The sequence below is a fragment of the Chanodichthys erythropterus genome, chromosome 11, assembly GCF_024489055.1.
Source record: "Chanodichthys erythropterus isolate Z2021 chromosome 11, ASM2448905v1, whole genome shotgun sequence".
NCBI lineage: Eukaryota > Metazoa > Chordata > Actinopteri > Cypriniformes > Xenocyprididae > Chanodichthys > Chanodichthys erythropterus.
Genome location: NC_090231.1, coordinates 40,648,295 through 40,894,129, shown reverse-complemented (window position 1 = coordinate 40,894,129; position 245,835 = coordinate 40,648,295). Strand labels below are relative to the sequence as shown.

The 245,835-nt window shown below is 37.2% G+C and overlaps 20 protein-coding genes across 32 annotated transcripts; 14 read left to right on the top strand and 6 right to left on the bottom strand.

The window, feature by feature from the left end:
- Nucleotides 1-5,949: 5,949 nt before the first annotated feature.
- Nucleotides 5,950-23,699, bottom strand: sf3b2 (splicing factor 3b, subunit 2). The gene is made up of 22 exons (XM_067399826.1): nucleotides 23,556-23,699; nucleotides 23,116-23,159; nucleotides 22,983-23,042; nucleotides 22,718-22,873; nucleotides 22,307-22,369; nucleotides 21,839-21,968; nucleotides 20,748-20,851; nucleotides 20,556-20,664; nucleotides 20,177-20,277; nucleotides 19,885-20,082; nucleotides 18,474-18,596; nucleotides 18,306-18,386; nucleotides 17,775-18,002; nucleotides 15,016-15,165; nucleotides 14,839-14,928; nucleotides 14,569-14,676; nucleotides 13,531-13,638; nucleotides 12,718-12,860; nucleotides 12,529-12,630; nucleotides 11,231-11,330; nucleotides 7,343-7,543; nucleotides 5,950-6,210 (listed from the first exon to the last, which is right to left on the bottom strand). The coding sequence occupies exons 1-22, from the start codon at nucleotides 23,659-23,661 to the stop codon at nucleotides 6,139-6,141; spliced, it is 2,577 nt and encodes an 858-aa protein (XP_067255927.1). The 5' UTR covers nucleotides 23,662-23,699; the 3' UTR covers nucleotides 5,950-6,138.
- An 811-nt stretch (nucleotides 23,700-24,510) lies between these two features.
- Nucleotides 24,511-54,753, top strand: capn1 (calpain 1). Of its 3 annotated transcripts, XM_067399823.1 has the most exons (24): nucleotides 24,511-24,699; nucleotides 27,195-27,302; nucleotides 28,128-28,244; nucleotides 31,006-31,481; nucleotides 34,201-34,270; nucleotides 36,116-36,234; nucleotides 43,478-43,611; nucleotides 43,693-43,861; nucleotides 44,847-44,930; nucleotides 45,274-45,359; nucleotides 45,446-45,520; nucleotides 46,799-46,959; nucleotides 48,403-48,563; nucleotides 48,655-48,666; nucleotides 49,111-49,322; nucleotides 49,921-49,960; nucleotides 50,572-50,637; nucleotides 50,729-50,786; nucleotides 50,903-50,967; nucleotides 51,664-51,732; nucleotides 53,033-53,111; nucleotides 53,191-53,307; nucleotides 53,615-53,673; nucleotides 53,907-54,753. In XM_067399823.1, exons 4-24 carry the CDS (start codon nucleotides 31,230-31,232, stop codon nucleotides 53,931-53,933), a joined length of 2,115 nt encoding a protein of 704 aa, XP_067255924.1. In that variant the 5' UTR covers nucleotides 24,511-24,699; nucleotides 27,195-27,302; nucleotides 28,128-28,244; nucleotides 31,006-31,229; the 3' UTR covers nucleotides 53,934-54,753. The 3 variants fall into 3 exon arrangements, with proteins under 3 accessions (XP_067255924.1, XP_067255925.1, XP_067255926.1); XM_067399824.1 differs by lacking the exon at nucleotides 27,195-27,302; XM_067399825.1 differs by lacking the exons at nucleotides 27,195-27,302; nucleotides 28,128-28,244.
- An 807-nt stretch (nucleotides 54,754-55,560) lies between these two features.
- On the top strand, nucleotides 55,561-56,960 carry dusp19b (dual specificity phosphatase 19b). Its single transcript, XM_067401018.1, has 4 exons — nucleotides 55,561-55,810; nucleotides 56,215-56,261; nucleotides 56,383-56,535; nucleotides 56,620-56,960. The coding sequence occupies exons 1-4, from the start codon at nucleotides 55,585-55,587 to the stop codon at nucleotides 56,821-56,823; spliced, it is 630 nt and encodes a 209-aa protein (XP_067257119.1). The 5' UTR covers nucleotides 55,561-55,584; the 3' UTR covers nucleotides 56,824-56,960.
- A 33-nt stretch (nucleotides 56,961-56,993) lies between these two features.
- Nucleotides 56,994-59,565, top strand: LOC137030604 (zinc finger protein 436-like). Of its 6 annotated transcripts, none has more exons than XM_067401015.1 (6): nucleotides 56,994-57,056; nucleotides 57,243-57,284; nucleotides 57,752-57,956; nucleotides 58,029-58,090; nucleotides 58,189-58,267; nucleotides 58,381-59,565. In XM_067401015.1, the coding sequence occupies exons 3-6, from the start codon at nucleotides 57,779-57,781 to the stop codon at nucleotides 59,538-59,540; spliced, it is 1,479 nt and encodes a 492-aa protein (XP_067257116.1). In that variant the 5' UTR covers nucleotides 56,994-57,056; nucleotides 57,243-57,284; nucleotides 57,752-57,778; the 3' UTR covers nucleotides 59,541-59,565. The 6 variants fall into 6 exon arrangements, with proteins under 6 accessions (XP_067257116.1, XP_067257117.1, XP_067257118.1 ...); XM_067401016.1 differs by having other exon boundaries at nucleotides 57,030-57,056; nucleotides 57,755-57,956; XM_067401017.1 differs by lacking the exon at nucleotides 56,994-57,056 and adding an exon at nucleotides 57,060-57,129 and having other exon boundaries at nucleotides 57,755-57,956.
- Nucleotides 59,566-60,352: 787 nt separating this feature from the next.
- pnp5a (purine nucleoside phosphorylase 5a) lies at nucleotides 60,353-65,221 on the bottom strand. Its single transcript, XM_067399822.1, has 6 exons — nucleotides 65,004-65,221; nucleotides 63,203-63,372; nucleotides 63,011-63,114; nucleotides 62,096-62,271; nucleotides 61,768-61,958; nucleotides 60,353-60,915 (listed from the first exon to the last, which is right to left on the bottom strand). Exons 1-6 carry the CDS (start codon nucleotides 65,024-65,026, stop codon nucleotides 60,698-60,700), a joined length of 882 nt encoding a protein of 293 aa, XP_067255923.1. The 5' UTR covers nucleotides 65,027-65,221; the 3' UTR covers nucleotides 60,353-60,697.
- An 11,762-nt stretch (nucleotides 65,222-76,983) lies between these two features.
- Nucleotides 76,984-97,565, top strand: kcnj10a (potassium inwardly rectifying channel subfamily J member 10a). Its single transcript, XM_067401009.1, has 6 exons — nucleotides 76,984-77,119; nucleotides 83,283-83,642; nucleotides 83,744-83,955; nucleotides 87,543-87,674; nucleotides 87,765-87,942; nucleotides 97,162-97,565. The coding sequence occupies exons 2-6, from the start codon at nucleotides 83,285-83,287 to the stop codon at nucleotides 97,563-97,565; spliced, it is 1,284 nt and encodes a 427-aa protein (XP_067257110.1). The 5' UTR covers nucleotides 76,984-77,119; nucleotides 83,283-83,284.
- Nucleotides 97,566-103,626: 6,061 nt separating this feature from the next.
- Nucleotides 103,627-111,103, top strand: si:ch1073-220m6.1 (SLAM family member 9). Its single transcript, XM_067401008.1, has 7 exons — nucleotides 103,627-103,658; nucleotides 104,523-104,619; nucleotides 105,655-105,942; nucleotides 106,039-106,287; nucleotides 109,036-109,187; nucleotides 109,273-109,431; nucleotides 109,553-111,103. The coding sequence occupies exons 2-7, from the start codon at nucleotides 104,580-104,582 to the stop codon at nucleotides 109,709-109,711; spliced, it is 1,047 nt and encodes a 348-aa protein (XP_067257109.1). The 5' UTR covers nucleotides 103,627-103,658; nucleotides 104,523-104,579; the 3' UTR covers nucleotides 109,712-111,103.
- Nucleotides 111,104-114,143: 3,040 nt separating this feature from the next.
- si:cabz01036022.1 (B-cell receptor CD22) lies at nucleotides 114,144-125,353 on the bottom strand. Its single transcript, XM_067401192.1, is given in 11 exon segments — nucleotides 114,144-114,202; nucleotides 114,351-114,437; nucleotides 114,646-114,738; nucleotides 114,879-114,992; nucleotides 115,295-115,339; nucleotides 115,342-115,467; nucleotides 115,470-115,562; nucleotides 115,687-115,935; nucleotides 116,314-116,535; nucleotides 116,772-116,793; nucleotides 125,333-125,353. Coding segments are annotated over 11 exon segments (1,131 nt in total).
- A 1,231-nt stretch (nucleotides 125,354-126,584) lies between these two features.
- On the top strand, nucleotides 126,585-126,971 carry LOC137029962 (histone H2A-like). The gene has a single exon (XM_067399818.1). The coding sequence runs from the start codon at nucleotides 126,585-126,587 to the stop codon at nucleotides 126,969-126,971; it is 387 nt and encodes a 128-aa protein (XP_067255919.1).
- Nucleotides 126,972-127,979: 1,008 nt separating this feature from the next.
- Nucleotides 127,980-128,390, top strand: LOC137030016 (histone H3-like). The gene has a single exon (XM_067399928.1). It carries the CDS (start codon nucleotides 127,980-127,982, stop codon nucleotides 128,388-128,390), a length of 411 nt encoding a protein of 136 aa, XP_067256029.1.
- Nucleotides 128,391-129,033: 643 nt separating this feature from the next.
- On the top strand, nucleotides 129,034-130,619 carry LOC137029963 (histone H2B-like). The gene has a single exon (XM_067399819.1). It carries the CDS (start codon nucleotides 130,243-130,245, stop codon nucleotides 130,615-130,617), a length of 375 nt encoding a protein of 124 aa, XP_067255920.1. The 5' UTR covers nucleotides 129,034-130,242; the 3' UTR covers nucleotides 130,618-130,619.
- Nucleotides 129,070-129,381, top strand: zgc:154164 (uncharacterized protein LOC767782 homolog). Its single transcript, XM_067401191.1, has one exon. The coding sequence runs from the start codon at nucleotides 129,070-129,072 to the stop codon at nucleotides 129,379-129,381; it is 312 nt and encodes a 103-aa protein (XP_067257292.1).
- A 2,314-nt stretch (nucleotides 130,620-132,933) lies between the features above and the next one.
- LOC137029956 (Fc receptor-like protein 5) lies at nucleotides 132,934-149,067 on the bottom strand. Of its 2 annotated transcripts, XM_067399806.1 has the most exons (8): nucleotides 149,050-149,067; nucleotides 141,586-141,864; nucleotides 141,146-141,496; nucleotides 140,792-141,070; nucleotides 137,893-138,156; nucleotides 137,223-137,468; nucleotides 133,278-133,388; nucleotides 132,934-133,197 (listed from the first exon to the last, which is right to left on the bottom strand). In XM_067399806.1, exons 2-8 carry the CDS (start codon nucleotides 141,800-141,802, stop codon nucleotides 133,133-133,135), a joined length of 1,533 nt encoding a protein of 510 aa, XP_067255907.1. In that variant the 5' UTR covers nucleotides 141,803-141,864; nucleotides 149,050-149,067; the 3' UTR covers nucleotides 132,934-133,132. The 2 variants fall into 2 exon arrangements, with proteins under 2 accessions (XP_067255907.1, XP_067255906.1); XM_067399805.1 differs by having other exon boundaries at nucleotides 132,934-133,388.
- Nucleotides 149,068-156,088: 7,021 nt separating this feature from the next.
- LOC137029958 (histone H1-like) lies at nucleotides 156,089-156,718 on the top strand. The gene has a single exon (XM_067399811.1). It carries the CDS (start codon nucleotides 156,089-156,091, stop codon nucleotides 156,716-156,718), a length of 630 nt encoding a protein of 209 aa, XP_067255912.1.
- A 556-nt stretch (nucleotides 156,719-157,274) lies between these two features.
- Nucleotides 157,275-157,767, top strand: LOC137029960 (histone H2A-like). The gene has a single exon (XM_067399816.1). The coding sequence runs from the start codon at nucleotides 157,381-157,383 to the stop codon at nucleotides 157,765-157,767; it is 387 nt and encodes a 128-aa protein (XP_067255917.1). The 5' UTR covers nucleotides 157,275-157,380.
- Nucleotides 157,768-159,399: 1,632 nt separating this feature from the next.
- Nucleotides 159,400-162,888, bottom strand: LOC137029959 (uncharacterized). Of its 3 annotated transcripts, XM_067399813.1 has the most exons (8): nucleotides 162,358-162,888; nucleotides 162,199-162,267; nucleotides 162,031-162,122; nucleotides 161,804-161,930; nucleotides 161,551-161,671; nucleotides 160,641-160,717; nucleotides 160,385-160,458; nucleotides 159,400-160,165 (listed from the first exon to the last, which is right to left on the bottom strand). In XM_067399813.1, exons 1-7 carry the CDS (start codon nucleotides 162,379-162,381, stop codon nucleotides 160,393-160,395), a joined length of 576 nt encoding a protein of 191 aa, XP_067255914.1. In that variant the 5' UTR covers nucleotides 162,382-162,888; the 3' UTR covers nucleotides 159,400-160,165; nucleotides 160,385-160,392. The 3 variants fall into 3 exon arrangements, with proteins under 3 accessions (XP_067255914.1, XP_067255913.1, XP_067255916.1); XM_067399812.1 differs by lacking the exon at nucleotides 160,641-160,717; XM_067399815.1 differs by lacking the exons at nucleotides 160,641-160,717; nucleotides 162,199-162,267.
- A 2,796-nt stretch (nucleotides 162,889-165,684) lies between these two features.
- LOC137029964 (histone H2B-like) lies at nucleotides 165,685-166,673 on the top strand. The gene has a single exon (XM_067399820.1). It carries the CDS (start codon nucleotides 165,773-165,775, stop codon nucleotides 166,145-166,147), a length of 375 nt encoding a protein of 124 aa, XP_067255921.1. The 5' UTR covers nucleotides 165,685-165,772; the 3' UTR covers nucleotides 166,148-166,673.
- A 3,349-nt stretch (nucleotides 166,674-170,022) lies between these two features.
- Nucleotides 170,023-174,345, top strand: LOC137030753 (uncharacterized). Its single transcript, XM_067401190.1, has 9 exons — nucleotides 170,023-170,163; nucleotides 170,257-170,405; nucleotides 170,521-170,657; nucleotides 170,776-170,869; nucleotides 171,020-171,119; nucleotides 172,109-172,362; nucleotides 172,475-172,658; nucleotides 172,839-172,966; nucleotides 173,054-174,345. The coding sequence occupies exons 2-9, from the start codon at nucleotides 170,379-170,381 to the stop codon at nucleotides 173,342-173,344; spliced, it is 1,215 nt and encodes a 404-aa protein (XP_067257291.1). The 5' UTR covers nucleotides 170,023-170,163; nucleotides 170,257-170,378; the 3' UTR covers nucleotides 173,345-174,345.
- A 994-nt stretch (nucleotides 174,346-175,339) lies between these two features.
- LOC137030752 (E3 SUMO-protein ligase ZBED1-like) lies at nucleotides 175,340-177,864 on the bottom strand. The gene is made up of 3 exons (XM_067401189.1): nucleotides 177,114-177,864; nucleotides 175,825-176,368; nucleotides 175,340-175,646 (listed from the first exon to the last, which is right to left on the bottom strand). Exons 1-3 carry the CDS (start codon nucleotides 177,862-177,864, stop codon nucleotides 175,340-175,342), a joined length of 1,602 nt encoding a protein of 533 aa, XP_067257290.1.
- A 10,391-nt stretch (nucleotides 177,865-188,255) lies between these two features.
- LOC137029953 (Fc receptor-like protein 5) lies at nucleotides 188,256-225,159 on the top strand. Of its 3 annotated transcripts, none has more exons than XM_067399802.1 (16): nucleotides 188,256-188,278; nucleotides 194,157-194,195; nucleotides 194,649-194,903; nucleotides 197,128-197,469; nucleotides 200,182-200,550; nucleotides 203,469-203,540; nucleotides 210,166-210,420; nucleotides 210,521-210,784; nucleotides 211,113-211,400; nucleotides 212,423-212,701; nucleotides 213,588-213,872; nucleotides 213,948-214,226; nucleotides 214,725-214,988; nucleotides 216,574-216,816; nucleotides 217,132-217,242; nucleotides 223,792-225,159. In XM_067399802.1, exons 2-16 carry the CDS (start codon nucleotides 194,162-194,164, stop codon nucleotides 223,848-223,850), a joined length of 3,399 nt encoding a protein of 1,132 aa, XP_067255903.1. In that variant the 5' UTR covers nucleotides 188,256-188,278; nucleotides 194,157-194,161; the 3' UTR covers nucleotides 223,851-225,159. The 3 variants fall into 3 exon arrangements, with proteins under 3 accessions (XP_067255903.1, XP_067255901.1, XP_067255902.1); XM_067399800.1 differs by having other exon boundaries at nucleotides 212,420-212,701; XM_067399801.1 differs by lacking the exon at nucleotides 188,256-188,278 and adding an exon at nucleotides 191,860-191,887 and having other exon boundaries at nucleotides 212,420-212,701.
- Nucleotides 225,160-245,835: the final 20,676 nt, after the last annotated feature.

Sequence of the window (245,835 nt, the reverse complement as noted above, 5' to 3'; positions counted from 1 at the left end):
CATATTTGAAGAAGTTATGGCCTTTCAATTTTTCATTTTTCCTTAATTTGTTTGTTTGTTTTGATCGAACAATGGGCCTATTTCACTTTCCTCATATTAAGCTCCTCGGACACACTGTTCCCTACACTAATTATAAAGAAACTGAAACTAACAAATTAAAATAAACAACTTTGAAGTAGCATTTTCTTTTGAAATATACTCCAATAAATTTTATTTACAACTAAAAAAAATTGTATAGTGTACAACATAATATAATGGAAATAATTTAGATTTAGATTGATAGCTACATTCAGCAGACACTTTTATCTCAAACGCATTTAAAGGGATATTTCACCCAAAAATGAAAAATTCTATCATCATTTACTCACCTTCATATTGTTCCAAACCTGTATTAGTTCTTTCTTCTGTTGAACACTAAAGAAGATATTTTAAAGAATGTTTGTAACCAGTTGACGGCACCCATTGACTTCCATAGCAAAAAAATACTATGGAAGTCAATGGCTGCCATCAACATTCTTTAAAATATCTTCTTTAGTGTTCAACAGAAGAAAGAAACTAATACACTAATACAGGGTGAACTATTCCTTTAAATAGATGATGTAATTTAAAGGAACCACAGGGTACAAGGCCTATTCTGGATGCAATTTCCTATTAAAACACTACATGACATCAAAAACCACAACAGCGCTTTTCAAAACACTTGTGGTTCCACAGCAAATTATTTTGTGTAAGTGGAGGAGATGAATTTGTTGTGATGGATGTGTAAAGTGTGATCATATTTGCTATTCCAGACACATTGGAGATTTATTTATTAATTAAAGTTCAGTATAGTACAGTTCAGCATTCACTGACAAATAACCTTGTTAAAAAAATAAGTTCAATATTGCAAAATAATACAAAAGTGATTGATATTAACTCCTTTGGTTTAATGTTTTTACCTCCAATTGTGTTACTCCATCAATATTCAGTTAAAACATTATAGTTTCTCTCGAATGCTCTTTGGGAGCATATAAAACACAGTTAAGAATTCATAAATTATTGATGATCTTCAATGTGGGTCAAATTTGAGTTTCTCAGAACAACAGGAAGGGGTATACAGCTCATTCTCATGACTCCATGGCTGCTTTTGTTTGACGTGTTGGATTTGTAGATATCAGATATATCCTTATTAAAATTGTTCACTGCTATGGTGTTTTGAAATGTTTCCTTCACATCGGTCTCAAACATAACACTGCCAATGAATATTTTGATATATTTTATATGATATATTTAGATATTTTTGCAGATTTTAGTAAATAGCTGTCAATTTAAATTTAACAATTTTCTGTACATTTTATTATTAAATTAATTTTATTAATTTATTATTAATTATTAATTATTATTAATTTAATGCATTATTAAATGAAAAAAAAAATCTGTCAGCTCTCTAAATTGCTCTTTAAATATCAGTACTGATATCAAATTTGTTATGAACCGTATTAAGGGCCTTCAACGGGACACTGAACTTGTCTATGCTATAATGCAGTTTATTAATTAGTCACTCCATGTCAAAGTGTCCACAATTTGCATGCATTTGATTAAACATACAACCCATCGCAAGGTTAAACAACATTTTATCTGAGGTCAAAGCTAACTTCATTGCACTTTGTTGGTAATGTGATCATGTGTCAGCAGCATTATAATGAGCCCGGATTATAGATATGACACTGATCCTCTCCTGTCCTAATACACACATCCACATCATCAGGACAGAGAGGAATGGGACGCGAAGGTCAATTAGAAACGGCCCCTGTGTCATAACAAGCCACCGCTGAGATTATAAAAGCCAAGACCCATGTGCTGGAAAGTATATATAAGTAGATGCAGTTTAAAAAAATAAATGTTCCACGTTTTTCTAGTGTGAAAAACATTATAAATAATATACCCTTTTTCCACTAAAACCTTTCCATCAATTCCATGGATGTGAAAAAGTTCTATATGGAACAATCAATGCCAATAAGAGCCTTTACTTTTAAAGGTGCAGTAAGCAATTTCTGAGAACCGCTGTTCAAAAGTGGATTGAACAAAGCAGCACAACACACTTGTAGCCAATCAGCAGTAGGGGGCGTGTCTGTTCATGATGGGGGAGGAGAGAGAGAAAGTGGGAGATTTGAAGAATGATTGTGGAAAGATATGGGTAAAGCTAGAGCTGCACGATTAATCTCAAAAAGATCTCGATTCACACACTCACACAATCTTATTTATTAATGACAACGATTCACAAAATCCTATTGTAACATTGAAATCTGTTTGTGCTGCCGCACTGAGAACAGTTTTGAACCAGTAGTTATTTCTGTTACAAATATTCAAATTATCACAGAAGTACTGAGATTAAAGTTAGGATATAAACACTGATTTACACGATAGCAATAGAAAATAGAGCAAACCACCTTTTGAAACTAACTTGGCGCTTCAAATAATGGTATCAGTTACATCGTCACACCACTAGGAGGTGACAAGTGACTTAAAAAATGTATTTGTCATTGAATCATTCATTCAAAAGATTCATTCAAAAACACTGATTCATCCAGTAATGGAAAAAAATGTATTAATGAGTCTTTGAGTTCATCCAAAACCATTTTTTAAAAAATAATTCATTCAAATTAATTAAATATTTTCCAGCAATTCATATTTTGTCAGAACCTCTAGTAAATTACGTTATTTTGTTCAGTTGTCTATTCAGAATCATGGGAGAATCGCAATCTCTATGATCTCTATTTGAAACCAATAAATCGTGAGTCTCAGTATACTTCACTTTTTACTCGTACACGAGGGGTCAGCGTACAGTGTGCATGATGTGAATTTCATCATGAGAAGAGTACATGCGTACTCTACATGCACAGCCAGATTTTTGTACAGGTCGCACATGCGTGTTAAAATTATTATTTTTTTTTTTTGCAGTAAATAGTTTATCCACAGGGTGGCAACCGTGCCCTGGGTGCGTCGATTCACAAGGTAGTCGAAGAAAACCTGCATAAACAGAACAGACCAGACGCATGCAAGCTACAGCGACAATGGTGGCCTGTATGACAGATTGTGCGAAGAGGTTAGAAAGAACTCTCATTTGTACAACTCTGGCATGAAAGAATACAAAGATATTTACATAGGTTGTAACTCGTAGCGAGAGATTGCTCAAAACTATGCATGCATCGAATGCCTGCGTACGCGTACAAGTCAAATGAAGTATACTTTGCAAGGCTGTGCGTTCGACAGTGTGCATACACTAGTGTACGCATAAAAAAATGAAGTATACCCAGGGCTAGAGAGACATTGCAAAAGGTTGCTGAGGTTGGTTTTAATGTTTCACAAAACCAAGATATGCTGTTGTTGTAATGTTAGCTCTAGTAACTGTACAGTTTTGAGGGTCATTTTTTGTCTGGAGCTGGCGACTAAAAACCAACTCTTGCTTGTATATACTCTTGTGTACATTGTTTGATATTTCTTGTCGTTTGTCATTTTCACTTAAATTTTCACTTTTGCAATGATGAAGAGACATCAATTGCATGTTTATGTCTTTTGTGGGTGGAGCAATGTAAGAGTTTGTTTGGGTTGATTTAAAATATCAACAGTGTTTTTCAGAAGTCGATTACTGCACCTTTAAAAGTGTTTTTCTCACTTTTTTTTCACATTTTCTCATATTTAAAATAGTTGTTTAATCACACAGTTCTAGGCAAATGGGATATTATTTGTCCAGTAAGCAGGCAGTGGGAAACCCATGTGGAGGCTGGTGATGAAAGCACTTCTATATTTATCAGACTCATTAACCCCTGTGGGCGTCTGATATAGAGAAACACAACCCGGCTGATGCTGACCAATGCATGACACAGCTGGGCTTCTTCTGAGAGATGTGTGTGAGCCTCCAGCTTTCGTTGTGTTTATGACTTCATCTTTTAATGTGTGCAGCCTGAAGGACGCTGACAATGTTCTACAATTGAAACGGAAGGTAAGCACCTACGCCTGTGGGTATTCAAATCAAACCGCTAATTAGGTGAGTCATTACAAGCTGGCTTTGAAAACGCTGGATTTACTGGTTTGCATCACAGTTTTAGTCATGCAAAAGTGCAGTGCTGCTCTTTAAAGTCTAAGAATATGAAAAGTTAGTCTGAGTAGATTTTATTTGAAGTATATGGAATGACATTTTTGCAACATAAAGAAAAAAATCATGCTTTGGTAAATCATAATGACATAAAAAGTCATAATTATGACATTAAAGTCAAAATTCTGAGTTACTAAAATGAAATTATGACACAAAGTCATAGTCAACCATGAAATAAAATGTCAAAATTGAGATGTCATAATTCTGATAAAAAAAGTTAAAATTAGGAGATAAAAAGTCAGTCATGACATAAGTCAAAATGATGATGAGATGAAATTATGACATTTAGTCATAATTGACACAAGTCAAAATTCTGACATAAAAAGTTGAAATTATGAGATATAATATCTCATAATTTGGACTTTTTGTCATGATTGACTTCATTTCATAATTTTGACTTAAATGTTATGATCTCAAAAAAAAAATTATGAGACAAAAAGTCAACAATAACATAAAATGTCAAAATTGAGTCATAAATTTGACAAAAAGTTGAAATTATGAGATTGTCATGAATCAAAATTATGACAAAAGTGAAAATTATGCGATAAAGTCAATCGTGACATAAGCCAAAATAAGATTGTAAAATGAAATTATTGATATAAGTCAAAATGGAAGTTGAAATTTAGACTTTTGTCATGCTTGACTTCTCATAATTTTAACTTTCATGATCTTAAAGAATCATGAGTCAACCATCACATAAAATGTTGAAATTGACATACTAAAGCATAATTAGGAAAAAAAAAACAAAATTATGAGATACTGTCATAATTAACAAAAAGTTAAAATGATAAAAATGTGAAATTATGACAATGCAAAAAAAGTTAATTATGACTTATATAACAATATATAACTGTCATAAAGGATTTAGCTTATAATTTCAAATTTGTTTTAATCATTTCTACTGTCATGTTTGATTTAGTGTCTTATGTCAGAATTGAGTTTTTTTCATAACTATGATTTACCAAAGCATTTTTTTCTGTCGCAGAATTGTCCTTTCCATAAGGAAATGTGAGCGTGACTGCTGTGCAAAACCCGCTTCAACAGCACACCATCCTGAACAAGATTTATTTCAGGAATCCTTCATGTCTTACTCATCAGAATCCTCAAAACAATAGAAGGGCTGAGATGATATTGGAGCCTTTAAAATGAAGTCATAGTTCAGAAGACGTCCAGAATGTGGCAAACTGCATCTTTCCCATCAGTGTAGCATGTTTCAGCTCATTCAGATGGCGTGTTTCGAGGGAAATGAGTGTGTTATTGTCCGAGAAAGCACATTTGAAATGTTGGTTTGCTCTTGGCTGAGGTCAAGTGGCAGTGAAAGTTTTATGTAGGTCAAACCAAATCACAGACATCAGGTGACTGTAAGACTTCCTGACAGGCCTCTCGCTTTCCCCCTGCTGGCCTGAGCATGTCAATGCAGACCTCAAAGGCATCAACCCATTTAGAAAAAAAACTTTATTTTTAACGAGATTAAAAACCCTAATAAAAACCCTATTCAGAGATAGCAGACATACAGAACAATAAATACCACAATATTTCCTGTAGTTTGAGGTTAATGACTAAGGTTTTTTAAAACCATATTAAAGTTTACACTCAAAGATTAATTTCTAGAAAACTACAAATATGTTTGTCATTTTACTACTCCTAGAATGCCATTTTAAACTGATATTTCTAGGTTTTCTAGGACAATAGAAACGCTGCATATAAATACAACATATTTCAGATATTAGCAGTAGCGTGAAGCCAAACAAACTAGAACTACATAAGCGAGTTGCTTGAACAGTTAAACCTAAAAAAAGTGAATGAATTGTTAAATAAAACACTGTAGCAACAGCTTGTCATGGACTGCCATTTTATTTACAAAAACATTGAGCATAAATGAAAAACGCCACTCACTGTAATGTTACGTACAAACACAAGTGTGCTTCTACACAATATCAGCAGATAAAAAGAATAAGAAATGAAGGATGAGTATCGCTGGTCCCCCACGGCTCTCGGCAGGGCTAAAACTTGAACTCTTTGTACTTCTTTGCTCCAGAGCGCGTATCCTGCGGCTGTGCCTTGCGCTTCTTTTGCTGCGAGGAATAGAGGATAGAAATATTTTAGGAAACATGATAACCATTTATAAATAAGACAAACAAAGATGGTTCATAAAACATCTTATTTTATCAGCTGCATTTAAAGTGGCTCTCCTAGAGCTATATTTTTATTGTGCACCATTTAGTGAAGACATGTTTCCTCTTTAAAGGATTAGTCCACTTTCAAATAAAATTTCCCTCAATTTACTCACCACCATGTCATCCAAGATGTTCATGTCTTTCTTTCTTCAGTCGAAAATAAATTAAGGTTTTTGATAAACATTCCAGGATTATTCTCCTAATAGAGTACTTCAATGGCCTCCAAACAGTTGAAGGTCAAAATTAGTTTTAGTGCAGCTTCAAAGGGCTTTAATACGGAAGGTGGAATGGCGAAGCACTTGCAAGATGATCATTTGTGTTTATAAAGCATACATTTGTATTTGTATTTTTTTTTAAAGAAAATTACTGATCATTTCCCTTATTCCTCGTCTGGTATCGTTTAAAGCTGCACTAAAACTAATTTTGACCTTCAACCATTTGGAAGCCACTGAAGTCCACTATAAGGAGAATAATCCTGTAAATTTTCATCAAAAACCTCAATTTCTTTTCAACTGAAGAAAGGACATGGACATCTTGAATGACATGGGGGTGAGTAAATTATCAGGACATTGTATTTGAAAGTGGACTAATCCTTTAATATTGCAATTCTACAATTTTATTACATAGTAACCTCTGCAAAACCTTTCCATATCATGAGCAGGTTATTGATTTATCCAAAATTCAAAATGTGGAAAGTTACTAAAATGTGGCATAAAAGACAAGAAAGTCTATTTAGGATTGTGATGTGTAATTACACACATTTAGCCTCAGTTTGAATATAATAATAATAATAATAATAATAATAATATATAAGAGGATGATCATAGAAATTTGGAGGACAAAAAAAAAAAAAAAAAATCCCAATGAACTTAAATTAGCTATATTTAATGTAATAAAGCAACAACTTTTTTCTTTGTTTTTGCAGTGATATATGATCTGAACACTTTTGCTGCAGTTAAACTGGAGCTCTTATGATTGGGCAGCATTATTTCAGATCCTCCAATCACTGAACCGATCCATCTCAACTCACCTTCTGTTTAGCCGCGTGTTCAGCCACCATGTCGCTGAAATCTTCTTTCTCCACCTGCGCCTGCTGCTCCCTGACGTGCTCCTCGTACTTCTGTGTCATGGCCATGGGGTCCAACTCCAGCTCCTCTGGAGCCAGAGCCACTTCCACAGCCTGAGAGTCTCCGCCCAGAGCCGAGACTCCGCCCTTACGGCTCGTCACCGCCTGGATCAATGACGGAGGAGAGCAAGACAAAATGAGAGGGGAAGTAGCAAAAAAACATGAAAGACACACATCAGGTCAAGTCACATTTATTTATATAGCACTATATGCTAGTCAGTTCACAGTAATAAACAAGAAAATAACAGTGTTCATGTGAAATTCATCAATTATGAAACATTTAAATTCTATGGTAAAGCAGGCCTACAGAAGACAAGTGTCATTATTCAGCTCAAGTCAGTTCAGTTCAATAACAAAGGTAATCAATTATGAAACTAGTTCAATTCAGCTATAAACAGCTCTACTAAAGAGTGTTACTAAGGGGCGAGACCACAGAAGTGATGTCTCACACTCTTTGAAGCAAAGCACGAGAGATCACTTCCGTCATCAGAACGCGTTTTTTGACCTCACTAACCGGATGTGCTGGGCAGTTGGACAAAGTGGTGTTTTAGGGGTAAAATATAATATAAATACTGTTCGGTTTCTTGCACAAACTGATTGTTTTGTGTCTTAGGTAGGGCTGTAACGATATGCGATATGAAACTGAAATCGCGATACGCAGGTCCACGAACCTGTATCGCGATGTGAGAAGGCAGAATCGCGACACACCCCTTCCAACTCCCAGAGTTATCCTTCTTGTCCAGATCCAATGCTACCACATTTTTAAATTACTATAAGTATTAGGGGTGTAACGATTTATCGTAGATGGTGTGTCTCAATCAGCTCTCTAGTTCAGTAAGTGTTTCGGGCACACATTGAATCTTGCAAGCAGGTTTAAACGTTTCTCATGTCAGTCTCTTGCATGGTCGCGTGAGAAAAGTCGTGACTTTCTTTCACCGCAGTGCACAGCAACAGCTGTGCTCACAGAAAAGCAAAAGACGCTTGCGATGCTTTGCTTTAAGAAGTTCTGTGGGGCCGTTCACATATTGCGTCTTTTCCGCGTGCAAGTCAGTTATTATTTTCAAATGTAGCCGCTCATAATGGGATCGACGCGCATGCAATTCTCAACTTCTCAGAATGCCGCAAGCGCACCGCAGGTCGTGTGACAAGAATCAACCGATCAGCTATGGCCTTTCCGTAACAAAACATCAAAAGCTCAGCCGAACAGCTGATCGTAGCTGTACATGGTGGTTTTTATATCTTATCTCCATCAATATATCTCGTAGTAAAACTAATGCAAGGGCTAGAAATCATTTATCCTTTGCAGAAACATCCTGATCCACTTGGAGAGCTCAGTTCATGGTTGCATAGCAACGACTGACACCACGGGAGCGCAAACGCTTTGGAAAGAAGGAGAAGCGGTGCAGCCGCGCCTTCCACACGTTTTAGACGCGATATGTGAATGGCCCCTATTCATAATTCTAAGTTCATGTTAAATTTAACATTTTTTTTCAGTGACAGACAGCCCTTTTCAACTGTTAATTTGAATACAGAAGGTTTTTATTAAACCCTGAAATGTGATCTTGTATGTACAACAAGGAAAATTATTGAAATTTGTTTATGTTTTTATAAATCTTGTTTGAATTTCAGTTTCATTTTGTTCAAAATATCGTGATACGTATCGTGTACTCCGTATCGAGATACGTACCGTATCGTGACCTGAGCGTATCGTTACACCTCTAGTCTTAGGACAATGTGTCGTCACGAGCCGCAGGGTTTAATTTGGATTTGTTTTTTGTACTCTTATAGATGGAGTTCCCATTGCCATGCATTATAAGACTGACAGACCACAACGGTTGGAGTTAAAAATGCATCATTTGTGTTCTACTGAAGAAACAAAGTCACCTACATCTTGGATGCCCTGGGGGTAAGCAGATAAACATCAAATTTTCATTTAAAATATTTAGGGGAAAAAAAAAAATCCTCTTTTGATTTAATCGTACTTGTAGGGTTATTAAAAGCAAATATCCACTCCGGACATCACTTTTGGCCACTACTATACTGAATATTAATTCTCTTATAAACCCCAACTGATCAAGCCAAAGATGACAAATCTCATTCATTTCACATTCACTGCAGTGGCATTAACACTATATAGCTGACATTTCTACTGCAGCATGATACACACACCATCATATCCGCCCAGCTGTTCGCTTCTGCGCATCACTGTGACACACTTGCGATCGTTTATATTCTCGCTGTCGTTTTAAATGCAAACGAGCCCCATATGGATGGAGTCATTTGCATTTGATGACTGTGAGAAATGAGATGCAGATCTGATGGAGACGTGTGAAGTCAGCGCTGTTATCAGAGGCCTGTAAAGGTTATCTGCTACCTAGACATCTAAATCAACTACACCGAGAGAACTCCGGGATACGAGACAGATGTTGTCTGGCTGCAACCGTGTAAAACACCAGAGGCGAAATGATTACTATTGAAAAAAAACTAATTGTTTGGCTCAGTAAGCACTGATTCATCTCATGTATCATCTCAAGCATCTGGTTTTGTTTTTGAAAATATCAATGGGAAGATGATGCATAATGAGTAATTGTTTTTAATTAACAATATTTTAGGCTTAAATGAATGAGGGAACATGTGCATCTTTGGTCCTGTAACTTTCTTATCCACCTTTTTATGAATGAGTCTGCTGTGTTTTAAATTATGGGTGGTTTGGGGAACTTCCATTCAAAAAAAGACTAAAATAAACCATTCCAAACAATAAGGTTGTGTTATAAATACCATTTATATATCAGTTTGACTAAACGATCTGTACATCTGCCAAGATAATCCAACAACCAATGTAACACTTGGTATTTCAATGTGGCATCGGTGTCACAAGAATGTTGCAAGAGCTCTTTTCAGTCCGAAAAACAGGGAAATACAATCCGTTATCTTTCAAAATGACAGAAAGCACTTTGAAATATCCATCAATGTTCCAGATGATGACAATATTTTTGATGTTTTTTTTCCCCTTTGTTTTTTATGCAACTTATACTTAACATTAATATTTAACATTTGTAAAATATTTCTGCAAAAAGACTTGTTTGGGCTTTTGGGTCTGCTGAAATTTGTTCATAATTTTACACTTAAGTTGGACAAAATGTCTTATTTCATTAATGTTTTAAGAGGAGAATAAAGTAACCTCCTACCCAGGTTTTGCAAATGCTTGTTGCGAGTTTATTGGCAGTTTTTTGTATATTTTATATAATCATTGTAGATGTAAATATCTTAGCAAGAGATACAACGATGACTGATTTTTTTTTTTTTTTAAAGTAGTCTGTTATTCTGTAATAAAGATCTAATCAATTTACATTAAAACCTATTAGAATTATTGTTGCATTCATGGATATTAAACAAGATTGGCAGATTTTGTATAGTTTAAATGAAAGTTACTCCCATAATTGAAACAAAAATATGCTATAAACTGATCTGAGAAATTGAACACCCCTGTGGCTGTTTCCATTCATTTAACTTGTATGCAGAATTGGAATGTCACATAAAACATTTGCGAATAAAGCAGCATTTTCATCCCATGTGTTCTAGAGAACAAACTAATCACTTCTTGGGAAATAGGCACTAAATATGTGTAATAAAAATGGAAGTTGCTGCAAATCGGGGAAGCCACCGTGGCTTTATTTTCATACATCATAAATGACTCAGAGCAGAAGATGAAACACAAACTAAATTTGCATAAAAATAGGTGGATGGAAACATTGCTTATGACACACGCAACAATCTCACACACAGCCGTACCGCAGTCATGTCGTAGATGTGTGTGGAAGCCATCATAGCAGCCCCGACTGGTCCTGTTCTCCTCTCCGGAAGCACTGTGAACAGCTGAGGTGTCTCGTTCCTGAAAGCACAAACAAGCACAAGTGTTAAATAAGCAGCGATTTATCAGATGCTATTCTCTGCTCGAGGAGAAATGGTGAGAGTTCACAAAATCAACACTTACAGTGCTCAAACCTACAAGCTTCTGGTGAACAGCCCACATCTTAAACCACTACACCACACATTAGGTGCACATGTAATTGTAAGTTTATTGGCAAGATTAAAAATGAGGTTCTGTAGCACTAATGGAGTTACAAATTAAATTGCAGTCCAGTCAATGTGCCTTATGGGGCTTGGAGCTCTCACAAACAGTATAAACAGTGCAATAATCACAGTGCACTTTTTTAATAAATCAACATAGTTGTCTCCACATAATAAACTGGGCTAAATCAAATTTTAAATGACCTATAAAGCCTACTGTATCATTTTTGATACATAGATTTATGAGACCTCTCCATCAACAAGATGATAACTTTGCTAAAGAAACTTGTTGCACACAATCGACTACATGCCTTCCGTCATCTGTTTGATAGTTTATACTTTTTAAAAGGCCTTTTAATATAATTGTAAAAATCCACGTTCAGTTTGTGGTTCACATGTTTTTGCTGTGAAATCTACTGATTTTTATAAAGTAAACATAAGAATAACTTTTAAATTGCTATTAATATTTCAAGAGCATTTACTGGACTGAAGTAGCTTAGGTTTATCCAGACATTTTTTAAATCATGTTAAAATGTGAATCTCAAATATGATCAGAGGAAGGTTTATTTGTTCATTACTGTAGTATTGCATTATGTTTTAAAACTACAGAGCTCTGATCATAAAAGTAATCATTTCAGTTTCATCTTACTGAGACATTATTGGCAGATATAGAATGACGACTTATCTTTATATGCATTTTATGCAAGATCTCATTGATTTACAAGTAGCAGAATTTCATCTTACTTTTTGGCGCTATAAATATCAGCATCTGCAACAAATCACATTTTTTGCAATTTCCATATTCTCATTTTATGAGGCATAAAAGCCTGATGTATCATGTATCTCATGTACATATATATATATAAATTGCATGTGTTTTTTTTTGTTAAGATTTTCTCTAAAGGGTCAACATTTTATATACAAGGCTTTACAGGGTTAGATAGATGGAAAAGCAAGATTTTAAGGCCTTAAAATTAACTCTGCTCCTCATATACATTCATATTTTCACAGACACTCACCCGTCCATGATCTCTTCGATCTTCTTCTTCCTGAGCTCAATGAGCTCTGGAGTTTCCATGCCGGCAGGAACGGAGGAGAAGCCGCCCGGAGTGATCAAACCGCTGTAACAACAATGAGAAGAAACAGTCATGCCAAACACTTGCAAGTGAATCAGAGCTGGAGACAGAATCATTGAGATGAATCGGCACCTGTCTGCAGGTGTGAAGAAACCCGTTTCATCTGGTTTTTCCTCGTCGCTCTCCTCCTCCTCTTCCTCCTCAGATGATTCCTCATCAGATGGCTCCAGTTCACCCCACGGGGTTCGGTCTACTTCCTCTTCCTCTGCTTTGGCCTGTCAACATCAGACAAACAACAGAATTAAGTCAAGTCACATTTGTTTATACAGCACTTAATACAATACAGACTGTTTCAAAGCAACTCCACATGAATAAAACAGAAGAGTAACAGTGTTAATGCTGTACAATTCATCAATTATAAAATGAAATCAATTTAAGCTGTCAAGCTTTAGTTTTAGATCAGTATTGTTTTAAATCAGTTCAATAACAGTGTCAACTATCAGCCGAGTGCTTTTGACAATATATTTACTTGAAGTCATCCTGAGATTTGAAGTTAATATTTCAATAATTAAACATGCATTCATTTTTGTAGTTCTCAGATGTTGGTTAATGCAGGAAAAATAAAATCATCTTTTTTTTAGTTTAACTATTAGCTTTATCAACTCATGAATCCCATGGGTTTGGGAAACCCTGTTTTTGAGGAAAGATGACTCGTAATAAGTTTTACTTAAATTACATTTTATGAAAAATTGCATCCTTGATTATTTTCTGTATCAACAGTTTTATAAAAATCAATAAGCCATTTTGCTTTAAGAGGTTGTGTTATATCGCACAAACAGTTGTTCCTCAGCACGTTGTGTTTAACAATGCTGTTTAAATGTTACTATATTCACAATATGAGACAACCATTTGTGCTTAAATGTGCAACTAATTTTGTGTCCTCACCTGGAAGTCTATGGAGTTGGTTCCGAACACATCTCCGTACAGCGGTTTTCCTGTTTCATCCACAGGAGGTTTTCCCCACCCGCCGGCATGATACCCGAACGAACAGCTCTGAAAGAGACACAGATCTCAGTATGAACATCTCAGCTTTATATGAACATTACACTCATGATGCCCATCACATTAGGTTTTAGAACAGTTTTTCATGATCATATTGTGTTAATCAGGTCCTCTAATAGAGAATGATGCATATTTGTTGTTAGAGCATCATTAATTTTATTAAATCACTTGGAAGATCTCCTTCTTCCTCATTAAAGGTTCCTCTAATCAAACATGACGGGTCAGAGTTTTGCATATCACTGCTGAAAGTATTAGCATAATTTTATATAAATTGTGAAAAATAACAATTGCATAATGCAGGCAAACACAGTGGTTCCACACATTTAATTAATGAACTTCCTAACTTAATTGACTAATGAACTTTTAAATATTTAATAGAGCTCACACTCACAAACAGTATTTTTCTAGACTAAGAAATAGTTTCAAACTGAGCATAAATAGAAGCATCGCCGCAGCTCACCGGCACCATCTTGTGCACATAGGCTATACTCATTTCACTTGTGAAAAGTCCTTTACATTTGCCAAACATAGAACTCTTGGGTGTTTTTAATATTAAAAAAAAAAAAATAGACAAGCAAGCCTAGCCCAGCTGAGAAAAAGTCATGCAAAAGTAACAACACATAACTTTACATAAAAAGTAATCAACTACATTTTTAGGGAGTAGTGCAATATTGTAATGCATTACTTTCCACAATACTATAATTTTCAAAAATGTAAAAAAAGTAAATTAAAACGCAGCAAGCCAATTATACTACCATTAAAAAAAAAAAAAAAAAAAAAAAAAAAAAAAAGGAAAAGCATCTAATACTTTCCATTAAAAAGTGACAAATAGTTAATTTTACAAGGATTTAGGCATGTGTAGGAAAAAGTGTTACTTATGAAAGTAACATTCCTCTACACTTTTTTCCCCAGTGTGTGTACCTCAGGAATGGGGGCGTTGAGGCCAGGGATCTTCAGGTTGGGGTAGGAGGGTGGAGGTCCATATCTCTGCATGGCGATCAGCCACGGCGGAGGAACTTTATGAGAGTTCTGCAGAGATAAATGTGAAAAAGCAGCTAAAATTAGAAAAAAAATTACAAACACCTAGTGCATGAAAAGCTCTACTACAATTTCATACAACAGTTGCTTTGCGCAAGCAGCTCAAAAAGGAAAAGCTTTGTTGTGTAATGCAATGCAGGATGAAGCACTCACAGGTCCTGTGGGCATCCCGAGAGCAACCCTCAGCTCATCGGACAGATCGCCTGGTTTCTTCTCCTTCAGCCTAGTTTCAAACTCCTTTCCCTGAAAAAGCAAAAGGAGTTATTTTTTTCTTAGAAAGTGCCATCATGACAAACAAACTGACATAATGATCAGGTAACACCAGCGCACCTCATAGTACAGGTCCCCGTGTATCGTGAGCTTCGGTTTGATCTGCCATTTGAAGAAGGCGTCATGCAGCTTCTGGTAGTCGATGTCAATTTTCCCCATCTTGGGCCGAACTTTCTCTCTCATTTTGGTCTTCATGGTTTTGGCATCTTCCTACAGGGATACGGAGACGTCAGTAAAGCTGACAGCAGAGGGAAATTCATCAACCAAGAACATTAAAGCTTAAATTAACCAGGCTGACAATATTATAAACAACAAGCAAGCACAATCTCATATGGAAAAGGCACAATAACATGCCAGATGAAGCAAACAAAAGATCACACATCAGTGCCACTTCTGACAACCTCATGAGCTCATGTGCCACATTTCTAGACAGTAAAGAAATACAGAGCTGCTCTGCACAATGATTTACTCAATGCTATTCAATTGCAGAGCTCATGTTTGACAAAAAAAAAACCAAAAAAACAAAAAACAGATTTTTTTGTCAGCTAGGGGTGTAACTATACACTCATGTCACAATTCGACACAAATTGCAATACTGATATGATACGCAATATTTTAAGTCAAAATAAAGACAGTTTTACATTACATTATATTCAACACACACACACATACAGGGAGTGCAGAATTATTAGGCAAGTTGATTTTCTGATCATTTTTTTTCCAAGCACATTTTACCAATTCCAATCCACATCAATCTTAATAACTACTATTAATACATGAAGACTGGGTTTTTATAGGCCTTATAGACAGATAGCTTGAGAGTGACTCCTGAAGGACCAGCACCACATCCTCTTGTACCACTGTTTGAAGAATTTATCTTCCAGAATCTGGCAGTAAGGTGTGGGAGTTCACTTTTAGTCCATCTCTTATCCTGAAATGTCCATCTTGCAGAGATGGACTAAATGATCTTCCAAAACTTACTGCCAGATTCTGGAAGATAAATTCTTCAAACAGTGGTACAAGAGGATGTGGTGCTGGTCCTTCAGGAGTCACTCTCAAGCTGTCTGTCTATAAGGCCTATAAAAACCCAGTCTTCATGTACTTTATAACACTTCAGCTTGTGATTCTTATTAAGAGCAGGTCGCTTTTTAGGATTCTTCACCTAACCTAAGTCTCTGAGATCCTGACACCTCACACTTCTGAAAACTCCAGGTAGGTTTCAGTACTGGGAAATGGTGGCGCTGGAGACTAAAGGGTTCCTGATGGTTTCACACTTAATTCTTCACCTTAATTCTTAATTATTTTGCAGTTAACGTGTCTTTTCTTCTCCAGCTGTTTTTGTATGACCCAGCTGACCCAATGAGCATTTCACTGTCCAATGGTCATGCTTTAACTTTGCAATTTCTAGTATTACATTAGTATTGCGTCCTTCTCATGAGTATTTAATAATTTTTGACTTTTCAGTCTGAGTTAAATCTCTTTTTTGGCTCATTTTATCTGTAAAAGAAAACCTGCCTAATAATTCTGCACACCTGAATATAGGGCATTCTTCATTTCCAGCCTTCATGAACAATTATATATCACTTATAAATGATTAAAAACAATATTAATAGTAGTTATTAAGATTGATGTGGATTGGAATTGGTAAAATGTGCTTGGAAAAAAAAATATGATCAGAAAATCAACTTGCCTAATAATTCTGCACTCCCTGTATGTCTGTGCTTCATTGGTTCTCTCCCCTATTCTCACCCTCTACACTCCCACTTTTCCAGAGCTTTACACGCCCATTTTAACAGACTTTGAGCTTTGAGGTGTGAGCGACCAGGGTAAAACAGGGGGGTTCATGACCCTTTAAAATAAATAATTCTCATGTTTTGATCATGTACCTTTCCCGCAGCAGCTCACTCTGTTTCTTCCACTATTTTTATATGCATTTTGGTTCATAGAAATGCGTTATTCAGTGCTGTTATTTGACGCGACTGGTGGAAGTCTTCTGTGCATGGTGGGTGGAGCCAACTAATCGATAATGAGAATTGTTGTCGATTTTCATTATCGATTTTATCGAACAGTTATTGCAGCCCTAATATATAGTAGTTTATTGTAGTTATCACTGAAACTCATGCAGTACTCAAGCTTTCAATGCAGGCATTCGTTGGATCTCTTAGACAACCTGCACACGCACAGACACTCTCTGTGCTCGCTATGCCCTGCCTCTCCCTCTATTAATGCACTTACATATAAGAATAAACCATCTTACATGCTTTAAATAATCATACTACTAAAACTAAATGTGATATGGTGATTTAAATTATGTTTGCGCTTTCACTTTGAGAAGTACCATTCCTTTAGATGATCAATACAATCAATCACAGTTCTTATCACAAGAAATTGTATAAAAATGAAGTGTAAATTGTGAGTTAATTAAATGGGGTTTAAATGGGGGACAGAAATCTCAGGTTTGAACTGACATGAGGGGAAGACAAATTACAGAATTTATATTTTTTGGGTGAATAATACCTTATATACAGTAAGCCGAGCTTTGGATAAAAACTAACTATATTGCAAATCATATCGTTTACACCAACGACACATATAGTCGCATTTTTATATCACCATATCTCCATATAACGATGTATCGTTGCACCCCTAATTGTCAGCAGATCCATTTTTATGAACACTACATTATTAAATATTAAAGTGGAAAGGTCTTGCACACTGACGTTACTTTCAATTTTTATAACCTTTATCCAAACAGCTTTGTTCTGGTTTTAGGCCCTTGTTCAAAAAAATTTGATCAAACATATGAACTCAAGCAGTACCTTTTCCTGCAGGGCTTCTCTCATCTCCTGGATGCCGGTTCTCCTGATGAACTCGGGCAGCTCAAACGGAGGTTTCTCTATGCCTCTCTTCCCCTGCAGGTACTTTCTCTTGAAGCACCAGTGACGCGGCACGGGCACAGTGTTCCTGGTAGCCTTCAGGTGAACCAGCAGCTTGGGCTCCTGCGCAGTCACGTCGTGCATCTCCACCACGTCAGGACGGGCTACAAGCTGACAGACAGAGGAAGGGGCAACTGTTATGAAGGGTGACAATTCAATTTTACCTAACATTAGTACTGAAAACAGCAACAATTCCCACTTTGAAATGACTGGACCATGTTATTTGAGTGCCAAGTAAAGATTGAAAATGCAATTATGATTAAAATTGTTATTTTATTTGAACTACGATGCTTTATTGTTATGCTTTTTGTTAAGGACATTTACAAGTCTTTTAATATGCATTTTAATCTAAACAATGAACTAAGGTGGTTTTAATGGTGATTTTGATAAAATAAAGAGAAAAACTCATGTTACCTGTTTGAGCTCCGCCACTGTCAATCTGTTCATCCTCCTCAGTTTCTTTTTGGACAGTTTGGGTAAGTCCTTCTTGGTTTCCTGTCAAAGAGGTAGTGGAGGGGTTAGACAGGAACATCATCAGGAGACCATAAGAGCTGGATGACTTTCATGTGGCCTTCAACTCACCTCATCACTGTCATCACTGTCTTTCTTCTCCAGCTCGAACCCCTTCTTCTTAAAGGAAAGAATTTCTGGCTTTTCGGGCTTCTCCGGCTCTTTATCCTTCTCCTTTTTCACATCATCTGTCAGCTGTAATTGAAAGCCATTTAATGCCACATCCATCAAAACATAATATTTCAGTCTTTAAAATCCCAGTCTAGGTGAATGAAACTGAATGGATGTCAAACAGTCAATGTTCGGTTCTTTGGGTCACTAGAGAAAAATATTAGTAAAATTCATGGGTATAAAAAGGTCCGCTTAAAATATTGGGAATGATAGGATTTATTTAAGCTAAAAAAATTATTTGCGTTATAATAATTATTTTGTTGCGTGATGGTCATTTGAGCATGGGCATGCGCGATTGCGCCGGAAGCTTCATGGAAGAAAAAAGCACGGAGTAGCGTCGATTATGATTCACCCATCGTCAGGAGCACACAGCCTGTTGGTATGTAGCGAGTTTAGAGCTTTTTGAACAGTTTATCATGAGTCACGGTCTACTGTAATTTAATATAGGAGTGTTTAAAGTTACCTGCCTGTGTTATTGTTGACATTGGCTGTGTTTAGTCCGTGCAGAGAGACTCGCTTTGTAGTCGGATTAGCGCGAGCGCTGTTCCAATCTCTCGTTCTCAGTATGCCCGTGCACTGGATATTTAACAAGTTACCAAGCAAATTAATGTAGCGCATTGTTGTGGTAAGCGACGGAGTTGCATTAATGTAATAAAACATTGAAGCGTAGTGTTATAATGATTGATGCACTTTGCCCGTCGACTCGTGTAACTGTTATACTCTGCGCATGAGCGCCGCTATGCATGATGGGAAATGTAGTTTGTAGTAGTATGGCGCTGTGTGAAACTGTATAGGGGATTATATGACAGTGTATTCTTGTTTACAGCAGAAACTGATCTTGTTATTTTATTGTAACTATTTCATGATACTTTATTTTGCATTATATGATAAATGGATATGTTTGTAACACTGTTTGTTTCTTATTTCAGGTTTATGACCTGTGGTCAATTGTATAAATAAACAAAATACTATACAAAGGACGAACACGAGTCATGCCATGTGTGCTGCCTGTCACTAGCCCATTCGGATGGCTGAGAATCTAAAAAATCCGAACAGTCAATCAAAAGATCTAAACTCAACACCAAATAAGCATCATTCCTCATACTTTCTCATATCAAATACAATGTTTTGCAGTTTAGTTTCAAGAAATGTTATTTTTGGACTTGGGAGAAAATGTTGAGCTCTAAAAGTATAAGTACAGTATGTGCAGATTCTCATCTCAAAATACCAAAGAAATTTTGCATTTGCCAACAATTTTCTGACATCCTGTAATGTAGCATCTGGAGTTCCTGTTAAGCCTAAAGCTTCTGACCTTGAAAGCCTCAAAGATCCTCTTAAAGAAGATGAAGTTGGGGTCGTAGATGGCGGGCTCCTCCGTCACATATTCAATCTCCACCTCGGGCTCCTTCTCGCGGCCCTCCTCTTTCTTCCTCTCCTCCTCCTGCTCCTTCTCCTGCTCCCGCTTCTTCTTCTTGTTCTTCTTCTTTCTGTTCCTGCGCTTGCGGTTCTTCTGCAAGCAAGTGAGAAGGAGTTAAGTAAAAGTGTTCAGAAGAAAGATCAATGAGAGCCTTGCAAATGCTGATAAAACAGGTGAGGAGACCTACTTCTTTTTTAGAAAGACCGCTTTCATCATCATCATCTGAGTATCCACGGGCAGAGGAATTGTTTATGTCCATCTCTGCTGACTCTTCATCATCTTCCTCTTCTAAAGGTAAAAAGATCCACAAAAATCAGTTAAACAACATTTCTGTATTGTTTAAATGTAAACAAGCGTTAACCTTCACAATGATTGATTTCATTACTTCACATGCCCCCAGCTTGCAAATTCAAGTCTCAAAAGTAAATTCAGTGTTTCTCCCACTGGCAATTAGACTTGATGTGCTCAAGTGCTCTCATCCCGTAAATATGATCATTAGTGACATTAAGGCAGCATTTGAGCATAAAATCAACCCTGTGGATTAGTGATCAGTTCCTTATAGTGACCTGTAGGGGCGACGCTGAGCTGCTCCTGCCTCATTTCCTTCAGCTGCAGGATCTTCTCCAGAGCCTGAGGAATCTTCGGCCCAATGCCAACATCTTCACCCTGCCATGCCTGAACACACAAGTCAAGATCAGTAAAGAGATTGAGTTCATAAGTCAAACAGATCACGCATTGAGGCTTTCAGGGTCTCGCACCTCTCTGGCATCCTCTCCTGGAGGGGGCGGGACTTTCTGCCGTTGATTGGCAGACTGGGGCACCACAGAAACACCTGGAGGGGCCGGGCCACCTTGAGTCCCAACTACAGGAGAAAATCAATGTTTAAAGTAAAAATCACCCTGATCAATATCAGATTTCTTGTCTTGTTGTCTTAAAGGGATAGTTCACCCAAAAATTTATATTCTGTCATTACTCACCCTCAAGTTGTTTTGAAGTTGAATTAAGTTCTTTTTTTCTGTTGAACATAAAGGAAGATATTTTGAAGAATATAGGCAACCAAACAGCTGCTGGTCCCCTTCGATCATTCTTCGAAATACCTTCTTTTGCATTTAACAGAAGAAAGAAACTCCTACAGGTTTGGAACAACTTGAAGGTGAGTAATGGATGACAGAAATTTCATTTTGGGGGAACTATCCCCTTAAGGCAAGACACCATAGGTGAATAGGGTGAAAAATGTAAGTAATAAATTTCACCATACTTCCCTAGTTGATTGATTAAAAATTGCAAACTTTTTTTTGCATTACAAGTTTTATGAAACATTCGGTTTAAATGTGCAAATGAGGCATTATCTAATTACATATGCACTCATTTTCAGAAAGCTGAACACTGATAAAGCCAGATTCAAAATTCTAGTTTCATTTTGTTGACAAAGGTTTTTACTGAGGGGATTTTGGATTTATCTTTCTATCACTTCATAAATCAGAAAATACTGTTAATAGTCAGAAAACCATATTAAATAATATAAAATAAATAAAGTGTAATTAAATAAACAAGTGTATTTTGGATGTTGTCTTTCCACTAGTGTAAAAGTACACGTTACGGATGCAAAATAGACCAGAATTTACCTGAATCTACCAAATTTTCGGATGAAAAATGTTTTTGCCTGTAGTGTCTTGCCTCTTATATATTCTCATTAAAATACAAACACAGGACATCCAATAGGCATGATCTGATATAAGGATGACATGATCTGATGTTTGGGCATAAACTAAGAGTTGTTAACGAAAGCATCATGGAGAATCTGTTTTCCCATATTTTTCCCCATTATAAACTCTATGGGGCGGCTGACCTCTGAGAGGGGGGATGGGGGGCAGGAGGTTGGGTCGAGGACCCAGTTCAGGTCCTCTTGGGCCTGGTGCTGCCCCCTGCTGGACTTTAGCAAGTTCCTGCTGCCTCTCGTGTTCCAGAAGCACAGCAGCCTGAGAGAGAGAGACACACAAACACTCACTGTTAGACCTTTAAACTTGAGTCATTCATACTAATTTACACTAAGTCAAAGGAATACAAATTAAGAAAAATGCCAAAACAATGTGAATGTGATAGGTGAAAGCAAATTCCTTAAATTCCTAAAATTGTACAGGTACACAACCTACATCACAGAATATGGATCAAAATACACCGCCCCGGGAAGTGTATTTTGAGGTCAGTACAATTTTTATTGTTTTTAAATTATTCACATTCATATAGCTGTTAATGTTTGTGTTATAAGACACCATTTTGAAGACAGCAACACAGGTAAGTATAAGTGAGCATTCACCCGTTTCTGCTGCTCTAGAAGCTCCTGTTCCTTCATCTGCTCGTCCATCACCCGGGAATCACCCTAAACACACACAAATGGTTATAAACAACAGCATGTAAACTGCAGTCAGGTGACCTGAGCACAATGAACCTTTATTTCATTGTATTCTTAATAGTGTTTGACGATTTATCATCACAACACAATAAGCGTTTGCTTTGATTCTTAAGAAATACGTGTCATCATGCATGTCTCTGCTCAATTTTATGCCTATAGTATATCAAGCATTAATAGAAACATTTGGCAGTAGTTATTTTCCAAGTAGCAATAGTGGTGGAACTTGACAGTGAAGTCCTGCAAACATCCATTATCTACAACACAACTGCAGCTTGCATCTCAGCAAAATGTTTCACACAGTTCAGTGGTTCTCACCTGCACGCCTCTGTCGTCGTGCTGCATCATGCCAGGCGGCTCCATGCCCATGTGGATGGGTGGAGGGCCGCCCATCATATTCATGGCCTGCATCATGTTCATGCCCGGTGGAAGGGGCATTGAGGGCATCGGGGGCATGGGCGGCAGACCTGGCATCTGACAACACAGCAGAAATTTTAACACTTTTATTCTCAAGTATGTGATGCTTAGTCCCAATTAGAACACAAACACGTGATCAAATACAATAAAAGAAACACTGCAGTACCGTAGTCATGCCCTTTTCATCTCCTCCTGACATGTTCGGCTTGGTTAAGATCATCCCAGACTGCAGATTAAATAAATGTTATGCTCAGGCAAAGAAATAAAAGTTATGATAAGTTAAACTCTAAATAACTTACCTGTGCATACGATTTCAGCCTGTCTATGAGCTCCTCTCTGGGACCTTCAAAACAGAAAACCATAAGTGGAAAACAACTCTGGACTGAATTAAACTTGGTTTTACATGAGTTTTATATGTGCTGGTGTGTGACTGCAGTGTAAAACCGCTGCATTTAAATACATTCACAATTCTTGTTTACGGACAGATTCACACCGCGACATAACTTACTTAACGACATTCAACGCCAAAAATGTTTTAACTACCAGAATAAACGCAAAAACAGCTTCCCATAAAACATATTTACATATACTACACACGTTTACGCGAAGTTTCGAGCACTAAAGGCCTGCAGGGCATCAGACAGGGAAATAACAGGCTAACCGGCTAACGCTAGCTAACAAGAAAAAAAACTGAGTGAAACTCCGCTGCAGCGCTATTATTAAAACGTTTTCATCTCACCCATATTAGGAGCACCAAACTCGGCCAGTTTGGCCTGCAGCTCGCCGTGAGTCCATGTGTTAAAATCTATATTTGATTCCGAGCCCGGCGGCCCGTCGCTAGCCATGATGAAGCTCTACGGCACAAACACGTTCAGGCGCGAGGCATCACGGGAATGCGACGCACTACATTATGGGTTTTGTTGTTCATTATCGCTCAGTTTGAAAATGACGCGTTGGCGGTTGAGTTTCTCATGCAGCACCAAGCTGACATGAAATACGTTTAAGCACACACACACACACACACACACACACACACACACACACATATATATATATATATATATATATATATATATATATATATATATATATATATAAATATTTTTTTTAAGTATAAAGTAACGAACATATTTGTATGGTTTTCTCGTTATAGTTAACTATAATAGGCCTAACCCAGCAATAAACATGAGCGTTTAAATGAACAAGAAGAATATTACAGGTGAAATTTGGTTTCTCGACTGGGCAAATGTTTATATACAGTATATTTTTCTAGGCTGCGTTTACCATGTTCTGCCTGAAGGTGAAGGTCTTTCTAACATCAAAAAAAAGAAAGAAAGAAAAAAAAAAAAGGCTCGTGTTTGAGAATAGTGTTCAAAACAAACTTTGTTCATATTTAATAGCTACCAGCCTTTGATATTGAGCGTGCAGTATGCAAAAGCATATCGAAATGCAAAGGTATACAAACATCTTAAAAATGGTGTCAAGACTCTGATCTTTCAGTCTATACTATGAGATTTTGAGCTTATTTTGGTTTAAATAAACATTTTATTGTATTTATATAAACGTTTCTTGTGTTTTGTTCTTCTATTTATTTAATGGGAGCGTTTTAGTTTTGTCGCGTCGCGCCGTACGCTTAAATGCACTCTCTGATTGGCCGACGTATTACCACGTCACAACTCCATCCGCAACTCTGAGACGCGTCGCGTTATCACACATTGCGCAGACGCGCCTCGGATCCGCTGGGCGTTTGTGCTGCAAAATCAGTTGCAAGACGTTAAAACTACATTAACTCCAGATGTTTGCAGGATCGAACAATAACCAAAACTTCTGCATTATATAATAATTACTCATACTCGGAAGTGGACTGCAAATCAAAACACGAGGTAAGTCTGAACGCATCGTCTTTTCGTCATCCATGCAAGTGAGACTTTGACACTTTGTTGCACTTTTATTGTTTTAGTCTCGTGTTGTTGACATCAAACATGCTTTACGTGAAGGTTCTTATAAAATAATAGTTTGTCAGTCAATAGTCATAATTTTTTAGACTTTTAACACGTCTAAATGTGTATGAACTTCATTTCCTTGTTTTGCAGTTTCTTAAGATCGCCTCTAGAAACTATTATTAACTCATATTGTTTGCATGCATGCATGCATGCATTGACGTTATAAACTGGTAAAACGTTCAATAAACATGTTTAATGGTTGTGAATGTGTGTAGTTGTGTCAGAGCGTTGATACTTTCTGTTTACATTCAGATGGAATCATATTTATGCCACTTCTCTATAATAGCATCTGAATTGTTTGAGGCTGAATGCATGCATGTCCTGGCTATTAAAAGCCTTTTAAATGACACATACATGACACATACATGGTCAGCTGTTGTGGTCAGGGTGGGTTTCTTGAATGGCACAGGAAGTGATGAAAACAAAGCCCCATTATTTCTTGTCTAAAATCCCCTCTCAGGTCTCTTTGGAAGTACCAGGTGCTTGTTGTTGTTATTGAATAATGTAACTGGGAAACTTGAAGTACTACTTACACTTTACTACGACAGGAGGTTCCGGTCTTTTAGATGCCACAAACTCCTAATTATGATCATCCTTGTGCGAGGGACCCCATCCTAAAATATAATCTGTATAGGTTCTTGTATAAAACAGGTCTTAATAGGATGTAACGAGAGGTGAGCTGGACACAGAGGTGTTGTCAGTATTGTAGAGTTCTGCCACTATTGACATGTGATCATATCAGGAAGGTTAAAAGTTGGAATCAGTGCCACTATTTACATTAGGAAGAGTGCAGATGTTTTATAGCATGTAACAATCAAACCACGGAGGAAACGGTGTCATTGTAAGGGCAGTAGTTGTTCAGGGTGTTGTCTGTGTGAATTCTTTGAGTGACAGTGCAGCCGCGCCCAAACGTACATGACAAAATCCTGTCTGTAGGCTACGTTGACCTGAGCAAATGAAAAATGTCTGCTGTTTTCTAACATTATAAAAGAGTACAGAGAGTTAGGAATAGCAAATTTAAAATATAAGTTGATATTTTAAAGGAACACAAGTGTTAATTGTTATTCCTTCCATAACCATCATTAAAATTTTGTATCGCTTGTGCCGTAGTAGACCTTCTGTTGGCTCGGATCAGATGAGCTAACCTTCATTGCCCTCATGCATCAATGAGCTTTGGGCGCCCAACACCCTGTCGCGGGTTTGTGGCTCATGCCAATATTGGTAAATTCTGACCATAACAATTTAGTCCTTGTCAAAATCGTTCAGGGCTGCGCTACCCTGATCTTTATTCCTGCACATTTATTCTGCATTCAACACATTGATTTCAAGAACAGATTTTTCACTAATCATCTAATCTACTCAGAACTTAACATGTGACCTTGTTAGGAAATTTTCAACATTTTTACTTCACCACAGTGGAGGTGGTATATGACAAGTGGTCATATATATATTATTTTGCTCGAGAGTGTATTCAATTACACACATTATATAATATATGTAGCGGTCCTGGTATCGGTTTTAGGTCTTGTGGAACATGTTTTTCCTCAAACGTTTTTTCTCAGAACGTTTTCTCTCAGTCAGTGCACGTCTTCAGCCTCTCTGATTGGTCGACAGCATCTGTTCAAAAACTGAGTTTTCATGATGTGTCTTTACTTGTTTTTCTTTGTCATCTCTCATCCTTTTCTAGAGAGCTACGAAAAGGTTCCCACCCACAAGAGAGACAAATTCAATATTTATTTTAGCATATTTGTGAGCTTCTGCTCAATCAGGCTTGAGCACCTCCACCACCAGTAATGGATGAAAACATGAACATATTTCATGAAGATGGTTTTATGGGGTTACTGTAAGGGTGAAGCTCATGAAAACTGTCAATAAATACCCAGTGCTGCATTTCCCAAATGAAAAGAAACCACTGTAGTTTCTATGAACTACTTGTGATATATTTTACATTGTGACATTAATTTCAATCAATTCTCCTTACTGTAATACAAAAAAATCTGTTGTTTAAATTATAAACCTGCTCAACTTGTTTTTATAATAATAATAATAAACAAAGGTATGACATCCAAAGTAGTACAACTAGATTTCTTTTATCGAATCCAAAAGGTTTTAATTATATTTTGCTACATATAAAGGTATTTTAAAGTTTTTGAAGTGTCAAAAGGTCATTCAGTTTAACCGTCCAAAGGCCAATACAGCCATTTAATTTGTAATTAAAATATCTTAAAAATGAAATAAATGTATATATTTTTTATTCTGGCAAGATTTTATAACATCATACATCAACAAAATGGTATTAAAATTATGTGTAGAAGTCGTTGCTTTGTTATGAGATAAAATGTCCGGAAAAATACATTTCATTGATGTCATTCCAGTAACCAATATAAAGGGACCATTTTGGATCAAGTCATGCGGTCACTATCAAGAGACAGGATGTGACATCATTCAGACACCTGTAAAGGACCACATGGTCGTGAAGCAAAGTAATTAACTCTCTCTTAACTATTTGAAAAATTAATGTTTTCACTTGCTCATATGCATGTCCTGAAACATCAGGTCATTTGGTACAACTGCTATAAAGCATGAAAATGTTGTAATATTTTAAAAACTTGTACTAAATATAAAAGGTTTGATTGTCCTTTTGCTAGATATCAGCCTGTTAGCATTGTTTGAAAATATCGTCATACGTAAAACCGAAATTTCGGTTAAACCGAATGACTTTTTTGGTGACAAATTTTGTCCATCTTGTAAAAAATGACAAAAGCAGTGCTAATTGATTATAAAAACCCACATAATCTTATTGTTAACACTTAATAAAACTTCAAAATGAATTTTATCTCCATTATCTCCACTTTTAAAAACCTTATTTGTCAATGACCCATCTACAGTGGTGTGAAAAAGTGCTTGCCCCCTTCCTAATTTTTTTTTTTTAATTTTTTGCATGTTTGTCACACTTTAATGTTACAGATCATCAAACAAATTTAAATATGAATCAAAGATAACACAAGTAAACACAACATGCAGTTTTTAAATGAAGGTTTTTATTATGAAGGAAAAACAAAATCCAAACCCACATGGCCCTGTGTGAAAAAGTGCTTGCCCCCTAAACCTAATAACTGGTTGGGCCACCCTTAGCAGCAACAATTGCAATCAAGCATTTGCGGAGGAATTTTGGCCCACTCGTCTTTGCAGAATTGTTGTAATTCAGCCACATTAGAGGGTTTTTTTTTTAAGGTCATGCCACAGCATCTCAATAGGTCAGGACTTTGACTAGGCCTCTCCAATGTCTTCATTTTGTTTTTCTTCAGCCATTCAGAGGTGGACTTGCCGGTGTGTTTTGGATCATTGTCCTGCTGCAGAACCCAAGTTCACTTCAGCTTGAGGTCACGAACAGATGGCCGGACATTGTCCTTCAGGATTTTTTGGTAAACAGCAGAATTCATGGTTCCATTTATCACAGCAAGTCTTCCAGGACCTGAAGCAGCAAAACAGCCCTAGACTACATACATAAACGTTCTTTTAGTCTGCTGGATGTTTAATGGGGTTTAATGGCATATGACTGGAGATTTGCCGTGTGTCTGAGATGAGCAGGAGTCAAATAGTAAGAACTGGTGTTCACAAAGCAAAGGAAGAAAGGAGTGAAAATAAAGTAACTCACTTTACAGAAAAGCATTGCTGAAGATCTGAGGCAACATTTAAGAAGGTTTCCCGTCTTTTAGCTCAAGTGTGTTTATGCGAAGTCACTGTTCAGAATGCTGCATTGTACTTCTGGCAAACATCCAAACGCCTGCAGTTTAATACACTCTTGGCAGCTCGTCTTTTAACTTTCCATGGATCTCACGCACCACACCCTTCCACTGCTCTACTTTCTTTCATTTGTTTGAATGAGTTTATTGAGTTCATCATTCACTGAGATTAATGGGGATTGCAGTTGTGAACACACTGGCAGGAGTGTTCATGTTAGTGTGTTCACATCTGCAGTCCCCATTTAACTACTTTAAATAAACTACAACAAATGATACAAGTAGGATGGGTCGACAGCATTTAAATAAAAACATTAACATTAAACATTAAATGCTTCAGCCCTAAACCCAAACGCAGGTCAAAGACTGGTCTAATATTTGTTTACGGTATACCAAACAAGGATAAAGTGAATCAGAACAGAGAGCAGCAGAATGTTTGAGGAGGAGGAGCTCATGGGAGGGAATGGGAGGGTGTTCGTTTACTGTATTGCATGCAAACAGACTTTCAGAGGTTTTTGCTTCCATTGAAGCTCAAGATGTTGTTTGAAACATCTCAATTCATTGTGGAGAACATAATCATGTTGTGTTTAGTGTGTGGAGCAGATATAGAACAGTTTGTTGACTCGCATGTTTTCTGTATGTAGGATTAACAGCCCTTTTTCTTTCTGTATTCCCAACTGTCAAGTATGTTTTTGCCAGTGAGTCACTATTCTTAACGTTAAAGCCAAACATGTAGGCAGCCACGTGAATGTAAGGATGTTTGGCTGCATTACCCTCTTTATATGCTATTGACTTAGATTAATGTTAGGCACAATCCCCCTGAGTTCATGCTTATAGAACGCTATGACAGCTGATCTCAGGCTTTGTTTGAATTGAATGCTTGTTTATTCTGCATTCAGAGGCATGTCAGAATGATAATATTTAAGTACCATGTAGTCAAATTTTCCTGTGGGAAACTTTCGGTTCAAAATCTGGGTACAATCGTTATAGCAGGGCTTAAAATGGTTTCAGTTTACCAAATAATTGATATTTGGTGAATTGAATCCAATTAAAGAACTGAATCTGATAATAATTTTTGAATAAACAAACAAAAAAATCAGGTAAACAGCTAAACTTTAATATTCATACTTCTCGCACATTACAACAAAAATTTTTAATACTGTTTTTAACAACTGTCTTTTTTTTCACAAACTGTATGGTAACAGTATACTATTTTTTTATTCTTTTTTTTTTTTTTTTTTTTTTTTACATTTTTAAAACATTTAAATAGAAGTGTGGTAAAGCACTTTCCTGAAACCCAAACAGTTGAACATGCATGACCTGTTACAAATGATCGCCTTCAATGCAGTGGGAGTTTCTTCACATGAAAGTGTGCATAACTGTAAATATAAATACTTTCTGAAGGCAGTTGAAAAACTGACATAACAAAGTAGATAAAAAATATATATATATTTTGGGTCTGTGCAGCTGTGTTTAAAGGGTTAGTTCACCCAAAAATAAAAATTCTGTCAATAATTACCCACCCTCATGTTGTTCCACACCCGTAAGACCTTCATTCATCTTCAGAACACAAATTAAGATATCTTTGATGAAATCTGATGGCTTAGTGAGACCTGCATTGCCAGCAAGACAATTAACACTTTCAGATGCCCAGAAAGCTACTAAAGACGTATTTAAAACAGTTTAAAACATTTAAAACAGTTAATGTGACTACAGTGGTTCAACCTTAATGTTATGGAGTGACAAGAATACTTTTAGTGCGCCAGAAAAACAAAATAATGACTTTATTCAACAATAACTAGTGATGGGAGATCTCAAAGCACTGCTTTATGAAGCTTCAATGCGTTACAAATATTTTGTTTCGAATCAGTGGTTCAGAGCGCGTATCAAACTGCCAAAGTCACTTGATTTAAGTAAAGGAGGCTTCGTTACATCATAAGTGTATCGAAATTTCAGTAAGTATTGTAATGAGTAATTATTGACAGAATTTTCATTTTTGGGTGAACTAACCCTTTAACCATAAAATAAGCGGGTGCACATTGCGTATACACATGTTCATGACCTTAAATAAGAAAAAGTTACAAAATGTCAAGAAAAGCATCATAGATTAACTCATATCTGACACCTCAAAAATCATCAGAATGGGTCATATTGACCCGGTACCTAATTCAGGTGTTAATTTCCTACATTTGAAGTTGGGAACATGGTGGAAATGAATGGATATTGATCATGATATATTTGTGAATGCTGGCTGTATTATTAAGTTTATTAGACTCATTTAGCTGGTTTATTGGAAAACAGGAAAAACTAAATTTCCCATCGTTCTCTGAGTTCACAAGAATAATAATATACATAAAGCATCAAATATATATAGCTAAAGCACAAACTATTTCTCTTTATTTTGTTGCATTAGTGCTAATATTACTGTCTTCTTTTTTTCCAGGACTTCTAAACCAGGATCTTGGACCAGAATTCATTGTGTGCTCTAATTAAATGTCATCCAACATCATCTGCCCCATTCATTCAAAGTTAATACATTCATTCCACTCTTCATTTCCTGGGTTGTGATTCTCCTCGTCTCTTCTCCTTCCTCTGTTCTCATTGGTTCTCTGTGGTAACGTCATCTGTTAGTGCTTTAGTGCCAGTCAAAGTAAAGTGGGCCAAAACATGGAGCCCATTTACGCCACCGGAATGGCTGCAAAGCTCCGGAGTCAGTGGGACCGGGATGCAGGTTTGGGTCAGAACCACAATGCTGTGAAGTTCCTGGGGCAAGATTACGAATCACTGAGGGCCCAATGCCAACACACCAGGACCCTGTTTGAAGACCCTTTGTTCCCAGCCAGTAGTTCATCTCTGGGCTTCAACGAGTTGGGTCCACGATCCTCCAAGACGCAGGGGTTACGATGGAAGAGACCGAAGGTAAGCTGAACGCAAAGGTCTTAAGGGTCAAATAAGTTGGTCTTATATTTGTTTAGCACATTACTTCCTTAATACACTCCATCACTGCTTCAAGTTCCTCTCGTTCTCTTTTAGCTGCGTTATTTTAAACACACTTCACCTCTGCCATCCCATGCTGCATTACCTCATCCATCCAATCAGTCTCTCTCTGCTTTTTACACTCTACGAACAAATTTTTAAACACTTCTGCATGTGACAGGTCACCGCTACAGTTGACGTCCCGCATGATTTCATGGCCTTCCACTCAGTACATTAATGCATGGCTATATATAACCTCATCTCTTGGGCTTGTTGTTATGGGCAGCTCAAGAGCTGAAACGATTTGTCAGGAAAAATGGCAACTCATTATACATTTGTTTCTCCTTCCTGCCTTTATGAACCAAACATGAGTTTGAATTTGAACGAAAAACCCAGAGTTTTCACACGTTGCTGCATGTGCTTGCCACCCACAGCTTACAAAAGGACTTTTCACACTTGCCTGCTTTGGATAGTCACAGAAACACTTTGCATTGTATATAAACAGTAAATTCAGCGTTTGGGCAGTCATTCATTCATTCATTCATTCATTCTGTAGAAATGTCATTGTACAGTCGGCAATATGAGGATGCACAATGCACAGGTCGCATAATTGTTATCCCTGGGTATTATGAGCAGTGTGAAATGTGAAGCAAGATAACTCAGTATTCCATTTAGCCAGGGTTCAGAATGACCCAGGGCTAACTATTTCAAGTGTGAAAAGCCCAAACAGGCCAGAGTGTGTGTGTGTATGTATACTGAACAAAATTATAAATGCAACACTTTTGTTTTTGCCCCCATTTTTCATGAGCTGAACTCAAAGATGTACACAAAAGGCCTATTTCTCTCAAATATTGTTCACAAATCTGTCTAAATCTGTGTTAGTGAGCACTTCTCCTTTGCCGAGATAATCCATCCACCTCACAGGTGTGGCATATCCAAGATGCTGATTAGACAGCATGATTATTGCACAGGTGTACCTTAGGCTGGCCACAATAAAAGGCCACTCTTCAGTTTTACTTTATTTTGTGGGTTGGGGGTCCGAAAACCAGTCAGTATCTGGTGTGACCACCATTTGCCTCACGCAGTGCAACACATCTCCTTGATCAGTTGATCAGGTTGTTGATTGTGGCCTGTGGAATGTTGGTCCATGGCTGTGTGAAGTTGCTGGATATTGGCAGGAACTGGAACACGCTGTCGTATACGCCGATCCAGAGCATCCCAAACATGCTCAATGGGTGACATGTCCGGTGAGTATGCTAGCCATGCAAGAACTGGGATGTTTTCAGCTTGTAGGAATTATGTACAGATCCTGGCAACATGGGGCCGTGCATTGTCATGCTGCGACTTGAGGTGATGGTCGTGGATGTATGGCACAACAATGGGCCTCAGGATCTCGTCACGGTATCTCTGTGCATTCAAAATGCCATAATTAAAATGCACCTGTGTTCGTTGTCCATAACATATGCCTGCCCATACCATAACCCCACCACCACCACTCGATCCACAACATTGACATCAGCAAACCGTTCAACCACATGATGCCACACATGCTGTCTGCCATCTGCCCTGTACAGTGAAAACCGGGAAATGCCAGACGCCATAGAATGTGAGCATTTGCTCACTCAAGTTGGTTACGGCGACAAAGTGCAGTCAGGTCGAGACCCCAATGAGGATGACAAGCATGCAGATGAGCTTTCCTGAGACGGTTTCTGACCATTTGAGCAGAAATTCTTTATGCAAACCGATTGTTGCAGTAGCTATCCGGTTGCCCGGACTCAGACAATCTTGGAGGTGAAGATGCCGGATGTGGAGGTCCTGGGCTGGTGTGGTTACACATGGTCTGCGGTTGTGAGGCTGGTTTGATGTACTGCCAAATTCTCTGAAACGCCTTTGGAGATGGCTTATGGTTGAGAAATGAACATTCAATTCACGGGCAACAGCTCTGGTGGACATTCCTTCAGTCAGCATGCCAATTGCACGCTCCCTCAAAACTTGTGACATCTGTGGCATTGTGCTGTGTGATAAAACTGCACATTTTAGAGTGGCCTTTTATTGTGGCCAGCCTAAGGCACACCTGTGCAATAATCATGCTGTCTAATCAGCATCTTGATATGCCACACCTGTGAGGTGGATGGATTATCTCGGCAAAGGAGAAGTGCTCACTAACACAGATTTAGACAGATTTGTGAACAATATTTGAGAGAAATAGGCCTTTTGTGTACATAGAAAATGTCTTAGATCATTGAGTTCAGCTCATGAAAAAATGGAGGCAAAAACAAAAGTGTTGCATTTATAATTTTGTTTAGTGTATGTTTTTCTATCCTGGTGGAGTTTTCAACCTGAATGCACACAGACTCATGGTACTTGTGTCACCATGTGAACCTAAATTTAGGTCCCTATAAGGGAACAAGCTTATAAATCATACAGAATTATTATTATTTTTTTTTTTTTTTTAATTGAAAAAATGCAGAAAGTTTTCTGTGATGGGAAGGGTTAGTGTAAGGGGATCGAATTTACAGTTTGTACAGTATAAAAACCATTATGTCAATGGAGAGTCCCTACAAAGATAGTAAACCATACGTGTGTGTGTGTAAGTGAGAGACTGTGCTTCATTTCCTTGTGTAGATGCAAATCTAATTTACATGTTGTTGTGTGTCCTTAGGAGATTTGCATGCGTCCCCAGTTCATCGTGGATGGAGCGACTCGTACTGACATCTGTCAGGGAGCTCTGGGTAAATCTGTCTTCATTAGCATTACAAACGAGGACTTTACCTCAAGCAACCCTAATTTTACCACACTACAACCTCAACCAGCTGTTCACACCAAACATTTACTAGACCAATTGCAATGATATGGTAAAATTGTGAAATAACTGTTTTCTATTGTAATAAATGTTAAAATATAATTTATTCCTGTTATGCAAAGCTGAATTTTCCGCATCATTACTCCAGTCTTCAGTGTCACGTGACCCTTCAGAAATCATTCTAATATGCTGATTTGCAGCTCAAGTGAAATATAAATCTTTTGTAACATCTTTACTGTCATTTTTGATCAATTTAATTTCTTTAAAAAATTAATTATATAAAAAAAATATATTTAAATAATTAGAATAAAATAGGAATTGGGGTATTGAAATATATTTAAATGAACTTAAAATTACCTTGGATAATAAACAGGGCAGTAAAAGTAAAAATTCAAGTAAAGGTTGGTACCTTTTAGAAAGAAGCATGGTGTATTTCACAGAGGAAGGCACCTGGAGTAGAAAGCTCTGGTAAAGTACTGTGGTGTTTACTCCAAACATAGAGCCTCGTACATAATTAAAGCTCTGACCCCTGCGGCCATTAAATAAAGAGCTGCTGTCTCGCACCAGAGCAGATAATGCATTATGGCCACATCATAAATGGATACCATGTTTAAACATGCAACACCAGGAGGAAGAGCTGTGATTGGTCAGGATGTTTGGGCAGCACAGTGACTGCTGTTGTTAGTCTTGCGCTTTTAAAAGCTTTAGTAAACATAGAAACAAAATCACTCTTTTGTATCAGATTTCCTGGAGCCTGATGGATATTTTAAGTTATTTACACATTCTCTGGTTTGTCATCTCGGGTCATCTTCCAACAGTTGGCCTGTTGTTTGGGGCAATAATTATCCTAGAAACTGAGGCATGTAGATGTAAAAAGAAATAAATACAGAAAGGAATGTGTTTTATTACACCAAAGACCTTTTATGGTGGACTAATAGTTAGTTAGACACCATTTTCTACACATTTATTCAGCTGTGTTTAACTTACAACAACTCTACAACAACTTTCCCCCAGCTCCTGCAGATTCATCAGTTTTCAAGCATTTTTGCATATTTGAACCCTTTCCAGCAGTGACTGTAAGATTTTGAGATGTGTGTTTTCATACTGAGGACAATTGAGGGACTCAAACACAACTATTAAAAAAGGTTCAAACATTCACTGATGCTCCAGAAAGAAACACGATGCATTAAGAGTCGGTTGTGAAAAGAATCCCTCTTATTTTATTAAAATAATTCTCATTTTCACAGATTCTGCAAGGGGTTCACATACATTTTCATGCCACTGTAACTGTAATTGATATGATTAGCCTTTACTAGACTACGTTATCAAACAGCTAATAATGTGTTGCTAATGTCACACAAACCATGTTCCCATTCGCCATCTCGGAGTCAGACAGCTGCCTTTTAAAATCAGCATCCTAAGAAATGCTTTGAACAGTGGAGTAGTCAGTGGAGAAAAGCCCCAGCAATACATTACAGAATTGGTTATGGTTTGTTTGTGACTGTAGAAAACGGGTAGTTTGAAATGTGTTTGTGAGACTGTCTGTGTTTCACTGCAGTTTTAAGGAGAAAATACTCAACACAATGTTGTTGACTGATGAATTTGCACATGGTTTGTCTTAAAGCATATTAAAAACACCACACACAGACATGTTAACAACATTAAAAGCTTTAAAGACCATAGAGGGTCTTTAAATTATGGAACCTTAAAGTGTTTATATCTTGTCTGCACCGAAGCTCACCTGTCCATTTGTCGTGTTTTTTTTTTTTCTCAGGTGACTGTTGGTTGTTGGCGGCCATCGCGTCTCTGACTCTAAACGATAACCTCCTGCACCGCGTGGTGCCACACGGACAGAACTTTGATGGCGGTTATGCTGGAATCTTCCACTTCCAGGTACGTCACACTCTTAAAAATAAAGGTTCTTTATTGGCATCTGTGGTTCCATGAAGTACCTTTATCATCCATTGAATTTTTCCAATGCACAAAAGGTTCTTTATAGTCAGAGTTGGGAGGGTTACTTTAAAAATGTATTCTGTTACAGTAACAAATTGGATTCCTTCAAGGTCACATATTATGTAAATAAAGTCAAGTTAAAGCAATATTTAGGAGAACAGAGATTCTCCAGCTTTGTTATTGTTGAGCATTAATGAGCAACCGAAGTGCAAGCTGTTAACGCTCCGTCCTCTTCTGGAAAGGGGGCCGGGAGCAGCAGCTCATTTGCATTTAAAGGGACATGCACAAAATGGCATGTTTTTGCTCACACCCAAATAGGGGCAAATTTGACAAGCTATAATAAATTATCTGTGAGGTATTTTGAGCTGAAACTTCACAGACACATTCTGGGGACACCAGAGACTTGTATTACATCTTGTGAAAGGGGCATAATAGGTCCCCTTTAAGCAATAGTGTAGGTTTTTCCCTTTGTGTTTTATATAATGACCACTATGAGGTGGTCTAGGCATATGTTTTCCTTGATTAGTTTTCCCTGAAGACTTGTATACATTGTTGCTGAAAACGAAAGTAAAAGAGTGACATTAATGATTTATCTCTCATCCACCCGCGAACCACCGGCAATTATTTGGAATGTTTTTTTTTTTTGTTACTTGGCCCACCCGACCCACAGATTAACTGCAGTTTCCATGAATATAACCATGATCTGTGCATCTATACTGTCAATATAGTGTTGCTGTGTTAAAATACTAATTTGTTTAGTTTTAAGTGAAACCATTGTAATCCTTTTAGTATTCCCATTTTTTCTTTTTTTACAAAGTGTAACTGTAATCTGATTACTTTGTTTTTTGACATAACTGTAATGAATTACAATTACCAGATATTTGTATCCTGATTGTGTAACGCTGTTAATTGTATTCCGTTATTCCCCAACCCTGTTTATAGTGGAAAAATATTCTTTAGTTTATTAAAATGTTCTTCACACTAAGAAATAAAAATGGCTCTTCTATGGCTGTGGATCAACTGGCTTGACCGTCAGACCACATTTTCCCATCATCATTAGGTGACCCAATATTTTAAAGAAATTTTCCCTTAATTCAGTAAAAAACTCAAAACGGTCTTGCGGCCATAAAGCATTCATGAACTTTGCTCTGTAAACAGACTAGCATGAGCAGTAGTGTATGCCTAAAGCAACATGGTTAATATGTTCCTCTTGTGCTTTATAGCTAGTGCATTCACAATAGCAATAGGTGTGATCACATTTCAGTGGGTGTGTCTCAGTAGGGAGTTATTTTGTGTTTCTGTCTCAGTGAGATGAGTTACTTCACTCTTCAAATAACCTCAGTGACGTGGCATTATGGGCAATGAGGTGACATAGCAAGCCAAGAATCCTTTCACAATTTGTACAGACAGCATAATGCAATGCAGCAAATGACAACACAATCCAATGGCACTGAATGATTACCATATTCATGCATCTATTTACATGAAATTGCAATGAATATCATATTGCTACTGTGGTACATGTGTAAAAAAAAAACAACAATAACAAAAAAAAAACATTTTTATAGGAAGCATGTACTTCTGTGCAGAACAATACAAAAATGCAGTGCAGTCAGATTTAATACTCCTGACCCTGAACTGCTAAATAGATCATCAAATACTGCACACACATATACAGTCGCACATGTTCATCATGCATGACTGAGCGTGAGAACAAAAACACAGGGCTGGTTTAGGAACCAAATGCGTTCACCAATGCGTCTCACCACATGCACACACACCCACACAGCCAGCATTCGTTTGTTTTCTGCTAGTTCTCTGTCTCATCTGGGACTTATTTTAGATTAAATTAGAAGCAGAAGCGCACAGAGAGTGTGTCGGAGCTAATTATGAGAGAGAGAGAGAGAAAGTAACTGAGGGACAATGGGAGAGAATTTCATAGACATGAAAAAAAGCTACAGTGCATTTTAAACAATTAAAGGTGCAATATGTAATATTTTTGCAGTGAAATATCCAAAAACCACTAAGCCAGTGTTATATATTTTGTTCACTTGAGTACTTACAATATCCAATATTCCAACTATTTGTATATCATGAGAAAATTGCTATTTTAACCACGGCTCCGGGACGTGTGAGGAGTTAAATTTAAAAAAATTAGAATTAGAATGGAAGTGAAAATTAGAATGGAAGAGATGGAGAAAAGTCCTTTCTGTGCTGGTTTAGAAAGGTATAAACAGAAAATCACAACATATGTTGGGCGTGATCTTTATGTTATGAAGAAGAGCGACTTTCCCAATGAATTGAAAGACTTTCCTGCCGTCGAGGAGGTAGATATAGAGAATTTAAAGCTGCCGTCACGCTGCGTTCAGTTCTAGTCTGGGTTTGTTTATATCACGCTGCCTTTCTGCTAGTTAAGTTGGGCAGTCGCGATTGTAGGTCATTTATGCTGAATCGAGAATTCCAACAGGAGTTCACATCATCGTTAAAAAAAAAAAAAAAAAAAAAAACTGGACGGTGTAATACAATTGTTGCCTTTTATATGTGTAAAAACACACTAAGGGAAGGAGGTTGAGGAGGTGACGGGAAGACGCCATATATCAAATCTAATAATGTCACTGATTTAAAGGGATAGTTCACCCAAAAATGAAAATTTGATGTTTATCTGCTTACCCCCAGGGCATCCAAGATGTAGATGACTTTTTTTCTTCAGTCGAATGCAAATTATGATTTTTAACTGCAACCGCTGCCGTCTGTCAGTCAAATAATAGCAGTGATTGGGAACTTGAACAATAAGAGTCGAAAAACTTCCATAGATAAATCCAAATTAAACCCTGCGGGTTTAAAAAAGTCATCTACATCTTGGAACGAAGTTGGACATAGTGGTGTATTAGAGGTAAAAATTATATAAATAATGTTCGGTTTCTCGCACAAACCGATCGTTTCGTGTCTTAGGACATTAATGTGTCGTCACGAGCCGCAGGTTTTAATTCTGATTTGTCTAAGCAAGTTTTATTTACTGTTATAGTTGAAGTTCCCATCTACTGCTATTATTTGACTGACAGACGGCAGCGGTTGCAGTTAAAAATCATAATTTGTATTCGACTGAAGAAAAAAAGTCACCTACATCTTGGATGCACTGGGGGTAAGCAGATAACTATCCCTTTAACCCACTCCCTCTCACTCAATAAAATAATCACATAGCTGAGTGTTTTTGAAAGTGTTGTCTTTTTCTATGATGGCTGAAGCAGCAGCGCGTGACACTGTTCTCATGGTAACCAGATCAACATTGTGAACTGAATACTACAAAACTGAAGTGAAAACACCAAATTACCATTCAGTGGGATAAAATAGCTTCGCTTCCCTGCAAACAGTACCATGAAGAATGTGGATATTTAACCAAGTCAAAACAAATAAGGTAAGCAGGTATCCTTCATTTCAGTATCAGCAGACGCAAAACGCTATAAAAGGCGACAACTTTTAAAGTTAAAAAACAATATAAGTTATAAAAAACGGTATAAGTTATGTAAACGATATAAACACCTTCTGGGTTCTTGATTTTATCGATTTGAGCAACCATAAATGACGCAAAACATACGAATTTTGAGTTTTTGATAGGATTCCTATATAGAAAATACACTCCCTGCCCTCCAGACTCATTCACGCTGCTGCTGTGACGTCATGTGCAATCAACCCATTGCGTCATACCCGCATTAACCCTCGGTCTGCCTCGGTTTCTGGTTTTATTTTGTAGAAACAATGGAAACACCAAAGACGCTTTAAAATATTACATGTTTTAATAGACAAAGGAACATCTGTTTTGATATATTTATAGACAGAAAACTAATTGTTGTTATATAGCTCAACACATTTGGTCTTATTGTTTAAATAAATTTTCTTGATTTTTTGCGAGTACCATGCTTTACCATGCCTCAGAGAAAAACACTATTTTGTCAAATAACATAGCGTAATCAGATGCAGCTTTATTTTTATTAACATTAATACAGAATTTTCTCCATCATACAATACGTTTTAAAATTAATTGCATGCCATTTATCAACACAAGACATCCAACATTTAATATGATATTCTAAAATCGATCTAGCTTACTGCAGTGTGCAACAGTGTCTCACAGCAGCCATCAAGTGAACGCACAGAGTAACTTTATAACATAATTTTCAACACACTCAAATGTATCTAATACAATAAACAGAGCTGTGTTACCTCATACTCATGACCGATAAAGCGTAATCGGCGCCGGCGACTGTGGCATAATAAAAGTTCTGCTGCTCGTGAGGCGGGTGTTGCTCAATCGCTCCAGCGGCCTCGTTCAGCTCCCACAACACTCGGTCCTGCTCTGTTTCATACTACAGTAACGTTAATAATCGCATCCATGAACATGATTTCTTCCTGAGTCCAATCCCTATTCTTTTGCACCATCCGTTGAGATGGGGACCACATGTCCCAAGATTCCGCTCTAAAACTTGCCGTCATCAAGCTACGCCTTTGTTTTGAATAGGCTTCTAGTGACCTCTAGCAGACAAAATTATTACATATTGTACCTTTATAATAAGTGAATCTCGCTTGTCTGGTCATATTTATAAAAAAAAAAGAAAAAGCAAATTACTTTGTGTTGTGACATTGTTTTCATGACAATTAAGCACATTTTTAATCATGAGTTTTAATCTTGCCTCTGCATTATGTAAATCAAATATCATGAAAAGGAATTCCTCAGAGATGTGCAACATGATTGATTATTTAATTTATGTCTCTCAAATCCATCTTAAGCTTAATTTGAATGGCTCTTACAGGAGCACACATGAGGGTGTGTCGGGGTGTGTGTGTTTCTGGTGGATAATGTGGATAGTCGTTTCCTGATGCAGCATTAAATGATTCTGGAATACATATTCATGAATAATACATAAGGGTTCACTGAAGTTAATGCTGCAGTTACATCATCTCCTGTACTGAAAAAACCTTGGTGTAGGAACAATTTTCACTCAGAATTTCACAAATAATTACAAATAAATGGCAAGTAAAATATTTATTGAATTAAAATGAAAGGTACAGTTGTTCTCTAGTGGCGCTCTTGTCGTTAAAGGGGTTAGTTCGCCCAAAAATGAAAATTTTGTCATTAATTAATTTAATCTGTTCATCATATAAAGTGATCGAGTCTCTTCAGAAAATTTGGACTAAACCGCACAATTTTTAGTTTTATGATCTCCTTATGAACTTTTTGAGCCGTCAAAGTTTCAGTTGTGTTGGCTGTCTATGGAGGGAACATGAGGGTGAGTAATAAATGACAGAATTTTAATTTTTTGGGTGAAATAACCCATTAATAAACCAAACTGCATGCATCTTGCGGAAGAACATTGTAGCCGGAGCTACTTCTCTCTGTTTATGGCTATAAAGAGTCACGCAGGTACTGGGATACTCTGCAGCAGTTGTCATCTAGCTTGGTCTAAAATAGTCAGAATATAAACACTTATTATCGGTGTACAGGATAAGACAAAAATGTGGTTTGGAAGATGGATTCATGATATACTCGCTCATTATATGCAACTTGAAGTTGCATAGTGTACCTTTAAATAAAACAGAAAGATTTCAGTTAAACATGAAATGTTGAAGTCATAATTACATTTATGATGTGCATGCAAACCAATTTGTTCAGAACATTTCTTTCTTTCTTTCTTTATGACTTGCTGATGAACCCAGGAAGCTTTTTAGCACTAATGCAACAAAACAAACAGCAAAGGATGTGCGTTATCTGTGTGGTTGATGTTTTATCTCTGTATTTCATCATTTTTGTGCAGCCACCTTTTCCAGTGATCTGTGGATGATATTTCTAAAAACATCATACAAAGACTGGCATTAAATTATCAGGTATTGTAGAATACTATCTGTATATTAATGGATAAGTTGATAAGTGTAACTTATCATAAACTATTAATGGCATTATTAAGTGATTGAAGTGATTGCAGAGCAGAGAGACAGCTGTTTTTGTGTGTGTGTGTGTGTGTGCGCCACCTGCTGGACGATCACTCTTTAAAATTAAAGTTCCAAAAGGGGATTTTGCCAATGCTAATGCCATTTTTGGTTCCCAAAGAACCTTTCAGTGACCAGTTAATTCTTAAAAGAACCATTTTTTTCTTAGTGTGAAGAACAGTTATATAAAAAAGAAATATATAAAGAACCTTTTCCCGCTGTAAAGAACCTTTTGTGTAATGAAAAGGTTTTGTGGATAATAAAGGTTCATCAAGGAACCATTAATGCCATTATTACACAGCTCTCTGAAATGCTTGATTCTGATTGGTCAGTAATGACATACTGAGGTCAGTTGTTCCCCATTAATAACTGTCATTAATATCAACACTGTAATGACGCTCGTCTGGGAATTTGAGGCAGGTGCTTCTTTCATGTCTGTCTTATAACTCACCACAGACTCACTTTCACTTGTTTCATTCCAACATGCTTTCAGTTATCAACTGTATTTACTGTAAAGTGAAACCGGAGGACTTTATTAATAGTAGGTTGTGAGTATGATTATTTTGTGCACTGTAATGGATTATAAGATAATAAACAAGTGAGATTTTAAAAAGGTTTCTTCAAGTCAATATTTATCATTATTTATGTGCTGAAAAGCTGTGCAATAAGTACATTATCCCATAAATGTCTGTCTTTTTTTTTTTCTTGAACTTTTTTCATTTGTCCAAGCTCAAAACTGCTTGCTAGAAACTGATTTTCTTCATGGAAGCTTTCATGAGTTGATTACATATTCAATATGTTCAAAATATGATCAATATTTTGTGTCTAATTATTTACTTATGTGAGAATGCACATCCAGATGGTTATGGCAAAATAAACCCCCTCAAGGTACTGATCACTTTGTCAGTGTTTATTTTGTGATAACAACCAGCTGGATGTTATGGAAGCTTATTTCTGTCACAGGGGAAAAAAGAAAAAAACAATTCTGAGAATTATGAGACAAACTCAGAATTCTGAGGGGAAAAAAATTCAACATTGAGAGATGTAAACACAGAATTCTGAGAAAGTTCGGAATTTTAAAATTAACGTTGCATATGATGAAATTAAGTTTTCATATGATTAACATTATCCTTTACGTAAAACCTTTTTTTAAGAGTTTATATGAAACTGAACCACTCCCTCTCTCTCTCTCTCTCTGTAGTTCTGGCAGTTCGGCGAGTGGGTGGACGTGGTGATTGACGACCGGTTGCCTGTAAAGGATGGGAAGCTGTTGTTCGTGCACTCAGCGGAGGGCGAAGAGTTCTGGAGTGCTCTGCTGGAGAAGGCCTATGCCAAGTACGATAATCCCGAACTGTACGTTTGAATCAAATACAGCTAAACTGTACTTACTTGGTCAGTTATTGCTTTGTTTGTCAGGCTGAACGGCTGTTATGAGGCTCTGTCAGGTGGCAGCACGTCCGAGGGGTTTGAGGATTTCACAGGTGGGGTCACAGAGATGTATGATTTAAAAAAAGCACCTGCTGACCTCTTCAGCATCATCGGCCGTGCCGTCGAGAGAGGCTCGTTGCTGGGCTGCTCTATAGACGTGAGTGCTGATTCTCTCTTTTCACACTGTGCACACATAATGTTTGAAATGGGTTAGCTTTTAACCTTGAATTATGAAGGTGTTGAAGCCTGAGGTGCCAACGTGTGTTGTGTGCAACACTGAGGCATTAGAATGTTATTGCAAGTTGTTACGCAACAGACAACCAATCAGAAACAGCCCTAATTAAATATTAATGAGCTTTGTGCGGTCACACAAACTTTTATGTACTGCATTTAGTTTCAGATTCTGAGGTCAATTTTTTGTACAGCAATGAAAAATGCTGGCTTTTTTTTGTTTTTGTAAATTTATTTGGCTGCATTTTCACAGAAGGACAAATAATAGATCACTTGATTGATGGCTGTTAGATGGCTTGTTTAATCAATATTACAAGCAAATTAAATGTAAAAAAAACTACTACCTGTGAATTATGATTAATTACTAACCCAGGGTGTAGAATGACGTGTGAAAATTTTGTTCAATTCCTCATTGACATTTTTTTTTATTTATTCTTTTTAATGTTTTTTTTTTTCTTTGAATGCATTTTTGTTGGTAATGTTTTGGCATGTTTCAGGGAACAAGCAAATTTTTGTTTTCTAAGTTTACATTTTTAATTTAATATTTATATATTTTTTTAGCTCTGAAAATTGTTTTTAATAGTTTGTTAATAGCATTTTCATTTTTATATATTATAAAATATTTCTGTTTAGTTTTAATTTATTTTTATTTCAGTTTTAGTTTTAGTAATTTTAGTACTTTTTATTACTTGTAATAATGTTAGTTATTTGCCAAGGCAACAATTTTAGTTTAAATGTATATATATTTTACTTCAACTTCAATTTCAATTGAAGAAAAAAATTATTTTAACAGTTGTAGTTTTAGTTAACGATCACAACACTGGTAAGTATGATTATTTTTCTCATGTTTGAATTGGTGAGGGTAGTCAAATTCATTGTCTGATTGCATTATGCTTCTTTTTGTCCTATAGATCACCAGTAAATTTGACATGGAGGCAGTGACCTTTAAGAAGCTAGTCAAAGGTCACGCATACTCAGTGACTGGAGTGGAAGAGGTGAGCCAGAGATTTAAACACAAAGACACAATAAAACACTTACTATACACAACAATCTAGCAGGTTTTAGATGCAGAATGTATTTCTTTGAGGTTCCGGTCACGCTTTTAAGTCTTTTGATTTTTCAAGATTTTGATTTGATTTGAGAGAAAGTTCCCAGGGAATGCATGAACTTGCCAAAACATGCAAGTCACTTTGGATAAAAGCATCTACCAAATGCATAAATGTGACATGAAATCAAAATGGACTCCTTTTATTGTTTTAATGGATGTTTCTGGTCTTATTGTGCAAGTTTGTTCAGTGCATGTAATTCCAAAGAGAAATGTCTTCATGTTTTGATCAGGTGGTCTACAGGGGAAACATGACTAAACTGGTGCGCATTAGGAATCCATGGGGTGAAGTGGAGTGGACAGGAGCCTGGAGTGATGAGTAAGAAACACATAAGCAAAGTGTTAGATACTTCAGTTTTACTGTGATGTTATTGTTGTGGTGACCGTTCTGACATGTGTGTCCAGCTCTCGGGAATGGGAGAATGTGGACCGCTCTGTCCGGGGCAGATTACAGAACCGCAGTGATGACGGAGAGTTCTGGTGAGTGGATCATGATCAGACAGGTTTGGTTTAGTAGTTAGTCTCCAGTTATACTAGTAGGAAAACGTCCCTAGATTTCCTTTGCAACAACATAGCAACACCCTAGAAACCACCTAGCAAACACACAGAACACCCTAGTGTTTCCCAAACAAAAAACTTCCAAGGTTGCCTCAAGATGACTTGAAATTATTTAAAATAAGACAAAACAAGCATTAAAATAAGCTAAATTCAAAATTCTGGGCTTGAAGTCAAAAAGGTTGAGATCCACTAGTAAGAACATATAAATGCTTATGATCTGTTAGGAACACCTTGACAGCTACATAGCAACACCCTAGAAACCACCAAGCAACAACACAGAACACCTTAGCAATGACCTATAAATGGCCTATCAACCATTCAGAACACTTTAGCAGCACTAGAAACCACTAGAACTATCAATGCTCTATAAATGTTCAGAACACTTTAGCAACCCCCTAGCAACCACAAAGAACACCCTATCAATGACCTATAAATGCCCAATAAATTGTTCAAAACACCTTAGCAACACCCTAGAAACCAGCGACCATACAGAACACCCTAATTACGACCTATAAATGCCCTATAAACTGTTCAGAACTCCTTATCAATGCTCTAGAACCAGCAATCACACAGAACACCATAACAACGACCTATAAATGCTCAATAAATTGCTCAAAACAGCTTATAGCAATGCCCTAGAAACCAGAAACCACTTAATTACTTGATATTCAAAAATATTATTGATTTGACTGCACTGACACTATTGGATGAAAACTGAACTAAGCTTGACGATGACATCACAATTTTCTGCAGAGCCGCTTTATAGCCGAATTGAACTAATTTAATAATTTATGATCTTTACAAAGGAACTGAGTCAACAGTGAAGCTGCTTTGAAACAATCAATATTGTATAAAGTGCTATAAAAATAAAAGTGACTTGACAAGAAACCACACACAACACCCTAGAAATGACCTATAAATGTCTTACAAACTGTTCAGAACATCATAGCAACTATATAGCAATGCCCTTGAAACCACCCAGCATCATGCCAAAAAGTTTTGCTCTGGCAAATTCCACTCACATATGTGTTAAATTTTGTGCATATATGCACTTATTCTTTCTTTCCTATTTGACTCAGCACCTGTAAAAGTGTCTGGTTCTTCTCACTTGAGAAGAAGGATGAAGAAAGCAATTTATTTTTTAAGATTTGACAGTACCAGTCAGGCTGGGTCACCGGCTCTCGTTTGCATCTCTCTCAGGATGTCGTTCAGTGATTTCTTGCGTGAGTTCACCCGCTTGGAGATCTGTAACCTGACGCCAGATGCTCTCCAGGCGAGTCAGGTGAAGAAGTGGAGCACGTCTCTCTATCAGGGCGAGTGGAGGAGAGGCAGTACAGCCGGCGGCTGCAGGAACTATCCAGGTACAGCGTCTGTGGAAGGACATCACGGGGTCAGTGTTGGGGTTGGGAATCAAAAATCAATTCCAGTTCTGGAATCGGATACAAAGGCCAGGAATTGGATACTTGTTATAAAAATAAAATTTAGATTCAGGTTTCATGTGTGTGCATTTTAATGCGGTTTTAAACCAATCAAGTGCCAAAAAAAGACGTGCAAGAGAACTCAATTCGTCACGTGTGCGTTGTTTTCCAAGCAGGCTCTCATATAGTGCGTGAATACTGAATTAAGTTCCCTTTCGGTTCATCTTGCATTTGAACGGACAAATACGCACAAAATAATGTCAAAATATACTCGCAAACACAGTCAGTTATGTCTTAAGTGAACGTAAACAGTTGAGAAAGAAAATGCATATGTAAAAGTATATTGAATCCATGCATCAGGTCTTACAGTGACAGCAGCCTAATAAACTTGCTGCAGCCCAAAAGTCAAAATATTGGCAAAGGTTTTTGTTTCTCCCGCCCCCTCCTCCTCAGACTAGATGCTCATGCTGGTTGCCAGCTTGAGAACACACAACCGAAACAAACGCAATTGACCATGGAAGGCAATGAGCATTGCACTATAAGTTGATGAGTTGATTTATCCGCGTTTTAATACGACTCTGGACATGGAGCTTTTTAGATGGATGCTGAGGCTTTTTAGGTCGGGTAGAATCTGCCATCTCTGACCCAGTTTGTTTGCTGGCTTCTGTGACTACAATATACAGTGTTTTCTGCCAAATGGTGTCAAAATACTACTGGGTAAATTGACACACAGACGAAACCAAAAACTGACATTCCGACACAGAACGTATATTTCAAAGAAGAATAACTGTAGTATTGTTTTTGGAGAAACAAGTATGTGAACTTAGAATGTTTCCTAAATCTCTAAGGTATTTTTGTGCTTTAGTACAGTCAAAATTACATATAGTACCTTTAATCAAAGAACAAAAGAAAAAGAAAATTGCTCAAATCTTGACTGAATAACTTTCCTAACTTTAATAAGAATGTATATTTTATTTATAAAAAGAAAACTGTGCTGTTATTTTACATTTGATTTCAATTTCTGAACTTTATTTGTGTTATTGCTGTTTTGCTTATTTGTTCTTATTGTATTACTGACTGAATACTTGTCTTTAATAATGTTAGAAATTTATATTAGTCTAGTTTATTAGTTGTTCTTTAGGTTACTGATTTTTGTTCTTGGTATTCAGCTGCAACAGAATGTTTTGCAAAAAGACAAAATAAATATGTTTGATATCTTAATGTTAGACTTTATTTTTTTTTGTTACATATTGGAACTGGGAATCAATAAGAATTGGGATCAAAATATGGAATCGGAATCGCTAAAATTCAAACGAGACCCAACCCTAATCGGTGTCTGCAAAAAGCCGAATTCCTCATTGTCCTCTTTTGTCCCATTAACCATAGCCACATTCTGGATCAACCCTCAGTTCAAGGTGGCCTTAAAACATACGGATTCTCCCGGCCAATCAGATTGCAGCTTCCTGGTGGCACTAATGCAGAAAGACCGCAGGAAGAAGCGAAAAGAAGGACAGGATATGGAGACCATTGGATTTGCCATTTATGAGGTCAGAAAGCAGATCGCTTTTGTTTCATTTGTCTGAAATTTGTATTCACATGTTTTTGGCTCTTTTTGATTGGTCGCTTTTATTTTTGCAGGTGCCAAATGAGGTATGATGACAGCTGCCCATGGCTTTGAATGACTGTGAATTTTATATTGTGATTCAGAGTTTTGAAGGTCTTGAAATACTGTAGAACATGGATAGATAAGTAATTTTGTCTGTAAAGGTAAATGAGATCATTTTTAGGAGCTTGGGTCTGTATGAGTCTTCACTAATAATTGTGTGAGAACTTATCACGAAAAATGATAAATGAAAATACGCACGTCAATATGTTCTTAACCTTGTTCTAATGTTAAAGAATTTAAAGTATTCTAAATGAGCGACCACTTTTTTTCTTTTGTAAATTTAGAATACATTTTAGTAAGAAAGTTATTGATGATTCATGATTGGTGTATGACCCAATGTTTGTCCTCATACACAAAAACATAGCAAGAAAAACAAGAAAACAGACACAACCCACAGTTTATTCTTTTTTGGTTATTTCGCTGCTTAGTATATAGGTAAGTCGGCCGTGCACCTGAAGCGGGATTTCTTCCTCACTCACGGATCCAGTGCTCGCTCGGAGCTCTTCATCAACACACGGGAGGTGAGCTCACGCTTCCGTCTGCCGGCCGGCGAGTACATCATCATACCCTCCACCTTCGAGCCAAACAAAGAGGCAGACTTCGTGCTCAGAGTTTTCTCAGAGAAACCAGCTAACTCAGTGTAAGTCCTGCGGGAACTAATGAGTCATTTTACTGCAGAAAACATCTGTTCCAGCTCTTAGTCAGAATTATAAAAAAGGTTTGTTAATGGGGTCCAGAACTTTTATACTGCACATGCTAATGGTGAGTGAATTGAGAAAATTAAATTTAGGGCTATTTTGAAAATATAATGGGAATATTTTTCATTAACCATGCACATAATTTTCTTGAAGATATTTTAGCATTATTTAGCTGTTTTAACTGTTTCAGCGAACAGCGTAGCTCATGCTGTCGCTCAAAGCATCATATATTAGCCATGTTTTTGATTTACTGGACTTAAAAAAAGGCAGGAATGTGTCTGAAGTTGCAAAAATAAATGTTTGCCTTTCTAACTAAACTTTTAATGGTGCATTCTCCTCTGAGGATTTTCTGTAATTTTATTGATTCACTAAAACAAGCTTTACTTTTAATGCTTAATTTTGGACCTTGTTAATTAAATTATATCACTATAGTGCTTGTTTAATGCTGAAAGACTGAACTTTGATTACATATTTGTTCAATCAAGTGAAGGAAAAGATTATTCACGGGCTGATATTGTATTTTGTCTTTGTACCTTTCAGAGAAATGGATGATAAAGTCACGGCTGATATTCCTGAGGAGGTGAGATGATCAGATCGAGACACTTTTCTATATTTAAAGAAATAAAATGAGTACAACTGTGTTGTCAATATAGTCTTGACTAAAGGCTGTAGTTGGGCATGACATCCAGCTATTTTCACTACATAGTTTAGTTTTAGCTTTAGTGTATTTTTGCTGCTATAGAATATACAAAATATAAGACAAATGTATTAAGTTTATTTTGATAAGTAAATTCATTAGATATAGGACTAGATCTTCTACTGGAAGGGTTTTTTAAACTAATTTTAGTAGTGTTTAATAGTTCATGGTGCTGAAGTATGGAGAAAAAGCTGTTATTTTATCATGCAGTCATTCATTACAGACACAGGTCTGGTTTCACAGACAGGGCTTAGCCTAAGCCAGGATTAGGTCTTAGTTCAATTAGGGCATTTAAGTAGCTTTTATAAATGTACCCTAGAAAAATAACATTACTGGTGTACATCTTGAGACAAAACAATGGCTCTGACATATTTTAAGATATGTCAGTGGACGTTACTTTCAGTTCAAACAGCTCAAGCAAGCATTTTAGTCTAGGAGTAGCTCAAGCCTTGTCTGTGAAACCGGGGTTCAGTGTTCTCTCTCGTTCTTTCTAGCAACGTCTAGATGAGAGTCAGATTGATGCCAGCTTTAAGAGTCTCTTCAGACAGCTGGCTGGACCGGTGAGAGATGCATCAACAACTGTTTTATGCAGACGTTAAATATTATGATGTATTGCTATGGAAATCATTTATGTGTGATTGTGTTTTCTAGGACATGGAAATCAGTGTGACGGAGCTGCAGACCATCCTGAACAGAATCATCAGCAAACGTGAGATCTTCATAAGCACAGATGACACAGTAGCTTTGCTTTTCTGTGCTTGTAAACACAATGAAAAACAAAGTGATGAGTTCTGAACACTTGTCTGTGTTGGTCTTTGTTCACAGATAAAGATTTAAAGACAGACGGCTTCGGTAAGGAATCCTGTCGGAGTATGATCAACCTTATGGATGTATCCTTTCCATAGCTTCTGCTTTAATGCAAAAAGTATTCAGTCTCATAATGCAGATGCCACTTACCTTAAATGGTTAGTTCACCTAAAAATGAAATTTCTGTTATTAATTACTCACCCTCATGTCGTTCCAAACCCGTAAGACCTTTGTTCATCTTCAGAACACAAATTAAGATATTTTGATGAAATCCTAGAGGTTTTTTATATCTCCATTGAAAGCAATGAAATTACTGTCATTCGAGGTCCAGAAAAGTAGTAAAAATATTGTTAAAATAGTCAACGTGACTGCAGTGGTTCAACCTTAATATTATGAAGCGACGAGAATTATTTTTCTGTGCAAAAACAAACAAAAATAACGACTTTATTCAATAAATTTGTCTCTCCCCTGTCAAGATGAACGAAGATGAACGAAGGTCTTGTGGGTTAGGAATGACATGAGGGTGAGCAATTAATAACAGAAATGTGATTTTTGGATGAACTAACCCTTTAAAGTAAATCACTCATCTGCAAATATTGGTCATTGGTGGTTTTTCAATTTGTTTGCTTTGTCCCCAGATATATTTTGCCAGTGCAGTGTTTTGATGTCAAGTCTTGTTTGCTCAGACATTTGCTCTGTGTGAATTGGCGTTTTTTGTCTCTTACAGTTCTTACTGTATTTCTGCTCATCTCGCTTTTATTGTCCTTGACATGCTTTAGACGGACGGCAGCGGGAAGCTCGGACTCACAGAGTTCCACGTGTTGTGGGAAAAGATTAAACGCTACCTGGTGAGAAGATCTTATATTATATTCATGCTTTTCAAAGACAGTCTTTAGTTAACACTCTTATGATACACATTTACACATCAATATAGCCCTTTTCACACAGAGATTCCGGAAAATACACGGTTAATGTGTCCCAGGATCGTTTGATTTTGGTTCATTCACACTGCCAGTGATTTTCCGGAATCTGGGTGCATTCACACACATCGCGTGAAGATCAGGATGTGAGGTGTAATGTCTCCGCAGCGTCTTAAGTTTACTTATGATCTACGATTTCTCTCTCAAGAAATCACGCTTATGCTTCGATTATAAACTAACGCGTTGCGTACTGTTCCACTGCCAAATTATCTCAGATTTGGCGTCATCATTACAACACTCCCCTTACGGCATTGGTCCTGCCTTTTGTTCACACAGAGTGAACGGTGTTTTCTGCCGAATTCTGAATCCCTGCCAAATTATTACCCCCCTCGTTGAAGTCACTACCTGATTGCCTATAATCCTAACCCCTCCTCCACAACTAATCCTAAACCTACCAATACTAGAGGGGCAATAATTTGGCTGGGGTCAGAATTCGGCACAACACCGGCAGTGTTACTAGGTCCCCATCCTGTGATCGATCCTGGAATCAGCGTGTTTGCATTCACACAGAAGGCTGTGAAGGCAACGGGCTGTGTGAAAGGGGCTTACGTGTAATATGACACTATACTTAGGGATGCGATTATATGGATTTCTGTATTTTTCTGACCTGGAAAGTATGACCCACATGAAGTGCTGTGTGTTTAATTTGCATTTGGGAATACAACATGAGCCAACCATTTTCCTAAATTTGTAATGAAAATCGTTTAAAAATCTGTTGTTATCAACAAAGAGGTCTCCCTGCGGTTTTCCTGCCAAAAAATAAAAGCTTAATGGCGGCTCTACAGAAGACTAGTGTCATTATTCAGCTCAAGTCAGTTCAATGTTGATTCAGTTCAGTTCAATAACTGAGTCAATGTTGAAGAGGTAGTGTCATTTTACACTAGTGTCGGTTCAGATTATATTCTCATCTGATAGTGATGGTGAACGACTAAATTACAACTGTGTTTAATGCCACATAAGTGAACTTATGTAGTATATTAAAGTCAGAATGAAATGGAAGTTGCGACCGATTTTACTTCTGTATCGTGATGTACTTCTGAGTGAAACAGCATATCAAACAAACACATTTCGAGCTCTAGTCCAGCCGTATGTCAAGTCATATCACAGGAAGACTTATGCTCAATTTACAAAGTAAGTTTCACCTTTATTTCCTCTAATATGTTTACAGCAAATCTTCAGAGACCATGATGTGGATAAATCAGGCACTATGAGCTCTTATGAGATGAGGAAAGCCCTAGAAGCAGCAGGTACACTGACTTAAACTGCTGTTTGTTCTATTCTGCACTCATCTCTTCATCCTGACTCTCTGTTTATCTCTTTATCCAGGTTTTAAGTTGAACAACCATTTATTCCAGCTGATCATCCTGCGGTATACAGAGGAAGACCTCTCTGTGGATTTCGACAACTTTGTCACCTGTTTAGTGCGACTGGAGACCATGTTCAGTGAGTCGCCATGTCATGCTGAAGAATTTAGGACATTTTTCATATTAAATATTGTACAAAAACAATATAGATTATATGTAGAAAATAGAGAAGTAGAAGAGAAGAGAGAAAAGACTAGTAGAATATAGAGAATTTGTGTAATTTAGTATTCTGCTGTTTGTATTATGAGCGTTGCATAACAACAAATCATTACATGAACATATCTAAACAACAGAATCTTTGTCTAATAATTACAATAATTATGCCATGACATGAGCTGTGCATAAAGCTGTGAGGACAATCTGACTCAGACGTCTGTGTTTTGCAGAGACCTTCAACACATTGGACACAGACGCAGATGGAGTCGTGTCGCTCACATTCTTTGAGGTTTCACTTTACTTCCATGAACATTTCTTTACTGGGTGCACAACGTCAGCAGTCACAGCACACTGAACGAGAGGGACAATGAACATGTTTAAATGAATTAGGAGTGAACTCTAAAACATATTCAACAATAATAACGTGTCTGCTTTAATGATATTTGAAAGGAACAAGCATTTGTGTTCTTCCACAAACGATCTGTCTGCTCTAATACAATCTCATCTCTTTCTCTCTTGCAGTGGATCTCTCTTACCATGTTTGCCTAAAATGGAGACTGTTTGTCTGCACTGAGACTGTCTTGTCCTGTCCTCTAAAGAGTGCCTTTATTTCTACACATCTTTAATGCATTTCTAATGGACAAACAGCCATAGTAATGAAGCCCTGTTTACATTATCCTCAATCAGAACATGAAAAATACTGTGCCAATTGTGAGTATTTCTGAAGCCAAGCGGAAACTCTATCAAGATGTTCAGAGAAACCTTTTAAAGTATGTTTTTAGTCATTTTTGAATTGAGCTGCATATATTTCCTCCCCTGGATTGCCAAATAAAACTTGTTTACACTTTTTGTGCCAAATGAATCATTGCCAATTTCAATCATTCACAGCTGATTTTAATCAATATTTTATGATCGTGAGCTGCATATTTTTCAGTGAATGTCATCTGAATGTTGTACACATAAAGAATGCTGTATTAGAAATGCATGTGCTGATGCTGTAGATTGAGCCCAGCTTTACAGAAAGTATTTTTGTTTGTACTGATTTTTTTTATGCACTCATGCAGCTCTTTTATGGGACAAGCCAAAGAATATTTGAACAAGCCGATTTTTAATTTCATATTCATATTACTTTTGTTCTGTTTTTCAAAACCTCTGTTCAATACAATCAGGAGCAACAGAACTGGGAACACAAGTGAATCTGATATACCTGGTGTACGTTTTAACAAAAGAAAGCTGTAATTGAAAAGGTGGAGGTGTAACTGTTCTTTTTTGTTTAATGCCAAGCAGCAGGTTTTACAGGATATTATTTCCACTGTTGATTAATTTTTGTGGGTTTTCAATAAACTTTCTTTTAAAATAAAATCTGTACTCAATTATGGATTTAACAGTGTGTGTCTGATTTTTCAGTTCATTTTAACTTAGTTATTGCAAGGACATTTTTCAGCAAACGTTGGGGTCTTAATATAAAATATCTGTAATAATGTCTGTTGAGATCATGCCACTGCATTGCCCCTTACTGCAAAATACTATAGCCATATTTATGTCTATAGTATATAGCCACATATAAGTAAAACTATTTTGAACAGCACATTCATAATTATGCATGCAGCTTTATGACCTCATTAACTGAAAGATTACATAGAATATAAATTTCATTTGACTGGCACTTATTGGGTAAATATTTAACTGTAAAAAGGCTAAAAGATGAAAATGATCAAACCCCTCAGCATCTAAAAAAATATCTGTATTTGTATACAAAAATCTATACAAAAACATTTGTATAGATATTCGTATAGATTTATAACAAGATTTGTCACTACAGAGATTGTAGTAGCTTGATATTAGCTTGGTTTTAGTAAATAAAACTAAACTAAAATGACATTTGGAATTTTATTTTTATTATTATTTTAAAAAGACCAAGCTAAATCACAGTTTCCGAAAGTGTTTATACAGTTTTAGGGCCATTTTTCAGATTTGTTGGGTGTAGTAAATAAAGAAATGTAGAACTGATCGGTAATGAAAGTTGTATGTTGTGGAAAAATGCACCATCTGAGTGCTAATCATAGGTGCTAATGCATGAAAAGGGGCTTTTATTTTGAAATTAAAGGGTGTACCAAACTTAAGATTCCCCGCATTGTTTTACAGCCTTTCTCTTTAGTTCCGCAGTAGCGATCAATATAAATATTTTCAGTGTCGTAAGATGAACTCTCTCGCGCAGGAGATCGAGGGATTCTCTACAGCGCGTCTGAGGAAGCAGAGCACGAGAGTGACAACCGTGACGGGAAAGAAACTCGTAGAGACGCGTAGCGGCGATGATTTCCATGTCACACGCGATACAGAGCGCGAGAGTGACGCGGCGTGTGGGTTTGTGCAGGACTTGAACCTGGACCTGCAAGTGGGCATCATAAGACCCTTCCTCCTTCTCTGTGCGTTTTATCGTCATTGTCTAAGTTGACCCAATCCCACTGTTTTGGTAAAATAATGCTAATACATTGTACCATGGTGATTATTATTACCAGATTTATGGAGTCCAATGTATGAGTGTCTAAATAATGGTATTACCATGTTACTTTTTGTAAAACGAAGCATATCTAAGGTGCTTACCTTTGTAACCTTTAATAATAATAATAATTTAAAAAAAGTGGTAACAACTAATTTAGCCTACGGCTATTGTTTACACTGTAAAATAAATTAAATTCAGTTATGAGATATATATATATATATATATATATATATATATATATATATATATATATATATATATATATATATATATAATGACACATTGAGTATTAACCTCTGTCTATTTTATTATTATTATTATTATTAGCATCCCAGGATGCAGCCCATGACATAGACACATTGAAGAAATTAAAGGTAATGTAGTTTTTATTGTTTTTATATTATTATTTTTTATTATTATTATTTCTTACTATTCTCACTATATATATTACCATGATAAAATGTTATATATAGCTATCGGTTGGTTGTGTTTTAGGTGACTCATGTGCTGAATGTGTCATATGGGGTTCAGAACGTGTTTCCTGATCTCTTCACTTATAAGACCGTTACCATGATGGATATTCCAGAGACAGACATCACCTCATACTTCCCTGAATGTTTTGAGTTCATAAAGGAAGCCAGCCAACAGGTGTGTGTAGAAGAAAGAAAAATAGTGAGTGATATATATGTGTGTGTGTCTATGTCTAAAATCTTTGTTCTGCATGTTCTTCAGGATGGAGTGGTGCTGGTCCACTGTAATGCTGGAGTGTCCCGCTCCGCTTCTGTTGTCATTGGTTTCCTCATGTCCCAGGAGAAGATGTCCTTTGATGAAGCCTTCAGTGCTGTGAAAACTGCCCGGCCTTCCATCCAGCCAAACCCAGGCTTTATGAATCAGCTGAAGAAATATAATCCATGCCACACAAACATTTATGACTGATCTTATATTTCTGTTGACCAAATTGTTCTGTATATATTAATATTTTTATGAATGTTTACACTTGTTGCATAAATAATAATAATAATAATAAAAAAAAACTTTGCTGCTGATTTATTGATGATTTTACATTTGATGAGTTTTAGTGGGTGACTTTTATTTTAAAATACATCAGGAAGGGAAACTGTTCAACCGTTGAATTCGGAACGTTTCACGTCACAACACAGTAACTGAAGGTACTTTTGGCAAAACAAATGAAACAATGATTTAGTCACCTGTTTTATTAAATATTTTAGTGATATTTCAAAGGTGTGTATAGAAATATGTCGTGTGAACTCGCCATCCAGAAACAACTGCTCTCAATGATGGACAGTTTAGTCTCATCTATAGTGATAGAAATTTGTCAACTTGATATTTTTCAGTCAGAACTTCAAAATGGAAATACAGAAACTGATATTAAATTGGTAAGTTCGTTCAAATATATCGTCATATATTAAAAATAAATAAGATGTTAAAATTACCACGAAAGATTACCGTGGTAATATAGTTATTGCTAAACATACCATAATTAATTGTTATTTTCAATGCTGTAAAATTATAAATAATTAATATTCGCTTTTGTTATTTTGTTTTCTTTTTATAATAAGCTATAAGCTGGCTAATATTAAACTGCCACAGTTAATGTTTAAACTGCCAGAATCATTTTATTGCTAATTACCAGTTTAAAAGCTAAAAATATTATTGCTCCTATTGAAACAGCTTTTTGGGTATTCAATTAAAACATGTTCATTGTCTAATTATATTTTGGAAGTATCATTAATATTACATTGTGTAATTACATTAAGTTAATCTGTTATGTGTTAAACAGTTAGGCAAGCAGAACTTTTAACTTTACCTTCACATTTATACTGATATTTGTTGTTTGCTTCAGAAGAATCTGACAGCTGCTATAAGGAAAATGACAAACTCAACAGCTGAACACATCTGCAGAATCCTTCAGAAAGCATTAACTGGACCAAGAAAAGATCTAGCACAAGCAGATAAACTAAACAACAGCATAGAACAGCAGTCTGCTGGGAAGGGAATACCACTTACAACTCAATACCCCAATATCCAAGATGAGGAACATATCGAAGGTGGTTTTATCATAATTAAACCATATTAAATAATGTTTTAAATTATTAAATAAGAAAAATGCATTGTTGTAGAAGATGTCACCTCATACGAGTCAGGAACCACATCTGGTGAAGATCTTCCTCAGACTGTCGAAGTAATCCACATCCTTCTGTAATTGTTTGCAATTTTAAAAAACATACAAACTATTTAACTTGCTGTATATCAAACTAACATAATCCTGTCTTTATCTAGGAAGAGCCCGAGTTTAGATTTGAAGATGCATTTGGCCATGAAGAGGAACAAGTAGAGTGTCAATCCTCTGTTGTTTATGGTACATAGCGTGCGTGTTTGTGTCATGGACTTTAATGCATATGATCTAATATGTTAACGTGAGGCCTAAATATGCAATATCATATCTATAAACATGCAACGTTCATGTTACAGAATCAGTAGAACCAGAAGAATCTGAATCTGTACACCATCAGAGAGAAGGACCAAACCAACCAAACTCCAAAGATGATTCAAAAGACATTTCAGTCCAGTTAAACATAGACACACTGTATGTACGCGAGATTACTGAAACAGGATTCGATGCAACTCCAGACACTACTGAAGAAGTGCAACTGGATGCAGAAGATGAGCAGAAGACATGCAGAACCTGTGGAAAGACCTTCACCTACCTCAATAACCTCAGAAGACACCAGCAGAAGTTCCACAGTGGAGAAACATCTTACGCTTGCCAAGAGTGCGGAGAGCATTTCGGCAGCAGACGCCTCCTCCAGATCCACTGGAGAGTCCACAGGGTGGAAAAACCTCACAAATGCACTCTCTGCGAGAAGACATTCCGCTTGCCAAACCACTTGAGGAACCACATGATGAGTCATGGTAGCGAGAGACCATTCACCTGTTCCACATGTGGTAAGAGCTTCACGTTGATGAGCATCCTCAAATCTCATGAGCGAACACATGGTGGTGAGAAAAACTTTGTCTGCTTGCAGTGCGGTTCCCGGTTCCTCACCAAGTCTTACCTGGACTACCATCAGCGAGTTCACACTGGTGAAAAGCCATACCCGTGCAAACACTGCGGGAAGAGCTTCGCTCAAAAGAGCAACCTCAAGGCACACGAAAGGCTGCACACAGGTGAACAACCCTTCAGATGCGAGGACTGTGGCAAAAGCTTTGTACACGCCAACACCTTCAAATCCCACAAACAGCTCCACACGGGAGTCAAAGCATTTTGCTGTGAGCTCTGCGGGAAGGGTTTTCGACGAGGAACACATCTCAAGACTCATCTACTGATGCATTCTGGAGACAAACCGTTTAGTTGTGACATATGTGAGAAGTCTTTCACCCTCAAGGGCTCTCTGAAGACACACAAGCTCACTCATACAGGACAGAAGAGTTACGCTTGTAACGTCTGCAGTAAGCAGTTTACTCAGGCCAGCTCGCTAGCAAAACACAGACGGGTTCACACAGGAGAAAAGCCGCATCGCTGCGGAAACTGTGGCAGGTCTTTCTCTCAAAGCAGCCATCTTAACTACCACTTGAAGGTTTGTCACTCTGGGACAAAAAGTTCAGCTAACTCTAATGTGGAAGAGAACTAATCTGTACCTTTTTAAATTAAACCCAACTGTGCTCTAATACTTGTGATAATTTTCCTAGATTAACTGATTTCCTGTTCAAGTTCTGGATAGGATTAGGGTTATATTTCACACTATTTCCCTAATATTTTCCCAATAAATAAGTACAAATACTACTTAAAAAGCAAAAAACTTAATTGTCATGCAACTATCTCAACAGAGTAAAATTAATGATTGAAATAATGATTGAAAATGAGAAAATAATGACCCTTCATTTTGCAAAATATAATTTATTTTTCATTTTGATTTTGGGGTGAAATACAGTACAAAAAGCCCCCAAGGGAACACAGCAATGGAAAAAATATGAGATGGGAGGAAAAATTGTTTTTCAATGCTTTTGCGTTTGCCTGCAAAACTTTTGCTTTCCTTCAAGAAACTTTGCGTTCACTCACAAAAGCATTTTCTTACCAACTCATTATTTCCATCATAAAAGTTTAATGAGCAAATACAAAGACATTGAAATATATATATATATATTTTTCCCATCTCAATTTTTCACCATCACCCCTTTATGGACACACAACTCAAGCATTTCAAACATTTTTGAAAGACCCATGTATGTGTAATATGAAGTTCAATACACAACACCTACTTTTCCACCATAAACGAGAAGGAGACACTAATAATAAATAGCCAATTTTACTAATAATATTAATTTAATAATAATATTAAAAAAATACACAAGATAGACCATTTACTGTACATCTACTGACAAATACTACAAAGCAATCAAAGTATTACACAGATTTTTAAATTAACAGTAACAAATGGTAAACTTTTAAGTTAGAAATAAACATTAGTTCTGTATTCAGAGGAATGTAACAATTATGTGTATTTTTCCTTGTAAAGAGAGAAAGAGAGAGATAGAGAAACATAAGCACTTTCATGTTCACCAGATTTATGTACATAAGCGCAAAATATCAGGGGGACCAAAAATAAATGAAGGCTTTACAAAATGTATTTTTTAAAAATAAGATTCAATACATTATAAATAAGTGAGATAAATGGAATTGACCTGTATAACATGGTTTTTGAAACCATATCGGTTATGTTAGTTCACAGATGAATCAGCGTTCTTTGGTCTGTGACTGATAAGACAGTGATCTGGTCCGAGAACAGTCTTAGGCGTAATTGTTGTTGTGTTCTATTCGAGTGACTAGGGTGGACACCAGCCTCTCCAGCTGCTCCGCTCTCTGTTTTCCCGTCTGCAGAACTTCCTCATGATTGGCTTTTTCCTCACTGTCATAGTCCATAACTGCTTTATTAGTTATCAAAGACAGAGCGAAGACACGCATCCCACAGTGACGTGCCACGATCACCTCGTGAACAGTGCTCATGCCTAAAACAGACAAAGTCTGGTTATGAAACTAGTTCACATAAGAAATCATGTTTAGTTAATTACTTTTTATTTCAATGTTACAGAAGTTTCACTACACAGTACAATAACTTATGGTGCGTTCACACCATCAGCAACTTCATCCAGCTGTATCAGGAGGTCGATCATGTGAGCAGTGTTTGCACTCTCATTGGTCACTGGATCACTGCTCATTTGCATGAAGTTAGTTGCATTTAAAAAGTCTGAAAATGAATGACTTCCAATCACAGCTAGGGCTGCACGATTTATCGCAATTTTATCGCACGTGATTTGGCAAAGGCTGCGATTATTTAATGCGCAGCTTGTCAGAGCTGTACGGCTCTGTGATCAGTAGTAAATGCTTCTCCATCTGAAAGCCAGAGGGCTCTCTCGTGCAGAAAGTCCAAATATGCCCTACTGCCGAAGTAGAACACTCGTCATTCCAGGAAATCCCATACTATCGCTGTAGCTGAATTAACAGAAGATTGAAGATTATTAAATGTTGTCTTTTGTGGGACAAGATGTTAATAAATGCTTCTCATGTCTGGAAAGATGTTTGAGGCGTGTTGCTTTTTCAAATTCACATTATAAGCGATTCAAACTCGCAGTGCTTTCAGATGGATTAGCATTTAGAGCCATAGTTCATAATAACCGCACTACATCAAATCGTTTAAGTGCGATTTAAATTTTTTTTCTATTCATCCATTAATCGTGCAGCCCTAATCACAGCAAATTGTTGTCAGTGTGAACGCCCATTTTGGCCTGTCAGAGAAATGCATAATTAAACTATAACAACGCTTTCTGATTGGATCTTAAGAGAGGCTTTAGAGCTCTTACCGACAGCATCAGCTCCCAGCTTGTGCAGCATGCGACACTCCGCAATAGTCTCAAACGAAGGTCCTCCTAGTACGCAGTACACGCCCTCTCGAAGGAAATCACTGTAACCAAGCTCCGAACCCACGTCAAACGCCAGCTGCTGGAGTTCGCGATCATATGCGTCAGACATGCAGGGGAAACGTACGCCAAACCTAAAAAAAGCAATGTAAGTTAAGGCTTATATAATGAACAATATTTGCAGGAGTATGTGTGGAATCTGCATGTCAAAACAGCTCAATGGCGTGAGAGTGTTAATTAAAAGGCAGTGCTGCAACACATATAAACATGCCTTTCATCATTGGGTCCCGCAAGTGGGTTGTTTCCAGCAAATCCAGGCATGTTGAGATGATCTTTGATGATCATGATGTCGCCTACTTTATAGTCCTGGTTCAGACCTCCAGCAGCATTGGTAAGAATCACGGTCTCCACACCCAGAAGTTTGAATATCCGCATAGGCATCGTAATCTGGAGCATAACAACAATATTAGTTTGAGATGCTCAGAGGAACTTCAAAATGAAGCGCAAGAACATGTCCCAAGTATATGAGCATCAGATGGACATCATATCACACAAAGTTTTAATGCAAAACCAACAAGTGTTCTGGACTGGCGTTCCACAGGGTCAAAGAGTTTATGCTTTAATCACACACAAAACACAGGTAGTTAAAACTAACTAGGTTTTCAAATGAGGTCATTGGACAATTAGATTAATCAAGTGGTGTAGAGCAAAAATGACTGCACTTAGTTCCTGGTCAAGAAGAATCTTAAGGTCAAGGTTCATAAACTCTGTGTAAATTGCAATTTTAGTAATATTTAAATACGCAGAAACTTTCAGGCCTGGATCAGTAACCAAGAAGACTGTTTGGATCTCTAATCCAGCAATACAGCCATAATTACCTCTCAATCTTATGGAAGCTTGTTTCTGCCACTGAATAAATTCTCACAATTCAGACTTTTTTCCTCGCAATTTCAAAATTTTTGCGACTTTATCTCACGCAATTCTGAGAAGAAAAAAAATCTGAATTGTCAGATAGTGGGAATTACCTTTTTTCCCCCATTTTTTATTCAGTGGCAGAAACAAGCTTCCATACAATCTAGCTGTTAGACTGACCAAAAAAAAGAAAAAAGAAGCCATATTGTTTACATGGTAAAAATTTTTCGGACTCTGACAAGGAAGGATATTAAGTATTATGAAGTGTTTGTACCTTTTGGATGGTATATCCCTCATAGAGATGAAACCTTCCCTGCATGCAGACACATGATCTACCCTTTAAAGTGCCAAACACCAGTCGACCTGCATGACCGTGCACTGCAGAACAGAAACAAATGCACAGATTCAGCAAAAAATAAGAGAAATAATGGCAAGGTAATATCTCGCATTTTACAGAAACACTCACCTGTACTTTGGGGGAAGTTGGGGATGTCCTTGTAGTTGAAGATCACCTGGTCTTTCAACACATCAGCCAGTCCACCCAAACCTGAGCCACACACGATGCCCACCAAAGGACGCAATGCAGTCTGGGACAGAAGCCAGTCAGCTGTGGCCTGGCAATCCTCATAGCAGTATCTGCAATGAGAGAGTGGAAAAAATTATGAGACTACACACAAGACTTTTGTGTGCATTTGCACGCATTTGTCCAGAAGTCAAGTTCCTGTGGTGGCTCTACCGTGGACTCGAACCACTTCTTCCACAGTATCACTTCCAAAGTGTTGCTAAAATCTCTAGTGCTTTCCTTGATTTAGCTGTGCAGCATCAGACACATCACGCCCAAGTTACTCTTCGCAGTAATAAGGTTTATTAGCAGCCGACCGGGAGTCATTTTAGACAAAGCAGAGCAACTCAATGGCCCAAAAATACTCAAGATGCATGAGGCGTGCGCGCCAAAGCATTCTACATTATGATTGGTTACGCTCAAACTGGCCTGACTGGTAGCTGACAGTATTCATTTTATTCATTAAAGTCAAGACTTATTAAATCATGTGAGTATTTGTAGATTAGATAGGCATATGGGTTGTTTTTATTCTCCTGCAAAAACTTTTGTGAGAAGAAAGTTTCCTCAACCTCCCCCACAGGGCACATAACATTTCAACATCACTGATTTTAACATAAACATATTCTAAATCATAAAGTAGGAATAGACTACAAATATTGTAACAGAATTGAATAGCTATGAAGCCTGCAGATACCAAATAAAAATATCCTGGCAGATCTGAAAGGTGAGCCACTTTTTGACACATACTACTGTAATTTGAGAGGCTGACTACTGAAATAAACTTTCTGTGACAGAGCAGCTTATGATTAGTACTATGGTCTTATGCAGTTTGGAAAACAGTAACAAAGTTATCATCATCATCATAAAAAGAAAATTAAAAAAAAAATACAATTTAATTGTAGTTAATATATATATATTTTTTAATACAACCAATTGTCAAAACATCTAAAAGAATGTGAAAATAGTCAAAGTAAAAGTGTATATATATTAAGTTTATATTAAGTATATAAAGTTTATATTAATAGTATTATTTTGTTATGAGTTTAAATACACCTGTCAGTCATTTTTTCAATGGTAGTATGATGGTATACCACATTTATAACTGGTATAGGCTAATTGCCGCCCAATATTAATGAATGAATAATTAAACATATCTAGGGTGGCAGGTTATATTATGTTTATGTTGTATATGATATGTGTGCGCGCTTTACCATTTTATTGTAGAAAATATACATTTTCAAAAGCATTTCAATATAATCAACTGACAAAATAGTAAAACAAAAAGTTAAAATGGCCTAATTCCATTTTTTTTTTTCTTTTACCAAACCCTTTTCCGATGAATAATTCGAAGCGTTCAAAGCGAACCCCCTTACCCCGAAACGTCCGCTTACATAATGATACCAAAACGCGTAGTTCCGTTAGCTGGCAGCTGTTCAAGACACGCCAGCGCCCGCGCATCACCACGTGTTCCTCACTGCGACGGTTCGTTTAAACGCAATTTCACACTGATGATGAAAGAATTAATGGATAAATTATGACAAGTCAGCTTTAACTAATCAACCCCCTGTACAATGGAGCCAGGGAGCGATTATATTACATTCACCATCGAAATAGAAAACTCAAACATATAAGTGACACTTTTAAAAGACAAAAGAAAGAAAGTACAATTGGAAAGTTAGATCTGAAAAAAATAATATTAGTTTACCCAGTGCTGCTCTCAGGAAACATGTTTAAAATCGCTGGTCAGGTCCTTCACAAATACGGAAAGGAAATATCGATGTTTCTATAGCGACGGATGTTAGAGACAGAGATATGCTACGAACGACCAAGGAAACAAAAAACGGAGATACAAATAAAACAAAACTACGTCTAACGGGTAGCCAGGATCAATAAAAACGCTTTAATAATTCCTGAAGTGTTGCTCACGTCGCCGGTATTTTATAGACCCTCAGTTTCCGCCGCTCCTCCCCGCGTTCTGACGCAAATGAAAACCGGAACACACCTTCTGACGCAACCGTCTCCGGACAGGGTGGGCCAGGCTCGAACTTGAGTAACAGCTGAGCGCCTGACATCCTCGAAATTGGTGGTTTTCAGAGATTAGATTTATGCATGGTCGAACAACACAAACGCATGTGACTACCAGTCATCCAAATATCAACACTGTCATGTGGGTTCATGTGTATTTGGCTTATTTAATCTAATTAACAATGATTCAGATAAGGAAATTGTGAACTTTTATATACATGGCGACAATAGCCTTTTCTCTTTGCCTTTGAATGAACAAAGCAGAACTCGTGAAGAAGCATAATATGGTGCATAGTATTAATATTTAGAATTTTAGGATGTGAATTAAAAAAAAAAAAAAAAAACTTCAGTTGTTGAAATTTAACATATTTGACCCACTTTGAACATTCCTGAGTCAACATTGCAGAAATACTCAAGTCTAAAGTTACATAACAAGTTAAGTTAAGAATTCAGTCCTTCAACATTCCCCTCATTCACCCCAAGTTGTCAGAGCATGTTAGAATGGTCAAGCACACTTTATTTTAGACCTAATCTAAGAACAGGACCAACCAGGGCACCTCAGGAACAAAGATCACGACCCCTGTTGACCTATGATCCATTTCAAACATATCACATTAGGTAGAAGGTCCTATTTATATTAGCACCTTACTTTCCAAACATGATCATGTCTGTCAAAACCGTCTCAGAGCTACAAATGAAAAACATATCTTTTGATAATGATTAATTTTATTTGATCACCTCTTTCTGTCATACTGTAACTGCCAGTTTTCTGCAATGAAATTACTCAATGGCACCTAAGCCTGGCATCATTGCAATTCATGACATCATTTCCAGTATATGTTTATTCTCTGTAAGTGCTTGTTATTTGATGTAGCCTGTTGTTGTGATCAGCCCAGCAGTTCAAGGTACGCACGAGACTAAATGACGAACAGATAAGCATAATATTTACAACCTCACATATAATGTAAAGTGTGTTAGGGCCCCTGTTTTTTTTTTTTTTTGCCTCAGTCAATGTTGTGACTGTTTATAATCAACCTAAAAAACATAGCCGAAGAAGAGAAATGGCTGTGTGGAGCTCAACCTGTATCGATGACGTGGCATATTTCTTTGAACAAGCTGACACGCCTTCATCCTGACCAATGGTGTGGCCTTTCTGGCTCATGATGCCACAAAACAATTTAGCCTTTTAGAGACCTTGTAGGAATCAATAAAAATGTTCTCAACGCTGTCACGATGCCAAGTTCATTATGTAACAAGTCCTGCAGAACAAGGTCAGGGGGCCTTATAATTTCTCACCTTTAGGATTTGAAGCAATTAATCATTACTCGAAAGCTTAGACTCCATCGAGAAAAGTACTATGATATTCCATTGCTTTTAGTTTGAAAGCTGCTTTAATCGGCATCAGTCTTGAATGAACACATGAAACTTTATGAAACACGCTGCACAGATAATAATATTATCCATGCCAAACAACTACAAAGTATATTCACTTCAGACCAAGGATGTGCACGAAAGTCACATGTGTCATACACAGTGACTCTTAATGAGTGAGAGTGTGTGTAGTTAATGGGTTTAGCTTTCTCTGAGCCTGACTAGCTGCCACACAGACAAGACGATGCGGTTTTGCTTATCAAACGCAATAGTGTAGATGCATCATTTTAGAAAAGCACAAGCTCAGTCGAGACCAGTCACGAGCAAAACTGCCAAGTCTGTAACTGAGACTCACAGATCTAGAATGTTCTGTGGTAAGTTGCATAAACTTAGCCACTATGTTAAGACTGTGTCTTAAGAACTAGTTTGACCAGCTAGCAGGTAACCATGGTCAGTTTTTTCCAACTCAAATGATACCGATCTACCTTTTTATGTAACTGACTTTAAAAATTTATGACCAGTCTTAAAGAAAAATATATGTCTCCAGGACATCCTGTAGAGTTCAACCAACCAGATGATGACTTCAAAACCCCTAAAGTGTTTCCAGATAAGTGTACCATATGCATCAGATGTTCAGCCAACAGTCTGTGGGCGTGACGTCTGAGGCTGAGACTATTGTTTCCTGAACTGACAAGCATTGAGATTTTTTTGTGTATTCTGCAGTTGAGCAAGAATCTTCTGTATATTCTTAGAAGAAAGGCTTCTATATATAGAACATTAAAGGGTTCTGTCAGCTTTGTTTATGTAAGGTTTTAGGGGTACCCATCATTTCATGGATTTAGTTTCAATTCATTTACTGTATTGTTCTAATTTTAAAGGGTTAGTTCACCTAAAAATGAGAATAATCATAATAATAGTAAATTATTACTCACCCTCATGTCGTTATACACCCATAAGGCCTTCGTTCATCTTCGGAACACAAATTAAGTTAATTTTGATGAAATCCAATGGCTCAGCGAGGCCACTATAGACAGCAATGCCACTGAACTTCTCAAGATCCAGAAAGGTACTCAAAACATATTTAAAACAGTTCATGTGAGTTCAATCTTAATATTATAAAGTCACAAGAAAAGTTTTTGTGCGCCAAAAAACCCCGAAATAACAACTTTTCAATGATATCTAGTGATAGCCGATTTCAAAACACTGCTTCGAATCGTTTGTTTCGTATCAGTGATTCGGAGCGCCAAAGTCAACGGTTTGGCAGTTTGTTTTGAAATCAGCCATTAGATATCGTTGAAAAGTCATTATTTTGTTTATTTGGCATTTTGACATTTAAACAGCTCATAGTTTATCAGAAGAAAACAATCTAAATAACCTCTTAAACATGAATATCATTTAAGACATTTCTCCTTAGAACCTTTTTGGCATTTTTTTTTACAATTGAGTCAAAAACCCTATGGTTTTATATAGAACTCCATAGAACATTTTTTTAAGAGCGATATAGTGGGACTAAGAAACACAGTTGAATGTGTTTTGTTATGTAATATGTGTTTGGGTCAGTCTGACTGCAGAAGTTCACAGCCAAAAGTATTTGGACTCAGATCAAGGTAAATGTAGGCTTTATCTGGGTTTTCTCTCACAGTCCTTCATGAATTACTTTTTAATGTTGAACTTCTTGTGCAGCAAACACACAGAGCTTTAGTACAGATGGGTACAAAAGTCATAGTGAACTGCTTCTGTTTTTTTTTTTTTTTATTTAATAAAGAATATTTGAAGTGAAAAAGAATTCTGAGGTTTTCAACACCTAATAAGAAGTAGAGGAGGAAGAACATTGAGAAACTTATGAGGAAATTTTGGACATTATAAAAGTGATGCAAAAGGAAGGTTTGGGTTTAAACTGCTAGCCATCAAGTATTATCTTTCTTTTCAACTCTTTACCACGAAGATGAGTTTATTGTGCCTCATCATTCTTATGAAAGAATTTTCACAGAGTCTTCTAGACTGCCACCTACTATTAGAATGTGGACACTGTGCCAGACTTTCCCTTCTAGAACACGTAATCTCTCTTATCACCCTCATAAGAAATAGTGGGAATACTAGAGAAAGAAATAAGACAGGAAATGGGTGATAAGCCATGATAAGTGATAAGTTTTATCGATAAGGCATTCTTTTGTATCCACCATAAAACACTTACCAACAATGACTTGGTCAACAATGGAAACTACTTGGAATTTACAGTTTTGCAACAAACTTATTATGAAACTCACCCCATCACAAGAACACAGGCATCATTTTAGCATTACTGAATTCTAAATGGAGACATCTGATGAAAGAATAATGGCAGCCGCAGAGTTATTATTGTGTGCAGACACTGTTTATTTTAGAAAATATTTAGGCCAAGGCCCTAGTACAGGTCAGTCAATGCATAGTAGACAGATGTGAAGTGAAGGAACTGTGCGGCATGCCAGTAATTGGCGCATACAGGGGGTGGATTTTCATGTCATTTTGAGAATAAAAGTGAATGTCCTGCATGTCCCTCCCTCAACTCTGAGTTTAACAGACCGTTTTCTTCGATTACTATTGCACAACACTCCATACTTTTTGCAAGTCATTGTATACTAAGTTTAAGGATCAGTTGGGCTGCTGATGTAATGAACACACTCAAAGATAAAAATCCCAGAGTTCATTTCTAAAAGGGCTTATTCATTTTTTATTAAAGAATTGCTTTGCTTAAAATTACTTTGCCATGACTTTTTTTTTTTCTTCCAAGCAACTGTTTTGCATTCAATCAAAGATGCATTATGTCAAGTTTAACATCAGTGATGGTGAACACCACTGGTCCTCAGCTTTTATTGCATAAACAACAGCAGCTTGGACATGCAAACATTTCAAAATCTCTTCTTTTGTGCTTCATTGGAGAAAGAAATCAATATGGACAATGGAACGCAAATTAGACTTAACACAGAGTTCACAAGTTAAAAAAGAACAGTTTTCTCTATTTGTCAACAATGAAGAGGACATTGACATTGTTCATGATGTCAGAGAATGTTCATGCTCTTGTTTTTCTCTCAGACATAAATTCGATCTTTGTAGAACAGGTCAGTTGAGAACATATCTGGAGAATCTCACTCCAGTGTCATGCGTGAAACCGGTGTCATTCAAAAGAGTGAACTTGAAGGCCTTTATTGTTGTAAGTAACGTGCTTCTCCTGAAACTGAAAATTAGATGAGCTATTTGAAGGGACGTGCCGTTTCATATTAGGTGTAACAAGTTGAGGACAAAATGCAAACCTGCTCATGTACTGCACGTGAAAGAGAGAAAGACAGTTATATTGAAAAAAATAGAGAGAGATGACAAACAGTAAAACAAGATAAAAGACCTCTATATTCTGTTTCTTCACAGGTTTAAAAAAAAAAACCCACAGAAGAGAAATCAGCTTGCTGCCTTTTCCTTTCAAACTGCAAGCTTTTTCAGTAACAGCCTTCAGAAAATAGATGACAAATCTTGAATTCTCCTTGAACTCATAATTAGACCAGTGGACATGAGTTAATTGGACATGTGTCATCAATAACATGGAGGAAACTGCAGAACAAACCTAAAAAGACTTGTGAGGCTGTCTTACAGTAAACGTGGGATCTTTGTGAAATCAAGTCAGGACAGTTTTATTTATATTGTGACGACCCTGAGTGTTCTCCCTACCTGTTGGTGGCAGACTGTGAGAGTTCTGTGTCAATTCTGATTAATTAATTAATTTAAAATAATAATATTTTGTAACTTTAAGATTTTGTTATTTCCGTTGACACTTTATTTTCCCCTATAGACTTATGTTTGTTATTTTTGATTACTATGTTTGTTAAATCAATAAAATAATTTGTATTGATTGAACGGTGGTGTTATCCATTTTTTATGTTGTGGCTTGAAACGAGCTGGCCGTAACAATATAAAACTTTACAAAGTGTTCATTGCCTCAAAGCAGCATTACAGAAAAATAATGCAGTATCAATGTCTAAAATGAATACATGCATTAACATACTGATGGCAGCTGTGAATGTGAGGATAATTGGTGATTGAAATGAACAGATTAGACTCACTCTTTTCTACCTGATAAATACAAAAAAAACAAACAAAAAAAAAACACAACAAGAAACAAAAGTCATTAAAATCAAGGCTTTGAATGTGTTGGAGACTTAATTCAGGATGAAGACCATCTTTATCAGGGTTCCAAGTGACAGGACTGAATGTTTCAGACTTACAGACTGTTACAACAAGATTCTTAATCTTAACATAAATCATAACAGCTTTCAGCTCATGCATTTCTCATAGTTTGGAATGGAATAAAATAAATAAATAAAAAAAAAAAAACAGTAAATTACTCACCTTCATATCATTCCAAACCTGTTTGACTTACTTTTGTCTACTGAACAAAGAAGAAAAAGTGTTGAAGAACACAGCTCTTCAAAAATACAGCAGTTTTATGTGAAGAACAGACAGAAATTGAAGTTGTCATTCCCCTCCATCTATTGAACTATGCACATTTTACCTCTTTGATCCCAATTCAAAAATGTGAAATCTGAGCAATATTGCAGAGTATATAATATTTTTTTTTTTTTTAAATAGTATGTGAAGTACACAACATGCAACAATAAACATTGTACATCTTACTGTGTTGCATGTTTAAAAGTGTGTAAAACTTTTTAGTGTGATCAAATATTCTCTAGAAAAAAAGAAAAAAGGGTGACCTCTGACCCTACGTATAACAAAGGACATATGATGTAGGCGTAGCATAAGCTTGACGAACTTGACGAAAGCACAGATGATAGAGCAAAACAAAATGCCAGTCATGAATTAGAAGTCTAAAACGAGAAGCTGTAAAGACAAACGTAAGACGATTTCGACATAAGAGAAGAGGAGCTACATCCTCATACGTTGGGTCAGAGATCACCCTTCTGCCGGAACTTGACTCTTCTGAGAATGCACGTACGGCCATTGCTTGAAAGCCAGTGATTACAGTTTAGAAAGCTTTAAATATTTTTCTTACAAAAACCCATTGCTTCCCTTTAGAAGGCATTTGTTAACCCACTGGTGTCGTATGAATTACTTTAGTGATGGATGGGTGTGCTTTTAGGGATTTCAAATACTCTTTAATGCCATTACTACACTGGGAAGGGCCGAGATATTATTTATACCTATAACTCTGATTGTGTTCGGCTGAAAGAATAAAGTCATATACAGGATGACTTGAGGGTCAGTAAATGATGGGATAATTTTCATTTTTGGGTAAACTGAACTGCCAAAAATGGTATGATACTGAATTGAATATCAACAGCTCAGAAGGGGACACTTGAGGGACAAAAGTTGAGTATGAAAAAGCAAGTGAATTTTCATTGTTGGGTTAACTAAATCAGTGGTTCTCAAACTTTGTTGGTCACACCCCTATTTAAAAAATCTGGCAATTGGGATGCAGCATTCAATGTAGGAGTGCCCCCGACTTCGGATTTACCAACCCGATCTCACGGCAATTCGTGCGTATTTTACGAAGTGGCTAAATCGTATGAATTCATACGACCTCACTCGTACTTATTCATACGTTTTTTGCTAAAATCGTATGTATTTTACGAGTTGACAAATTCGTATGAATTCATACGAATGACCTACCCCAAACCCCGCCCCTAAACCTAACCGTCACTGGGGTTTAGACAAATCGTACGAATTCGCACGAGTGAGGTCGTATGAATTTATACGAAATAGCCACCTCGTAGAATAAGTACGAATTGGTCGTGAGATAGCGTTAGATTTACATAGTCGAATCAGATTGCGGGGTTGGGGGGTGCTTGAAAAACAGTAGTCCACTAGATAGTGCGCACAAACTCTTTCCGCGCTTAAGGCCAAAGGAGTATAGGCTACTTTGAAAGGCTCGCGCGCTCAACTGTGCAAGAGATGAAGCGGGACGCGCAAAATGAAGTAAGGCCTATACCCGCGGCTTAAGACAACTTTTATTTTCTTCCACACACAGCACAGAGAAACAACTTTATAATAAAGCGACCAAACTGCCTGTCAAGTGATAGACGAAACTACCAATGATTTTATATTTTTTAAACTGAAATGAAAAGCAATGTGGATAAACATTCAGGGACGATGTACAGAACGCCAAACCGAGATATAGAAGAAAATTAATAAAAACATTTTGGATCAGTAAACCTTAAAAATATATATAAATATCTGCAGTGTGGCATTTCTGCAGTTAGATATGCATTTCACGTGTCGGCAAATCAAATTAAATCGGCTAAATTACCTGTGCGAGCAAGCAAAACATCGATGCACAAAAAACAAAACAAACAAAAAAAATAAAAAAATATTTTACAGAACTGAATTAGAACAGAATAAGTTATAAAAAAAAAAAAAAAAAAAAAAAAAAAAGAATGAGTGCAAAACGCCTGAAGTGCAGGGGAACAAAACACACGCCACAAAATTAGATAACCCAGAGTGATTAAAATGAAAGAAATTATTAAAATAACGAAAGTATAGCCAGAATTGTCAACTTTTTTGTCTTTTTAACTGCAGAGGCAATAACGCTAAACTGGAGTGGCAGTCTTTTTAGCTAAACGTGTTCGCAGGATCAAAAAATCAAATTAAAACTGGCTAAAATTATTTGAAATCACTTGTACCCTACCTGATTGAGGAAAAAAAAAAATCCAGTCTTTCACGCGATCTGCCTGTCCGTTTGAGTCTTTTCAAATAGTGCGCTAGTCTCTCGTTAACGCTGGGTGTTTGTCGTTGTTGAGTGGCAGGACATGAGCTGTTGGCACAGCTTGCATAGGCCTATGCATTTTTTGCATAATTTCAAAGTGCATCCAATTCAGATTTTCTTATCCCAGGCATTGTTAAAGAATTAATCCCTGCCGCCAAGATGCTCCTCTGTCGGTCACGGATCATGAAAGTGAAACTTACCTCTGCCACTGGGGTGGTTGGATTTATTCACATTAAAAATATTTATTAAAAATATTTATTAAAAGTTTCTTTCTTTTCACATTTTTATTTACAGCATTATCATAATATTCTGTATATTAACCACTTGGGGGAGAACCAGTATGTCTATGTAAAATCAGATATTGAGCACCCCATACCTCGTCTCATAACAGCTGCGAAGATTCGACTGTGAGATTGGTAGTCGAATCAGACTCCTCCTATCGAAGCTTCGAATCGTCGACCATTCAGGGTCACCCCTAATTCAATGCAGTGTTTTGTTGTTCAAAGCATATAAAACAATTAGCATATTATGCACTGTATACCATCATACATTTTGCAGAAATAGAAAGCTAATACAAACATATCCATACCCTTGTTGTCCAAGTAGGCTACTCTCAAGTCTGCCCATACTGGTAATTATTTGTGCAGTACCGCCCTCTACTGGAGGCATTCATTCTTAGCTCTTTACTGAGCTTTTCAATAAAGACGGAATATTTGGGAAGCTGTTTTTGGAAGCAGAATCAGCCAGGCTGTTGATGCATACAGTTTCCATTGACATTTAAAGTTATATTTTAAGGTAAATTGTAGGCTATATGAATTTTCAAAGGAAAAAAATATTTAAGGTGTACTTCCCAAAAGTATTAATGCCAAGTCGTCAGCTATCCTAATGTAAGAAAAAGACAGAATGCATGACAAAATATTGTGATTCAACATTGAATATAGTCTGTTTCAATATTGCAGAGAATGGGCACCTACCAGATGGAACAGTCTCTTTAATTGCCACAGGAGGGCTCTAGAACGAAGGGTTCCTAAGAGACCAACGAAGCTGATCGCAGGAATGGAAGAACACGAGGGAGAATCCCTTGGCTGAACCAAGAGGCCAGCTGTGAGTTACAGGAGTTAACACAGTCAGAGCACTGATTAGCCTAATAAAACTTCTCTCGCTGATTGTCCAAATAAAACTTCCCTAACTGGGAAGGCATAAAACTTCACTGAGCGGCTCCCTTGGACAGAAAATGGGCAACGCTATCCCACACACAGTCTTAAGGGTTTCCTCTCTTTCTTTGAATAAAAATCCTGAATGAAAGTCCCAACGCTTGGTGTGAGAGTTTGTGGACTGGACTACAAAAAGCATTGAAACTCACTATAAAGTTCAGCTAAGGAGGAATAAACTGAACTAACAGAAAGGGTATGATACTGAATTGAATATCAACAACTCAGAAGGGGACACTTAAGGGAGAAACAGAGAGAAGGACGGAAGTTGTGTAGGAAAAAGCAAATGAACCATGTGTTCAGTAAACAAACGAAGTGTGATGCCAGAGAAAGGGGTCAACAAAGAGAGGGAACATAAAAAAAGTCTCTTCCGACAGAGCTGCGTCCAGCCAAAAGGAGTCCTGACCGACTTACATCACCTCTGCTTCTTTTTGTGCCTCGTCCTGTTCTCTTCCATCCATCCTTTCTTCTCTTGTTGATCTACATCCTCTCATTTGCATCTTACATCCCTAAGTGCCAGATTTACTTACTTGAAAATGTTATTTAATTATTTGTACTCATATTTAGGGTAGATGCCATACTTAATGTAGTCTTGATTTAGTATATTTAATTCTCAAAATAAATACCTGAAACTTACCCAATCAGGTTCTTCCGGCCCAAGAAAATCGCGCGCTTTGGCAGATGGGCGGGAACTCGAGATTGATGCGCATGTGAAAAAGAGTCCCGCAAGATGTCTCGAGCCACAAACGAGATTGTACCACCGTCTGCGTGAGGATTTATGTGTCTGCTCCGTCTAGGGGACGCGGTAAATTTAACTTCCGCCACAACAAGCCTCAGTTATACGTTGTCCAGCCTTCAGAAATAACCTTTGAGTGTAAATAATTAAATTTCATTAGTTGGTATTACAGCCACTTGTTGAATTTCAGCCTAATAGTATTTAGATGATAGCCTAGCGTCAAAAGGCTTTCCTAAACAGAAATGAAAACGCAACGGGAGCGTTATGTGTGGTGATAAATGTATTGGATACTGGTGTAGAAAAACTTTTGTTAAAAAAAATTGTTATAGAAAAATAAAATAAAATAAAATAAAAATACACATTAGGCTATCAATCACAGGTACGCCCATTTCACCTGCTGCCACATCAAGCTCGACGCCATTACGGTATTTGCGAATGACATTCTGTTGACGCGACATTTAAAATAGGCTACATTTTTATTTTACACAATCTTTGGGTTGTGAAAATAAGACCTTACAACCCATTTGCACTACAACCTACTCAACTCCTATTCTTTACATTTTTCAATAGAAAAAAATAAAATAAAATAAATCTCTATAGGCCTACCATATTTGTTCTTCAAAAACATTTAAAAAATGTATATGCTTAAATTAAATAATTCACATGGCCTATTTTTGTATTGTATTTATATTTTTACATTTTATTACAATTTTAATAGCATACATTTTTTTTTTGTAGCCTAATTATAGGCTAATACAAGTCTACTCGAATCATAATAAGTAGTTCTTTCTCTGCCCCATTCAGCGCCTCTTTTAAAAAGTTTTGCACCTGTTTTCTGCGAAGTTCCTATTCATGCGGACATGGATCGACTTCAAAGTCATGTCACTTGGAAAGTCGCAAATTCCGCTTGTATAAAGAAATAAAGGGGGAAAAAATCGCCACAGAGCTAATTCAACATCCGAGGTCGTATAATGAACGTGTCATCCGAACAATAGCAACATACAGTTTCTTCATTTCGACATATTTAAATCAAGCAGAAAAGTTTACAAAGGCTGAACAGTGGAGGAGCTCAACAAGGGCTCTATTTACAGACAGAGACACGGGGGGCGGGAGGAGGAGCGGAGGGCCACTGAATTAATGAATTAAATAGTGCTGAGACGCTGAAAGTACGTATTTTCATCAACAATGAAAGGCAGGACTGAGACGAGAGGAGAAAGTTTTCAGATAGAGCTGCTAACAAAACTTATTGAGCAGTTCCACTTAAGACAAGACAAGAGATAGAAAGAGAGCGAGGAGGATAGAGAGAGAGACAGACAGATAAAGAGGAGGGCATTACATAATAAATCGGTAACATTCGCCCGGGACTAGCACTGACTGACACTTAACTTATTATTAGGGTCGAACCGATTATAGGCTATAGGCTATCTATATATTTTTTTAAGCTTGACCGATTGCATAAAAGTTTAGGTGTATAGTATATTTTTGAAGTCGTATTAATTGTTTCAGATTTGTTTATTTGAATGATTAACATGTAGAATTATGAGACCTCCGCAGCTTGTCACTCTTCTGGCGCGGATGATGTTGACAAAGTTGTCAGGAACGCGCTTGTCTTCATTCTGAACGCTTTCACAACTTTCGCCTCAAATTATCCTCTGATGTTTCAGAGGAGTAAGGAGTAAACTGTTGCCAATCACAAATAGAGAACTCTGCGTTCAAGTCCTCAGTTAAAGGTAAGTGCTGAAGTAAAACTTTAAAATCCATGCTGAAGTCATTTGAGGCCTAGCGGTTGTGTGCTGAGATTGTGTTCATCTAAGAGCTGTATGAAGCCATAATCATGCCATTTATTTGAAATATGTGAAACCAACAATATTTCTCAAATAAGGCAAAAGTAGAAGATCCTTGCAAGGTGCAAGGTGTAGACAACTCCATATGAGATAGCAGAAACAGGTGCATCTCAACAAGATGCATTATGATGTATGTAAAAACATAACTAAATAAAGGTACATTGCAAATAATAATCAGGGTGAAAATGTACAGACAGATATTGAGTTGTTTAGCCTGCTGATGGATTGCTCAAATGTCATGTTACATGTTCAATTTGTAATTTAATTTGCTAAAATTATTTCTCCAGCCATTTTCTCTTTATATTAACAACTGTTAGGTAATATTATAGATTGCTTTAGTTTTATTTGAGTTTGTATCACTCTCTTTCAAGTTCCACATTTTAATGCAAAATATGTAAACAATGTGTTTTCCTTAATTTTATTTTTATGAAAAATTTGACTGAAATTGAACCTGCAAATGCTGTTTTTGTTTGTTTGTTTGTTTGTTTGTTTGCCAGGTATTGGTTTTGGTCTTGTCAAATGCATTTGTCTACAATGAAACAAAACTTTAGACATATAAATATTGTGGTCTTTGATAGTATATTGAGTTATAATTAGAACATTTTAAGTGTGTTTACAGCTTTAAAAGTCAATTTACAGTTATAGATCACAATCTGTTTTTATGTATGAGCTGTATTGAAATAACATTTACTGATGCAGAGATATAAAAGAGGAGGCATATCTGCCACTATCAAATAATTTCATAAACTTTGACTGAAACAAAACATTGCGTGGGTTTTTTCTCTTTTTTTTTTGTTCCTTTCAACTGATCTGATATGCTCCCCATGGCTCTTTCTGGCAAACTTCAGAACTGGCAATGTTTTTGAATTTCCTCTGTGGACCTTTTCCCTGCTTTTTATCCTCATTCATTTCACCCTGGTTATTTTGGAGATTTAAACAAGTGCATTCAGACTGCATACAGAGATAAATGCAATAGATTAATTAGAGGTCGAGGAAATGTTGATCTGTTAAGTGACTTGATTTGTTCGCAGAGTGATTTCCAGAACACTTTGCACTGGATCAAAGACGTCAAGTACATTTGACTGTGACTGTGAGAATTGCACTGGATCTGGTGAATAGAGGAAAGTAAAAGTTTGCACAGCCGCAGAATACTGATGAGAGAGTTTTAATATCAGGCAGTTTTCGGGTCTGTCCATCTCTCGATGTCATTCCTTCCTTTCTCTCTCTCTCTCTCTCTCTCTCTCTCTCTCTCTCACTTTCTCCCTCTCTCTCACACACACATGCAGTGTTGTATTTTTCAATGGTGGCTTTTGTCTCTTTCATCTCATCTCCAAACAAAAGGATTCTTGTGTATACAGGACAGGGAGAGAGAAAGAAAGAGATTGAGGGAAGAAAGGAAGAGTGACAAAAAGACGAAGACAGTTTGTAAACTGTGCAGTGAAACTCTCGCCACAACATGGCTTCTTTAAGTGTGTTTTTTGATGCTCTCTGTGAAGCCATGGCAGCGCGCACCAGTGCATATTTGAATATAATACAAAAAGTCTGAAGTCAAAAGTCTGGACACACCTCCTTTTGCACATGCAATGCATTGTAGAACAATAATAAAGTCATAAAATAAATAAAATGTGTAAATGATGACAGAATTCTCATATTTTTGTCAACTGTAGCTTTAAGTAGTATTGAAGGAGTTTGCATGTATTTATATTCATAGTAAAATATTCATGCGTAGGCAAAATGTAGCATTTATGCATTTCAAGCCTTTAGATCAAAAGGTCTTTGAGAGCATGAGAAACATACATTCAGTCAAGTGCGTGTCAGCGTTCGTCTGCTGTATGTACTGTATTTGTGTGCACACATGTGGGCGCGTACTAGCCGGAGTTCAAAGGTCAGCTGTGTGTACACTCTGCTTATAACACGTGTCTTGGCGAAGAACCGCCTCCTCCCTCTCAGTCAGCGTTAGTATTCAGAGCACAGAGATCCAGACAGATACCTATTCATTCTCTCAGTGTGAGTCCAGAGAGAGAGAGAGAGGTCAGAGAGGGGAGAGCGTATCAGATCGCCCTGGTACTCATTCATTTCATTTATTTATTTTATTTGGTGCGGAAGGCAGAAGCTGAGTGAGACTAAACTACCACTTAGACATTTAAACAAGAACACAGAGAGGGAGAGCAGAGAGTGAGATTGAAAATAGTGAATGAATGGAAAGTGAGTCCTTGTGTAAGATATCACTGCTCTCCATATAGATTATTTTAGAATGTATGGAGTTTTTAGTTATGTTTTTGTTTGAGTATTAACTTTGTATTTGCTGCTAGTCCACAAATTCACAGATAAAGCACAAATTATTCCATTGTTTGACATCCAGTTAGAGTATAGAGCAAATGAATGTGGATAGGAGCTCAGATCATTGATCTTGTAAGATTTTAATGAATCAATTGCATTGTAACTTTTTTACCTTCATAAATAGTTTTCTAAGTCCTTACGATGGTTAATTGACTTGTAGTGGTGTGTTTGAGGAGAGCACTAACCCCCTCTGGAACATCTACGCCAAAAAACAGCACTTGCAAGTTGAGCTGCGCCGACCCGACACAATCTCTCCTCATGTTCACGTTCACATTCACGTGAGTGTGACAAAATGCCTTACGGTAATTCAAAAACAATGTATATTATTATGACTTTATAAGACAATTTCAAAATTACCCACCTCCATCAAGATTTCTTGATGTACTGTATTTGCAAAACTACTGCGCTGGTGAGCGTTGTAGTCATTGTAGTCCAGAGCTGAGCTTGGAGTATTTACAACAGTGTGATTCACTGAAGGAACCTGTAAGGGGAGCTTCGCAGATCTTACTGAGTTCTGCTTCACAATAGACATTGTTTCAAAGCAGCATTACAGAAAATCATGATGTTAATGTTTTAGATATCTTCATGCCTTAGTCGCATTTAGACCAAGTGATAATAGTTTACATTTTGCAATGATGCAAGCAATCGAGCAGTTGAGATTTGCTATATAGTGTATATTGCTTTATATGAGGTTACTGTAAATCAGTGCATGCAGATAAAGTTGGACATACTTTAAATACAACTTCCATATTGAGATCTCAATTGATTGCAGACTTTGAAGTGAAAGTCTTTTTTCTTAGGAGAGACAATCTTCTACATCATTTTCAACTCAAAGTGTTTGAATCAGCTGGTGTTTTTTAATGGATGTATGAAGTCAGTTCTTCACAAATTCACACAGTGGTCCTATATCAAAACTGATTATCTTCATTTTCAGCATCAATTGTTCTTCCATTGTTTTAGCATTTCAAACCTAACAAACGTTGTGGTTTAAAGTGTATTTTATTTCTGTAAAATGTTGATATTTTGCTATCTAATGTAATGAAAATAAAACAGTTGATATAGTTTATTGAAAGCTAATAATTATATCATAAACAATGTAAAATTAAACTAAATAATTTTTTTTAATAAAAATGCTTCAAAAATAAAAGAGGACCTATTATGCCCTTTTACACTTACTAAAAAAGATTAAATATTTTGTTTCTTTACCTGCATGTCATGTGACCATTAATTGACATCAGAGAACCGTGAACATGCAAATGTGTTGTTAAATTATTGAAATATTAATTTAAAATCTCATCAATATTTAAAGAAGTCAAAAAGGTTTCTTGTTTTATAGAATTGCTTAAAGGATTAGTTCACTTCAGAATTAAAATTTCCTGACAATTTACTCACCCCCATGTCATCCAAGATGTTTTGTGTCTCTTTCTTTCTTCATTTGAAAAGAAACTAAGATTTTTAAGGAAAACATTCCAGGATTTTTATCCATTATAGTGAACTTCAACAGTTACCAACGGGCTGAAGGTCAAAATTGCAGTTTCAGTGCAGCTTAATAGGGCTCTACCAGGGATCCCAGCCAAGGAATAAGGTTCTTCTCTAGCGAAACGATTGGCCAATTTCTAAAAAAAAAAAAAATTATATACTGTTAACATCAATTGCTCATCTTGCTAGCTCTGCAATGTGCCACGCATTATGCAATCATGTTGGAAAGGTCACATTTGACGTAGGTGGAAGTACCGCGGTAGGGTGAAAAACTCCATCTCATTTTCTCCTCCAACTTCAAAATCATCAGAAAATTGTTGTTTTACCTTTTTTGTAAAGGGCGTTTGTCTTTGCTTTGTAGACACTGGGTCAGTACTTCCGCCTCCATCACGTGTGACCTTTCTAACTTGTTTACGTGATTAGTGGTGCATTGCAGAGCTAGTGCAAGTGAGCATTTGAGGTTAAACGTATATACATTTTCGTTTCTATAGATAAGACCCTTATTCCTTGGCTGGGATTGGTAGAACCCTTTTGAAGCTGCATTGAAACTGCGATTTGGACCTTCAACCCATTGAACCCCACTGAAGTCCACTATATGGAGAAAAATACTGGAATGTTTTCCTTAAAAAACTTAATTTCTTATCAACTGAAGAAAGAAATACGTAAACATCTTGGATGACATGGGGGTGAGTAAATTATCAGGAAATTTTAATTATGAAGTGAACTAATCCTTTAAGTGTCCAAATACTTTTGAGGCAACCGCTGATGTATTTCTAAAGAATTAGGGAAAAGAAAGTGTTCGTGGACTCAAAAAAAAGTTTCTCCTATGACACCAGACTGTATTGTTTCTTGAATAGTGTATGACTGTGTTGTGAAGCTTTATTCCAGGAAAAATTGGGATTAACAATATCTAGATAATGTGTGGCTTGCATACACAAAACATTTGAGCTAAAGCCGTAGAAAAAGTGAGTGAACCAGTAACTGGAAAAGCTATCCAAGCAGCATCTACCTTGAAACAAAGTTTATAAAAGTGAAAGGTTAGGAAATGTCATCCTCAGTGTAACAGAGGAATGCAGGGAATATGGAAAACATTGTGGTGTTCTTTTCATCTCCTGATTCCTTCCTGCGTTTTTGTGTTTTTGGATGGTGAATAAGTCACCCTTTTCACCACTCACCCGGGCCAACCGAGCACGGCATGTGAGTTGGTCAGCATTGACGACTAGCCTTTAAATGAGAAAGGGCAGCTGCTTCCACTGTGTGAATGAGGGGCATTTAATGTGCTTGGGCAGCTGCAGGGTTTGAATGTAGATTTAAGAAAGAGTAATGGACCACCAGGCTCGGCCCCCCAAACCCAGCCCTGTACCCCTTCCTGGCATGCATAAACCTCAGGAGAGAAGGATGCGCTCACGTGTCCGTGATAAAGATCGCTGAGAAACCTACTTTGCCCATTTCAGCTCTTAGGGAAGTCGTTTTTTAGATACTGCTGAGAGTCGCTAATGTGTCCCTAATGTGGCTCTCTTTACTTGGATGATGCACGTCTTTCAGATAAAGCTCAGATAGAGATAGAGCCCTCTCTCTTCGCATGTGCCATTTCTTCTATAATGATACGAGACGACCTAGTTTTTACAGAAGGCGATAAGGTGACAGGTTTCTCACAGAGAAGCCAAAATGCTGCTGGATCAGTTATTTTGTTAAAAAGAACTACTTTTTTATGTCAGAGTAACACGATACGAGTAGTTTCTGTAACCTACTGTCGCTTGTATGAGTCCCATCTGATAACATGCAATGCTGCCCAGAAAAAAATGAGAGAAAGTGTTTGTCGCAAAAAAACTTTACTTGCATAAGTGATAACCTAATTACTGTCTGTACACTTTAGCAATCTTTTATTCATCTAGAGTTTTAGATGAAGAAAGCCTTGTCACCTGTGCATTTTTGAAACTGCATTTACAGTACTTGCTTGTTGAAAAAACAACGAAATCAAAGAACAGGTTTTGGTGCAGAAATAATTTATGAAGGTCTTAGAACTTAGAAGAGTTTTAAACACCTCAGAAATACAGCAAAGATTATGGCTTCATTACCTTCAATCAGTATTAGCTATATGTATAAAAGTCTGCAAATTAACTTTATACTCAGACACATTTGATCTGTTATAAATAAACTATTTAGTGATTTTTAATTTACCATGATCAGTGAACATGCACACTTTAAGTTTCTCTCTACTCCGTCCTAGCTATGACCTCAGCCACGCCCCCTTCTTCCCGTAGCCCTTCCCCACAGAAGGTCTGCCACTCCCAGACACAGACAGACGTTCTAAAGCCACTCCTGGGCGGAACAGGTGGGGCTTCAACAGGAAATGGACCTGCTGCATTGAGACGTCGTCGACGGGTGCTGTCTAAAGATGGGCGGAGCAATGTACGCATCGAACACGTCACTGGCCGAGGGACGCTTTACCTGCGTGACCTGTGGACGACCTTCTTGGACATGCAGTGGCGCTACAAGCTTTTCCTCTTTTCCGCCACCTTCGCTGGCACCTGGTTTGTCTTTGGAGTGCTGTGGTACTTGGTGGCACTTGTGCATGGAGATTTGCTAGGTGAGAATGCTCTTCAACTGCCTTAAATCACAGGTGGAAATTAACTACATTTTATTTACATGAATATTCATATGATATTGCAATGTTGATATCCTCACCAGAGTTTGACCCTCCATCCAACCACACACCGTGTGTGATGCAAGTCCAAACTCTGACGGGAGCGTTCCTTTTCTCATTGGAATCGCAAACTACGATCGGTTACGGCTTTCGCTGCATCACTGAGGAATGTCCACTTGCTATCATCCTGCTTATTGTCCAGCTTGTCATCACAATGGTGATGGAGATCTTCATCACTGGAACCTTCCTTGCCAAGGTACAACTCTGGAAATTTGGGTAAACACACTGCATTTTAGTTGTCATTGTAAGGGGCCGTTCACACAGAACACGTTTTTCCATTCCACTGCACTACTTATACACTGTTAAGACCTGCATTTTACTTTTTTAACAGCAAAAATGCATTCTGTGTGAACTGGCCCTAAATGCACTTAAAGGTAGGGTAGGTAAGAACTGTATGAAAAAATTTTTTTTAAAATGTGTTTAAACTTTATTTATATATCAATACATAATTAAAATGTAAGTACTCTGAAAAAGAAAGTATAAAAATCGAGTGTCTGTAGACCTCTCACGACTGTTTTAAAGACAGCTCATTATTTCTATTCACTCCACCCCCTCCCTTCTGGGCTCCTTCCAAAGCCACGCCCCCAAAACACATGAACGCGCGACTCCGACCACTGAGCTGGAAGACGCATTATTTACCTGAGACGAGCGGAGAGGAAGGAGCACAGTGCATGACATCATGTCAGAATCACATGTAATAAAAATAACTTTATAATTATGAAGATAAACAAACAAGATGTATTTTAGTACTCACTAATCAAGCTAGCATATTGATATTGGTAAAGTTTAAAATATATATTTTTTTGAATCGCTAACGAGCTAGTTATGTAGAAGGCAAAGCTAAAAACAGGTTGCATGATACACGTTTTTCCATTACCATCATTTACACTGTGATGAAGATGAATTTCGTGTAAGATTCATAACATATACGTTGTTCTACAGATAAACAGAGTAACATACACTCAAATATCAACTCACAACTGCATTGCAGACACAAAATAATAACACACACATACAACAAAGTGTGTACGACACACACAGATACAAGATAAAGACATCAGGAAACATAGGTAGAGAATATAAAAACAAAACAAAGGCGGAAAAAACGTGCAGGTAAACTTACAGGTGAACATGGTAAAAGAGTTAGACAGAGGGTAAATATAGTTCTAAGAAAAGTTCCTAGATGCGGAGTAACGTTAGGCCTACTATCTGTTAAACATGTGTTTAGTTATCTAAAGCAAAATTATGCACAATTCAACACTATAGCCATCATCTTGAGCTAGGCTATAGATTATTTATCGTCTCTACTACGGCTCGCTAAGTAATGTTATGTTAGCTATATTACGCAGCTACGTGTGCTAATGACACATGCTTCATGAAAAAATAAACAAAAAAATATGTACGATTAAAATACAAAAAGAAAGATTTACCTGTCCAGCAGAAATAAGGCCATCAACGAGTCACTTTTCAGCCCCTTGAGTTCCCTCAGTTCTCGCCATCGCTGGAAAGCCACGCCGATATTAACTCTTGTTTTATTTCTTTGTTTATCCAAAATGTTTTTGTTCCTTGCCTTTTCTTGTATTGTTACCGTCTTCCTTTTTTTGCCCGGTTTGCCTTCAGTAACTGCATAGGCCGGTACAGAGAATTCTGCTTGATGTTTCTCTGCCATTGTTTGGTACGTTATTCCTCTTGAATTCCCCAAATCAAACGTGCGCGCGCAAGTGGGCAGGTCATGTGTGGCAAAAGGGTGGTTGCCATGGTTGCGAGAGAGTGACAGCCGCCTAAGCCAATCCTATGTTTCGTCCCGAATGGAAATAATGAGCTGTGTTTAATACAGATTAAACGGTCTAGAGTCAATCGATTTTTATACTCTTTTTATCAGAGTACTTACATTTTAATTATGCATTGAAATATATAGAAAGTTTAAACAAATTTGGAAGAAAGTTGTTAAAATTTTTTTTACCTACACTGCCTTTAAGAGCACTGAAATCTAATTGCAAAAAAAAAAAAAAAAAAAATTATATATATATATATATATATATATATATATATATATATATATATATATATATATATATATATATATATATATATATATATATAATTATTATTATTATATTTTTTTTTCCTTAGAAATAATTAGATTTTAAAAAAAAGCTTAAGGTTTGTGGTGCTTGTTTGTAGGGCTGCTCAATTTGTTAAAAGATTTTGTGATTTATATGTCAATAAGATATAAAATAATAATAATAATAATAATTATTAGTAGATTAAAGTATGAAGTATTTAAATATTAAATATTTAAGAAAGGTAAAATAGTAGTAGTAGTAGTAGTAGTAGTAGTAGTAGTAGTAGTAGTAGTAGTAGTAATAATAATAATAATAATAATAATAATAATAATAATAATTTTATAATTATTATATCCAGAGGTGGCCTTTGAATTTGGAGGTCCTTTTCAAACAAACAGTTGGAGCCCCCTCCCCTTCCCCCCCAAAAAGAAACAATATATGCAATGCGACTGCAATTACTTTATTATCAATGTTATATTTAACATTTAACTCTTATTTAACTCTTATTTCACTCTTAATAGTCTGTTTATAAACTTATTCTATCTACCACCCCTTACAGAAAAAACAAATGAATTTCACATGTGACCACATATGTTTTTACACATGTGAAGTTCATGTGTTTTTTCTGTATTGGACTATCCATGCATTACAATCACGACCGAAAAAAAAATTAACATTCAGTCTTTGTCACTCTCTCAGCCCCTCAGCAAGCACCTTGGACAGCTTAATGACCAGGCCATAAGAGCAAAGAAATAATAAAAAATTAGAGAATTGGGATTAGGTAAGTGATTTAATACAATACGAATACAAATAGGCTACATCAAGAGGAAATGTTTTTACACTTAGGCTACGCCGATTTTAACGTTTAGAACTTTCAATAATGGAGTGGTGCAAAGCCAAGACAAGATTATCCTAATCCAGCGATCTCATAATGTCGTGTTCAACTGACATCTAGGCAAGTGCGGATAGTCTTTCTTGCTGCATTGTGTACCGCAGGTATGATATTATAAGCTGCAGGCACAAGATATAAATATAGAAAATGAAACAATGGAAAAAAAAATGTAATGAAACTAAAACTGCCAGTAGGTGGTGGCAAATCATTGACTTAACGAGTGAGTCATTCAATCATTCAGTCAAATGATTCCTTCAAAACGCGCACTCATTCAGTTGCTTGAAGACGAGCAATGGCTCTAAACAAAACCAGATGAGGTTCTAAGTCTAAAATGAAAGTCACCTAACATTAACTTCTTGATTATTGAACTGTTGTATAAATTAAATTGGGTATCACATTTGCAATCGTACTGGTATTTGGGAAAACAGTACTCTAAATTCTATTTTAAATATTACAAACAAGAACTCATACAGGGACAGTTTTGCCCCATATATCTTGTGGGTCATTTTCAAGCTTTTTTGTGCTCTTTTTTTTTTTGAGCACAAGCGGATTGAGGCCCCTTAAGATGCAAGGCCCATTTCAAATTGAATGGGTGAAACATAGCAAAGGCCGCAACTGATTATAGCTGTACTTTGTGTTTTTAACTCTAAACTTTGTGTTTTTAACTCTGCACATCGCATATATGTTCTTAATTTAATTGCAGCCTTTGCAATTTGATAATTGCACTAAGTCATATTGTGATTTCAAGTTTTACTGGAAATAAATTAATTACTAGATCTGAAACAATATTTGATTTAAAATTCCCATTTATTCTGTGATATGTAGGTAGCCCGGCCCAAAAAACGTGGTGAGACGGTGAAGTTCAGTCAGCATGCTGTGGTCTCAAATCACGAAGGCCGACCTTGTCTCATGATCCGTGTCGCTAACATGCGTAAGAGCCTCCTTCTAGGCTGCCAGGTAAACACTTTTCTGTGAAATTCTGCTGAAATAATGGTGAATCTCATATTCATTGTATTTGTACAAATCATCATATCTCTGATTTCTCAGGTGACAGGTAAGCTCCTGCAGACATCACTGACTAAAGAGGGTGAGACGGTACGTCTGGACCAGAGGAATGTAGCCTTCCAAGTGGATACCTCCACTGACAGTCCCTTCCTCATTCTGCCCCTCACTTTCTACCACATCATAGATGACAACAGCCCACTGCGGGCCTGGGCTGCCAAAGGTACGCAAGCCTTGGAGATTTAGAGGGGTTACTGGAACAAATAAAATGTTATGATGTTGGAATTCCAAAATGCAGTATGAAAACCTAAGCCTAGAATCGTCCCATCTGAAAACACATTCCTTACTTTCTAGTGTAAGTTGAACTGGTATCATTGTAGCTCAACTAGGTCTTGGGTCAAGCATCTGCCAACTGTGTAAATGTAATACAGAAGAAGCATAATTTCAGCTAGTGCAACCTTAGGCGTCTTGCTTCATTGGCTCATGGACCAACAACCATCTGGTTACCAGCCTTGAGCTTGTGTCCTTGTTAGCGCACCTGCCTCCCATGCCGGAAACGCTGCTTTGAATCCCCCTCTTCGCGGTGTGAGTAGAACCCAAGGTGTTATATTGGTGCTGTGACCCGAATGGGAGTGAGGATTAGGGGGTGAGTGTAACGGAGGCCCCCTAGTAAGAGCTGTGCGTGTAAATAAATCTCACTCCCTTGGCCTTAAGAGGCGCCCTAGCGACAGACGCTAGACACTGCAGTCTTTAGCGTCCCTGTTAGCGCAACCGCATCTCATGCTGGAAATGCTGCTTCACATCCCCCTCTTTGCAGTTTGAGTAGAACCGGAGGGGTTACATTGGTGCCGTGACCCAGATGGGAGTGAGTTTTCGGGGGTGAGTATAACGGAGGCCCCCTAGTAAGAGCTGTGCGTGTAAATCTCACTCCCCTGGCCTTAAGAGGCGCCCTAGCGACAGACGCTAGACACTGCAGTCTTTAGCGTCCTTGTTAGCGCACCCGCATCTCCTGCAGGAAATGCTGCTTCGAATCCCCCTCTTCGCAGTTTGAGTAGAAGCGGAGGGGTTATATTGGTGCCGTGACCCGGATGGGAGTGAGGTTTAGGGGGTGAGTATAACGGAGGCCCCCTAGTAAGAGCTGTGCATGTAAATCTCACTCTCCTGGCCTCAAGAGGCCCCTAGCAACAAACTCTAGAGACTGCAGTCTTTAGTGTTCTTGTTAGTGCACCTGCATCCTATGCTGGAAACATTGATTCGAATCCCCCTCATCACGGTGCGAGTAGAATCGGAGGGGTTACATTGGTGCCGTGACCCAGATGAGAGTGAGGTTTAGGGGGTGAGTGTAACGGAGTTATAATAAGACCTGTGCATGTAAACCTCACTCCCCTGACCTCAAGAGGCGCCCTAGCGACAGACGCTAGAGACTGCGGTTACCAGCCAAGGAGCTTGTGTCCTTTTTAGCGCACCCGCCACCTTGCCAGAAATGCTGGTTTGAATCCTCTTCGTTGCAGTGCGAGTAGAACTGGAGGGGTTACACCAACAACTTTGGGATTCATGTAGCTCAAAATGTAAAGCATGGGTTTGATTGGGATAATGTGTACTGTGAATGTAATAAAGTGTCTGCCAAATGCATGAACGTATTTGAGTTCCTAGCACTTTGAAAACCTTGCGACTAATTTTAGCTTCTTTATTATCGTGGAGGAGTGCAGAGGTGGCATTAGCTATGATGGCAGATGAAAACTGTCAGTAGGATACACCTGAGAACAGGGACAGTGTGTTTCGGCTCCAGCAGAGTTTCTCTGAGGATAGAGTGCTGCACGAGAAACGTGAAACAGCAGTGTGGGGAGAGGTGTCAAAGACACCAGAGAAGCTCTGTTTCAGTGCTGAGGTCATGCTGCAGGCAGAAAGTTCAGGGAGTTCTGGTACTTTGAGCACACGATGGTGCACTGTTTCCACTGACGCTTCACACCTGTGTGTGGCTGGCCAAAGTGGCTCAATTTATATTTCCATGTTGCCTCTACTTGATTAATCATGAGAGTAAATGTGAACTAGATTTGTGCATTTACTGTTTACCTGTGCAAAACTTGCTGCCATGATTCCAGGGTGTTGTGGGTGGTTGCTAGGGCATTCCTGTGCAGTTGATAGGGTACACTAGGTGGTTTCTAGGGAATTGTTAATGGTTGCTGGGGTGCTCTGCTTGTTGGCCCAAGTCATAATGTAATGCTGCGTTCAAGTCTTGTCAGATAGATCGCATTTTAGGAGCTGAGCGCAAATGAAGGGCACCACAATGTCATAATTGTGAGTGGGAAACGTTTTCTTTGAGCCCTGAGTTTATAAGTTGGGGGTGTGTCTGTGAGAAAACATGGTGGCCTCAATGGAGATGATGGTAAAGTTGTTGAAATGCAATTTCTTTCATTTACAATAAAGCTAAGTTGCATGTTCAAAATATGATAGTATTATACAATTACAAAAGAATATATAAAAAATCAGTTTGCAGTACCTTTTATAAATGTAATAAAAACAAAAAATGTAAAAACACAATCTTCATTTTGTAGAAAAGGTACATTGCTATCTTGTAAGTGATTTGAGAGTGCCTGACATCATAATTACAACTTCCCAACTCATATATACGAACTTCCCAGGTGGACTTGAACACTTATTTATTGAATGTCTGTTTTATTGCCAGCCAAGTGAAAATCACAAGTCAGATTGTTTAGAAAAGTAATCGCACGCCATAAATCCCTAAAGTCACACTGTACGATATATAATAGTCCTTTACGATTGTTGCTTGACAGATCTCATTGTCTTTAATGTCAGACTGTACAATAGTCAAGATTATTTAAAAATGGATGCATGCAAGAAGACTCATTTTTCATCATCAATCCATGACGCTTTTGGTGATGGTGAGCTAGATTTACATGGTTAGCAAACAAAAACCGTTAAAGGATTAAGTCTCAAGCCATCCTAGGTGTATTTGACTTTCTTCTTTCTGATGAACACAATTGGAGAAATATTAAAGGTGCTCTAAGTGGTCCTGGGTGGAGTAACTTCCTGTTGACATTCAAACAAAACAGAGGCTAGCAAGACCCTCCCTCCTCCTCCTCCTACCCCTCCCCCCCTCCCCTCCGTGCTTCCTGAAACAGTCATGAACGCACATTTAAAATCATTATTGTCGGTTATTGGCTGGAGCAAGCTGTACCAGTTTGTTTTTATTGCCATTTTCGGAGCTTTTGGCGACTACAGAGACCGCGTTTTTTTACAGTGTGTTCAGGGGACAGGCAGCTAGCGGATAGTGAGGCGATGTTTGCTGTATATGACAAAAAATGTTTTGGCCTAAAAACGTGTGACATCACTTAGAGCACCTTTAATAAATATCCTGACGCATCCGAGATCGCAATCATCGCGTAAACGATTGGCCCTCTGGCTTGTCAATCACTGCCGTGACGTTACTTGTGAGAGACGTGCGCGGATTGGCCCTCTGGCTTGTCAATCACTGCCATGACATTCCTTGTGAGAGACGAGCGCGGCTGCGCACTCCAATATCTTTCCACACTCCACAGGCGCCGAATGCAATGTTTTTGTCAGGAGACAGGAGTAACAACTGCAGATTATGAGTTACCTGCGGTGAGTCCGACATAATAAATCCACTAACACGACACAGCGAATGCCGGTGGTAAACACTCGTGTTCCAATACTTGTGCACAAGTTTTGGGAGGCGTTCCCTCGAAAGGAGGGGGGGTTGTTCTTATGCATGCGCTCATTTCAAAAACTCAGTAACAGTCTTTGGTTTCTAATTCGACAAAAAGATCCTCTTTAGCACCTTTAAGGAAAAAGCTTAACTGACGTGACGCCAGGTCCAAAGGTACAATGAAGTTGCTGCCTATGTGTGGATCAGATACCCTCGGATTTCATCAAAAATATCTTAATTTGTGTTCAAAGATGAACAAAGTTCTAACGGGTGTAGAACAACATGAGGGTCAGTACTTAATGACAGAAATTTCATTTTTGGATGAGCTAACCCTTTAAGTACCCTCCAAATTCAGTGATAATGAGACTGAATGTCTCAGGTGTTCTGATCTCCCTCCATCAAAAAACAAGATGTTTGAAATGATTTGAACCATTAACTAATTGAACGCTAATTCAGTTTTTGCAGGATTGAGGGTAAAAATCTGAAAATTGTGGCCAAACTGTTTAGGTTGGTCTGTTTTGATTGTTTTTAAGGGATTTTGAGCATTTGACAGCTGGTCAAACTGGAGGACTGGCTTAAACCAGTTTTCAGCAAGTAACTCTGATGTCAGGCTAGGAGTTTGGGAATTATAGAAATCCTTTGTGAGAAACACTGCAAAATTTTAATTGAATTATTGGAGGTTAAAAGACAGAAGCAGATTTCACATTCTTTCTGCAGTAAACACAAAGTTTTAGTGTGACTTGTAGAAAATTTAATAATGACTTAGTGGGGTGGGGAGTGTTTACAGGAACTTGGGGTTTCTATTATTGGCAGATGAGCTACATTTCTCATTCTCTCTTTCTTCCTTCCCCCATCTCATTTTCCCTGTTTTACCCCCATTCACTTTCTCTGCGGACGTAGCTTCCCTCTTTCTTTTATACATTCTCTCTCTTTGGCTGGAATGCATGTATGAGAGCGTGCCAGAGCGTCTCATTAGAAGCACAAAGCAGCCCAGTTCCTGGTGCTGACATGCAGGTCGTGGATCCAGTTACGGTCCCAGTCTCTACCCTATCGAGGGCCCAAGCTATCAGACCCTCCGGTCCCCAGTTTGCACTTTATTCACTGAATCTGACTCTTATCTCGCACGTCTATGGGTTTTTCCTGTATGTGCATCTTCTTGTGTTCTTGTTTTTGTTTAGGGTTTCTTTCTCTCTTTCTCAGTGCTTGTTATTCATTGCATTTGTAGTCTAGCCAGAATGCCAAAGTGTAATTGACTGTAGTTGGATTATACGGTATAGGGTTATACTTAATAGACCCCACTTACACCTAATGCTACCTAATCCAAATGAAACTCTTTATGACTTCCTGTGTCATCTTGTCAAACCAGAAATTACTCCGTTTTGTATGTTGACCATAACATTTGTTAATAAGAAGTAGAAATAGCTATTCAGAATGCTCCCATGGAAGCACATTTGCACATGAATGGAGCTCAAAGAAGAACTGGCATCAGTTTTAAAAACGTGTGCGAAAGCGTGTCGCTGCATTAGAGTGTAAATCTGTAAATGCATGAGTGGCTGTGAAACGTACATGTATGGATGTGTGCCCACTGCCCACAGTGTGTGTGAATCTATAGTAAAACTAAATACACAGTGTGCCCATCTGCTGAATGTGGCATTGTGTTTGTGTAAGGGGCTGAGGAGGAGAGACACGGGCCTCTGCATGCTGGAGCCTGGTGACAACTCAGCATAAAGCCATATGAACCATATGCACAAATAGAAAAAAAAAAATAAAAAAAAAAAAAATAATAAAAATGCAATTCGGCTTAAAGACATAACTCACCCAAAAATTCTGGCATCATTTACTCACCCTCGTGTCATTCCAAACCCATAAGGCTTTCGTTAATCTTCGAAACATGAGTTTTTGAGCTCCTGTGTTTACCATATGTGATGTGCTCTATGTATGTGTCCATCATTGTTCAGATGCAAATAAAAGCTTATATTAGATGTGTTAATTATATAAAGTGATCTTCTAAGTTTTGCTTTCAATGGAGAAACAGAAACCTCTCAGGTTCTATTAAAAAAATCTGAATTTGTGTTAGAAGATTAATTAAAGTCTTATGCCAGATTCAGACTACACGATTATTTTGTCAGTCACGACAGTCACTGTCAGAGTATACGATTTTGACTCCTAAAATCTAGTCGTGTTGTGGACAGTCAGACTACAGGTTGCTACCCGACCATTCTTCGCGTGCCATCTTTACCCGCGTACGTGCTGTCATCAAGAAGGCGGGACCATCGACTGACAGGAGGTACTGTGAGCATAAACAAACAATGGCTAGCAGCATGTTTTGCTCTGTTTTGTCGTCAGAAAAGCCCAAACGTGGACACATATCTGGATTGCATGGATATTTGGATTTCCTCCAAAGAGACCCTTACGGAACAAAAATATATGGAAATATACTGCAAAATATAATGTGATGTATTACATAATACATTTCCATATATGGGAAACTGGTGCTTATATTTTTCAGTATACTGCAATATATGCATTGACCATGTATGGCTATATATTGATACATATAAAATATGTATAAATGAAGACAAAAATAGCATTACATTCATCAAGTTTTATCCTTTATTGTGTATATATATTGCACACACATGTTCCCATATAAATGTGAATGTATTGTACACACATATATATCCACACATTCATGGAATGAGTAACAATCAGTGGTTACAACAGACTTCTAGTTCCCAGCATGCTTTGCTTCTGACTGTTAAAGGAAAGTAAATGTTAAAATTAAGTTCTATTTCATGTGTTTTGCTCAATATTGATATAGGAGGAGATCTGTTAGTGTTTAAAGTTGTATTATTTTGGCATTTAAAAGATTTTCTGGTATGTGTGAGTTTTTGGGGTTACCACTGTGCTGAAGAGTAGAGTCTGTGGTTAGGTTTATGATTGGCTGAACACCATTAAGACTCTAATAACTTTATTTAAAAAGTAACGGCTGTGCTCGCTGTAGCAGCATGCTGCAATATATAATGCATGCAGTACCATATCTGATCACATATAAATCTATATATTATGAAGTATGTTACTGAATATAAAATTACATACATTATGATATATTATAAATATATTATCACATATTTTTCAATATATGAAAAGCAATTCCTTATGTATTATTCAATATATTGCAATATATGCATAGACCATATATGTATATTTAATGATACATATAAAAAAATATATTGCAATCAAAACCAAAACCAACACTATATTACCAAAACATTTTCCCATATAAATCTAAATACATTATCGTGGATATTTATAAATATAATATTGCATATATTTTGGGATATATAAACACATATATATTATATATTCATGTTCAATATATTGGAATATATTGAAAGCGGCAATCATTTGTATATTTTGCAATATATTGCAATATATTACATGAATATATAATATAGTGTATAATATATGTATCATCAATATATTATTCAATGTATTCAAATATATAATATATTGGAAAATAAAAAGGTAAAATAATATATCACAATATATTTTAAGAAATATATTGGTAAATATATTTTCCTTTCGTAAGGGGAACTGAGGTAACATCATATGTTTTATTTACTTTTTTTCACTATGACGCTGTAACTTAGTCCCCCGAGGAAACATCATAAATGCAGGAGTATTGTTGCCAATGCTCCACAAACATTTCCTCCATTGTAAGTTCCACCTAGCAGTAACGATGCCATTGTCAATGCCATTTGAAAGCATGTTCGAAGACGCTTCTGTGCTTCTATTGGCCAGTGTCACACATGTGATGGAACTTGTCGTGGCCGACCAAGAAAAAAATTAAACATGCTGGTCTTTCTGTCTTGAAGCATCACAGCATCGGTGTTCGTCCACTATGTCAAACGAGCTGAAACTATTGAATCTTGTTCCCCAACGCCCATTGTCCTTTACGAATCCCCACGACACACTACGTCAAGCAAATTGTAGCAAAATCGTGTAGTCTGAACCAGGCATTATAAGTTTGGAACATCATCCCTGTTGAAAAGGTATGTTTTGAAGCTGGGAAGCTGGTTTGAGCTGGTTTATGCTGGTCCTTAGCTGGTTTGAGCTGGTTTTTGCTGGTCAAGTGCTGGTAATATGCTGGCCCATGCTGGTCATATATAACAAAATCTCACAATGCCAGTTTTTTTTCCAATATTGTGCAGCCTTAGCACAAATGAGAGCAGTGTGTTGAGCTGTCCAACTAAAATTGTTAAAAAAAAAAGTTCAAACAAAATGACATCTGTCGTCATTTATTCACCCTCATGTAGTTCTAAATCTGTCACTTTCTTTCTTCTGTGCAACACAAAATGAGATGTTTTGACGATCATACTACATTTGTCCATGCAGCGAAAATATTGATATACTGAAATATATCTTAATAAATAACCAGCTTTTCATGACAATTTAGTGCAGCATCCAGAGACATGACAAAAATATAATGTTTAAAACATGTCATTTAAAATGTACTCCTATGTTTACTTATTTATTATAGTATAATAAAAGAAATGTAACTAATAGGATTTTCTTCCTTTATTCAGTATATTAAATCATATTTGAGAGGGACCTGAAAATCTACTGCAAGGAATGATCCATATATAAGTATCTCTTTTCCTCAAACACATCAAAGACACAGTCAGAGGCCACATCAGATCTGCTGTCAACATGCCTGCTAGAAAACACACTGACATCCCCTGAGGGTCTTTCCACAGAGCTCTGCCATGATCAGCATGTGAACGACACCAAATTGATAATGAACATGTCATTGTATTTTCATTAATTAGCTAGTATGCTTTGAATGTGAGCATTTGATATGGAGCTTCTATCTATAGCCCTAAACAGTTTTGAACACTTAATGTCATGCTTACTGTCTGAATGTCATTGCATTAGAAAATATCACACCTTTTGCCATCTGTTGTTTTAAACTGATATCTCTGAAATGTTTTGTGATATCCTTCTGTAAAATTAATAATACTTCATATTTGCAGTGACATTTATAAGTGTGACTTAAGTGTCCAAATACTTTTACTTGGATGTATGTGAAAGTGAAGTGACACATTTGTGTGTTAATGTGTATTAATTCCAGAAACACACTTTGCCAAATGTTTGCGAGCATGATGAAGTGATCTTGTGTGTTTGTGGGTTATGAAACCCCATGTTTTTTGCTCCCAGAATGCAGAACTGGCTCTGGGTTAAAGGAGAGACTGTTTTCACAGATGACAGTCTCTTGCTCTGAATGTGGGATGTTGATGCAGGTGGGTGTGTGTGTGTGTGTGTGTGATTGTGAGTGTGTGTCAGTGGGGGAATGGCATGTTTAAGAGTGAAAGCATTTGTATTTCTGCTGGTATGAGCCATACGTTTCCTTACTTGCCACATAATATGATTTTTCCGAATTGTGTATATTTATGTCTTGCTGCTGTCTGTTTTGATACAAAGCGTGTACATGATGAGTCAAATTTTATTGTAAAGGGCTTGGTGAGTAACAAAAGAATAATTCATCCAGAAACTGTTAGGCTCCAAAAAAGTCCCAAAAAACTACCCTAAAACTATTCAGTATGACAGAAGCAAGTTTGCTTATGATTTGAGAGCTGCACCACACTTTCATTCACCATGCTGAAAGAAATTCATACAGGTTTAGAAAAACATGGGATGAATTATACTGTATGCTGCTGTAATTCTGTTTAACTACGTATCTTTCTTTCTAAGGTGGTGGATGGACGGATCCGGAGCTGGCTGACTTTGAGTTGCTTGTTATCATGAGCGCTACCGTAGAGCCGACCTCGGCCACCTGCCAGGTCCGCACCTCCTACCTGCCCGACGAGATCCTGTGGGGCTACGAGTTTCCTCCCGTCGTCTCCCTCTCCCCATCCGGAAAGTATGTAGCTGATTTTGCCTTTTTTGACAAGGTTGCCAAGACCAAGACCCCGCCCCTTTTTAAACAATCCCCGCCTCCCAACACACAGTCGCCGCAAGGCCATCAAGGCAACGGCAGTGGAGACCAAGGGGCGGATATGGAGAAGATGCGATTGGAGGAGAGCTACCGGGAGGAAAGGGGGCGGGACAGGGGGCGTGCCCGAGACCAGCTTAGCGTCCGTATTAGTAATGTGTAGAGAGAGAAAAACAACTTGGAGGAATGCCTGAGAGGGGGATCTGATGAAGATAAATTGCTTGAGTACTCGTTTGATTCAGCGTTAGCCAACTTTTTTTTTTTGATGCCACTGAGCTTACCTGTTTTAGTAGGTAGCGTGCCAGCAGAGTTGGCTAGCGCTGAAATAACTTGGCATACAAGCATGAAATTGAGAAGAGAAAGAGAGTGGCTATGTTCGGAAGAGCACACTAGCATACGACTCTTGCTGTTTCTGCAGTATACAGTATGTATACTGTGCACAGCATGACATTTTTGTCTATAAACAACACAGAGATTATCTACTATGGCAAAATGATTCGAAAAACGGCAGTAAAACCAACAAATTTGTTTTCTTTTCACACAGATTATGATTACAGGGCACGTTATCCATTTATAAAGACTTATTTTTGCGCAGTTCCTTACACAATACTATGTAATGATCTGAAAACGTCTTTACCATAGTACATGATTTGTAAACTAATATATTTTAATGTTTGCTCCATATGTGTGGCTATTCTGATGCAGTAAACTTGCTCAGTAGCACACATTATTACATCATTGCTTCAGCAAATGCGTTTTTATCTCGTTTGCTTTTTCTCACACTATTGGTTAGGTTTAGGCAGGGCTGCCAACTTTGAGTTTAGCTTGGAGTAAGAATTATGAATGGGGTTGCGTGGGTGGAAGGTGATATTTGACTCATAAGCTTGCAATTAGATTCTTATCTTGATTCAATATAGATTAATTTGGCTAAATATCTGGTACAGTAGGGCCTACGTGTTAATTTTTCTCAGAAACAAATCTCTCTCAACTAATGAACATACCTGTCAACTGATATTATTATTAAAGGTTAAAAATTGACTCATTCTTATACAATTAATATAATGACAATTTTTATAATAATGTTAAAATATTTTTAATGATATGAGTAAAAATACAATAAATATGCAATATAATGCATATATTTTAAAAAACTCAGCAAAAAGATGCGCGTCTCCGAGCGACATGTTTAGTTCCTGAATGAATCAGTTGAATTAAAAGATTCAGTGACTCACTCATTAGGTGTGTTCGACTTCATGTGGCGCTGCACAGACCAATCGGCGCGAGTTGCCGCTTGTAGTCGGGGATGGAATTAAAAACTGAGCCATCAAGTCAGACACTTTCTGCTTACCTTAGTGATGTGCACGTGTTGTTTGCATACTTTATGACAGACAAAGTGGATTAGATGCAGTATTTGTCAAATACACAGATATTTTTAGATGTTTTCATGAAACAACAGAAACACTTTTTATACACTGCTTAATACAGTGCCAAGAATAATTTCAACATAAGCCTATACAATTTAAATAAAGTGGTAAAGTTTCTTTTATCAGTGTTATTTTGATAAACATGAAAAAAAAAAAACAATTTTGTGAGCATTAGCAGAATTTAAGGTGTCAGAATAAACATGAAATGCTTCATCATTGTCATTGGTAATCATCAAGAACTTGATGCCATACATCACAGTGACATGCCGTTATCACTATTTCAAGTCGGACAATTTCTAATGCAATTTCATGCACTGCTTCAAGTCAGATGCCGATTGGTCTGTGCAGCATTGCATGAAGTCGAACACGCTTATTAAGACAGTGACTTGACACTACCTATTGGCAAATATTACATACATCAAAATAGTCTAAGCAAATGTGATTAATCTTATGAATTTTCAATATGCACATATACCTTTTCCCCCCTACACACAGTCTTTTTTGTTTTGAGGGTATTAGGGTGCCCTTTTTCCTAGTTTGGGCCACTGCCCCTCAAAATGTCCCTGCAACATACCCTCTGATGTTCATTCATGTTTATTTGGTGCTATAACTAATATTAAAGAGGAACACAAATCGGTTCACATGCTACTTGAACAGCAATCTGTCACGCCATATTAATCTTTCACCAAATGGTATTTTTTTTCTTAGAATTTTGTAATAAAATTGACAGATTTTGAAAGAGACTTTGTTTCATATCAAAATTAACCTGCTTGATTTTTCACTGTGTGAGAAAATGTATGTATACTCAAAACTAGCCCAATTGCGTCTCCTGGTAAAAATCATGTTCCAATGGGTAAAATCTGCATTTTTGGTGCGGTTCCCCTGGTAAAATTCACATTCTAGGGGCTAAATATTATGTTATTTGGAATCTCTTCAACCCACGGATATGAAAAACAACCTGAGGCAACAGTGTTAAAGTAGACTTTGCAACTTTGGTGTGGTGTGTCAATTGCGTGACTCTAATGCTTAATGAGTTGGCAGCCCTGGGTTTAGGGTAGGTGGTAGACGTACATCAGTTAATCTGTTTCTGAGAAAATGGAACAAACGCTTTTAGCCCCTCTCACTGGACATTTCACTTTGAAGGGGTTGCCAAACGTGCAAGAAGCAATGAAACATAATTTTGCATATACTGTATGTAACCACAGGCATGTTTTACTAGTGAGCCTGGTAACAAAATGTACAGTACAGAACCAGAGCACACTGTGAGGAATTCGTATCCCACAATGCAGTGCACTTGATATAATAGGTGTGTTTGACTTGAAGACTAATCGGTGTGTAACATCAAACTACTGCGAGAGTGGTACATTGATGTCGTACACGATCGGTCTGCGCAGTGCTGTGCCGTGCCGCGCCGCTTCGAGTTTAACAAACTGTTTTCAGAGCTGTTAGGTCAGCATGATTTTATCATTTATCAAAAGCTGCTTGTAGTGTATTCAAGTTAGACTATATGTTTCCTGTGCTATGCTCAACCAGTTGAAGAACCTATTTTCCTACTTTCTTTATTGGATGGCAAGAAGTTATAGGACTATTAAAAATGCAATTAAAGTGGCAAAATACTAATTACTTGCTGAATTAAATGCAATGTGAAGAGGTAATTTGACAGCAATATAGCATACTTCTATTTGAAATGCTTATCACCGCATAATGCACATAGTTTCACATGTTACTTTTAAAAATAGTATGCAGTACATAGGCACAGTATCCTGGTGTTCCATTCCGAACGTAGTCAGAGACATAAATGAGAAATACTGTAAACTACTAAACTATTAGACCATGTGGAATCAAATGATGATTCAGCATACATCTGCTGCTTTATACATGACAAAACAGCAACAACCGCTCTTACAGTATGATGGAGCTGCTCACTGCGATGGACTAGTTCACCACCTTGTGGCCAAGAATAGCAATGCCACAGATTTGAGATACTTTGAGAAGAACAGCTGAACATTCTGTAAACTCTTATGGACATTACCTGATTTTATAAACACATGGATATTGATCTATTTTTGCAGAAGAAGTATGAATTGCGATGGACTGGAGGGTTGCATGACATAGACTGAAAAAAAAAATCATATTTAAACCACTGTACTGTAGTTAATAATAGAGCAAAGGTACAACATTTATAGTGAATAACTTGTGCGTGTCTTATTGAGAGACTGCGTTGGAATCCGTCTATGTGATTTTTATCTTGTGTCTAACAGTGCCAGTTATAGAGCTATTTTGGGTAAAGATCTATTTTTTTTTTTTTTTTCTCCCTGTAGTTGATCTTTTGTCACTGGAATAAACACAATGATGTTTGTTAACAATACTAAAAGCACTTTAACTCGAGGAGGAGGGTTTATTTTTTGATATTTTCTTTTGGTCCAACTTAACTGTACCATGGTCTGTTTTATATGTGAAGAGAATAAAAAAGAGTGAAAGAATGTATTTTGAATTATAGTAATTGATATAGTCAAAGTGCCTATGAATCAATAATAATAATAATAATAATAATAATAATAAAATCACGCTACTATTAGTTAGTGTTTTGTTTTTGTTAGTGATTTGATGAAACTCATGACCTTAAGTATTGATATTTGACACATAATATCTCCTGCACTTTTTATGTTACACACATGAATGATTCCTCAAATCATGAAACCTACTGAGGTGAAGTCAATTAGTTTTATGAAATTAGTTTTATAAGTGATGAGATATATGATTTTAACCATATATGTGATATAAACCATTTAGCAATGCCCTGTTAACCACTTATAACTTATTATTATTGTTATTATTATTATTGTTATCAGATGGCTTATGTTGTTGAAAACAATGACTTTGGTTCATCTTTAGCACATTTTGCCTGTCTTAAACTGTGGCTGTAAGGAAACATCTGTTTCATGAATTTCCTTTTGTGTTTAGTCATTTTCAGAACTGGATTTTCATCACTTTCATAACTGCTAATGATCTCAAATGACTGTTTTTAATAAATGAGTTTTGAAGCAGTCGCACTGTGATTTTATCAGTGTGTTTAATGGACCAAACCGTGTTAAATCAGTTTTGTAACACCTGTGCTATTGTGAGGTGAGTTAAAACACCCGCTGTGTATTCCCTAAAATTCCCAGCATCATGAAAATGAAAGATTAAAGTGTGATGCAGATGCGTTTGGGGAGAAGTCACTTAACAGCATTGGGGTTTTTTTTAAATTTTTTTTTAGAATAACTGTGAACAATCATATTTACTTAAGATTGTTACTCAGTATTTATTGATGTTTTTACTGTCCTGTCAGCGCTTTTTGAATTATATGTGCTTTTTATGGAATACAAGACCAGTTTAAAGAATTATGGGACAGTTATTGGACAGTTGCTGCTTGAATGATTTTGTATTTATATATCTTGGTGTCAATGTAATAGATAGATAGATGGGTGGATGGATGGATAGATAGATAGATGGATAGATGGATAGATGGATGGATGGACGGATGAATAGACGGATGGATAGACAGACAGATGAATGGATGGATGGATGGATAGATGGATGGACGAATGGTTGGATGTTAGATAGATGGACGGATGGGCTGACGGACAGATGGATGGATGGATAAATACATAGACTGACGGACGGATGGATGGATGGATAAATGGACAGACAGATGGATGAATGGATGGACAGAGAGACAGATGAATGGATGGATAGAGGTTAGGGTGGATAGATGGATGGATAGATGAATGGACGGATGGATAGAGAGACAGATGAATGGATGGATGGATAGATGGATAGATAGATGGATGGACTGATGGATGGACGAACGGATGGACCGACAGACGGATGGATGGATAATTACATAGACTGACGGATGGATGGATGGATGGATAAATGGACAGACAGATGGATGGATAGACGAGTGGATAGATGGATGGATGGACAGAAAGACAGATGAATGGATGGATGGATGGATAGAGGTTAGGATGGATAGAGGTTAGGGTGGATAGAGGTTAGGGTGGATAGATGGAAGGATAGATGGATGGACGGATGGATGGATGTACGGATGGATAGACAGGCAGATGAATGGATGGATGGAAGGAGGAATGGATGGATAAATAAATGGATAGACCGATGGATAGATAGATGGACTGATGTATGGACGAATGGTTAGATGAAAGATAGATGGACAGACGGACAGATGGATGGATGGATGAATAAATAGATAAACGGACAGATGTAAGAATTTATGAATCGACGGATGGATAGACAGATGAATGGATGGATAAATGGACTGATGGATGGAGGGGTGGATAGATGGATTGACGGATGGACAGACTGATGGATGGATGGGTGGATAGATGGAGGATGGATGGATGGAGGGGTGGATAGATGGATGGACGGGTGGATGGACAGACAGACGGATAGATGGATGGACGGACAGATGGATGGATAAGTAGATGGATAGATGGATAGATAGATGATGGATGGATAGATGGATTGATTGGATGGACGGACGGATGGATAGACAGATGAATGGATGGACGGGTGGATAGATGGATGGGTATAGGGATGGATAGATAGATAGATGAACTGATGGATGGATGGTTGGATGATAGATAGTTAGAATACATCGTGATGTATTAATCATAGTTCAGTTAGAGTTTCTGTATGACATCACTTTTGTATCATGGGAAATGGGACTGCTTCTTATGCAAATGAACAGGAAGACTTTATAATTTGGTTGTGTGAGTAGAAACCGCTGCCTCTCATCCTGTTCAAGACATTTACTACAGTAGATCTTGCAGGTAAGATTTTATCATGCTCTCATCATGTGATCGATTTCTTACAGTCATACATTTGACATGTAATAACTCAAATGTGAGTGTGTGCATAATTGGTAAATATTTAATTTTATAACTGTGCACAGCTGTTTCTGAACATACAATGTCTGATTTAACGTAAGTAATATGCACTTTTGACAACATGCCAGATGTTTTTTGTATGTTATAAAGTGTTTTTTAGATGACATTTTTAAATATATAGTTGAAGCAAGTGTTCCCTGGTTAAGCAGGTTTAGCTGTTTGTGGTGTAGCCCGCCTAATTCTGCATAAACTGGCTGACACATAAACAGCTGCATGACTTAGAAGAGCGCAAATTTAATCTCTATGATTTCATTTAATATCTGCTTGTAGAGTAAACTGAGTAGGCAAGACATGACAATTATGAAAGTGTCATGTTAATTATTTTTATAATTGTGTCAGGGTGTGTGGGTGTGTGTGTGTTGGTGGTGATGACCTTTTCTGCTGCTTGTGACTCATTGTGAAAAAATGCTGAAAAAAGCAGTGAAAAGCTCAGAGGAGATTCAGAATTTCCACCAGAATAGGCAAAACTTACACAGATACGCTCTACTAACTTATGCACACACCCACACACATATACAGTAATTGCTCATTTTCTGTTTTCTATTTTGATGTGCTTTACAGAAGTAGTCTGAGGCTGAGAAATCAGAAATTATAAGTGGACATAAGAAAGTTATATATATATATATTTTAATTCAATACTAAGTCATTGGTTTGGTGCTCCATATGTAAACCTTGTTTTGCAGAAAATTGCTCTGCTGACATTGACTTCTGTTTTTTTCTTTTTTTTCTCTTGTTTCCGCCCTGCAGGTGCTCAACAGGAAATCTGGTGTCTTATTTTCAGTCTTCAAAGTCGAGCTGACAGCTATGAAACTCATTTTGCTGTGTATTTTTGGCTTCAGTTTAGGTGCGTATATACGTTATGAAGGGTTTTCCATCTAAAGATTCCCTCACAGGTTCTTGTTCAGCTTAAGTATTGAATGAATATTTGTCACTAAACTCCCCTTGTGTTGTTTCCAAACTTATATCACTTTCTTTCATCTGTGGAACAAAAAAAAGATGATATTTGTAAGAATTCCCTGCCTTTCTTTAACATACAGCATCAGAAGTAAACTATATTTGTAAATAGTGTAGGAAGTAGTCCATACAGCTTATATACTACAAGTTTGCTGAAAATTCAAACTGCAAACCCAATGGAACAATTTCCACACTTCTTGTTTTGCATATTATTTATATTACATAATTTTTTTATATTTGTATGTTTTATCACTCAAAAGTTTTTTATTATAGAAATACTTTTATTCAGCGAGGACTAATTAAATTGATCAAAAGTTACAGTAAAAACATGTTGCAAAAAAATATAAATGCTGTCCCTTTCTTCATCAAAAAATCAGATTCCTTAAAATATTTAGAATGAACTGTTTTCAACATTAATAATAATAATAATCAGAAATGTTTCATGAGCAGCAAATCATCATATTAGAATGATTTCTGAAGGATCATGTGACACTGAAGACTGGAGTAATGATGGTGAAAATTCAGCTTTGATAACAGGAATAAATTACATTTGACAATATATTCAAATGGGGAAAAAAAATTAGTAATATTTCACAATATTATAGTTTTTACCCAAGTAAATGCAGTGAACACAAGAGACTTCCTTCAAAAGATTTAAATGTCAAGTTCTGCACATTTAAACTGCTTTCTGATTGGCTGATGCAGTGCTCCAGTTCAAGCACTGCACCTGTAGGTGAATTACTGCAACAAAGCCACCACAAACTAGGAGTTTTTATTTCAGTCAAGCTCAAGTAGAACAGTTTCACAAATGTGCTTTTCAAATGTTGTTAATCTCACTCCATTTTTTAAATGTTGAAAAATACTGAACGGATTTGTATTATCACTATTGATGATTCAGACATAAATTGCATTTTCATACCTGCAGATTTTGCCGCTAAATGCCAAGAGAATCTTTACGGATTGAATGGAAAATCAATCCATCTGAGCATCAGTCTCAAAAATCAGTCTAAAGTTGTATGGAGACGGTTCAACAGGAAAGAGTTGCTTGCAAACTCAGATGGAGTTCCCCCTGATTATGAGAAAAGAATGAAATTAAACTTGTCAGATTGGTCTTTGACAATACACAACCTTGAGGTAAATGACAGTGGACTATACGAGGCCCTTACACACTGGGAGCGAGACACAGTTGCTGCTTTCGTACTTACAGTGGAGAGTAAGAGCCGTCTTAATCTTCATTTACATACGTGATGTATACTTCAGTATCTCAGCTCAGATGTTGCTGCTAACCCATCTTGTGGTCCTTTTCCAGACAATGTCTCTGAGCCTGTAATGGAAGTGATTCCCCATGATGTTAATTCGTCTGCTGGAGTGTGTCGGGCCACGGTGAACTGCTCCGTTGATGGCAGCTGGGCCACGTATGACTGTGACCAAAGTCGCTGTGAGAAGAAGACAAATGCCTCCATCAACATCACTGTCACTGTACTGGACAGCAGAGGCTTCCAGTGCCACGCCAACAACAATGTGAGCAAGAATCATTCTCGGGCTGTCAGCATTATGTGTAAGCATGCAGTTTATTTCATACTCATCTTGTTTCATGTTTCACACAGTTTGTACTTTACCCTGTAATAATTAACCATACGTTTGGGATTTCACACTGTACATTTGTAAACTACTCGTTAATGTTCTTATTAGCATATTTATGTGATTAATAACATTAATTGGATGAGTACAGGATGCAAAGAGTGTGTGCTTTAATAGCTGTCACATCTGTCATGTAAATCCCCTCTGGTTTCTTATGAAAGAAAAACTGAAGAAAGGAAGGAACGCAGAGGAGTGTTTATATCACTGTTTAATTTCATCGTCTAGGGGAAACCGACAAAGTTTCTGTTGCTTTGCAAAGTGCATGAATATTTAATATTCGATATTAGTAAACATGGAGGTGGTTGCTTGGTTAATTGTTGGCATTACGTTTGGCACCACAAACTGCTTGATTGTTTATATCATCACGAATATGTGACCCTGGACCACAAAACCAGTCATAAGGGTTATTTTTTTTTAATTGAGATTTATACATCAAAGCTGAATAAATAAGCTTTCCATCGATGTAGTTTTGTTAGGATAGGACTATATTTGGCCGAGATATGACTATTTGAAAATCTGGAATCTAAGGGTGCAAAAATCGAAATATTGAAAAAAAAATCGCCTTTTAAAGTTGTCCAAATTAAGTCCTTAGCAAAAAATACATTTTTGATATATTTATGGTAGGAAATTCATGGAACATGAATTTTACTTAATATATAAGAAATATAAATATAAAAGAAAAATCTATAATTTTGACCCATACAATATATTGTTGGCTATTGCTACAAACATACCCGTGCGACTTCTGACTGGTTTTGCGGTCCAAGGTCACATATGTAAACTATCCTTTCAGCTCTAAAGTGCTAAATGTGGACAATTAGGTATTGCATTTAATGTACTGAAAATGTTAACATCATGAATTTCTGTAAAGCTGCTTTGAAACAATTTAAGAAATAGCACTGAAAGTCAGAGTAAACGTTACTTACTTCAGCATTAAAAATGACTCTGGCTCCATCTGAAATCGCATAGTCTGTTGAGTAGGAACTTATTTTAGTCATTTAGTGTTAATGCTCCTAAGTGATGGAATTCACTACCCCTTATACTTCGTAATATCTCATCTTTGTCTACCTTCAAGACTCAGATAAAACATATCTATTTAATATGTATTTTTGGATAATGTGGCTATATGTGGCCTTTTGTGTTTTCAATGTGTGTGTGAGGGTACAAATGTATTGTAATGTACAATGTAAAGTGACCATGAGCAATGAAAAGGTGCTATATAAATAAATCTTATTATTATTTTGAATAAGTACTTCGCCACAGCTAAAAAAGTATGTTCAATATAGTATGAATGTGTGTAGTATGAATGTAATCCAGACATACTACATTAATCATGTTGTCATTATCATGTGACCTACAGCGTCATTTGCGTCACTTCACTGCCATTCACAAATCCTCTCCTGTGGTCTCATGGGATAGTAAAGTGTCCATTGTCCACTCATATCTTGTGTGGGGTTCTGCAAGGATCGATATTGGGTCCAGTCTTATTTTCTATTTACATGCTTCCATTGGCTGATATCATCGTTATGCTTGCTGATGATACTCAGCTTTATCTCCCTATAAAAATGGGGGATAATTTGGCCTTACAGTCTCTCTTTGAATGTTTTAATGATATTAAGGAGTGGATGGCAGACATTTTTCTCCACCTGAATGAATCAAAAACTGAAGTGATAGTGTTTGGCCCTCTGAGTTTTTCCAAATATATAATTGATCAATTAGGCCTTTTTAAATCCAAGGTACATAATCAAGCAAGGAGTCTGGGAGTTCTTTTTGATGCTGAGTTAAATTTGATAAGAATATATCAATTCTGTGGTTAGAGATGGTTTTCATCCATTCATTCCCAAGTCTTGACTAAAATCAAAAGGAGACAGGGCCTTTTCTGTTGCAGCTCACAGTTTACCCCTCCATGTTAGATCTTGTGCCACCCTTGATGCATTTAAATCTCATTTAAAGACTCTTCTCTTCTCTCTTGCATTTGATCATAATTAATTTTATGTAATTTTTGTCATTGTTTTATACTTTGTTTTAAAATCTTAGATTGTATGTGTTAGGTATGTAAAGCACTTTGGCCAGTGTGTGTTGTTTTTAAAGGTGCTATATAAATAAATGCGATTGATTGATTGATTGATTGATTGATTGATTGATTGATTGATTGATTGATTGATTGATTGATTGATTGATTGATTGATCGTATAACACTTCAGAATCTTAGGTCATCTGGGTACTTTTTGACTCTTTTATGAATACTGTGAATTCTCACATACTTTTTTTTTTGCCACATACTGTTTTTTTGCCTACTATATATTGAAGGAAGTATGTGATTTCAGAAACAGCCTTTATTTCAGGGTTTAATAAAATAAATAAAATAAAAAATAATAAAATAAAATGAAATGAAATAAAACTTAAATAATGAAACAAATTTAAAATGATTGTTTAAATGGCAGTTTTGTTGTTGATTTTCTGTCTACAATGTTTGTTTTTATAAATGTTAATTTTTTCCATTTATCTTCAGGGCTTCAAATAAAATACATTTTATTTTGTTGTATTTTACATTCAAAGTAAAAAATTAAATAAAAGATAACAAAATAATAATAAAGCATTATAGCTGTTTTGTTGTTGTTTCTCTTATTAAAATGTGTGTTTTAATATTTCCATTTGTCTGCAGGCCATGAAAAACAGCAAAGTGATTTGCCCTCTCCACCACACCTCATCCCTTGGATCGCTGTCACCTTTGGTACCAGTGTTGCGTTGGGTTTGTTTATTGGTTTGATTGTAATAATTGTCAAGAAAAGAGAGTCTTCAAAAGTTTATCCACAGGTATCAGTCAAATTTTCTCTCGGAATGGAATTATTTGTCATTTGTCATTCTTTGTCATTTTAACTCTGTTCTTTCTCTGTATCAGTCCAGTCATGCTGTGACAGCCCGCAGCATCAATACAGTGATTGAACAGCATGAAACGATTTACAGCACAGTGCAAAAACCAGACGCATTCCAGAATCCTCCAGGAAACAACACTGACAGCAACACAGAAGGGACCGTCTATGACATTCCAACACGACATGTATGTTATGTTTTATAGTGACATTTTATTTGTTTCAGTTTTTTTGTAACTGATATTACCAGTTTAGATGCCGTAAAACTTTGTTTGACCTGTTTGTTTGTTGGTTTGTGTCTTTTTTCAGCACAAGGCCTGTCAAATACACAGTGTGGTGGTAGAAAATGAGGAGCAACAGCGATCTGGACACGACAGAACTGTTAATGTAAAAGCTACTGTACATCAGGCAGCAGAACCTGACTCAGAACAAATGAACACGGTTTACTGCAAGCTAGGAGAGATATGACACAGACCGATACTGTACACGTCAGAGACGCCGCCTCAGTGGTGACTTAAACCACAGAAGATCCTTGTGAGAAGAAAAACTTTTACATTTTGTGTGTTTTTTATTACTGAATAGATGAATTGGCGCTCAGTTAAGCATTTAAATGGTCATTGATGGATGCTTACTGCATATTGTGCAAAATACGCTGCATGCTGCCTGCTATTTTTTACTAAAATAGTATGTGAAACAGTATGCATTACACTCTTAAAAATAAAGGTTCCAAAAGGTTTTTTTTTTTTTTTTTTTTGCAAAGCAATACAGTTTCATATGACTGGCACAGAGACCTCAGAGAAACAAAAAAATGCAAACAAAATGCAAGTTGATGTGATCCATATACATCACCTGCTGCAGTGTTTCAATCAATAAAACAGCTGGATATTCTAAAACACAGTAATATTATGAGATCGAATTCAGTATTGATGATGCATACTATATACAGGCGAGCAGATAAGCCCAGAATATGAAAACAGTGTTAAATGGTTAAGCATTTTCTTTTCTATGCTTTGTGTTTATATTCTGGGCTCCTCTGCTCACCTGTATATATGGATCATTAATAAGGTGTATATTGAATTTGGTCTTTTAATATTACTGTATTAGTACATAAGTACCTAAAAATGACTGGCGGGCAAAGGAGGAAAGCCTTGTTTTGCCCTCCAGTTGGGCATTTAAATAAGGGTGTGAGGTCATGTGAAAAACTATCAGTAGAAGAACCATTGGGTTTTCCAAAGAACCTATCAGTGATCAGTTCTTAAAAGAACAATTTATTCTTAATGTGAAGAACATTCTAAAAATCAAAAGAACCCTTTTTGCTCATTTAAGAACCTTTTGTGGAATGGAAAGGTTCTATGGATTTTAAAGGTTCTTCATGGAACCATTGATACCAATAAAGAACCATTGTTTGTAAGAGTGTGTGCGATGATGATATATATTCAAAACAGTCCAGTGACCTCATTGTGTAGCATGTTTAATCCAGCAAGTTGTTATCTCTGAAAAAAGCTATATATATATATATTTTTTTTTTACTTTTAATTCCATTTTGTGTAATAATGTCATAATTGTTTTGATCAAATAATGAGTCAAGGAACAAATGTTAAAAATCACAGCATGTGCCGTATATAGTTCATTCATCACACTTGCACATTTTGGCAAATGCAGTAGCTGGTCATCCAAATATTTAATGCAAACAAATATTGCATACTGTGCACAGTATTGTTACTGTTATATCTCTCAATCGCACTGCGTGATGTTTAATATTTCTTTGGTGCTCAGGTTTGAATGAATCTAACCATTACAGTCCTATATGAATCTGGGGGTGACAACACTTTAGTTATGAATGGAGATGAAATATTTTAATGTAATAGCCTAAAAAAGTTTTATTTTTGTAAAATAAAGGCAATTTTAGAGTAACTGATTTGTTAATTGTTTTTTTTTATTTATTTGCTGCACTCGTTTAATTTAAGGAAGACATAAAATATATAAAAACTGACACAATCAGGTTGAAAAAAAAAAAAAAAAAAAAAAAACTGCACGAATCCAGGTTATGATATTATTTAGCTGAAGGAGGGCATATGATTAACGCTTTCCGCATATAACCGATGTGGTTTTACTAGCAGCACACACAGGATGGAAGTTCACATTTGTCTTTGGTGAATAGAATAAAGTACTCAAATCATTTTCAAATAATGTCATAGGGAAAAGTCAAAGATATATAAATATTTACATTTAGTCATTTAGCAGACGCTTTTATCCAAAGCGACTACAAATGAGAATAGTAGAATCAATCAAAACAACATGAGAACAACAGCACTTAAGTGCTGTGTGAAGTCACAGTTAAGACAGTAACGTGCTCGGACCATACACGGACCTGGTAGCAAGGATTTTTTTTTAAATATATAAATACACAAATAGATGGAAGAAGAATAGAAATCAAGGTAAGTGCTACTATTACTGGGTCAAGTGCTGACGCTAAAGATACGTCTTTAGCATTTTTTTGAAAATGGCTAGAGACTCAGCTGCTCGGATAGAGCGTGGCAGGTCATTCCACCAACCAGGAACAGACCCGGAGAAGGTGTGATTTTGTGCCCCTTTATAATGGCACCACAAGGCGCCGTTCACTTGCAGAACGCAAGTTTCTGGAGGGCGCATAAGTCTGAAGTAGTGACTGAGTTAAGGTATAGCGGTGCAGAGCCAGCGGTCGTTCTGTAGGCAAACATCAGAGCCTTGAATTGGATGCGAGCAGCTACTGGCGGCCAATGCAGACTGATGGAGAGAGGAGTGACGTGCGCTCTCTTCGGTTCGTTGAAGACCAGTCTTGCTGCAGCATTCTGGGTCAGTTGTATTAAATACAACTGATCCAGATTAAAAAAAAAAAAATTAAATTAAAAAAAGATAAAAAAAAGATTAAAAATATACAATAGTTTTAAATATATGTTTAAGTTTAATTAAAATAATAATAATAAATTACTTTAGTTTGTTTTACAGATTACATCTTTAAGACATTTATATGTACAATATTTTACACTGTAAAAAAATAATTTCATTATTTGTTATCGCAACATTGACAAATCAACTTAGAAAATTAATGTGGTTCAGATAACATTTTTTTTTTAACTTTCTGTTGATTAAACCATTCGCCTTCATTGTATTAACTCAATTTTGAGTTCACTGAAATAAAAAAAGTACGTTGCCTTAAATTTTTAAAGTTAAATCAACAATTCTTTTTTTTTTCCTGTGTATAATACCAAACTAAATCAAACACTGATCCCCATAACGACGACCCTGAGATTAAACATTTTCACTAAAAAAATCAACATCTAAACCTCTGTTAATTCTCAGTAAGAACTTCTGTAGCTATTTGACAGGGGGGGAAATCAATCTGGTCAGTGTAAGTGTTTTGAATTGTTTAATCATCCTCTGCTGAGATCTTGAGAAATGTAGGCCCTTTTTCACAGACAGGGCTTAGACTACACCAGGATTAGGCCAATTAGAGCATTTAAGTTGCTTTTATAAACATAGCCCCCTGCCCCAAACACAATCAGTGCAGGTAGTGAGTAAGTTTCACTTTGCAAGTAATAGTAATTTATTTAATTTTTGCATGGAACCACTTGACATGCTTCTTTAAATAAATCCAACATTCTGTTTTTTTTTTAGTGCAACACAAATAATATTCTGAGAAAAAAAGGTCTTAATGTCATACATAAGCACACACTCATATTCTGAATATATTATGTATTATTGAACCAGTTTCATATGAACCTATTGGTTCAATTATTACACAGCATTAAAAAATCATCATCTATTATATTGATTATGCAATAGCTTTTGTGTGTTTGCATTATAAATTTTAATTGAACAGGGTCTGTCTCCTATTGTTTAGTTTAAGTTCATTTCTAATCTGTTAGCATTAAATCTAAACTACAATGAATTAACATTAAGTTTGCTGATTATTCTTTAGAGTCATGCTACACTTCCATTGTTGTGGAGCCAGAGCCAAACATTACACTTGTGAAAGTTGATGTGATGTGTGGCCAAGTATGGTGTCTCATACTAGGAATTTGTGCATTGCTTTTCATCCATCCACGTGCACACACACACCATAAACACACACGGTAAACACACACCTAGAGCAGTAAGTAGACATTTTGCTGTGGTGCCTGGGGAGCGATTGGAGGTCAGGTGCCTTGCTCAAGGGCACCTCAGTTGTGTAGGTGGGGTGAGTTCATTCACTCCCCATTTCCTGCCGGTACTGAGACCCCAAACCAGCGAACTTCGGGTTGTAAGTCCGACTCTACCATTAGGCCACAACTGCCCCCCCAGGCATTTTGCAGGCCAGACAAAAAAAAATTAAAACTATTTTATTGACGTGATTAAAATACAAGCAGTGCAGGTATGAATGAAAGAGAAACACACAGTAAAAACCAAAAAGAAGACACTAAAACAAAAAGTGTAATGACCATAGACTGTAAAAAAATAGGTAATGACATAAAAACAAGCAAATCTTGTCTATATGGTGACATCTAGTGGACAATGAGAGGATAGATAGATAGGCTACATGGACATTATATACAGGATTTAACTCCAGAATTAGATTGTAGCATATTTACAAATGTTATGCTATTTTATTTCTTATAATATTCATAATTCTGTAAATATACTATAGTAAGCAGTGCATTAGCAGTTAGAAGCCATTACAGACAGTTATTTCTCTAGACATAGACCTTAACTTTACTGGCCACTAACAAGGAAAAACTGGCCTTGATTGACTATGACATGTCAATATTTCAACTACACGAGCATTCGTCATGTCACTAGATCCAGCACCTGCAAGTATAAAATGTATATTTATTGTAATTGCATGATATAGTGATATTTTGAGTTTTTAGTTTATCTCACCTTAACCTGTTTGGATCTTCAGTTTGGAGTAAACAGTGTCAGAACTCTCACTGGTCTTTCCTAACAGATGACAAGAGCTGAGGGTTCACTATTTAAGTGACATCACTATTAACATCAGTCATTTATTTATGCATTTATTCTACTGCATTATGTTACAACAAACAATCAGAATAGCCTATGCACCGCAGCAGATCCGTTGTGGTCATACCTTTGTGTTCTTTCTTTTTCTTCATTCCCTTTACTGATTTCAGGTCAATCTCAACATAGGTCACATCAGAATGTCCAATTACTGTGTCTGCATTTCAAAAAAAGAGATCTCTCTTTTACTGGTTTCATTTTATATTTTAAGTTATTGTAGCTCTTTCCGTTAAAAATGGTGGCTGCTATATTTTGTTATCCATGATGGAAAATCTGTATCAATGTCACTGTATATAATTTTGTATATTCTAATAGATTATTGCAGTTCAATATATTTGAGTATTTCAGGGTGATGACAGACTGACCGGCCTGTGGTGGTGTTTGTTCACTCTTCTGTTCCTCTGTATGTCTGATGTTGTGCTGCTGATGGTCAGTAGAGGGAGACAGAGATCCTCCACCTATACTCAAACACAGAGAAGCTTTAGCAGTGATTCAAACCCAGCTTTTCAAAAGGCAAAAACGGCTTTCCTGCCCTCGCTTTCATTGATAATTATATTGCAGTTCGTCTCTTGGCTTTATTTGAAGAGATGAGAGAAACCTTTGTTGTGTTTGCAGCGCCACAGCAGGACCAGTAGGAAAATGAGAAGAAAGACACTCAGTCCTGCAGTCACTCCAATTATCAGAGCATGAAAACCTGATGGTACTGAAGATCCTGATGTTTTAAAATAAAAGGTCAGTAAATCAAATGAATCAAGTCAAGTTTAGGGTGGCGAATCATCTGGAATTTGATCATTAACTTAAATTAAATCTTTTTTGTAAATTAAAATAACTGAAGTTAGTTATCAGTAGAGTTAGGCTACCATTAAATAATCAGTGGAGCACATAAAACATTAATTCACCTGATCTGTTCTCTGTTGCATTTACTGATAAATTGCTCATATAGCTTGGTGGTTACCGTTTCTTATTTGTAGACATTTTTTACTCATGATGTGCAGAAGAGATTCTCACACTCACCTGATAGCATCAGTGTAACTTCATCACTGGTGTGTGAGTATCTAATCCATCGGTCTCTCTTCCTCTACAGCTGTAATTACCTGTGTGAGATTCATTAACAGAACTGATTCTGTATTCCTGTGATTGACTCTCATGAATCACTGAATCATCTTTATTCCAGGTGTAGTTCCAGTGACGTCTGTCTCCTGAATGTCACATGTGAGAGTGATCATCTGTCCTCTGAACACTCGTCCATCAGGCTGAACACGCACTACAGCTTTGAGTCTCTCTGTGCAAAATTAATTTAAGTTTAATTTAACTGACAGCACTTCATACTGTTGATGGGTAGTGTTGATTTGTGCAGTATTACAGTAAACCCAAAATCAGATTGCCCTGTAAAAAACAGCTCTTGCCTCTTACTGTTAGCATGACTCCTGGACTTTGTGCTGTGGAGTTCTTTCCTCCTACACTGCATCCATACTTTCCTGCATCAGAGACTCCCACATCACTCAGTGTGTGTGTTTCATCACCAGATTTTATTTTGATGAAGTCTTTGTACCAGATAAAGCTCAGCCCAGTTGATGGTCCCACATCACAGCTCAGAGTAACTGTGTCTCCAGTGAACACTGAACTCTGGGGCTTCACAGTTACTCTGGGTTTGTCTGTAAATATTTCATGATAATCTTGAGTTAATATACAGTCTTCATTCATTGTCTGTCACTGCTTATGATTTCTATTATTTATATTAAAGGCGTCTTAATTTCACCTCACCCTTCATCTTATTTTCCTCTGTCATTATGAGTAATGTACTAACATGAGTTCTCATAAAGAATTAGCATGATAATAAAATTCTGTGAGACATGGCTCATAAAATCGGGTAGCTACTAACATGCTGTCTAACATGCAGCATCTAGAAATGTTCACTAGTACAGTTTTTTTTTCCAGATGCAGTTTATTAATTGTTTCATGTATCATTTGAGCAAGATCATGATTTCCATCGGTGATGATCACTCACCAAACACAGTCAGTCACTGTATCACTCCGTTCAGCGCAGTCTGATCCCCTGCAGCTGTAACACCAGCATATCTGTTTGCGATCTGCTGTGATCTTGAGCTCTTTCTCTTCAGAGGTGTACTCTGTATCTCCACACTTCCATGTGTATGCCCATCCCTCCCCCTGTATGTCACATGTGATAGTAACAGTCTCTCCTCTTAATATCTGTGATGATTCAGGCTGAACAGTCAGAACAGGTTTAGGTGTCTCTGTAAGAACTGCACAAACAGAAGTTATAAAACATACAAAGACACCAAGTGAAGCAATAAAAGAGGATGGTGAAAATGGCAATGTGTGTATTTCTTGTTTATGCAAACTACTCTGGAAACCTCATGCCCCACAAGATGAAAACAATAAAGTCACTTTATTTACAAACTTCTCCTTGTCTTCTGTGCAGCCCCTCCGATGTTTATCACACACTTCTAAAGGCCAATTCACACCGCACCGACAACAGCCAACAAACTCGTCTGTTGGAGTTTGTTGGATCGGTGTGATACCCCTGTTGGCGTCTGTTGGAGTCGGTTTTCACCCGACTGAACATGTTTAATCGGCGTTTGTCGGGTTGTGGAATGTCTGCGCGGTGTGAACAGTTTTCCAACAGACGGCAACAAACTGACGTAATCTGACCTGGCCACGAACTAGAGTTGTGACGTTCGCGAACGAACCGATTCTTTTGAACGGCTCATAAACATGAACGATGAGAGCCGTTCTTTCTGTCGTTCTTTTTTCCTATGCGTGTTTCACACAGATGCACACAAATGAGCTCCTCCGCGAGACAGAACAGTTATTGGGGGAGGGGCGCACCCAGCGCAGGCCAACCCTTTATAGCGTGATGATATTAGTTATTAGTTGTGCACGCATCCTTCACGTGAGTACTCCAGTGGAAAAAAATACTGTGATACTGTTCTTGTATTGAAATTTTTCACTAAAAGCTGTTTTGCACAGACATTCATTGCAGCCCACTTTGTTATTGTTCATTGACTTGAAGGGGCTGATGTGCTATTTGCAAAGTTTACAGTAGTAATAGTATGTAGTATGTAGACATTTCCATTTTATTTATTTTAATTTTATCTACTTTAAATATTTTTTGTTTTCTATCAAAATGTTCTTGTGTGATAACAATGTTCTTGTGTGGAAGTGTTTGTAGTAAAAGCTGTTTTGCACAGAAATTCATTGCAGCCGGCTTTGTTTTTGATGTTTATTTGTGAGTAGGTATTGTATGAATAACATAAGTCAACGTAGCTTTACACACACACACACACACACACACACACACATGTTTGTTTTTGTGAATTGTGGGGACTTTCCATAGACTTCAATGCATTTTACACTGAACAAACTGTACATTCTATCCCCCTACCCTGCCCCTACCCCTAAACCTAACCCTCACAGGAAACTGTGCAAACTTTTACTTTTTCACAAAAACTCATTCTATATGATTTATAAACCCATTTACATTGTGGGGACCGCTGGCTGGTCCCCACGATGTAGGTGAACTCAGGTTTATATTACATCATGGGGACATTTGGTCCCCACAATGTAATATAAACAAAAGCACACACACACACACACACACACACACACACACACACACACACACACACACACACACACACACACACACACACACACACACACACTTTGTACGGTAAATCCAAAATAGTGATGTCACTGTCTAAGCAGAGGGATTTGTGCAACCCTGGAATATAGTCCACGCATGACAAATGAGGTAATAATCAATATTTCAGAATAATTCAAACTCAGATATTGGTGTGTGATATCCTAGTTTTAATTATTTGACTACAAATCTCACCTCATCATTCCTCCCAGTGATTATTTTAACTGAGATGCCCCCAAGCTGGCTTCTTAAAACTGACTAAATATTTAAAAAGAGCCAAAAGAGCCGTTCTTTTGAACGGCTCTTTGAAAGGAACGGATCGCGAAGATCCGGATCCCCTCAAAGAGCCATAAATCCCATCACAACCACGAACCGTTGCCATGACGATGAGGCAAGTCCCCTGCAAAGACAGCTGTTTGATCGCGCCCGCGCCTCACACACACACACAACAAAGCAGTGGAAACGTGACATCGCAGCTTGTTCATTATAAAAAATAAAATACTGTTAAAAAAAATAAAATATACAAAAGGTACAATAGTCCATAGTGCAATCCGTGCCATTCAGCAAGAGCAGCTGCTCCACTTCACCGAAAGAGAGAGGTAACCACTATGAGAGCAACGCAGGTTTACCTTCAGTTTCGTTTTTAATAATTCGTTTTGTCTTGTTTAGCTACATGGTTGTATATGCTTATGGGTCTCGTTAATAAAAAGGCTCGCGCTAAAAAAAAATGTTTGTTGGTGCGGTGTGAATTGGCCTTTTAAGATGCCATCGATAGCTGTAGTGATCTCTGTTGCTTGGGCGACAGCTATTTTTTGCATTTGTCTTCAGTTCTTCGCATAAGACAAAGGAGACGAGCCTATGTGTTTTCCCAGGAGTCCCTGGTTGATACAGAACATACAATACTGATGAATAAGCACGCAAACTAAATGCACTTTTTGTTTATATCATGTAACGTACACGTATTTATGGACGTAACCACAACATAACAATACATTAATCAGGCATGCGGCAAAAAGACAAGTTAGCTGCCACCGGATTTGAATTTATGTTGTCAAATCAACGTGGGTTTCAATAAAATATAAAAAAAAAATATGTTGTGGAACTATCATAAAGTAAAAAACATTAGCGAACTGTTTTCATAGCGATTTTTACAAATCTTTTTTCGGAGAACATAACCGTATACATGAACAAGATTAACGGCAACATAAAACGAGTGATTATTTATTACTAAAATACTGTTTACCGTAAGAAAATACTTGAAGAGTTTATTTGCAAAAACAGATAACTCCATTTTTATGAATTCTCACAAATCATGTTTTTTTTATTGTGCATTCAAAGTAATAACAATCAAACTGCAGTTGGGCTGTTTTGATTAAGTAATGATAACTCTAAAAAATACATGTAAATTAAAAAATTAAAATTCATTGAAAGTATGTTTTATATATATATTAAAAGTTTGTTTTTTAGCAAAAGCAGATAACTCCAACATTCGTTTTTTGGCAGAAGCAGATAACTCCACATTTCATGTTTCATAGTTAAACAAAACCCAAGTAATTGCATTTAAAACACTCTCAAACACACATGTGCACACAAACACCCACCCACGCGCACACACACACACACACACACACAAACAAACAGATCGGCACGCACACACACACACACACACACACACACACACGCTCTCTCTCGCTCTCTCTCTCTCAAACACACACACACACACACAGATCGGCACACAAGTACACACACACGCACTCATCCACACACGCACGTGCGCGCGCGCGCACACACACACACACACACACACACACACACAAGCAAAAGGACAACCAATTTTTCAGCATGTAAGTCGTGTATGGTGTACAAGGACTTACAGGAGTCAAAATTTAAAAACCTCGATCACTTTTAGTCAGCTTTGATAAAACTTCCCTCAGCTAGCGCGTCTTTCTGAAGTGACTAGAAGCCTTGTCACCTGACCTGAATACTGCGCGCTGATTCGCTAAAACGGACTTATCGGTTTCTGTCTACACAAACAAGGGCGCTTGTCGGCTTCTGCTGTAAAACGTGAACTTGCGATGCCTGAAAGTGGGCAAAACCGGCTCTTCTGACAAAATGGATTTAGGGTACAGAACGTGCTATATATGGAGAATAATGCACAGCACTTAGTTCATTTTTTAAAAAAAATGGCGTTTATCGGTTTTTGCAAATGAACTTCACTTATATTTATGGGTCTCTCTGCTCGCTCGGTCGGCCATGTTGGAAATTTATCATACCCCTTCGTCTGAAGTGTGGTCCCGAAAAATCTTCGTTTGAAGGGCTACCTGGCCCTTCCCCCTACCCCTTCCCCTCCAACCAAATGAGAATTGGGACACCCCTACCCCTTCACGTGAACGCGCGAAACAAAGGGGAAGGGGTAAGGGGTAGAATTGGGATAGGGCCTTAAACTCTACATTGTTGAAATGTCCGCGTATTTCAACAAAGAATGTATGATTATATTATATTACGAGATGATATTATGAAAAGAAATTCATCACGAAACGCAGCAGAACTACTTTGACAAGCGGAACAGTCGGAAATTAAAAACGGAAATTTTATGTTATTTCACAGTTACATGTTTTTCCACATTATTTTACAGCGGATATGTAAATTTACATTATATTTCTGTGATTTTACAGAATATTCAAAATACAGAAAAAATATGTAAAATATTACAGTTTTTTACAGACGCTAGGACACATTTCTCAATACTTAGGTCACTTTTGCAAAACTCTTCACACAGTGAGCACAACAGAAGTCTATGTGGGCTAAACTGAGGATCAATTATCATCGCTTTGGCACAAAATGCATTCAATGACTACATCTCTCAAATGTCATGAATTCTTTTCTCACTCAGACACAACAACTGCCAAAACTCTTTGTAGGTACAGGCCAATTTGCACATGCTTACATACTGTTTTCAAAACTGTTAAACTTGTGTTCAAAACAATAACATCATACAAAACTGAATAAGGCAGAAATATGCTGCATTTCTATAGTAATATTGTAATGAAATATATTCTGAATATAAAAAATCAAATACTATCAGAGGAATTAGATGAAACTGAACACCTACACAAGCATTTGTTTTTCAGTTTCATTACCATCCATTCAAAAGGGGAAACTTAGGAATAATTTTGTTCTGTAATGTAAACATGGACCATGTAACATGTACTGCGGTGAATTATAAGCAGTAGAGAGTGTCATTCTTGTTTTATAAAGAAATTTAAAAAAAGAAAACATTGTATAATGCTAACTGATGTTAGTGTTTTTAAGGTCGATGTTTTATGACTGACAAAGTGTGTTTGCTTGGTGAAAACCTTTGCTAGTGTTCTGGAAGAATGAGTTGATTTGAGACATGAATGAAGTGTTTTGGTAGATTTAGTGCATTTTGAATGTGAAATGAACTGCTGTGCCAAGATGAAAGTTGGTTAGGAGAACTGTGTGAAGAGTTTTGAAAAAGTGACCTAAGTATTGAGAAATGTGTCCTAGCGATTGTAAAAAACTGTAATCAACATTTTACACATTATTCTGTAAAAATACAGAACATTTCTTTTAAAAAACAGAAATTTAATGTAATACTAAAATACATGCAATTCCCTGTAAATTTTATAGTGGAAAATAAATTACAGCAAATATCAGAAAACAACAGGCATTTCAGTGTATAATGACAAAATGACAATAACTTAACACAAATAGAACAATAGAGAATGAATGTCAACATTACAATTTAGTATTCTGTTATCGGAGGTGACTGTCCAATGTGGTTTCAGAAATGTACATATCATGCAGTTGGCTAACAATATAATAATTTAGGCAATTTAATTTACAATCACTGTTAGCAGATTAATGATTAAATGTTAACAATAATAAGGATATAGAAATTTAGGAATGTGCATGTTGATCCTAATGTTCCTTCATCTGAAGTCCTCGCATGAGTTGGTGCCGTCACATGTGTTGGTCATCTGAAGTGTTCATAAGAGGCTGGATCCAAACTGAAGCTGATACTCTCTAGTCACCTCAGGACAGGTGTCCTGGGGTAAAACAGAAAAGCAGATGGAGAATAATTAGCATAGCTGCTGTTCATAATATTAACCATTTAAAACCCAAATACAGAAAAAAAAAGAGCAAAAATTGTTTTGACCTCTCAGATATTGTTTTAGGAGGCCTCTGATGCAGAATTTTTTTTACTTTTTAGTAAGTTTTTAGGGAAATGTTGTAATATTGCAACATTGGGCCTAGGTAGGAGCAGAATTTCTGTATTTGTACTCTCTTTGAACAGATATACAGAGTATTTAAGCATTAATTTGCAGGGCTGATTGCTTACATAGCCCATAACAGTATATATCATGAGTAATAATCACACAACAATCATATTTTTTATGAATAAGCATTTATTAATAAAAATATTTAAAAAAATTGTATTCATAAAACTTTTTCTTCTATCACTTTCACTGTGGTTTGAATGAAGTATGTGTTTTGCAGTGATAGTGCCTACATTCTTTTTATCTGAGAAGCACAGACAAACATTGCTACACTTGCTACAGTGTATTTGTGTATCCATTATTGCAGCATCTGCAGTGACCTCTCTTCGTCTTTACTGAGAAATGTGCAATCGTGTCTTTGCGTACATCCAGTGGGGTGGTCCGATGACATCTTCGCATTCTGAAATGGAAAAAGTAAAAAAATTAATAAATGAATAAAACAAATTATATTGTAGTAGATAAACTGAAAGAATAGACAGGGTGGTAGATCATGTGTCGAGGGTAGAGATCTAATATTACACTGTAAAAAAAATCCCATTGTTTCTACGGAAAAATACCGGCAGCTGTTGTTACCAGAACAATACTGTAAAAATGACATCAAACCGTAAACATACTTACGGAGTTACATGTGAATTTAACATTTTAAATATGTATATTTAACATTGGATTTCAGTGCACTGTAAAAAAAATCCCAGTAAAATTTAAAGTAAAATAACATATTTCATTAACTGATATAATGTTAATTTACCAACCTAATGAAGTACTAATATCTGTTTTGTATCTTTATAATACACTGACAGTCATCAAACACAGTTGTGATAAGAGTCACATGATGAATCAAAGTTCATCACAAGCAGCTTTTCCACAAGCTGAGGAGGACAATACTAATATATAGAAGGAGCACACAGTGTCATTCACACACACACTAAACACCATCATGGTAACATGCATGAAATTTTAAAAATGCAATAAACATTCATTTAACAACATTAGATGTAACACAAAACCCTAATGTACATAACTGATTAGAAAAAAAATGAGAAAAACTAAGAAAAAAAAAAGTTATTTCAACAAAAATATATCAAATGTGAAGTGTCGCAGGGAATTGTGGGAATGTCAATTTACGTTTTTTTCACTGTAAATTTTGCAATGAATTGTTATTTTTCACTTTCAAAAACTGTGAATTTAACTGTATTTTACCATAAAATGACATTAAATGTACCGTTAGATCTATTACAGTTATTCATCGAATATAGTACAGAAACTTTCTGTAAACCAATTAACAGTTTTTCACCGCAGCATTTTTACAGTCTTTTACTGTTAAAATCACGGTCATTTTTTACAGTGTATCCATCAAAGTATTATAATTTCAGTCCAAATGCTAATCAAAATTCCACTACTACATTCAAACAATTCTGTCTGTCTGGCCTATTATGCTCTCTACTTATCATACTAAAGGAACACATACATCCCCCCGGAGCACTTACAGGTTCATATTCAAGACCATTCACACCTGTCCCCGAACAATGCAACAGGCATCCCCCCAAAAACATTCAGAGCTCCTAATGCTGTAAACTGCTACTTAGGCAACACTCAAAGAAAATCTCAAAGATGATCATTTAGAAGTGAAGGGGTGGATTCTGGAATCCACTGCCGCTTCAATATATATCTTTTAAGTTATTAATCAACATTTATATTTATGTTAAATTATTTGAATGACTTCTTCAATATATGTTAAAGCATCTATTTTCCTCTGTACCTCTCACTGAGAGAAAAGAACATGTTATGTTTTGGGAAAAGTTTCCTGCTGAGAGCAGAGCTCAGATCAACTTCAGCCTTGAAGAAGCTGTGAAACGTGTATCTATGTGCGCCAAGTGTTCTGTGCAGATCCCTTGTTACTGGTGGACAACTGGCATTCTGCTCGTGACCAGCAGATGCCACATCATGACCCCAAAAGGACATCCGGTACCTAAATCCAGGGTCCCCCTCGTCATCACCATGACGAAGGGAGATATGCCTCTTACTATCTGTCCACATGTGGAAAATTTCTAATCTTGTCTATTTTTCTTAGCCAATCAGAATCATCCAACCTGAAGTAATGACGTAGTTAGTAGACTCTGTTAGAGTATAACTGATCTAAAAATGTGATTGTACGCAGAGCGGCCTACGAACTCCTTGTGAGACCTGAAGCTGGCTTCTGCTGATGAAACTGCAAATTATTCTTCATTAAATTTTTCTTCAATTTATTAATTATTTTTTTAAACTTTGACTCCAGGTCTTAATTCAAAATATGTCTCAAGGGTCCTAAACTGTTTATCCCCAACAGAAGTTAAAAAACAAATAAACTACAAAGATACAGAGAGCTTCACTGCTCTGGATGATGGAGTTTCAAATCCCACATACAGTTTATTTCTGTGTTTAATTATGGTCTAAACTAAGTACAAATTTAACAGAAAAGCACATTTAGAACTTATTTACAATGAATCTTACAGTTAAAATTTCAATTTGTGACCACGTGAGAACTGCAGTGTTCTTATGTGATGTGTAGGAGCACAGGCTATTTTGACCACTCTACACTGTAAAAAAAAATCCTGTAAAAAAACGGTAATTTTCTGGCAGCAGGGGCGCCAACAAATGTCCGTTTAAAAACAGAAAAATACTGTTAGAAAAAAACAGATAAACTGTAAAAAAAATCCCGTAAAAAAGGCGGTATTTTTCTGGCGTAAAATAACGGAAAATAACCGTTATTTTATGACATTTAATAAGACATTTATTTTCCGTTATTTTTCTGGCGCCCTGCTGCCAGAAAATTACTGTTTTTTTACAGGACTTTTTAATTTAAAAGAGATCATGCTGAAGTAACGCAGGGTTTATAATGTAAATGCATCAATATCACAACACAATTGTTACATTCACATCAGTCCATTTCATAATGCCCACAAAACAATCAACAGAATCCACCATCAGGTGTCATTTTGCTTTAGCTTTCTTTATTACTGCAAATGTGTTTAACAAACACACTGTCACAGCAGCTAAAAAATACAAATGAGTTAAAATAAGAGTTAATGCACGCGAAAAACTGCGTACCATAAGCACGCCAAAACTCATTTTGGCGTATATATTCTACGAGATTACACACTTGTACTATTTATACGCATTTTCATGTGATCGTGTTGAAATTTCAGAGCTTTCCCTTTGCTGTAGAGGGTTTTTTTCTGTCACTCCTAAAATCACAGAATAATATTCATTTATCATGATCAAAACACGTTTGAACTAGTTTCAGTTGATTTTTGCGCTTCATGTATGTGACGTCACCAATAGTAAAAACAGTAAAGTGCATACTTTTAGGTTAAATAAATTGGGAGCAAACCTTTACAGAACCATGAAAACCTCTCATCTACACATAACATGTTATTAAAAATCCAATTTTTCATAAATAAGAGCTCAATCGATAGAGCATACTTCTTCTCAAAATGGTTGAGATGCTAACTTATTCGAAGACGCTAAACCAGAGGTCTCCAAACTCGGGCCTGTAGGGCTACTGTCCTGCATAGTTTAGCTGCAGCTCCAACACACCTGCTTGAAAGTTTCTTGACCTTGATTAGCTGGTTCAGGTGTGTTTAATTGGGGTTGGAGCTAAACTTTGCAGGACAGCGGCCCTCCAGGACCGAGTTTGGAGACCCCTACGCTAAACCATTTCTATAAATTAAATATTCAGTTTTATCATTTACATAAATAAAGTTCTAGATTTTGTATTATTTTGTTTAGGAAAACAGCCTAATTATTTAATTTCAAACCATGCTTGTATGTAGACAGTATTTTATAATTCCAACACTTTGCTTTGGTTATATATTAAGCTAGTCTCATTATTTTTATTCAGTGTTTTTCGGATTCCTTTTAACTGTAAAAATAGATAAAATAAAGATGTCCTGTAAGCAGTACAGATTATCGGCTTACCATGGTACATTGTTAGCTGGGTTACTATGGTCTTACTGCAAAGGCCATAGTTACATCATGGTTCATTATGTAGTTATATGGTTTTACTTCAAAAACCATAGTTAACCTATAGTTACAACAAAAAAAAAAAACATCGTTAATTTTCGTAAGGGAAGAAAGCGGAGATGAAGTGAAGTGAAGTATGCTTGAGGGTTGTCAGTAGCAGAAAGGGGGTTGGCTTCGGAGTTTGGAGAGAAGTTCACCGATTGGCTTGATAATGTGTTCAGACTTCAGCCAATAGGAGACGGTGCGCTTTCATTTAAATGTTGAATCACAGTTGTCCAGATTAGTCTTATATCATTTCCAATTAGCGTTTTACTTGTTGAGTAAATTACACATTATAATGAGTGGTAGAGGCAAAACCGGTGGTAAGGTTCGCGCCAAGGCCAAGACTCGCTCTTCCAGGGCTGGACTGCAGTTCCCCGTCGGCCGTGTTCACAGGCTTCTCCGCAAAGGCAACTATGCCGAGCGTGTCGGTGCCGGTGCTCCGGTTTATTTGGCCGCTGTGCTCGAGTATCTCACTGCTGAGATCCTGGAGTTGGCTGGAAACGCCGCTCGCGACAACAAGAAGACCCGTATCATTCCTCGTCACCTGCAGCTGGCGGTGCGCAATGACGAGGAGTTGAACAAGCTTCTGGGTGGTGTGACCATCGCTCAGGGTGGTGTGCTGCCCAACATTCAGGCCGTGCTGCTGCCCAAGAAAACCGAGAAGCCAGCAAAGACCAAATAAACTGACAAAAGGTTCTCTTTAAACAAAAGGCTCTTTTAAGAGCCACCCAATTTCTCTTTGAGAGGGTGATTTCATTTGTCCTATTTATATTTGTATTTGTACCTGTCGCTTAAAGAAAAGAAGTAACGCTTAAGATGAATGTTCATGAGTCGTCAGATTTTGTATTGTCAATAAATATTGATGGATCAAAATAATGCCACCGAGTTAAAAAAAAAAATACCAAGGTTCATTTACAAATTCCATTCAGAATTTTTTTTCCCCATCTACTTTATATCGTAAGTCAATGAAAATACATTTTATTCTTGGAGAAATTTTAGGTAGGGCTTTTATTAAAGATTTTATGAATGTATTATGAAAATGCATATACCCCTGGTTTCACAGACGAGGCTTATGTTTGAGCTGTTTTAACTGAAAGCAACTTGTACCGAAATATCTTAAAATATGTCAGTGCCATTGTTTTGTCTAAAGATGCTCACCAGTAATGTTTTTCTTCTTCTTCTGGGGTAACTATAAAAGCTACTTATCCTAACTGAACTAAGGCCTAATCCTGGTTTAGGCTAAGCCCTGTCGGGGCCATAGTTTTATCAGCATGGCTAAAAGATGTTTTAACTTTATTATTTATGTATATAAATACAAAGAAATAAAATATTTGATATAAGTGATAAGTAACTGTACTTGTCTCAATTTTTACAGTTCCTTCCAACTCAAAAATTAAAATTCTGCACATTTAATACAATTTAAATAACGGGTTTTTGTGTACAAATTTAAAACTCGTTTCAAATAATATTTGGGCGGGAAGGGAACCACAAACTGTCGTCTCTTGTTTGAAAACAGCAGGCGTACAGCCATTGGCCGACTGTTTTTAGGACAATAACCAATCGAATCTCTCTGAAGCTACACTATCCAATGAATGCATGGCAGCCCTATGCTTAAATATGCTGTGTTCAAACGAACCATTCATTCATTCTTTTGTGCTTTTCAAAGCAGTAAGTGAATTCATTAGAAATAATGGCAAGAACAAAGCAGACCGCTCGTAAGTCTACAGGAGGAAAAGCCCCGAGGAAGCAGCTGGCTACTAAAGCTGCTCGTAAGAGCGCACCAGCTACCGGCGGCGTCAAAAAGCCTCATCGTTACAGGCCCGGTACCGTGGCGCTGAGAGAGATTCGTCGTTATCAGAAATCCACTGAACTGCTGATTCGCAAACTACCATTCCAGCGTCTGGTGAGAGAAATCGCTCAAGATTTCAAGACGGATCTTCGTTTCCAGAGCTCAGCTGTCATGGCTCTGCAAGAGTCTAGTGAGGCTTATTTGGTTGGTCTGTTTGAAGACACCAACTTGTGCGCCATCCACGCCAAGAGAGTCACCATCATGCCCAAAGACATTCAGCTGGCCCGCCGCATTCGCGGAGAGCGCGCTTAAATCCACAGCTGCATCAGTTATACAATCCCAAAAGGCTCTTTTAAGAGCCACTTCAATGTCTCTATGAAAGAATTTCCATCTGTTTTTCCTTACTCTAATGTATGTTTTACATGTAAGTTTGCAGAAGTAAATGCTTTTAGTGCTTTCTTATTCAAACTTCAAAACTAAAAACAATTCAGTCTAAGAAAACAAATGATTTACATTCAAACCATTTAAAATTCAAAAGGGAAAAAATATGTATTAAAAACTGATTAGTTTTCTGATGTGTGATCTAATGTTCAGTATCTGACTGATAAAGCAGTATTTTATTTCCCCAATCGAATCATAAAGCTGATGTTGGATAAGGCCAGGGTTGCCAGGTTTCCTACTTAAAACTAACCTAATCGCGTTTCGGGGGGTTAAAATCTGCAATTTTGGCGGGGTGGTAAATTTCGCATCACATGCATGTTATTTGAGCGGACGGCGGATATTAAAAACAACCAGCGGCAACATTGTAAAAGTAACTCAATTCCGCGGGAAAACCGTGGACTTGGCAACACTGGATAGGCGTAACAGATGACATATGCTAGAACCGCCCATATGGTTTCAACTAGGTCCTCTGGCTGACCATAAGAGCCTTTTCTTCACTAATTTCTTTATTCGGTTTTCGTTTTGGTTGCGAATTGACAAGCGTATAGTCATGTCTGGAAGAGGAAAAGGCGGTAAAGGACTCGGAAAAGGAGGCGCTAAGCGTCACCGGAAGGTTCTTCGCGATAATATCCAGGGAATCACTAAACCCGCTATTCGTCGTCTAGCTCGCCGTGGCGGAGTCAAGCGTATTTCTGGCCTGATCTATGAAGAGACTCGCGGTGTGTTGAAGGTGTTTCTGGAGAACGTCATTCGTGATGCTGTTACCTACACTGAACACGCCAAAAGAAAGACCGTCACCGCCATGGATGTTGTGTACGCTCTGAAACGACAGGGACGCACCCTGTACGGATTCGGAGGTTAAGTGACTCACGGAAAAAAACAACGGCTCTTTTAAGAGCCACCCATCTTTTCACATAAAGAACAAGTTTCTATGGTTAAGTAACTTTCAATGTTTATTGTATGCAGTATAATCTACAATATAGTGAATTCGTGGTTTTTACATTAAGTAAACACTCTGCTTTTAAATAAACGTTAAAATAATACAGAATCCTCAGCTGTGTAGTTAGTGCCGTTTCTAGGCATAGGCAAACTAGGCGGTCGCCTAGGGCGCAAACAGCTGGGGGGCGCCCGCCCCACCAAGAGATATATATATAAACTCTAATAAAATAAAAATAATACAAATTATTATTTCTTTGATTATGTTGTACTTTTGCCATTTCGAGGCATTATGGTTACTTGTGTATGTGACAAGTCTCCTGGTGGTGGCCGATGCAGTTAGGAAGAGAATAGAGAAACGAGATGTAACGTTAGAAGGCGGCAGAGAACGTCATTTGTGCTTAACGTTACCTGAATTAAGTGTTTTAGTTTCATCATCATGAAAAGGTCAAAGCCAAATCAATAGGGAGTTCGCCAGAGGGGTTAGAAACGGCCCTGTGTGTGTAGTCATGAAATTATTTACAATATTTCACTTTGAAAAATGCAAGGAAATGAAGGAATGGAGTTGATATGGTCGATAGTTGTTGTAGATGGGCGTGGTTTATATTTTAAATCTTCTGATTGGCTCGCCAACAAGTCAAGCAACGTTTAATGTGGCCAATGAAATAATTCTGTGGGTCGGTCCACTCACAATCACACAGGTCCTTAAATTAGCATAGGGCAGTGTATAAAAACCCGCCTCTGGCACTACAGCTTTATTGTTGTTTGTGTCTTTGAACGAAACATTATGCCTGAACCAGCAAAGTCCGCCCCTAAGAAGGGCTCGAAGAAGGCCGTCACTAAAACCGCCGGGAAGAGTGGAAAGAAGCGCAAGAGATCCAGAAAGGAGAGCTACGCTATCTATGTGTATAAAGTCCTGAAGCAGGTTCATCCCGACACCGGAATCTCATCCAAGGCGATGGGAATCATGAACTCTTTCGTCAACGACATCTTCGAGCGCATCGCCGGTGAAGCGTCTCGTCTCGCTCACTACAACAAGCGTTCCACCATCACATCGAGAGAGATCCAGACTGCCGTGCGTCTGCTGCTGCCCGGTGAGCTGGCCAAACACGCCGTGTCTGAGGGGACAAAGGCTGTGACCAAATACACCAGCTCAAAGTAAAACGGTATCTAATCTGATCAGCGATCCCAAAGGCTCTTTTAAGAGCCACCCACATTCTTTAAAAAGAGCTAAACAAACACCGCATTGGGGGCAACAAAGCAAAACGACCAATTTGTCGTTTTGCTGAAGCTGCAGATATTCTAAAGATTCTAAACAGTTTTATGTAAGAGGTATACTTCTAAAACACTTATTTTTAATGTAAAATTGTATTTTATTCAGCACTGAATTTTTACTATGTAATTGCAATCAGGAAACGATGCCTGTTGATACATTTAACACTAGAAGTCCCAGAGATTTGTAACCCTCCTTTAGCCAAGTGGATGCTAACTGGCTAGTCTTTTGGCTATCATTAGCATCAATTCATGTGTAAATATGGTCATTACCTGAGCAATCTGCAGGGGGGTTGGGGGTGTGTGTGTGAATGGTTGCTGGTGGCTTGTTTGTATGTGTGGGGGAGGGAGGGCTGCTAAAAGCAGAGAACTTGATTGACCATGGGCCGGTTTCAGAAAGGAGGTTAAGTGAAAACTCTGAGTATGTTAACCCTGAAATGAGGGAGTGCAAGTGATGTTTAAAAAGTTAACTCACTCATTCACACTGTAAAAATGCTTTTCATACTAAGTATTTTTTTTATCCTATTTTAAGTAAATAAAAAAAAAAAAAAAAAATCTTAAATCAAGATGGATTTTCTATATGAGAAAATTATATATGATATTTAGTCTTGTTTCCTGGGGGGATCTAAATTAAGTGCATTTTACTTAAGTAAAATGATCAATATCTGCCAGTGTGGTAATAAAAATAATCTTAATGCAAACGGAAAGTGTTGGAGTGTCTACCCAGGTGAAAAAAAAAGTGCCGTAAAATACACTTTATTTTAGTACACTTTTACACTTCCATAATGTCCAGTGCTCTATTTCCATGCACTTATATACTAAAAGCTCTTCTTTAGTACTTCTTAAGATAATCTTAAGAACATCTAAGTGTACTCAACTAAGCTATTTTGAGACACCATGAATTTGAACTAAAATGTGCTTTTAACATACTATCTCTGTATAGAAAAATGTATTTAGTTACCATTTGTAGTACACTTGAACCCATCTTTCAAACACTTTTAAAAATGGACTTATGATGTATTTCAAATATAAGATTAATATATAATGAATGTATTTATAATATATTGCCAGGCAGTGCCAGGATTGTGAGTGATTGCTGGAATGTACTCACTCACTTTTTAATATTATTTGTAAATATGTGTACAAATGGTTGGTTTCTTTATTTTATTGTGTACTATTTTTATCAATAGATCTCAGCAACAAAGTAAAAAAAACATGTGTGTTGATTTCTCCCTAAGATGGCAAAGTGAAACACAAGTTTCCTTGAAGTGGCTCAGCATGGCCCCACATTGTTTACATAACAAAAGCAACTGTTCACAGCTGATTAAGGATATTAGCCTAAAGACTTCCAGCCCATCGGCTGTCCTGCGGGTTTTATAGGTAGAAAAGCCAAATGGCTGCTCTCTGGGACTTCTAGTGTTAAAGAGAACCTCGCTCTCCTAAAAACAGACTTCAAGACCACTCTAAAGCCCCCTTTTGTAGCTTTATTTAGAAACCGACTGACTGGACCAGCCAGGAAACCATAAAACAAACAAAGACTTGCAAGTTTGTGTGAGCAGATTCACAAATGTTTTTTTTTTTTTTTTTTAATTTGAAGTATTTGAGGGCCCTCTTTACAGCCAAACTCGTGTGTAATACAAGTGCTATGGTGGAAAGGATTCCTTTGAATATTTTATATTAACTACCACTGTTGCTGTTGGAAGTCTCTTTCACTGTTAAACTGTCAAAGTACCTGGTGTTCATCACATTAAATGAATTTCAAGACCTTTATGACGTCTTTACTGAAAATTTTGAACTTATGTTTGAGTAGAAACCTCTCTGTGCTGAAATCTCATCACTCATTTTAAAGAACATTTTTCATACTAAGGTCTAATATAAAATTGCTGTCAAATGTATACAGGCCTATAGAATTTTAACAGTGAGTTTTGTGGCACTAAGCATCTAAAGAACAACTTTCATTACCTTACAATGAAATGCCATGAAAATATGACATTAAGACATTGTTTTAGGCTTAGATGATGGTTTACAAATGTGAGACAAAGACATTTATTTCACTTACTGGCATATACATGTTAATTTCAACTATTAATTATTTCTTATTTACACAGAACATGTGAAACAGAACAAAGCAAAATGGAACAGGCAACTGGTAACCAAAATCAATAAAACAAGAACAGAATCATTGTCAAGCCTTCATTATTGGAAGAACAAACATCACAAAGACATGATTAAATCATTGAAGCTTGTTCTTTTAAGGTAATGACAAATCTAAATAATAACATGTACCAAATAAAAGCAGAACGACACTAAAATATTTTAGCTTAATGACAAATGATATAAGGTAAATCAAATATGCTGACAGAAATAAAAGAATGTAAAATGAATATTCTGAATCTTTTAAAACGTTAATATCGGATTGAAGTTCCTTCCTCTGTTACAGCATACTGACTTTGGTCTTCAGCAGATGGAACTGTGAAATACACATAAAAACATTTATTTCCAACTCAGAAAAAGACAGCGAGTGAGTGAGAGAGAAAACAGAAGTTTTACCTCTCGTTTTGTAACATTTGTAAAGCAGCACAGCTGTCGCTACCAGATACGGACAAGCTGCCAGAAGAAAACTGAGGATTTTGAAGACCGAAATCTGACCTGAACGTGACACTGAAAAAGAGAAACACAAGCACATTATTGAGCAACATTGCTCTGTATTAAAGGCCCACTAGAGATTAATAGATTTTTTCTACTAACTTAAAACTTGCTTTCGATTACTTCTATATATGTCTATTATGTTGATTACCTCATTGTCAGTGATGGGTTTAACGCATTACAAGTAAATCAGATTACTTTTTCAAGTAACGCATTACTTTTTCAATTTACAAAATATGTACGTTTCTTATTTACGTTTATTGACTGACAGCTCTCCTATCGCCATGTTGAGAAAAATAAAGTGCAGAAGTGTTGTGTGCACTGTGTGAATGGTTAATGATGGTTATCGTAGTTCTAGACTAAATGTGAACATGCATTTACTTATCTCACTTGCACGAAAACATTCAGTATTCCTCAAAGTTAATAAAAACAGTGAAATGCAATCTCAGAATTTATGCAAACGTAACAAACTATATTTAATTACACAAATATACTTTATGTATTTAATCTCACTCAATGTCTTTGATGCTGACCTTCAATGATCTAATTCAACCATGCGAATAAGCAAAAATTACTTTAGATTTAGAAATAAGAGTGTTGGACGTTCTTTTCCTGTATTATATTCTTCTTTAATCCAAAATGGCAGCTAAAAGGTTTGTTTGAGCTGCACCCTCTACTGTACAGGCGTAAATATGCATTTCCTTCAGCCTGAGGCTTATTCATTTAACTTTTGGTGTGAAAGGGCCTTAAAGGTGCTAAAGAGGATGTTTTGTTTTATACATGCAATATTACTTGAAACTGTCTTTACTAACTGATAAAAGACTATTTATTAGGTGAACTGAAAGGAATAATATTAATATACATCATCTCTGCACGAGGTAGGGCCTTAAAAACATCAGCCAATCGTTTATCGATTGGCCCTCTGGCTTGTCAATCACTGCCGTGACATTCCTTGTGAGAGACGAGCGCGGCTGCGTGCTCCAGTAACTTTCCACACTCCACAGGTGCCGCATGCAGTGTTTTTGTCAGAAGACAGGAGTAACAACTGCACATTATGAGTTACCTGCATAATGAATCCACTAACACGATACAGCGAATGCCGGTGGTAAACACTCGTGTTCCAATACTCGTGCACGAGTTTTGGGAGGCGTTCCCTCGAAAGGAGGGGGGGGTTGTTCTTACGCATGCGCTCATTTCAAAAACTCAGTAACAGTCTTTGGTTTCTCAGTTGATGAAAAGATCCTCTTCATCACATTTAACATTTGCCAAAAATAGAACTTTTCTTGTTGTTATTAACAAAGAAGCAAGCCCAGCCCAGGTGAGAAAAAGTAACACTAAAGTAATGTAACACATTACTTTTCATAAAAAGTAACTAAGTAATGCAATTAGTTAATTTTTTAGAGAGTAACTCTATTTTAATGCATTACTTTTAAAAGTAACTTTCCCCAACACTGTTCATTATACATCAACATTATTGTTTATATGCTTTAATCAAAACATTAATTCTCATTCAAGTCCTTAATGAACAAACAAGGCTTAGGGATGAAATGTAGGCCAGAATTCTTAAAAACGAGACTGTTATGGCACTTTAGTATATTAAACCTGTGATTGATTTATTTGAATGTTTATATAATAAAACTCCTCTTCACCCCCAAGAAGGTACCCCCGGTTTCACAGACAAGGCTAAAATGCATGATTGAGCTGTTTGAACTGAAAGTAAGATGTACTGACAGACCTTAAAATATGTCATTGCCATTGTTTTGTCTCAAGATTCCTGCGCCTCCCCAACACTGCACATTTTGCATATTTTGCATGGTTTGTCTGACACACCCATTTCTGGTCTTGGGAGTCTCGACTAATGAGCTGATAATGTGAATCAGGTGTGTTTGATTAAGGAGACATGGAAAACATGCTGGGGAGGCCCCAGGAATGTGTTTGGTGAACCCCTGCCCTAATTGAAGATTTCCTTCCTTGCAGATTTCAAATGGAAAAAAAAAACATTAAAAAAAAACAAAACAAAACAAACAAACATTTAAAAGGTGCTGTAAGTAGTATTTGAACTACACTGTTGGACATTGTTGATATTTGAAATGAACCCAAACAAACCCACCGCTCTCTTCATTGCTCCGCTTCCAAAACTCAGACTCAGACAATCCTAATCACCCTGCTCCAATCGCTGCTGGCATGTAAGGCGAATGCACTATCAATGACGCTAAACACCACATTCTCTAACGGTCATCAGTGCACAGTGGTTTATCTGCACAACTCTCACTATCTGGCCACTGTTACACATGCAATGCAAGTGGATGTCTGTTTATCACAGCTGATGTGTAACAAAATGATTCACAAAAAATAAAGCGCAGTTGATGAATGAACGACACGGACGCACAAAAAATGAACATACAGTGTACAAGAGTAAATACAAAGTGTTCATTGTTAGTCACAAACAGCACAGCAGCTCCAGACAATCAAAACCCAGTGTTACTCACATGAGCGGGATCAAAACAGCCTCTGCGTCTGTTTTCCGGCCTTCCCACTTAGCTCTCATCAGCGTTGGAAAGCTTTTCTAATATAAACCGGGTACTAAAGCGCTTGCCCAGGCATAAACCTTTATTCCAGTGATATTCTTTTGAGCTGTTTTATATTGTGACCCACTTGTCATTCTGCAGTTTTTTTTCTTATTTTCAAATCTCTCTTGCTCATTCTCTCTCTTCGAAAATCAAACGGCCCCTAATGCTGATTGGTTAAACGTCTGTTGTTGGTCTCGGCACGACTAACTTCCAAACAGTGTATTTGAAATATTACTGAGTCCCCCTTTAATCTATGGACAGTCACATTCTGGCAGGAATGTCATTTAAAGGTACAATATGTAAAATCTTTGCAGTAAAATATCCAAAAACCACTAGGCTAGTGTTATATATTTTGTCCAGCTGATTACAAACAATATCTCTAATGTTTTCAACTACTTGTAAATAATGAGAAAATTCCCATTCTAAACAGTGACACAGGGCAGTGCAGTCGCCTGTCAATGACGTCAGTTACCTTTGTTACCGCCTTTACTGACGTAGAAACCACATGACAACAGTGCCGTGGACAAATGCGGAAGTAGTGTCCAGCAAACCACTAGCTTGCTTCAAGCAGTTCCTTATTTACTTCTTGCACATTTTATGGTGGATTGTGTTACTTATTTATGGAACATAATTACTGTTTACCATCTGCCGCTGGTTCTGTCGACAAGGACAGCTCCCGTAAACTCATGACCGGAAAAGTGGAAGCGGCGCCGGCGACTGTGTCATAATAAAAGTCCCACTGCTCGTGAGGTGTGTATTGATCAATCGCTCCAGCTCCTCGTTCAGCTCCCGCAACACTCGGTCCTGCTCTGCTTCATACTACAGTAACATTAATAATCGCATCCACGAACATGAGTTCTTCCAGACTCCAATCCCTATTCTGTTGAGATGGAGACCACATGTCCCAAGTTTCCGCTCTAAAACTTGGCGTCATCAAACTACGCCTTTGTTTTGAATAGGCTTCTAGCGACCTCTAGCGGAAAAAATCACAAATTGTACCTTTAACTATAGGATGTTGGTTATGAGGTCTTGAAGATTTCACTTGTAATTGATTACAAAAACAGCACAGTATTTAGTTTATTTTGTATGATTTGATTTGATAGATACTTTTGTTTATGTGAGTTTATTTGAAACAATAAACACTGATGCCAATAATTGATTGTTCTCCAGCAGAAATAAGAGCCAGAGACTCGTATATAATAATAGTGTGGCGAATCTCGTCAGATGCTCATGAATCAAATCAAATCATCTCACAGTTACAGACTCCAGAGACTCTCACCTCTGACTGAGACCCAGCTGTGGAGTGACTGTCCTCTCTCTGTTTTACAGTAGTAGAAACCCTCATGTGACTTTGAGACAGTAGTGATGCTCATCCCTCCTGTCGTCTGATTCTGGACCAGTGATCCGTCTTTATAGAAATCAGCACTGAGGATCGAGGAGTTTGTAGATCGATGTAAACAGTGTAGAGTCAGAGTCTCTCCCTCAATCACAGGATCAACAGAACTCACCAGAATCACTTCACCATCTACTAACACAAAACATTTGTGCTTAATGTAAATAGTGAGAATAAAGCAAAACAATTTTATACTCAAAATACTGATATTATGAATTGAATTCTACTTTGTGCCTCCTGTGCTTTTCAGTCTTGTGTTTATAATCCGATCTCATGAGAAAACGCAACTATTTTACGAGGTGATGATTTTGTATTAATTTAAACAATTCGACACATTTAACCTAACCATCAGTTGGGCGCAAGATGATCATATGAAAATGTACAAATGAGACTGTACCAATTCACACTCATTAGCCATCATGTTGCCAAAATGTGAAATGGTTTCAAATTTTAATGTTAACTACTAACATAAAAAATTGTGAAAAATGTGTGCGGACTTTGTAATTAGAATTTAGTTTAGAATGAGTGCAGTTATTGATTAGAAAACAGGACTCACCATGTACAGTGATGTTTCGAGGATGATGTTTCTCTCCAGATTCAGACTGACACCAGTACACTCCAGTGTCAGATGTGCTGAGAGACTCGATTACACATGCAGATCCTGTTTGTGTTGAACAAGTTTTTGTGTCTTTGTCTGTGTATCTTCTCACTGTCCATCCAGCAGAGTTACTCTGATCCTCACAGCTCAGAGAGAGAGAGTCAGATGAGAAGTGTTGACTTCTGCTGGGATTGATGACCAGAGACACTGAAGAAGAAACACCTAAGACAGAGAGTTAATTCAGTTTTTGTCATTTGAGATCCACTTACAGGGACACAAATATTAAATTAATATTTATAACAATCTGTTTACAATTTGAAAACTCATATATTTAAGAATTCATTCATTTGTTTATGCAATAATTCTGATATTTTCATTTTTTTGTTCACAAAGAATAGAAAAGTTTCAACACAGTAATAACAGAAAATCAGTAATTTAAAACATTTTTTACTCTTTTAAAATATATTGTTCACCAAGGCTGCATATTATTTGAATAAAAATACAGTAAAACAATATTACAATTAAAATGTATATTGTATTATATTTTAAAATTTAATTTTTTCATGTGATCAAAGCTGAATTTTTAGTATACTCCAGTATTTAGTGTCACGTGATCCTTCAGTAATCATTATAATATGCTGATTTGGTGCTCAAAAACATTTCTCAGTATTATCACTCATGAAAACAGCTGTGCTGCTTCATATTTCTGTGGAAACTGATACATTTTTTTCAGGATTCTTTGATGAGTAGAAAGTTCAAAGGAACCACATTTATTAGAGACAGAAATCTTTTGTAACATTATAAATGTATTTACTTGCATTAAATGATCAATTTAATGCATCCTTGCTGTATAAAAATATTAATTTCTTTCAAAAAATAATTAAATATTTTTTTAATAGTAGTATGTTACATTTAATGTCAAATTAATTTATGCATTACTGCAAAAAAAGGTTTTCAATATCAAAAATGTATTTGCTTTTTGTCCAAAGATTATGAGAAATTTGGTGAAGAAAAAAAATACTATATAAATTGACCTGTTGCTGGTGCTAGAGAAGCAATATATGAGACAAAAAAAACCCCAAAACAACAACAACAACAACAACAACAAAAAACAACACTATTCAACTAGGGATGCTCGCATTGACCGTTTAACCGTTAACCGAAAGTAAGAATTTTAACCGATTAATACTATCAGTTAAACGATTTTTTTGTTTTTTTTTTGCTGCATGGTTAAAGAAAAATATGCTATATATATACATATATGCTTATTTGTTAACTCACCGGGCGTTTCACACGTGCCAGACATATTTCGCTAAGCAACAAGCAAAATGAAGCGAGCGAAAAGAAGTACTGACCATTTCCAAGCAATCGATCACAGCGTGCTAACGTTTTAGGACAGGTCGATGGTATATAAATCGTGGCCGAACGTTAGCGTTTGTCAATCAAGCAAAACCGTCCATTCAGAAACCGAGAAATTTGACACTTTAAGGTAAGAGGCTGATCTCTCAGATTGACGCGCGAGCTGGCTTGACTGAAGGATTTGTAGTTTATGGACTGTTTTGAGTTAAAAGCATTGATGGCATCAATAAAAGAGATATCTAAAAGCGAAACGAAAATTATTGCCTCGACCGGCGACACAGTGGGGAGGACGCACGAGAGGAGACCTGCGCGTTTAATTGGTATGTGTATGCTACTGTAATACTGCATAATACAAAGCTTATCAGTGGCATACACTTTGATCACGAAAGTGAAAGTGCCTTTTGCGGTCGCATAGCGGTGCCCCCGCGTTCCCATTTCTCTCGATGTGAACCGTGAGCTCCAGTCCATTACAATTCAGGGCCATGGTATACTTCATTTCCCGCATTCCGCTTAGTCTCGTGCGCGAGCCTTTCAAAGAAACTCCTTTGCCCATGAGCGCGGAAAGACGCGTTCGGTGTGCACACGTGCACCGTCCGTGGTCATAACAATAACAATCCTTGAGGTAGGCCTGCTATTTTTATTTGACGGAAAAAATGTCTAAAATACCGGTTGTTAAAAGCTTCAATGGATTCACCGTGTTTTTGTTTTGTCATCTTAATTTGTTAAACATTTAAGTGAAAAATATTTAGTGTAGGCCTATTTATTTTATGCCTTTTATTTAAATTATTTTTTTCTGCTGTCAGAAACGCTGCAGGTGCGTGACAATTTGATAATGTGAATCCAGGTTCTGTTGTTTATCTGTTCTATGCTGCTGTTTGCATGTTAAAATAAACCCGTGGAAGACACAGACACTCGTCAATTGTATTTTTTATTTAATGTCATATTATATAGGCTATACAATATTATAATCTTATCAGTTAACGGTTAATAATCGGATAACGAGCGTCGGTTGTCGGTCGAGAAATTTAACCGAAATGAGCATCCCTATATTCAACAATTTCTTCTTTAACCAGTCTCCTATATAAAGACCTTATTTTTGTTTTGTTTATGCATACAAAAATTATTCTTGTCACTTTAAGGTTAAACCACGGCACTCACAATGACTATATTTTAACAATGTCTTTACTACTTTTCTGGACCTTGAATGTGGTAATTTAGTTGGTTTCTATGGGAGATTAAAAAAAAAAAACCTCTCTGATTTCATCGAAAAATATCCTAATTTGTGTTCCTTAGATGAATGAAGGACTTACAAGTTTGGAACAACAGGAGGGTGAGTAATTAATGACAGAAGTTTAATTTTTTGGGTGAAGTAATCCTTTAATTTTCTAGGTGTCTGGTCACTGGACATTCATGACTAGCTGTCATGAGAACATGTTCAGATGATTGTTGACTGGTAACTTAATAGATCAAATGAATGTTGAAAGATGTTTTGACTCACCAGTGACCCACAGTGGCTGTGTGCTGCTGTTGTGTGTGTAATAGGCTGGTCTGCTCTCTGCTCTGCACGTATAAACTCCTGTGTGCTGTAGAGCAGCAGGACTGAGAGTGTAAGATCCTCCAGCTCCTCTGCTGCTGTCTGACAGATGATCATGATCTCTGAACCAGCTGAACGTCCAGCCTGTAGAGGAACCTGAAGGAGCCTCACAGATCAGAGTCACTGACTCTCCTTCAGTCAGCCACGGCTGTGGAGACACTCGCACTGCTGCCTGAGCTTCATCTGAACAAAACATCATGAGTTACAGAGCCACAGAGAAACTGATGGAGAAGCTGATCACAACAAACACAAACTCACCTGATACAGTCAGGTTAACAGCATCACTGCTCTGAGAGATCTGAGTGTTTATCTGTCCTGTACAGGTGTATTTACCACTGTGAAAGTATTTAACAATGCTGATGTTCAACTCTTGTGTTGAGCACAGACGGACAGCTTCTCGGTGTTTCTGTTTATTGACTCCACTGGTGCAGCACTCTTGTTTTGTACATCGATTGGCAGAGTTTATGTTGAAGTTGTTGGTTCCCTCTATTTCCCATCTGTATGTCCACTCAGTGTCTCCTCTCCACTTTATATCACATCTGAGAGTGACTGTTTCTCCTCTGAACACTCGTTCATCAGGTCGTACCGTCAGCACAGCTTTAGGACTCTCTGTACAAACACAAATTATTACATTTGTTTATAGTTTTAGATGTTCTGCAGATATTGTCTCTGATCTCACACACAGTTTTCTCTCTCACCTGTAACATTGACCCACAGTGCATCACTGTAGTTTGTGTAATAGACTGGTTTCCCTCTTCCAGCTCTACACCAGTACTGGCCTCCATCAGACATTGAATCAATCTTCAGTCTGTAGGGGTTTCTTTCTCTCTTCTCTGTCTCAGGGTTCAGTGTGTGTTTGTACCAGTAAAAGTCCCAGTATCCAGTGGACGGATCCATGTGACAGGTCAAAGTCATTGTGTTTCCTGTCAGTGCAGCTCCTGCAGGATCTGATGTGAGTTCAGGCTTTGGCTTTAGACCTGCAGGAGAACAAGAACAGATTCAGGTCCTCAAGAGTCAGAGTTCACCTGTGTTTGACAAATCATTGAGCATTTATGTGCAACAGTTGAAAAAGAGACAAAAGAGAGTAAGTGTTGAAACAAGGATTTTACAGCATTACACAGATCTATTTAAAGTGGGCATGAAATCAAAATTGACCCTGTTTACTTTGTTAGTGCATATTACTAGTTTGCAATTATTAATATAACTAATTAAAAACACGGATATTCATATCCAGTCTACATGTATGTGTCATGGTTTAACTATAACAAAAATCTTGTAGATTCTAAATAAATTCACTATATTTCTACTAGTAAAGGTAATGACTTGTTCATCTGTTCCTTTGTTTTTGATGAGTGATTTCTTCTGAGAGTTTATTTTCCGCTGTTCAGAAAAATTATCTGAGCTTTAATGTCTTTCTCTGGTCACTTACAAAGCACAGAGTTTTGACAGGTACTTTTCTGTGAATTGTTCTGTTTATTTATTAGTTTTTTTTCATAACATTCGTGATCAGAGATGACTAAACTGTCAGTAAACAGAGGTTTTATGTTTTGTTTGTAAAGCGTGTTTGTCTCTGGACAGTAATGTTTAGGTTGTATAGACACTCGTGATCATCTCAGGTTCATGCTTGTCAGAAAGACTGTCTGACTGTGCTGTGATGTCATGATGATGCAGACTAAAATACTCTTCTTAGTCTTCTTTTTATTGACTTCAATCATATAAAATCACAAGACTTTTTTTTTATGATACATTTATGGTGCTTTTGTGTCCTTTTTGAACTCTGAAAGTTCATCATGTCATTCATTATAACATCAGTGCATTATTAAAAATATTGTTTTGTTTATAAGGAAGAAAGGCATATAGATTTTGAACTACATGATGGTGATTAAGCAATGACAGTATTTTAATTTTCAGGCGTTGAGCTAATGTTAAAACTTTGGTGTGAGTGTCGGATAAAATAAATCTTAATTCTAATGTTTGATGAACTGTAAATCATAATCTGGTACAAAACAATGACATGATCTTCTTATAATCAAATCACAGCTGCATTTGTATAAAGTCTCACAGATTTCCAGTAAGTTCAAACAGCAATTAAGTAATTAAATACAAAAATATTTTTATGGAAATAATAAAACAACAACAAAAAAATGTTTAATGTTACTGAATAGATGGGACCGAAGTGTAATTAGCAGCCATTCACACAGAAATATTTTTAGCTGTTCCTCAGGTCTGTGTTCACATGCGTCAGACAGACATCTTTTTCTGTTAAATCATGTTTCTCTTGTTTTTAAGATCACACTTCAAGTAAAAATACTTCAGCTTTAAAATGCTTTTTCAGATCTGCATTAAGTTTCATTCTGTTTTGCTCCACAAGAACAGAGAAAACTAGATGTGTACATTTCCTGAAGAAAATGAGCAGTGCTTGCCATTGCAAAACTCAGCGCTCAGTTGCTTGGGTGGCATGGATGGTTGCTAGGGTGCTGCTAGGCTGTTGCTAGGGTATCCTGGATGGGTGCTAGGATGTTGCTAGGTGGTTGCTAAGGTATTCTGAGTTGTTGCTAGGGTGTTCTGGATGGTTGCTATGGTGTTGCTAGGCGGTTGCTAGGATGTTCTGGGTAGTTGAGCCCCGAGACTGGCACAAACAACTTCAAAATCATCAGTACTCATCTTGCTGTCTGCTGCCTTTGACACAGTTAACCACCAGATCCTCCTGTCAACACTCATGTGGAAGGGCATCTCAGGAACCGCACTCCAGTAGTTCAAGTCTTACCTCTCAGGTAGGTCCTTCAGGGTATCTTGGAGCGGTGAGGTTTCCAAGTCACATCATCTTGCTACTGGGGTACCTCAGGGCTCCGTGCATAGACCACTTCTCTTTTCCATCTACATGTCATCACTAGGATCTGTCATTCAGGAACATGGTTTTTCCTATCACTGTTATGCTGATGACACACAACTCTACCTCTGATTCGAACCAGATGATCCAATGGTTGCTGGTCGCATCGCAGCCTGCCTGAAAGCCATTTCTGCATGGATGAAAGACTACCACCTTCAACTCAACCTTGCAAAAACGGAACTGCTTGTGGTCAGTGCCAACCCAACACTTCATAACATCCTTTCAATTCAACTTGTGTCATCAACCATTACTGCTTCCAGGACAGTCAGGAACCTTGGAGTGGTGATCGATGATCAAGCTTCACAGATCATATCGCTGCAACGGCCCGGTCCTGCAGATTTGCCTTTTACAACATTAGGAAGATTAGATTCTTCCTATCGGAGCATTCCACACAAATTCTTGTCCAAGCTCTTGTTCTATCCAGACTGGACTATTGTAATGCTCTCTTGGCTGGCCTTCCAGCATGCACTGTCAAGCCTCTACAACTGATCCAGAATGCTGCAGCAAGACTGGTCTTTAACAAACCGAAGAGAGTGCATGTCACACCTCTCTTCATCAGTTTGCATTGGCTGCGAATAACTGCTTGCATCCAATTCAAGGCTCTGATGTTTGCTTACAGAACAACCACTGGCTCTGCACCACTATACCTAAACTCTAGACTTATGCGCCCTCCAGAAGCTTGCTTTCTGCAAGTGAACGGTGCCTTGTGGTGCCATCCCAAAGGGGCACAAAATCATGGATCTTCTCCGGGTCTGTTCCTGGCTGGTGGAATGACCTGCCATGCTCTATCCGAGCAGCGGAGTCCTTAGGCATTTTCAAAAAACTGCTAAAGACATATCTTTTTCATCAACACTTAACCCAGTAATAGTAGCACTTACTTTTTAGTTATTTTTCTTTTCTCTGATTTCTATTATTTTTCCATCTATTTGTGTATTTAAAAAAAAAAAATCCTTGCTATGAGCATTGGTTAAACTGTGACTTGACACAGCACTTACATACTGTTGTTCTCATGTTGAATTGATTGCTTTTTACTATTCTCATTTGTAAGTCGCTTTGAAAAAAAAAACATCTGCTAAATGACTGAATGTAAATGTAGTTGCTATGGTGTTGCTAAGTGGTTCCTATGCAGTTGCTAAGGTATTTGGGGTGTTGCTAGGCAGCTGCTAGGGTATCCAGAGTGGTTATTAGGGTGTTGCTAGGTGGTTGCTGAGGTGTTCTTGTTGGTTGCTAGGGCATGGCTAGGGTATCTTAGGTGGTTACTAGGGTGTTGCTATGCAGTTGCTATTTGTCACAGATGGTTACTATGGAGTTTTATAAAGTTCTTAGCATGTTATTAGCATGATTTAACACTTTGCTAATGGTTATTAGCATGTGGCTATTCACTGCTAGCGTGTGTATTATGTTGGAAGTCCTGTTTGCTAGCATGACTTAAAAGAGCTGACCTCTATCTCTATACGATGTTCAGATGCAGAGATTCAGGTATTGCTAGATGGTTGCTAGGGTAGTCTGTTTGGTTGCTAGGGAGTGGTATAAACCAACCCCCATGACTCTTTGACACTGTGATCCAGAGTTATGTTCAACATAAAATTCCTATGTAATTTAACATAGCAGAAAAAACAAGAATGCACAATCCCTGTTTCATGGGCTGTCCCTTCACCATAGTGTGTCTGTTGGGCAATTTAGAAATCCTTGCTCTGATCGATGACCCGTCAATGTTTGTAACAATGCAAAGTCTATGGGACTTTTTTGCCCCCTTTTTTGCTGCTGTGTGAAAACCGTACACCAGATTGCTTATAAAACATACAGCAGTCCTCAATAAGCTGCACAATTTGACGCCTCATTCATTGGTCTGTGACAAACTGTGCGGGACGAGTTACGAGCCGAAGTTTTGTGTGGAAGGACAATAATAAGTATTCAAGAGAACAATAGTGATGCTTTACCTTACAGGTGAGAACCACTAATGAAACAAAATCAAGCCCTCGAAAGAGGAGTGACAACTGTATTTATCATCAGTGTGAATGAAACATCTGAGAGTGAAAGACTCTTGAATGGTTGTGATCATGATCATGTAGAGAGTTTATGAGGACAATGATGTTCAACTCACCCTTCACAGAGAGATAAACAGAGCTTGATTGTGATGAAACTGATCTTCCATCTATGTGTCCTTTACACGTGTACTGACCCGCTTACGTATATTTATATATAATAGATTTTTAATCTCTAAAATAAAAATGTACAATTCAGATTTTGATCTCCATATACATTTACATATATATATCTTCCAAGGGGTTTTTTCCCTCCTAGGACTTTTTTCCCAGTGCTAGCACGCTGGGTTTTTCTCCTAGGGGGTTTTTTCCACCCCTGGAAGTCAGCCGACATTGGCTTAATGTAGCACCATCTTGTATATGTTACATATTACCACGCTTGTTTGTACAGTTTTAACCACTTCCCTTTTTTTCTGTGCTTCTAATATGTAAAGCTGCTTTGAAACAATTACCAATTGTAAAAGCGCTATATAAATAAATTTGACTTGACTTGACTTGACTTAAAACTCTTTAAACATCATGATGGTGACTAAAGTAAATATCAAAGATGGAAACATCCATAACTGGACAGACTTGTCACAATTGACAAGTCTGTCCATTGTGAAAAAACATGCAAACACACACAAGACGTGAGTGATTGTCACTGCATGAACTCACACTGAACTAGTTTTCCAGTCTGTTTCTGTTCACCCACAGATACTGTTTAATGCTGATGTGAATCCTGAGAATTTAAAGTTACTTCAGCTATAAAATGCAGTCACTCTCATTATAGCCACCATGAAATCAAAAGTGACAAATTATTTTTTTTTATGGAATATTGCAGTATTCATTATAAAGGATTTATTCATGCACATAATTTAATTTTAATTTAATTTTATTTTTTAAAAGCCTCAATCTTTAATCAGGATATTCTCCCTCCCTCTTGCACCAACATCTCTTCTCTTATGATGTGTTTACTGGCTTGAGGGCAGGACAACCTGTTACTCACATGAGATCCTCCAATAGCAAACCATATACAATCAATTGTCCATGGACAAAATCAAGTCCCTCCCAACATTTGTTCGTCCAGAAGCCGCTTTATGGATATACAGTACAATATGGAAGAAAAAAGATCACAACTTCCATTTCATGTCGACGTTAAGAAGCAATGGTACACACACACACGCACGGGGACATTCCATAGGCATAATGGTTGTTATACTGTACAAACTGTATTTTCTATCCCCCTACACTACCCCTACCCCTAAACCTACCCATCACAGGAAACTGCACACTTTTACTTTCTCACAAAAACTCATTCTGTGTGATTTATAAGCCTTTTGAAAAATTGGGACATGCTGTAATGTCCTCATAAGTCACCTCTTTTTGTAAAACCTATGTCATACCCATGTATGTCCTGATAGTCACAAAAATGTGCGCACACACACACACACACACACACACACACACACACACACACACACACACACACACACACACACACAAATTACAGTATATGTAGCCAGTATTGACTAATATTCTAATATATTTATGGGAAATTAATTTATGGGCGCCTAATGAACATTTTAATAGGACTAAATGTCTCTATATTACTGAAATACATTAAAACAGCAGATATAAGAGTAAAATCTGACATCATCATCACAGTCTGAAGTCAATTGGAAACTATCCACTGACAAACATCATAAACAATATAAGTATCTCAAAGGAGAGAGAACACAATTCAAACATTGATTAACTGATCAGAATAAAAATAATCTGTTTAAAGCCCTTGTTTTGTGTGGTTTATGTTGATAAAGCTGTTGAACAGTTCCTGTTCTGACTGGCAGGTGGGGCTTTTTTCAGTCAAAGGTTTGAATAAGAATAAATCAGCACTTATTTTAAAGAGCTGATGAGGTAATAATAATATAGAGAACTTATGTGTAACTTCTATAGGTGTTTGTTTTCAGCCTCTTATCTCTTACAGCCTAAGCCATACTGAATGAATAAAGCTAAGCATAGTTGGTCACAAGATCTTAATGGCACACAATCATTGATTACAGTGTAAATTGTTGAATTAAACTAATATGAGCTTGTATATCTAAATGTAATTTTATAATAAATAAAATATAATTAAATTAAAAAAAATAATAATTAAATAAAATTAACTCACTGGCAGAAGGTGAATCACCTGTCTGCATGTTTTTAAAATAATCTGAAAAAAAATAAATAAAAACTAAATGGGCATCAGACAAAGATGAGATTCAGTACTGAACCACTGGTCCGATTGATTGATTGATTGATTGATTGATTGATTGATTGATTGATTGATTGATTGAACATATTTCAGAGTTTTTCACTCTTTTAGCAGCCCAAGGACCTCCTATACAAACAGATGCTGTGAACATAACAGCAAGATATGAACATAAAACAGCAGAGACAAATGTGGGATCTTGATGTATCATGTAGACAAATAAAAATTACAAAAAATACAATTAAAAGTAACTGAAAAAGTGTCTCATAAAAAAAGAGAAGTTAGTTCTGAGAAAATCTTGAGCATCATTTCTTGGCAGAAGCCTCTTTGTTTTAAGTGTGATTTAAGTGTCCAAACTTCTGTGTGTACGTAATATATATATATATATATATATATATATATATATATATATATATATAAGTACACACAAAGACGTGTGTATATATCTGTATATAGTGTGTGTGTGTGTGTGTGTGTGTGTGTGTGTGTGTGTGTGTGTGTGTGTGTGTGTGTGTGTGTGTGTGTGTGTGTTTGTGTGTGTGTGTGTGTGTGTGTGTGTGTGTGTTTTGTTGTTGTTGTTGTATTTTTTGCAGTAAGTCAGGCAGAGAGAATAAAAAGTGATAGAGAAGCTGTGTTCTCAGTCTCTCTGAGGGTCTAATGGAGAGTTTATTTAAAGATACAGAAACATACAATACAAATGCATATTAACACAACTTTATCTAAACTAATTGAAATAGGAAGAACAAGAGTTTCTACAAAAACAAGCCAAAGTACATGGAAGCAACATTTTGTACAGGGCGCCTCCATCTTTCACATGCAGCACAGATAAATGCATGTTTTCTAAAACTCTTTATCTGATCAACATGTAACATCACACTGAATTTGAACAATAAACAATAAAAAGTGAGACTGTGAATTCAGACACTCCTAGAGCACAACCATTATTTTGTCTTTAGCTAAATGAAGAAAACAGAAACATGATTAAAATACTCACAGAGTAAGAGAGGCAGTGCACTAGACCCCATACTGTCACATTAATGCACTGTTTTAACAGTGCTGTGAGTGCTAAAACAGAGACTTCCTGTTAAACAGTCACTTCAAGAAGAGCCGAGGGAGGAGACAAAACTACACAGAAATACATGAAGAAAGAGACAACGACATCTCTGTAATAATGCATGCAAGTAGAGCTCTGTTCATCTAGGCCTTCTTTAAATGACTTAGTTCTTCAGGTATTCCTCGCACTGTGTTCTCTCACACTGCCACACACGGACAGCAGTGAATACAAAGTGAAACCACGACAAGGCATGTAGGCCTATTCATGTACGTTCGACTGCTCTTATTTGAGTTACTCTCTCACAAACAGTTGCAGTGCCTGATTCCTGGCGGCGGCTGAGCTGGTGGTTCATTTAGGCATTTGCACAGATTGTGAGTAGCTCTCTGGTTTCAGTATCGCTCCACTTCAGCCATTGTTATTAGGCTTGTTTGAGATGCCAAAAGCCTCGCTTTTGGTCCCGAACCTTTTTTACGCCAAGGCCCCCCTCCTCTCCGAAACAATAGACTGCACAGCCCCCCACCCCCCTATTTTTTTTTTTATTCACAAAAACATTTGTATTGTAGTGTTATCACGTTTTAACCCCATGTTATTATTTCTTTAAAGAAGAAACTCAAGATAGATTTAAACCTTCAGAGTTCTTTTTGCGAACATAGCAGACATTCGGTTAGTTCACCCAAAAATGACAATTCTGTCATTTATTACTTACCCTCATGCCGTTCCACACCCGTAAGACCTTCATTAATCTTCGGAACACAAATTAAGATATTTTAGTTGAAATCCATTGGCTCCGTGAGGCCTGCATAGGGAGCAATGACATTTCCTCTCTCAAGATCCATAAAGGTACTAAAAACATATTTAAATCTCTTCATGTGAGCACAGTGGTTCAATATGAATATTATAAAGCGACGAGAATACTTTTGGTGTGGCAAAAAAAAAAAAAAAGACTTATTTAGTGTTGGCCGATTTCAAAACACTGCTTCATGAAGCATCGGAGCACAAATGAATCAATGTATTTGTGGTGCCTTGATGGTGCCTTGTTTTAAATGTATTTTTTAAATGTAACGTAATAAATTATATTAATATATTTAAATTAATTTTAAAGTTATCTCGCGGCCCCCTGGAGGATCACTGAGGACCCCTAGTGGGCTGCGGCAACAGTTTGAAAACCACTGATGTAGACGACAGTAGGCGGCCACAAGCAAGGGTGTTTGAGAATAGCCAGATGATTGATATAACGGACACGTGATCCAATCTGTTAGCATTTTACATTTTGCCAATGTCTGCATATTTTCCATATATTTTACATTTGTTAAAAACTTGACATCTGTAATAGCCTAGGATCAGTTAAAAATCTGCAGCTGCTTTTCTGTTGCTAAATTGCATCACCATATTTCACATGGAAGACTTTGCAATTCGTCAACAGTTTGATTGTTTTCTTCATATTTCTATAGCAAACAGGAATCATATTGCATTTCTCTATTAGTGCATTCAAATTGCCAGAGACTCAGAAAACTCGCTGTCGGGAAGACGAGAGAATGAGTATGACTGGTATCAGGGTTTCCATTGGTCCGTTTACGATTGGATAACTTTATTGGCTACCAATATGCTGGTCAAAGGTTTCAGTATTGATTCAAATTGTTGGCGTACTCAGTAACGGAATGTGTGTGTAGTGAAGTAGATTACTTTGCTTAATTTGTACTTAAGTACAAGTACAATTACAGATTTTAAAATATACTCAAAAAAGTACAAAAACCTGAAAAAACTACTTAATTACAGTAACGCGAGTATTTGTAATTCGTTACTTCCACCTCTGATGAAAATATAGAAAAAGTTAAAGATTTTAAATATTTGGGATCATGGTTGGATGAAAAATATTCATGGAGGAAGCATATTGAGAATATTGAAACAAAGTGTAAAAAAGTTATTAATCTTCAACCTGTTCTCACTCCCGAGGCATCAAAACTTGAAGCATGGTCAAGCGCCCCCAGCGTCGCTTGGGATACGCCAGCGGTGCCCCTCGGCGTCACTCTGTGGACAAACTGGAAACTCCATTGCTTTCAATAGGAAACCTTTAGCGTCAAAAACAGAAGCGAATTTGAAATCAAGCTGAAGAAGTCTCCTTCAGAACACATTGTGATATTTGGCATCAGTTCAGTATGCCAGATGTTCGTAAGAAGTCGTAAACGCTGTTCTAATATTTGATATAATGTCTTTTCTGTTTCCCGATATTAATCAGATTAACGGTAGCTCCCTCATGTTCAGTCACTGCATTATATCCGTCACCTCTGCTTAGGTTTTGCTTTTCATTGCTTTCTAAATTAAATACTAAACTAGGGTGATTAAACACTGTCGCGTGACGTGCAGTAGACGTCGCGTAGACGTGCAATATTTTATTTTCTCTTGTTTCAGCTGAAAAGAACAAAAGGGCCTTTCGGAAATGGACTGAGAGACAGAAAGCTGCAAAGGCAAATATTTGCAATGGTATGTAGGCCTATGTGTTGATTTTAACCCTTTATCAATAATTTTATCAAGCATTTGTTAACTAGTCTCAAAGTCCTCAAACTCCACACCTCATAACTGCCTCTGTTTGCATTTGACTTGTCACATGACATCAGATATTCAATTATTTTGTCATAATCAGTTACACTGCTGATAATGTCCTGCTTGCATGTGAAACATGTTATTTTTTTATTTTATTTATTTTTTTAAATATAAATATAGCTTGCTATTAAAGACATACGTTTAATCATGGAAATGCCCACATATCAGTGAACTTATTACATAAATGCATTTAACATTTAATTATGCAACACTCTTTACAGAAGGAAATCCTACAGTTATGTATGAACTCACAACATCATCATCAAGTGCTGTGCTGGGCACATTGGGCAACAAGTGTCCTCCAATCTGTGGCCCCGTTCTCCACATCTTTCCATGGGACACTTCTTCAGGTCTTCGTGAAACATCTGTCTCCACGTTTTCCCCTGCATTCTCCCGGTGGTGTCCACTATGATCTCTTTGAAACGTGCAGAACCAATATTGAAAATAGTAATTTATCTTTTTCCATATTGTTGCCTTTATCAAAGAAGCACCAGTGCTCATCAGGAGTTTGGTAAAAGACATGTTCATTGCCATCCACTAGTTCTAGTCATGCAGCGACTTCATGATGCAATAGTCAAATATATATTTCTGCATGTGTGTATAGCATGTGTTCAGGAAAACCCTCTGAAAACAATATACTCTGATAGAGTATTACAGAAATGACACACTTGACATACTGGACATTATTCTGTGAGTTTGTTATCTTTACATTTAGACTTAAAAATGTCTTGCATTTTGCTTCATTAAACCTTTTATTACAGTGTCACTATAGTAAATGTCCACCTTAACTACATCTATGGTTATGGTTATGGTATCATTATACAGTGGTGATCAGCAAAACTACATCTGCTGTAGTAAGCCACTGCTTAGAAAAAAAGTATCTCTTTCAAATATATGTATGCATCCGTTTAACTACACAAAGGAGTCTAATCTATTATATTTAATTAGATTAATTACATATTTAAGGAGTCTTTCCCTTCAGCCGGAAGCATATTTTCAAATATATTTATATAAATATATTTTCCTAAAATGTATTTTTTGGCCATTTTTTGTATATTTAAAAAAAATATATTTTCAAAATATATTTTACAAAAGCATTTAAAAATATATTTCGCCCTACATATTTCAACCCAAGAAAATACATTCACATGTCACATTTGAAAAACTTTTATTTGTTGTCTGTAACACATGAACATTTGAATAATAATCAGCAAGGAACATACTTTACAATGTTCAAAAAAATTACAATATTCAAACAAATACGTTTCCCCACGTCAAATCCTCAAAGCCTCTTTGGACACATTTGGAAATCTCTTCTTGACTGTGAGACAAAAATCAGTTATTTTTTTAACTTAATGTTTCTAGTAAATTTTCCTTTCACTAAGTATTAACTTACCGTATATATGGCTGCCATGGTTTCCTCATCAAAGGCACTTCTTCTCTGTCTCTACCACTGTACTCATACAAAAGACAAAACACAATAACTGAACATCAGTACAGGTACAGAGGGCATGCACTTTGTCCTCTAACTAGTTTTGGATTTCCTGATATTTTTGTTTACACTGGAACTAAAACAATTACAGGTATACTGGATTTTAAAGATATTTAATGGGCATATTTTTAGACAGTACAGTAAAGAAACTGATGACTGAGGAGAGGTCGAATTAGCCTTACACTTCTGCATTGCATTTTCACTTTTACAAATGAAGGGATAGTGGAATATCACAAAGTCACTCATTTAAGCTAACTTAACTCAAAAGGATTAATCCACCCAAAAACAACTGTTCCAGTTGCTTATGACATTCTCTTTTTCTGTGGAATACAAACATAGATATTTAGAAAAATAATCCATCTCTGTGTGTCCACGCAAGAAGGTCAAAAACCAAAGTGAACATGACAGTAATCCGCATGACCTCAGTTGATTAATCAACTTCTTCTGAAGTGCAACAATAGGTGTGTTTTTGGAAAATACTGTTATGTTAAATTTGTTACATTACAGATTTGCCAACTGTCCAATATGGGCTCAAAGTCAACATGTTGTAATTTGTGATGTGTTTTAAAGCTTGAGGAATCATTTGGATGTACAGACTTTAAAATATTAGTATTTTTCTAACACACACCTAGTGTTTCACTTCAACTAGGGTCATGTTGACTATATCATGTTTATTACTGTGAAGCTGTTTTGTATATAGTGCCACAGAAATGAAGATGACTTGACTATGAACATTATCCTGTACCTGTGACTTGTGGTTCTCCAGCACAATCGTTGGGTGGGGCGGACAGCAAGTGGACAAGCGTCTTGACAGATGGGTTTTGACCCGCACCTGTTCCAGACAGAAACAGATATTAACACAAGTGCAGAGAACATATCAATTCATAAATTACACAAATAAAATAATATAATTTGCTTAACAGTGCTTAATTAAAAAAAAAAAAAATCTACTTCTTAAAGTGTCTCATCATTCTCACCTTGTTGCTGTTGCACAAACCGTCTCTGCTTCTGCTACTGAAAATAAAAAGTAGATTTTTTTAATGTAATGAATGACACATGTAAACCTGTAAGTCGTGACAAATAAGCATCTTCTTACTGTATCACTGGCTCAATTGGATAATCGAAAACAGCTTGTCATTCAGCAGAAAGTGAATAAAAATTATATTATAGTAAGGCTATATTAATGATGATAATAATAATAGTAATAATAATAAAAACTGAGCGTATGAAATGCAAATGAACTTTAATAACGAGCAAATAACGTGTGCCTAATTAACAAGTTTAGTAAAACATTAAATTTAGCAAAAAAAAACAACAACAAAAAAAAAAAAAAAAAAAAAAAAAAAAGACTTACGTTACAGGCCACTATCAGTGACAGGAGCATCATAGATCGACAACAGCAGGCAGCACGGTCTCCCAAACACTCTACAGCTGAAATTAAAAAAAAAAAAATATTAAACATTTTTTTGTGTGTAACGTTAGTTTTCACTAGTGTCCAAATTAAAAACAACTAACTTTAAAACGGAAATCTGAAAATATCAAATGCGTCTCATGTGAGCAAATAAACGCGGGGCATTAATTTGACAAATAAAGTTAAAAAAAAAAAAAAAAACCTTGACAATAAAACATTATACATTCAAAGTAGCAATGAACATTAAATATGTGAAAAATGACGGCTAAAAACAAAGTTATAACGTTAGCTCTTACCTTTTATTACGAGAACTCCCGGTTGACTGACCACCGTTACAGTTCAAAATGACGCGCATGCGCAGTACTCCAAAAGTCCGTGAGCGCTGCTAGTGATTTCCCATTCAAATTACGTCACAGTTAACATCGTACATCTAGCGATTTTATTAATCTATTTATTTGTATTTGAGGTAGATCTAAACGCTATATTACACTGACAATTACAATTAAATAAATAAATGAATTAATTAATTAATAAGTAATAGACAACACACATTTGTGAGGTGCCATGTTCACTACACAGGTATTTTTGGGAAGATATGTGAACAAAGTGTCAATGTGGAAAATATGTGGAAATTCATGTTTTTCTGTAATGTTTAAAATTCTTCAAACATAATGGATAGTTTTGTTCGCAAGGCTTTCTTCCACGCACATTTGCATTGTCGACTGTAAGATTGGAAATGTATTTTCTTGCGCCCTGAAATATATTTTTATATATAAATATATTTTTCCTGCCCATGAAATACATGTTTAAATGTATTTTAAGTTTGAAGGTTGAAACAAAATATATTTTCAGTTTCAAAAATATATTTCATTGAACTTCACCGTTTGTAACATATATTTACCATATATTTAAAATATATTTTGGCCAGATAAAATATATATTTTTTACGGGATGATTCACACACCGACAGATATGGCGTGTGCTTCAAGCTGCCCAAAACCGCTTCTGAATGAAACACTCCACAAGTCCCTCAGCGATATTCCTTTCATTAAAGCCATTGTCAAAGTGCTTGTTCAAAACCAGGATGACACACACAATCATTTGCCACTGTTAATACACAAAATTACATGAAATATGCACGCAGCCTTTTTCATTAACGGTGCACGCTCTGGATTTGATACGACGATGCTAAGATAAATCTTCATTTGTCGCATGTTTTAGTCTTCAAATAAAATTCAAGAGCTCTACTTGATGTGTACATAATTTAGTAGAGTAAAACCAATTTTACAACTCCAGTTTTATTCTACATATGAAGGGAGAAAACACAAGAGAAAGGCGTTAGTGGAGAAGCACAGACACTGAACAGAGCAGGTTGAATCTACACGGTTCTCATGCTGTGGTTAAATCCGCAGCTCTGCCCAGCAGCGGCTCATTGTTAGTCAGTTTGTGTGAGTCCAGGTTTGCCCCGAGAAATCATGGCAGAAGAAACCGCCCCAGCAGCTGCCGCTACCAAAGCGGCCAAGAAGAAATCAGCAGTTAAACGCAAGAGAACAGGCCCAAACGTCCGCGAGCTCATTGTCAAGATTGTGTCCGCATCTAAGGAGAGGAGCGGTGTGTCCCTCGCTGCCCTGAAGAAAGCGCTCGCTGCCGGTGGCTACGATGTGGAGAAGAACAACTCCCGCGTCAAGATTTCCCTTAAGAGTCTTGTGACTAATGGCATTCTGGTCCAGCCCAAAGGGACCGGTGCCTCTGGCTCCTTCAAGCTCAACAAGAAGCAGGCCGAGACCAAGACAAAACCAGCTAAGAAAGCTGCTTCTAAAGCCAAAAAACCCGCATCCAAGAAACCTGCTGCCGCTAAGAAGCCCAAAACTGCAGCAGCAAAGAAACCCAAAACTGCAGCAGCAAAGAAATCCGCCGCTAAGAAATCGCCGAAGAAGGTGAAGAAACCAGCCGCTAAAAAGGCAACAAAGAGCCCCAAGAAGGCAAAGAAACCAACGACTCCTAAAAAAGCAGCCAAGAGCCCTAAAAAGGCGAAGGCAGCCAAACCCAAAACGGCGAAACCTAAAGCAGCCAAGCCTAAAAAGACGGCAGCAAAAAAGAAATAATAAAAAAAAATCTCCTTTTTTATTATTATTAAAAAGGCTCTTTTAAGAGCCACCCACTGATTTATAGTAAAGAGCATTATTTCATCGTTCTTCTGTCCAGTGATAGTGCCATTAGCTTTACACTATGAAGTTTTAGTGTTAGAGCAAAATATGGCCGCTTTGTTCATGTGCAAATACATTTCTAAATTTGATGAGAATGTGAATTTCTTGAGTATGTGTGTAGACATTTACATTTTAAATACCAGTAAATTCTTAAACTACACTGCTTCAAGACTTTAATTTATGCTTAAATTCCCTTTTGTAGAAATTGAGTTTTGAGATTGAGAAAGTTGACGAATAAATGTATTATTACATTCTTTAACGAAACACCTCCCAAAGGAATCGCCTTTATAACAGAGTTAAATTCTTTATGGATATTCATAAAATGGTTGAATAGTAGCTGAGAATAGTAGTACTACTACGTGATGTGCTTAGGGCTTTGTAAGTAGCAGAAAGATGATTGGATTTGGGGTTTGGAGGGAAGTTGACTGATTGGCTTGATGCTGTGTTCCGACTTCAGCCAATAGGAGACTAGTGCGCTTTCTTTTACAAGTCAGAACATAGGAAGTATCGGAAGTATCACTGTTACTTTGTATAGAAGAAGATAACAGCTATAAATTACAATGAGTGGAAGAGGGAAAACCGGTGGAAAGGCTCGCGCCAAGGCAAAGACTCGCTCTTCCAGGGCGGGCCTGCAGTTCCCCGTCGGTCGTGTTCACAGACTACTCCGCAAAGGCAACTATGCTCAGCGTGTTGGTGCCGGTGCCCCGGTTTATTTGGCCGCTGTGCTCGAGTATCTCACTGCTGAGATCCTGGAGTTGGCTGGAAACGCCGCTCGCGACAACAAGAAGACCCGTATCATTCCTCGTCACCTGCAGCTGGCGGTACGCAATGACGAGGAGTTGAACAAGCTTCTGGGTGGTGTGACCATCGCTCAGGGTGGTGTGCTGCCCAACATTCAAGCCGTACTGCTGCCTAAGAAAACTGAGAAGACAGCGAAGACCAAGTAAACTGACTGGAGGTTTTCTTCAAACCAAAGGCTCTTTTAAGAGCCACCCAATTTGTCCATGAGAGAGTGATTTCTTTTTTCGTCCAATTTTTTTTTAAACCTGTCTGATTATAAAACAAATTAAATTTAAAATAAAGCGTTTTAAACGTTTCAGATGGTTTCGTGAATTTACAGTTATTTTACTCTTCACCTTTATAAAGCACTTACAATAAAGATTTCAAAGCAGCTTACAGTATGACCGCTGAATCAGCGGAGTAAAGTTAGTTTTGTTTTGGATATTCGTCACACATTCAGCAATAAACGGCAATAACTCCAAAACGACACGCTCCCCCAAAATCTAAACGGTATTATCGTTAAAAGGGCAAAGCTAGTAATGTTTCACAAGCTTTCTTTTCATTATTTTTGCTCGATCTAACGAGCAATGACCCGCCAAAGCCGTCGCAATGTGAGTTACGGCGAGAAGACTCGCTCTTGGCTGAGCTGAAAGTTGGGGACCGTGGGGAAAGTGCAAGTTTTCTTCGTTTTTTGCTATAACTCGGTGAGTGGTGTTTTTCTAATAGCTCTTTTGTTAAAAGTCCTATAAACATGAGACCAGTGTCATTCAGTAAAAGGGGACAGGGGACAACTTTCACAACCTCTTTTTTACCCCTACTGGTGGAAAAGGGAACTGCATGTCCAAAATTAACTTTCTTTTTGTAATAGCTTTGTCCATCAGAGAGACAGAGACATCAAACCAGTGTCATTCAGTAAAAGGGGACAGGGGACAACTTTCACAACCTCTTTTTTTACCCCTACTGGTGGAAAAGGAAATTGCATGTTCAAAATTAACTTTCTTTTTGTAATAGCTTTGTCCACCGGGGAGACAGAGACATCAAACTAGTTTCATTCAGTAGAGGGGGACAGGGGACAACTTTCACAACCTCTTTTTTTACCCCTACTGGTGGAAAAGGGAACTGCAACTCAAAATTAACTTTCTTTTTGTAATAGCTTTGTCCATCAGAGAGACAGAGACATCAAACCAGTGTCATTCAGTAAAAGGGGACAGGGGACAACTTTCACAACCTCTTTTTTACCCCTACTGGTGGAAAAGGAAATTGCATGTTCAAAATTAACTTTCTTTTTGTAATAGCTTTGTCCACCGGGGAGACAGAGACATCAAACTAGTTTCATTCAGTAGAGGGGGACAGGGGACAACTTTCACACCCTCTTTTTTACCCCTACTGGTGGAAAAGGGAACTGCAACTCAAAATTAACTTTCTTTTGTAATAGCTTTGTCCACCGGGGAGACAGAGACATCAAACTAGTTTCATTCAGTAGAGGGGGACAGGGGACAACTTTCACACCCTCTTTTTTACCCCTACTGGTGGAAAAGGGAACTGCAACTCAAAATTAACTTTCTTTTTGTAATAGCTTTGTCCATCAGAGAGACAGAGACATCAAACCAGTGTTATTCAGTAAAGGGGGACAGGGGACAAATTTCACAACATCTATTTTTACTCCTACTGGTGGAAAAGGGAACTGCATGTCCAAAATTAACTTTCTTTTTGTAATAGCTTTGTCCACCGGGAGACAGAGACATCAAACTAGTTTCATTCAGTAGAGGGGGACAGGGGACAACTTTCACAACCTCTTTTTACCCCTACTGGTGGAAAAGGGAACTGCATGTCCAAAATTAACTTTCTTTTTGTAATAGCTTTGTTTATCAGTGAGATAGAGACATCAAACCAGTGTTATTCAGTAAAGGGGGACAGGGGACAAATTTCACAACCTCTTTTTTTACCCCTACTGGTGGAAAAGGGAACTGCATGTCTAATATTAACATTCTTTTTGTAATAGCTTTGTTCATCAGAGAGACAGAGACATCAAATCAGTGTCATTCAGTACAGGGGGACAGTAGACAACTTTCACAACCTCTTTTTTTTACCCCTACTAGTGAAAAATGGAACTGCATGTACAGATTATACCTTATTTATATCCTTACAATGTCAAAATTTACATAATGCAGATTTTTGCTGTTAATACTGTAAAGCTGGCTTTAAACAATCTGTACTGTAAAAAAATGAAACATAAATAAAGGAGACTTGACTTGACCCTACTGGTTGAATATGGAACAGCACATAAAAATATGAATGCTGTTAATAGGTTCCCAGACCTCACCCCAAAAATTGTCAGGACAACAGCCATTTTGACAGAACTCGTGTTTATGCAAACATTCAACATAAAATGAAAACCATACAAAATTAAACAATATCTTTTTACATCTTTTGTCTCAAAGGATTTAGTAGTGTTTACTTACAGAAAGCACACAACCACAGTGCTCTTTTTAGTTTTCGTACACCTTTTTTGGTAATGTTGACACAGACTGCGTGGTACCATCTTGCAAAGCTGCTGCACTGAATCTGGTGGGGGAAATTGAAATAATGAAAATATATGATCTTTATTTACTTAATACAAAGTACTACAGAACATTTGCTTTAATGTCATTTCAAGGTTGACTCCATACTAATTATTTAATTATCTGCATACTAATTATATAAGTAGATGTAATAGTTTAACACATAAGATCTATGTCAAATAGCTTATCTAATAAGAATTGTTTCATAATAAAGGACACAAACCCATGTGTTCAGACCCACACGTCCAGCAGGAGACTCTTGTCCACAAAAGGAGCAATGATCCTTGGGGTTGAACACTGTAATTACATTCTCACAAATCAGTGTTCTATTTTAAATGCTCTAATTTTTTGATAGATAGATATATTTTAAAAAAATTAATTCATATTAAAATAATTTAATAACATTAAAAATTAAATTTCAGCCAGTAAGAACCTAAAACTGAAATGGCCTCTGATTACAAGACTATAAATATTCTTACATTATGGTCCAATGAAGGTGTATATTTAAGAAAACTGTGATAAGCTGTAATTAGCAACTTTGTTTTGTACTCTGGCCCTGTGAAAAAAAAAAAAAAAAAAATGCTGACACTTCTTACTAAGTATATAAACTAATCAAGTGCTTACAAATCAATTGCAAATTAAATAATTAACTCCTGGTTTGTATATTGTATTCTCTTAACTGTTAATGTATTAATAGATTAATATATAGTGAGTTCTTCACTCATTGTCAGGGTATAAATCAAAATTTTATAATTAGGTCATATGTAAAGACTAAGATAATGCTTTTTATTCCTTGTAAACATCTAAATAAGTAAATATTTTTCACTTTACATTAGGTCATGGAAAATTATGACAATTTATTATGGTTAATACATTTGAACAAAAAAATAAAAATAAATCTTGACATTTAATATGAGCTTAGTTAGTGGTTTAGTCATGAAAGTCTCTCATTCACACAGCTATAAAAGTTAACCCAACTATGAATACTTCCACTTTTGAGAACCCCAGAAATATGAAAAGGACCTACCCTAACCTAATCCAAAGTGCTAACATTTTGCGGTTAATAAGTTGTTAACAAAGCATAAAAAAACATCTAACTGTTCACATATGAGCTAATTAATTAAATGTAATTAATTAAAGTAATCTTGTTAATTACAGTAACAAGGAATTAAATCACTAATTGTACAGTATATAGCCTTATCTTAATATATTAATAATGTACATAATGAAATATATAAAATATGAATTAACTATATTTTGCAAATGATTTGTTGACTTTAGATCATTTTGTAGGAGGCTTGGCTTTTCATGCCCATATATGTAGTGAAAGAGCACTCATACTGAAAGATTTGTGCATGATTCTCATTAATGTGTGCTTAAAATACATACCTGATGCTTCTAGGATGGTTACTGCCATCTCCTTACGCAGCTCAGATAGGATATGCTGGCTAGAAGGTATCCTGATTTTAGATGGTGTCTCTGGAAATGACTCCACTACCTCCTTAGCCATCTGTTGGGTAACATAAATATCATTAAACAAACTTGCAAAATACATTAGCCATTAAAGAATAAGAAATTTAAATATTACACATTTGAGGTTATGCAAAAATTAGTGTTCTAAGGTTCTAAATTGTATAGCTACCTGCATGACATAAACACCACAGCTACAACTGTCTTTTTGAATGGTGTGCTTCAACACACCATGTGTCCATGCCACATCCACCCAGTCCGTCTTACCATACAGTATTTGCCGCATTTTGAAGTATGTTCTACACGTGAGAATTGTATATTATCAAATTTAGTTATATTAGTTCATATGATAATGTATTGTATGATAATTTAAAAAAAGGGAATAATATAATACAATACCTGAATCTTTCGGCAGCAAGTTCGGATTCTTTAGCTTCATCTAACCCTTGGGGATCCACCACTAAAACCTTCTGTGATGTCCTATTGAGGTACTGTTAAAACATATAGTTTGGTTAGTTTTTCATATACATAAGTAATGAACTATGGTTTAACAATGGTTTTACACACCAGAAATTTCCAGTGGTTCTTGTTTACTTGCATAAATCCGATTATGGCGTCATATTTTTCAAAGTTGACCTTCAAACGAGTTGAAATATTATATTATATTATTGTACTTGTCCTTTTGACCTTTTCATTTTGCACAGAAGAACAACCGTAAAGTCTGACCTTTCGGAAACTGTGCCTGGACATGGCAGATCTCTCCCCAAACACAACAACACCGGCAGAGAAGTGGTTGAATAAAAAGATGTACTTTCCATAACCTTTGGAATTTAACAAGGTTTGGATGTAGCTTTCGATAACCTGAAAACATTTAGGAAAATTAAATTTATACCCTTACATCTCATTACAATAGTAGTGACATAGTATTTGTCAAATGTATCTTCACTCATTAGCCTACAAGTAGTGAAAGTTAAACTCAATGCACAATAGTGACTGTTTCACATTTAGTTAAAATATATGTATTAATCAATGGTATGCATAAAGCATTTGTCATTTTTATGATAATAAATATACACTTTCTGTCTATATTGTCCTTTCAAAAATAGCATTGGGCATCCTTTCACTTAAAACTATACCAGTACAAATATGAAAATACATCCTGAAATGTAGGTTCAGAATACCATGTAGTATTTACAGTGGTGGTTAATTTAAATCCTTACTATCTAACTGGATTATAAATATATAATATATCACTGCTTGGTAATGTATACTGTAAAAAATAAATGTAAAAAAAAAAATAGTAAAATACATGGCAGCAAAGTGTGCCAAACATTTACCATTAATGAAAATAACAGTTAAACATCATTAAAAAAGAAACACTCAGTGACTGGCAGAAGCATTTGCCAAACAAAAACTGTACAATTAAGGTAAAATATCCTAATTCATCTCCTAATTTTAAGTTAAAAAACTAAATAAAATATCCTAATTCATCTCCTAATTTTAAGTTAAAAAACAAAATAAAATATCCTAATTCATCTCCTAATTTTAAGTTAAAAAAAACAAAAACACTAACAGATCTCTCTAGATGTCAGCATCTTTACTTATTACAAACCAGACTGACTTTCTTTAATATAAAACTTCTTAAGAATTAAATGAGGTTAAGATGTTGATGTTTTTGTTGTTGTTGTTGTTGTTTTAATAATAATAAAGTTTTAAAGTCACTGTTATGGAAGTGAGCATTTGCTTTACTTAGGCTCTTGACCCTTGACTTTTTAAATTATTATTTTTTTTCTGATTGTTATTTATTATTATTATTATTATTAATAAATTATATTTAGAAATTCTTTGGACAAGATGATGTAGACACAGACATCAAGATTCAGCGTATGAACAATGGTGACAATCCAACAAATATTCAGAACAACTATCACAAATCAAGGTACTAAAGCTCCCTTTTTCACCAGTAGGGGTACGAAAAGAGGTTGTGAATGTTGTCCCCTGTCCCCCTCTACTGAATGACACTGGTTTGATGTCTCTGTCTCACTGAGGGACAAAGCTATTACAAAAAGAAAGTTAATTTTGAGTTGCAGTTCCCTTTTCCACCAGTAGGGGTAAAAAGAGGTTGTGAAAGTTGTCCCCTGTCCCCCTCTACTGAATGACACTAGTTTGATGTCTCTGTCTCCCCGGTGGACAAAGCTATTACAAAAAGAAAGTTAATTTTGAACATGCAATTTCCTTTTCCACCAGTAGGGGTAAAAAATAAATGTTGTGAAAGTTGTCCCCTGTCCCCCTCTACTGAATGACACTGGTTTGATGTCTCTGTCTCTCTGATGGACAAAGCTATTACAAAAAGAATGTTAATATTAGACATGCAGTTCCCTTTTCCACCAGTAGGGGTAAAAAAGAGGTTGTGAAAGTTGTCCCCTGTCCCCTTTTACTGAATGACACTGGTTTGATGTCTCTGTCTCTCTGATAGACAAAGCTATTACAAAAAGAAAGTTAATTTTGAGTTGCAGTTCCCTTTTCCACCAGTAGGGGTAAAAAACAGGTTGTGAAAGTTGTCCCCCGTCCTCCTCTACTGAATGACACTAGTTTGATGTCTCTGTCTCCCCGGTGGACAAAGCTATTACAAAAGAAAGTTAATTTTGAACATGCAATTTCCTTTTCCACCAGTAGGGGTAAAAAGAGGTTGTGAAAGTTGTCCCCTGTCCCCCTCTACTAAATGACACTGGTTTGATGTCTCTGTCTCCCCGGTGGACAAAGCTATTACAAAAAGAAAGTTAATTTTGGACATGCAGTTCCCTTTTCCACCAGTAGGGGTAAAAAAGAGGTTGTGAAAGTTGTCCCCTGTCCCCTTTTACTGAATGACACTGGTCTCATGTTTATAGGACTTTTAACAAAAGAGCTATTAGAAAAACACCACTCACCGAGTTATAGCAAAAAACGAAGAAAACTTGCACTTTCCCCACGGTCCCCAACTTACAGCTCAGCCAAGAGCGAGTCTTCTTGCCGTAACTCACATTGCGACGGCTTTGGCGGGTCATTGCTCGTTAGATCGAGCAAAAATAATGAAAAGAAAGCTTGTGAAACATTACTAGCTTTGCCCTTTTAACGATAATACCGTTTAGATTTTGGGGGAGCGTGTCGTTTTGGAGTTATTGCCGTTTATTGCTGAATGTGCGACGAATATCCAAAACAAAACTAACTTTACTCCGCTGGAGAAGCGGGCTGTTGTTCAGCTGAAGTTAGTTCAGTGTTAAGAAAGAAAACATTTTATCTCTATACAGTCGCACTGCACTTATTATTTTACGAACATATTATGAAAATGCATGTAGCATGGCTAAAAAGATTCCAACTGGTATATTGATGTAGGCCTATAGCCTACACAAATATGAAGAAATAAAATAATTAACGTGGTAATGGTCACTTTGTACAGTTAGTTCCACAAGTCCAACTCTTCACATTCAATAAGATTTAAAGAAACAATCAGTTTCTGATTAACAAAAAGGAAGACAAAACCTTTACAAAGCAATTCCTAATATCAGTGGTTGTTGGCTCATGTTAAGGTAAGTGATTGATGGTATAAGTGATGGTCTAACAAAAGTAGTCCTGTTTTTAGTATTAAACTACTATTGTGTGAGCATATGTTTTATAAATGTACTTCATTGTTTATTTAAACCACATTTATTTTCACAATCAATCATTTTGATGATTTTTTGTCGCTTTTTCTTGCATTTGTGTATGCACGTCTTAAAATACATCATAGTCTATGAAATAATAGTGAATTTGGGGCGTTTTGCTAAATTATACTGAAATAACAGAATCCTTGGTTTGTAGTCAAATAACTAACTTATTCATTCCGAAAAAATGCGGGAAAATGAAACAAAGGAATGGAGTCAGAAGTGGGGGATGGTAGTTGTCGATGGGCGTGATTAACATTTAAAAGCTTCTGATTGGCTCGCCTACAAGTCAAGCAACGTTTAATGTGGCCAATGAAATCACTTTTTGGGTTGGTCCACGAATACTCTCAATCACAGAAGACCGTCCTACTCCTTTCCGTTTGAAATTAGCATAGGGCAGTGTATATAAGACCCGCCTGTGAAAGTGTGAACTAATCCAGCTCTGTTTTGTGAACAAAAATATGCCTGAACCAGCAAAGTCCGCCCCAAAGAAGGGCTCGAAAAAGGCCGTCACCAAAACCGCCGGGAAGAGTGGGAAAAAACGGAAGAGGTCCAGGAAGGAGAGCTATGCTATCTACGTGTACAAAGTCCTGAAGCAGGTTCATCCCGACACCGGAATCTCCTCCAAGGCAATGGGAATCATGAACTCTTTCGTCAACGACATCTTCGAGCGCATCGCCGGTGAAGCATCTCGTCTCGCTCACTACAACAAGCGTTCCACCATCACCTCGAGAGAGATCCAGACCGCCGTGCGTTTGCTGCTGCCCGGTGAGCTGGCCAAACACGCCGTGTCTGAGGGCACAAAGGCTGTGACCAAATACACCAGCTCAAAGTAAAACGTCACTTGATCTGATCAATGAACCCAAAGGCTCTTTTAAGAGCCACCCATGTTCTTTTAAAAGAGTTTGTTTTTCTGCATATTTTTATATTTTGTACTAGTTTAATGGTGTTCTAAGTTACTTATTTTTTTATATCTTAAAGCTGGCTAATGAAATTAAACATCCTGTAGTTACTTTGGAACATGGATTAAGTTATCTGGTGTAAATATTAACACGACTTTGGCACAAATATAAAGTACCTTGCCACATTTTCATTAAGAAAGACTGGGGCAGCCAGAATACAATAAAGCACAGTAACATTCAAGTTTGAGTTTGTCCACTAGGGCATTTCTTTTCATTTATTTAAAATGAGCAGATTCATAAATGTTCTGCAGTAACTTAGCTTCTTAATCTGGTTGAGGCCAAAGTGGAGGATGATTCTAATTTGTTAAAACTGAGATTAATAACAGAAAGGTGACAACTGCTCACAAAAGTTTGGAAACTGACTATATCTGTTTTGTCTTATTAAAGATATTCCATCTGAAATGAGCATCATAAACAAAGGGTCCTGTCATTTTTATCATTTATTGTTATTATTATTTATTTATTATTATAAAAATTGGACAAATTGTCATTTTATAGTGTGACGATCACGGAAAGACCGCACGTTTAACACGTACTTGAGTTGTAAATGCACTCGCACACACAAACGGTGCGTTCCAAACGGGATATATCGCCCTCCGAAGGGCACTTCGGAGTGAAAATAATTATGGCCGCCATATTGAAGGGTCGTTCCAAACCGAAGTGCTCAAAACTGGTCACTTCAAAGGGCCCTTTGGAATGAAGGATTTCAAAGGGTACAACTGATGGACACTTCGGGCCCCCATGATCCTTTGCACAGGGAAGTTGTTTGACGTCACAGAACGGGAACAGGAGATTATTTTAAAAGAAATTGATGAAGCAATTAAATCTTTAAAAATCAATAAATCCCCTGGTACAGACGGTCTTACGTCTGAATTCTATCATATGTTCAGTAAAAACATTGCCCCCTTTTTGTTTAACGTCTTTAAGGAAAGCATAAATCTTCTCTCCCACCTACACTATGCCAAGGGCTGATCACTTTAATTCCCAAACCAAGTAAAAATATAACTTTATTAGATAACTGGCGTCCGATAACGTTATTAAACAATGATTATAAAATAATTGCTTAAGTATTGGCCAAAAGATTAAAAGGAGTATTACATTCTATTATTGATGAAACACAATCTGGCTTTATGCCAAATAGACATCTAATAATATAAGATTGATATTAGACACTTTAGATTATTCTGATATAATTCATAATGATAGTTTCATCTTTTTCTTAGATTATTATATAGCCTTTGATACTTTAGAACACGTTTTTTTATTTCAAGCACTTAAAAAATTGGCTTTGGTGATTACTGTAAGATGGTTAAAATGCTATGGAAATAGCTCAATTAAATAAAAAAAAAAAAACGGTACTTCTCCCAGGTTTTCTCTAAATCGTGGTGTTCGTCAAGGATGCCCAGTGTCTCCTTATCTGTTTTTAATTGCAGTACAATTTCCTAATTTACATATTAAAAGGAGCAATCTAAAAGGTATAACTGTCGGAAATACGGAATTAACCATCAGTCAGTTAGCTGATGACACAGCATTGTTTTTAGAAGACTCCTCTCAAATTTCTGTAGCTTTAAATATCCTTCAGTCATTCTCTAAAGCTTCTGGTCTAAACCTTAACATTGATAAATGTGAATTATTTCCCATTAAAAGTTGTAATGTCTCTTCAATCTGTGGCATAGCTGTTAAAAGCACTGTTAAATATCTTGGTATAGAAATAACTAAAGAAAAAAATAGATGTGCAACAAACTTTAATCTGATTATTGAAAAAAACAAAGAAAAAACTTTATTGCTGGCTTCGAAGAAATCTATCTATTAAAGGAAGAGTTTTGCTCACTAAGGCCGAAGGTCTTTCACGCCTCTCTTATGCGGCCCAATCTCTCTATGTAGATAAGCCTGCAGTAAAATCGGCAGTGTTAATTAGGCAGTGTTACTCTACATTTACTCTTAAGGAGTTAACTTAACAACAAATAGTGAAAGATACCCTCTAGTGTTGGTGAAAATTATCAGAGTTAATTCTGCCTCGTTAACTTGACTCTGTTAAGCTCCGCCCCACAAGCTAACGTCAAGGATTTGAACAGAAGTTTCTCGTCCTCGTCGCAACCGCCATTTTCTTTCACCTCACACCAAAAGGTAAGCTCTTTTAAGTAACGTATTAAAACATCACTTTTGAATAAATGTGCTAATATTATAGCATAGGTTGTAATTTGATTAACTTTGTGCAATTCGGTAGGGTCAAACTCCGAATAGAACTTGCAACTTCGCAGTATGGTGGAGAATTTTCTTTTCGTCACAGTGTAATGATGAATCTTAAATTATGTCAATGATCGTATTTAATTTGTATTTCTGTTGTAGTATCTTTGTTATATCCTGCTAATTTGTATATTGTTAGTTGTAAACGTCGAATTATCCAACGTCACAGTGGAGCATTAACAGTGAACGTTAGCCGCTAAGTTTTTCATTAACATTAGGTAGTCGCAATTGCAATGTTCATATTCAAAGACTTTGTTAAAAGTGATGACTTGTGATGAAAAGTGATGAAACTATAGCAACTATTTCGGTATCTAACCTTTTTTCCACAGTCGTGTGTGTAAAACTAGGTCACCGTTAGGCCTGCAGAACATGCTGCTTAAGGTGAAACTTGGGGATGCTCAGAAATTTGTTAAAATAACCGAGCTGAACCTGAAGGAGTTTTTGTCTGCTGCTAAGAAAAAAATTATACTTTTTAACTTTCTAGTATTTTATTTTAGGTTTAAAAATCATATTTCAATTACTTGTTTGTTATTACAGTTGCATTTGTGACTGAAAATAGATGTGTGCGAACTGTAAAATTTATTTTGGAGCACCTGTACGAATAAAAAAAAATCCCTGCGATCAGTTTTCTCGAATTTAATATCATAAAATGTCTTCAATACCTTAAATGGCATAACAAACGTCTTAGTCATTTTAAGGCGACTTATATTTGGGGAATGGAAAGATAAGCCATAAATTGCGTTACTGCCTAATGTGTATTAAACTTCTAAAGGCTATTTTGATTGCATTAAATCAATGTGAGCACTTAACGTTTAAAAGCCTGAACGCGGCGCTGTTGTTCGTTCGACATGCTGGCTCAGCATGCTCAGAATTAGTTATCAATCAATGACGCACATTTATGCCAAGCCATTGCTTATGAACTAATGCTGATCAATTATAACAATGTTAACGTCACAGTGTTTATATTGTAATATGTTGTATACGGTTGTAAGAATGCATATTTTATCGCCCTCTGAATTTGATTGAGCAACCTGCAGTAATAAAGCATAGACATTTCAAAATAAGAGTCCCGGTGTATTTCATGCTTGTTTATAAACAAAAGTTTGGCAGTTTGGCCAGTTTCCACGCGGTTATGTGGAACGATATGAGGGTGAGTAAACAATGACACCATTTTTATTTTTGTCTGAAGTAACCCTTTACGTTTCACCAAACTAAAACTGAAACAAAAATGAACAAAAACTAATAAAAATGACAAAAACAACAAAATTATTAAGACTTCTAACTAAAAATTAAAATGAAAGCTTCAAAGCAGAAATAGTTTTGCCCCTAAAGTTTCTAAATGCAACTGAGAAGCACAGGTGCTCCTTGGGGGGAAAAGTGTCAAGCCCTGTATATACTGTCACATGCTGGTAACTTTGAACATCAGAGCAAATGCAAAAAGTAACTGATCAACATTTTAATATGTAATGCCTTTTCTCATTAATTTGCATATCTCTTTCCAGCTTTTTTAAAGTTCAGTGTCCCAACTGTACCCGAGAATGTGATGGTTGTTGATGAATCAGGGACGGAGGTGGATGATGATGTTTTTGAGGATGTAGTTAAAGATCCATCAGTTGGAGTTCTCACCATAAAACATGGTGCAGGTTTGTATTACATTACTTGCTAGAAATTTTCTTAGTGCTTATTTTTTAGGATTGTGAAGATTTTTTTTTTTGTCCCCCCATTTATGGAACTAGACTTGGAACCTGCCTCTCCACATGCCTCTCCTGTGCAGTTAAATCGGTCCCTGTCTTCATCTATTGGCTCCAATGATTCACAGGACACAGTGATTATAGAAGAAAGCTCTTCATGTAAATGAATGAGGCTAGATCATGAAGCTAAAAAGGTGAGCATAAAAAAAAAAACATAAAAAAATAAAAAGTTAATGCTTTGTTCTTAAAATGCCATATTCATGCTTTGTTTTGTTTTGTTTATTTATTTTTTTTTTTATTATTATGAAGTTGGTAGAATCCATTCTTGTCCAGAAACCTGGTGGGGAGCATGTAATAAATGAATACAACCAAACTAAAACTTTGGGGGATGAAACGAGAAGGAAAATGGTGAACATCCTGGCAGCTGACATGACAGAAAAGAATGGGTAATCTGCATATCATTAACTGGTGTATATATGATCTCTCAGTGTAGTTCTATCACCTTTTGCTTTTTGAACCTGGGATAAAGAGAATTGGATTTTTATTTTTTTTTTAATTATACAGTACATCACCACCACGGCAGGTTAAAGAAAAATACGCCAGAGGAATTGTGGCTTTGTTCCCTTACCTCAGTGACCCCTTCTCCAAAAATGGATATGTAAGTATCACACTGTTTTTTAATTTAATTTCTGTGTTGACATGTCTTAAATGCTGATCACACACCCATAATACAGGTGGTGAATTTTGCTATTTATTTAACTTTTTTTTTTTTTTTTTTTCCCTCTTTCTGTATTTTTGTCTTTCTAAGGAGCATTACTATGATAGTGAGAGTGGCACTGGGTACTTGGCATGGCGAATCAAGACTATACAGAGAGGCTTGGCTAAAGAACGACGAGCATCATTTGAAGGTACAGAATGAAATCGCCTGCTTTATTCGTTATTTTTCATAGCTCATTGTGCCATATTTCACAGCAGTTTTGTTGCTACTGAGTTGCTTTTAAGTTATAGTTCACCCAAAAATGAAAATTTTATGTTTATTTGCTTAGTCCCAGGGCATCCAAGATGTAGGTGTCTTTTTCTTCATTAGAACACAAATGATGATTTTTAACTCCAACCGCTGCCGTCTGTCAGTCAAATAATGCATTGAAACGGTAACACAATCTATAAGAGTAAAAAAAAACATGCACAGACCAATCCAAATGAAACCCTGCGGCTCGTGACGACACATTGATGTCCTAAGACACAAAACGATCGGTTTGTGTGAGAAACCAAACAGTATTTATATAATTTTTTACCTCTAAAACACCACTATGTCCAACTGCGTTCAGCACTCGGTTAGTGAGGTCAAAAAAATGCGCTCCGATGACGGAAGTGATGTCTCGTGCTTTGCTTCAGTGAGTGCGAGATGTCACTTCCGTTGTCAGAGCGCGTTTAGACCTCACTAACCGGATGTGGAGGGCAGTTGGACATAGTGGTGTATTAGAGGTAAAGAATGATATAAATACTGTTCGGTTTCTTGCACAAACGGATCGTTTCGTGTCTTAGGACATCAATGTGTCGTCACGAGCCACAGGGTTTAATTTGGATTTGTCTATACATGTTTTTTGACTCTTATAGATTGTGTTCCCATTGACACACAATATACGACTGACAGACCGGTTGGAGTTAAAAATCATGTTCTGTGTTCTACTGAAGAAACAAAGTCACCTACATCTTGGATGCCCTGGGGGTAAGCAGATTAACATCAAATTTTCATTTTTGGTGAACTATCCCTTTAACTGTGGCATTTTTATTTATAAAAAAAGATGAGCTTCCCCTTTTTTTTTTTTTTTAAGTATTAACCGCATATGGCATTCTCTAAGCAGTTTTGAAGCTACTAAGATGCTTTATTCATCAGGACAAGGATCACCTTCTGAGGGGATGTCTGGTGGACCAACTGTAAGACGGGAGTCAGAGTTTACTCCAGAGATTGTCTTGAGTGAGGATGAATGCAAGGAAGCAATTGTGTTTATGAAACATTCTGCTGATGAGGACACAGTCAAGAAGAAGATGAAATTGACATTTGACTATCGCCGCAAATTGGTTCTGGACCCTATGCAGTCAAGCGATATATTGACAGTCTTTCCACGTTTCAAAGACGTTAAAGGCTTGGTAAAGTGTTTATGATCATTTTTAAGGATTTAAATAATGCATTATTGTTGACTAAAATAAGTTTGTTCAGTGCTTGCAGGGGTTTATATTTAATAATGATTCCTTTTCTTAGATTGAGCAAGACTTTGTTCTGATGTTTGGAGAAGAAGTGTCAGGCAAGCTACTGGAGAAGTGGACAACTGCATTCAAGAAAAAAGTGATTCAGCAGTCCAGAAAGCTTCCAACCACCAGTGATGTAGAAGAACTCCTGCTAGCAGCTCAGTTTCCTGATGACTCAGAAGAGGGTGTCAATTTTGGTAAGATGTTTCAGATTAATTTAATATTACTAATTTTAATAATGTTTACGTAAGTTATATAATGTTAATGTTTTTTATGGAACATAAGGGGGAAATATTTAGTTCCCATTCATTTTTTTCATATTTATTTAGTTTCAGTTTTCATTATTGACGTTTTACTAACATATACTGTCTAAACAGTTTGGGACTCTGACCTCTCTTCTATACTACTGCTGTTGCATCTGATCCCACCTTCTGCCCAAGGCCGAAAGAGACCAGGAAAGGTGTCTGCCTCTCAAGCAGAGAAACATCTTGTTGTCTTTAAGAAGGTTTGTTTTAGTTTTTTTTTTTGGTTGTAATTTTCTATTGTTTAACATATCAGTGATGGTTTTGTACAATTTGCTTTGTCTTCTCAGAGTGGAACAAACATTGAGGAGCATCTTCGAAACATCACTGCTAGTGCTCAGCCTTATCTCCTGGCCGTGGGACCTCAGAAGAATGCAGTTCACCAGTTCTTCATCGTTCTCGATCAGCATGCCATTCCATGCAAGTCGACCTCTTCTCTTGGTGCCTTTGACGAACTGTTTAATGCACACTTTGTGTTTGGCACATCTTACAATACTATGCTACACAACATGTACACTTTCATTCAGACCACTGTGTACAACATAGATGTTGGCAAAGTGAAAGAGTCCTCGTGTTGCTGAGGTCAGAGCAAGGCTGCTTAGCTAGGTCCCTTAAGATTTTCTGTCCTAATGAAGTGTTATGTTTGTCAGGCTGAGTTAAATGGTTCAAAAATACTTCTTAGGCACTTCAGATTAGTTCATGGTTTAGTTCCTGGAAAGAATCTTCACCTTAAGTGTATAGAGTCAGGTTGTGGTTCTGTGTCTGGTACTTTTTCAGGTTTTCGGAAACATGTGCACACAAAACATGCTGAGCAAAATGTCAGTGAGCAGAATTTTGACACCACTGATAGCCAGGAGACTGCCAAGGCAGATGAACAAAGTAATGCTGAACTACTTGATCAGATTGGCAGTGCCGAAGAGGTGGCCACTACATCTGAACTATTAAAGTCAAATAAGTGCACTTTCGATATGTGTGCATCTGCTGTTGCACAACTAAAAGTTGCTGGTTTAAGTCAGTCTGCTATAAGTGGTTTTGTTTCATCTATGGAAGAAATGGTTTTTGAGATTCATAGTCAGGCCCAGGATGCAGCTTTGCTCTGTTTGTCTTCACAGGACACTGCTACTAAAAGAAAGATAGAAAATTCATTTCAAAACTTGGAAAATCCATTTACTATGTTAAATTCTGAAGCCAAACGAAAGAGACTCTTTATGGAAAAATGGGGAATTGTTGAACCAAGCGAAATAGTGCTTGGCACAAGATTTGACAGCAGGAGAAATAAAACCACAGGTTTGTTTGATCAAGTTGTTGTAACTGATAAATTTGCTTATATTCCCATTTTAGAAACATTAAAGGCAATTTTACAAAATCCGCTACTTATTGATTTGTTTAAACCCAGGCATGTTCCAAAGGAAGGCATTTATGTTGACTTAAGTGATGCGGCTTATTTTAAAAGTAATCCCCCATTTTATACAGAAAATTATGCCTTAAAAATTCAGTTATTTTATGACTATTTTGAGACCGCTAATCCTTTGGGATCTAAAAAAGGTATACACAAATTAGGTGCAATCTATTTCACATTAAGGAATTTCCCCCCAGTTTTTAACTCCTCATTGGTGAATATTCATCTGTGTGCCCTCTTTCATGCACAGGATATTAGGCGCTATGGTTTTAATTCTATACTTGAGCCTCTAGTAAATGATTTGAAAGTGCTTGAGATTGAAGGGGTTAAGAATCCAGTGTCTGGAAATTGTATTAGGGGTACAATTATTCAAGTCACTGGGGATAATCTTGGCTTGCATAGCTTGTTTGGGTTTCTTGAGTCATTTGGGGCTCTATAGCTGTCGTTTCTGTCTTCTTGAGAAACATCACTTTCAGTCGGTGTTCTGTGAAGACAACCCTGAGGTTGTACTAAGAACAGCTGAGATGCATGCTCTGCACTGTGAAACTTTAAAAACTGATTGTACACTACCTCATGTTTATGGTGTCAAACGTACTTGTTTGTTGAATTCACTCAAGTATTTCAACACAGCCAATAATTTTGCTGTGGATATAATGCACGACATTCTAGAAGGAGTTGCTCAGCTTAGGGCTGGACGATATGGCCAAAATTTATATCACGATATAATTCTTAATTTCGGTCGATACGATATAATTCCGATATCGATATGAACTATATAATAGCCTCAGAAAAACTGCCAAGAACAGCCACAACGGATGTCTGTACCTACAAACGTCTGAAAAATGAATTTGCCAAACATCTCTTCCTATAAAACTATATAATATTTTAGAAATAAAAACAGTACAAATAAATTTATGTTCAGCTTTTATTTGTATTTAGCCTTCATACAAACATAAAAATAAACATAAGACTCACTCACTTTAGTAATATTAATATCTTTAACATTAAACTATAACGTAGGCTGATTTTATTATTCTTAATATAGATTAAAACAAAAGTGCTTCAGCCAAGATAAAGATTGTGAACAGTAAAAACAGAAAAAAAGAGTGAGAAACAACAAAAACACATTGCTGGGGCAGGAACATTGTTGAGTGTTGATGACACCCTATGACAGGCTTTAGAGGTTTCTGGCAAGAAATACAAGCTGGTCTACATTATCCGGCTTCAGAGATGCCCTTTTACATGTGACAATGTTGCCACCTGTACTAAAAACCCTCTCAGAGGGGGAGCTTGTGGCCTGAATGCACAAGTAATGTTGTGCCAGTTGGCTTACTCTGGGGAAGTTCTTTTGATAGACTTTCCACCAATCCAGAGGATTCGAGTCATTGTCAGCATCTGGAGACAGAAGGTAGTTGCCAAGCTCCCTCTCAACTGCCTGTTGTGCACTGAAGCCTTCTGTGTTGGTACTAATAGTAGTGGTGGGCCTGTTTGAAAAAAGCTAGCCAGAGACCGCTTTGTTTTCTTGGCTGGTGGTGGCACTGCTGCAGAAGCATGTCCGACGGCTTCTTCTCTGGACTCTTCTTCCACAACAGCTCTCTCTCCCTTCAGCATCTCCAACACAGCTCTCTCTTTGATGTATTCTTTTTCTCCTCCTTAGTGTACTGTAGCTTGAATCTTGGGTCAACAAGGCATGCCATGTCAAGAAGATCATCCATGGCTGGGTCATCATACTTTTCGTTGAGGTATCCCATCACTGTTGTCTTTATGGTCCGGGTGAGCTCTGTGTCATCCTCTGCTTCCTTCAAGATGGAGGCGTTGAAGAGATGCATCACTGGTTTTAGGAATGATACACTGACATAGGACTCACCAGACAAGGCATCAGTGAATTCGAGGAGTGAGCTTAGAGCTGCATCTATAGACTCTAAAACATCCACATCTTGCCAGGTAGGAACCAGCGACCTGGTCTTCTTGTCTTTTGAGAGGACCTCTGTGATGGCCCTTTTCTGCTCCAGAATCCGCTTCACCATTTGTTGACGGGAGCCCCATCTTGTTGGTGTTTCACTGATGAGCTTGTGCTTTGGCAAGTGATACTCCTCCTGAGCAGCTGCAAGGTCCCGTTTCTTCTTCCATGAGTAGGAGAAGGCTGCCACCACCTTTTTACAGACCCCGATTGCTCTGTCCACTCTCTTGTCTTGGTTAACTTTCTCTGTAGACAGAGAGAAAAAAAAATTGCAATAAACTATATAGTTTGCAATATTTAGCATTTATGTATTCATTTGCATTTATATTTTAACTAACATTTTTGTTTATTTATATTATTCTTACAGCAAATCATCACAAATCCCCTGCTTACATCATTTTTTTTTTTATTTCACACCTGATTTGGCAAAGTAAACATCTGCCCCATGCCAGTAAAACACCTTTGAATTTAATTAAGAGAATTGCTGTATGTATAATCTATACAAATATGCATGTCTTGACTAAAGATTAAATTAATAGACCATAAAATAACTTAAATGGGGGAATGAAATCACCTTAATTATTGTATTATTTTTATCAAATAAAATGCACAGTATAACACATGCTCAATGCAATCCTTATGACATGGCATGCAACAACCATACACCAAGCATAAATGGCACACAATAATATTGTGTGAATATAAAAATAATATAAACAAATATAAACAATATAAAAATAGCTACCAAAAAACATACAAGCACTTCTATGATAAGCTACGTTTAGGTTAGGTCTATTTCGTGTTAAGCATATAGTATGCAATATAGTATGCACATAAACACTTATGTGTACCGTAGTGATTCAGGATAAGACAAACACAGTTTAGAAAATTTGATTCATGATGTACTCGATTATGTAAATTTTTTAACACAAAAACATTACGGAATGCAACAACATAACACTAACATTTATATTAACTGTGTATAACTTACCAATAGCAGAGTTTAGTCGGTGCCCGAAGCATTGTAGTCTTGTCCATCTGTTCAACTCAGCGGCTTTGATGATATTGGTCCCGCTATCTGTGGTGATGCAGACCTGGCGTTCCTCGCTGAGTCCCCAGGAGGCAAGCGCATCCATAAGTCCGCCTGCAATTGCTTCGCCTGTGTGATCCTCAGGAAAGTAGACCGTCTGGAGGCATAAGCTGACAAGCTTCCAGTCTTGGTCAATAAAGTGGACTGTCAGGCTCAAGTATGGTTGCGAGGTTCGGCTTGACCACAGGTCAGCAGTGGTCGCGAAATACGACACTGACTTCAGTTGCTCCTCCACCCTTTCCCTAACTTCACCATAAAGTTTAGGTATAGCTGTGCGCGAAAAATATTTTCGGCCAGGGAGCTCGTATCTGGGGTCGATGACTGACATCATTTTCCTGAACCCCACATTTTCTACCGTACTAAACGGCATCATGTCCTTAGCCAAGAAGTTTGTAATAGCCTTAGTAATGTCTTTATTACGTTTACTCTGTTTGTCATAAGGCATGAATGCAGCGATCTGCGATTGCTGCAGGGGTTTTACTTTTGACACCGCTGGTGATGGTGATGGAGATGGGGGTGGTGGTGGGGATGTTACAAGGACAGTTAAATTTCTATGGTGCTTTATCTTCTGACTCTCGGAATATTCAACCGGGTGGAACTGCTTCAGATGGTGGAACAGATTTGATGTGTTCCCGCTGCTAGTCGGCACCATTCTCCGACACATTTTACAACACACTGATACCTGAAGTTTATCAGATCTTGCATATCCGAACCACTTCCATACCACTGAATTGGTCTTTCCTCTCTTGTCAACTATTTCTTCTGCTTTCTCGAGATTTTCCTTACTTGTGGAAGCTTGTTCCGTCGCATTTGCCTCAGGCCTACTCATTTTCTAAAACTTGCCGCGTTCGCGTTTGATAGCATACAACTGCTGAGGCTGGTGTCTGCGTGTCTCTGTGGTGTACGTCATCACGCAAATAGCCAATCGCGTTCTGCTCTTTCTAACGGCTGCGCCTCAAGTCAGTGAGAAATGCTGTAATGTATCGAAATACCGGAAATGCGTTTAAAAATCATATCACCGTTATCGAAAAAAAATATATCGCGATATATATTGATATTGAATTATTGTCCAGCCCTAGCTCAGCTAGAGGTAAAACTTGTTCTGCAGTACATTCAGCATAATTTTCTGAGCACTGATGATCTTGCTGGTAGGGTACATGCTTTTGACTATGGTTACAATCAGCAGAGGAACCGTCCTCCAATGGTCAAATTGTTTGGAAGCAACGATTTGGGTTTAAATGCCATCCAATCTTGGTGCTTGTTGCGTAACATGCCCCTATTATTTGGTGATTTAGTGCAAAGAGATGATAAACACTGGCATCTTTTGATTTTACTTTTGCAAATTGTGAACATCGTATTTTCACCAGTCTTAACAGAAGGCATGACCATTTATCTTAAACATTTAATAATTGAACATCACCAGCTATTCAAAAAATTATTTCCTGAAAGAAGTCTTTTGCCAAAGCATCATATAATGATCCATTACCCACAGTGTATAAGAAAAATTGGACCAATTCTGCACATGTGGTGTATGCGTTATGAAGCTAAGCATAAATTTTTTTAAAACACAATTAAAAAGTTTCAAAAACATCACCAAAACGCTAGCCAAAAAGCACCAATTTTGTACTGCGATGCACTGGGAGTCTTTTAGCCAGTACAGATTGTCTCTTGGCCCAGGGAAGATGGTAGAACTCAATGAACTAAAAGGTGGCCAAGAAATTGCTTCCAAACTAGGAGTGGTAATGTCAGATGTTGTCCATTCTGTAAAGTGGATCAAACACCATTGCACAGAGTATCGCCCTGACTTTATTATTTGTACAGAAGTAGCATGTGAGATGCCAGTGTTTTGTAAGATCAAGACTATTGCTGTGAAAGATGAAAATGTGCTGTTGTGTGGAACACTGATGGAAACTGTATGTTTTGATGACCATTACTATGTCTGGATGCAGTCTGACTGTAAAAGCAGAGTTTTTAAGGTAGTGAATGTTAATGAGCTGTGTTATTTCAAACCATTTGATCTTCAGATGAAATATGGTACAACAGATTCTACACTGCATGTAGTGCCATATTGCCATTTAATGCAGACGTGATGTTTTGTGTATTTGAATGTTTCCTGAGCCTGACACTTGTTTTAATGTTTTAAATGTGACATTGTTGAAGTTGTTTTCTTTGTTTTGAAAACATGTTCTAAGAATTAATTTGACATTGTAGAAGAGTAATTGTTTTACTGTACTTGGACACAAAGAGAAATCCTGACACTTATTAACCTGTTGCAACACCAAATGGGTTTTAAGAATTTTACTCTGAGAGAATTTTTCAATATTAAAGTTGTAAGTAAAGTCTGTTAGTGAAATTTTAACACCTAATAAGAGTTAATTTCCCCTTAGTGTTAAACTGAGGTAACACAGTTCAGTGTTGACCAGTGTTAAATTTTTACTCAAAATAGTTAATTTTACTCTGAAAATTTAACACTATGACAAGAGTAAATTAATCACCAATTCTGAGTGGGACCAAATACACTCGGACCCAGTGTTAAATTTGACTCTTAAAGAGTTAATTTAACACTGCAAAATTTACTGAGCTCTAACAGATTTTGTCTGGAAAAACAAAAGCCATTATATGAAGAAGTCTGTTATCTTAAATTCCTACAACAAAGGTGGTCTAAATTTTATTGATTTTAATTCTTTAAATTACACTTTCAAAATAAATTGGCTTCATCGATATTTGAAAAATCAAGATTCCATCTGGAATATCTTCCCTCAACAAGCTTTTTCATATATTGGAGGTATGCAACTTTTATTGATATGCAACTATAACTTATCAAAAATTCCTATCAAACTTTCAAATTTTCACCAACAGGCACTTTTGGTATGGGCTTTAATATATAAACATAATTTCACTCCCCATAATCTTTTTATTTGGAACAATCAAAATATTTTATACAAAAACAGAACTTTATTTTTTCATCAGTGGTTTAATAATGGTCTACTTTTAGTCGGCTATTTAACAACAAAGGGTTACTAATGACTTACGCTGAATTTCTCTCAGAATACAATGTACCAGTTACTCCCAAAGAATTTGCCATAGTTATGGGAGCGATACCAACAGGAATCTGTATGCTTTTTAAGAATTATACTCACTCTACTACTATAAACACTACTTTCCCTGAACCAATAGATACTCTTATAGTTAAAATGTGTTTTTCAGGAAAAAAAAGATAGAAACAAGAAAGTTAGATCCCTGTTTCTTGAAGATATTATCTCGATATCTCCTGCAATCGTTTACTGGAATAATTTATTTAAAAATTTAAACTGGAAAAAGGGAAAGACTGCTTACCGATACAAGAGTTTATTATGATTATCAATCAAATGAGTGAATGAAATATCTGTCCGTTTTTCGCATACTTCCCTACTATATAGTATGCGAAAAACAGTATGCGAGGCGAGTATGTCCGAATTCATAGTATTCGAAAAACAGTAGGCGAGAAGTACCCGGATGACCTACTGCTTCCGCCCGAATGGATTATATGCACGGGTTACTTCCTGGTTGTCGTTAAGCCAGCTCGAGCACTTCCGGTGAACTGTTAGCTGTTCATTCTGTAGTCGTTGTACATCGACACAAAACCATCTATGGTTGACTTTTTAATGTTGTATTTATATTTTAATGTAGTTATCACATTTACCTAATTTGCCAATAAACCAGTTTTATTGATTGAAATAAAGACTAAGCTATTGGGACTGTTTAAAAATGCCATGTCTGTAATTAGACACGCACACACATTTTTTTCCCAGCACTTCAAATGTTATTTTTAATGTGATGACCACAAACATTATTTGTTCATCCTTCTGAGATTGTCCCCATTGTAAAACCGAACGTTTAAAAATATAGGAAATTTAACATTTGATAGAAAACACTTATCTAAAAATAAAAAAAGACAGTAATTAGCATTTTAACCACCAGATGGCGGCAAAGTTGCATTTATTTGCGCACATATCAGCCATTATAAATATCAGCCATAAATAAATATTTAATTTTTGAAGCTTTTTTTTCCACATAAAAGTGTGAAAACTAATGGTCGAATTGAATTTAGCCGAGGAGGAACATTGAGGTACGTCTTTATTTATTATTTTTTTTATGCTGTCTTGCGTTTGAATAACTAAATTAATGCTATGCCACACTATTTAAGTGACTATATTCTGATTATAAACTAAGTATTACACTACCGATGCTCAACACACCAGCAAATGACATCTCACCAGAAGTTTTCGAGCTGGTTTATATTAACGCTGCAATAATTAGGTCGGGCGGAACCGAGAACATTTCCTATAACACTAGATATACCTGTACATCAGAATAAGAATGGCATCTACGCTAATATCTGTCTCTCTGCTTATCCTGAGGTTTGCCGGGTGCTGGATTCAGGCCGTATCCAGATCAGATGGAGAACCTGTGTCTGGACCTGACTACAACGTAGCCCAGGAGACAATGGGCCTACAGACCCAGTTCTGGCTGCATCTATAATTCAGATCTTTTAATTCAGATATAATCTATTTTTAATCTCTATAATAAAAATGTATAATTCAGATTTTGATCTCCATATCCATTTACATATATTATATATATCTTCCAAGGGGTTTTTTCCCTCCTAGGACTTTTTTCCCAGTGCTAGCACGCTGGGTTTTTCTCCTAGGGGTTTTTTTCCACCCCTGGGAGTCAGCCGACATTGGCTTAATGTAGCACCATCTTGTATATGTTACATATTACCACGCTTGGTTGTACAGCTTATTTTTAACCACTTCCCTTTTTCTGTGCTTCTAATATGTAAAGCTGCTTTGAACAATTACCAATTGTAAAAGCGTTATATAAATAAATTTGACTTGACTAATGCGGAAGTTCTAAAGAACGCTCCGTGCATATAGTCCATTCTGTAGTAGGCATTCGATGGACGCTGCGCTATCCCGTGATGCCACAGGAGAGGATTCTTTATATTCGAAAATGGCGGAAAGCGGCGATATGTAGCTCATTCAAGTCCTTAAGTACCTCAGGGAAAAACGGTGTTTATTGTGGTTAAATTGCACTTGTTTAACATTATGTAAGTAAACGGCTGACTTATTGAAAGCTTAAACAATGTAATGAGAAGATTAAGAGTTGGCTGTAAAAAGATGTTATTACTGACAGCACATCAAGCTAATGAACAGGTCGATATAAACGTTACATCCGCTTGTTAACACTGTTTTATTTAACGGAGACGTTCGTTGTTAAGCAGTTTAATGATATTAGAAAACTTAACGGACAGCAACATTCAGGCGGCAGTTTATAGGCTGTAGTTTTTTAGAATATGTATATTATTATCATTGTATTTATTTGTATATTGTATTTAATATTTAGGCTATGTTGTGTATTTCTCTCGCCCTCTCTGTCTACCTACACATTATTTATTTATATATAATGTGTTCAAGTTTGTTTATTGATGTCTTTGTTTCTTGTATTTTTATATGCATTCATTTTTAACAAATTACTTAATTTCGTTGCTTCAAATCAGCCTCTGTCGTGATATTCACAGATGTATTTTTATTCTGAGGTAAAATTTCCTAGCTAAATAGGTGATTATCTGGCATATTTAACAAGCTGCTGAAGAAAGCGTGATCTGCGAGCAGCTGACCTACGCCTCCGAGCTGTTGACTGAATCGACTTTAAAACAACGATGAAAGCGGTAAACATTAATAAAAAAAAAACATTGCTGATGAAAGCGGAGTAGAGCATGCCCTTTAAATTTTCTCGCTGTTGTGACAACGTATGACAAGTGACAACATTAACATGGCGGATGTAGTACGTGCGAATTCCATTCATACTACCCATATTCATATAGAACGTACTGTTTTAACGGTCGGGAAGTACGTTCAAATTCAAATGTAGTAGTACCTACTCATGTAGTATGCGATTTCGGACGAGTCCCGGCGGGAATCATTGGTTCCGCTGAGGTTGGGAATGTACCATTTATTAATAAGGGACGCGGCCGAGTTGTTACTGTTATTTCCTGTTCAATTAATGTAAGTGCAAATGATTTTGTAGCATAAGAGTAGATTTATTTATTCGGAACTGTGACAACCGGTTTCTTTTAGTCTATATATTTATGCGAAAATGTGTAAAGTGTTGTATGTGAGTTTGTCCCTCCCCATGGGGTAATGGTGCTGGCCGCCAGTATAAATGTGTTTAGTCTGTGTTTGTTGCTGCAGTGGACAGTGGGGCCTGTGGGTTTGCATTATTGTTCACTAGTGTTTCACACATTCAATATTTTAAATTCATCAGATAATAGTGATGTCTCTGTCTCAACAATCATTCAAATTAATCCTTAGAAGAAAATATCTGTGCTACAATCTTATCACTCTGTCAGTATAAAGAGCATTTTCTCATTCATATGCCTATTATAAAACTTTATCTTCAAATAAATTTGCCAGCTGACTGTAACCCATCAGTGACTCCGTTGCCTGAGTCAAGCTGTGTCCCCAAAAAGTATAGAAATAATGAATGTGTTGGTAATTATAAGGGCAAAAAAATAAAAGAAATATTGCCTTATTTTATTATTATTTATTATTTATAATAAATAATAATAAAATAAGGCAATACTCATTGGGGCTGTGTAATGGCTATTATAAATGAATATGAAATACTCATAGAGATTCTATGGGTGACAAATAGGTGTTCGTAATTGCGTGTATTTTTTATTTTATTCTATTTTTTATATTTTCTTGTGTCTTATTGCTTTGGTGGACATGCTCTGTAAGTTTAACCTCTTAAACTCTTAACCTTATTTTTCACCTGAAATTGACATGACAAAATTTGAAGCCACCCCTTACCCACAGTGAAGTAATTAAATAAAACATTTAAAAAAATAAAAAATGTACACCTGCTTTACACAAGTGTATATTTAAATCAATCACGAGTTCTGGTGTCTCTTCACTCACATCTATTGACTGTAAATGTCTGCTAATATGACTGCGTCATGAACAAGGTAAGCAATTGTGGTGTCGTCTGTGCATTTCATCTAGACGCAAATGGAGGTGGGGCACAGAGAGCTGTATGGTTTGGTTTGGTGTTAGATTTGATGATCTTTAAGGTAGGAAGTAGTATCTTTAACACTCATCTTCACAGATCTGATGTAACGAGTTTTAACCAAGAACTCGACTGGCCAGTCTGTATATACCGCAGAAATCGTGTCAGTCATTGTGTTACAGTTTGTCTTATCACCAGACCAAGCTCAATTTAAAATTGAACATTGGTCTGGGGAGTTTGCTATGTATTTCCTACTGCACAAGAGGCGTGATCAATGAGCATTATTCACGCAACTGGATAGTCCTTCAATCAATCAGATCAATGATCCGGGTGACGTACTTTTGCAGAGCGATGCGAAAATTCCACAGTTTGTATTGGTTTGTAGCATTGATCAGCGGTTTGCAGAAGCAGCAATGGCATCAAGCAATTTTTGCAGGTTGTGCAAAAAAACATGAAAGTGAGTGGTATTTACACCCACTCGAGCGGTTTGTTTGCTAAACTAAAGAAGTCATTTAGCATCGTTGAGAGGTTAAAAAGGAATTGGATTGACGGTCGTGCGAGAGATGTCATCATGTTATACCTGCCCAGAGCCATAGAAAGAGCTCTGTACCTGCCAATAGCGAGTAAGGTGGATAAGCCAGTCTGTGATTGGTTCCCGCAAAAGTGTAACAGATGCAGCAGAAATGAATGTAGGGGTTTCCAGAGTTGCGGGCGAAATCAAATCGCCGGCAGATCAGGCTGGGTTAACCCAGTCTATGTTACAGTGGGTTGAAGAGGTCATCTGATAGGATGCTGTTACGCACAGACTCCTTATCTGTCATAAAAAAACATATGATCAATGGTATCTGTCAGAGAAGACCTACTTATAGAACTTCATCACAGTTTGTTAAGATTACATCAGAGTGGCACATGTTCATTTTTGTTGGGTGCCAGCACATGAGGGAGCGAAAGGATGTGAGAATGCAGACAAAATAGCAAAAGCATTACAAAAAGGAAATAACAGTTCCAATTCCACTTGGGAAAGGACAAGGAAAAGCAGTAAAGAAGATAGGTATTGAAATATGGCAGAAATGATGGGAGGAATACAGGAATGGAAGGGGTTATCATAAAATACAAAAGTCTGTCAGTATTAAAAATTATAGGGAAAGGACCAGGTAGGAAGAAATTATAAAGACTGAGAGTGGATCACACAGGACTGAATGGCACCTTGTTTTTAATGGGGGAAAGGAATAGTGAAAACTGTGGGGTTAAAGGAAATGCTGAACATGACATTTTGCACTGTATATTATATGAGGTGGAAAGACGGGTGTTTCAAGGAGGGAGGGCAGGAGTGGAATCTGATAGGAATGCTGGAAACAGAAGGAGAGGGAGAGGGGATAAGAATTACCAGGAAGGCACTATATAAATTTCTTAAAGACACAGGGTTGATGAGCAGAATATGAGAACACTTTAAATTATGTTACTCCTGTACAGTAGGTGGTAGAATGCAAAGTTGTTTGCAATCCGCCATTAATAAGAATAAGAATCTTTATTGTCATTGTATGCATACAGTAGTACACAACAACGAAATTAAATTACCAATAATGAAGAACCAAGAGATGAAGAAGAAGAAACTAGAATGGTATAACTGTTTTTTGGAGAACACATAACCTTATGGAGCCCTGCACATGACATGCAAGAAATTAAATTGTGTGCACGATTTACTATTTTGTTCCCTCGATTTGTAAATCAAGGGAGCGAAATAGTAAATTGTGCACACGATTTAGTAAATTGAGGGAACGGATTAGTAAATTGTGCGCACGATTAAGCCTACTTTTTTCTTTTTTCTTTTTTTTTTCCTGCATGTCATGTCCAGGGCTCTGTATAACCTTCACATCGAGTAGAGGTACTTTACTTTGGAGACTAAAATAGGTGACTTTTATTTTAACACCGTCAGATCCTTTCATGTTATTTTATGTAGCAGGCTAATTGGTGGTAAATGACTGGGCTTTTCCTCTGTGTTTTGAATAAACGTTTTGACAATGATTTCAATTTGAGGAATATTCGCTGAGGGTCTTGTGGGGCATTTCATTTGGAAGTGGTTTTGAGCAGCTTGACGCACACGTGTTTGACTGATCTTCACTTCTGACTGTAAACCACACTGGGAGGCCAGCTAAGACCAGTCAGCCAGTTAGTCTATTTTTTTTTTTCAGCAGGTCTTTTTTTCACATCACACATTCTCAAACTGCTGTCGCAGCTTTTCTGTTTTTAAATGTTTTGTTCACAGGATCACACAGTATGTGTAGATCTGGTTGTTAGTTGGTCAGCATTTCTGTATATTTAACTCTGGGGTTTAAAACTTGGACACTGAGAATGTTTTAGAGCTCAGTTAGTAACTGCATCATCTCTTCTCTTACATTTGGATCTCTATTTGGAAACCTTTAGTGTACACATGCTCTCTCAGTTCCACTTTTTAAAATGATCTGCAAAGAGAATATAAAGTTTAAAACATAAAAAACTGTTTAGTCTTCTACAGCTACTAAATATGTCAGACATTATTATTTCACACATCATGCATCAGTGGTGTAATGCAACTGTCAGCTCATGTTATTTTCACCCAGAAAATGCACTGTTCAATATAGCTGCAGTTCTACACAATTGAAATTCTAACTTAAATATAATTTAAATAAGTATCTAACACCATATGTGATCTATGTTTAGAACATTGGATATTTACTTTGATAAGCACCAAATATTATAAAATGGATATAAAATTTAGAGTGGGCCCTTGAGAGTTATCATAAACTTGATTGTTGATTGAATGATAAACAGTTAATATGGGTACCAAAATAATTACATGCTTTTCACATGCTCTGATACAGGCCCGTTTGTCCAAAGCCACAGGGGACTTCATCTCAAGAGCACAATGTGTCAGGCAGATAATTCCATGTTCAAGTGTATGTATAAATATTGAAAGTTATGTCCTCACAGCACCAATAGTCAACAGGACCCAGAGTATCACAACTTATTTATTTATTAATTTATTTTTTGCATTTGTGTATTTATGTTTGTAACCATGTAAGCATGCTTAATTAAGCACTTTCAGTTTAAGACATCTGATAAAATAAAAGTTGAGGTGATCATCATGATTTGACGTCTGCTCTGTTCCTGGATATTCTATTTTTGTTCAGGAAGACCAGAATAATACAGCACCACTCACTTCATTAATAGTACATGAATGGAATACAAATTAACTTGTTTTATATCTTAAGCATCAATTCAGACAGTTTGAATAAATGTGATGCCTGATCATAATTGTTTTACTATTATTTTTGTTGTTAAATTTTGATATTTTTATTTAAATTTAATATGAATATATTGTGTTTATTTGCTATTTAATATTTAATAGTAAGCTGGTGAAATCCAACTGCTGATCAAGGCACAGATGCACATCACATCCATTCACAAGGTAAAGGTGATTCATGGACTGCATTCAAATTCAGTCTAATATAGAATATATATTGTGCCCCACCTCTACTCCAATTCCAAAAAAGCTGAGATGGTGCAAAATGGTGATAAAAACAAAAAGGCTTTAATGAACACTTAATAAGTGTTTCAATGTCCAAACACTTATTAAGTGTTTGGGCATTGAAGACACAAGTTGGTTATGTTTAGCAATTGAAAATTTCCCCCATTCATCCATTATGCAGGTCTTCAGCTGTGCAATTATACAGGGCCTTTCTTTGCTATATTTTGGGTTTCATCATGCACCACACATTCTCAGAGGTCAGGACTGCAAACAGGCCATTAGGTGTGCCAGTCAGATCAAAATGTTGTGGATTTCTGTGGTCTCTTTTAGTACTTGAATGTACTAAAGGAGAAGTTAAATATCTCTATTAAAATATGTCTTTTTCTACCACTCTAGACCCTCCCTCTTCCTTGAAGTATGAAATGATTGTTAAATAAAGGAAGCATCTGGTTTTGAATGCAGCATTGTGGCAGTATGGGGTCCAGTTCACTGTCCCTCATCCTCTGTGAGTATTTGATTGTATTTTCTATTTATTTTTACATTTATTCTTTAGAATCTTTATAGCCATTTATCCTAAGGAAGCAATAAAAAGAAATGCTAAAAATACAAAGTTTAATATGTCAAATGAAAATCAATTGAATTATAAAACTTTAGCAACTTAATTTTTAATTTAAAAAAAAAAAAAACAGGGCCCTATGAAATGTTTATTTTTTTGTTTTAATGCAAATTTATTATCAAAAAAGGCATTAATGCAATGAAGACCAATCTTTAAAAAATGTTAATCAAATGAAAATTTGTTGCACAACAGAGGTTTATAATATTAAAATTCAAAAATGGAAGAAAATTGTGTGACAATTCCTTAAAAATAAAGTTTTAATAATTGTATTATTATTATTACTGTGAGAAGTGCATTCTACTGTACAACAGTAATTTCAGTTCATTTCTTCAAGTACAACTAAACTTTTATTTTGGCGGTTTGTCGTAAAAACTTTTGAGTTTTTGATGATCGTTTTATCGAGTGAAGTGAATAGGGGTTATGTGCAATCTAACTTCCGTTTTCTGTAAAACAGATTAGATCGCTTCTGGTTTAGGTCTTTTGTATGTGCTTCATGAAAAATTAGCTGTTTTATTCAAGATAAATTAAAAGGAGCGAGCAAAGATGAGCATAACTGATGTCTCCCACAAATGCAGATTGATATTTAAAAGCTTTTTAATTTTTCTTCTTCACACTAATGTTTAGATATTTTGTAGAATAAAACACCTATAACAATGTGAACTAGGTAGATTTGCTGATTACCATAAAATTCCATATATATTCCGTCAGTTCTGCTGTTAACACTTTCTCTGACAAGCGGATGCAATGAGACCAGTTTTACAATTTGGTCATGTGATGTTTGACATATACCCTATTGACATATACCCTATTTCATGTCCTTATATAGTAGGAAGACAGAAGCTAAAACCACAAGCATCTGCATGCTTGAGCATGTGACGAAACTGCTCATTCATACAGAGACGTGCAGAATTCAGATTTAAAGCAGAACTAAGTAACTTTTTTTACCTTGATAAATAGTTTTCTAAGTCCTTACAATGGTTAATTGATTTGTAGTGGTGTGTTTGAGGCGCGCACTAACCCCCTCTGGCACGTCTACGCCAGAATACAGCACTTGCAAGTTGAGCTGCATCGACCCGACACAATCTTGCCTCATGTTCACGTTCACACGAGAGTGACAAAATGCTTTACGGTAATTCAAAAACAATGTAATATGACTTTATAAGACAATTTCGAAAATTACCCACCTCCTCCTTCTCGTACTGTTTGCAAAACTACTGCGCTGGTGAGCGTTGTAGTCGTTGTAGTTCAGAGCTGCGCTTGGAGTATTTATGACAGTGTGATTCACTCAAGGAAACTGTAGGGGGAGCTTCGCAAATCTTACTGAGTTCCGCTTTAAATAGCGGTCTTTTGAGCTTTAATATTCACAGATGCTAGTACATATCGCAATTTAATTAAGTGTACAGTTCTACTTTTGATTTAATTATCTAAAATTGCCAGATTGTGTGGCATTACACGTATATACGATAATGCAATTCCACTTGGAAACTGTCAATTCCACTTTTTAACTGGATTCTGCAATTCCATCCGCGAGTTTTCCGAATTGCGGAATCCCAGTGCCCTTTATTTTTGGGACAGGTATGGGACTTTAACCCTCAAAGACCCAAATATAAAAATACTGTAAAAAATTGTTTCACCTTTTACTTGTTGAGACCTCAAAAAGAAATAAATGGGATTTTACATTTTAGTAAGTTTTTAGGGAAATGTAATATTGCAACTCTGGGCCTGTTGGGTAGCAGAATTGATTCTGAACAAATGTAGAAAACACCTAAGGGTTCATTTGCAGGTTGTATTGCTTATGTAGCCCCATAACAGTAGCCTTATACTAATAATCACAAAATATTAATTATTGGTCAAGTCATATTTTTATGAAAAAAAAAAAGTTTTGTTTCATGTTCATGTCTTTTATTTTGTAGTTTGATTCATGTTGCTTGTTTGTGTTGTGCTTACCTTGCTCCTCATGCGCTCCCTTAGACAATCTGTCATGTGCTGATTGGTTGTTTATGGTCATGTGGATTCTCAGTTCTGTTCTGTCATTGGTTCCCTTGTTCCTTGTGTCACTTGCCCATTGGTTGTATTAGTCATGTTCACTAAGTTCATGTATTTAAGCCTCTTGTTCTCCATGTTACTTTGTCGTTTGTTGATTATGTAGCTCTGCTGTTGGTGTTTGTTATTGGCAAGTCTGCTCATGCTCAAGTCTGCTCATGCTCAAGTCTGCTCATGTTCAAATAAAGTGGTTGCTATGTTTGTTTGTCACTTCTGCTTCTCATGTCGTTCTACACCCGCAAACCTTCGTTCATCTTCCGAACACAAATAAGATATTGTTGATGAAATCCGATGGCTCAGTGAGGCCTCAAAGCCATTCAAACTCTCAAGGTCCATAAAGGTACTAAAAACATATTTGAAACAGTTCATGTGAGTTGTGTGTCCTTTACCACAGTGTCTGCAGTTACCATTAGTGATATCCTGACCTTGAAAATCAGTGTTGGGAACTTTGGACTGATAAAATCCTTTGTCAGCCAGCGATATCTGCCACAGGGCATGGTCTGTGTTCATGGTCTGTGACTTGATTTTTTTGGCATAATGTCAACATAATCATCAGATGGACACTTGTCAGTGACATCATACACTTTGTAGATATTGCAGGTGGTATCCTGGCTGGTGGTATTCTCAAAAAAAAAAAAAAAATTACCAACAAATATTTTCCATATTCCAGTCATACTTACACATTTTAAAGGGGACCAATTATTATGCAAAATTCACAAAACAGAGACTGTGATAAAAATATGCTACTCAAGGATATACAAGTAAAAACTGTTCCTGATCCAGCTTACAGTCTCCAGAGTGATACTGGATATGGCAGTAATGAAGGTGAGCACTTTATTACAGTTCATCTGAGTTTATTACGGGTAAGTTTATTAAGCACCACCGAAAGGCATAAGGTCTTTATATATTTTTTTACTGTTAGTTGTAGGTTGTAACGAGTGTTTCTGTGTTCTTTGCTATGTATGTTGGTGATGATAATGCAAGGGAAAGAGAGAGAGTTTATGGATAATATTTTAATGCACACTTGCAGTGTTTTATTAAGCTCTTACAATAATTTTCTAGAGTGAAAACAGATGCTTCATCTTTTGTGTGAAGTACAATAAACATCATAAAACTCATCTGTATAATTTTGGCCATCATTCGGATGGTACAACAGGCTTGTACTAATATAATGGATAAAAACAAGAAGACAACTTAGATGAGATTCTAACAATAAGTTATAACCGTAATTTAACTAAACTATACCTGTTCTATCTCCATGCAGCATATATTCGCAGTTTCTGACATTATACTGCGTCCTGACTGACAGTGCATTCGAAACGGGATATATATCGCCCTCCGAAGAGCACTTTGGAGTGAAAATAATCATGTCCACCATATTGAAGTGTTCTTCCAAACCGAAGTGCTCAAAACTGGCTACTTCAAAGGGCCCTTCGGATTGAAGGATTTCAAACGGTACAACTGATGGATACTTTGGGCCCCCATGATCCTTTGCACAGGGAAGTTGTTTGATATCACAGAATGGGTCAGAGCTCGATTTTACCTAAAAAAATTTATATAATTTTCTATACTGCTGTAATTTTTATACGAGTTAGATTTGGCACATTATTATGGTCAAAATGACATTGTACTTCAACAAAAATACTTTACAGTATTTATCAGTCCATTCAAACGTTTAAAATACATAGACACAATATAGAATATGGTGCGATAAACCTAAATAAATAAATAAACTAATGTCGAACAAAGGCCGCAGCTTGTCTCCTTGATTGTCTCGTTAAGATGATGCAGAAGTGTGTTCCAAAAAAAGAGGGTTTTTGCTCAACAACTAAAAGTGGCAATTTTAACATGCTATAAAAAATTATCTGTGAGGTATTTTGAGCTAAAATATCACATACACACTCTGGGGACATCAGAGACTTATTTTACATCTTGTAAAATGGGGCATAATAGGTCCCCTTTAAAGAATTCACACATTCCACAGAGTTCACACAATACTATCTGGCTAGCTTTCTCTATCATGCTAATAGCATTTATAGCCCCAACATTCCAGAACATTGTCACCTGTCCCTCATGCAGCAAACAGATATTTGGGCAAACAAGCAAAGCCCAAAAGAAAACAGGACCAGTTATATTTTATAAATGATAAGACAGATAGTTTCAAATATTTACATGCGCAAAAGAGCTTAACAATAATATAGAGATTTTAAGGGCCTGGATAAAGACTTGAGCAGCTCTGTTAGGAAGGGCCTGATCTTCCTGATGTTGTAAAATGCAAACCTTCATGACTGTGCCATCTTTGCGATGTGGTTTTGGTAAAGTGGTTTTGTCTTCGCTAAGTTGAGTTAGGGTGGTGTTCTGTCAATCATACTGAAATGTCTGCCATCCAGGCCAAGATCTGTGCAGCTTCTATGAGACTCTTTGGTTTAAATGAAAAGTGGAGCATGTGTGGTCCTAGTAAACCAATTTGAGGGGACCAAATGTCTCCACAAGGAATATCAGATTTTTGATCTTGTGGGGAGTTTTTTTGGTCTCCATGTAAAAAACAGCTTATATTTGTATCACCATTATGTATCGACACCCAATTCTGTGGCCATACACAAGAGACTGTCCATGAATTATCTGACAATGATTTTTCTGGGTTGCCAGGTCTTTCTTCAAACCTACCCATTACATGGCTTGGGAATCAAACACACACGCACGTATTCACACCTATGGACAATTTAGCGTCTCCAATTCACCTATACTGCATGTTTTTGGATTGTGGTGGAAACCAGAGAACCTGGAAGAAACCCATTTTCCTCCAGGTTTTTTGACAATTATTTTTTGTTGTTTTTTTTGTTGTTTTTGACAGCACCACCTATTGCCCGATCTCCACCACTTTTTTGGGGTGCCCTCAGAGTGTGCCCATACATATGTGTGTTAATTTTTCAAAAATATCTCATTTCATTTTGAAGTTATAGACACTTATGTGTATGAGAGCATAAAAAATGACCCATGAGTGTCTTTGATTGGATTATTTTGCCAATTCCTATCAAAATTTTGACACTTGGGCAGTGACATTTAGTTAACTAACTTGAGTGCCGTGTTTCCTATGCTGGTTTCATCCCAACGTTTTCGAAGATATTCGCAAAAGTTTTTTAAGTACTAAATCACAACGTTGCACAAACCATAAGCCGAAACCTGGCAAGTCTGGTATCGTTGGACTCGGCAAGGATTCAGGAGTCTAAGGATGTGATTCTCATGAAAATAAGTCGACCACAACCAAAGTTATATACATTTTCAGCCAAAAGCACTAAAAATATATATTTTAAAGCTTTTTAACTGTTATAGCGCCACCTATGGTCCAATCTTGCTAAATCAAAAATATCTGCATAATGGTGACATTTGTCATATCATTATCATTATTACCTAGAATATACCATTATAATGAAGGATGGTGCTGCATTGCAGAAGCACAACATAACTGTAGATCAAATGTGTAATAAATCTTCATTGTGCACTCCCAATAACCTATAATCTTATTGTTTATTCTTATGGCCATGTAAAATTAAAATACACTTAACGAAACACATTTTTAATTAATTAATTTATTATTATTATTATTATTATTATTATTATTATTATTATTATTTAGCATCAGCATCTATTGATATGTGTTTTCCCCATTGTTTTAATATAATAAATGCTTTCTTTCTGTATTTTTTTTTTTTTTTATGTTTAGTCCTGATGCTGTTATTCAGGCACTCTGGACACACTCAAGGTCAGTAATGTCATCATTCCTTCATATATTATCAAATCTCTGTTTTAAGAGGAAATACATATGGATATGTCTAAGAAAAATAACCTTATTTCTAAAGGCCAATTCACACTGCACCGACAGACACAGACAGATGCAGACAATCACCAGATTAAAGCATGTAATATTTTAGACATTTCACAATCCAGCAAATGGAAATTGAACATATTGAAACAAGCAAAGACCATCAACAGACACCAACAAGGATAACATGCTGATCCCTTAAAACATGACAAATGTCTGTTGCCATTGGTCTGTTTCTGTCAGTGCAGTTTGAATTATCCTTGAAACACCAAAGATTATTTCTGACATCTGTCTCTGTGTCCACTCACACAGTGCAAAAAAAAAAAACTAAAAACAGATTGCTTTGTTTGATTTTTAATCTATCAATATTTGCTTACATATTTGTTGACTCAGTGATAGCAAAACCTGTGGTGAAGGTGATGCCAGATCAGCGTGTGTTCAGAGGAGAGACAGTCACTCTCACATGTGACATACAGGGAGGAGGAAGAGACACTCAGTGGACATACAGCTGGTTTAAAGATGGTTTATTAATCCCAAACAGCACTGAGAGAGTCTACAACATCACATCCAATGTGTCTGTTAGTGGTAATTACAGCTGTGAAGCAAAGAGATCAGAATTCAGTGCTGCCGTTTCCCTGCATGTATCAGGTGAGTGTTCATATTCAACTGTTCTGTCAGGACCACTGTTGTCAAAGACGAGTGACAATTGACCCTTTGCTGGGAGTTTGACTGGCAAGCTGGAGTTTGATCTAACCAATCATAACGCAGAATCTGCCATTTTGTTCAACAAAGCAGTCAGGAGTTAGTTGATTAACGGGATAGTTCACCCAAAAATGAAAATTTGATGTTTATCTGCTTACCCCCAGCACATCCAAGATGTAGGTGACTTTGTTTCTTCAGTAGAACACAAATGATGATCTATAACTCCAACCGTTATGCGAGTGAATGGGAACTCAAACAATAAGAGTCGAGAAAACTTGCATAGACAAATCCAAATTAAACCATGTGGCCCGTGACGACACATCGATTTCCCAAGACACGAAACGATCGATTTGTGTGAGAAACTGAACAGTATTTATATATTATTTCTTACCTTCAAAACACCACTATGTCCAAATGCGTTCAGCATTCACTTAGTGAGGTCTGATTGCGCTCTGACAAACGGCAGTGATGTCTTGCGCTTATACTTCAATGAGTGCTAGACATTACTTCTGTTGTCAGAGCGCGATCAGACCTCACTAAGCGAATGCTGAACGCAGTTGGACATAGTGGTGTATTAGAGGTAAAAAATGATATAAATACTGTTCGGTTTCTCACACAAACCGATCGTTTAGTGTCTTAGGACATCAATGTGTCGTCACGAGCCGCAGGGTTAATTTGGATTTGTCTATGCAAGTCTTCTCGACTCTTATTGTTCGAGTTCCCATTCACTTGCATTATTTGACTGACAGACGGCAACGGTTGGAGTTAAAAATCATCATTTGTGTTCTACTGAAGAAACAAAGTCACCTACATCTTGGATGCGCTTGGGGTAAGCAGATAAACATCTTTACATTTTTGGGTGAACTATCCCTTTAACCTCAGTGGACTTGAACTTGCGTGTGATGTCTTGGCGTGTGATGTCTTTCTGCGTTTGAGTCAACATTCAGTCTCATGTTCATTCATGTTTATTTGATGCTATAAATTAACTAATAGGAAGAGATGATTGGTTCACGAGCCGCTTGAGCTGAGACGCTACAACAACACACATGAAAGAGCCACAAAAAGATTTTTATTGTTTGAATTTCTTAAATTACACTAAAATTGGAAAGCTGGGACTTTGTTTAATACAAGTAACCTGCTCTGTTTTATCTGTCGACGTGTTGTCAGTGTCTTCTTTGCTTCGCAATGGATTTTTCATTCTGTGTGGCGTGACAGCACCATGGCTTGTCAGACAAAGCAACAGTTACTAAGTGGGGCAGGTCTTTATAAAAGGTCAGTTAGCATACAGTTTGGATTGGCGGTATGTTTCTGTTCTGGGCGAAAAAACCCTCCACATCTATGCAGCCTTGCATAGATAAGCAGAGAGAGAGAGAGCAGCGATAACCCAGAACCAACATAAATGTATTGCAGATATCATTAATGTTCAGTAATTTAATGTACAGCATAATTTAAGAAAAATTAGTTTGATTCGAAGAAGAATATAAGGCGGCCAAGTCCTGACTGGTCAAGAGGAAGAGCCGGGGATAAAGGAGGATAATTTGCTCCTGCGCAACACTATAACGCTGCTCATAATACTAAATGGACCTTACAAATAGGGATGCTGTGATAGGTATCACATGCCTATAGATTAGCTGAAAGTCAGCTGATGCAAGCTTGACCGATATGACCTGCCAGAAATAATGCTACTCTTGATTTGAATGCTTATTTAAAATCTATATGTCATGGTTGGCTGCTAACAGGAAGTGTACGACAAAGGAGAGTTCAGGAATAAATCCACTTTAAGAAATCCACAGAGGCGAAATGTTGGAAAAGGCAAGAAGTATCCACATATGATAGACAACACCAGACAAAGAACACAGGGAACATTGGGCTTAAATAACAAGGAGAACTAATAAGATAATTAACTGAACAGGTGAACATGAATCAAAAATCATGGGAAACTGGGTCACAAAAAACACAATGAAACACAGGAACTCTGACACTATATTTGTGGTTAACACTTTTCTTTTCTGTACCTGCCACATCTGTTCATACAAGAGGAATGAACTGAAGCAATTCACTTTTAGTCATTATTCTGCTCAAATGCAGAACTGGGTATGATATTTTATTAAAGGACAGATACTGTGCAGTTATCACATATTCATTTCAGAATCTTTTCTTCTGTTCACAGATTTACCCACATCTAAACTGACTATGACACCAGACAATCCTGTATTCACTGGAGAGACAGTCAATCTGATGTGTGGGATAGAGACTTATACAAACTGGACCTGGAGAAATTACCAGATAGATGGCTGGAGTGACTGGACACCTGAATGGAGATATGAGTGGTATAAAGGAAGCAGATACAGTGTAATGTTAAACACATCTGAGCGTTACACTGTAAACAGAGACACTCTCACTATCAGAGGAGCTAATGAGTCTGATCAGGATCAGTACTGGTGTAGAGGACAGAGAGATGGAAGACCAAACTCATCACAATCAAGCTCTGCTATTTATCTCTCTGTGAAGGGTGAGCTTAATTTCTTTGACCTTCTAAACTCACTCTATGGCCCTGTTTCCACCTGGTAATAAGATGCATTTTGGTCGATCAGATCACAAGTGGATGATGCTAAATACAGGTGTAAACAGGGTCTAAAACACTGTTGCCCTGTCCAAATACCCACACTTGTGGTCTTGGCCACTTGAGAGTATACGTGTATGCGACAGGAAGTAAGTGCGCAAGACTAACCCATGTCTTAAAAATGTCCAAGTGGAGTGCCCTTAATGCACACTAAACCCACACTATCTTGAATACCGCTTTGGAGCGATATTCGAGGCTAAGCGTATCCCATCATGCATTATGTTTGGGAACTCACATGCCCCGAAATCAAGGAAAACATTCGACTGTAAGTTAAATTAGTAATATATTATGGTAGTAAAATATTCAATTCAATTCACATTTATTTGTATAGCGCTTTTCACAATACATATCTTTTGCAAAGCAGCTTTACAGAGAAGGCATGTCAGCATTACAATTTAGAGAATGCAGTTGGCTAATAATGTAATAATTTAGGCAATTTAATTTACAATCACTGTTAGCAGTTTAATTGAAGGTAGAAGCAATGAGTTCCTGGAAATAATGTATTACATATTAACAATAATTAGGATATATAGAAATTTGGGAATGGTCATGTTGATCCAGATATTGCATCATCTGAAGTACTCGCAGGTAAAATATAAAGTGTTGCACATTTTATTGATGCAAAGATGAGTAGGCTATGTGTATTTTATACACCATTTGCAACTGCTTTTTATCACTTAAAGAAGCACAGTTTTAAAAATTGTGCCTGCTGTTAGTTACGTAGTGACCACTGAACAGACATTTAGAAGTGTATTTTAAAATGCAAAGTAATGAAAATAATGAAAATAATAATAATAATAATAAAAAAAAAAGAAGAAGCAGTAAATGCTTGATTTTTTTGCAAGACTAAGTGTGTCCCATCGGGTAATCAAAAGTTCTTTACACACTTGCAGTCTTCACGCCCACTTGAACGCTAGGCAAGTAGACTAGTAGACAAGTGGTCAAGTGCAAAGTCCGCAAGTGTGGGTATTTGGACAAGGCATTTGAGTTTGTCCACTTTCGACCACTTCCAGAGGAAGACCGGATTGTTTTCGTATAGTGTAGATGCTCACGTGGTCAAATGTGTATGTGTCCCCCTTGTCTACTTGTTATCTGATTGACCAAAACACATTTTAATACCAGTTGTAAACAGGGCCTATATGATCATTAAAGGGTTAGTTCACCCAAAAATGTTGAAATCCAATGACTCAGTGAGGCCTCCATAGCCAGCAATGACATTTCCTCTCTCAAGATCCATTAATGTACTAAAAACATATTTAAATCCGAACTGCGGATTTGACACACTGATTCATTATGCTCCGAAGCTTCCTGAAGCAGTATTTTGAAATTGGCCATTACTCTATAAGTCGTTATTTTATTTTATTTTTTTGGTGCACCAAAAATATTCTTGTAGCTTTATAATATAAATATTGAACCACTGTACTCACATGAACTGATTTAAATATGTTTTTAGTACTTTTATGGATCTTGAGAGAGGAAATGTCATTGCTCTCTATGCAGGCCTCACGGAGCCATCGGATTTCAACAAAAATATCTCAATTAGCGTTCCAAAGATTAACGAAGGTCCAAAGATTACCGTATTCGAATCCATTCAGCCGATTTCCACTTTTAGCATAGCTTAGCATAGTTCATTGAATCTGATTAGACCGTTAGCATCTCACTCAAAAATGACCAGAGTTTCGATATTTTTCCTATTTAAAACTTGACTCTTCTGTAGTTACATTGTGTACTAAGACCAACCGAAAATGAAAAGTTGCGATTTTCTAGGCCGATATGGCTAGAAACTATACTCTCATTCTGGCGTAATAATCAAGGAACTTTGCTGCCGTATCATGGGTGCAGCAGTCGCAATGATATGATGCAGCGGCTGTGACCCCCTGCTTGCACAGGGAGTGTGCCTTGCAACCATGGAGACATTTGTGAGAGACGCTGCGTAATATCATTGCGCCTGCTGCACCCATGGTACGGCAGCAAAGTTCCTTAGTTCCTTAGTTCCTTTTCCATCGGTCTTAGTACACAATGTAACAGAAGAGTCAAGTTTTAAATAAATTCTTTGGTCATTTTTGAGCGAGATGCTAACGGTCTAACCAGATTCAATGAACTATGCTAAGCTATGCTAAAAGTGGTACCGCCAGACCCGGAGATCGGCTGAATGGATTTGAAAACGGTAAAACTCAACTGTTTAACTCTAGGGGAGTTGGAAAATTAGCCTATTTTCTTTTTTTTGTGATCAACTTTTTTATTTGGTATACAATGTATAATTTAGTTTGTTATATGCCAAATAGTATACATGTATATTCATGTATATAAAATAACATCACTTTTCAAACTATATACAATTGCCAAAGCCTTGGGAAAAAGAAAATAAGAAAATAAAAATAAATACATTGCAAAAATAAATAAATAAATAAAATTAGCCTATTTTCAAAAAAAGTGGAGTGTTCCTTTAATCTGTAGTGAGTGTTCAGACAGAGGAGAGACCATCACTCTCCTCTCCATATCTCCTCTTTAACATCAGTGTTACACAAATACAGGAACTCTGATGTTCAGATCATGTTTTCTGACTAGTTCACTGAAAGAGCTCTGTCTTCTTCTTGACAGATTCACCCACATCTACACTGACTGTGTCACCAGACAGGCATGTTTACAATGGAGAGACGGTCAATCTGATGTGTGAGATAGAGACATACAATAACTGGAGATGGGGAAATTACCAGACGTATGCTTGGGGACATGACTGGACATATGATTGGGGACATGACTGGACACATGAGTGGAGATATGAGTGGTATAAAGGCAGCAGATACAGTGTAATGATACAGATGTCTGAGCATTACACTGTAAACGGAGACACTCTCACTATCAGAGGAGCTACTGAGTCTGATGAGGATCTGTACTGGTGTAGAGGACAGAGAGATGGAAGACCAAACTCATCACAATCAAGCTCTGCTCTTTATCTCTCAGTGAAGGGTTAGTTGAATATTATTTCGTCCCCCTAAACAGTGTTAGAATACTAAAGTGCACGTTGCTTTATTTGAAAAGCAATAAACTCAATAAATTTCTCAATAAAAGCATTACATTTGTCTGTAAAAGTCCAGAGCTTTTGAAAGCTCCAGAGCTTTGGTGAAAATTGAAGTTTATTTAACAAAGTTTGGAAGGAGCACATTCAGGTAATCCAACCAAACAGTGTGAGAAGAGGCCTGTATATATACAGCCGTCTCTCACTTCTGTCCAATGACAGTTTTGCAGCATCCCTCCACCACCCCAGCACCACACTTTTGGCTGGTTCCTATCTCAGTCAATGATGGGAAGAATACTCACAATACTTACATGTGCGTGTAAACTCCTGAACTACAGATTGTACTTCTGCATTTTTGTATTGCCGCCCACAGACAATTGGATCAACAGAGGGTTATTAACAAAATAGTTATTGTATTGTCACTGGAATGAACTTTGTAAACTCCTTGGTAAAATGGAACAGCCTATGGCAGTGGTCACCAACCTTTTTAAGCCCAAGATCCCTGACCTCGACCTTTTTGAAAGACAAGATCTACTTCATAGAAAAAGACAGCCCAGATTGTATTTAGTATTTTTTTCTTGGTCAATGTAGAATTTGATTTATTTAGCCTTTTTATTTATTTTTTTTACAAGTAAATTGGCTGATTCTGATACTGGTTGCAGATATTTATTATTAATATTATTATACAAAAATATATAGCCATTTCAAATTAGAGGGAACCACTGCTTTTTCAGCAGTGTTTTTATTTTAATTAGATTTAATTTCAGGATTTAAAGCAAAAACAGTATGGTCTGACTTTATCTTTGTGAAATTATAAAAAAAAAGGCACACAAAAAAGGCATGAAAAAAAAAAACAGCAGGCTGAATGAGACGCAGATTCACTCTCTGACAGCAGGTGGCGCTTACGCCGGGTTCACACCGCAAGCGGAAGCAGAGCAGAAGCAGCGCGTATTTTTTCGGCGTCCATGTTAACAGATGAGAGCGTTCACACCGCACGCAGAGGCTGCGCGGCAGCGCGGAGCAGGAGCAGAGCAGAAGCAGCAGTGCCGCGATCGTTTCGCCGCTGGGTCTATTTTTGCTGCTCTGCTAACGCTCAATTAAAGTGAAAGTACACCTTTGATGGACAAAATAAAAGTGATTTCACTCAAAAAAAGTACTCAAAATGCACAGAATAAGCATATCTAGTGTGTTTTAACAAGAACTGAAGTATGTCAGGAGAGAAAATTAATATTAAAAAATATTTATAGAAGATTTACTCATTTAAATGTGTTTTTAATTATTCAGTTTGGGTTAAAGTATGGTTTATTATAGAAAACTAAACTAAACTAGCCAGAAAATATGATATATAAACATTATTTTAGTTATTACACAGACAGCCATATAGGCTCTTGCATACCCAAATCAAACCCGAGTTTGCTGTCTTTTTCGCCGAGTTTGCAGTCTTGTAAACATGTTCATGCGTCAGATGATGTAAAACACAAAGCTTACCTCATTCGTTTGCAGCAACAGGAGGCTTTTATTTATTTATTTTTATTTAGGCTTTATGTTTGTGAGTGTTGTACACCTTGCATGTTAACAAACTTTCAAGACTATCAAGTTTAACAATGACCAATTATAAAAACACATTCATAGCTGTCTTTGTAAAGAAATGCTCACTTTATATGCAGCTTCGAGCCGCTGCTGTGACGCTGTACAAACGCTTCCAGTGTGAACACTCGCGCGTCTCTGCAGCTGCAGTTCACGCTCACGCGCTGCTAACGCGCTGCTTCCGCTCTGCTGCCGCTTGCGGTGTGAACCCGGCGTTATGGAGCAGCAGTGATACAGTGTTTCCTTGGTTACCGCTGTAAACAAAGCTGAAATGCGCTATTAGCTACTTTATTCGGAGGTAAGAGGAAAATAAAATGCCATTGCCATCGAAATCTTCCTGAAGACTGATCTCCTTTTAGAGATGAATTCCTAATCCCTCACCCCCAATTCAATATTTATATTTTCTTCCTATATTTTGAGCATCGTGAACAGTGAGCTGCTCTGCCTGCTACAGAATTTTCTCCTCTTCGCGTCCGTCTTCAGCGTCTCTGGCCTCTTGTTAACGGCCGTTTACAGACTCGGACATTATGTGGGCTATTTACCTTTATCTGTCTGCCCCAGTAGTTCCAGAAAATAACATAAAAATAAATACAAAAATACAGTACAAAGACTGGAGAAATGTAATGTATTTTTGTACTCATATTTCTGTTATTTTCCCGAGCTACTGGAACAGTGATAAAGATCGACCGGTCGATCGCGATCGACGGGTTGGCGACCACTGGCCTATGGCAACAGCCTTCCTATCTGTACGCGATGGCGTTTTACTTATGGGAATTTGGCAGAAGATGCTCCCCGTTCTTCTTCTTCCCAATTACCTCATGGAATGGCAGTTTCTTTCATTTTTTGCACTCCATTTCACCTAAAACTCTTTTCTTTGTCATCCAGTTTGAAATGGAGACTGCAAGCAAAGAGGTTTTTCAGATTTTCAATCACAGTGATTTCTCCATTATATTTATGATTCTTTGCAGCTTTTAGCCATTGCCTACAACATGCTGGATCCTTCACTGGAAACTGAACATAACTAACTCCTGTTAAACATATAGTCTTTGAATTCTTGAATCTGGAACAATGCAGGTTGGCACCATTGTGACTAAAAGTTTGCTATAAAGTATTTTCTAGTCAAGCAAGGTGATGATCAAGCCTATCCAATAAGAGCAAACTGGGAGTCCTCACCACATCTCTCCTCTTTAACATCAGTGTTACACAATTACAGGAAATCAGATGATCAAATCATGTTTTCTGACTAGTTTAGTAAGAACTCTGCCTTCTTCTTTCTTTACAGATTTATTCACATCTTCAGTGACTGTGACACCAGGTTCCACTGCATTCACTGGAGAGTCAGCCAATCTGACATGTGAGATAAAGTCTCATCACAGTCATCAAACCACGTTTTCAAAAATCTCATTCATATGGGGCTGTTCACACTGGATAGTATGTTCTTGTGCTCAAATCAATTGGACAAAGCAATGATCCCAAAATATATTTTAAAGTTGAAGTACTTTTTAAATTGTCAAACCATCTTACAAGTACAGCGTTCATGGCACTATGGTGCAGATAAAGCAGAGAAACATGCCTAACAATGCCGCTTAGCTGTTATAAATTCACTGTAAACCACGGCTTCTTGGGACTTATTGCTTTATTTATTAGCAAAGTAACATAGAGTTTAAGACAAATTCATAAGCACATAACACAAGACACAAAGACTTTATTGATTATTCTAATGCTTAAACTGATATCTAACACAAACCCACACATATTCACAAAAGTTGGAGAAAGAAAGGAAGTAAGGAAAGAATGAGTTTTAACTAAATGATGAAATCAAGTTTCTAGCAATATATGCACTTCATAAGACCTGATCGATATCGCTTCGCAGGGTTATTAGACTTTACATCAATGCACCCGTTCAGCTAGAATCTGGAGGTACTTGCATTTGTCATTTGTGTTTTTAAATGGGGATTCCTTTGTCGGTGTCCTTGACTTGGAGAAAGGTGTTTCCCTAGTTCTTTTGATTCGCAGCAGGTCTTTTCGGGTCCGGATTGATGGAAGCCAATCAGATTCTGGTGTGCTGGCGGAGGAGTGTAGTCTCCCTCAGGGCTGAAGTTTGAAGTTTTGAGGCAGGCACAGACTGCAGAGTCATTGATTAAACTTTGTGGCAAAACTTAACTTAGAACACGAGAAAGGATACTAAGTAAAAGAAAGGAAAGTGAGTGAGACGAGTAGTTGGATGGCTTGAATGAAGCTGCTTGTTCTTATTTTTCTTATCTTCTTGATCTGTCCTTGTCTTGTCTTCTTCGTCTACTCATTGTTATTTTCCATTGTCTGTCTCATCTAAATTGTCTTTGTGTACTGTATTTAAACTGAGGTGTTTGTCCAACCTCTTTGAGGAGTTCTGACTAATTAGGTATCATCTTTGTTTCAGAGGTGGCTTTTCTCCTCCCCTGATCCTAAATTAAATGTTATCTGTAGTCTCTTAACTTTCAGAGAGTACAAAGAGCACAGTTTAGACATGATTTCTCTAAAAATAATATGATACTTTTTACACAGATTTCATTCAAGACGAAATTTAAGTTATGAACAGAGATTTACACTCTTACCAAACAAGGCACACTTTCAATCCACATTCAATAGTTATAACAATTACATGAATTGTGAGTGATCTGAGCATAATAGTCACAAGTATAGGTTTTAGATAGAATTATGCAGTTGAATGATGTTTGATTACTGTTTGAAGTCCGTTTAGAATTGTTTTTGGAACAATTTGATGCAGTTTATATATAAAAGAGTCCCATGTGGTGCTTTCTGTGGATTTCAGTTCACTCAGAGGTCACTCAGAAGAAGAAGGCCTGTTTTATCTCCCTGTCTCAGGGATCAAAAAACCTCTGCTGTTATCTTGTTGTGGCCCAAGTTGTGCTGTCTTTTCAACAGTTAGTTTTGGAGTTTGTTGCCCCAAGTTGACAATGTTCTTCCTTAGCTAGGAAGCATGTGTGGCCATAAAGTACTTAGCTGGTGGTTTTGTAGACTGAATGAAGCCACAAATTACAAATTCTCTGATTTTGGGTCCTGCGTGTTGATTTGGGATCTGGAGTGTTGAGTTTTGTATGGAGTTTTGTTTGAACAAATCATCTGGAAGATTAATTTGTCTGGTTCACCCTCAATTCCTACATTACTCATATGTGTATTAATACAGAGAGACCAAAACCTGTAGTGAAGGTGAAGCCAAATCAGAGGAGAGAGAGTCACTCTCACATGTGACATATAGGGAGCAGGAAACATGCAGTGGACATACAGCTGGTTTAAAGACGGAAACCTTTTCTATCCATACACAACAACAAGAGTAGAGTTTAGTTTCACAGCTGATGTGTTTTACAGTGGTTAATAATGATCTTTTAAAATCAATAATTGTAGCTCAACATGTTTCTTATTGCAGTTTTGTCGTCTGCTACTTTAATGCTTTGAGCTCTTTAAAGACGGATGGATTCTGATTGGTTGTCAGTGTTTTTATCTTTCATCAAGCTGGGGGAAAAAACACTCTATATATGGCAGTGACAGAAGCATATTTGCAATCATTATTTTTTGTTTTTATTAAATATTTATTTATTTAAAAAATGTAAACATGTATTTTATTATTTTTAACATTAAAAAAAGAGGCATGAATAATTAGGTAAATCAAAGTTGCTGCATTCCACAAAATTTTTATCTTACACTTACTTACAAGCTAACACTCAACAACAACTTTTTAAACATGCAAATCCCCTCCAAATATTGTAAATATGTGAAACATATTTGTGAAACAAGTTTTCTCAGAAGGTGAGCAGATTTACAGGTGGTCATGTTGCTTATGCTGCCCGTGACCTTAAAAGAAATGAACAACGTCAATGTATCTAAATATTTACATCAAACACACCTTTTTAAAATGAAATCAAGAAATGAGACCTAAACTTCCCCACAGCCGCTAAAATGATTGTATCCAGATTTAGGATTAATGTTGAGAAAGGGTCGTATTATTAGAATAATTCACGTTTTAATTGCCATTTTTATGCTATATATTATTGCATAACTTGTGTTATTACAAAACATAAAATCGTCACAACTATTAGCAGTATGCATACAAATTAGAATGATTTCTTTGGAATGACAGGCAACAGTGGCTGGATGGTTGAGCGTCCAGCGAAGCATATAGCAACCAGTTGAGATCACGGTCATTTTACTGCTTTAATTGAGATCAACCCATCTAAAACGTCCACCATACAAAAGAATAGAATCATAATATGATATTAATAATAATAAAAATATGTATTTTCATGCAGCGAGAGTGATTAGAGAGCGCGTTATACTCGCGTCTCAGCAGTGGCTGGCTGGGCTATGCGTCATTTTCCACCAGTTGAGATCACGGTCATTTCACTGCTTTAATTGAGAAAAACCCATCTAAAACGTGTATTATACAAAAGAATAGAGTCATAATATGATATTAATAATAATAAAATTATGTATTTTCATGCAGCGAAAGTGATTAGAGAGCGCGTTATACTCGCGTCTCAGCAGTGGCTGGCTGGGCTGAGCGTCATTTTCCACCAGTTTAGATCACGGTCATTTTACTGCTTTAATTGAGATAAACCCATCTAAAACGTCCACCATACAAAACAATATAGCCATAATATGATATTAATAATAATAAAATTATGTATTTTCATGCAGCGAGAGTGATTAGAGAGCGCGTTATACTCGCGTCTCAGCAGTGGCTGGCTGGGCTGAGCGTCATTTTCCACCAGTTGAGATCACGGTCATTTTACTGCTTTAATTGAGATAAACCCATCTAAAACGTGTATTATACAAAAGAATATAGTCATAATGTTATATTATTAATAATACAATTATGTATTTCCATGCAGCGACAGAGATATAGGGAACGTGTTATACTCTGCCAGCCACCAGAACCTCTGACAGACCTCCCATAATCAGACTGGCAGCTGCCACCAGCGCCAATGGCAGGTCACGTGACCTGCCAGAATCAGACTGGCAGCTGCCACCAGGTCACGTGACCTGTCAGTGGCTGCTACTGCCAGCCAGCACAAGATTGAACCCCTACTGGTCAGAATTCTGACTTTATATCACGCAATTGCGACTTTATATCTCAGAATTCTGACTTCATAACTCGCAATTGCGACTTTATATCTCAGAATTCTGACTTTATAACTCGCAATTGCGACTTTATATCTCAGAATTCTGACTTTATAACTCGCAATTGTGAGATATAAACACGCAATTGCGAGTTAAAAAGTCAGAATTCTGAGATAAAAAGTCGCAATTCATATTTTTTTTTTTTTGTGGCTTTTTTTTTTTTTTTTAGTGACGGAAACGGGCTTCCATATGGCACCGATATATCTTTCAGATAAAATAATAAACACAATATAGATTGATCTCAGCCAGCATATCATCATATCGCCCTGATTTCTTCATGTTAAAGCATTAAGGGATAACATAACAGCATGACCATCTGTAATGCAGCTCTGAAATTAATTATATTGTGGAATCGCTACACCAAGTAAGTTTTACTGGACCTAAATGGAATAAATACATGATTTCTTACCGAGACAAGCTGAACAATGAATCAGAGGTGTTGCTTTATCAACACGGAGAGTGATCGCAACTAGGCCTATGTCACAAATAACATTTCTAAGCGCGTTTTCGTACATTATTCATGGCGTGAGCACGTACATATTCAAACGGATCAGAAGTTATTAATCTGTAATAAATACAAATGACAAAGCCAAATTTTGGTCAAAATTATTTTGAGTTTCACTTTCACCATTGTGTTTCTAAGCCGGAAGGCAGAAAATGAGGGACATTATAACATGCTTAACGTGGAAAAGCTTAACGTGGCTTAATTTACTAATGCTAATGCTTTATTAGTTTGGTGTTTACTACAGAAAAGCAGATGAGCCCAGAATATGAACGCACATTTAAAGGGATAGTTCACCCAAAAATGAAAATTTGATGTTTATCTGCTAACCCCCAGTGCATCCAAGATGTAGGTGACTTTGTTTCTTCAGTCGAACGCAAATTATGATTTTTAACTGCAACCGCTGCCCTCTGTCAGTCAAATAATAGCAGTGGATGGGAACTTCAACTATAACAGTAAATAAAACTTGCTTAGACAAATCAAAATTAAAACCTGCAGCTCGTGACGACACATTAATGTCCTAAGACACGAAACGATCGGTTTGTGCGAACATTATTTATATAAATTTTACCTCTAATACACCACTATGTCCAACTTCGTTTAGCTTCCTGTTAGTGAGGTCAAAAAACGCATTGTGATGACGGAAGTGATGTCTCGCCCATATACTTCAATGAGCGCGAGACATCACTTCCGTTGTCAGAGCGCGATCAGACCTCACTAACCGGAAGTTGAACGCGGTTGGACATAGTGGTGTATTAGAGGTAAAAAATTATATAAATACTGTTCGGTTTCTCGCACCGTGCCGTCACGAGCCGCAGGGTTTAATTTGGATTTGTCTATGGAAGTTTTTTCGACTCTTATTGTTCAAGTTGATGATGTTTACTTACATTACGCCACGTTAAGCTTTTTAGAATGTCCCGAAAATGGGACAAAATGGCGCTCCATTTCACATTCGTTTTCCACACTGGTCAGTATATGCATATAGTTCATACCACAGCCAGCGTTCACCATTCTAATATGTTTTTAACTGTATAATATAAATTTTAACATCTTCCTCCACTATTTCCCAGTCTCTACTGTACTGTCCGTGACCTAATGTCCCAGAATGCAATGCGCTGCTGACGTCACGTTCCCAGACTCTATACTAATCAGTGGCATGCACTTTGATCGCGAACGCCCCCCGCCCCCTCCTGCGCCCCTGCATGAGATTATCGTTACACCCCTAGTTTACAGTCATCTCTGATCACTAATGTTATGAAACAAACAAACAAAATGAAAACAAAACAATTCACAGAAACACACCTCTGTCAAAACTCAATGCTTTGTACATGACCAGAAAAAGACATTAAAGCTCAGACAAAGTTCATACTGTCCAGTTATTTGTTGTATAGGATGTATGTATAGGATTTATGTATGGGATGCAACATAGGATCATTTTTACAGAATCTACAAGATTTTAAAGTGATCAGCAGAATAAGAATGGAACCATTTAGTTGATTTAAACAAAATATGAACACATTTGTGTTTCTTCTCAGATTCACCCTCATCTACACTGACTGTGACACCAGACAGATCTGTATTCACTGAAGAGAGAGTCAATCTGAAGTGTGTGATAGTGGGCAAACCTTAAAAGTGTTGACCTTACACACAGCCTTAGTAGTGACCACTAAACCAAAAGCACCTAAAGAAAATACAGGAAAATTCCCCACGATGGTATAAACAGCGGCTGGTCATGAGAACTAAGACTATGTCAACATTCATATATAGTTTGGCTCTCAGTAGGAAGATCAGAGACTTGCAGAATCACCTCACTGGAAAATCTATTTAATCTAATCAGTAAACGGATTGTGTTCTCGTTGAATGTCCACATTAGTTATTCATGTGAAGTTATGCCAGGACATATCAGCAGATCTTAAACACATCTTAAATTTGAAATCCCACACAGGCCAGTAGATGGCGATGTCACTTAGTAAAGAAACACTATAGACTGAACATGTAATAAACATGCATATGACTTCACTGTTTTCACAAATTCACATTTTTGTAGTTTACACAGAGACGATAACGCTATAATTTTCAAAAAAGTTCACTTTGAATTGCATTTTTAAGTTTGCGATGTTGTGTAAATGAACGGCCAATTTTTTTTTTTTTTTTTAAACGGGAGCAGAAACGACACACTTCCCTTTAATCAAAATAAGTTACATAGTTTACTGTACAAAAATAAGACAGAAGACTAGTGAAAAATATGACCAATAACACCTATAAATGAACTCAACACTGAATCACTGTACACTTACAGATAGACCAAAACCAAATCTGACTGTAAGTCCCCAGAGTTCAGTGTTCACTGGAGACACAGTTACTCTCAGATGTGACGTGGGACAGTCATCTGGATGGACATTTCTCTGGAAGAAAGACTCAAACCATGAATCCCCTGATGAAGCAACTAAAACAATCAGTTCTGTGAGAGTCTCTGATGGAGGAAAATACCAGTGCAGAGCAGAGAGAGGAAAATACTACACTCTGTACAGTAATGTTGAGATAACAGTGAGAGGTAAGTTCTCTTTTACTTTGTAGATTTATTTTCAGTGAAAGCAAACTTTTGAGTTTAAAAAAAATTCAAAGATGAAGTGTGTTGTTTGCTCTTTTCACAGAGAGACCCAAACCTGTAGTGCGTGTTCAGCCTGATGGACGTGTGTTCAGAGGAGAGACGGTCACTTTCACATGTGACATTCAGGAGAGAGGAGTCTGGTGGTACAGCTGGTATAAAGATCAATATTATATCAGAGGACAAGACCAGAACTATAAAATCACATATGTGGATTGGTCTCATGCTGGTGTGTACAGCTGTAAAGGATCCCAGACTGAATTCCCACAGTACACAGAGATGAGTGATGAAGTTACACTGATAGTATCAGGTGAGTGCGTTCATCATTTCATCACAGTCAGTCTCACATGTGACATACAAGGAGGAGGAAACATGGAGATTCAGCTGGTTTAGTGATGGAAATAATCACAGTTTAGTTTCACAGCTGGTGTGTCTGATCAGTGTTTGTCTGAGGACGGTACAGAGCCGGAGCCTCCTCAAAACATGGGAAAACTAATGACAGTACAACAGCAAACCAGAATATATGATATTAAATATGAGATAAAATAATGTATAAACATAGTTTTGAAAAACATTTACAGAATAGTTTTCCCTGATAGAGCTCTTTGAGTTGCTTAGTTTTTTGGTTTTCTTCACAGATTTACCCACACCTACACTGACTGTTAATCCAGAAAATCACAATCCTGTATTCACTGGAGAGAGAGTCAATCTGAAGTGTGAGATAAACTCTGATCACAGTGACTGGAGATATGAGTGGAATAAAGACAGTTCACTGTTACAGACGTCTGAGCATTACACTGTAAACAGAGACACTCTCAGTATTGTTGAAGCTGTTAAATCTGATCAGGGTTGGTACACGTGTAAAGGACACATAGATGGAAGATCAGTTTCATCACGATCAAGCTCTGCTTATCTCTCTGTGAAGGGTGAGTTGAATATCATTGTTCTCATAAACTCTCTACATGATCATGATCACAACCAATCAAGAGTCTTTCACTCTCAGATGTTTCATTCACACTTATGATAAATACAGTTGTCAATTCGTTTTCACAAATTCATGTTTTTGTAGTTTACACAGAGACAATAACGGTATAATTTTCAAAAACGTGCACTTTGAATCGCGGTTTTAAGTTTGCATTGTCGTGTAAATGAACGGACAAAACATAAATTTTTATTTTTTTATTAAAAATGGTGTTGTGTAAACAGCTCCTTAGTTCATGGTCATTCTAGTCTGAATTGCTTGGTGTTTATTTAATGTTATTTCATTGTCTTTTTGTGTCACACATCTTTGTATTATGGTTACAGACACATACATGTAGACTGGATATGAACCCACTATACTGTACTTAAAGTGCTCTATTTTCGTGCACTAATTTTGTACTTAATATACTAAATATTCTTCTTTAGTACTAATTAAGATAATCTTAAGAACATCTAAGTGTACTCAACTGTGCTATTTTGTATAGTACATTTGAACCCATAGTGTACTATAAATGGTAACTAAATATATTTTTTAAATACAGAGATAGTATATTAAAAGCACATTTTAGTTCATATTTCATGGTGTCTCAAAATAGCACAGTTGAGTACACTTAGATGTTCTTAATATTATCATAATTAGTACTAAAGAAAATTTTTTAGTATATTAAGTACAAAATTAGTGCGTGAAAATAGAGCACTTTAAGTACATTATAGTGTACTTTTTTCACCTGGTAATATCACTGTTTGTAGTTTGCAAACATTTAATTTAATCAACACAAACTACAAGCAAACCAGATCTTTAAATAATTAATCTGAATTTAAATAGATCTGTGTAATGCTCGTGTAAAATCCATATTTTTCAACACTCTCTTCTGTATCAACTGTTGTAGACAAATACTCAATGATTTGTCAAACACAGGTGAACTCTGACTCTTGAGGATCTGAATCTGTTCTTGTTCTCCAGCAGGTCTAAAGCCAAAGCCTGAACTCACATCAGATCCTGCAGGAGCTGCACTGACAGGAAACACAATGACTTTGACCTGTCGCATGGATCCGTCCACTGGATACTGGGACTTTTACTGGTACAAACACACACTGAACCCTGAGACAGAGAAGAGAGAAAGAAACCCCTACAGAGTGAAGATTGATTCAGTGTCTGATGGAGGCCAGTACTGGTGTAGAGCTGGAAGAGGGAAACCAGTCTATTACACAAACTACAGTGATGCACTGTGGGTCAATGTTACAGGTGAGAGAGAAAACATGCAACATACTGACCCAGGTGAAAAAAAAGTACATTTCTGTAATGTACTTAAAGTTCTCTATTTTTGCGCACTAATTTTGTACTTAAAGGTGCTAAAGAGGATGTTTTGTTTTATACATTTTTGCAATATTACTTGAAACTGTCTTTACTAACTGATAAAAGACTATTTATTAGGTGCACTGAAAGGAATAATATTAATATACATCATCTGTGCACGAGGTAGGGCCTTAAAAACATAAACCAATCGTTTACGCGATTGGCCCTCTGGCTTGTCAATCACTGCCGTGACGTTCCTTATGAGAGACGAGCGCGGCTGCACGCCAGTAACTTTCCACACTCCACAGGCGCTGTATGCAATGTTTTTGTCAGGAGACAGGAATAACAACTGCAGATTATGAGTTACCTGCAGTGAGTCCGACATAATGAATCCACTAACACGATACAGCGAATGCCGGTGGTAAACACTTGTGTTCCGATACTCGTGCATGAGTTTTGGGAGGTGTTCCCCTGAAATGAGCTGTGAAGGAGGGGGGTTGTTCTTACGCATGCGCTCATTTCAAAAACTCTTTTGTCTTTGGATTCTCAGTCGACAAAAAGATCCTCTTTTGCACCTTTAATATACTAAAAATGATTCTTTAGTACTTCTTAAGATAATCTCAAGAACATCTAAGTGTACTCAACTGTGCTATTTTGAGACACCATGAAATGTGAACTAAAATGTGCTTTTAATTACTATCTCTGTATTTAAAAATGTATTTAGATACCACTTATAGTACATTTGAACTCATAGTGTACTACAAGTGGTAACTAAATATATTTTTGAACAAATTAAATGAACAAATTAAATAAATGTAATAATCTGTGTTTGTAGTGAGTGCTAAAGCTGTGCTGACGGTACGACCTGATGAACGAGTGTTCAGAGGAGAAACAGTCACTCTCAGATGTGATATAAAGTGGGGAGGAGACACTGAGTGGACATACAGATGGGAAATGGAGGGAACCAACAACCAATATAAAAACACTCTCAACCAAACCTCAACACAAGAGTTGAACATCAGCAGTGTTGATCACTTTCACAGTGGTAAATACACCTGTACAGGACAGATAAACACTAAGATCTCTCAGCGCAGTGATGCTGTTAACCTGACTGTATCAGGTGAGTTTGTGTTTGTTGTGATCAGCTTCTCCATCAGTTTCTCTATGGCTCTGTAACTCATGATGTTTTGTTCAGATGAAGCTCAGGCAGCAGTGCGAGTGTCTCCACAGCCGTGGCTGACTGAAGGAGAATCAGTGACTCTGATCTGTGAGGTTTCAGGCTCCTCTACAGGCTGGACGTTCAGCTGGTTCAGAGATCATGATCATCTGTCAGACAGCAGCAGAGGAGCTGGAGGATCTTACACACTCAGTCCTGCTGCTCTACAGCACACAGGAGTTTATACGTGCAGAGCAGAGAGAGGACGACCAGCCTATTACACACACAACAGCAGCACACAGCCACTGTGGGTCACTGGTGAGTCTTTATGTTTTTGCTCATCCATATTTGTATTTCATCGCAGTCTCTATATTTGTATTCTGGCACAAAAGTGTAAAAACAATCATAAACTAATGACAACCTCAAAAACCTGATCTCACTTTCCTCCAAATCTCAGTCTAAACCAGATCAGAAACACTATCATATACACACTCATAATGATGTCCTTCTTATTTCAAAATTTAGTACAAAATAACATTTTGTGCTTATGATGAATCATTTTGTTGTATTCATCTTTTAATGACAAAAGCATCTGCTGAATGAAAAAATTTAACCAGAAAGGTCAAGAGATCATTTGTGATTCAGCACTTATGTATATATATGTAGCTTGCAATGGATGTTAACAGATTCACTGTTTGGCACTTAGTGCTTAGTGCTAATATTCATCGTAAATGTACTTCTTTACCTGTTAGAGATGATTTTATTACACAAACACACATGTGCTGTCAGTTTTGAATGAGATTTTACACTTTTTAGGTGTTTCTGCTCCAGTGTCTCTGGTCATCAATCCCAACAGAAGTCAACACTTCTCATCTGACTCTCTCTCTCTGAGTTGTGAGGATCAGAGTAACTCTGCTGGATGGACAGTGAGAAGATACACAGACAAAGATACAAATACTTGTTCAAATCAAACAGGATCTCCATGTGTAATTGAGTTTCTCAGCACATCTGACACTGGAGTGTACTGGTGTCAGTCTGAATCTGGAGTGAAACGTCATCCTCGAAACATCACTGTACATGGTGAGTCCAATCACGCTTACAACTAGATGAAACATAATAATAATAAAAAAAACAATCTGTCCAGTTCAAGATTAAAAATTAATAGAATCAAGAATTCAGTCATGTGATTATGTACTAAAGGAATAGTCATCATTTATTCCCCCTAAAGTTGTTCCAAACCTTTATAAATTTCTTTGTTCTGCTGAACACAAAGCAAGATATTTGGAAGAATGTTTGTAACCAAGCAGATTTTTTTCTTACTACTATGGTAGTCAATGTTTTTCTGCACAGTGAATATCGTGATTTCAACTGTAATACAATAAAATACACTATTATTCAGAAGTTTGGGATTTAATTTTTATTTTATTTTGGAAAGTTGTTTGTTCACCAAGGCTGCATATATTCGATAAAAAAGACTGACATATTATTACAATATTATAAAAATAGCAATTTTCTATGTGAATATATTATAAAATGTAATTTATTCCTGTGATTTGTAAGGAACAACCCTTTGGCCCAATAAACAGAATCCAATGGCCTGGGTGAAGGTTTAACGCATGTATGTCTTTTCAGCGCTCCTGTGAAATTCACTCAATTTTTAGAAGGTAGTTTCAATTTTATTTTAACTGCTCATTTAATCTGACTCCAATTTCAAATGATTATTACTTAGATCGTGTTTCCAATTAAGGAATTAATTGTTGGTCATTTATTAATTTAGATATTTGATTATTCTGGGTATCCCATACTTTAAATTATTCGTTCATTACAGACCCAATGCCGCTCAGAGATACGCGCCCTGCGTTTGCGGTAAACTCACGGACATAAACTCGTCAGTCTGATTTTTGTCAGAGGATGTAGTAAGTTAGCTGATACCTTTTAGTCGGTTGCCTACTGCTCACTCGTACAAAAAGTGTATTTAATTTAGCCACTTCTATTCATCTTGCTAAATCAGTGATAGACAGATATCAAAAAGTCATTAGATGACTCGCCTACTGCTTCATTCATCCATAAGCCTTCAGTTTGACCCATCCTGAACACAGATCTGCAGTAGCACCAGCCTCCAATAATCTACTGGTCATAATGATTTCAGCAGAGTCCAGAATAAATCGAAATTTAACATTTATTTGTCAGGTAAAAATGTATCATGCCAATTACACAAATAACCAATTAGAAGCCAATTCAGAAATCATAAATACAGAACATCAGTTGCTCAAAGATGACTCTAAGACTAAGAAATGCATATAACACAGTGGTGGGTTAGTGTTTTTAAGACATTCACCCATCTCTGCATGGGGGTTTCTGGCTACAGAAGATCCCACATGACTGATTTGCACTTTCCCTTAAATACCCAGACCAGAACAAAAGGATTGTAAATATTTACTACACCAACACATGTTTTGGGGGGAGAGGAGTGGGTTATCAGATATCTTGCAGAGACACCACCCAAAAGGAGGACAGAATTCTCCTGAGTTTGCTTATATGAGTGAGGAGAGTGAGGAGAGTTTGGGCAAGGGGGTGTAGATTTTCTCTACAGATGTATTTTATTGCTTTGTTGTAGGGTGCTTGATCTCACTACCATCTGTTGATGTATTTCTTGTGTTTGTAGATGGCGAAGTGATTCTGGTGAGTTCTGTTGATCCTGTGATTGAGGGAGAGACCCTGACTCTACACTGTTTACATCGATCTACAAACTCCTCGATCCTCAGCGCTGATTTCTATAAAGACGGATCACTGGTCCAGAATCAGACAACAGGAGAGATGAACATCACTGTCTCAAAGTCACATGAGGGTTTCTACTACTGTAAAACAGAGAGAGGACAGTCACTCCACAGCTGGATCTCAGTCAGAGGTGAGAGTCACTGGAGTCTGTAACTGTGAGATGATTTGATTTGATTCAGCATCTGATGAGATCACCTTATAAACAACAGTCAACACATTATAAAAAATATCAAATGAAATCAAGCAGGTTTTTTTTTTATTTTTTTTAAGCTACAGCATTTGAATGAAATCAGATCAAACATGTTAATGACTTTCCTGTCAAAATATGACTTTTCATAAATTATTATAACTTTTTATTATTATTATTATTATTTGAAAGCCAAAATAAATGAATCTGACTTTTTTGAATGTTGCTCAATAATGTGATTATGTTTATGTTTTTCAGTGTCACGTTCTGGTCAGTTTTCTGTCTTCAAAATCCTCAGTTTTCTTCTGGCAGCTTGTCCGTATATAGTAGCAACAGTCGTGCTGCTTTACAAATGTTACAGAGCAAAAGGTAAAACTTCTGTCTGATCTCTCTCTGTTTAAAATTCTATTTTCAACTTTATAAGCACGGCTGTACTGTATATCATGTTATAAGCATGGCTCACAGTGTTGCCAAAGCATTAACATATTTTGTATAGATAATTTAAAAAGTGTAGATCATGTTGCATGTAGCATAGTAAATAAATAAATAAACAAAACAAATAAATATAATAAATGAATAAATACAGTGGGTCTCTCTAAAGAGTTAACAGTCTCTAACATTGCAAATGGCTACCACATATTCAGCAGCTACTGCTGTCATCTTATGAAGGATATTTTTTCAGTATCACTAAGTTCAATGAATGGTGGAATGCTTCAAATCTGGGAAGAAATGTTTCTCTAACATTGTGATATTTAGTATAGATGAGTAGAAAGTGTTTCTCATCCTCTATTTGCTGTAGGTCACAGTGTCTACAGATCCTCTGCTCTCTCAATTCAATTTCAATTGAGCTTTATTAGCATGACTGTGAATCACAATGTTGCCAAAGCATTAACATATTAACATATTATATATAAATAACAAAATAGACAAACAAACAAAACATATATGTATACACCATGTCATATGTAGCATAGTAAATAAATTCATCTAAGTAAATGAATAAATAAAGCAGGTCTCTCTAGAGAGTTATCCTTCTCTAATGTTGTGAATGGCTAACATATTTTGCAGCTAGTGCAACGCTGTTATCTTCAAGCATGAAGGGCATTTTCTCAGTATCACTCAGTTCAATGAATGATTGAAATAATTGGAAGTGCTTATGTGGACCCCTAAAATGTTTTTAGCCATTTTTAATGGTAGTTTTTCTTTTTCTGAAGTCTTAGTCCAATTTTTAAAATTTAGTACAGATCCCAAAATGTACTTATTGGTCCCATAATTGGATTTATTATTGAATTGTTTAATTTTATCCAAGTTTTAATGGGCAATTTTAATTGACAGCATTGTGACTTTATAGCATAAGAAGCCCTCCGAGCCGTTTTGCTCAGTGTTTTGACAGCCAGACCGAAGCGCTGATGTCGATGCCCAGATAACTGTAGCTAGTTCTTTGCTGTAGGACTGGCCTTTATATTTCGACTGGTGTTTGTTTCCCTGAGATCTGGTCTTCTGGAACACAATGGGTCTCATTCATGAAACACGAGCAGAACGAATTGTTGTGTAAATCGTGTGTAAAGTGGTTCTGGCGTAAATTTTCGGATTCATTAAAATGTTTCTTATTTTCCAAATGTTAGTAAAGAAATCTACACCTGCTCCCAGCCACGCATAAATAGTGCGTTTAACATCCAAACGTTTTTGCTCATTAATAAGGCTACATTTTAATTCACCTTAATAAGGTACATTACACAGCATTTTGAAAAAAATATTATATAGTAATTACATACGTTTTTTCTTTTTACTTTTATTGTGAGAGCCAGTAATAGCATCTGCAAACGGAGCACTTTAATCAAATAATTAATTGATTTCAATAGGGCTGGGCAAACTAATGGCCCCTTAATTGTTATGGAAATTGTTTCCTATAAAATGGCCAAAATCGTTTGGTGTCATAATATGATGCCCATATATAGTTGTCAGTCGGATTTAATGGCGGGATTTATGGTAATTAAGAATGAGCGTGCACGCGCGTCCCATTTACGATTGATTGGAATTCATTAACACACACACACATTTCACTATCACTTCTGACATTTACGAAGTATTTGTGAATCAGGAGAAGAGATTTCGGGAAGGTCTCTTTACGCACAAATCACTCACATATTTACTCGTATATTTACGAATGTTTCATGAATGAGACCCTAAGACTCTGGTTTTGCCCAGATTGACTGTCAGAACTACTTGTGACAGAATTGTTCCAGCTGAATCCCCTCAGCTGTGCTGGACAGCAGGACCAGATCATCTGCATTCAGCTGACCTCTGACCTCTGTGTGGTGTAGAGTGAGGCTGGGGACATTAGAGTGCTCCAGTGCTGATGCCAGATCATTTACAGTATGTAGATGTTAAATTGGACTCAGACTGCAGCTCTGTCTCACTTCATGTCCCTGCAGGAAAAATGCTATTTTGTGATTATTGTTTTTCACTGCACATTTACTGTCGCTGTACAGAGATTGTATAAGATCAAAAGTTTTTCTGTCAATGGCAATTTGTAGGAGTTTGTACAGTAAACCATTTTCCTTTTTTTTGTCCTTGATGTTTCTGTTCATTAGAGTGTGAAGTGAGTAGATGCCAATAAAGCCAATTTGTGCTTTATTAAAATGTATGTTGAAATATATGTGACAATGATACTGCAGAACAGTTTTCCTAAAGAACTGCCCACTGATGCCACGATAATTATTGGGGTCAAATCCATCACTTTTTAAATATAGGGGGGATCAGTCCTTCAGACCAGATCTCAGGGAAGTTACCGGACCATAATTTGAAGATTGGATAATTTGGCTACAGCTTATCTTGTCCAAATGATTTCTTTAAGATTTTAATATGTTCTATAATTTCAGACATTGTTATACATTTCTCCAAAGGATTTTGATCATTTTTAATTGTTTTCTTTAAGTTTTCTAGTTTTCCCTTTATTTTACTCTGATGGCTAAGGTCAGATGGAGAAATTTTTTGATAAGAATTTCAAAGTAAGATTTCCAAATTGTCTTACTGAGTCATCAATTTCATCAGCTTTGGTTTTTAAATATTTTTCATTTTTTCCCACAAATAAGACTTGTAATTTTCCAGACAGTCTGTAATGTTTGACTGGATGGATCTTTGTGCTTTTTGTTAGAAAGTCTCTTTAGTTCTTTTCTGAGACCTGCACATTTATTATCAAACCAAACATCCTTTCTTATTTTCTGTTGATGTCAGGTATCTGTGAGGGAGGACTCAAACTCAGGATGAGTGTTACAGGTTTATTAATAAGACACAAGACAAGATATTAAGGAGAGGAAGTGAACAGTCCAAACAGTAGGTAGGGATGAGGCACAATGACAGGCAAGCTGAAAGAATGGCCACTGAGATCAGCCCAGAGTGTGAGCAAGCTGGTGTGCTTTGGTGGATGTGCAGCACAAGGCCAACACAAGAGCCAAACAGGATAACACCGCACACGTAGATAGACTCACGGGGCATGAACAGGCACTGCGCCGGTTGCTGCTCAGCTTGCAGGGACTGGAACAAACAGGAGAAACAGTAGACACAAGACAAGGGATCCAGACACTATCTCCAACTAGGACAGGGTAGCACATAGAAGAACACAAAATCACAATGAAAGTAGGCGCTTAGGTTAACGAACTGGCGAAGACATGAGGGAAAGATGGCACAATATGAAGGGAGCAAAGAACATGAGGAACAGGTGACAACACTCAGACTAACAAGGACTGAACAATGACTAAACAAGAGGGTGTGGTAACTGGAAACAAGGAGGCGGGAACAGAGGAGCACATGGCAAACGCAAACACAGACAGCCATGTGCTCAAACACAACACAAACAAAGAGACATGAAACAAAGACAACACAGACAAGACTGCCAGGGCAGACCCCTGACAGTTAATTAGGGCCCGAGCACCGATGGTGTGAGGACCCTATTGTAATTGCTCAGCCAATTCTTCTTCTTCTCCAAAATGAATCACATTTTTGAGGGCCTAAATGTTCTCAAAAACTCATAAAACTTTGCACACGCATCAGAAGTGGTGAAAATTTACAACTGATATGGGTTTCAGAATTAGGTGTGGCAAAATGGCTCGATAGCGCCACCTACAAAATTTCAGTTAAGCGCCCTTCGTGCTACGTTTCACGTACAGTTATGAAATTCGGTAGACAGATTGTAACAGCCCAATACGTATAAAAAAGCCCTTGGGTGCAAAGTTTGTAAACCCAACAGAAAGTGAGATATTTTGAATTTTCTCTACAAAATTTTGGCAGTTTTTGCCATTTCCACATGTTGTACTTTAACGGCATTTGAGACGTTAAATTGCGAAGATCTAGAGTTTTCGCTGAAGGGCGTGTCCGTGGCGGCCTGGCAAAGTTCGATGTTTCGCCATGAAACAGGAAGTTGTTGTAACTCAGGCATACGATGTTGGATCTGCCCCAAACTTCACAAGTTTTATTAGAGTCCTGACCTGAAGATATCTATATGCCAATGTTCAGTTGCAGTCATAGCGCCACCTGCCAGCAACAGGAAATGTCATTTTTTACACTGTGATTAACTCCTCAAAGACATTTAATAATAACAACATCATATATGGTCAGTCTAATCTTAAGACCTTAGCGACATTTAATTGCAAAGATCTGAGTTTTCGTTGAAGGGCGTGTCCGTGGTGGCCTGACAAATTCTGATGTTTCGCCATGAATGATGAAGCTGTTGTAACTCAAGCATACAATGTCCGATCTGCTCCAAACTTCACATGTGTGATAAGAGTCCTGGCCAGGCCAAAGACATCTATATGCCAATATTCAGTTAGTCATAAAGCCACCTGCTGGCAACAGGAAATGGTATGCTTTACACTTTAGTTCACTCTCAGAAAAAAAAAAAAAATTAATATGCCATGATGTACCAAACATACTAGAAATATGTTAAATCATGAAAGACTTGGCTAAATGCTAATGTATGCGATTAAAGCCAAGAAACAGGAAGTTCTGGTAACTCATATACAATGTCCGATCTGCTCCAAACTTCACATGTTTGATAATAGTCCTGGCCTGAGGACATCTACATAGCAATATTCGTTTATGGTCAAAGCGCCACCTGTTGGCAGCAGGAAGTGTGGCACTTTGAAATGACTTGGCTATATTTCTCCTGTTATATTTCCACTGTTTACTGTTTTCCTGAGGCCAACGGGTGGCGGTTAGCCCGGGTGTGAGGGCCCTTTCATCGCTGCTTGCAGCTTTAATTTGTTTTATGTTTGCTTTGCCGTTTAATGTTAGATAGAGTCGCCAAAGTTTTGAATATGTAATTAGATGTTAAAGGAATAAATTTAGCAACAAAACATTTTAAGGTGAAATCAGTGGACATAAAGTCCAGCATTTTTGATATCATTGGACTGTTCATGTGTTCTTTGAATTGTTCCATTTAAGTTTGGGTTTCAGAGGAAACAGTTTTTCAGATTTGAGTGGAGACGTTTTAGTCCTTTGACATGGTGGTTTCAGGTAAAGCACTGTTTGGCAGTGTTTGGCAGTGATTGGCAGTATTGTGCCAGAACGCCCACAGCTTATTGGTGGAGAGGAGACAGAGTGATGAAGCCAATCAGTGTATGGGGATGATTAGAAGTCCATGATGGTCAGAGGCCAATGGGAAAATTTGGCCAGGATGTCTGCCAGGAATCTACCTAATGTACTCCCCTAGTTCTGCCATTAATGATATATCGCTCTAAACCTTTACAGAGTTTTAACATTTGCTTCCTGTTCATGTTGACTGAACTGTTGCAGCTATTTCTTGGTGTCAAACTTGATGAGGAATGAAACCTGATGTCATTGAGTATGTGGCCATTATCTACAATATTTACATAATCACTTTCTCTCCCTGTCCTAACGTTTAAGTCTCCGCATGAGGATATTTCCTCTGGACTGAAAGTGAAAGATGTCCATCTGTAACTTTAGAAAACTTTGTTCTTCATAATAGTGAGAGTCATGAGGTGGAATATAGGCACACAGAGGTAAAGATTACACTGTGATATGACTAATTTAATTTCAAGCCAAATAGATTAATTTTCAAATGTTTCAAATTGTCTTTGTGCCATATAAGAATTCACAGCGACACTTTATTTTAGATTTTTTTTTTTTAATGAAGGAACAACAATTTCATTGTATCCTATTGGACAATCATATAGGTATCCTATTGGCAGATGGTGTTCAGTAGATGTTCAGCAGCTCCAGGGTTTTGTGGTTGTTGAACTGTCGCTGCGTAGCTCTTGTGTTGTGATGGAGGTCCTGTGGCCAGTCTGGACTCCTTGATCATGGTCTCTAGCTCTTGGTGATTGAGAGCTTCTCTTGTCATTGGAGTTTCTGCTGTTTCTTGTTGTTTTTCCAAGGGCTGTGCTTTTCAGCACTCTGGTGAAGACACTCCTTGCATGTTGAGATGTACATGATCATACATATGATGAGGCTTTATGTGTTTGTGATGGGCGAGATGAACATTAGGAATAAGTACACAAGTTCTGGAGAGTTCCTCATTATTTCCATGAATCACATAGACCAGAGGTCTTCAGCCCTGCTCCTGGGGACCAACTATCCTGGAGAGTTTAGCTCCAAACCTAATCAAACACACCTGACGCAGCTAATCAAGCTCTTCAAGATGGCTTGAAACTACACATGCAGGTGTGCTGAAGCAGGTTGGAAATAAACTTTCCAGGACAGTGGGTCCCCAGGAGCAGGGTTGAAGATCTCTGATGTAGGCTGGTACATCAGTGTGGCAGTAGTGAAGACAAAGTTAATTTAGTCTCTGGGAAATGTTGTGTGTCTCTGATCCACCTCTCTGATCACAGGAGCACATATCTCTTTCTCTCTGTGTCTTTTTCTGAGTGGGACATTCATGTTTTTATGTGTATTTCACAGTTCCATCTGATGAAGATCAAAGTCAGTACGCCGTAACAGAGGAAGAAACTTCAATCTGATATTAACCTCTTTAAAAAGACTCATCATACTGGTAATTCTGTCAACACGTTTGGATGTTCTGTCAGCATTTATTTGTCCTTAAAGTCTGTGTAAAGCAATATTAAAATATGTGTTCTGAATTTGTCACACCACAGAAAAATGTGTTATTAACCACCCAGCCAATTTTAAATGATTAAAAAACCGCCAAGTAAATGAAATAAATGATCATATTCTTGAAAGTATTTTCTGCCCTCAAACACTGAAGGTGTGTTCACTGTCAGCTCTGAAACCATGCCTACTTGAGAGAAAGTTGCCGTCTCTTTTAACTTACTTGTCTAATGAGTCAAACATACTGATGTATATTTAACGGACGTAGGCCTGTAAGAGTTGTGCATGTAAAACCTCACTCCCCTGATCTCAAGAGGTGCTCTTGTGACTGACGCTAGAGTTACTACACACATGTTGGCGCCACAAGACAGGAGGATGGAGGCCAAGATGGGAGATAGTCAGTCCGTTCCCACAATCTTCAGTTGTCGGCGGGAAGGGAGGATGAATGCCGAGGTGGGAGATAGTCGGTTCAGCCCCATTCACCAATAACAAGAGGATTATCAGTGAATCCCAGTTGTCTATGATGAAAGTTTGTTACTATCCAGTGTAAAATTATCACTGCAGAGGCGGGTGTTGGTGGTGATTGTCAGCTCTTTATCAAGATGGCTCTTCACAAAACTAATCCACTTCTTTTTCATATCATCATTTTTAGATTTAAGCTGGTTTAAGCTGGTCCTGGCTGTGGTTGGTGACAATAGTCACGGAAAGCTCCACCCTCATAGTTTTTTTTCTCCTCATTAAAATCAGAGATGTTCATCAACGATTGTATATCAAGAGCAGGGACATATTTGTGTGCATTTTGTTTTGGGATTTCACCAGAAAGAATAGAACCTCCGCAACGATATTAAAGGATTATTTCACTTTCAATTAAAATTTTCTTGATAATTTACTCACTCTCATGTCATCCAAGATGTCCATGTCATTTTTTTCTTCATTCAAAAAGAAATTAAGGTTTTTGATGAAAACATTCCAGGATTATTCTCCTTATACTGGACTTCAATGGCCTCCAAACGGTTGAAGTTTCAGTGTAGCTTCAAAGGGCTTTGAACGATACCAGATGAGGAATAAGGGTCTTATCTAGTGAAACGATCTGAAAAAACGATTTGAACGATTTAAAAAACAAAAAAAGTGAATGTATATGCTTATATACACAAATGATCGCCTTCCAAGTGGTTCCACAAAAACCCCACTTTCGTATTCTTTAAAAAGCTTTCGCTGTATGTCCTACGCCTTCCCTATTCTACTTACAGAACGAACGCGGCGCCAGTTCCATTTTTTCCATAAGTAGAATAGGGAAGGCAAAGGACATACAGCGTAAGCTTTTTGAAGAATACGCAAAGCGGAAGCACATGCAAGCGATCATTTGTGTTTGTGAAGCATATACAGTTGTATTTTTTTAGAAAATGACTCATGAAAATGATCGTTTCACTAGATAAGATGTGAAAAATCACATTTAATTATGAAAAAAAAAACAGATATTTAAACGATTATAGTGTTTGAAAGAGGATATTGTGAAATATATTATAAAAACAAATTGTTTTCATGGGATTTTACAAAATAAATTAATACATTTATTTAATGATTTAATTAATAATTAAATTAATTATTTAATAATTATTGAATTATTTCAGAATAAACTAGTACATTTAATTGTTGCTTTATTGAATTCATTATTTATTTAATTATTACATTTTGAGTAATTTGTCCTCCATAACAAGCGAGCCACTGCTAATATGCTATAGTTATTATCGTGTTGGGGCGGGGCCATTCTCAGTGGCTCCAGTGCATTATTAGCCTATTTCACAAGAATTGGAAATCACGTCACATGGGGTAAAGTTAGTTCCGCTGTGGGTCTGCAGCTATTAGCTTAATATGCTCTTTTCTCAAATATCGCTTCTTACCTTTTCTGTTTTGTCTGTTTTCCAAGTTGCTGTTGTATAATCTACAAAGAAATTATTTTCTACTTGTTTGTAGCTTATATAGCTTTCCCCAGCACTTCACGAAAAACACTCCCTGCATCCTACTGTACATCCACCCTATCTGCCATAAAAAAGCATTGAATATTACTAATGTCACATACTATTTAGGATGGATAGTATGCACAGTGAGACGCAGGCACTGACTTTACAGCACATGGAGTGCGATAATGCACAGTCACACCAAACAGACACAGAGAATAAAAGCAATTTAAGCAATTTAAGCACCATCACTTAGAATTAGTTCATAAATTTAGCTCTTAATGAGAGCTCTGTAGTCTCACCGATAAATTACCAAGACCGTTCAGACATTTTCATGACATTTAATTATGCAATTATGACATTTAATAACAATTGTCAGAATTGACTTTACACAGACTTTAAAAATGGTTTGAAAATATTGTAGTTTGTTCTTCTTGCATTATTTTTTGTAATATATATTTGTCAGAAATGTTTTTTTCATGGTTTTAGGAGTATGATAGACTTAAGCCTTTATTTTTGGTTTTGCAAAAACTGTCCAATTCCTTTTAACAAAGTGTTTTTTATAATACAACATTTATTTTTTGGTTTTAAGTTTGTTAAAGGGGTCATGACCTGCATTTTGTTCATAGTGTTTCCTGAGGTGGACTTATAATGTTATTATAATTTTTACATCAAAAATTGTCATAATTTAGAAATAAAGGCTATTTTTCTACCCTGATTTTAGTCTGAAAGATCTTTTTGAAGAGGTGTGTGCTGTGGCTTCAGTGTAAACACCCACTGCTGTGATTGGCTGACATCTTTGCATATGTAATAAGTCTTACATGATGAACTGGTGCTGCCAGGCATTTAGGGATTGAACCACCACTGCGAAAACTTTACCACATTTTTACTATTAGGGCCCACAGCTGTCAAGATTAACTAATCGTGAAAAGTGTTGATTATAGCACTATATTTAGGTCATGTCGCATGAAAGCTTGCAGTGATGAGCATTGTAGCTGATGACAGACAGCCTGTTGATCGTGTGATGTCAGTGATCATGTAATTGAACTTGGTTTCTGCAGTCTCACAAATACTTCTGTTATTACTAACAGTGGTAACACATTGTAAGTAAAGTTAGAGATTCATAACGGGAGTTTTGTAGCTGATGACAGTCTGCTGATCATGTAAATGCAGTGATTGTCATTGTAAAGCGATTTCAGCAGTCTCACGAATTCTTTCACCATAACTAACAATGCAATGATGTAAATAAAGCAAGTGGTTCATTGTGCAGTCACTGATTATAATGGGATTTCTGCAGTGCCAGCCCTAGCCTCTTTGGCGAGAGAGGCAAGATTTATCCAAAGGGGCGGATCTAGAAAATTATTTATAGGGTGCAAAGGGGTGGCATGAGGTCTATGAGGGGTGGCAACACCAAAGCAAGCGCTCATGCAGTATATTTTGGAGATTTATAGCCTTACATACACAATTGTGTTCACAAACATTGCATTACCAGAAAGTATCTATATACTGTTTAAAATTACACTGTAAAAAAATCCCGTTGTTTCTACGGAAAAATACCGGCAGCTGTGGTTACCAGAACAATACTGTAAAAATGACATCAAACCGTAAAAACTAAGAAGAAACAGAGTTATTTCAACAAATATATCAAATGTGAAGTGTCACGCAGGGAATTGTGGGAATGTCAATTTACGGTTTTTCACTGTAAATTTTACAATGAATTGTTATTTTTCACTTTGCAAAAACTGTGAATTTAACGGTATTTTACCGTAAAATTACATTAAATGTACCGTTAGATCTATTACAGTTATTCACCGTATATAGTATGGAAACTTCAGTTTTTCACCGCAGCATTTTTACAGTCTTTTACTGTTAAAATCATGGTAATTTTTTACAGTGTAATAAATAACAACATTTCATTATCCATCATGGCACCAAGTAAATACACTATATGAAAAACTTCTAAATGAGTCTGAGCTGGTATCACTAAAGGAGATGAGCAGTTTTATTAATATTACACAGGCTACTTCAATGGTATAAATCACATTTTAGTGCGTGTTTCTGTTATTAACAGAGGTGGGAATGTCTGTGTGTGTTCACCCAGAACACCCTATCAACCACATACTCTAGCAACACATCAGCAACTGCATAGTAAGAGCCTAGCAATCACCCAGAATCTCCTAGCAACCACCTAGCAACACTTTAGCAATCACCCAGAACATCTATAGTATTCTGGACTAACTGACCAAATGTTTTTACATTTTTTAAACAAGACTTGAAGTTGGGTTTATGACAAGTAAATATAAATTTGTCCTTCAAACTTTTCAGTCTCTATTGTTTTTCTTGATTGCTAATGCACAATTCATGAAACAATTCAACATTTTCTCACAACTAAACACAATATCAAAACTATACACCAACTTGCACAAACCTCAAAAATCCAGGTCAAAATAAAATGTTCTAGTCAAAAACTTATTCTTGTCTGACAAAATCAAACTTTGGCATCAGATGACACACAAAACATAACAAATACACAGACTACTGCACTGCCTAGTGAACACCAGTGAGATCAATTCATATAACATGGTAACAAAAATACCTCTTTTTCATTTTACTATTATTATAAATTGATCTTGCAGTAGATGAAAAGCCTGAGAAAAATAAGTATGAACTTGGTATGCACCAAAATACAATATACTGTCAATTACAGTAAAAGTAAATTCAGCATCCTCTGCACATTGGGCTAAATTTCATCAGTACTATAGCAGTGTATTGGTCTTCTGACACAAGACTATATCCAATCATTTCTCAACGCTGCAACAAATACAGTATACATTTAACAAATGGCTTCAAAGAAAGTTGACAATCACAACATTGAGGGTGTACAACGTGAAATTTCCCTCATGTAAAGTAGCCTACTTGTACTGTGTACCCCTGTAAATTATTCATTCAGCTCTCTCAGATTTTGACGTGTGTCATCAGTTTTGCTACCTAATGTTGTCATTGTTAAACATTTTGAGAACGTAAGAATGACTCATAAGAGTCATTTGTTAATGAAGCACACTAGGCGCGCTGCGTGCACGTGAAACCATCATGCACAATTTATTGAAAGACATGTTTTCTTGCCATTACTTTGCGTTACTCAATTTTTTTTAGTCATCATGTTGAAGCGCCGCTCCAGTACTTGAAACACTGCTTACATATTATATTCTGAGATAATTTTGGGGTGGCAAAGCTTTTTCTTAGGGGGGCAGATGCCACCCCGTGCCACCCCGGTAGATCTGCCCCTGTCCATGCATCCGGCCTCTTTGGCGCCCCCTAGCAAGATTCCACCCTTAGCATTTGCCTATACTGCCTATATAACGGGCCGGCTCTGAATATCAGACTGTCACCTCTTGGGTTCTATATTCTTTGCCTGCAACGTTTAGCCAAAAAGTGTAATGCCTAATGCTAACACTCTGCCCCCTGGCGGTATGCAGGGAAGGAGACCAGAGGCTGTTTTTTGAATGGATGTCAATGGATGAGAGTCTTCACTATACTGATTAAACAGCTTTTTTGGGGAAATAGCTAATCATTTAATTAATTGACAGCCTGTTTGCTAATCTTCAGCATGTTTTACACTAAACAATACTTTCATTGGGAACTATATGTAGATTTCAGCTTGTTAAAAATGTATTTCTTTAAGAGAAGGCAGATTAGGGAATGTTGCGAGTGCGACTGATGTCACTGCCATTACACAATAGGCTGAGAGGTGCCGCACGTGATTAAGTTAGCCGTTATGCTTTCTCCAATGGTAAGAGATACAGACCCTCTAATCTCCCTATAATAATACGATCTCTGGCAAAACTTTACAGGTGAATGAGTCAGTGAGTCGAAAGAAACTTTTAAATTGAAAGGAACTTTTGCAAAGGAAGTTGTTTTAGCTCTGTATGTTATGGAAAATTCTCATAGCTGTAAAAAGGACAAATACAAGATCGCTTTCCTCAGTGGACATTCCAACGGACTTTTATAATGGATATAATGTTATGGACATCGACTTTAAGAATGAACAGTTTGCAAAAACTGTCCAATAACTTAAAGGTGCCCTAGAATTCAATATTGAATTTATATTGGCATAGTTGAATAGTTTGAACAATAGCGAAAAATGGCATATGGAGCAATAATAACTGACATGATCCATGATAACATGATATTTTTAGTGATATTTGTGAATTGTCTTTCTAAATGTTTCGTTAGCATGTTGCTAATGTACTGTTAAATGTGGTTAAAGTTACCATCGTTTATTACTGTATTCACGGAGACAAGAGAGCCGTCGCTATTGTCATTTTTAAACACTTGCAGTCTGTATAATGCATAAACACAGCTTCATTCTTTATAAATATCTCCAACAGTGTGTAATGTTAGCTTTAGCCACGCAGCATAGCCTCAAACTCATTCAGAATCAAATGTAATACATCCAAATAAATACTATACTTACATGATCTGATGTATGCAAGCAGCATGCATGACGAACATCTTGTAAAGATCCATTTTGAGGGTTATATTAGCTGTGTGAACTGTGTTTATGCTGTTCAAGGCAAGTGCGAGCTCTGGGGGAGGGGGAGCGGGAGATTTAAAGGGGCCACAACCTTTATATCGGTGCATAGTTAATGATGCCCCAAAATAGGCAGTTAAAAAAATGAATAAAAAAAATAAAAATCTATGGGGTATTTTGAGCTGAAACTTCACAGACACATTCAGGGGACACCTTAGACTTATATTACATATTTTAAAAAGAAGTTCTAGGGCACCTTTAAATGATACAACTTTTATTTTTGGTTTTAAATTTGAAATTATTAAAGGGGTCATTAAAGGGATAGTTCACCCAAAAATGAAAATTTGATGTTTATCTGCTTACCCCCAGGGCATCCAAGATGTAGAGGACTTTTTTTCTTCAGTCGAACGCAAATTATGATTTTTAACTGCAACCGCTGCCATCTGTCAGTCAAACAATAGCAGTGATTGGGAACTTGAACAATAAGAGTCGAAAAAACTTCCATAGACAAATCCAAATTAAACCCTGCGGCTCGTGACGACACATTGATGTCCTAAGACACGAAACAATCGGTTTGTGCGAGAAACCGAACAGTACTTATATAATTTTTTACCTCTAATACGCCACTATGTCCAACTGCGTTCAGCTTCCAGCTAGTGAGGTCTGATCGCGCTCTGACAACGGAAGTGATGTCTCGCGCTCATTGAAGTATATGGGCGAGACATCACTTCCGTCATCACAACGCGTTTTTTGACCTCACTAACAGGAAGCTGAACGAAGTTGGACATAGTGGTGTATTAGAGGTAAAAATTATATAAATAATGTTCGGTTTCTCGCACAAACCGATCGTTTCGTGTCTTAGGACATTAACCCTTTCGATCGTGAGTTTAAAATATTCTAACTGTCCCCCCAGAGTGAGTTTTTTTAAGGCGACCGTTATTTTAGAACGTTCGCCTTTAATGTTTCCATAGCGACGCGTCTTGCGTGTCACGAGCGCTGAGCGCAGCAACAATAACACTGTATGACAGATGGATCGCTAATATTTAGTTTTTCCTTTTTTATTTAAAATATTCGCAAAATTGCTTACCATGTCATCAACCATCTGATATTCCAATTCTCAAATATGTGTAAGTGAGTGTGTTTTGTCGTTTTAAAACCTTTATAAATGATCTTTATCTTGATCTATAATGCGAGATGGGTGCCGCCATCTTAGTTTGCGCTGCAGTTCACAGAGTTCTGTCAGTCGGATTTACAGCAGGTTAATTCATCAGTTTCTCCCGAAATATAAGCAAGTAAGTGGCTGTTGAACTGGAAGAATAATAGAGTAAACTTTATAGTTACTTAGGCCCATTATGTGTGTCTGATATGAATAAATGTCGCCAAATTATATTTGTTATTGCTGCTTCCACTGATGTCGGACATCAATGTGTAAATTAAACGCTTAATGTATTGTTTTAATAAACATTATGTGGCTGAAAACACTGCATAGCTGTGATATATGACAAGAGCGCGCGCGTCTGTCTCACAGCCAGGGCGCGAAAGCACAGTTTGAATCTGGCAGTTATGTGACGTCGCTGAACGTTCGAAATCCCATATGTGGTACCGTACGCCCAGGGGCACTGAAATAAAAATCCCATATGTGGGACCGTACCGCTCAAAGGGTTAATGTGTCGTCACGAGCCGCAGGTTTTAATTTTGATTTGTCTAAGCAAGTTTTATTTACTGTTATAGTTGAAGTTCCCATCTACTGCTATTATTTGACTGACAGACGGCAGCGGTTGCAGTTAAAAAATCATCATTTGCGTTCGACTGAAGAAACAAAGTCACCTACATCTTGGATGCACTGGGGGTAAGCAGATAAACATCAAATTTTCATTTTTTGGTGAACTATCCAAAATATAATGCATTTTTAAATGCATTTTATCAAACAAACTGTAATAACAGACAAAGCAATAGTGACCACGTAATAAAACAGTTACTCACATTACTGTCGCATCCAATATAGTTAAAACAGCATCGTTTTTTAGTTTCAGTCTTGCTGAAAATCCTGTGTCGAATTGTGCCTTGTTTGTAAACAAATCTGTGGTTAAATTGAAGTGAACGAAGGACCAAGTTCTTATTGATGCCATCTGGAACTTCATCAAAAATAAAGTTTATCCACTTTTTCCTATTGTTGGGATCAGAAGAAAGGCAATGCAAAGACTCTATAACGTCATAAAGTGTCACACTCCAGAACCTGTTGTTTTGGCAGGCTTCAATATAAGCTTTCAATATAAGTTTTTAGACTAACAAGTTTTGAGTTCTGAAACTTACAGCATTTTGTTATAGTACAGTGACCTATTATGTCAAAAGATCAAGATATCCTTGGTAGCCTACTAATGTTGTAATTTGATATTTTTTTGTATCAATAAAGTGTGATTTACTGTAATAAAATCTTTTTTTTTTAAATTCAAATTTTCTTTCTTTCTTTTTCTTTCTTTCTTTCTTTCTTTCTTTCTTTCTTTCTTTCTTTCTTTCTTTCTTTCTTTCTTTCTTTCTTTCTTTCTTTCTCTGAGTGTCTTTTCCTCATAAACCGTTGCATAAACTGTTGTGTGTGTGTGTGTGTGTGTAGTGTCTTTCCATTAAGTTGCTGTTATTGGTAATAGGAGTGAGAAAGTGTCTGACTCGTACAAACAGTATCCATGCATATGGATGTAAAATGCAAACAGTGTCTTTCTTTATTGTGCTCCAATGAATAAAGATTGCTTCCAGTTAGCTTCCTGTTCATTCATTCTTTTAAGTTCACAGCATAAAAATATCAAGTCCATACCTCGTAGAACCATAATCCACACTACATGCTATTCTGCAGTGCGGTTAAAAACTGTGTGCTTCCCCACTAATACACACCTGTCATCTCATTACTCAGGTGCCATTAATATACCATTCCAGAGTGCCATCTAATGGACAAATATATAATTATATTAAAATGGCTCCTACATTTCCATCTATTGAAGATCAGTCAGTAGCTACAGAGGAATAATCTTCAATCTGATATTAACATGTTTTAAAAGACACAAACTGTTACTTCTGTCAACATGTTTAAATGTTCTGTCAAAATATGGTTTGAAAATATTGTAGTTTGTTCTACTTTTAGACTTCAGGTATGTAATATAATTAAAGGGGAGCGGGAAGATGATTTGGGTTGGGGGTAGTATATGTTATATAGAATAAATCAATGCCACGAAGCACAACAAACAATCCCTGATAACACTGGTTTAAATGGAGCATACAGTGGGCCTACATTTTTGACAGAACAATTTTACAGTATTGAAACCAATGTATTTGTGATAGACTGTTACAAAGACAGGATTAGGCCTTAGTTCAATTATTATTATTTTAATATTTTTTTAAGAACAATTGTCGAGAATATTACTTTCTCTATTAATATCTACTAATATTACTCACCCCCACATCATCCAGGATGTTTATGTCTGTCTTTCTTTTGTCGAAAAGAAATTAAGGTTTGTGAGGAAAACATTACAGCATTTTTCTCCATATAGTGGACTTCACTGGGGTTCGGGTAGAAGGTCCAAATTGCAGTTTCAATGCAGCTTCAAAGGGCTCTACAGACACGGAATAAGAGTCTTGTCTATTGAAACGATTATTCCTTTTCTAAAAAAAAAAAAGAAATAAAAAAAAAATACTTTTAACCACAAATGCTCACCTTGCACTGATTCTGAGATCCATGCCTGCGATCCATCGATGCCAATCAAAAAATACCCACAAAGTGAGCCTTTTTAACACCAAAAAATTATTCAGTCTTATTTGTTTATTATTATTTAATAAAGATAGCCTTTTACAGATAATAAAAGTGTGGTGACATTGGTATGTTGTAAGCATTCAGTGTGTGAATTAATTTACAATAATTGATATTTTTAACATTTCTATACAATAAAAACATACATCTTTTAAATAGGTTATTATATAGCATAAAATAAGCACATAGTCAATGCTTGCTATCAACACACACCAAGTCGCTGACATGCATGATCTGCCTGTAGTTCTCATAAACACACAGCCTAAATAATGCATCGAAAAATTAGACATGACCATGCACATTTTTTTTTTTTTATTAAATAGATTATTAATAATTAGACTAAAAATAATTAGGTTAAAACAAATAGGCCAACAGTTTTTTTTTTTTTTTTTTTTTTTTTTTTTTTTTTTTTGTTATGATACCATAACTAAATAAAGAAAAAAAGTGTTAAAGGTGCCCACGAATGCTTTTTCACAAGATGTAATATAAATCTAAGGTGTCTCCTGAATGTGTCTGTGAAGTTTCAGCTCAAAATACCCCATAGATTTTTTTAAATTAATTTTTTTAACTGCCTATTTTGGGGCATCATTAACAATGCACTGAATTACACTCAGCGCCGCCCCCTTAATCGCGAGCTCCCTGCCACATGAGCTGTCGACTATATATTACAGGGCATTAAGTTCACACAGCTAATATAACCCTCAAATGGATCTTTACAAGATGTTCGTCATGACCGCTGCATGCATGCTTCGAATTATGTGTGTAGTATTTATTTGGATGTTAAAGTTTTATTCTGAGTGAATTTGAGGCTGTCCTCCGTGGCTAACGGCTAATGCTGGAGAGATTTATAAAGAATGAAGTTGTGTTTATGCATTATACAGACTGCAAGTGTTTAAAAAATGAAAATAGCGACGGCTCTCTTGTCTCCGTGAATACAGTAACAACCGATGGTAACTTTAACCACATTTAACAGTACATTAGCAACATGCTAACGAAACATTTAGAAAGACAATTTACAAATATCAGTAAAAATATCATGCTATCATGGATTATGTCAGTTATTATTGCTCCATGCAGTTTAATTAATCGACTGCCTGTTTGGCAATCTTCAGAATGTTTTACACTAAACAATACTTTCGTTGGAAACTATATGTAGATTTTAGCTTGATAAAAATGTATTTTTTTTTAGGAGATGGCAGACTAGGGAATGTTGCGACTGACGTCACTGCCATTACATGAAAAAAATCGTTATTTTGAGAAATGCTTTAATTGAAAACTTTGATTCTGCTATATTTCTTCAAGATGCCACTCTATATAATGCAAATATATTAATCAATTTTAAAATCTAAAGGTGTTTCACTCCAGTCGGTTATTGGTCCGATAACATGCATGTCAACAAATTATCTCAGACCCCTTAAAAGAACTCATAAATTAACTATACTTAGACCTTGTTTTGAATCCTGTTGTGGTTCCAATGAGTCCCATTTAAACGGGTCATGAATTGAGTGCATAAATTTGATTCGAATTGTTTTAAACAATTAAAATACTATTTGGCCAGTGGAAATTAATGAATCAACTCTATTCTAAAACCTTTATCTGAAGTATTTTATAAAATTTTTGTTATATATATTTTGATATATTTATTCTAAAACATAACAAGAATATTGTATGATTTTTAGCTATGTAATGGTATGGCATAATTGGCATTTATAGTCCATATCTAATAGTTTGACACTGCTCTGTGTCAAACTGTCAGTCCCGATGGTGAGCTGAGGGACTGACGCCAGATGAAGGAAAACCACTGTGACGAGCAGGGCGGGCGAGAGCCGTGAGGGAACGGCGCGAGGCCGGTGACGCGAGTGATAATGAGCGTCACCTGTGAGGCGTGCCGGCCTCGAGTCTCTCACGGAGGAGCTCCGGAGGCATAAAAGGAGGAGCGACTACAATGAAGGACGAGAGAGGACCAGGCCTGGACTTTATTTTATGTTTTGTTATGTTTGTGTGGCCGGCAGACGTCCGCGAGGGTCTGCCGGCATTACTTTCGTTTTGTTTGTTTATTTTATATTAAAGTTTGGTTCAATGTTCGCCGGTTCCCGCATCTACTGACCTTGTTACAACCACTTTAAATCCTAATTATGAGTCCTAATCATAAATACAGTGCATGTTCACAATAACAGTTTATCTAGAAAGAGGCTAAAGACATAAGAGCCTACATTACAAGTTATATGCAATATAGCTGATATCAAGATCAAAGGGAGCAAATAGAAACCAGACTGTGAAAGTGGTTCTAACACTACCCTGAGTATGCGATCCAGCAGGTGATGCACCCAGTGACACAAATAAACCCTAACTGGGGAATATTAAAATAGTCACCAATTTCTCTAAATAGAGGCTAATATCAAAAAGGCCTGCTATTATAAGAACAGGTGCTAACCTGTGGCAGCATAAGTAAGCTCACATACAAATGTAGGGCAAAAGGCTAGAACTCAAAGTAAAACACAATGCTTTGAAATACATGCTATCCTAATAGGATAAACGTTCTCTCCAAACAGATTTGCAAATCTGTACTGAGTCCTAGAGGATGGAGGCTAAAAAGCTAGCGCTGTCAACTCAAACTTGAATGGAAAATCAAGTGGCTCAGAGGAAAAACATTTTTCATAGCATGAAAAGTTCTAGAACGTGGGGCTTAGCATACACTGATCTCCGCAAAGATAAGGGCCTACCACCTGAGAAAAACAGCACCAGGGAGTCTAAAAACAGTCTACAACCTTAGCTGTTAACTCACCAATTGCACCTACATAAACAAAGGGGACAATGGGCATACAGCCTAACAACTCCCTCGGGAGGAGGCCAAAACTAGGAACTATACCACCTGACAGGGGTATAGTATACATAGGGTTAACATATAACACACCTAACCTAGCTCTAGGCTAGCCGCTAAGCTACGGGCCTTCTTACAGGGCCACAAGCCTAGTGGAGCCTGGGCTTCACTTCCAAGTCTCATGGATAAGAGAAAGAAAGCGAAGCTCACAAGAAAACAATGTCAGGCGGCCGATTAAGGCCAACCTAAACATACATACTAACTGAAGTGACGAGTGCTAACTCAAACTACTCTAGAAAACGGCAGATGAGAAGCTACTCTAAACACCAGGTGGCTAAGAGGCAGCCCTTTTGTGTCCTGCACAATATATCATTCTAGCCAGCTTATCAACATGCTCAGAAAAACTATACAGGAAAAACAAGGTCTTATTTTAAACACATAAAATATAGACCCTCCTGCGTTTTAAAGACAGAAGACTCCTTCATTTCACATGAAAGGATGGAATCTAGGGTTCTTTTAAGCCTAAAAGATCCTCTCATTATGAAATCGAAAAAGCGGGCTGACAGAAATAATCACTATGAGCCTAGCCATCAGTCTGACATCAGTCTCACACTTGTCTCCTGAGACAAAAAGACTAACAATCTCACAATGGTCTCCACTAAAGTTTCATAAGAGATCTCATCATCTTGACATACTGTGCTCAGATCTTTCTCATTTCTTAGAGACATTTCTACTCTCACATTTGTCTCTTCTAAAGTTTCATAAGAGATCTCATCATCTGGACATCTGGGGCTGGTTGCAAAAACTTCTTAGAATAGTCTTAAAAAATTAGTCATTTAAAACCCCTTCAGCTCTGCAGCATTTTTTGGGTTTTTTAGAGAATTAGGCATATCTGAATTTAAAAGAACACCCTAGCCACATACATTGCAGTAAATTGACAAAAATGGTCTCATTTTACAGAAAACCCTCTATATTTTAACACAGTGGTTGAATATTGTATATATTTTAATGTATTTTTTCACAATGTTATGATAAACACAGATAAAAAGTCAAATTTTTATATAATTTTTTATTATTATTTTTATTGAAAATGTGTAATTTAGGATTGGCTTCATCTATGAACCTGCAGAAAGTTTCTTTTTATTCCACTAGGTGGCAGTAAACAGGGGAAACAAGAATCTTCTTGATATCTCCTTGTAAACAAAAGTTATTGAGATTTTACTGAAAGGAGGTATTGGTGCCTCGAAGCGTTCCTTTCCTGTCTCTATTTTTGATTTCTGAAACAACTGGACATACCCGAATTAAAAAGAGTGCTTTACCCATATAAATTGGAGTAAAGGGATAAAAATGGTCTCATTTTACAGAACACCCTCTATATTTTAAAACAGTAATATAATATTGCTTATATCTTTTAGTATGTATTCATAATTTTATGATAAACACAAATAAAAAGTCAGATTTTTATTAATTTTTCAATTACGTTTTATTTTGAGAGTCTGTAGTGTAGGATCTGTTTGGTCCATATACCTGCAGGAAGTTTCTTTTGATTCCACTAGTTGACAGTAAACATGGGAAAAAAGAATCTACTTGATATCTCCTTCTGAACAAAAGTTATTGAGATTTAACTGAAAGGAGGTGTTGGCGCCTCCATGTGAACTTATACGGTCTTGTTTCTGAAAGAATAGGGCATACCTGAATTAAAAAGATTGCCCTACTCGTAGACGTTGGACTAAAAGGATAAAAATGGTCTCATTTTAAAGAAAACCCTCATAGTTTTGTTTTTTTAACACAGTGGTGGAATGTTGCATTTATTTTATTGTATTTATTCACAATTTTATGATAAACAAATTTTTAAAAAAAATTATTTTTATTTATTTTTCAAATCAATATTTGATTTAAGAGTCTGTAATTTATGATCTGTTTTGTCTGTTCCCCTTTAGAATATTTATTTTTATTCCACTGGATATCAGTAAACAGGGGAAAAAAGAATCTACTTGATATCTCCTTCTGAACAAAAATGATTGAGATTTAACTGAAAGGAGGCAAAAAATTGGGAATACCTGAATTAAAAAGAGTGCCCTACTCATATATGTTAGAGTAAATGGATAAAATTGGTCTCATTTTACAGAAAATCACCTACATTTCAACAAGTCAGTGGAATAATTTGTATTTTTTATTGTATTTGTTCACAATTTTATGATAGAGATGGAAGTGGGAGGTGTGCTGGTGGCCAAAAACTTCCTTCTAGGTGCCTGGCTGACTTCTAAGCTACTATCCTTCCTTCATCACTCAGTCTAGTCTGAAAAACAAAACAAATTTGTAAATTCGCATTGAAATCCTGAAATGCATGCTAAAATAATTATACATGTGCACAAATGCATGCTAAAATAATTAAACATACGCACAAAGGTAATTCATATACACATAACAGATGCACAAATGCAATTCACTTATGCACATAACATTCACAAAAGCAATTCGCATAACCACAAAACAGATACACAAATACATGTGCATGCAAAAAAATAAATGAGCACAACCAATGCACAAATGCAAGCAATTATTAAAATATGCACGAAACAGAAACAGTTATATAAACTGCAATTCGCTGCAGACGAAACATGTATAAAAGCGCACAAGGCAATGCACTCCTAAATGCAACCGATGCACAAATGCGTGAAACAATACAAATATGCATGGAAAAAAACAAACATGCATGCAACAGTACAAATATGCATGCAACACACGATATGAAATGCACAAAGACAACGCTTATGTGTAACGTTACTTACTGAGGATGAGGATCTTCTCCCACGCAGCTTTTCTGACCGCATCAAAGCTAGTGTTGCTGAAAGATTCAGTCACTCGACAGACGATCAAGCTCCTCCAAAACCGAATTCAAACCAAAAACACCTTTTGTGAAGCCATTGCGCAAAGACAAAATGTTCTAACCAGTTTTTTTACGCAATAATACAGGGGAAAACACTGTCAGTACTCTCCAACTAGCATTCTAGCTGAACTGGACGTCCTCAGGAAGACACGCTCAGTGGTCCCGCCTCCTCAACTTTACAAGCGCATATCTTAGCGAATGAATGGGCTAGGAAAGTGATCGACATGTCTATGGAGAGCTAAGAGAGCTAGCTTTATGATGGTAAGACCAGAGCCATAGAGAGACAGAGTTGCGACAACGGAAGTTCAAAACGCTTGATCGTCACGTGATTCGTGTAACTTTCAGATAGTTCCAGGAAGTGCTTCGGCGGCTATCGGTCTTTGTCAGGTGACGTCACACTCGTGAAAACCGAAGTGCATTATGGGTGTCGCCGCCATTTCTGAGGTATCCAAACAATCTCTGTATCAGTGCAGAGTTGTTTCTTCTTTGGCTACTTTTCATTGTAAAAATGGCACACTTTTGTTGTGTGAAAAGCTGCAATAAAATGTCCCACGATAGAAAATGTCAAAAACTTTACTACGAGATTAGATTTAGTCGGTTTCCTACTTGAAAAAAGGCTGTACGGAGAGTATGTAGAGGCAATAACAGAGGCGCCGGATCGCACGGGTTGCCGCGGTGAGACGCAAAACATCACTTTCGTCAAGATATCTCCATTCATGTATGTTTGCTTTCTACATTTCACAAAGGTAAGTTAGAGGTTTCTGTTTTCTAAAGCAGAAAACGTTATAGCAACGCATTGTTTTGGATTGTATGTGCTATGAAACAAGTCAATTTAAACTGAATCCCTTTACTTGAATATGTCTACATTTTTTTTCTTAATTTTGCTACAGCATTTTTATACTTAAGGTACGACATTTTTGCTCTGTATCCATATACTGATTCTAATTTTCTGACTACTTTTTACAGCTGTGGTCTGTGGACCTTTTCATTTCATTGCAGATCAGCCTGCTTAAAGATTATGGAGACTGACCCCAACTGGACACCTTCCCTCCCTACATTAAGGCCACATCAGCATTAAACACAGGCTGTGTCTCAATCAGCTCCCTAGTTCATTAGTTAGGGCACTGATCAGGACTGTCTCAGTCACAAAATTTGTATACACAATATACTGATTCAAGAGCTCAGAGCTGATTGAGATGCACACACAGACACTAAGTAAGGAAAAACAATCCAGTCAGCTACTTGGGTAAAGTTGGTTTTATATTTGCACATTCAGACTTCTGATAAATTCAGACTTTCCAATAAATATGCAATAAATTAATGTTTGCGAATTTTAAGCAGCGACATGATATTGACAACCAACGATTGTCAACTTATAACATTTTTCACAGTCGATCAAAATAGGCAAGTATTGTTTAATGGCATATTTACTTGTGAATGTCCACTGAATGTCCAGTGTAGTGTGATTAAGAAGGCTATTGAATACGGATGTGCGAATATAAAACCAACTTTACACAAGTCAGTCAGCTAACACTATGGTCCATCAGGCTGGAGAGAGTGATCATCTTCACACTGAGAAGATGCAGGAGGCTGGAGGAGATGGTGATCTGCATGTGCAGAAGTAAACCGACTTGATATGTACAGGATGTCTGATGTTTGTTTTGGAGATGATGATGTTAATGTACTATACAGGTCTGCCAAACCTGGGAACCTTTATGGCGTTATTCCAATTTTTTTTTTTGTGCCTCTGATTCCAGACGCAACAAATACAAATTTCAAATGCTTCTGTGAACCTTAATATACCTCAGATTTGATCTGCCTGCACAAAACTTCTAATGTTTCCCCTGAGACGGTATACAGAACAGTATACAGAACATTCAATGAAACTGTCATATCTATGCAAACCTGAAGCTTTCAGCTGTATGGGCAGACAGAGATGATTTGCACAGAAATATGTCTCCTGTGTTTAAATACAGAGTAGCAGAGATTATTGACTGTTTTTAGATTTACACAGAGAAACCATCCAATCAGCGCATGTTTGAATCTTTTGTAGAATTGTAGTGTAAAAATGTGCTGATGCTTTATCCAGTCTTGCATGAACAATAAAGCATGTATAATTAAATTTTTCAGGGTGATTTGTAGATTTAGGTTATATGCACTTATAGTATTAACAGTATTACACAATCTGTAAATCAGATATTTAACTTGCATGACATACCTTTGTTTTTATTATTATTAAGGCCTTTGGACAAAAAAAAAAAAAAAAAAAAAAAAAAAAAAGACTCATAATGTCATTGACCCAGACAACACAGAGGTAGATGGAGGACAATAATTTACAAATTATTTTGGCTCTAAAAGGTATACTATATCAGAATGTACTATAATAAAATACACTATTAAATTCTACATACATCTCTGATGATGCCTTGTTTATTGGAACAATTTTTAACGTGGTATACATTGGTTTATGTACTTAATGCAATAAAGAAAAAAATGCATGAAAAAAAGGGTAGTATTAGTTCAAAATTCTTCCTGATAACACTAAACCATCCTTAATCATGCACTTGTTATATAGTTAACACGACATCATCATCATTATCGTTACTATACTGTGTTATTGCAGTCCTTCCTTCAGAACATAAATAAATCCTGCACCCATTAGTGAAATATCTGTGGGCTTCGAGGGATTTATAGTTTTTAAATTGTTCACTATGCGTTTATGCCATAAACAAGACAGTTAACAATATTTAAGTATGATGATTTAGGTAGCAATGCGGGGTCAGTAGCACTCCAACTTACTGCAGTCAGTTCGTACTGATCTATGTTATGAATGGATGAAAATTTCTCCAAATAACGGTCCCTGGCATCTTTGGTGAGTTTATCGCGATATGAAATTTTAACTTAGTTCTTGTGCTTCTTCATATTTGCGAGTTATTTGCTTGTTATCTCAACTCGTGTAATCTCTTTCATTCTCACAGTCAGCAGGGATACCGTACTCGGTTACTAACGTAACCTCGGTTCCCTGAGATACGGAACGAGTAATGCGTATGGGGAAAGGTCTCCCTTTTTCCCCGCTGCTGAAGCCTTTTTTCAATAACGCAGTGTAACTGCACCGTCATTGGTTCACTCATAGACAAGTTGTTGAACCAATGGCGGCGCGGCATAGCTGCGCGGCCTATGGCGACAAAGCGCGCGAATATTCCCGCCGAAATGGGCGGGGTATAGGGCTATATAAGCAGGCGTTTCGCCATAGGATTTCAGTGTCAATCGACTGAAGCGACGACCCTGAGCCGCAGCCTCGTGGCACGGCAAGTGACGCAGTACTCGTTCCGTATCTCAGGGAACCGAGGTTACGTTAGTAACCGAGTACGTTCCCCTTTCGATACTTCACTCGTACTGCGTATGGGGAACGAATTCAACCACGCCGTGCCACGGCTGGGAACGATATAGCTTGCATTTGGCCACCCAGAGGGGGCAAAAGGACAAGCGGAGGCAAAGCCTAACCGAACCCATGGTTACACTGAAGGAAGATACTTCCTATGGTGGCGTGAAGCGGGACCTGTTGGAAGCCGCTAATCACACCGACAGGACCCGAGCTTGTAAGGTCGGGACATCGAGGTGATAGAACCTGACAAAGGTGGACGGCGAAGACCAGCCGGCCGCCTCACAGATGTCTTGGATGGAAACTCCGTTGGACCAAGCCCACGAGGAAGCCATTCCTCTAGTGGAGTGGGCCCTGACTCCTATGGGGCAATTAGTGCCCCAGTGAGGAGTAGCACAGGTTAATAGCATCCACTATCCAACGGGAAATGCGTTGTTTCGAGACCGGAGACCCTTTGGTGCGGCCGCCAAAACAAACAAAGAGCTGATCCGACAGTCTGAAAGACTGTGATCGGTCTATGTAGGTCCTCAATGCCCTGACTGGGCAGAGTAGCTGCAGCTCTGGTTCGTCCGCCGAGGGAGGAAGAGCAGAGAGCGAGATGACCTGAGCTCTAAACGGAGTTGAGAGCACTTTAGGGACGTAGCCATGCCTAGGTTTCAGAACGACCTTAGAGTCACCAGGCCCGGGAATTCGAGGCATGCAGGGTTCACAGAGAGGGCCTGCAAATCGCCAACACGCTTTACCGATGCTAGTGCTAGTAGCAGAGCGGTTTTTAGTGTTAGGGCCTGAGGTCGGCTGAACCCATTGGTTCAAATGGGGCTCCTTTCAAGGCCCTGAGGACCAACGAGAGGTCCCAGGAGGGAATAGTGAGAGGGCGAGGAGGATTCAAACGCCTAGCACCTCTCAAAAAACGGATCACGAGCCCGTTTCGTCCCACCGATTGGCCAGCAATAGGAGCGTGGAACGCTGCAATGGCTGCTACGTAAACCTTAAGCGTGGAAGGGGAGCGCCCCATTTCCAAGCGTTCTTGGAGGAAAGACAGTATGGAAGATACGTCACTCTCCACAGGGTCTATGTTGCGTGTTGAACACCAATCAACAAAGACTGACCACTTCTGGTCGTAGAGGCGCCTCGTAGATGGGGCTCTAGCCTGAGAAATGGTATTTAGGACGTCCTCGGGGAGGATAGTCGGCTCCCATCAAGGGACCAGAGGTGCAGAGCCCAGAGCTGCGGCTGTGGGTGCCAGATTGTTCTGTTTGCCTGAGAGAGGAGGTCCCGTCTCAGGGGAATCGGCCACGGGGCTCTTAGAGAGAGCCTGAATAGCTCTGAGGACCAAACCTGGTTCCTCCAGAGCGGGGCCACCAGAAGGACTCTGTGCTGGTCTTCTCTGATACGCCTGATGACCTGGGGGATCAGTGCGATCGGAGGGAAAGCATAAAGGAGCGTGCTGGGCCATGTGTGGGCCAGAGCATCTACTTCCTTCAAAAAAAATGTTGGGCAATGAGAGTTGTCTTCTGAGGCGAAGAGGTCTACCTCTGCCTTCCCGAAGAACTCCCAGATCGTGAGGACCACTTGGGGGTGGAGCATCCACTCGTCGGAGGGGATGTTGCTCCGTGACAACATGTCCGCACCCAGATTGTTCCTGCCAGGAACATGAGTCGCTCTGAGCGACTGAAGCCTCGGAAGAGCCCATTCCAGCAGACGTTTCGCCAGAGCGCATAAGCGGCTGGACGAAAGACCGCCTTGGTGGTTCAGGTATGACACCACCGTCATACTGTCTGACCGAACTAGAACATGACGTCCCGTCAAGTAAGCCTGAAAGAACTGAAGGGCTTTCATCACTGCTAGCATCTCTAGACAGTTGATGTGTAGATGGCTTTCCTCGTGGCTCCACGAGCCGAAGGCCGGTCTGCCCTCGCACACAGCGCCCCAGCCCAAGTTGGAGGCGTCTGTTGAGAGCACCGTCCTCCGTGAGACCGCCTGTAAGGGACTCGCGTTGGAACCATACTGGATCCATCCAAGGTTTCAGGGCTAGAAGACAGGCCCGATTGACCTTGAGACATAGGCGGCCGTGCCGCCATGCGCTGGGAGGAACCCGGAACTTCAACCAGTACTGAAGAGGCCGCATCCGAAGAAGGCCTAGCTGCAGCACCGGGGAGGCGGAAGCCATCAGCCCCTAGCAGCCTCTGGAAAACTTCAGAGGGAGATAGGCTTTGTTCGTGACAGATGCCGTGAGCTGCTGAATTGCCAGGGCGCGCTCTGGCGAGACTACTGCCGTCATACGGACCGAGTCGAAAACTGCTCCCAGAAACGAAATTCGTTGAGTGGGGCATAGCGAGCTCTTGGCTAAGTTGACCCTGAGACCCAGGCATTGTAGATGGCTGAGGAGCACGGATCTGTGGCGTTCCAGCTCGTCTCGCGAACGGGCTAAGATGAGCCAGTCGTCGAGATAATTCAGAACCCGGATTCCCATCTGTCTCAGAGGGGGAAAGCGCCGCGTCCATGCACTTGGTGAAAGT

Excerpts from the sequence above, each read along its gene's own strand:
- kcnj10a (XM_067401009.1), top strand. The coding sequence starts at position 83,285 with ATGACCTCAGCCACGCCCCCTTCTTCCCGTAGCCCTTCCCCACAGAAG. Across the intron at positions 83,956-87,542 it reads CTGGAACCTTCCTTGCCAAG|GTAGCCCGGCCCAAAAAACG; the intron begins GTACAACTCTGG and ends TGTGATATGTAG. Across the intron at positions 87,675-87,764 it reads GCCTCCTTCTAGGCTGCCAG|GTGACAGGTAAGCTCCTGCA; the intron begins GTAAACACTTTT and ends CTGATTTCTCAG.
- dusp19b (XM_067401018.1), top strand. The coding sequence starts at position 55,585 with ATGAACTCTCTCGCGCAGGAGATCGAGGGATTCTCTACAGCGCGTCTG. Across the intron at positions 55,811-56,214 it reads AAGACCCTTCCTCCTTCTCT|CATCCCAGGATGCAGCCCAT; the intron begins GTGCGTTTTATC and ends TATTATTATTAG. Across the intron at positions 56,536-56,619 it reads TAAAGGAAGCCAGCCAACAG|GATGGAGTGGTGCTGGTCCA; the intron begins GTGTGTGTAGAA and ends CATGTTCTTCAG.
- LOC137029960 (XM_067399816.1), top strand. The coding sequence starts at position 157,381 with ATGAGTGGAAGAGGGAAAACCGGTGGAAAGGCTCGCGCCAAGGCAAAG.
- LOC137029953 (XM_067399800.1), top strand. The coding sequence starts at position 194,162 with ATGCTGTTATTCAGGCACTCTGGACACACTCAAG. Across the intron at positions 194,196-194,648 it reads GCACTCTGGACACACTCAAG|TGATAGCAAAACCTGTGGTG; the intron begins GTCAGTAATGTC and ends TTGTTGACTCAG. Across the intron at positions 214,989-216,573 it reads TCGAAACATCACTGTACATG|ATGGCGAAGTGATTCTGGTG; the intron begins GTGAGTCCAATC and ends TTGTGTTTGTAG.
- zgc:154164 (XM_067401191.1), top strand. The coding sequence starts at position 129,070 with ATGTCTGGAAGAGGAAAAGGCGGTAAAGGACTCGGAAAAGGAGGCGCT.
- LOC137029963 (XM_067399819.1), top strand. The coding sequence starts at position 130,243 with ATGCCTGAACCAGCAAAGTCCGCCCCTAAGAAGGGCTCGAAGAAGGCC.
- LOC137030752 (XM_067401189.1), bottom strand. The coding sequence starts at position 177,864 with ATGGTGCCGACTAGCAGCGGGAACACATCAAATCTGTTCCACCATCTG. Across the intron at positions 176,369-177,113 it reads CCGACTAAACTCTGCTATTG|AGAAAGTTAACCAAGACAAG; the intron begins GTAAGTTATACA and ends CTCTGTCTACAG. Across the intron at positions 175,647-175,824 it reads GACCCAAGATTCAAGCTACA|GCCCACCACTACTATTAGTA; the intron begins GTACACTAAGGA and ends TTTTTCAAACAG.
- LOC137029964 (XM_067399820.1), top strand. The coding sequence starts at position 165,773 with ATGCCTGAACCAGCAAAGTCCGCCCCAAAGAAGGGCTCGAAAAAGGCC.
- LOC137029956 (XM_067399805.1), bottom strand. The coding sequence starts at position 141,802 with ATGACTTTGACCTGTCACATGGATCCGTCCACTGGATACTGGGACTTT. Across the intron at positions 141,497-141,585 it reads ACTGTGGGTCAATGTTACAG|AGAGTCCTAAAGCTGTGCTG; the intron begins GTGAGAGAGAAA and ends GTGTTTGTACAG. Across the intron at positions 138,157-140,791 it reads ACAGCCACTGTGGGTCACTG|GTGTTTCTTCTTCAGTGTCT; the intron begins GTGAGTCAAAAC and ends TCTCTGTCTTAG.
- LOC137029962 (XM_067399818.1), top strand. The coding sequence starts at position 126,585 with ATGAGTGGTAGAGGCAAAACCGGTGGTAAGGTTCGCGCCAAGGCCAAG.
- LOC137029958 (XM_067399811.1), top strand. The coding sequence starts at position 156,089 with ATGGCAGAAGAAACCGCCCCAGCAGCTGCCGCTACCAAAGCGGCCAAG.
- pnp5a (XM_067399822.1), bottom strand. The coding sequence starts at position 65,026 with ATGTTTCCTGAGAGCAGCACTGG. Across the intron at positions 62,272-63,010 it reads AGGGATATACCATCCAAAAG|ATTACGATGCCTATGCGGAT; the intron begins GTACAAACACTT and ends GTTATGCTCCAG. Across the intron at positions 61,959-62,095 it reads GCGGGACCCAATGATGAAAG|GTTTGGCGTACGTTTCCCCT; the intron begins GCATGTTTATAT and ends TGCTTTTTTTAG.
- LOC137030604 (XM_067401012.1), top strand. The coding sequence starts at position 57,144 with ATGTCGTGTGAACTCGCCATCCAGAAACAACTGCTCTCAATGATGGAC. Across the intron at positions 57,957-58,028 it reads AGATGAGGAACATATCGAAG|AAGATGTCACCTCATACGAG; the intron begins GTGGTTTTATCA and ends GCATTGTTGTAG. Across the intron at positions 58,091-58,188 it reads ATCTTCCTCAGACTGTCGAA|GAAGAGCCCGAGTTTAGATT; the intron begins GTAATCCACATC and ends GTCTTTATCTAG.
- LOC137030753 (XM_067401190.1), top strand. The coding sequence starts at position 170,379 with ATGAGGCTAGATCATGAAGCTAAAAAG. Across the intron at positions 171,120-172,108 it reads ACGACGAGCATCATTTGAAG|GACAAGGATCACCTTCTGAG; the intron begins GTACAGAATGAA and ends TTTATTCATCAG. Across the intron at positions 172,363-172,474 it reads TCAAAGACGTTAAAGGCTTG|ATTGAGCAAGACTTTGTTCT; the intron begins GTAAAGTGTTTA and ends TCCTTTTCTTAG.
- LOC137030016 (XM_067399928.1), top strand. The coding sequence starts at position 127,980 with ATGGCAAGAACAAAGCAGACCGCTCGTAAGTCTACAGGAGGAAAAGCC.
- sf3b2 (XM_067399826.1), bottom strand. The coding sequence starts at position 23,661 with ATGGCTAGCGACGGGCCGCCGGGCTCGGAATCAAATATAGATTTTAAC. Across the intron at positions 20,852-21,838 it reads CCCCATCCCCCCTCTCAGAG|TTGGGACTCAAGGTGGCCCG; the intron begins GTCAGCCGCCCC and ends TTTCTCCTGTAG. Across the intron at positions 18,387-18,473 it reads ACAGTGATGACAGTGATGAG|GAAACCAAGAAGGACTTACC; the intron begins GTGAGTTGAAGG and ends CCTCTTTGACAG.
- si:ch1073-220m6.1 (XM_067401008.1), top strand. The coding sequence starts at position 104,580 with ATGAAACTCATTTTGCTGTGTATTTTTGGCTTCAGTTTAG. Across the intron at positions 104,620-105,654 it reads TATTTTTGGCTTCAGTTTAG|ATTTTGCCGCTAAATGCCAA; the intron begins GTGCGTATATAC and ends TCATACCTGCAG. Across the intron at positions 106,288-109,035 it reads TCGGGCTGTCAGCATTATGT|GCCATGAAAAACAGCAAAGT; the intron begins GTAAGCATGCAG and ends ATTTGTCTGCAG.
- LOC137029959 (XM_067399812.1), bottom strand. The coding sequence starts at position 162,381 with ATGTCCAGGCACAGTTTCCGAAAG. Across the intron at positions 162,123-162,198 it reads AGAACCACTGGAAATTTCTG|TACCTCAATAGGACATCACA; the intron begins GTGTGTAAAACC and ends ATGTTTTAACAG. Across the intron at positions 160,166-160,384 it reads GTGTGGGTCTGAACACATGG|ATTCAGTGCAGCAGCTTTGC; the intron begins GTTTGTGTCCTT and ends TTCCCCCACCAG.
- capn1 (XM_067399825.1), top strand. The coding sequence starts at position 31,230 with ATGGAGCCCATTTACGCCACCGGAATGGCTGCAAAGCTCCGGAGTCAG. Across the intron at positions 49,323-49,920 it reads GAGAAACCAGCTAACTCAGT|AGAAATGGATGATAAAGTCA; the intron begins GTAAGTCCTGCG and ends TGTACCTTTCAG. Across the intron at positions 50,638-50,728 it reads TCAGACAGCTGGCTGGACCG|GACATGGAAATCAGTGTGAC; the intron begins GTGAGAGATGCA and ends TGTGTTTTCTAG.